At 40.3% G+C, this 288,358-nt stretch overlaps 1 protein-coding gene, 1 non-coding gene and 1 pseudogene across 8 annotated transcripts; 1 reads left to right on the forward strand and 2 right to left on the reverse strand.

The window, feature by feature from the left end:
• Positions 1-14,389: 14,389 nt before the first annotated feature.
• Positions 14,390-14,461, reverse strand: TRNAC-ACA. The gene has a single exon. It is a non-coding gene; the product is annotated as a tRNA-Cys (tRNA).
• Positions 14,462-70,518: 56,057 nt separating this feature from the next.
• TAB3 (TGF-beta activated kinase 1 (MAP3K7) binding protein 3) lies at positions 70,519-163,822 on the reverse strand. Of its 7 annotated transcripts, none has more exons than XM_027533028.1 (11): positions 163,514-163,818; positions 129,148-129,232; positions 128,793-128,868; positions 110,087-110,197; positions 106,927-107,118; positions 99,477-100,938; positions 98,497-98,657; positions 92,778-92,871; positions 89,323-89,406; positions 83,388-83,489; positions 70,519-74,638 (listed from the first exon to the last, which is right to left on the reverse strand). In XM_027533028.1, exons 5-11 carry the CDS (start codon positions 107,026-107,028, stop codon positions 74,490-74,492), a joined length of 2,154 nt encoding a protein of 717 aa, XP_027388829.1. In that variant the 5' UTR covers positions 107,029-107,118; positions 110,087-110,197; positions 128,793-128,868; positions 129,148-129,232; positions 163,514-163,818; the 3' UTR covers positions 70,519-74,489. The 7 variants fall into 7 exon arrangements, with proteins under 7 accessions (XP_027388829.1, XP_027388828.1, XP_027388831.1 ...); XM_027533027.1 differs by having other exon boundaries at positions 128,793-128,914; XM_027533031.1 differs by having other exon boundaries at positions 74,530-74,638; positions 83,378-83,489; positions 128,793-128,914; positions 163,514-163,821.
• A 16,787-nt stretch (positions 163,823-180,609) lies between these two features.
• LOC113888003 lies at positions 180,610-181,599 on the forward strand (annotated as a pseudogene).
• Positions 181,600-288,358: the final 106,759 nt, after the last annotated feature.

Consider the following 288,358-nt stretch of genomic DNA (forward strand, 5'->3'; position numbering starts at 1 on the left):
GAGGCCCGCAGGAGGGGAACGACCCACAGAAGCATAGCTCCAATTGCCAAACCTCAAAACTGTGAGTAAATAAATGATTGTTGTTTTAAGCCATGACATTTTGGAAGTGGTTTATGTCACAGTTAGAAACTAATGGATACATCTTGTGGGTGACCTCGTGGATGGCCTCTGCAATTCTTACTCAAAAGGAAGTGTTTTGTTCCTAACAAGTTGGTAATGTGATACTGTGATTTATTTATTTATGTGTATATTTGGTCTTCGTCTCCATTTCTGGCACAGAGCTCTGAAACTTTGGAATTGCATGCGATGAGAGTAGTATTAATAAAAAGGTATCTTTTGTTATGTTAATCAGGCCATTTGGAGCACATCTAAGCTTGGGGCGGGGCTGGTTGCATGTAATAAGAGGGTGGAACTTTCAGTCCTACCCACTCCCCTGCAGATTGCTGGGGAAGAGGGCCACGGTGGTTGAGTTCTATCACCAATGGCCAGTGTAATGAAGCCTCCAGAAAAACCCAAAGGGATGGGGTTCAGAGCTTTTCCAGGCTGGTGAGCACTGAGAAGAGCGGCACACCTAGAGAAGGCATGGCAGCTCTGCAGTCCTTTCCACATGCCCCGCGCCTGTCTTCTCTCCGGCTGTTCCCGAGTTGTGGCCTTCCCTCATATCCCCATACACTAGTAAGTCACATGTTTCTCTGAGTTTTGTGAACTGCTCGAATGAGTTAATCAGACCTGAGGGGAGGGGGTTGTGATTTGATCTATAGCTGGTGGGTCAGAAGCACAGGTAACAACCCTGATTTGTGATTGGTGTCTGAAAGGGGCCCTTAACCTGTGGTATCTTACGCATCTCCAGGTAGATGGCATCAGAACTGAGTTGCCTTAAGAGGGTGGTGGTGAGGAGAAAAACAGTTTAGAATTAAAAACACAAATTAGAATTGGGTATAGATTAGAGGTAGAAAGCTTACTAAAGGTATTATTGAGCCATTAATCTTGGAGTCAGCTTTGATACCCCCTTCTCTCTAAGCTTGTGCACACCCATCACCAGAGTCTGTTGTTTTTACCTCTTATAAATCCACAATCCATATCCTTTTCTCCACTGACACTGGCACCACACTGGCACCACCATAGTCAAGGCTCCCTCCTGAACTACTCAACAGGGATTTCTCCTCATCTCCCTGCCCCCACACCAGTGTCTTCTCCAAAGTAACAGAGCAGTCACTTTAGAAGCAAATCTGACTGTGTCCCCCTGCCAGTTAAAATCCTTCCATGATTCTCATTTATCTTACGATAAAAGCCCATGTAGTTACTGTGACCGACAGCCCTTCATAGTGTTACCAAATGCAAGTGTGTGCCCATGCCCAGCTGAAGCCAAGCACGTCAAATCATCAAAGTTTAGAGCACAGAAGGGTTTATTGAAGGGCCAAACAAGGAGAAAGTGTGCCTTGGGCTCAAAAAACCTGGAACTCTCTGGTAGTTTGGGGAAGAAATGTTTTTAGGCAGTATTTGGGGTCAGGGCTGCAGGTGGTATGGCTTTATTCTGACTGGTGGGTGATGAGTTAACAGGGAGGTACCCCAGGACTCTTGTGCTCAGCCTGAAGTTACCATCTTCCACCTGGGTCGGGGCCTTAGTGTAGAAGAGCTCAAAAGTGTTAAGTATTTTCCTTGGAAGGAACCAGGACACTGCCCCACTCTGCACTATAATTCCTTTTTTTTTTTTTTTCAGGCAAGGCTTTATTGGGGTTCACAGAGGGAGAACAAGTAACAGGTGGCTGGCTCACTCCCTGAGGAGGACAGGGCTAGTGAGTTGGTTCCTTATTTGGGTAGAGTGAGGTTTGGAGGGGAGGGTATAGGGGCATGAAATGATGAAGCATAGGACATTTTGGGGGTGATGGAAGTTTTCCGTATGATACCATAAGATCATGTATTTGTTACTGTTGATTGCTCCTCTGTTTCTGTGGGGCTTCCCAGGTGGTGCTAGTGGTAGAGAACCCACCTGCCACTGCAGGAGACATAAGAAATGTGGGTTCGATCCCTGGGTTAGGAAGACCCCCTGGAGGAGGCATGGCAATCCACTCCAGTATTCTTGCCTAGAGAATCCCCATGGACAGAGGAACCTGGTGGGCTACAGTCCATGGCGTCGCAAAGAGTCGGACACGACTGAGGCAAGTTGGAATGCACACTGTTTCTGCATCCCTTCCATTCCCTGACTGGTAATTGTTTGCCTCTGACCCTTGGAACTCAGGGAAGGTCTAGGGGGCTCAAACCCTTTTCCTGCCAATAAGAAACGGGAGAAACATAGAAGCTTTTGTACCCAGAAGGGTCCTACTCAGTTTCAACAGCATCAGTCATCCCCCATCCCCCACCTCCAGCCTCATCCTCACACCTTCCTGCCTCCATCTCCCTCCCCTCCCCTCCTTCCTTCAGTTCTGGGCTGGGGCTTTTGCCATGGATTCTTCTCTTGTTGCCCCGCTGGCTTTTCCCAGACCTCTCATCTCACCTCAGGCATCACTTAGGGAATTTGTAGCTCCCTAGTGCAGGCTGTTCTTTTCCTTTGTTGTACTTTTATCTCATTTTGTGATTGAATATACTCATGTTTGTGTGATTTTTTTTTTCCCGATTGTCTGTATTCCCAAGTCCACTGTAAACCACAGAAAGAAAAGCCTGCCGAATTTAGCTCACCCTTGGAGCTGTGCCTGGTATAGTACCTGCCACATAATGGACACTCAGTACATAGGTGTGGATTGAATGTATGAGTTTGCTATGCAGAGTTGTCATTGCACTTGGCCTATAATATAGTCAGTATATATTTGCTAAACAAATAAGAAATGAATGAATTAGCTTGGGATAGGGAGGGGAGAGCAAATAGGAAAACAGTATCTTCCATGGCATTGTGTTTCTTGCACATAACAAGCTAAATACTATTTTTGGAATGAATGAATCATTCAATTAGAGCATTTTCAAGAGATAAAAATAGTGACCAAAAGAACAAGAATTCTTTTTTATACTTGAAACAGTCAATTAAGTGGTGTCTTTTGTGTAAATAGACAACTAACTTGTAAATAAAAAAATAAATGGAAATAGCTACTTCTCTGAATGTAGATCTACAGGCAGTGGTGAGGTTCTAGGGAATAACATGCTGTGGTCATGGTTACTTAATATTTCTATAAAGTTGGTAGGATGAATTCTCTTGGTTTGTAAAACACTAGGCTAGTCTCAGTTTAAAAAAAGAGTATACATTGAAGTCGACTTAAACATAAATAGAAATGAAAAGAGAACATACATACTTTCCTGTCCCCTGATTATCATCCTTATCCTGGAGAATTCCATGGACAGAGGAGCTTGGCAGGCTACAGTCCATGGGGTTGCAAAGAGTCAGACATGACTGAGCAACTAACAAAGCCTCATTGTCTCTCATATGTCAAAAGAAAAAAGTCACCAGGGTCGTAGGAAATCCAGCCACAAGCTTTGAAGGAGCTCACAGGTGAAATGATGAACCCCTCTGCAGTAAATGACTCAGTGCTGGTCCCGTTTGTTTCCACCTTCCTTAGCCACACCTTTAACTGGTCCCTGTGGGCACAGACTCAGGGTTTGGCCACGTAATTTGCTTTGCCCACAGGATCATGAGCAATGAAACGATTGTTTCTTCAAGCATCTCTGTTTGGGGTTCCTTCTTTAACCCAGCAGAAGCTAGCTCCCAGTCTTGCGGCTCAAACAGTTTTCTAAACAGGAACCTGAGGTGTTACTGCACTACTGAAGAGCCTTTAAGATTCAGTACTGGCCTTGAGGAAGGAACCATCAATCAGGGGTCAGGGGCTGGATGAGGAGGCCTCTGAGAAGTCAGAATTCATTCAGGAGTTTGTTAGATTTCTGTGTATATGTGTGTGAGTGGGTCAGGAAATGTTCAGTGTTGATGAAGTGACATCTGTTTCTGAAGAATCAGAACTTTTTATCTTATTTTGAAAAGTCAAGGAGACTCTCAAATACAGAAACAGAGTGGGGATTTTTTTGCCACCCAAGACACTGAGTTCTAAGTTTTGGGCAAGGTGAGATGTCGACAGTCATTTCTGTCCTTATTGAATTTCTTTTTGCTGTATCCTCAGCATCTTAATACAGCCCTCTTGTTAAGATGCAACCCCATTTGCATTGTTAAATGGTGATAAATAGGTCCAGATGCTTTGCTTTAAAAGGAGATTTTAGTTAATGTTCCTTGAGGAGAAGGAGTAGTAACCAGTGTTGCCCATTGGTCTGGTCATGCCAGGCTCCAGATGGCCTCATCACTGCTTGAGGATACAGAAGTGTTTTATTGAGCTGGAAGATTCAACATTATGTGCTGAGCCACTTTTACCACTTTGGGAGGGGTTTTAAATGTAAACCTCTAGCATTTCTGGTAAAATATACACCAAGTGTGACAAAGTCATCAGAACTGCTCTTTTCTGCAACAGAATGTGTGAGCCGTTATTGTGTTTGCCACAATAGCAGTTTCTAGAACTTTCCCTTCTTGCCTACTAGTAGAAAAAGCACTGGGAATATTATGGATAAATTTACAAAGGACGTAGTTTCAGGACGCAACATATATGTATACACACAATGTGAGTCTCCAAGATCATTAAGTAGCCCATCTAAAGTATTTGAAAGTGGGATTACCCATTTTTAAGGGTTAAAATGCCAGCAGGAAATTGGTTTGTAGTCACTGTTGGTTTTATCAACTTAATGTATTTCTTGTAAAGTTTGCCTGATTAGCTGTGTGATCATTGTGCCAATGAGATATGATTATAAAAACATTATATTAACACTTTAAAAATTAAAAATAGGGAATTCCCTAGCAGTCCAGTGGTTGCTGCTACTGCTGCTAAGTCACTTCAGTCGTGTCCGACTCTGTGCGACCCCATAGACGGCAGCCCACCAGGCTCCGCCATCCCTGGGATTCTCCAGGCAAGAACACTGGAGTGGGTTGCCATTTCCTTCTCCAATGCATGAAAGTGAAAAGTGAAAGTGAAGTCGCTCAGTCGTGTCTGATTCGTAGTGACCCCACGAACTGCAGCCTACCAGGCTCCTCCATCCATGGTATTTTCCAGGCAAGAGTATTGGAGTAGGTAGGACTCCACATTTTCACTGCTGAGGGCCTGGGTTCACTCCCTGGTCAGGGAAATAAGATCCCACAAGCCATGTGATGTGGCCAAAAAAAATTAATTAAAAGTTTTCATCAGTGGTTCATTACAAGCTATAGGAAATCAGTTTAAGCAAACTGTGGTGGATTGCAGACCTGGCCGTAATTGTTTTTCTCTCTTCACAAGGGGATAGTCTATCTGCCTCTTGAATCTGGGATGATCATGTGACTTGCTTTGACCGGGGGGAGCTGAAAAAGTCTGAGGCCATCAGGGGTTTGAAGGGTGCTTGCAGCTGGACAAGATGAACCCGGGCAGCCCAGCATCAGCCAGCTGACTCACTGTATCGTGAGCTCAATTAATGTTTGTTCTAAGCTAGAGTTTTGCAGTAGTTTGTCAAGTAGTAAAAGCTAACTACTATATAGCTTCGGCCAAAGAAAGAGTCACTGGAAGCCCCCCTGCGTGTTTTGAGGCTGAACCAAGTGGAGCAAAGGGCAGGATAAACTTGAGCCTCAGAACAACCAGTACCGGGGACTTGAACATCAGCACAAAATTTGTTGTTGTTGTTCTGTCACTCAGTCGCGTCCAACTCTTTTTGACCCCGTGGACTGCAGTACGCCAGCCTTCCCTTTCCTTCACCATCTCCCAGAGTTTGCTCAAACTCACGACTAGGGATTCGAACATCAGCACAAAATGACTCACCATCATGTGGGATGAAGGTATTTTGAAAGTGGATCAACAATAGAAACTCCAATGTCGACCCCCAAGGAACTCCCTATCCACTCTGAAAATATTCCCTTCATGACTAGAGCAAAAGAAACAATCTGTTTTGATGGGCCCCTCAAATTTTCCCTGCCCGTATTCACCAGTGCAAGGACTGCTTGAGAATACTAAGCAAGCAGTTTCAGCCTTCAGCTGGGGTCCTGGTGCAGGTTTGGTTTTTCATGAAAGGCAAATATATACTAGCTACAGAAGCTGTTACCCAGAAGACTGTTTCCTTTGAATCTTCTCCATTAGTAAACATGAGTCACTGCAGGGCCCACACAGACTTTTTAAAAAATGTATTATGCTTTCAAGGACTGCCTTAGAATGCAAAAATAAAATTTACATGAATTATGTATACTAAAGAGTAAATGCAAATATTTCAAAAAGTATAGACTTCTATAGTTTCTTAATGTTAAAAATTTATTATTGAAATGATTGACACAACCTGGGCTCAAAAAGTAAAGAATCTGCCTGCAATGCCAGAGACCTGGGTTGCATTCCTGGCTTGGGAAGATCACTTGGAGGGGAGGGTATGGCAATCCACTCCAGTATTTTTGCCTGGAGAATCCCATGGACAGAGGAGCCTGGCAGGCTATATAGTCCATGGGGTTGCAAAGAGTCAGACACGACTGAGTGACTAAGCACACATGTATAAGTTTAAGATGTATGTGTTGATGTAATATATTTACATATAACGTGATATTAACACCATAGTGTTAGCTAACACCTCTATTATATCACCTAGTTCTTTTTCTGTGGTGGGAACCAGTTAAACACTGAACTCTCAGCAACTTTGAGACTTACAATACAGTATTGTTGGCTGGATTACTATGCTGTGTGTTAGATCTCCAAAACTTATTTATCTATGCTTTTTGCAAGTTTGTACCCTTGAAAACAACATCTCCCTAATTCCTCTGCTCCCCAGCCTCTGGTAACCACCATTCTACTCTCTGATTTTATAAGTTTGGCTTTTTTTTTTTTTTTCTTTTGGCCATGCCATGCAGCTTGTGGGATCTTATTTCCTCAACCAGGGATTGAACCTGGGCCCTCAGCAGTGAAAGTCTGGACTCCAAACCACCGAAGTGCCAGGAGTTCCCTTAGATTTTCAATGTAAATGATATTATATACTGTTTTTATTTGATTCTTCTGCACATGGTTATCCATTTTTCCCAACCCTATTGTTAAATAAATACACTACGCTTCCCCATTGAGTGTATTTGGCTCTTTTGTCAATTACTACTTGACTGTAAATGCAAGAGTTTATTTCTGGGGGTTATTCTGTTCCAATGCTCAAAATGTCTATTTTTATACCAGTACCATACAGTTTAAGTTACTATAGCGTTATGGTATGGTTTGAAACCAAGAAGTGTGATGTTTCCATTGTTGACCTTTTGGTTATTCAGGGTGTTCTGTAGTTTTATACAAATTTTAGAATTTTTTCTATTTCTATGAAAAATCCCATTGGAATTTTAATAAGGAATGCATTGAATCTATAGATGACTTTGAATAGTATGGACATTCTAATAATAATTCTTCTGATGTGTGAACTCAGAATAGTTTCCTTTTTTTGACTTCAATGTCTTTGATCAAAGTCATAGTTTTCAATATACAGATCTTTTATCTCCTGGATTAAATCTATTCCTAAGCACTGTTTCTGATTGCATTATGAGTGGGATACTTTTGTTTCTCTTTCAGATGTTTTACTGTTAGTGTATAAAAACTGATTTATGTGTATTGATTTTTATCCTGCAACTTTATTGAGTCAGTTTATTCCAGCCATTATTTTGGTTGAGTCTTGAGGATTTTCTGTTATATCATCTGCAAATCATGACAATTGACTTCTTCCTTTCTGATTTAGATGCCTTTTATTTTTTGTCTTGCCTAATTTCTCTAGCTAGGATTCCAGTACTACATTCAATAAGAGTGGTGAGAATGAGCTCCCTTGTTATGTTGCTGGTCTTACAGGAAAGTTTTTAGTTTTGCACCCTTGAATTACAATGTTAGCTGCAGTGTTGTTTCATATGATTTTTATTATGTTGACATACAGTCTTTATATGGAGAAGGAAATGGCAACCCACTCCAGTATTCTTGCCTGGAGAATCCCCATGGACAGAGGAGCCTGGCGGGCTACAGTTCATAGGGTCATGAAAGTTGGACACGACTTAGTGACTAAATTACCACCACCACGTTATTTATATACCCAGTTTCTTTTTTTAATCATGAAAGGATGTTACATTTTATCAGATGCTTTTTCTGCATCCTAATGAAATGGTCATATGATTTTTTCCTTTCATTCTATTAAAGTGGTATATGATATTAATTGATTTATATATGTTGAACTAGCCTTGCATCCCAGGGATAAACTCCACTTGTTTGTGGTATATAATCCTTATTTAATGTATTATCAATTTTGGTTTGCTGTTACAGAGGTTTTGCATCTGTATTTATCAGGACACTGATCTGTAGTTTTGTTGTAGTGCCTTTACCTGACTTTGATATCAGGATAATGCTGGCCTGATGAAATAATTTTGGAAGTATTCCCTCTTACTTGGAATTTTTGGAAGAGTTTGAGAAAGATTGATATTAATTTTTCTCTCAAATTTTGATAGAACTCACCAGTAAAGCCATCTGATCCTGAGGTTTTCTGTGTTGGAAAGTTTTTGATTACTGATTCAATCTCCTTACTTGGTGTGTTCAATTTACTTATTCATGATCCAGTCTTGGTATAAGATTGTGTGTTTCTAGGAATTTATCCATTTTCTCTTCTAGGTTATGTAATCTCCCAGCATATAATTATTCAGAGGAGTCTCTTATAATTCTTTGTATTTCTATAGTATCAGTTGTAATGTCTCCTCTTTGATTTCTGATGTTATTCTTTAATATTATTTTATTGTAGTTGATTTACAGCGTGTGTTGATTTCTACTGTACAGCAAAGTGATTCAGTTACACATATATACATTTTCTCACCTTCTTTTCCGTTATGGTTTATCACAGAATACTGAATATAGTTCCCTGTGCTATACAGTAGGACCTTGTTGTTTATCCATTCTAAATGTAACAGTTTGCGTCCACTAACTCCAGACTCCAGTCCACCCCTCCCCCACCACACTGGCAACCACAGCTCTGTTCTCTATATGTCAATCTGTTTCTGTTGTAGATAAGTTCATTTGTGTCATATTTTAGATTTCTGATGTCGAGTCTTACTTTCTTAGTCTACTTAAAGATTCATCAATTCTGCTTATTTTTTCAAAGAATCCATTCTTAGTTTATTTTTTTTTTCTATTTTTCTGGTCTCTATTTCCATTTGGAAATTTGTTACTTTCTTCCTTCTGCTCATTTTGGGCTTAGTTTTTCTTTTTCTAGTTCCTTGAGGTGTAAAGTTGTTTGTTTGTAATCTGTTTTTGTAATATATGTATTTATCACTATAAACTTTCAAAACTGCTTTTTTTTTTTTTTAGCATCCTATAGGTTTTGATATGTTATTTTTCTGTTTCATTTGAAAGATTTTTAAAAATTGCTTTTTTGACCCAAGGTTGTTGAGCAGTTGTTGTTAAATTTTCACATATTCCTAGATTTTCCAGCTTTCTTCTTGTGACTTCTAGTTTCATATAGTTGTGGTTGGAAAGATACTTGGTATGATTTCAGTCTTCTTAAATTTGCTAACTGTTTTGAGTACGATCACTTGATCACTTCTGGAAAATGTTCCATGTGCATTTGAAAAAAAAATGGAAAAATGGATGGGATATTTTACAAACGTTTGGTAAGTCCACAGTGTTTCCTTCTTGGGTTTCTTATCCATTGCTGAAAGTTGGATACTGAGATCCCCTACTATTATTATTTATTTATCCATTCAGATCTGCTAGTATTTTCTTAACATATTTATGTGTTCTGTTGTATACATAGATCTTTATGATTGTTATATTTCCTTGATGACTGATCCCTTTATCATTACATGACTTTGTCTTGTTATCAGTTTGGACTTCAAGTACGCACTGTTTGATAAAAGTGTAACTACCTCTGCTCTCTTTCGTTTTCCACTTACGAAATATATTTTTTCTATCCCTTCACGTTGAGCCTATGTGTATGTCCTTAAAGTGGAAGTGAGTTTCTTGTAGGCAGCATTTGGTTGGGTCTTGATTTTTTTTTTAATGCATTCAGTCATTGTGTGTTTGGTGAATTCAGTTCACTTGCATTTAGAGTCAGTGTTGATATCTAAGAACTTACTAATGCCATCTTTCTGTTTTCTGTTTTGTATTTCCATTGATTCTTTTCCCCTCTGTTTATATGTATCTTTGTAAGTAGGTGATTTTTCTGTGGCTCTATTTCTGATTATCTTTTGTGCATCTATTTTAGATTTTTACTTTGTAGTAACCATAAGGCTTATGTTAGACATGTCATAGAAAAAACAGTACATTTTAAGCTGATAGCAACTTAACTTCAATTGTCTACAAAACTTCACCCTTTTACTCCCCCCTTTTCTATTTCTGATGCCATTATTTACCTCTTTTTATATTGTATATTCATTAATAAATTGCAGTAGCTATAATTATTGTTTTCCTTTTATCTTTGTACTATAGTTAAGTGGTTAACACACTGTTGCATTATGTAATTAGAGTTTTTAAATCTGACTGCTTATTTTTCTTTACCAGTGTGCTGTGTATTTTCATATGTTTTCATGTCACTGATTAGTGTCGTTTCATTTCTGCTTGAAAAACTACTTTCAACATTTCTTACAAGATAGAGCTGCTGCTGCTGCTAAGTCGCTTCAGTCGTGTCCGACTCTGTGCGATGCCATAGACGGCAGCCCACCAGGCTCCCCCGTCCCTGGGATTCTCCAGGCAAGAACACTGGAGTGGGTTGCCATTTCCTTCTCCAATGCATGAAAGTGAAAAGTGAAAGTGAAGTCGCTCAGTCGTGTCCGACCCTCAGCGACCCCATGGACTGCAGCCTACCAGGCTCCTCCATTCATGGGATTTTCCAGGCAAGAGTACTGGAGTGGGGTGCCATTGCCTTCTCCCAAGATAGAGCTAGTGGTGATGAACTCCCTCAGCTTTTGTTTGTCTTGGAAAGTCTTCATTTCTCTTTCAAAATTCAGGATGGAATATACTTGGCTGGTGATTTTTTTTCATTAAACTCTTCGGATGTGTCACTTCACTTAATCTGGACCTGTAGAGTATTTGCTGAGAAACCCATTGATAGCCTAACAGGGCTTCCTTTTGTAGATTATAATTTCTTTTCCATGGCTGCTTTTGGGATTCTCTTTATTTTTGAGTTTTGACAGTTTCATATTAATGTCTTGGAGAAGATCTTTTTGCTTTGAGATAATAAATTAATCTATTAGCTTCATGAATTTGGATGTCTAATTCATATCCCAGGTTTGAGTTCTTTGAGCTGTTTTTCTTTAGATAAGCTATCTGCCCCCTTCTCCCTTTCTTCTTTTTGTAAAACCCTGAATATTCTACTATTTACTCCTTTGCTGGACTCCTACAAGTCACATACACTTTCTTCTCTTTTTCATTCTTTTTTCTTTGTTCTGTTCTGACTGGGTTATTTCAAAATTCCTATCATCTCATTTATTCTGTCTTCTGTTTGCTCTGCTTTATTCCAGGTGCTCTCTATTGCATTTTTCACTTCATCATTGATTTTTTTTTTTTAGCTCCAGAAATTTTGCTTAGTTCTTTTAAATGACTTTTATCTCTTAGTAAAGATCTCATTTTGAACATTTATTTTTTACTTGACCTGAAACATAATTTAATGTTTGTGTGCACTACAAAGGGATCTCCACCATAACTCTAGTTGCCATCCATCACCATACAAATTGACCGTATTTACCTATTTTGCCTCAACTCTCTTCTCTGGTAACCACCAATCTGTTCTCAGTATCTATGAGATGATTTTTCCTTTTTCTATATTCCACATAAAGTGAAATCATACAGTATTTGTTTTTCTCTGACTTATTTCACTTAGTATGATACCGTCAGGGTCCACCTATGCTGTCCCAACAGGCACAGTTTTCTTTTTATGAATGAGTAATATTCATACACACGCACCTCTCATCTTTACCCACTCATACATTGATGAACAGTTAGGTTTTTCCATAGCCTGGCTATTGTAAATAATGCTGCAATGAACATAGAGGTACGTACATGGTTTTGAATAAGTTTACATATTCTTCGGATAATTATCCAGAAGTGAAGTGGCTGGGCTATATGGTAGTTCTATTTTTAATTTTCTGAGAAACCTCCATACTGTTTTCCATAGTGGCTGTACCTATTTACATTCCCACCAACAGTGGACAGGGGTTCCCTTTTCTCCACATCCTTGCCAACACTTATTTCTTGTCTTTTGTAGAAAATAACTATTCTAACAGGTTGTGAGGTGATATCTCATTGTGGTTTTGATTTGCATTTACCTGATAATTAGTGATGTTGAACATCTTTCTGTAAACATCTGTAGGTCTTCTTTGGAAAAATACCTACAGTTGACCCTTGAACAAAGCAGGGGTTTGGGATGCCAACCCTCTGACACAGTCACATTTGCAAATAACTGTTTAGTCAGCTCTCTGTGTCCCTGGTTCTGCATCTGTGGATTCAACCAATCGTGGATCGTGTAATAACACGATAGCACATACTTACTGAGAGAGAGAAACTTGCATACTAGTGGACCTCACAGTTCAAATGCATGCTATTCAAGGGTCAACTGTGTTTAGATCTTCTGCCCATTTAAAAAAATCTGATTGTTTGCTTTTTTACTCATAAGTTCTTCGTATATTTTGGATATTAGCTTCTTTTAGGATATATAACTTGCAAATGTTTTCTCCCATTCAATAGATTGCCTTTTTATTTTGTTGATGATTTCCTTTGCTATGATAATCATGATTGTGTGTGTGTGAGAGAGATTTCAATGAATTGTCTTTCTGTGGTATTTTTTGTAGCTTGTTGAGTTTTTTCAAAACAGCTATTTTGAATTCTTTATCAGCTAGATCACAGACTTTTGTACATTACAGCTTGATTGTTAAAGTATCTTTTGTTGATGACATGATTCCTTGATTTTGTTTTTCATATTGCTGGTAGTTTTGCACTGCTTGGTTTCACATTTGAACTAGCAGATAACATCTTTAAATCTATGCTGCTGCTGCTGCTAAGTCGCGTCAGTCGTGTCCGACTCTGTGCGACCCCATATACTGCAGCCCACCAGGCTCCCCCATCCCTGGGATTCTCCAGGCAAGAACACTGGAGTGGGTTGCCATTTCCTTCTCCAAATGCATGAAAGTGAAAAGTGAAAGTGAAGTCGCTCAGTCGTGTCTGACTCTTAGCGACCCCATGGACTGCAGCCTACCAGGCTCCTCCATCCATGGGATTTCCTGCTTTCAAATAGAGTATTCCGGTTGTTAGTGCTGTTATCTGGGGTTTTCTCCGCGTCTGTATCGGTACACCTGCTCCACTCTCTTGCTCCCTCTTGTGGCCGAATCCTTGAACTTTTATGTCTTGTTCTTAAAACTCGTCAGGCTGGCTGCTGGACATCTCATTTCCAGAAGGTGGCACTATAGCTCACGTTTCTGACGTCTGCCTTGCCGGTAAACCCTGGCCTGTTTTCTGAACTCACTGTCTAGAGCTAGCTGTCACTGCTGTGCTGGGCAGTGTGCACATGCAACCAGCTGCAGTGTGGCGGGAGGTGTGTCTCTAGCATTCAGGAAATTGAGGGTGCCCAGGGACCTGGTAGGTAGGTAGGTCCCCAGGTGCGCTATTCCCAGAGGCTTGCGGGTAGATTTCCTGCTGAGTGAATCCAATAGGAACCATGTCCCTTTAATGCCCTTTGATACGGTATTCTTGTCTGCCTTTTTGCTTGTTCTCTTTGCTCCTGCCAGCCATGGAGGTCCGATCTCTGTACTCTGGGTGCTGCTGGAGAAAAATGGGTTTCTCCAGCTGCATCGGGTACAACTGGAGAAGTCAGCACTCATTTCCTGCTCTAGTTTTTCACTACTAGAGAGATGGAGGCCCACTGCTTGTTCATCCCCTTGAGGGACAAAGGACAGCACAGGTAAAGTTCTTACTGTTGCCCCTGTGTCCAAACCCATTCCCATATTACATATAGTCACATGTTGCAAAAATGCATGCCATATATTTTTACTCCAATGGCATGCTAGAATCTCCCTTTGGAAAGCCTGGACTTCTGCAATTTCTGTCTTGTCCGTGGGTACCTGCCCAGTTTCAGCACTTTGCAAGTTTTTTCTTGACTGTCATGAGATGATATGGGACAGGTTGCTGTTCCACCAGTTCAACAGCGTGTACTGAAGTCTTTCTGCCTGCGGTCTGATGCACAGGTTGGCACGTCCCTTGGTGTGTCGTGCTGGATCCCACAACTCCTGCAAAGGCGCTTTGGTTCATGGAGTGAGTGAAGTCGCTAAGTCGTGTCCGACTCTTTGCAACCCCATGGACTGTAGCCTACCACGCTCCTCTGTCCATGGGATTTTCCAGGCAAGAGTACTGGAGTGGGTTGCCATTGCCTTCTCCAGAGGATCTTCCCAACCCAGGGATCGAACCTGGGTCTCCTGCATTGTAGGCAGACGCTTTACCGTCTGAGCCACCAGGGAAGTTTATGGATAGATGCCCAATTCTTGGTTCATGGATAGATGTCCAATTCTTTATTGAAAGGGAGGGACAAAAAAGAGGAACATCTTGTGTCATGGCGATGCTCTTAGGATTTCTTAATAAAACATAAGTCTTATTGGGGAAAATGTACATGTATCTGTTTTCATGGTTTTGAGATATAGATGTTTAGCTTAGGTTGAGATTTTGAGAACTGTTAAGAAAAGCAGAAGCTCTGGAGTCTGACAGATAGGGTCAAGATCACCTGTGCTGCTATCTAGTCCTGTGACACTGGGCATTATACTTAACTAAGCCACACTTCCTTTATACAGTGTTTAGCATAATGCCTAAAATGCTAAACACTTTGACATATTGAGTTACTGTTCTAATTAGGGCATTAGTAAAGAAAGCATTAGTCTCTGAGATTGAGGGGAAAAAAACTCATCATGTACAAGAGCATGTGGTAAGAGAATTTAGAAGAGAAGGATCTACATCAGCATATGCTTTATTTCCTTTGACTTGAGATGGCAGTATGTACCTCAATAACGCACAAGCCTGAACCTAGGGAAGCAGTTCACTTTACTTAGTAAGGAGGCACTTGGATTAAACAGTATTGATTCAGTAGTAAAGCTTTTGTTTCTGAACAACAGAAACTAGCTTCAGCCAAAGGAAAAAAAAAAGCATTTATTGGATGGACCTTCAGGTTTATCTTGGACCCCGAGGACAGGAAGGTTTGTCAGCCTCAGGGTTATAACTAAGAGCTAGATCACCATCAGGTCCTTGCCACTTGGTCGTCTCTCTGCAGACAAAGAGTATTCTTCTGTCACTGCTTCTAATTCACAGGATACAAATTGATCTAAGTCACACGGTACTAATTGAGATGCCCACAGCTGCCTGAGTTTTAGATGTTACAATGCTTGGGCTTTCCAGGTGGGTCAGTGGTAAAGAATCCGCCTGCCAATGCAGGAGCCACAGGTTCAATCCCTGGGTTGGGAAGATCCCCTGGAGGAGGAAATGGCAACCCATTCCAGTATTCTTGCCTGGAGAATCCCAGGGAGAGAGGAGCCTGGTGGGCTACGTCCATGGGGTCTCAAAGAGTCGGACACAGTTGCACATGGAGGCACCATCAAATGGCCAGTGGTAGACACCACAACACTCTTCTCCTGCTGCTGCAGTGGTTGTAGAGCCAAGTGCCTACCTTAGTGAGATGACCATTTTGAGCAGAGGCCAGAAATAAGCTTTATTGTGTTTAGCCACTGAGATTGGAGGGTTGTTATCACAGCATAACCTAACCTGTTTTGGCAAATGTGAATATTGTTGATTTTCACCTCCTTTTTTGTTCTTTCAAATATTTATTATTCACTTATTTGGCCGGGTTGGGCCTTAGTTGTGGCATGCGGGATCTTTAGCTGCAGCATATGGGATCTAGTTCCTTGACCAGGGATTGAACCCAGCCCCCCTGCATTGGGAGCATAGAATCTTAGCCACTAGACTACCAGGGAAGTCCCCACAGCCTTTGATGATTTTTCTCTTTATCCTTCCATGACAGAAATACGCAGGCAATTTTGGAAAAAGGAACTTAAGCTGAAAAATAATTGGTGTTCTCTATACTAAAATTTGCTTTCTTAGTGATCTTAATGCTATGAATGGCAATTCACAAGTGGGGTTAGCTAGAAGCTGCTAACGGATCTCTCCTAGGAAATGAGCTTGCTTGTTAATTATGGAATATTACTTTTAGGGCATATTCTTACCCACTAGTATGAACCACAGTATTTGAAAGCTGCACACACACACACACACTCAAGTCACTGTCAAAAGTTTGATTCATTTCACACAACCAGGATTTGAATAACATGTCAGGTATTGCTTTAAATAAATATGGATTACATAAAGTATGTGTGTGTGTGTATGTGTATGTGTTTTCTGTTTATGTAATATTACTCCTACAGCAAAAACTGAATGGAAGAAAGTGACCACGTTTAGAAGCACTCTAGGTCTTGCATTTGACTAAGTGTAAAGCAATATTCCAGTATAGGTCTAGCCCAGCAACTTGCTTCTCTTTATCTCATTTCTCTTCCTTTGAGATAAAATAGAAGACAGGGAGATAAAGGGCAGGCAGAATGTGATTATAAGCAAGAATCATTAAGATATCCAAACTTATTTAATAAACATGCTTTTTTCAATCAGAAATTTACCACGAAGTTTTGTGTATTTCCTTCAGTAAATTATTCTTGAATTAAATATTGCATGCTGGAGAGAGAAATATAATTACTAAAAAGCATGACATATTATGGAGTTTATTTAATGCGCTGAATAGGTTTTGCATAAAGTAGTATTTGATTATGCAATATTTATGTTGTGAGAAGTATCTATCTGTATCTGTGACAATTGAATATAGCTTAAAATTAGTGATTCTGATCTTTCTCAAGAGATTTGTCCTTTTTGAAACATGCAATTTGGTTTCAAAGGGCATTTTCATAATTATTTTTTGCATATGCTAAAAATAACTTGTTACTAGTCAATTAAACTTTGGCCTTTTTTTGATTAGTTTGTTTATGCAAACCTGTTTCATATCAAGACTTTAGTGCTTCCAGACTGCACTTTTCTATTTTTGTGTGGCTTTTGTGTTTATAAATTATATCATTGCTTTACCACCTACATAAAATCATAATCATTATTTTTAAAATTAGTTCTATCTTCTTGATTAAATCAATATGTTTTCCTTCAAGTCATTGCCTGGTATAGTCCAAAAGTACAAATTATGTGTACTCACGTATTCAGGTATATTAAGCATTTAACATTTTTTTGCACATTTTTATTTATTTATGTTTGCTTTTGGCTGTGCTGGGTCTTTGCGCAGGTCTTTCTCTAGTCGTGGTGATGTGGTGAGCAGGGGGTATTCTCTAGTTGCAGTAAGGGGGGTGGGGTGGGGCGGGGTGGGGTCTCATTGCCGTGACTTCTCTTGTTGTCGAGCATGGGCTCCAGGGTGTGCAGGCTTCAGTAGCTGCAGCTCCCAGGCTCTGGAGCACAGGCTCAGTAGTTGTCGCACATGGGTTTAGTTGCTCTGCAGCACGTGGGGTCCTCCTGGACCAGGGGTTGAACCTGTGTCTCCTGCATTGGCAGGTGGACTTCCTACTACTGAGCCTCCAGGGAAGCTCTACATATTTTAAGGATTTTTTAAAATATTTATTTGGCTGTGCTGGGTCTTAGTTGCGGCATACAGAATTTTTTTTTTCCCCCCAGTTATGGCATGAGAGATTTTACTTGGAGCATGCAGGATCTGGTTCCCTGACCAGGGATCAAACCTGGGCCCCCTGCATAGGGGAGTGGGGAGTCATAACCACTGGACCACCAGGGGAGTCTCTTGAAGATTTTATCACTGCATTCCTGTAAGTATGAATACTTTTATTATTAAACAGAAAAGCACTCCTTTCCTTCCTATGAAATTTTAGAACTTATGATGAAGATGGCTATTGGTTATGATACTATCTTCTTTGGCCAGAATTTCATAGTACCCTTTTAAAGTACTTCATGAAGGTGTTCATCCATTGCAACGGACACATAGACTGCCTTGTGGGGAAAGGGTGAAGTAGAAACTTACCATTTCACGTAAGCCCCCAGCAGTGGAGCTAGACAGGCATGAATGGCATCTACCCCCATTCCCAGTCTTGCCAACACACACACACACACACACACACACACACACACACGACTCCTACCTTTCTTGTTTACTAGGTCCCAAGAGATAGGCAAGGACAGAAGAAAGGAACTGTCACTGTTTCCGCCACACACACTCAGGCCCTCTCATGACACAGGGGGACACTGCGGACCGATACTATGTTATCTCTGTTGCTCTCTCACTGGTCTCTCACTCTCTCGCTGCTGGTCTCATTCTCTTCCACAGCGCTGCAGGAGACAGAGCCTGGCCTGCGTGCAAGGAGCGCTGGCTGCAGGGCAGTAGGGAAGTGTGTGGTGCACACTGACGCACACTCGCATGTTTCCTCCCTGATACAGCTGTGTCCAGTGCACAGAAGCCGTGGATACTTGTCAGCAGATGGACCCCACAGTCTGTCTTTGATCCTGTCCCTGTAGACTGGGGAGCCGAGGCCAGCAAGGGAAGACTGCCCAGCTGGGCCCCCGCTGTCTGGCTCTTGGGATCAGGGTAAAGGCACAGAGCAGCAGAGGAATTTTCCAGAGAGAGTACCTCACCTGGAAATCCTGGGCACCCTTCTCAATAGTTTTCTGACTACTGAAGAAGGAAAACTTTCTGTCTAACTAATGATCCAGAAAAGTCTGGGGAAGAACTTTGGCCCAGCTGGGGCCATTTGCTTACTTCTCAGACTACATACTGTGGACAAAGGGACAGAGAGACTGTGGTCGGCAATTCCAGAAATTGGATGAAGTGAGGAAGGAGCATGTCCTTGAAGAAGGTCATTGTTCTGATGAGATAGATGATAAATGTTCTCTAAATCAAGTCTATAATATCGCTGTGAACCAAGAGTTCTAGACTGAGAACAGAATACAATTACACTGCAAAAAACCTCTGTGGAGACTCTTTGGGGGCTGTGCTGGATCTTCATGCTGCACACAAGCTTTCTCTAGTTGCAGCGAGTGGGGGTTACTCTCCAGCTGCTGTGTGCAGGCTTCTCACTGTGGTGGCTTCTCTCGTTGTGGAGCACAGGCTCTAGAATGTGAGGGATTCATTAGTTGTGCACTGGTTTAGTTGCCTCTTGGCATGTGGGATCTTCCCAAGCTAGGGATTGAACCAGTGTCCCTTGAATTGCAAGGTGGATTCCTAACCAATGGACCATGAGGTAAGCCCCAAAGACGTTTTTAGTTTTTTTTTTTTTTCCCTACACTCCCTTAAATTTTTTTTTTCCCAAAGACTTTTAAAAATGATTATTATGATAAAAGTTTCATTATGCCAGCAAGTCAAAACAACTAAAAATGTTATGCACTTAATACAGACTGCAAATATATGGTCAAAATTGATAGAAATACAAGGATAAGTAGACAAATCCACAATCATAGTGGAAAATATTAATGTACTCTTCTGATTTACTATATCGCAAAGATAAAAACCATTAAGGCCACGGACAATTTGAAGTACACAATCCCATTTGACCTGAAAGAAACTCTGCACCCAATAGTGGCAGACTTACATATTCTTTTCAAACACACAGTTTGGGAAAATTGGTCCATGAAACAGGTATCAACATAGGCCAAAGAATCAGTACCATACCGGTCATGTTCTCTGAGCTAAACGTGATTCACCTAGATTCCACTTCCTGTGTGGCCAAGGAGGCTCCTAATAAAGTGATTCAGCAAAGGGAACTAACAACTCGAACAAAATATGAAATAACTGCCTTAAAGGCTCCAGAGAGTGAAACAAAGCAGGCACATTTGGGATGGGAGTAACCCTTGGAGGAAGGGATTAGCCTCGAGTGACTTCACCATTTTGATAGGGTTTCACTTGAAACTACCTTTGAAAAGGAAACAACGCAGAATAACTTTTGGCCATGTGTATGAGCTTAGTCACTCAGTGGCAACTGTGGCCCCATGGACTGCAGCCTGCCAGGCTCCTCTGCCCATGGGGATTCTCCAGGCAAGAATACTGGAGTGGGTTGCCGTTTCCTTCTCCAGGGGACCTTCCCGACCCAGGGATCAAAACTATCTCCTGTATTGCAGGCAGATTCTTGACCCTCTGAGCCACCAGCGAAGCCCCAGCTTTTGACGGTGCTCCTCATTTATTCACTGATTGCTTGATGGGTGAGATCAATTAACTTCAGGTAGAGATTTGGTTACTACTCAACAGATGTCTTGGTGAAAGCATATGCCCAGCCTTGTCCCAGCCAAATAATTGATATGGTTGGCCAAAAACATTTTTCCAACTCCTCTAAAATCAATTATTTGAACTTACCCCTTAGTCTATCTGAACTCCCTCAACCCATTCAACCATGATCATGATTCTGAAACCGAGTAGTCCTAGCTTACTTGGCTACCTTTGAAAATTCATTCCAAAAAGATGCATATTGACATAGACATGGAAAATTAGACATTATTTACTAGTCCTTCCTCCTTTTCTCCTCCCTTCCTCCCTTCCAGTATGTTGGTAATAAATGTAATACCTCTGAAATCGTCCTTGTTAGATTAGTAGCAGGTCACTAAGTCAGTGATGGGTTTGTAATTAGGGTGAAGTTCTTTCTATTTGCCCATATTACTTTTTTAACCATGCGTAAAGTCTCACTAATGAAGTGGAAATCTGATAAATTGAGACAGTTTAAACTGCATTCTTGTGGCTTATGTGTATTTGCAACAGTTTTGAATGGGAAAGACCCAAGGACATACCAATACACTTGCTAAAAGTTCAATGAATTGATCAGGGCGGCCGAGAGATGAATAAGGAACACACGAAAAACCAGAAACTGCCAAAAGATAGACAATAGTAGCCTATGTAAAAAACAAATAAAAAACTTTAAAAAGGTGGAGCTGCTTTTTCACTCTTGCATGGAGAAGATACTCTTGGCAGAAGGCGCCTGTGATGAGTCAAGTAAAGGAAATGATTTTGATTATGAGGAATTTTTTTAAAGAAGGAAAATAGGGCATATTTATAACTTGTCAGTTATTGTAAGTTTTATGGCTGTGACTTATTAGCTGCCAAACAAGCAAGTGAATGTTTTTCTGTCTCCTGGCAGTCTCTCAGTCACCATTCTTGATGCCTTATTAACAAAAATTAAATGGTATGTCAGTAATATGGCTTTTATTTCAACACACAAATGTTTTTAATAAGTTTTAAAAGTGGAAATAATTAAACCCATTTTCTCTTTTCAGAAGATGTTTCAACTTTGCTTGTAAGCTGTTAATAAGCTTGAAATCCAAATTTTAAAAAATTCATACAAAACAAGGTTAAAGAGGAATCTGATGGGATGTTAAGAGTGGTTCTCTTATGAATGGGATTTTAGTTAATATTACTTTCCTCTATTTTTCTACTCTAAATATACACTTGTAAATCAGGAGGAAAGTTATTAAAGTGGAAAACATCTCTGACAAAGACCATATTACAACTAGTCCATTTCTCAAGGCAATCATTTCATTTATATAAACAGCAGATATTTACTGACACCCTTTGTTTTTCTTTAGTTCTCCTTAGTTCCTAGCAAGGTTGTATAACAATGGGTTTATGTGTAAGGCACAATATATGTAAGGAATTAAAAAGCTTTTGTCTTACAGGGATCTTATGAATGGTGTCTGTGTTGTACACATTTAAGAAACAATGTCAGTGAGGTAAGTGAATTGTCAAGTGTCACATAATTAGGAAGTGACTGGGCTAATTGTTACAGTAATGCCCTGCCCCGCCAAGAAGAACCTCTCCTTATATACATACTCTTTTATCCACACTGACTCTAGGCCATATAACTTGTTACATCCAATCAGACATAAACAAAGAAGACACAAGCAGGTATGTTAAATATACTGCAGTAAGAAAGACACAGAGACTCAAAAATGCTGGCTCACTGGGACTTTTCTTCTGCTCTTTGGGACCCTGAGACTACCACTGGAAGACGCTTGGGCTGGCCAACTGGAAGGTGAGACACCAGGTGGAGCAGAGATGGGCTTGGAGAGGAAGGCAGATCATGACTGAATTGATCAAAATGTAGCAAACTAAGAATGGAGTTTTATTTTGTTGTAAATGTGGATTGCTAAGTAAAATTGTAGTAAGATGGCTCAAAAAAGCATGCAATCAGAGCAAGGAAGAAGAGATGGGAGATAATTGCAGCCATTTAGAGAAGCTTCCCAGGTGGCCCTAGTTGTAAAGAATCAGCCTGCCAATACAGAAAATGCGAGTTTGAACTCCTGTTGGGAAGATACCCTGGAAAACGGCATGACAACCCATTCCAGTATTCTTGCCTAGAGAAACCCATGGACAGAGGAGCCTGGCAGGCTACGGTCCATAGGGTCTCAAAGAAATGGACACGACTGAAGTGACTTAGCACATACACAGGGAAGAAGCAAGGTGATAGCCACGTTTTTGGAAATGATTTGAAGCCTGAAGCAGAAGCTGAATTCTCAAGATTTAAAGCCTGATGTTTTGAGAAGTGTGTGGAAGGAGAAGTAATTTTTTATATCTGCTGTGTGCCAAGCACTTTATACTCAATGTCTCCTTTAATTTTTACACCAATCCTAAGTGAGGTGAAAACAATTCTCCCCATTGTACAAAAAAGAAAACTGAAAAAAGAAATTTGAAAGTGAGTGAGTGAAGTCGCTCAATCGTGTCCGACTCTTTGCGACCCTATGGACTATATAGCTTATCAGGCTCCTCCATCCATGGGATTTTCCAGGCAAGAGTGCTGGAGTGGGTTGCCATTTCTTTCTCCGGGGGATCTTCCCGACCCAGGAATAGAACCTGGGTCTCCCGCATTGCGGGCAGACGCTTTACGGTCTGAGCCACCAGGGAAGCCAAATTCCAAGAGTGGTGAAGTCAGAATTAGAACCCCAGCCTGTGGAACATCTGGTTAGGTGGGGGATACTATAAACAGTGTGGAGAGAAGGGTTGAGTTGAACTTGAAACCTGTATCTGAGACACGGACAAGCATTTAGGTGTGGATATTCAGCCACCAGAGGAAGGGAAACTTCCAGGTGTCTTGGCCGATGCCAGGAAACAAACTGGAGTCAGCTGAATTTGACTTGCCTCACACAATATACTTACATATGCGCTGATAGATTCAAGTTCTCCAAAAATGCCATTTAAGCCAACCAAATCAAATCTTCGTCATCTTGAACAGAGTGAATAACTGCTCTCTGAAACAAAAATAACTTATCTGCTAACTGAAGCATTCTTTGAATGTTTTCAAAGTAGCAGTGGCACAAGTAATCAAAGTCTTGTATTACTGATGTTGATGTCCAATCTGCTGAATTGGTAGGAAGCCAAAAACGAGAGAGTCAAATGTCAGTAAAACATTTGGAGGACATGATGAGATAAACAAGAGCCATCTATTATTTTATATAAACATTCTTCTTTCCCCCCTTAAATAAGGGATTGGCAAACATTTTCTGTAAATGGCCGGATAGTAAATATTTTAGACTTTGCAATCTATGGTTTCCATCTCAACTATTCGATTCTGTTGCAACTGCTCAGCTATGCCACTGTATTAGGAAGGCAGTCATAGAATAAATGTATACGAATGGGTATGGCTGTGTTCCAATAAAACTTCATTTATATCCAAACAGTGGGCTGGATTTGGTCCACAGGCTACAGTTTGTTAACCCCTGCCTTAGATAATATTGTAAGCTAATAGCAATATTTTCTGATTTATATGTACCTTCTAAACCTTTTCTCAGAATGGATAATTGATTCACTTTATTGCTTTAAAATTATAATTGTTATTTATGAATGTAAAATATTAAGATCATTCAGATTTTGAGGGAAGAAACTATTAACTTTTGATCTCCTGTACTTCACTCATTATTTGGAATATATTAAGTGCTCAATTGATGCCCATTTATACATTGCTGAATTAATTGCTTCTAGTCAACCCCATTATCTCAGAGCTGAAGATATGATACCTTTTTTAAAAATAAATAATAACTTATTTTTAAATAAGGGCTTCCCTGGTGGCTCAGAGGGTAAAGCGTCTGCGGGCAATGTGGGAGACCCAGGTTCGATCCCTGGGTTGGGAAGATCCCCTGGAGAAGGAAATGGCAACCCACTCCAATACTGTTACCTGGAAAATCCCATGGACTGTAGCCTACCAGTCTTCTCCATCCATGGGTCACAAAGAGTTGGACGTGACTGAGTGACTTCACTTTCACTATTTTAAAATTATTTTTATATTTGGCTGCACTGGATCCTTGCTGATTTGCTCAGGCTTTCTCTAGCTGTGATGAGTGGGGCCTTCTCATTGTGGTGACTTCTCTTGTTGTGGCTCACAGGCTCTAGGCACGTAGGCGCAGTAGTTGTGGTACATGGGCTTAGTTGCTCCGTGAAACGTGGGATCTTCCTGGACCAGAGGTCGAACGTGTGTCCCTTGCCTTGGCATGCAGATTCTTAGCCACTGGACCATGAGGGAAGTCCCAGTATGGTACCTTTGAAGAAGCACTGTGGCTACTAGGGGATGCTCAGAACTGCACAATTAGAAGGTATAAGTTCTAGTTTTGATTCTGGCCCTAACATTAAACTGCTGTAAGTCACTTCTCTGGATTCATCTTCATCATCATTAAAACCAGTGAGCTGACTTGTGGCAGACTGTCGACTGCCTAGTCGACAGCCATTCCCAGTCTTCTTCCTTGCCTATCTCCATCTAGAGGTTGAAAATACCCAGTCTTCACTATCTAGCCAACTTTGCAGTCAGAATTGGCTATATGACTCAATTGTGGCCAATGAGATAAAAGGGAAATTATAGGAGGCTTCTGGGAAAGATCCCCTCCCACCCATCCCCACCATGAAAGGAACAGGGCATGTAAGGAGAACTTCTTTGCCACATGTACACCCTGTCATGCATAAGCTGTGGCATTCACATCACAGCCATAAGGCCATAAACCTTTATGAAATCATAGGCACCTCTAGTTTGGTGCCTTTATTTTCCAGATAGATTCATTTCAACCAGTATGATGAACTTTACAGTACCTTTTTGATCTGTGACTAAAGTTACATATGCAGTTAATCAAGGAACTAAGCCTTGAACTGAAAGGCAATGGCACCCCACTCCAGTCCTCTTACCTGGAAAATCCCATGGGCGGAGGAGCCTGGTAGGCTGCAGTCCATGGGGTCGCTAAGAGTCAGGCACGACTGAGCGACTTCACTTTCACTTTTCACTTTCATGAATTGGAGAAGGAAATGGCAACCCACTCCAGTGTTCCTGCCTGGAGAATCCCAAGGATGGGGGAGCCTGGTGGGCTGCCGTCTTTGGGGTCGCACAGAGTTGGACACGACTGAAGCGACTTAGCAGCAGCAGCAGCAGCAAGCCTTGAACTCAGTTACCTAATTCATATGCTTTTACTAGTATATGAATCTGTTTATTTAGTGTTCCATTTTATATTTCATTCATCCATTCATTAACTACATTTATTGGGACTACTCTACAATATAGTCATTTTCTTAAGTAGACATTAATACCCATAGTTCATATATGGTATTTTACATGAATCATTTCAAAAATGACATGCAATCAATTGAGATATGCCTTGATTAAATCTGAGTGTTTGGGGTTCCTTTCTCCTAGATATGTGATCTAATACAAAATCTTAAATGACTTATAACAACTTAAAACCACAAAATACTGAGCAGAGTTGTTTAATGAAAACCAAACAGTTCAGTTCTAATTAGGCCAAGCAGGACAATTCTAGTTTGGCTGGGGAAAAAGAAGTTGCTGGGACAACTTCAAAAACAAGATATTCTCAGAGCATACTAGAAAAATTGAGAAGATACATGTTAATCAAAGTTGATTCAATCGCCCCTAATTCAGAATAACTGTTTTTCATTGGTTGTTTTCTTTTCATGATGAAGTCAAGACTACCCTTGTATAATAGTGAAGTATTTGAGACCAAATATTTAGGAAGATTCATTTTATGCAGCCAACAGACCAGAGAGGATTTTTTAGAAAACTAGAAATAAATGTAAGAGCTGGGGGAAAATTAATCAAAATCTGATATCTAGGTCATTAATGGGACAGATGGGAATGGCAGGAAATCAGAATATAAAAATAGTACTAAGCTGCTGCTTACTATTGAATTAATGACCATATGGCATATTGGAATAATGTTTATAATATTTAATTATAAGAAGTTTAGAAACCAAAAAATGAGGGGAAAGGAATTTGTGATTTAAGTAAGAATAATTTAAATAATGTATGTTCTTTGCAAAGAATAAAATAGACTTTTTTAAAAGTAGAGAATGATATTTTTTTTGGTGAACAAAATATCAAATAGTCTCTTTGAGTAGTGATTCAGTTTTATGACTACAGTAGTAAAGTATTACCCATTTTTAATGTCTTGATTTTATCTTTATATACCAAATACTAATTGAACATTCATCTCCCATATCATTTGTATGATAGAATGTGTCACTTTCAAACCATGTAACTAACGAGAAGTTATATAACGGACTAACATTTTTGTTGACTCTGATATATAGTCTTATACTTGCTGGCTTTGGATTTACATAGGAGGTTGCTATTTTAAAATATGACTGCTGTACTTTAAAGTTTTTTTTTTTAATATTTTTAATGTATTCATTTAGTTGTGGCACAGGGGCTCTTCATTGGGACATATGGAGCTCAGGAGTTGGGACACTCCAGCTTGGTTGCCCTGCAGCATGTGGGATCTTAGGTCCCCAACCAGAGATCAAACCGGAGTCCTCTGCATTGGAAGGCAGATTCTTAACCACTGGACTGCTAGGGAAGTCCCAAAATGTTGGCAGTTTTCATGATAAAGTTTCCATAACACATTTTCCTGGCATAGGATCAAATTGAGAATCTCACACATTCCGTTTAGTCATCATGTCTGTCATACGCAACGGTTGTTCTGCCTTCTTTGTCTTTCATCACATGGATATTTTGCAGCCATTGGTTTGTAGAATGTTGCTTAGTATTGGGTTTCTCTAATATTTACTTACAATTCAATGGAGTTGAGCAGTTTAGTTTCCTTCTTAGCTTGTCCTGTCAGGAGCCACATGAAGTCAGTTGGTCACTTACCGGTGATGGTAGCTTTGATCACTCATGTAAGTCAGTGTCCACTGGTTTGCTCCACTGTGAAGTTACTGGTCTTTTCTCTTGTAAATGACAAGCTATTTGTGAAGAGATCAGGGGACTTAAGGGTAGGGAAGCTCTAAGCTTCCCTATTTGAGGAGGAAGGAGCCAGTGGAGAAGCAAAATTAGGGAAGATAATTGAAAGTATGGAATCCTGGAGGTTGGGAAGAAGTGGTGTTTGATTCATTCATTCATTCATTCCATCATGTAACTTATTCACCAAGAATTGTAGATCTGATTCACATATAATTCATAGTTTTTATTCTGTGCTTTTGTGTGACATCTGAATGATAACCTTTGGATCAGTTACATTGCTCATTAGAGACTACAGATTACAAAAGAAAAATTTTTCTTACTGTTCTAAACAGTAGTTTGATAATTCTCTTTACAAGCTCAATTTGGCCTTGGAAATCAATGCTAATATGGCTCATAATTATCAAATGTTATATTTGTAGTATTATCAATATTTTGTTTGAACACATCTATTTTTCTCTTTATTTTACCTTTCCTCTGTCTGTAAGTCTTTTTAATAAACTTTTTATTTTGAGAAAGCTGATAATACAGAGGGAATTCCTAGGACTTGACACTTTCACTGCTGTGGGCCTGGTTTCCATCCTGGTTGGGAAACTAAGATCCCATAGTCTGCACAGCATGGTCAAAAATCTAAAATAAAATACAGAGAGATCCTATGTAGCCTTCACCCAGGTTCTTCTCATCTTGCAAAACTAGAGTTTAGTATCATAATTGTGTACCATTGAGACTGAAGATTCAGAACATTTCCAGCATCACAGAGATCCCTCATGTTCCCCTTTTATAAACATTCCTACTTCCCTCTCACCCTTAGCCTTCCACTACACCTGTGAGCATAGCTATTATCAATATGTGAATGTGTGTTTAATGAAGCCAAGCTCTTTTTGGATGTGTGCTCCTATGGTATAGGTAAAGAAGTATAAAAGATCCTTTGCTTCTCCCTCCCTTCATATGCCTCAAAAAGTCAAGTAAATAGCAAACATTCATCATCTTCTACAGCAAAAACTAGTGGGACTTACTGTATTTTTTTTTTAATTGAAAAAAGTAAAAACCAAATTTGGCTGTGTTGCACAGCATATGGGGTCTTAGTTTCCTGACCAGAGAGTGACCCTTGCCCCCTGTATTGGAAGCACAGAGTCTTAACTACTGGACCATCAGGGAGGTCCCACTGTATTTTTAAAAATAAACCATAAATTTTGGAATAATTTGGATTTTCAAAAAAGTTGTAAAGATAGTATGCTGCTGCTGCTGCTGCTAAGTCACTTCAGTCATGTCCGACTCTGTGCGACCCCATAGACGGCAACCCACCAGGCTCCGCCGTCCCTGGGATTCTCCAGGCAGGAACACTGGAGTGGGTTGCCATTTCCTTCTCCAATGCATGAAAGTGAAAAGTGAAAGTGAAGTCGTTCAGTCGTGCCCAACTCTTAGCGATCCCATGGACTGCAGCCTACCAGGCTCCTCCATCCATGGGATTTTCCAGGCAAGAGTACTGGAGTGGGGTGCCATTGCCTTCTCGAAAGATAGTATAGTGTTCTCATATATCCTTCACCTGGTTTCTCTTAATGTTAACGTCTGACATACCCATGATACCTTTGTCAAAAGCAATAGATGAATACTGGTACATTACTACTTACTAAAACTCTTGACTTTATTTGGATTTCACCAGTTTTTATCACTAATGTTCTTCTGTTCCAAAATCCAGTCCATGATACCGCAGTGGATTTAACTATGGCATTATTTAAATTATAATAATTCATCATGTTAGACAATTTAAAATTATAGAAAAATTCTTTCTGATACTAAAATACTTGCATGTGAAGATGATATTGAAATCCACCCATGTAACACATAATATTGATGTAACACTTTTGTAGGAAGACCTGCCCTAGTACCCAGAGAAAAGAATTGAACTAGTAAACTGATCAGCCATTAGGTATTTCAAACTACTTAGGGAATTGTGCTGATAATATTTCATTGTTATTTGCTTGAGAGAGAAATCAGTTCAGTTCAGCCGCTCTGTTGTGTCTGACTCTTTGCAACCCCATGGACTGCAGACGCCAGGCCTCCCTGTCCATCACCAACTCCCAGAGCTTACTCAAACTCATGTCCATTGAGTCAGTGATGCCATCCCATCATCTCATCCTCTGTCATCCCCTTCTCCTGCCTTCAGTCTTTCCCAGCATTAGGTCTTCTCCAATGAGTCAACTCTTCGCATGAGGTGGCCAAAGTATTGGAGTTTCAGCTTCAGCATCAGTCCTTCCAATGAATATTCAGGACTGATTTCCTTTAGGATGGACTGGTTGGATCTCCTTGCAGTCCAAGGGACTCTCAAGAGTCTTCTCCAATACCACAGTTCAAAAGCATCAATTCTTTTGCGCTCAGCTTTCTTCACAGAGACAGAACTGGAATTTTTTTTTTTTTTTGTAAATTATTTCTTTGCACCAAGTCTTCGTTGTGGCACATAGTATGTTTAGTTGTGACATGTGAACTCTTACTTATGACATAGGGGATCTAGTTCCCTGATGAGGGATGAACCCGCACCCCCTACATTGGGAGCCTGGAGTCTTTCCTAACCACTGGACCACCAGGGAAGTCCCAGAACCGGAGTATCTTTAAAAAGAAAATTTGAAGTTTCACCAAAACAAGTACCGTTGTCTATCAGCTTACTCCCAGTTTCTGAGTGATGGGTGTATAATATGATAATATTTTAGAAGTCTTCCTTCTACACTATTCATTATTCATTTAGTTCAACACTCTTTCATCAGATATTTGTTGAAGGCCTGCCATATGCCCAGTACCATCTGAAACTCTTGGGATTCCTTGGTATAGAGGGGGCATCCTGATTATAAAGGGTTCTCTCCATCTCCACTCACATATCACAGCAACTGCGGTCTCTCTAGCTTTTATTGATCCCACTTGCCTCTGCAGATCTATGTTGGACTGAAATATTAAATAGACACTCTCCTCCAATGGGGCTGTACTCAGGAGTAAATCCTTCTTGTCATATAAACGGTGTTTACCTTTGCTTCTATGACAGGGGTTTTTAGGGCTCAGTCTGGCTTTTTTGATAGGAGAACACTCTTTTTGAGTTAGACTTGGAAAGGGACTCCTTATATTCTACATTTGTTTTTGCTTCTCAATCATACCATTAAATGTCATCTGGGCTGTAACAACCTTAGTTAAAAACTGTCCTCTCCACAAAAAACAGCAAACACACCCCCCACAAAGTATGATGCCTCCATATAAAGGTTAAAATAGGCAAAAGTAGTCTATGATGATACATTAAAATAATGGTTACCCTTTGGGGACAATCAACGTGGAGAGGACAAAAAAAAAAAAACCTTCTAGGTGCTGAAAATATTCCATACTCTGATGTGGTTGGTGGTTACATGAGACTCTACATATATAAAGTTGTTCAGACTGTGCTCTTAAAATTTACATACTTTCACATACTATTAATAACTTAAGGAAACAGTCCCTTATCCTCTCTCATTAAAATACTTCTTTTCTTGACATCTGTGACATTATGATTTATAATGAGAAATGTATATTTAGTCTTTGTCCCTTTGCTGGCGAAGAGCTAACATGCTTGGAATTTCCTTAGTAATGAGAGTGATAAAGATGCCTTTGTTATGTTAAGGATAGTTCTTGGAAAACCTCTGTCTCCAAAAATGGGGGCTGGTTGCCAGGGGAATCCACAGTGTGATGAGGTGATGAGAGGGTTGAACCTTTTAGTCCCATCCCCAGGTTTCCTGGAGAGGAGAGGGGCTGGGAATTTAGTTAAGTTACCAGTGGCCAACGATTTAATCAATCATGCCTCCATAAACACTCAAAAGGACAGAGTTTGTAGAGCTTCCAGGTTGGTGAACATTGGAAGATTTGGGGGAAGTGGCTCACCTAGATAGAGCATGAAAGCTCCGCCCCCTTTCCCTACGCCTTGCCCTACTCATCTCTTCCATCTGGCTGTCCCTGAGTTTTGTCTATCATATTGTTGTTCAGTCAGTCATGTTCAAGTCTTTGTGACCCCATGGACTGCAGCATGCCAGGCTCCCTTGTCCTTCACTATCTCCCAGAGTATGTTCAAACATGTCCATTGAATAGGTGATGCCATCCAACCATTTCATCCATGATCTATTAGTAGACGTTTCTCAGAGTTCTGTGAGCTGCTCTAGGAAATTAATAGAGCCTGAGGAGGGAGTTGTGGGAACCTCTGACCTATGACAGGTGGGTCAGAGCAAATGACAACCTGGATTTGAGACTGGCATCTAAAGTTTGTGTGTATATGTTGGGGAGGAGCGGTCTTGTAGGACTGAGCCCTTAACCGATGTAATCTCATGCTATCTTCAGGTTGATAGTATCAAAACTGAGTTGAATTGTAGGCCATTGCTCATTGTCCACTGAAAATTGGGGTGGTGGTATGAAAAAACAGACACCGGCCTCTCTCTTTTCCACTTGATCTCATGTTCCACTTGGTCTCTTGAGTCCATGTTTATTCACACGTGTATTTTCCCCCCAAATTTCTCGTGTACATTCCCCTCTAGCTTTGCATTATAGAATATTAGTAAAATCCCTGGTTTGGGATTTTGGTCGGGATTCTGGAGTAAACTGGAATAATGTGGAGAATTAAATTTTTTCATTAAATAACAGAAACTGTTGCCGGCCAAAATCTTGACCTTCTCTGTCCACTGAAGCCAAATGAAATACACGGAGAGAGAGTTTGGGGGAAATAGAAAGGGGACTTTCTATTCTCAGCCAGTGGAGAGAGGAACAGAGTTAGGCTCGTGCCTCAAGCACTGCGCCCCCTCTCCATGGGGAGTCTAGGGGCTTATGTAAGGCAAGGGCTCGGAGTCAAGAGTTGGTAACGAGGAACAAAGGTAATGAGGTAATAGGATCTTGATTTCTTCCTCTTGCATCGTTTCAAAGACACCCAGAAACTGGAGTCAGTAACCCAGTAATTGAGTCTGGCAGTTCGGTGGCCCTGCAGCCTACTTTCTGATATGTAACTACAAGGGGAAGCGTTGTTGTAAGGGTAAAACACCAGATAGGGGATGCACTTAACATAGAACCAATAGCAGAAAATGTGAATTATAGCTCCTGCAGAGTTAGGGGGCGAGAAAGCAGACTTAGTTACAGACATGCAGACTTAGGTGCAATTAAAGTGAAAAACTAAGAATGTTCAGGCCTGCTCACTGTTCTCTTTATCTTCTTTGTTCTCAGAAAAGGGAAAAAGAAAAACTCATTCCTCTTTTTTCATTTTCATAACAACAAAACCCACATATATACCACAAACAGAAGCCATATACTTATATGCTATAAACTGGAACTTGGGGGGTTCTAGAACTAAGAGGAAGATGTGGAAAATGAATCCTGTGGCACAGTTAGGAGGCTGTATAGACCAAGTGTTTCTGGGGATCCCAAGCCCCTTTATATGTGTCCACACTTCTGGTGAAGAAGGCCGTCTTGGCTAGAGGAGCTGGTGTTTCAACAATGAACCATGTCTCTGGAGCTACAGTTCTCAGCTGTGCCGTCTTGTTCATTCCTGATGATGTAAAAATTTCTCCACCAGTTATGTTCCTAAAAAGAAAGGGCACAGGACCCTCTGGTGTTCTTCTCAGAAAGAGGAGGGTCCCAGAGAAGGGTCCTGGGGCCTGGGAATGTTTATAGTTAGTTCGGCTTATGCCTGCAGGCTTTGTTCTCAAGGCAAAGCACCCCTCCTTGGAAGTTTAGGCCCATGTGGCTCTGGCACCACCACACAAGTGTTATTGTCACCGTAGGGTCAAAATCATCACTTCCTTTCAACCCTCAGCTGAGACTGGCTTGCTGTACCAAGCTTCTCTTTACCCTATGACAAAATCTCTCTCAGTGGTCCCATTGTTTGCTGCTATTGGTGTATTTAATTTATTTTTGGCTGTGCTGGGTCTTCGTTGCTGCATGTTGGCTTTCTCTAGTTGCGGTGAGTGGGGGCTACTCTCTAGTTGCTGTGTGCAGGCTTCTCATTACGGTGGCTTCTCTTGTTGTGAAGCACAGGCTCTAAGGCTTCAGTAGTTTGGGGCACAGGATTTGTTGTCCTGCAGCATGTGGGATCTTCCTGGACCAGGGACTGAACCTATGTCCCCTGCATTGGCAGGTGGATTTTTAACCACTAGACCACCAGGGAAGTCGGCCATTGTTCATTCATAAAATATGACTATATTCAGTTGCCCATCCTGTCTCCCAGCAGCCTCCTCTGCTCATTGACTCAAGTATACCATACATTCATTCAACCAAGTCTTTATTAAGCATTTATTATTAGTGTTTACCAGGGAATTTGTACACTTCATATGTATATACAAAACATCAGTAGGGATGTAGGTTGACTTGCTTTTGCCCTGAGTTGTCCTTTAGCAGCACATCTATCAGAGGATGGACTTAGGTGGTAAGAAGGTGTTGCTCAAGTCTACCTATTGGAAGAAGAATCAAGTCCCAGCCCAAAGTCAGCCAAAATGCTCAGTTACATTTTCTTATAACTGAGACAGAGAATTTAGACTATTCCACATGGAAAGCCTGGCCATTACTCAAAGTAAATGTGTTAAAAATAAAAAAGTAACTCAATGTGAGAGTTGCAAGTTAAGTTTTATTTGAGGCAAAACAAGGACTGCAGCCCCAGAGGCAGCACTTCAGATAGCTCTGAGAAACTGTTCCCAGGAGGTAAGGGGAGGAGCCAGGTCATATAGAAGTTTTGCAACAAAGGGCAGGTACTCAGGAACATCAAAAGATTGTTGTTGTTGTTAGTTGCTCAGTCATGTCCTACTCTTTGCAACCCCATAGACTGCAGCGTGCCAGGCTTCTCTGTCCTTCACCATCTCCCAGAACCTGCTCAAACTTACATCCATTGAGTCGGTGAAGTCATCCAACCATCTCATCCTCTGTCACCCCCTTCTCCTCCTGCCTTCAGTCTTTCCCAGCATCAGAGTCTTTTCCAATGACTTGGTTCCTCACATCAGGTGGCCAAAGTATTGGAACTTCAGCTTCAGCATCACTCCTTCTAATGAATATTCAGGATTGATTTCCTTTAGGATTGACTGGTTTGATCTCATTGCAGTCCAAGGGATTCTCAAGAGTATTCTCCAACACCACAGCTCAAAAGCATCGATTCTTCAGCATTCAGCCTTCTTTATGGTCCAACTCTCACATCCATACGTGACTACTGGAAAAACCATAGCTTTGACTAGATGGAAACTTTGTTGGCAAAGTAATGTCTCTGCTTTTTAGTACACTGTCTAGGTTGGTCATAGATTTTCTTCCAAGGAGCAAGCCTCTTAATTTCATGGCAGTGACTTTGGAGTCCAAGAAAATAAAGTTTGTCAGTGTTTCCATTGTTTTTCCCCATCTATTTTCCATGAAGTAATAGGACTAGATGCCATGATCTTATTTTTTTGAATGTTGAGTTTTAAGCCAACTTTTTCACTCTCCTCTTTCACTTTCATCAGGAGGCTCTTTAGTTCCTCTTCACTTTCTGCCATAAGGGTGGTGTCATCTACATATCTGAGGTTATTGATATTTCTCCCGGCAATCTTGATTCCAGCTTATGCTTCATCCAGCCCAGCATTTTGCATGATGTACTCTGCATAAAAGTTAAATAAGAAGGGTGACAATATACAGCCTTGATGTACTCCTTTCCCAATTTAGAACCGGTCTGTTGTTCCATGTCTGGTTTTAGCTGTTGCTTCTTGACCTGCATACAGATTTCTCAGGAGGCAAGTAAAGTGGTCTGGTATTCCCATCTCTTTAAGGATTTTCCACAGTTTATTGTGATCCACATAGTGAAAGGCTTTAGCATAGTGAATGCAGAAGAAGTAGACGTTTTTCTGGAATTCTCTTGCTTTTTCTATGATCCAAGGAATGTTGGCAATTTGATCTCTGGTTCCTCCACAATCCAGCTTGCATAGCAGCAAAAGATTATTGTTAGTTAAAATCAGATATCTCAAGGAATATAGCACTTTTCTATGTGTGGGAAGATTCAAGAGTCTGGGCTCACAGAAGCCGTTCCTTTGATATGCACCTCAACTATCTGGGGTCAGGATCCTGTATTATCACATCCTGAGTTCCCTCAGGGTTCATCATGGGGAGTGGCTGCAGTCTGATAGCTGGTAGATGGCAGGGGTTCTTTTCCTTCCTAAGTGTCCTCAGGGCTTGCCTGCTCACATTGGAGGACTGCAGTCTTTAATGACTGCAACATCCTTTGTTTACTGATATGGCCAGAAATATTCCATTTCTCATGTTTATAGTATTCTGGTAACTAGTTATCAGAAAACAACTGAGAAAAGTAAGCCTGTGTGTGTGGGGGGGGGTGGGGGTTGTGTATGCGTGTATGTAAATGTTTGAATGAGAGAGAGTTCTTTCAATTTGACTTTTGCCAAAAACAGCAGCACAAAATTTGTCAGTTTAAAAAGAGAGTTAATGATGTAAGGGTGTGTGTGTGTGTGCACATGCGTGTGTGAGCTTAGTTGTGTCTGACTCTTTGCAAACCCGTGGACTGTAGCCCTCCAGGCTCCTCTGTCCATGGGATTTCCCAAGCAAGAATACTGAAGCAGCTTGCCATTTCCTTCTCCAGGGGATCTTCCCGACCCAGGTTTTAAACCCATGTATCTTGCATCTCCTGCATTGGCAGGCAATTCTTTACCACTGTGCCCCAATGTCAGGGTACTTCAAGCAAATATACTTTGATGAGCATGTGATTGAACCAAATCTATGACTCACTTCCAGTGAGGATACGCTCAGAAGTCTCACAGGGAAAGAGCCCCACTCCCACAAAATTGGCAAAGTTAAATTGTTGAGACACTTGCTTTATGCACACAGGATCTCAGGTATTTCACTAAAGTATGTGGTATGTCAGGAGGACAAAATCCTAGTGCTCAGACATTTTAAAGAGGCTGGTCTAGTCCAGTGGTTCTAATCCTTGGCTAGAGACTACCATTGCCTAGGGAACTTTGTTAAAATACTGATTCCGTTCTGATTCAGGTGGACTAGAGTGAGGTCTACTGAAATCTAATCCTGTAGAGCAGCACTGTGCCTTAGAAGGTTGGGAAATTTTTTGTAATCCACATTGGTCTAAAAAGATAATAAAGGGACTAAAACTACAAGCCATCCATCAACTGAAATTCCATAACTCCAGCAATCTTAGGGGAACCAATCATCAGGTATCATCCTCCAAGCAAATGTCCTTAAAGACCGAACCAAGGACAAAGGTCATCTGCTCAAAGCTGGGGGTATAAAACTTAATCTCATTGAGTTTCTAAGATAGAGATAGGCTAGTCCATCTTGTTGGAGATGAGACATAGGGTTCGCTCAGAGGAGACCTAGAGATCAGAAATGAGATCAGCAGGTGCGTTTGTTTTTAAAAAAAAAAAAAAAAAAAGCGAAACTCATTTGTGAGGTACATCACACTAAGGAACATAAAAAAGCAGTCCTTTGAAGAGTCTTAACTTCTTCACATCTTGTGAAGTCATCTGCTGCCAGAATTTGCCTAATCCTCCTCCTGTGAAAAATTATAATGATTTTTAGCTTGGTTTTTAAACTGTGAGCTTCAGTTACAATTTTGTAAACTTTTTCTTCTTTTCTTTTTTTTTTTGGTGTGTGAAACAATTCAAAAGCATTAAAAAGTAGACACATTTTAAGTGATAGCATTTTGAGATACACACACTTTTACACCTACAATACACGTGGCTTCATTTATTTCATTTCAGCTCCCTGGGGGAGAGAGTATGTGGAATTATTTTCCAGTAGGGAAGTAAGGCATGATGTGTAAGAAGTTGTCTTTAGGACATACATAGTAATTGTGGGGGAAAGTTGAAATGTAAGCAGATAGGGTACATCTTTTTGGTGTCCTGTGTTTCTCTATGAATGGAACAAAGTTGCACATTCTCAAGAGCACGTGCATGTACGCTAAGCTGTTTCAGTCATGTCTGACTCTCTGAAAGCCTATGGACTATAGCCTGCCAGGCTCCTTTGTCCATGGGATTCTCCAGGCAAGAATAATTTAATGGATTGCCATGCCCTCCTTCAGGGGATCTTCCTGACCCAGGGATCGAACTCGTGTCTCTTATATCTCCTGCCTTGGCAGGAGAGTTCTTTACCACTAGTGCCACCTGGAAAGCCCTGAGAGCACAAGGTCATGTAATTTTTAAAACTGAAGCAAAATTGGCATACAATATTACATTAATTTCTGGTGTACAACACAGCAATTTGATGTTTGTGTATGTTGCAGAAGGATCTCTATGATAAGTTTAGGTAAAATTCATCACCATACATAGTTACAGGAATTTTTTCCTTGTGATTAGCACTTTTAAGATTGACCTGCTTAGCAACATCCAAATACACAATACAGTACTATTAACTATAGTCACCACATATTACATCCCTATGACTTGTAATGTTGTAATGGGAAGTTTGTACCTTTTGACTTGCTTCATCCATGTGGCCCACCCCTATTGCCTCTACCCCTGTTGCTGGCAACCACCAATATGTTCTCTGTAACTATGAACTTGGTTTGCTTTTGTTTTAATTCTGCAGATATGTAAGATCATACAATATCATCTTTCTCTGACTTTCTCTGATGTAAGTCATTTAGCATAATACCCTCGAGGTCCATTCCTGTTGTTGTAAGTGGCAGAATTTCCTTGTTTATGGTTTAGTATTGTTTATGCCACATCTTTACTCATTCACCCATCAAAGGATACATAGGTGTTTTCATATCTTGCTGTTGTAAATATTACTACAATGAACATAGGGGTGCATTTGTTTTTTCAAAGTAGCATTTTATATTCTTCAGATAAATACCTAGAATTGGAATATCTGGGTCAGAAGGTAGTTTTGTTTTTAATTTTTTAATTCTATACTGTTTTCCATAGCGGCTATACCAATTTATATTCCCACTACCATTGCACAAGGGTTCCCTTTTCTCCACATTTTCACCACACTTGTTATCTAAAGTCTTTTTGATAATAGCCATTCTAATGGGTATGAGGTGGTGTCTCATTGTGGTTTTAATTTGCACTTCCCTGATGATTAATGATATTGAGCATCTTTTCATGGACCAGTTGGCCATCTGTAGGTTGTCACTGGAAAAATGTCTAGTGAGATCTTCTGCCAATTTTTAAATTGGATTGTTCCTCAGGGGGGGGGTTGGGGGGTTGCTAGTTATATTTATGAGTTCTTTATATATTTTGGAAATTACCCCCTTATCAGGTATGATTTTCAAATATTTTCTCCCATTCAGTAGGTTGCCTGTTCATTTTTTAAAATAATTTTATTTATTTTTGGTTGTGCTGGGTCTTTGTCGCTGCGTGGCCTTTTGTGTAGTTGCGCTGAGCAGGACCTGCAGTTCAGTTGCGGTGTTCTGGCTTCTCACTGTGGTGGCTTCTCTTGTTGTGGAGCACGGGCTCTAGGGCACACGGGCTCAGTGGTTGCAGCACGTGGGCTCTAGAGCACAGGCTGGATAATGGTGGCACACGGATTTAGATGGTCTGCAGCATGTGGGATCTTCTCGGATCAGGGTTCGAACCTGTGTCTCCTACATTGCATGATGAATTCTTAACCACTAGACACCAGGGAAGCCCCTGCCTTATAATGTTATTGATGGTTCCTTTGCTGTGCAGAAGCTTTTTGTTTGTTTGATGTAGTCTGATTTATTTTTGCCTTTGCTTTTGGTGTCAAATCCCCCCAAATTATCACCAAGATCAATGTCCAGAAGCTTGCCAATTTTGCCTTCTTTTAGGAATCGAATGGTTTCAGGTCTTAATATTCAAGTGTTTAATCCATTTTGAGAAAATCCTATGTACAGAGTAGGACAGTGTTCCCATTTCATTCTTTTGCATATGGCTGTCCAGTTTTCTCAATACCATTTATTGAGTATTGAGATTGTCAATCTCAATGAGTATAAGAGATTGTTCTTTTCCCATTGTATATTCTTGGCTCCTTTGTCATAAGTTAATTGATTATGTATGCATGGGTTACTTTCTGCGCTTTGTCTTTTTTTTTTTTCTCATGTGTTCCCCATCCTGAACGTTCCCCCCTCCTCCCTCCCCATACCATCCCTCTGGGTCGTCCCAGTGCACCAGCCCCAAGCATCCAGCATCGTGCATTGAACCTGGACTAGCATCTCGTTTCATACATGACATTTCACATGTTTAAATGCCATTCTCCCAAATCTTCCCACCCTCTCCCTCTCCCACAGAGTCCATAAGCCTGTTCTATACATCAGTGTCTCTTTTGCTGTCTCGTATACAGGGTTATCGTTACCATCTTTCTAAATTCCATATATATGCGTTAGTATACTGTATTGGTGTTTTTCCTTCTGGCTTACTTCACTCTGTATAATAGGCTCCAGTTTCATCCACCTCATTAGAACTGATTCAAATGTATTCTTTTTAATGGCTGAGTAATACTCCATTGTGTATATGTACCACAGCTTTCTTATCCATCCATCTGCTGATGGACATCTAGGTTGTTTCCATGTCCTGGCTATTATAAACAGTGCTGCGATGAACATTGGGGTACACGTGTCTCTTTCCCTTCTGGTTTCCTCAGTGTGTATGCCCAGCAGTGGGATTGCTGGATCATAAGGCAGTTCTATTTCCAGTTTTTTAAGGAATCTCCACACTGTTCTCCATAGTGGCTGTACTAGTTTGCATTCCCACCAACAGTGTAAGAGGGTTCCCTTTTCTCCACACCCTCTCTAGCATTTATTATTTGTAGACTTTTGGATCACAGCCATTCTGACTGGTGTGAAATGGTACCTCATAGTGGTTTTGATTTGCATTTCTCTGATAATGAGTGATGTTGAGCATCTTTTCATGTGTTTGTTAGCCATCTGTATGTCTTCTTTGGAGAAATGTCTGTCTAGATCTTTGGCCCATTTTTTGATTGGGTCATTTATTTTTCTGGAGTTGAGCTGTAGGAGTTGCTTGTATATTTTTGAGATTAGTTGTTTGTCGGTTGCTTCATTTGCTATTATTTTCTCCCATTCTGAAGGCTGTCTTTTCACCTTGCTAATAGTTTCCTTTGATGTACAGAAGCTTTTAAGTTTAATTAGGTCCCATTTGTTTATTTTTGCTTTTATTTCCAATATTCTGGGAGGTGGGTCATAGAGGACCCTGCTGTGGTGTATGTCAGAGAGTGTTTTGCCTATGTTCTCCTCTAGGAGTTTTATAGTTTCTGGTCTTACGTTGAGATCTTTAATCCATTTTGAGTTTATTTTTGTATATGGTGTTAGAAAGTGTTCTAGTTTCATTCTTTTACAAGTGGTTGACCAGATTTCCCAGCACCACTTGTTAAAGAGATTGTCTTTAATCCATTGTATATTCTTGCCTCCTTTGTCAAAGATAAGGTGTCCATATGTGTGTGGATTTATCTCTGGGCTTTCTATTTTGTTCCATTGATCTATATTTCTGTCTTTGTGCCAGTACCATACTGTCTTGATAACTGTGGCTTTGTAGTAGAGCCTGAAGTCAGGTAGGTTGTTTCCTCCAGTTCCATTTTTCTTTCTCAAGATCGCTTTGGCTATTCGAGGTTTTTTGTATTTCCATACAAATTGTGAAATTATTTGTTCTAGCTCTGTGAAGAATACTGTTGGTAGCTTGATAGGGATTGCATTGAATCTATAAATTGCTTTAGGTAGTATACTCATTTTCACTATATTGATTCTTCCAATCCATGAACATGGTATATTTCTCCATCTATTAGTGTCCTCTTTGATTTCTTTCACCAGTGTTTTATAGTTTTCTATATATAGGTCTTTAGTTTCTTTAGGTAGATATATTCCTAAGTATTTTATTCTTTTCGTTGCAATGGTGAATGGAATTGTTTCCTTAATTTCTCTTTCTGTTTTCTCATTATTAGTGTATAGGAATGCAAGGGATTTCTGTGTGTTGATTTTATATCCTGCAACTTTACTCTAATCATTGATTAGTTCTAGTAATTTTCTGGTGGAGTCTTTAGGGTTTTCTATGTAGAGGATCATGTCATCTGCAAATAGTGAGAGTTTTACTTCTTCTTTTCCAATTTGGATTCCTTTTATTTCTTTTTCTGCTCTGATTGCTGTGGCCAAAACTTCCAAAACTATGTTGAATAGTAATGGTGAAAGTGGGCACCCTTGTCTTGTTCCTGACTTTAGAGGAAATGCTTTCAATTTTTCACCATTGAGGATAATGTTTGCTGTGGGTTTGTCATATATAGCTTTTATTATGTTGAGGTATGTTCCTTCTATTCCTGCTTTCTGGAGAGTTTTTATCATAAATGGTGTTGAATTTTGTCAAAGGCTTTCTCTGCATCTATTGAGATAATCATATGGTTTTTGTTTTTCAATTTGTTAATGTGGTGTATTACATTGATTGATTTGCGGATATTGAAGAATCCTTGCATCCCTGGGATAAAGCCCACTTGGTCATGGTGTATGATCTTTTTAATGTGTTGTTGGATTCTGATTGCTAGAATTTTGTTTAGGATTTTTGCATCTATATTCATCAGTGATATTGGTCTGTAGTTTTCTTTTTTTGTGGGATCTTTGGTATTAGGGTGATGGTGGCCTCATAGAATGAGTTTGGAAGTTTACCTTCCTCTGCAATTTTCTGGAAGAGTTTGAGCAGGATAGGTGTTAGCTCTTCTCTAAATTTTTGGTAGAATTCAGCTGTGAAGCCGTCTGGACCTGGGCTTTTGTTTGCTGGAAGATTTTTGATTACAGTTTCAATTTCCGTGCTTGTGATGGGTCTGTTAAGGTTTTCTATTTCTTCCTGGTCCAGTTTTGGAAAGTTGTACTTTTCTAAGAATTTGTCCATTTCTTCCTCGTTGTCCATTTTATTGGCATATAATTGTTGATAATAGTCTCTTATGATCCTTTGTATTTCTGTGTTGTCTGTTGTGATCTCTCCATTTTCGTTTCTAATTTTATTGATTTGATTTTTCTCCCTTTGTTTCTTGATGAGTCTGGCTAATGGTTTATCAATTTTATTTATCCTTTCAAAGAACCAGCTTTTAGCTTTGTTGATTTTTGCTATGGTCTCTTTTGTTTCTTTTGCATTTATTTCTGCTCTAATTTTTAAGATTTCTTTCCTTCTACTAACCCTGGGGTTCTTCATTGCTTCCTTTTCTAGTTGCTTTAGGTGTAGAGTTAGGTTATTTATTTGACTTTTTTCTTGTTTCTTGAGGTGTGCCTGTATTGCTATGAACTTTCCCTTTAGGACTGCTTTTACTGTGTCCCACAGGTTTTGGGTTGTTGTGTTTTCATTTTCATTCGTTTCTATGCAAATTTTGATTTCTTTTTTGATTTCTTCTGTGATTTGTTGGTTATTCAGCAGGGTGTTGTTCATCCTCCATATGTTGGAATTTTTAATAGTTTTTCTCCTGTAATTGAGATCTAATCTTACTGCATTGTGGTCAGAAAAGATGCTTGGAATGATTTCTATTTTTTTGAATTTACCAAGGCTAGCTTTATGGCCCAGGATGTGATCTATCCTGGAGAAGGTTCCATGTGCGCTTGAGAAAAAGGTGAAATTCATTGTTTTGGGATGAAATGTCCTATAGATATCAATTAGGTCTAACTGGTCTATTGTATCATTTAAAGTTTGTGTTTCCTTGTTAATTTTCTGTTTAGTTGATCTATCCATAGGTGTGAGTGGGGTATTAAAGTCTCCCACTATTATTGTGTTATTGTTAATTTCTCCTTTCATACTTGTTAGCATTTGTCTTACATATTGCGGTGCTCCCGTGTTGGGTGCATATATATTTATAATTGTTATATCTTCTTCTTGGATTGATCCTTTGATCATTATGTAGTGACCTTCTTTGTCTCTTTTCACAGCCTTTGTTTTAAAGTCTATTTTATCTGATATGAGTATTGCTACTCCTGCTTTCTTTTGGTCCCTATTTGCATGGAAAATCTTTTTCCAGCCCTTCACTTTCAGTCTGTATGTGTCCCCTGTTTTGAGGTGGGTCTCCTGTAGACAACATATGTAGGGGTCTTGTTTTTGTATCCATTCAGCCAGTCTTTGTCTTTTGGTTGGGGCATTCAACCCATTTACGTTTAAGGTAATTACTGATAAGTATGATCCCGTTGCCATTTACTTTATTGTTTGGGGTTCGAATTTATACACCATTTTTGTGTTTCCTGTCTAGAGAATATCCTTTAGTATTTGTTGGAGAGCTGGTTTGGTGGTGCAGAATTCTCTCAGCTTTTGCTTGTCTGAGAAGCTTTTGATTTCTCCTTCATACTTGAATGAGATCCTTGCTGGGTACAATAATCTGGGCTGTAGGTTATTTTCTTTCATCATTTTAAGTATGTCTTGCCATTCCCTCCTGGCTTGAAGAGTTTCTATTGGAAGATCAGCTGTTATCCTTATGGGAATTCCCTTGTGTGTTATTTGTTGTTTTTCCCTTGCTGCTTTTAATATTTGTTCTTTGTGTTTGATCTTTGTTAATTTGATTAATATGTGTCTTGGGGTGTTTCGCCTTGGGTTTATCCTGTTTGGGATTCTCTGGGTTTCTTGGACTTGGGTGATTATTTCCTTCCCCAGTTTAGGGAAGTTTTCAACTATTATCTCCTCAAGTATTTTCTCATGGTCTTTCTTTTTGTCTTCTTCTTCTGGAACCCCTATGATTCGAATGTTGTAGCGTTTAATATTGTCCTGGAGGTCTCTGAGATTGTCCTCATTTCTTTTAATTCGTTTTTCTTTTATTCTCTCTGATTCATTTATTTCTACCATTCTATCTTCTAATTCACTAATCCTATCTTCTGCCTCTGTTATTCTACTATTTGTTGCCTCCAGAGTGTTTTTAATTTCATTTATTGCATTATTCATTATATATTGACTCTTTTTTATTTCTTCTAGGTCCTTGTTAAACCTTTCTTGCATCTTCTCAATCCTTGTCTCCAAGCTATTTATCTGTGATTCCATTTTAATTTCAAGATTTTGGATCAATTTTACTATCATTATTCGGAATTCTTTATCAGGTAGATTCCCTATCTCTTCCTCTTTTGTTTGGTTTGGTGGGCATTTATCCTGTTCCTTTATCTGCTGGGTATTCCTCTGTCTCTTCATCTTGTTTAAATTGCTGAGTTTGGGGTGTCCTTTCTGTATTCTGGCAGTTTGTGGAGTTCTCTTTATTGTGGCTTTTCCTCGCTGTGTGTGGGTTTGTACAGGTGGCTTGTCAAGGTTTCCTGGTTAGGGAAGCTTGTGTCGGTGTTCTGATGGGTGGAGCTGTATTTCTTCTCTTTGTTCAGTCACGCTGTGGGGAGGGAGGGAGGGATGCTGCAAACAAATAACACTGGCGTGCGCTCGCAGTGCCTTAGCCACACTGGGTCTGCCCCTGCTCACGGCGGGTGTAGCCTCCCTGCCCACACTGCTCGGGCTCTAGGTTGTTCCGCTGGGAACAATCTGAGGCTGGCCCTGGGTTGCATGTACCTCCCAGGTCCAAGCCGCTCAGGTTCAGGCACTCGGGTAGTCCTCAGAGGTGCAGACTCAGTTGGGCCTGAGTTTTGTGCTCTTCCCAGGTCCGAGCAGCTCAAGTGATGAGGTGTTTGGCGAGCGCCAATGCTTCGACTTATCGCCTCCCCGCCACTCGGTTATCTGGGTGTAAAACCGGCGCACCTTCTCAGGCAGATGTTAACCGTCCAGACCCCCAAAAAGTTTTAGTTAGCAAAGAAGCCTGCTTACAGTTTTATAGATAATGTCTCTCTGGGGCTGTGATTGTCCCCTTCCTGCTCTGGCTGCCTGTCACCAGAGGGGGAAGGTCTGGAGCTGGCTATCTCTGTTCAATTCTTTGTTCCGTGCGCGGGCCTGGCGGTCTTAGGTTAGGGCTGGTTTTTCGCGTGGTAGATATCCCACAGTCTGGTTTGCTAGCCCAAATTATTTCGCTCAGATAGTGCTCAGGGTATTCAGGCCAGATTCTTACTCTAAGCGATGCAGCCCGCGCTGCGCCTCCCTGCCCAGCCCCCGCTTGCTAATGGCGCGTGCAGGCGTCTGCGCTGCTTCTCCGCTGGGGGAGTTACCGTAGGACTCGCAATCTTCGAGTTTTAATTGTTTATTTATTTTTTCTCCCTGTTATGTTGCCCTCTGTGCTTCCAAAGCTCGGCACAGATTCGGCAGTGAGAAGGTTTCCTGGTGTTTGGAAACTTCTCTCTTTTTAAGACTCCCTTCCCGGGACGGAACTCCGTCCCTCCCTCTTTTGTCTCTTTTTTTGTCTTTTATATTTTTTCCTACCTCCTTTCGAAGAGTTGGATTGCTTTTCTGGGTGCCTGATGTCCTCTGCCGGCATTCAGAAGTTGTTTTGTGGAATTTACTCGACGTTTAAATGCTCTTTTGATGAATTTGTGGGGGAGAAAGTGTTCTCCCCGTCCTACTCCTCCGCCATCTTGGCTCCTGCGCTTTGTCTTCTGTTGCAGTGATCTATGTTTTATTTTTCTGTCGGTACCATACTGTTTTAATTAACATAGATTTTTCCTTTTATTTATTTATTTTTCAAGTACCACTGGCTTGAATGCAAGGATTACTTAGAAACAAGAGTGACCTTTTTTGTTAATTTTATTTATTTGGCCATGTCAGATCTTAGTTGCAGCATGTAGGCCCTTAGTTGCAGCATGTGGGATCTAGTTCCCTGACCAGGGATCCATCCCAGGCCCCCTGCATTGGGAGTGCAGAGTCTTAGCCACTGGATCACCAGGAAAATCTATACTATAGATTTTTAAAATAGTTTGAAATCAGGATGTGACAAAGACATATCCCCAACAGAAAAACTGCATGCAAATTTTAATGCCATAGATTTAAAAAATGAATTAAGCAGTGTCTCTCTTATTTTTTGAAAAAAAATTTTTTACTTATTTTTTATTAAAATATATTTTATATGTGATGTGTCCATTTAAGGGATACAGTGTGTAAATTTGATAAATTTATGGATATATATAGTAATATGATAGCCATTTGAGCACTAACTAGCACCCCTATCTTGTTATATAATTATCCCTTCCTTTTGTGGTTGGAATAATGCCACTGTTTTTGTTTTGTTTTTGCATTTGTTAAGTTATCAGGTAAGCTTTAGAAATTTTTTTCAGGTGAGTTTTTAATATTCAAGTGTAGTTGTTTTCGAATGTTGGGTTAGTTTCAGGTGTACAGCACAGTGATTCAGTTATGCAACACACATTGTTTTTCAGATTCTTTTCCCTTATAGGTTATTACAAAATACTAAGTATATTCCCTGTGCTATGCAGTAGGTCCTTGTTGGTTATCTATTTTACATATATAGTAATGTGTATATGTTAACCACAAACTCCTAATTTATCCCTTCTCCCACTCTCCTTTCCCTTTGGTAACCATAAATTTGTTTTCTACATCTGTGACTGTCTATTTCATAAATAAGTTCATTTGTATCATTTTTTAGCTTCCACAAATAAGTGATATCATATAACATTTGTCTTACTCTGCTTTGCTTACTTTGCTTAGTATAATCATCTCTGGGTCCGTTCATGTTGCTGCACATGGTATTATTTCATTCTTTTTTATTAAGTAATATTCCACTGGATATATACCATATGTTCTTTATCCATTCATCTCTTGATGGATGTTTAGGCTGTTTCCTTGTCTTGGCTATTAAAATGAATGATAGGGTGTGTGTATTTTGTCAAATTATGGTTATCTCTGGATATATGCCCAGGAATGGGATTGCTGGGTCATATATTAGCTCTACTTTTAGTTTACAGACCCTCCATACTGTGCTCCATAGTGACTGTAAGAATTACATTCCCACCAATAGTGTAAGAGAGTTCCTTTTCCTCCACACCCTCTCCAGCATTTATTATTTGTAGAGTTTTTGATGATGGCTGTTCTGGTTGGTCTGAGGTGATACCTTATTGTAGTTGTGATTTGCATTTCTTTATATTTAGTGATGTTCAACATCTTTTCATAGGACTTTTGGCCATCTGTATGTCTTATTTTTGTTCTGAGATTTTTCTCTTTTGTTACAGATGTTTTTTCTTTTTTTAAAAAAGCTTATGTTGGAGTTCAGTTGATTTACCTTGTTGTGTTAATTTCAGGAGTGCAGCAAAGTGGTTCAGTTATATGTATACATGTATCTATTCTTTTTCAGAGTATTTTCCCATTTAGGTTATTATAGAATATTAAGTAGTGTTCTCTGTGTGATAAAGTAGGTCCTTGTTGATATATATTGTGTATATATTAATCCCAAATGCCTAGTTTATCCCTCCTCTTATGTTTTCCTCTTGGTATCATAAGTTTGTTTTCTATATCTGTGAGTCTATTTCTGCTTTGTAAATTAGGTCACTTGTATCATTTTTTACATTCCACATAAAAGTGATATCATATGATACTTGTCTTTCTCTGTCTCACTTACTTCACATAGGTTGATAATCTCTAGGTCCATCCATGGTGCTGCAAATGGTATTATTTCATTCTTTTTATGGCTGTGTAATATTCCATATATATATATGTGTGTATATATATATGTATATATATATGTACACACACACATATACACACAGATACATATATACATCCTTTTTATGTATTGTTCCACTTGTGAACATTTAGGTTGCTTCCATGTCTTGGCTATTATAAATAAAGCTATAATGAACATAGGGATGAATGCATTTTTTTGAAATAGTTTTTGTCTTTTCTGGATATATACCCAAGAGTGGAATTGTGGATCATATGGTAACTCCATTTTTAATTTTTTAAAGGACCTCTATATTGTTTTCCATAGCAGCTGCACAAATTGTCATTTGTGTTAACAAATGGAGGAGGATTCCCTTTTCTGCTACACCTTCTCCAGCTCTTCCTAATTGTAGAGTTTTTGATGGTGACCATTCTGACTTATGTGAAGCTTCTCTGGTTGCTCAGATGGTAAAGAATCCACCTGCAATGCGGGAGACCTGGGTTCGATCCCTGGGTTGGGAAGATCCCCTGGAGAAGAGCATGGCAACTCACTCCAGTATTCTTACCTGGAGAATCCCCACGGACAGAGAAGCCTGGTGGGCTACAGTCCGTGGGGTCACCAAGAGTCGGATACGACTGAGTGACTAAGCACAGCACAGATTGTGTTAGTTTCTAGTGTACAGCAAATTGATTCACTATACATATATATGTATCTTTTCTTTTCAAATTATTTTCCCATTTAGGTTATTATGGAATATTGAGTAGTGTTCTCTGTGCTATTGTTGTTCAGTCGCTCAGTCATGTCCAACTCTTTGAGACCCCATGGACTGCAGCACTCCAGGCTTCCCTGTCCTTCACTATCTCCTGGAGTTTTCTCAAACTCATGTCCATTGAGTCAGTGATGCCATCCAACCATCTCATCCTTTGTCACCCCCTTCTTCTCTTGCCCTCAATCTTTCCCAGCATCAGGGTCTTTTCCAGTGAATCGGCTCTTCACATCAGCTGGCCACAGTATTGGAGCTTCAGCTTCAGCACCAGTCCTTCCAATGAATATTCAGGGTTGATTTCCTTTAGGATTGACTGCTTTGATCTCCTTGCTGTCCAAGGGACTTTCAAGAGTCTTCTCCAGCACCACAGTTCAAAAGCATCAATTCTTTGGTGATCAGCCTTCTTTATGGGCCAACTCTCATATCTGTACATGACTACTGGAAAAACCATAAATTTGACTATATGGCCCTTTGTCAGCAAAGTGATGTCTCAGCTCTTTAATACACTGTCTAGGTTTGTCTTTCTGCTATATGATAGGTCCTTGTTGATTCTTTGTTTTACATATACTAATGTCTATATGTTAACTCCAAATGCCTAAGTAATCCATCCCTTAACCTTTCCCCTTTGGAATCATAAGTGTGTATTCTAAGTCTGTTTCTGTTTTGAAATCAGTTCATTTATATCATTTTTTAGATTGTACATATAAGTGATATCATATACTTCTTTGACTTTCTTCACATAGTATATAATCTCTTGGTCCATCTGTGTTGCAGCAAATGGCATTATTTTTTTCTTTTTATGGCTGTGTAATATTCCTATGTGTGTGTGTACATATGTATACATATATGCTGTGTGTGTGTGTGTGTGTGTGTATATATATATATATATATATGGTATATATATATATACCATATCTTCTTTATCCATTAATTCATTGACACTTAGGTGGCTTCCGTGTCTTGGCTTTTGTTGATTGAGCTACTATGAACATTGGGCTGCATGTATCTTTTTGAAGTTTTGTTTACTCTGGATCACATGGTAACTAGTTTTTAAGGGACCTCCATATTGTTTTCAATAGCCCCTGAACCAATTTACATTCCTATCAACAGTGTAGGAGAGTTCCTTTCCTCCACAGCCTCACCAACAGTGTTGAAATGTTCCCCTTTCTCCACACCCTTTCCAGCATTTCTTACTTGTAGGATTTTTTTTTTTGATGATGGCCATTCTGACCAGTGTAAGGTGATACCTCATTGTAGTTTTGATTTGCATTTCTGTAATAGTAATGTTGGACATATTTGTATGTGTGTTATGGCCATCCATATGTCTTTTTTTAAAAGTATTTTTTCTCTTTTGGTTTCTTTTTTCTTGTGTTAAATTCTTTTTTTCAAAATTTTATTGGAGTATAGTTGATTGACTATGTGTTTCCCTTGCACAGCAAAGTGATTCAGTTATACATATACACATATGCACTCATTTTTATTTTCATTTCCCACATAGGTCATTATAGCTACCCCACATCCGAGGTCAGGGGTGGCAGCCGAGAAGGAAGGATGCTAAAGCTGAAACTCCAGGACTTTGGCCACCTCATGCAAAGAGTTGACTCATTGGAAAAGACTCTGATGCTGGGAGGGATTGGGGGCAGGAGGAGAAGGGGACAACAGAGGATGAGATGGCTGGATGGCATCACTGACTCGATGGACGTGAGTCTGAGTGAACTCCGGGAGGATGATGGACAGGGAGGCCTGGCATGCTGCGATTCATGGGGTCGCAAAGAGTCGGACACGACTGAGCGACTGAACTGAACTGAACTGATAGGTCATAAAAGTATTGAGTAAAGAGTATTGAGTAGACTTTCCTGCACTATTCAGTAGGTCCTTATTAGTTATCTATTTTATTTATAGTAGTGCATATATGTCAATCCCAATCTCCCAATGTATCCCTCTAGTAGTCATAAGTTTGTTTTCTACATCTGTAACTGTAGTTGTTTTGAAGAGCAGTTCATTTGTACAAATTTTTAAGATTTCTCATATAAGTGATACCATATGATAGTTGTTTTTGTCTGATGCACTTCACTCAGTATGACAATCTCTAGGACCATCCATGTTGCTACAAATGGCATTATTTCATTTTTTATGGCTGAGTAATATATCACACCTTCTTTATTCATCTGTTGATGGACATTTAGATTGTGTCCATCTCTTGCTATTGTAAATAGGGCTGCAAAAAATATTGGGGTGCATGTATGTTGTCAAATTATGGTTTTCTCTGGACATATGCCCAGGAGTGGCATTGCTGGATCATATGGTAGTTCTGTTTAGTTTTTCAAGGAAAGTTCATAGTGACTGTACCCAAATTTACATTTCCAGCAAGTGTGTTCCCTTTTCTCCACATCCTCTCCAGCTTGTATTGTTGGTTCACTTTTTGATGATGGCTGTTCTCACTACTGTGAGGTGATACCTCATTGTAGTTCTGATGTGCATTTTTATAGTAAATAGCAAAGTTGAGCATGTTTTCATGTGCCTTTTGGCCATCTATGTGTCTCTTTTTTCTGAGGTTTTTTCCTCTTTCTCAGTATTTTTTCCCTTTGTTTAAGATTTAAGAAACTTTTTCAGATTCTTTTCCCATATGGGTTATTACAGAACATTGAGCAGAGTTCCCTGTGTTATATAGTAGGTCCTTGCTGATTTGCATACAGTATACCCACTCCTCTCCCCTTTGGTATCATAAATTTCTTTTCTAAATCCATGAGTGTTTCTGTTTTGTAAATCAGTTCATTTATATATATCATTTTTCAGACTCCACATATAATGATGTCATGATGTTTGTCTTTGACTTACTTAGGATAATCTCTCAGTCCATCCATATTACTGTAAATGACATTGTTTCATGCTTTTTTATAGCTGAGTAATATTCTACTGTGTGCGTATGTGCTACCACATACCACACCTTTATATATTCCTCTGTTGATGAACATTTAGGTTGCTTCCATGTCTTGTCTATTGTAATTAGGCTGCGGTGAACATTGGGGTTCATGTATGTTTTTGAATTATGGTTATCTCAGGATATATGCCCTGTAGTGGGTTGGAGGATCATATGATACGTCTACATTTAGGTTTTTAAGGAACCTCCATAGTGGCTTTATGAATTTACCTTCCCATTAATAGTGTAGGAGGGTTCTACATATCCGCTCTAGTATTTACTATTTCTAGACTTTTTGATGACGGCCATTCTGACTGGTGTGAGGTGATAGTTTATTGTAGTGTGGATGGACTGGCATTTCTCTACTAATTAGTTATGTTGAGCATATTTCATGTGCATTTTGGACATCTGTATGTCCTCATTGTATTTTTTGAGTTTTTTCCTTTGTCATAGTTGTTTCTTTTTTTAAGAAATTTTTTATTCTATATTGGAGTACATTGACTCAGCATGTGTTAGTTTCAGGTATATAGCAAAGTGATTCACTTTTATATATACATGTATCTATTCTTTTTCAGGTTATTTTCCCATTTAGATTATTGCAGAATATTGAGTAGAGTTCCCTGTGCTATACACTAGGTCCTTGTTTATTATCTATTTTACATATAGTAGTCTGTATGTGTTCATCCCAGATGCCTAGTTTATCCTTCCCCTCACCTTTCCCCTTTGGTATCATAAGTTTGTTTTCTAAATCTGTGAATCTGTTTTGTAAATCCATTCATGTGTATCATTTTTTAGACTCCACATATAAGTAATATCATGTGATATTTTTCTTTCTCTTTCTGACTTTACTTCCCTTAGGATGGTCATCTCTAGGTCCATCTATGTTGCTGCAAAAGGCATTTTGTCATTCTTTATATGGCTGAGTCATATTCCATTTTGTGTGTGTGTCTTTATCCATTCATCTGTTGATAATTAGTTTGCTTACATGTCTTGGCTATTGTAAATACATTTGCTGTGAACATTGGAGTACATGTGTCTCTTTGAATTACTACTTTTGTGTTTTCTGGATATATGCCCAGGAGTGGGATTGTGGATCACATGATAAGTCTAGTTTTAGTTTTTAAAGTGGCCTCCATATTGTTTTCCATGGCAGCTACATCAATTTACACTCCCACCAACAGTGTAGGAGGGTTCTTTTTTCTCCATATCCCTTCCCACATGTAATGTTTGCCGGCTTTTTGATGATGGGTATTCTGACTGATGTGAGATAGTTTTGATTTGCACTTTTTGTGATCACTGACCTAGAGCCAGACATCCTGGAATGTGAAGTCAAGTGGGCCTTAGAAAACATCACTATGAACAAAGCTAGTTGAGGTGATAGAATTCCAGTTGAGCTATTCCAAATCCTGAAAGATGATGCTGTGAAAGTGCTGCACTCAATATGCCAGCAAATTTGGAAAACTCAGCAGTGGCCACAAGACTGGAAAAGGTCAGTTTTCATTCCAATCACAAAGAAAGGCAATGCCAAAGAATGCTCAAACTACTGCACAATTGCACTCATCTCACACACTAGTAGAGTAATGCTCAAATTCTCCAAGCCAGGCTTCAGCAATAGGTGAACCGTGAACTTCCAGATGTTCAAGCTGGTTTTAGAAAAGGCAGAGGAACCAGAGATCAAATTGCCAACATCTGCTGGATCATCAAAAAAGCAAGAGAGTTCCAGAAAAACATCTATTTCTGCTTTATTGACTATGCCAAAGCCTTTGACTGTGTGGATCACAATAAACTGTGGAAAATTCTGAAGGAGTTGGGAATACCAGACCACATGATCTGCCTCTTGAGAAATTTGTATGCAGGTCAGGAAGCAACAGTTAGAACTGGACATGGAACAACAGACTGGTTCCAAATAGGAAAAGGAGTACGTCAAGGCTGTATATTGTCACCCTGTTTATTTAACTTGTATGCAGAGTACATCATGAGAAATGCTGGACTGGAAGAAATACAAACTGGAATCAAGGTTGCTGGGAGAAATATCAATAACCTCAGATATGCAGATGACACCACCCTTATGGCAGAAAGTGAAGAGGAACTAAAAAGCCTCTTGATGAAGGTGAAAGTGGAGAGTGAAAAAGTTGGCTTAAAGCTCAACATTCAGAAAACGAAGATCATGGCATCTGGTCCCATCACTTCATGGGAAATAGATGGGGAAACAGTGGAAACAGTGTCAGACTTTATTTTTCTGGGCTCCAAAATCACTGCAGATGGTGACTGCAGCCATGAAATTAAAAGACGCTTACTCCTTGGAAGGAAAGTTATGACCAACCCAGATAGCATATTCAAAAGCAGAGACATTACTTTGCCAACAAAGGTTCGTCTAGTCAAGGCTATGGTTTTTCCTGTGGTCATGTATGGATGTGAGAGTTGGACTGTGAAGAAGGCTGAGCGCCGAAGAATTGATGCTTTTGAACTGTGGTGTTGGAGAAGACTCTTGAGAGTCCCTTGGACTACAAGGAGATCCAACCAGTGCATTCTGAAGGAGATCAGCCCTGGGATTTCTTTGGAAGGAATGATGCTAAAGCTGAAACTCCAGTACTTTAGCCACCTCATGGGAAGAGTTGACTCACTGGAAAAGACTCTGATGCTGGGAGGGATTGGGGGCAAGAGGAGAAGGGGACGACAGAGGATGAGATGGCTGGATGGTATCACTGACTCGATGGACATGAGTCTGAGTGAACTCCGGGAGTTGGTGATGGACAGGGAGGCCTGGCGTGCTGCGGTTCATGGGGTCGCAAAGAGTTGGACATGACTGAGCGAATGATCTGATCTGCTAATAATTAGCAATGCTCAGCATATTTTCATGTGCATTTTAACCATCTGTATCTCTTCTTTGAAAAAGTGTCCATTTAGATATCCTGCCCAATTTGTGGTTGCTTTGTTTGTGTTTTTTTATATTGAGCTATATGTGCTATTTGTGTGTTTTGGGGGGATTTATCCCTTGTCGATTGTATTGTATTGCACATATTTTCGCCCATTCTCTAGGTTTTCCTTTCATTTTATTTATGGTTATCTCTGCTATGCAAACACTTAAGTTTAATTGGGTCCCCTTTGTTTATTTTTGTTCTTCGATTACTCTAGGAGGTGAGTCCAAAAAGATATTGCAGTGATGCAGGTCAAAGAGTATTTTTCCTATGTTCCTCAAGGAATTATATAGTATCTAGTTTTACATTTACGTCCTTAATCTACTTTTAGTTGACTTTTGTACATAGTGCTAGAGAATGTTCAAATTTTATTGTTTTACATGTGACTGTACAGTTTTCTCAACACCACTTACTGAAGAGACTGTCTTTTCTCCATTGTATATTGTTGCTTCCTTTGTCATAGATTAGTTAACCATAGATGTGTGGGTCCATTTCTGAACTTTGAATCCCGTTCCATTGATCTATATTTCTGGTTTGCACCAATATATACTGTTTTGACTACTGTAGCTTAGTAGTGTAGTCTGAAGTCAGGTAGTCTGATTGTTCTGGTTATCTTTCTCAACTTTTTTTGGCTATTTGGGGTCTTTTGTGTCTCCATACAAATTTAAAATTTTTTTGTTCTAGTTCTGTGAAAAATGTCATTGGTATTTTGATAGGGCTTGCTTTGAATGCCTTTAGTATAGAATTTAGACAATATTGAGTCTTCCAATCCAAGAACATGTGCTATCTTTCCATCTGTTTCATCTTCAGTTTCTTTCATTAGTGTTTTACAAGTTTCAGAGTACAGGTCTTTTGCTTCTTTAGGTAGATTAATTTCTAGGTATTTTCTTCTTTTTAATGCAGTGGTAAATGGGACTGTTTCCTTAATTTTCTCCTTTTGATCCTTTGTTGTTAGTGTGTACAAATGCAATAGGTTTCTGTGTATTAATTCTGTATCTTGCAACTTCACTAAATTGATAGATGAGCTGTAGTAGTTATCTGGTAATGTCTTTAGGATTCTCTATGTAGAGTATTGATGCTTTTGAACTGTGGTGTTGAAGAAGGCTCTTGAGAGTCCCTTGGACAGCAAGGAGATCCAACCAGTCCATCCTAAAGGAAATCAGTCCTGAATATTCATTGGAAGAACTGATACTGAAACTAATACTTTGGCCACCTGATGTGAAGAACTGACTCATTTGAAAAGACCCTGATGCTGGGAAAGATTGAAGGCAGAAGGAGAAGGGGATGACAGAGGCTGAGATGGTTGGATGGCATCACCGACTCAATGGACATGAGTTTGAGTAAGCTCTGGGAGTTGGTGATGGACAGGGAAGCCTGGCGTGTTGCAGTCCATGGGGTTGCAAAGAGCCGGACACAACTGTGCAACTGAAATGACTGACTGATGTATAGTATCATGTCATCTGCAGTGATGTTTTTACATTATTTCCAGTTTGGGTTCCTTTTATTATGTTTTTTCTCCTTTGATTGCTATGACTAGGACTTCCAAAACTGTGTTAAATAAAAATACTGAGAGTGGACCTTCTTGTCTTATTCTTGCTTTCAGCTTTGCACTGTTGAGTATGATATTAGCTATGGGTTTGTCATATTTGGCTTTTATTATGTTGAGGTGGGTTCCTCCTATGCCCACTTTCTGGAGAGTTTTTATCATAAATGGATGCTGAATTTTATCAAAACTTTTCTGCATCTATTTTGTTGAACATATGCTTTTTATTCTTAAAGTTGTTATTGTGGTATATCACACTGACTTGAGAATATGGAAAAATCCTTGCATCCATGGGATAAATCCCAGTTGTTCATGGCATGTGATCTTTTTTATGATTTGTTGGATTTTGTTTGCTGGTATTTTCTTAAGGATTTTTGCATATACATGTGTATCAGTGATAGTGGCATGTAATTTTCCTCTTCTTTTTTTTGTAACTTTGTCTAGTTTTAGTATCAGGGTGATTGTGGTCTCATGGAATGTGTTTGGAAGTGTTCCTTCCTCTGCAGTTTTTTTGGAATAGTTTCAGAAGAATAGGTATTAACCCTTTGATAAATGTTTGATAGAATTCACCCATGATGCCATGTGACCCTGGACTTTTGTTTGTTGAAAGTTTTTAAATTACAGATTCAGTTCTTGTAATTGATCTGTTCATATTTTCTATTTCTTTCTGGTTCATTCTTGGAAGATTTTTTTCTAAGAATTTGTTTCTTCTAGGTTGTCCATCTTATTGGCATATAGTTGTTGGTAGTAGTGTCTATGATCCTTTGTTTTTCTATAGTGTATGTTGTACCTAATCCTTTCTGATTTCTAATTTTATTGATATGAGTCCTTGCCCCTTGTTTCTGGATGAATCTGGCTAAAGATTTATCAATTTTGATTATCTCCCAGCTTTTAGATTCATTGATCTTTTTATTCTTGTTTTTAAGTCTCTTTCATGTATTAATACTCTGATCTTTATGATTTCTTTCCTTCTACTAACTTTGGGTTTTGTTTGTTTTTCTTTCTCAAGTTGCTTTAGGTGTAAGTCTAGGTTGTTTATTTGACATTGTTCTTGTTTCCTGAGGTAAGCTTGTATTGCTACAAATTTGTGTCTTAAACCTGTGTTTGCCTTGTGCAATAGGTTTTAGATCATTATGTTTTGTTTTCATTTGTCTCCAGGTTTTTTTATTTTTATTTTGTCTTTGAATTCTTCAGCGATCCATTGGTTGGTTAGTAGTATATTGTTTAACCTTCACATATTTGTGTTTTTGCAGTTGTTTTTCTTGTGCTGTGCTTAGTCACTCAGTCGTGTCCAATTCTTTGCGACCCCATGGACTGTAGCTTGCCAGGCTCCTCTGTCCATGGAAATTCTCCAGGCAAGAATACTGGAGTAGGTTGCCATTCCTTCCTCCAGGGGATTTTCCCAACCCAGGGATTGAACCCAGATCTCCCATCTTGCAGGCAGATTCTGTACCATCTGAGCCACCAGGGAAGCCCTGTTTTTCTTGTAGTTGATTTCTAATCTCCTACCCACTCCAGTGTTTTTGCCTGGAGAATCCCAGGGACGAGGGAGCCTGGTGGGCTTCCATCTATGGGGTCTCACAGAGTCGGACATGACTGAAGTGACTTAGCAGCAGCAGCGTTGGATATACCAAAGAAAGGCAATGCCAAAGAATGCTCAAACTACCACACAATTGCACTCATCTCACACACTAGTAAAGTAATACTCAAAATTCTCCAAGCCAGGCTTCAACAATATGTGAACCGTGAACTTCCAGATGTTCAATCTGGTTTTACAAAAGGCAGAGGAACCAGAGATCAAATTGCCAACATCCGCTGAATCACTGAAAAGGCAAAAGAGTTCCAGAAAAACATTTCTGCTTTATTGACTATGCCAAACCCTTTGACTGTGTGGATCACAAGAAACTGGAAAATTCTGAAAGAGATGGGAATACCAGACCATCTGACCTGCCTCCTGAGAAATTTGTATGCATAGAACAACAGACTGGTTCCAAATAGGAAAAGGAGTACATCAAGGCTGTATATTTTCACCCTGCTTATTTAACTTATATGCAGAGTACATCATGAGAAACACTGGGCTGGAAGAAGCACAAGCTGGAATCAAGATTGCTGGGAGAAATATCAATAACCTCAGATATACAGATGACATCACTCTTACAGCAGAAAGTGAAGAACTAAAAAGCCTCTTGATGAAAGTGAAAGAGGAGAGTGAAAAAGTTGGCTTAAAGCTCAACATTCAGAAAATGAAGATCATGGCATCCAGTACTATCACATCATGGAAATAGATGGGGAAACAGTGACAGACTGTTTTCTTGGGCTTCAAAATCACTGCAGATCGTGACTGCAGCCATGAAATTAAAAGACACTTGGTCCTTGGAAGAAAAGCTATGACCAATCTAGACAGCATATTAAAAGGCAGAGACATTACTTTGCCAACAAAGGTCCATCTAGTCAAGGCTATGGTTTTTCCAGTGGTCATGTATGGATGTGAGAGTTGGACTATAAAGAAAGCTGAGCACCAAAGAATTAATGCTTTTAAACTGTGGTGTTGGAGAACACTCTTAAGAGTCCCCTGGACTGAAAGGAGACCCAACCATTCCATCCTAAGGAGATCAGTCCTGAATATTCATTGGAAGGACTGATGTTGAAGCTGAAACTCCAATACTTTGGCCACCTGATGCAAAGAGCTGACTCATTGGGAATGACCCTGATACTGGGAAAGATTGAAGGTGGGAGGAGAAGGGGATGACAGAGGATGGATGGCATCACTGACTCATGAGTTTGAGTAAACTCCAGGAGTTGGTGATGGACAGGGAGGCCTGGCATGGTGCAGTTCATAGGGTCGCAAAGAGTTGGACACAACTGACTGAACTGAGCATTGGATAGGACTATGTCTAGGGGCATCTGTGGGCTCAAGGGGTCTCCAGGAGCCTGTCTGCTCGTGGGTAGGGCTTTGTGGTCACCTGGCTAGTTGACTGTACTGAGGTTTCTCAATACTGGTGCCTACAGGCTAATAGGCGAGGGTAGGGCAGAGTCCTGAGGCTCATAAGGTATATGGGCGGGGGGGGGGGGGGGGGGCAGGCAGGGATTCCAAAATAGCACTTGCCAGCACCAGTGTCCACATGATAGAACAAGCTCCCCCAAATGGCTGCCACCAGTGTTTATGACCCCGGGTTGAGTGCCACTGGCCTCCTGCCTCTCTGGGAGACTCACCAAAATCAGCAGGTAAGTCTGACCCAGGCTTCTTTAAAATTACTGTTTCTGTCTTGGGTCTCAGAGTGTATGCATTTTTTGGTTTTTTAAGAGTGGAGCCCTTTGGGACTCTCATAGGTAAGCTTTTCTGGCATTCAAAGCCAAGTGTTCCAGAGTTTAATATTACTGGTGCAGCACCCTCAGGCCGAGGAGCCTGATGTGGGGCTTTGACCCCTCAGTCCTTGGGGAAAACGTCTGCAATTGTAATTATCCTCTGATTTGTGGGTCAGCCACCTGGGGTTAGGGTCTTGACTATACTATGGTTCCACTCCTCCTACCATCTTGTGGTTTCTTCTTTCCATCTTTAGTTGTAGAAGGTCTTTGCTGGTAGGTTCTACTCTTTTTTGTTGTTAGGTGTTCTTAGATATAATTTTGGTGTACCTGTGCGAAGAAATGAATTCAAGGTCTTCCTACTCTGCCATCTTGGCCAGTGTCCTTTCCTTAGACCTTTTGATACTTGTGATTACAAAATTATTACATGCAGGTTTCCCTGGTGGCTCAGCTGGTAAAGAATCCACCTGCAATGTGGGAGACCTGGGTTCGATCCCTGGGTTGGAAAGATCCCCTGGAGAAGGGAACATCTACCCACTCCAGTATTCTGACCTGGAGAATTCCATGGATTGCATAGTCCATGGGGTTGCAAAGAGTTGGACACAACTGAAGGACTTTCACTTTCACTTTGCATCATAAAATAAGAACAGTCCAATGATTTTTTTTTTTTAACTTGCCAGAACTGGACCCACATTCAGTTTTTAATTATTTGTTTTGGGTTGCAGTGGGTCTTTGTTGCTGCATGTGAGCTTTCTCTAGTTGGGTTCAGCAGGGGCTACTCTTTGTTGTGGTGTGTGGGCTTCTCATTCTGGTGGCTTCTCTTGCTGGGGAGCGCAGTTCCTAGGCTCACAGGGTTAGTAGTTGTGGCTTGAGGGCTCTAGACTGCAGGCTCAGTAGTTGTGGTACATGGGCTTAGCTGATCCTTGGCATGTGGGATCTTTCCGGATCAGGAATCAAACCTGTGTCTCCTGCCCTGGCAGGCGGATTGTTTACACTGAGCCACCAGGGAAGTTGATGGACCCACATTTAGACTTAGTTTAAATGTTGCCAAATTGATGTCTAGCAGTGTGGGAAGGCCCCCAAGTTCTGGGTATTACATTTTTCATGTATCTACTGTAGTATTTGTTCAAATAGATTACTATTGAATTCAAGCTATATTTGATTCTTTTGACCTGGACTTCTAAACATAGAAAATTACAATTAAAGAAATCGCCACCAATAGAAAATACGCTTACTTTATTACACATGTAGTTTAAAACTAGGAAATAAACAAACCACAGGTAATGCTGGGCGGAAATAAGAAATACTGTCACTGGTGGTTTGGTCACCAGTATAGGAATGGAATTTGTGGAACTGATTACTTAATGAAGAAAGATCAGGCAGTGAAATAAATCAGTGCAGGATCAAAGAATAAAGGGGAAGGGTAATAATTAAAACTGGATAATCCTATATTTTAAAAATATCTATTAAGCAAGAAAAGGGCCCTGTGAAACTATAATAACCAAATGCTGTTTTAATACATGAAAAATTTTAAATGTACAGCTTATAGACACTCAAATGTAAAGTAAATTTGCCTTCTAGTAGCTCAAAATATAATTAATTTCTCACTCTTTATAGAAGATAATGCATCTGATTCAGAAAACAAGGGATTTCCAATTATTCATTGTTTAGATTTTAATATGCATTTTTTAAAATGTGTAACAGGTACACCAAGGGATTCTCAAAAAATTTCAAAACTCAGTATATTCTCCTTATCTTCATCAAATTGATCTATTAAAAATGAAACAAGTTGAATTTTGAAATTGTCTTTGGCAACATAAAGACACCAGATAGTTATTTAAAATTTTGAAAATGTCTCAAACCAAAACCATTGTCTTTGAATTTTCTCTATAATACTGAGTTCTGTACAAGCATATCCATTATACTTCAACAAAACAACGTTAAAACTTATATACTGTCTTGCTTTTTATGAGAAACTTTTATAGTCTAGTTGAGTATGTTAAGAAAAATAGCCCAAATATCTTAGAAATGTGAAATTTCATTTTTTTTGTCCATTGGTTACATATTGGTCTATTGGGCTTACAAACAGCAACACTCTTGGGCTGATATTGTTAAGAATTTTGCTTACATTTTGAGGAGAGAAAAAAATTTCCTAGGTCAAAAATGAATCATGAATAGATTATATGTTGATACCCATAAGATAGATTCTACTCAAATGAAAGGCAATAGTGAATGCAAAATAAAAATGGAATGAAGGCAGCTTGAAAATTAACAAATTAAAAAGCAAAATAGCACTCTATTCAGATGTATTGCCATAGTCATTCATTCCTTAAAAAGCTGTGCGTATAACTAGACTTCAAAAGCAAAACATCGAAACAAGCATTGCACACTGAAGATGCAGAAAGTTTTACCAGAGACACTTTTGTTTCCTAACACCTAACAGAGACATACAAGCAATTTTATTTTGCTCACAGTCAGTTAGCTGTGGCCACCACCCCCTCCAAGTTAACTCTTATTCCAGCTAACCAAATAAGTATCTGATGAAAGAGACTGATTATCATCATCTGGTTAAGTCATTTCAGAAAGCCTCCCAGCTATAGTTTCTTTCTTTTTTCAAAAAGCCTCCTAGCTATAGTTTCCAGTTCTGGGTGTTTCCCTAGGGAATCTAGCACTGGAATATAGAGTTCTGCCTTGACTAGACTTGGATTTTATGATTCTTTCCATTTTTAATAGCTTTGTGTTTCTACATAACAAATGGCCTTACTAATGAGATCGAAAGTTTTTTTCTGCTGAAGTGTTCCCACAGACAACTGCCTATTAGTGTTTTCCCCTGCGCACTTGGAGAGTGTAGGATAGCAGAGCTAGAGAGCACAGGTCTCCTCGAGGCCTGGAAGGCTTTCCCTCAGTAAGCCTGTGACTGTGAGAGGTCAGTGTTCTGGGCTGGGCCAATCTTTGTCCACTCCTGTCTTAGACTTAAAGCTTCTCTCCACTATCTGTCCACGTGTAAATCTTGAAATTGCAGAAGCTATAACTTGTCAATCACATAAATCACACTTAAAGGGTTTTGTTTTGTTTTGTTTTGTTTTCACCACAATGAATGATGAGTAACCTGGCATTTTTGAGCAAAGCCTCTATCACATAATTCTTTCATATGGTTTCTCACCAGTATGAGTTTTCAGCTGGTTACACTGGGTGAATCTCTTCCCACACATGTAGCAGAGGTAGAGTTTGAGTCCTTTGTGTATACTCACGTGCCTTCTCAAGCTGCTGGCTTCTAAAACCACTTCTCCATACATGTTGCACATCAGCTTGCCCTTGGAAAACCTCCAATCCAGTTCTTTCCTGGAGCTTTCCAGCTCCTAAGGATTCTTAACACTGGCTGTATTAGGTACAGTGTGTATTTTCTCCTGGAATATAGTTGAACTGACTTTGCACATTTTGGTTTTACTATTAGTTAGCACGAAGACATCTAATCCTGGAAATGTATTTCATCAACTCAAGTTCTGAATTATTTCTTTGTGCAGCTTGTTCTGTTACAAGTGTGGACGATGTATTTGCATCTAGAAATATTTCAGTAGATGCATTTTCTAAAACATCACTGAGATACCACATTTTTTAATCTGTCATTTTCTGGGAGTTCAAAGCTTGCTTTCAACATAATACCTTTGCCAAAACCTCTTGTTGAGGATTTGCCTGCACTAAATCTGACTTTGTTTTCAATTCTAGTTTTTGGATGAAAAGCTTTAGCTTTTTTTTTCCTTTTATGCTGTTGTTGTCTAGTCACTCAGTCATGTCCGACTCTTTGAGACCCCATGGACTGTAGCCCACCAGGTTCCTCTGTACATGGGATTTCCCAGGCAAGCATACTGGAGTAGGCTGCCATGCCCTCTCTTCCAGGGGATCTTTCTGACCCAGGGGTTGAACCTGGGTCTCCCACATTGCAGGCAGATTTTTTACCATCTGAGCCACAGAGTTGACTCAAATTCATGTCCATTGAGTGGCTTGATTTGATTAAGTAAATTTTAAAGCTTTAATGTCTTGCAATCAGAAAAATGTGGCCTGTATAATTATTGTAAAATTTGAGGTTTTCTTGATAAATCTTTATGTAAATGGTGAACATTAAAAAAAACATTTAGTTCACATGAGATAGAAAATTTGATTATATGGAGATTTAATTATACTGATTATAATATATACTAGTCTGTTCTGCATGTCAAAATTAGATATATTCAAGTTTTACAAATTTAGAATTCTGATGTCACCTTTGTTTATTGTTTATCTTGATAGGTAATATTTTAAAACCCTCTCATGCCCATGTTTCTTCTGTATTTCTTGCCTCTCCTCTATCTGCTGTGTTTGTTCCTTCTGGCATGGCTTATTGTATTTCCTGCATCTATAAATCACATTTTTTGTGTGTGTTAGTTCTGAATTCTAGAATAGTTTCTTTCTTGACTCAGATCTGTGAAGTCTTACTACCTACATTTTTGGTTTAGAACTTCAGAAAAAATTTTATTCAAAAACAACCATTCCTTTTCTCCACACCCTCTCCAGCATTTATTGCTTGTAGACTTTGGGATCGCAGCCATTCTGACTGGTGTGAAATGGTACCTCATAGTGGTTTTGATTTGCATTTCTCTGATAATGAGTGATGTTGAGCATCTTTTCATGTGTTTGTTAGCCATCTGTATGTATTCTTTGGAGAAATGTCTATTTAGTTCTTTGGAATACAAACTAGTAGCCACTACGGAGAACAGTGTGGAGATTCCTTAAAAAACTGGAAATAGAACTGCTTTATGATCCAGCAATCCCACTGCTGGGCATACACACTGAGGAAACCAGAAGGGAAAGAGACACGTGTACCCCAATGTTCATCGCAGCACTGTTTATAATAGCCAGGACATGGAAACAACCTAGATGTCCATCAGCAGATGAATGGATAAGAAAGCTGTGGTACATATACACAATAGAGTATTACTCAGCCATTAAAAAGAATGCATTTGAATCAGTTCTAATGAGGTGGATGAAACTGGAGCCTATTATACAGAGTGAAGTAAGCCAGAAAGAAAAACACCAATACAGTATACTAACGCATATATATGGAATTTAGAAAGATGCTAACAATAACCCTGTGTACGAGACAGCAAAAGAGACACTGATGTATAGAACAGTCTTATGGACTCTGTTGGAGAGGGAGAGGGTGGGAAGATTTGGGAGAATGGCATTGAAACATGTATAATATCATGTATGAAACGAGTTGCCAGTCCAGGTTCGATGCTCGATACTGGATGCTTGGGGCTAGTGCACTGGGACGACCCAGAGGGATGGTATGGGGAGGGAGGAGGGAGGAGGGTTCAGGATGGGGAACACATGTATACCTGTGGAGGATTCATTTTGATATTTGGCAAAACTAATACAATATTGTAAAGTTTAAAAATAAAAATAAAGAAACAAAAACAAAAAAACAACCATTCCTGAACTGATTAATACTTTTTGAGAGATATGTTCAGTTCAGTTCAGTCGCTTAGTCGTGTCCACCTCTCTGCAACCCCATGAATCGCAGCACGCCAGGCCTCCCTGTCCATCACCAACTCCCGGAGTTCACTCAAACTCACATCCATCGAGTCGGTGATCCCATCCAGCCATCTCATCCTCTGTCGTCCCCTTCTCCTCCTGCCCCCAATCCTTCCCAGCATCAGAGTCTTTTCCAATGAGTCAACTCTTTGCATGAGGTGGCCAAAGTACTGGAATTTCAGCTTTAGCATCATTCCTTCCAAAGAACACCAAGGGCTGATCTCCTTCAGAATGGACTGGTTGGATCTCCTTGCAGTTCAAGGGACTCTCAAGAGTCTTCTCCAACACCACAGTTCAAAAGCATGAATTCTTTGGCACTCAACCTTCTTCACAGTCCAACTCTCACATCCATACATGACCACTGGAAAAACCATAGCCTTGACTAGATGGACCTTCATTGGCAAAGTAATGTCTCTGCTTTTCAAAATATGCTATCTAGGTTGGTCATAACTTTTCTTCCATGGAGTAAGCGTCTTTTACTTTCATGGCTGCAGTCACCATCTGCAGTGATTTTGGAGCCCACCAAAATAATGTCTGACGCTGTTTCCACTGTTTATCCATCTATTTCCCATGAAGTGATGGGACCAGATGCCATGATCTTCGTTTTCTGAATGTTGAGCTTTAAGCCAACTTTTTCACTCTCCTCTTTCACTTTCATCAAGAGGCTCTTTAGTTCTTCTTCACTTTCTGCCATAAGGGTGGTATCATCTGCATATCTGAGGTTATTGATATTTCTCCCAGCAATCTCGATTCCAGCTTGTGCTTCTTCCAGCCCAGCGTTTCGCATGATGTACTCTGCATATAAGTTAAATAAGCACGGTGACAATATACAGCCTTGACGTATTCCTTTTCTTATTTGGAACCAGTCTGTTGTTCCATGTCCATTTCTAACTGTTGCTTCCTGACCTGCATACAGGTTTCTCAAGAGGCAGGTCAGGTGGCCTGGTATTCCCATCTCTTTCAGGATTTTCCAGTTTATTGTGATCCACACAGTCAAAGGCTTTGACATAGTCAATAAAGCAGAAATAGATGTTTTTCTGGAACTCTCTTGCTTTTTCCATGATCCAGCAGATGTTGGCAATTTGATCTCTGGTTCTTCTGCCTTTTCTAAAACCAGCTTGAACATCTGGAAGTTCACGGTTCACATATTGCTGAAGCCTGGCTTGGAGAATTTTGAGCATTACTTTACTAGCGTGTGAGATGAGTGCAATTGTGCAGTAGTTTGAGCATTCTTTGGCATTGCCTTTCTTTGGGATTAGAATGGAAACTGACCTTTTCCAGTCCTGTGGCCACTGCTGAGTTTTCCAAATTTGCTGGCATATTGAGTGCAGCACTTTCACAGCATCATCTTTCAGGATTTGAAATAGCTCAACTGGAATTCTATCACCTCCACTAGCTTTGTTTGTAGTGATGCTTCCTAAGGCCCACTTGACTTCACATTCCAGGATGTCTGGCTCTAGATGAGTGATCATACCATCGTGATTATCTGACATAGCAGTACATTTTGTTTTGAATTGAAATCAGAAATCAAAGTTTGCTCTTCTGCTCTGATTCTGGTTAGAATGAAGTCCCTTTTCCAGGAGACTAAATGTTTTCATCTGTTGACTGATTTTTAAGGAATGTTTAAAAAGATAATGTGGTCATACTGCTTAAATCTTGTAATCCTAAATGACAAAGAAAACATTAAGTTTTCTACTTTTTTCTGTAGCTTCTTCTCAGAAATTACTTGGTTACAGACTATAGGAAAGACGTGTACATGCTAAGTCACCTCACTCGTGTCCTACTCTTGGTAACCCCATTGACTGTAGCCCACCAAGCTCCTCTGTCCATGGGATTTCCCAGGCAAGAATACAGGAGTGGGTTGCCACTCCTCCTCCAGGGATCTGGCCGACCCAGGAATTGAACTTGAGTCTCTAATGTCTTCTGCATTGTCAGGGGGGTTCTTTACCACTAGGACCACCTGACGTACAATGTTTTGCTAAGCATTTGCTTCTAGCTAGTCAATAAGCAAATGCCAGTGGGTGCTACTTTTAGGTATTTACTGTAGGGTTGAAGCTTGCTCCTTGCAATGTTGAGCTAGGCTAAGATTTTCCTCCATATTCATATGGCAGCTTGAAGTGACTGAGTGCCTCAGGCTCCTTAAGAACATGACCAAACAAGTTGCACTAAGTAAACCTTTCTTAGACAGCTGTGGTGCAAGTGAGACAGAAGGCAGTTGCCACAATCTCCCCACTTTCTGCTCAGCACATATCCATGTGCTACTCAGAATCTAGGGCTCTTTATAGCCTCCATTTGGGAGCCCCAAAGACTTGATTTATAGGTTAACCTTCAGTGGCAGCTGGCACTGTGCACTGCTTGACACTGGTTGCTAGCACCCTCAGTACACCCCCCATCTGCATCCTTTGGCCATCTGATGCAAAGAGCCGACTCATTGGAAAAGACCCTGATGCTGGGAAAGATTGAGGGCAGGAGGAAGGGAGCGACAGAGGATGCGATGATTGGATGGCATCATTGACTCAATGGACATGAGTTTGCGCAAACTCCAGGAGATGGTGAAGGACAGGGAGGCCTAGCGTGCTGCAGGTCATCGGGTCGCAAAGAGTTGGACATGACTCAACAACTGAACAACATCTGTATCTTGTCATTTCCTACCCTGAGTGCAGCCTGCCCTGTTCTCCAACCCTTAAAAATGTTATCATTAGTTATTTCAGTAGAATTTGGGAAGAGAAACTCAAATGATATTCTCAAAATAGGAGTACCCCTGCCAGCTGTGACCATTTGATTCATTGTGAAAGTGTACAGAGAATGTAAGGTATTTCATTATGCTAATCCAATTTTCTCCTCCCCAAACCTCAAGTGCCTTTCAAATAAAGACCTTTTTTTGTCATGTACACCCAGAGCAGGCTATTTTTAGTGACTTAAAAGAAATTATAACTGGGGGATGGGATTTAGAAATGGCTGTTAGTGGTTCTTGGTCAAGGGAACAGGAGGTTCCCTCAAATCAGGTTCAGTCTCCAAGTGAAAAGTTAGTATTATATTGTTCCCAAATCACCATATGAAACCAAGTAAGCTAGGCTGCATCACTTGATGTTCCCACATTCTCTTTCTTACCACTAGAATGTCAGGAGAGGCTGGCTTAAAGTATACCCATTGCTTTTCTGAAGGCAGGACAAGTGAGATGGTTTGAACACTCTGAGTCTGAAACTGGCGAACCCAAATCCCACCCAAACATTATATATCATATTAAAACCTTTGAAAGCTCCACCTTTACATACCACCTGGACAATGTTTTAGGAAAAGGCCTCTTGGTCCAAGTGAAGTCAGGAAGTCTTTGGAAGAATCGGAGTGGGAGGCACATCCCACACTCAGCAGTCTCCCCACATTTCTGTGTGGGAAACATAACTGGTGAGTACCTGAAGGGAAATCACTGTATGGGTAGTGGGATTACAGATAGATGGTGGAGGTCTCACAGATGCCTAAGTAGCAGAGTGAGCAACATAAGGAAATCACTATTAGGGTATTGAGATTTGAAGTAAATTTCTATTTCAAAACAGATTGTTTAAAAGGGACAACACAGGATGTGGGAAATGATGAGAAGAGGGAAAAAAAAAAAAACAAAAACCTCACATACTCTGTTTAAAGTTATCTTTGATGTTCTATGTTACTTTACACTAAGATGTGGTGGAGGGTAACCAAATACTTGATGAGGTAGTTTCTTATAACTTCTGAGAGGGAGCAAAGGTATACATGCAGGTTAAAGATGTATGATACAGAAGAATCAATTTCAAGTATTCTCAATATTGAGACCCCAGTTTAGACATGCTTATAAAAAACGGTGAAACCATTAGGGAAATTTCACACTGGATATTATCTTGTAAGATCTGATAACATGCTTATGTTCAAGTTTATTTACAGAGAAGTTGCTACAATGTCTAGGGTTTATTTTAAAATAATGGTGGATGGTGGTGGATGAGAAAGTAGATGAAATAAGATTGCCTATATATGGATAATTTTGGAAGTGGGGAAATGAGTAAATGGGGATTATAGGATCCTTCTGTACTTGTGTTTTCTTTTTGCCTTTTCATACTGTTAATGGGGTTCTCAAGGCAAGAATACTGAAGTGATTTGCCATTCCCTTCTCCAGTGGACCATGTTTTGTCAGCATGCTCCACCATGACCCATCTGTCTGGGGTGGCCCTACACTGCACGGCTCAGAGTTTCATTGAGTTAGACAAGGCTGTGGTCCATGTCATCAGATTGGTTAGTTTTGTGACTGTGGTTTCTACTTCTGCTTTATTGACTATGCCAAAGCCTTTGTGTGGATCACAAGAAACTGTATTCCCATCTTCAAGAGATGGGAATACCAGACCACATGATCTGTCTCCTGAGAAATCTGTATGCAGGTCAGGAAGCAAGTTAGAACTGGACATGGAACAACAGACTGGTTCCAAATAGGAAAAGGAGTACATCAAGGCTGTATATTGTCACCTGGCTTATTTACCCTACATGCAGAGTACATCATGAGAAACGCTGGGCTGGAGGAAGCAGAAGCTGGAATCAAGATTGCTGGGAGAAATATCAGATGCAGATGACAGATGACACCACCCTTATGGCAGAAAGTGAAGAACTAAAGAGCCTCTTCATGAAAGTGAAAGAGAAGAGTGAAAAAGTTGGCTCAAAACTCAACATTCAGAAAATGAAGATAATGGCATCCAGTCCCATCACTTCATGGCAAATAGATGGGGAAACAATGTAAACAGTGACAGACTGTTTTTTTGGACTCCCAAATCACTGCAGATGGTGACTGCAGCCATAAAATTAAAAGAGGCTTGCTCCTTGGAAGAAAAGCTATGACCAGCCTAGATAGCATATTAAAAAGCAGAGACATTACTTCGCCAACAAAGGTCCATCTAGTCAAGGCTATAGTTCTTCCAGTAGTCATGTATGGATGTGAGAGTTGGACTATAAAGAAAGCTGAGTGCCGAAGAACTGATGCTTTTGAACTGTGGTGTTGGAAAAGACTCTTGAGAGTCCCTTGGACTGCAAAGAGATCCAACCAGTCCATCCTAAAGGAAATCAGTTCTGAATATTCATTGGAAGGACTGATGCTGAAGCTGAAACTCCTATACTTTGGCCATCTGATGTGAAGAACTGACTCACTGGAAATGACCCTTATGCTGGGAAAGATTGAAGGCGGGAGAAGGGAACAACAGAGGATGAGATGGTGGGATGGACATGAGTTAAACAACAGGAGTTGGTGATGGACAGGGAGGTGTGGCGTGCTGCAGTCCATGGGGTTGCAGAGTCAGACACGACTGAGCGACTGAACTGAACTTGTGTATGTATGTCTGCCAATTTCATATATGTAAAAAATGTAGTGGAAGTGATTCCAACTTTAAAATAAGCCTAATCATTGAAAAAGCTATCTTCAAAAATTCATCTGCAATATTCTCTGTGCACAAGTTGGGAAGGGTGACTATAGAGATTAGGAGGGTGATTATTTCCCTTTGAAAAACTAACTACAAATGATATAAAGAAAAAGAACCAGTCATTCTTTTGTAAGTAACATGTATTAATGTGGAGTGCATGAAAAATGTAAATTCTTAACATATGCCACCTTTTATATAAAATTTGCTTATTTATACTTTTAACTAATTTCTAAGTTACAGTAATGTACAAATACTTAATACCCCAAAAATAACATGAGTACATTTTCTAACAGAAGAACAGAGATGTGATGAAAGATGAGGTTTCTGAGACAGCATATTTCAGTCCAGAAATATGAATGTAGGAACTAGACTGGTTTGATATTATAAATCATTTCTAGCTACACAGAAAGGATACAGAATGTAGTGTTTGCTTTTACTTTATTAATTTATTTCGCAGGAATCGTTGACTTTCCGAATATGTACTGTTTGGAGGTTTGATGCATGCATAGCCTTTTCAAATGCCTTTGTCTTAATACAATTTCACCTCAAAATAATCTGATTCACAGCATACACAGAAATCTAAAAGAGACACGGTATTTACAAGATTTAATAAGTTCTTGCTGTTGTAGGCAAGAAACTGATCAGTTCTTTTACAGTAGGGAAACATGGATATTGGGTGTCATTATAAATAAGAATTCAGAATTGTTCAGTCTCAAAGCAACATTTCATGGCTTTAGAAATTAAAATTGAGTTGTCATTCTGTTAATCTCTGAATGCTCAAGCCGTGCAAAACCTACTTGTATTAAATATTTGGGGATGCAAATAGTACAGGAAAAAAAAAATACATGTCTGGTGAATGTGGAATCATCAGAATTACCTTTTACAATAAGAAAATACTGTTAATTCTTTCAAAAAGATACAGTAGTGGTGCAACAGACAGTGCCAAATTTATTGATTTTAAAGTTACATTTCGGTTGTCATTTTTCTCTACAGATATACAGATACACACTGTAACGACTCATTCAAAGTCTGAAGAGTGATTACAATATTCAAATAAATCAATTTAAACTATAAGGGGACATCTTCACATTCCAGGGTACATCATTGATATTTTCGAAGGACAATTTTTCTAGGCCTTATATTCTTGCTTTTTGTTTATACTGTCAAAAGCATTAGTTACCTTTTAAAATACTATATAAAGTTCAGTTGCCACAGAAAGTTGGAATATGAACCTTAGATAACCGGGACAAAGCAATGTCAAAATTTAAGGAAACATTGATTTCTTATAATAATTATAAGTACTAAAGTTGAGACCAGCTCCTTAAAAATTATTAAACTGCTCATCACACTCCCATTTTTTCAGGGAAATAAACAAATTAGCAACACTTTCCCCACCATCATTAATCTGCTCTAAAACTACCTTTATTACAATGAATTTCTTTTGTTTAAAACACCACGCCTCTAACTCTCTCAAACAAGGTCATTATTTGAAACATTTTACAAGTCTTAGAAAGTTTCTGGCTCCTCTTTTGCCACTTTAAACTTTTAAGACCTACCTCAAAATGTAAGGGGCAATGTACTTGGACAAAATGACAAATGTGCTTTCAAAAAACTCAGTTTACAGAACAGTGAAATAATATAAAATGTATAGTCAGGTCTATGTTACCAGATACATCAAACTGGTTGTAATTTAAGAAAACACCTTTTTACTAGGAACAAGAAGTGCACCAACTGATCCAAAAAGCATAGGCACCTCAGCAGCCAGATCCTTCCTAAAAGGCATCTTTAAAGGTGACAGAATTCTTGTTCAAACTGGTCACAAGCCAGAAGTAGTCTATACATGGGACATAGTTAAATATATCAAATGTATCGGTGTCAAGTAATTTTGCTGATTTTAAAAACTGACTACAGCCTATGTTGGTGTATGAAACATGTGCAGAACCAGAAATGAACGTATACAAAACTCCCTTAAACATCAATCTCTGATGTCTCAAACCCCACCCTCTACACCTATCAAATAAGACTGGTATCTCATTTTTCCTGGCAGGTGAAAACAATAATTTACTAGATAGATCACCAAGGGACTGGAACCATGCATCTACTGTGTGATAACAGTTCAATAACCTGGATGTATGTTCATGCAATAGTTTTAAAGTCATCTACATGGTTTTAATAAAGCATCAAACTGTTTTCATACATGCTACCTTCACCCTCAACTGACAACTGCCAAGTTAACTGCTGCCACTTCAGCATATCACTAAGAATACTGGGTAAACCTTTAGCTAGAACATCAAGCAATATATGTATTTTTACCCTATATTGTTACTTAATACCAAGTGGGGTTTACCATCTCTACAGAGAGATGAAACCATACAAAGGCAAAGGCATTGGCATTATTACAGAACAGTAGGACTGATAGACTTACTGGAGACTGACAGACACCAGTGCTACAAAAGCTTTTAGAGAATGAGTGCTATTTGCAGGTCAACGCTTTTAAGCCCGTCTGCTTTCTCACCTTTATTTTCACAGTTTTGCCACAGTTGTTATATGAGAGATGTTTTATCAGTGTAATTACATAGCCACGCTGACTCTGTGAGACAAGTAGATACTTTCAGGACATTTTCCACATATGAAAAAAATGTTTTCAGAGCTGCAGGTACAGTGTGAAATTGTGATTTTGATGGAAAGCTATGATAAGTTGTTATGCCTTTGGTTTCATTATGCTATTAAGTGCAGCTTGTTTTTCCAGATCTGCCAGAGATTACTGCTAAATTAGCATATAATGACAGCTTGAAGCGAGCGTGCGTGCCTGTGTGTGAGTGAAAGAGAAGGGGGACAGCTGGTATGGGAGAGCAGATACTCCTCAGGTGATAACCTGAGGTAAAATCCTTTAGGATTAGGAAACTTACCAATTTTATTGCTGTTTACATGTACCCAAATAAGGGGAGATTCCAAAATCCAATTCTGAGCTTGGAAGAAACGTCAACCGCCCTAATTCAGTGTCCTATTAATAATTTTCTGGTGGTGCACTTTAGTGAATCAAATGATTTTGTATCTCTTCAGTTATTTATACCCTAAGTTTCTAATTTCATAAATAAAGAGTGCTTTAGTATCATCTGAACTATCTGAACAAACTTAGTATCATCTCTGAATACAGTATGGTAAAAATTAAGTTCTAAATTTCAAAGTCCTTTGTATTCACCTTTCTCCTAATCTTATTTCTTGACTAGCCTTTTCTTCCTCCCCAAATAGCGCAGTGTGCAACTTTATGATATTGGCTAGCTATAATTTTCCTCACACTGATTTGTTAACATATGTGCAAATACATCTTTATTGAACAAGTAATAGTAATTTTTTTCAGCTAGATTAGGATTATGGCACAAGTATTCTCTGTGCTGTAAACATCATGAACTCATCACAAAATCGGAAGGCGGGACGGCTCTATGAACTGCAAACGTTTCTTATAGAACCACAGCTGAGCTCAAGATTCCAAGTGGATTTTGGAATGGATTTACATTCGGCATACATTCACTATGCTATTGGCAAAGCGCAGTTTTACGAGAAGGTCATTCATAAAATCAGAATTTATAAGGACTTGTTGGTTATTTTAAAAACCAGTGGCCTAATAAAAGCATGCAGTAACTTAAAAAATCTATCTATTCTGCGGCATAATTAGGTCTTAGTTACCAGTGTTGATATAGCTTGATGAATCATTGTACAAGCAAAAGGAATATTATCACCTCTGATTGTACTTTCAAACAAAGGGCACGATATGCCGAATTCCTGACTGCTACAAGTCACATTTTAAAACATCTTGTTTCTGTGTTTGAAATTACCCCTGAAAAAAGCAGCAATTACAAATACCCTTATTGTTTTGCCCCCCACCAAAAACATCCTCTGAGTGCTTTTCCCGTCCTTTTCCTCAGTAGGAAGCAACAGGAAGAAGCCTGGGGAGCCTGGGTTTTCCAGAGATCTGTGACCAGGTAAGTCTGCTCTGGCAATTCACAGTTTGGCTGCATAAACTGTAACATGTTACACCAAGATTCAAAGTTCTAGTTTATAAAATAAGGGTCACTCAGCAGTAACTTGAATGATTGGGGTTTCACAGAAGAGCTCTTGACTTCTCTGTGTACATTCTTTCAGGAGTGAATCCTTTCCCCATTTCAAGTATCCCTTTCTATCTCTAACTGCACTGAGTTAAGACTTGGGGGGATAAACCTTCCCCATTTTTCCTTTATTGAGCACAAGTGGCTACAGTGTCCTTCTCCCCACCCCCCACCCCATGTCGTCTGAAATGAAAAGGCCGGGTAGATGAACAGATTCCCCAGGTTTCCTTTTCTTCTAACGGGTGCTCAAAGTTACACTCTCAACCTAGTGCAGACTCTTGGGAATTCAAGTGTACCGTGGCATCTCACACTGCTCACAGCGATTTAGTGCGGGGTGGTTCAGAAAGGTGCAGCTATCACAATTCCACGGAGCCCCTTCATAGTCTTCATCTCGCGGTTGTGTCCGAGGACTCTGTTTGGAGCTACCTGGGTGCTCTAAGAGAAGTCAGGGATGAGAGAGAGAAAACAGAAAATAGACTGAATTTTTTTTCGAAGTATAATCCAAATGGAAATTGAAAATTACCCCCCACCAAAAGCAAGGGAAAAGGTTTTGTGAAACGAGAAAGCCAAGTTGTTGGCACAGCTGCTAGAAATGCAGAACCAAACAGTAAGTTTAGGATACACAATCTAATTTGTTCTCAACAATTTATTTTATTCCTCTAAGTAGCTAGAAGTCCAGCACAGACTACCTTCCAAGTTTATTGTCTCTAGTGGACAGTTATGCTCTATTCCAGTCAAATGGAAAAATGTTATACAGCATGTTAAATTCTACCTTCTAAGTTCTCCCTCACCACCTCAGCCTGCCAGTGACTCCCACCACCCACAGTACTAGCCATACTATATCAAACATCTCATAAAATCTGTGCCTTCTTCCTTGAGACTTTCAGCTCCAAAATATTCATGTTTTTAATAATGGTTTGTCAATGGTGTGACAGTTCATAAAAGTTTCTCCCAGAAAGGTTAAAACAGAAATATAAAAGACTGTCGTTTTTCATGAAGCTAAATTCATTCAATATGACTTTTATCCTCAGTTCTTCCCTGCCTTTTGTCAATAAACTGAAAGATCTTTCAGATGTGAGTTATTAAACATGTCTATACTTGGCAATATAAAATTCTGGCAGCCTTATGGTGGTCCTCAGGATTTACAAAAAACTTAAAATTTATATTCCTCCTAGGTCCTCATTCTCTCTGGCCTTGTACTCAAAAAGGTTCTTTGCTTTTAGAGTTGCCTTCCATGAACAGTACCTACTGAAAGTGGGTTTAGGGACTGGCAGGCTCCCAAGTTCCAGCTGGAAAACCACCCTGGAATCTGAACAAGGTCAGCAGGCTGGGGAAATCTACCCATACACCTAGAAATCCTCACTAAAAACTGCAAATGGAATTAAGATCTAAGGTAAGCAGCCTTCCTAAGCAGGTGACAAAAGAAACTGAGATCTGGGGAAGCTTTAATCAGTTACCATCTGGGGTTAAGCACACTGGTCCATTGGAAATGTGCTTTATCAGTTGGTCTTTAATGACAAATCGCTGTGTGACTATTCCCCAAGAGGTAACGAGAACTGAGTTTTAGACCCTGAACCTTTTTGCAGGTATAGTAAGGCTGAGGCTCAATCAGGAAGGTGTTCTCAACCTTCCAGTAGAACAGAAAAACACTGGCTTTTCCAGCCTATTCGTGACTATAAAAAGGAGATGGGTTTGTTGACTCTGGCTTCAACTGTTGCTTTTAACTGCCCATTAGCATCCACCTTGTATCTTATAGCTTGATGAAGTAATAGTTGTATTTTATGGCATGCCCCCTAAATAGAAAATTATTTTCTGCCTGTTTGGGCTTCCTCCTTCCCCTTTAGCATGTACTGTCCATTTGTATCAACCCAATCTCCTTAGGAGATACCATTCCTTCTTAATCTTGTAAAGGGTCAGGATGACCCACTCCTCACTTTGTACATGCAGTTCTGGATTGTATGAACTGTTGACACATTATCTGACACATTATAATCCTTTGTCTAAAACTTGCAGAACTGTACTTGGACTTCTAAGTCCTCACAGCTTTCTGTCTCCCAGGTTATAATCCTCAGGTGGGTTCAAATAAAATTTTCCATTTCTTTCTGAGATCAACTACTGATTTTTTCATTGATATATGCATAGTGAAGCTGGCAGGATATCAGATACACCCATGAGGACAGCTGGAGTCTACCCCAAATCAGCACTCGATACCAGCATGGACCCATTAAGCCCCACCAGCTTCTTGGTACTTCTTAGGTGTTTCAGTGAGTTCTTCTGATATCTGGATCTTATTGCCTTGATAATCCTAAAAATTTTATTTGAGCTGTTTTTAAGACCTGGACTCTTTTAAGAGTCCCACATGCATTTCCTACACAAGGATGGAGGGGATCTTGGGCAGGAGACACAGGGAAACACAGGTGGTTGTGTTTTTGGTAAACTGGCCTAAATTAAAAAGAAAAAAGTTGCTATATGGCTGGAAAAAAACTTCTGGGAGTAAAACAGAGACTGCATTATTTAGCTCCTAAGAACACAGGACACTTGCTCCTTTCAGCCACGTGGTGTTCTCGGGTGACTGACAACCTAGCGTTAGTGTCTGAAGATCAATCCTTGTGACTGGCAGTGGTGGTGCAGCAGCAGAACTCCACTATAACCGTAAATTAAACACTGCTCTTCTAAGGATGCACACAGTAAGGATAAATCATCCAGTGCTCTGATGACCCATAGGCATAGTAGACTGTCAAGAGGAAGAAACTGAGCCAAGGGCAACTCTTTGGGGAACTACAGTGAGAAGCAGCATCTATCTGATCCACCACAGAGTCCTCAGAAAGTTCAGATTATATGCATATTGAAATTCGACCACTAAATCAATACTGGGAAACTGTGCCTCAGGCCCAACAGCTTCCAGGTGGACAGCAACCTATTGGGATACCAGCTGGATTTCTGTATGCTTACAAGTAATTAAATAGGAATTAAAGGAAATCCCACCCTGGAATGGCCAAGGTGGGATTCTTGGGCACTCCAAAACTGCACTGAAAGAAAGCCTAGCAGAATAGGCTTGTCATGTCACTCTCTCCTGGATCCCTTTACTGGAAATAAAAGTGATGAGAGTCGTTCTCTTTTCCAAACTGAGGTTAGCAGGAGAAAATATAGGGCTAGCTCCTTGGATCCTTTAAGTTGGTAAGTCTTCTAAATTGTTAACATTTTAGAGAGCTCTCATCCTGAAATACTGTATTAATAGGTATTTAATTGGTATGCAGAAGCCCCCAAAGGCTTCAAAACTCCCCAAATAACCTCAATGAAAGGTACCTAAACAAAAACTTTATAAGCTGACATAATTATGCTCTCCTCTGTCCTTTGAGTCTTTGTATTCTAGTAATTCTCTGAGTTACCCTTCCACTCTGAAGAAAGTATTGAATGGTTATTAGAAATGAGACCACCTAAGACTGTATGTAAGCATCTTCATATCAAAGACTGAACTGAGTGCTCTAGGTAAAGAATTTCTTAAACCCAGGGTGGACCCTCAAAAGTTTTTGTAAACAGATAATCAAAATGGGAGGCCACTTCTGACTAAACTGATATGTATCTGATATTCAGAGCCTGACTGGATTTTTTTTTTGACTTCTCCCCAAACTAAATGGGGCTTTCTCAGGTGGCTGAGTAGCAAAGAATCTGTCTGCCAATGCAGGAGACACAAGAGATATGGGTTTGATCCCTGGGTCGGGAAGATCTCCTGGAGAAGCAAATGGCAACCAGCTCCAGTATTCTTGTCTGAGAAATCCCATGGACAGAAGAGCTGGGTGGGCTACAGTCCATGGAGCTGCAGAAGAGTCAGATATGATTGAATGAATGGGCATGCATGCACACACTAAGTTAAATGAGGAAATGAGAAACATTCTACCAAAGGTGGATGGGCGTATCAGTCCTTTGATGTCATTAAGCTGGCCATGCACTCCTTTGAGAAATTAAAAAGAGCTGTGCTTGTTTTACAAAACAAGTTTTTACAGAACCAGAGGTGTGGCTCCAAAACAGTCCAAAGCCCACAATCCTTTAACATGCCCCAAATCTCTTCTATTTATCTTAAGAGGCTTGTGTTAATAAACAACAACAACAAAAAGAAACTGGGTTATCGTATATGTCCAGTTTGTCATGCCAGCATTTCCTGATTGGCAAACCAGTTCATAATTACTTGTTTCTTAAGTTTTTGCTAGAAACAGTGGAAACAGTGTCAGACTTTATTTTTTTGGGCTCCAAAATCACTGCAGATGGTGACTGCAGCCATGAAATTAAAAGACACTGCTTGGAAGGAAAGTTATGACCAACCTAGATAGCATATTCAAAAGCAGAGACATTACTTTGCCAACAAAGGTTCGTCTAGTCAAGGCTATGGTTTTTCCAGTGGTCATGTATGGATGTGAGAGTTGGACTGTGAAGAAAGCTGAGCGCCGAAGAATTGATGCTTTTGAACTGTGGTGTTAGAGAAGACTCTTGAGAGTCCCTTGAACTGCAAGGAGATCCAACCAGTCCATTCTGAAGGAGATCAGCCCTGGGATTTCTTTGGAAGGAATGATGCTAAAGCTGAAACTCCAGTACTTTGGCCACCTCATGCAAAGAGTTGACTCACTGGAAAAGACTCTGATGCTGGGAGGGATTGGGGGCAGGAGGAGAAGGGGACGAAGAGGATGAGATGGCTGGATGGCATCACTGACTCGATGGACGTGAGTCTGAGTGAACTCCGGGAGTTGGTGATGGACAGGGAGGGCTGGTGTGCTGCGATTCATGGGGTCGCAAAGAGTCAGACACGACTGAGCGAATGAACTGAACTGAAGGTTTCTAATAAGGAAAACATCTTTGTATGCAAGGAAGAAAAAGGTATAAGAAATGAAAATGTGTTTTGTTAATGGAATGGGAAGTAATTTTGTCATAAAGCTGGTTATTTCTAAATGGGAAAGAAAATAAGGAACAAATTAATATGAATATAGAAAGTTGAAGAAAGTTTATGAGAAAAGAATCTTAAGAATGGAATTCTATGGGTGGTCAGGACTAAGTAAATTTGAGTATATGAATTTTAATATTAAAGGGAAAAATGGTACAAAACCTGAATTTGGTTTTCAAAATTTTCTTCTAATATTAATCTGCTTCTGATAACATATTGTAAAGTTCCTTTACATTTTAAGCAATCTGTTATACCTTTCTGTATTTGGTTTTGAAACCTTTTATTGTCATTTTGACTAAGGGAAAATAAGTATTGCTTCACAATAATCGTGAAGCATGATCACGAACTACTCGTGATCCTGTTTGTGACTAAGTGCTTTGAGACCTTAATATTTTTGACAAAATTCCTTAAGATCACATTCTAAGTGAAATTCTTTTGACTTCTTAGATAACTCTGAGGTTTTTCCAAAGGGCTCCTGGAACACCTCAAGAGAAATGTTTCCTCTACTTATCAAAGAAGAGATAATAAATTAATTAGGCTTATCTGATATATTAAATTACATGGGGAGCGTGGTCAAATGGTGACAAATCTTCTTAGGTTATATTATATGGGTAGATGTAGAAATTATATTGAGTTCCTAAAAACCTGGTACATGGTACACACTAACAAAATGTTATCAGTCATAATTATCATAAATCATGGTAATGCCACAGAAATAGGAAAATTTTTGTTCATTTGCATTGTAGTCAGATCTTTTAAAGATGCCTTTTTAAGTCCTGTAGAGACCTTTACTGCTTTATTCTGATGATTTCTGCAAAAAAAAGCTTCATCTTCAAGAAGATATATAGAGAGGACTTTCTGATTGGTATAGATAGGCTTCTAATAACTTTCAGATCATACCACTGAACTGGGTAAGAAATTAGAAGAATGACAAGCTTGATGGCTTCTTAAATCTGATTAACAGAATAACAAAATCAAAGATTAGTCACATAGGACTCAGTGAATTGATGAATATAATATTTTTCCCTCTGAAATATTTTGGGTTTGAACTTGTATTTTCCATATATAAAGAAACCCTTCCCTTCAAGCTAATTATGACTTTCAAGCAAGTTTACTGAAGCCAGACTTATTTTGCAAATCTTAATTTGGCGATATTCTATACAAATGAGGGTAATTTTAGAGGGAAAAATTCTACTAAGGACATTATGTTCTCATGTTGTCTTTGAGGTTTTTGTATTTATTGCCCAAGACTAATTACTGTAAAGGTTGTTTCAGTAATCTATCTTTGGATGAAGATCAAATGCCCCATGACCTGCAACAAGGAGAGTATGCATACTGGAAAATACATTAGATAAAGGATTCTTTATAGCCACACTGGAAGGGGCTGTATCAGGCTCTGCAACTCCTACTTCTGACACCCCAAATGGATGAAGACCAGTGCTACCAGATCACCAGGATGAGGAGAAGACACGCAGGAAGTAGACAGTTGATCCAAGATGCTGGGCCAGGCCAGTATGCCAATTAATTTAATAACTGTTCACATGTTTGCTTATGAACCCAATGGTGTTCCTCCTTATAACTGTGCTTTGACCTCAAATGGATGGAACGGTCCTCAGTACTTTCTCAAAGACTCTCTCCCAGATTATAATTCTCAGGTTAGCTCAAATAAAATTTTTCATTTGTTCTGCAGATCAACTATTTTTTTTTTTTTTGCATCGACAGGCTCATGACTCCTAAAGATGTAAGTATAATAGTTGTATCTGTTGTCTTATATGGAGGAATAAAAGACACTTCTGTTGAAGCTTCTGTTTGAGGAAAAATGTGCTGTATGCCATTTCCATTAAAGGTCCTCTCTTGAATAGTAGTCTTTATGCTTTTCTAGGGCAGGCAACTTGTTATTTTGTGAAGAATTTATCATAGTCAGAAAAGTTCAGATGTTAAACCCATAAACTGTTATATTCCATCTTTCTGTGCTAACTCCAAACACAGCTTTCAGTTTTAGATTGTGGCAATGCAAATGTTTAATATATAAAGGTTTTTCAAACTCCTTTTTTCTAACCTACAGAAATAACTGGAAAATCTTTTAAACTAACTAATCTAGGGTACCTGGGGCTCTCTTCACTGTTTTGACTGTAGGGGAGAAAAATTCTTTTTCCTCTACCTTTCTCAGTTCTTGGCTGAGACACCCCTGCAATAAAAGATTAAAGTTTATTAACATGTATACTCCTGTATACATGAGTGATACCCAGGAAAACTGAGTAACTTGCTGAGATGGCTGAAATCTTAGCATCTTCAGCTAAGACAGAAGAGATTGGAGTGTGTATGGAGTTTACCAGGAAAAGCAGAGTAAATAAGCACAAGGTTTGTTATGCAGATTTAAGTCAGTGCCTTCTCCATTGATGCTCTTGTCATTTAGAGTCACAAGAGAGACACAGAAGGAGACTGCCTTTATAAATGTAAATGTCCCTTACAAAAGGGTATAACTAATATTCTGTTTTCTGAGCTTTCTAGTATCTGCAGTTGCTCAGAATAATCCTAATGCCAAAGAGGCATATTTTGGGATGGCATGTTCTGTTACTCTTCAATACTATAACAATGTAATTTGGAACAGCAAGTCATGCAGAACTAACTAATCAAAAAATATGTAAAAGGCATCTAAGAATTATTGTTGGTCCTAAAAAAAAGACACTGCTCATTTCATCATAGGGTGCATGCTTGTGTGCTAAGTCACTTAAGTTGTGTCCGACTCTCTGTGACCCTAGGGACTGTAACTCGCTAGGCTCCTCTGTCCATGGAATTCTCCAGGCAAGAATCCTGGAGTGGGTTCCTGGAGTGCCATGCCTTAAATCTCTTTCAAGCAATCTTCCTGACCCAGGGATCAAACCAGTGTCTCTTGGGTCTCCTGCATTGCAGGTGGGTTCTTTACCACTAGCACCACATTCCCTGGTGGCTCAGATGGTAAAGAATCCATTTGCAATGCAGGAGACCCAGGTTTGATCCCTGGGTCGGAAAGACACCCTGGGGAAGGGAATAGGTTCCCGCTCCAGTACTCTTGCCTGGAGGGCTACAATCAGTCCAAGGGGTCACAAAGAGTCGGACACTGATGAGCAACTAACAGTCATTGTCGGGAAACTGCTTAAATAAAAGCATGTAAAATCCCAAAGATGTTTGCTTTCATTTGATTTAAGGTGTGAAATGTTTTATGGAATATTAAAAAGCAAAGATGTCTCATGCCTCATGGAAAACAAAACATCTAAAGAATATGCATATTTATATACAAATAAGAACTGAACGTTTCCTTTAAGACTATTTTTAAATGGATTAAACTTAATTGGCCAATTTTTCATAAAAATGACTGTCTTACAAATGTCAAAAGTTAGCAACTTACAGGTTAATCCATATTGTTTATATAATAATGGGAACATAGGAGAAACTGATCAAAAGGATACAACTCAAACTGTAAAAAATTCTCAACATTTTCTATAGTTTTACAGATAACCTCATAGAAAAGTTATTTTTCAAATAACTGGAACTATGCCAAGTAGGCAAAGAAAGGATTTGTTCTGTAATTATATGAAGTACAATGTAGTTTCATGCTTGGTTTGTTCCTATGGTGGAGACCTTTTTACCTAGTTGTATACTATTTCTGCATTTAGGGGAATTTAAGAAGTATCAAGTGTGGCCTTATTTTCTGTGTTGAGTGTGTTAGTCACTCAGTCATATCCAACTCTTTGCAACCCCATGGATTGGGACCTGCCAGGCTTCTCCGTCTATGGAGTTCTCCAGGCCAGCATACTGGAGTGGATTGCCATTTCCTTCTCCAGGGGATCTTGCAGACCCAGGGATCAAACCTGTGTCTCCTGCATTGCAGGCAGACTCTATTGTCTGAGCCACCTGGGAAGACTAGACACTATTATTTTATAAGAATCTGTCCAATATGGTGGGCCTAGCCACTTGATATGCAGTCACTCTGAATTGAGATGTGCTGTAAATAGAAAATATATACCAAATTTTGAAAAGTATGAAATAAGGTACAAAAAACCCAGTTCACTCTTATAAAACTTTGGCTAAGAGAAAATTTTAAATCATGTATGTGGCTCTAATTCTGTTGCTATTGGACTGCACAGCTTTAGAAACTCAGTAAAGAGTAATGTCTTAAAGGAAAAAAAGGTTGACCTTTACTTATGATAACTCTACATGGGTTAACACGTGTTTGGACACTGCACAAAGTCTAGACATACAAGTACAAACCATCTGCAGCTGCTGCCTGGGTGTCATGGACGTCCTCCTGTACTCTGGAGGTCACGCTAATTCTTCGGGCTTTCCTCTCAATTGTGCAAGGGTCTGATGAGTCTGCATGAGAAGAAGCAAAGCCAGGAAGAAGGGATCAAGCCGTTCATTAGAAGAGAGTGGACAGGCTCTCAAGAATCTTTCACAGGACACATGCAGTATTTATTCTTTGTTACTTGATGTTACCATTAGTTCTCCCAGGAAGGCAAGGGCCGTATTTAATACTGCCTTTACAGCCTATCCAGAATGGCTCTTAAAAGTTTTTTCATCCTCTCTCATTACTTGGAATGCATGCCTGATTTCACCAAATTCCCAGGTTCGAGTGAGTTAGGGTGCAAACTTAATGCTAATAATTAAATGTCGGTATGAACACAAAATTTGGGACATTATACTTTACCAATTCCCTGATTAACCAATAGTTACTAGAAAATTATGGGTTTAAAGTCCACTATCCACATTAAAGGTAACAGTAGACTACAGCATTTCATAAATAAAGAACCAAAATAGTACTTGAAAAATCAAAACCAACTGAAAGTAATATTATGTACTGGTAACACATACTCCCCAGTTGTTCATAAATTCCAGTTACCTATGTGTGCAGAAGTCCAGCAGCCCTCACAACATGGACTGCAGGCATATCCATTTCTGGCTAGAATACTGTTTGTATTAATTTTTAGGTAATCAGTAAGCAGTGTTTTGTATTAAGTGAAAACAGTAGAGTCTGGCTGCAATGTGGGAGACCTGGATTTGATCCCTGGGTTGGAAAGATGTCCTGGAGAAGGAAATGGCAACCCACTCCAGTATTCTTGCCTGGGAAATCCTGTGGTCAGAGGAGCCTGGTGGGCTACAGTTCATGGGATCACAAACAGGTGGACACGACTGAGTGACTAACACATACACAAAAGTCAAAAAAGGCAGACTTCATAGTATTTAACCTTAAGAAACAAACATTTAAAACTTTGTAATCCGCTCTGAGCCTATAAGCAGTCCTCTAGTTCAACCAACCTTTGGAGACCAGTGTTTCACAATGTAAGTGTTGTGAAGCAGAGTAAACATCTCCTTTAGGTGCTAAAGAATAAGTTCTATTTCTTAGATTTGTAACCCCTTTTATAGCATCACATACCTCCTTCTCACTGACTCTTACAACAACCCCGTAAAGAAGCTAAATATTTGGACTGATGACCTCTATTGGTGTACAAATTGGATATAAACAAGGTCAGGTGGCCAAGACAATCAGAACCAGTGCTAAAGTTGTATGACAGCAAGGTCAGTGCCCTCTCCACTGTTAAGTCAAGGTGGGGGGGATACTTTCTCAATCAGCTGAAGAGCTTACACACACACGTGTTGCTTAACTGCAAAGTCTAGTCTAAAAAGGTTTCTGTGTCTTTCCTTCTTTCTCTCAAATTATCAAACTTATTCGGATAAACATCTATATTCCACTTGGATATTCTAAGTCTTGTGTATTTCCATATGAATTTCAGAATCAGATTAATGCATACCAAAAAAAGAAAAGTTACAGTTAAAATTGGTATTTCATCAGTATGAAAAGAATAGGTATCTGAACAATATTGATTTTTAAAAAAGACATGGTTTATGACTATTTAGGTATTGTTTGATTTCTTTTGGTAGTGTTTTATCATAGTCAATGTACATATCTCTGGTTAATTTATTAATAAGTGTCACTTATTAATTCTAATTTTCATTTCTGGGTAGCTCTAGATTTTCTTCACAAATAATCATGTCATCTGGAATGGCTACTGTATTCTATCAGATGTTTTCTCCTGTATAATGAAATGACTGTATGCTTTTTCCCTTTATTTTCTGAACACTGCATTCTTGAGCTTAAACCCAAGTTGGTCATGATGTATTATCTTTTTTTATATTGTTAATATTTTATTCATTTTTTGGCTTTTATGTTCATGAGGATTTGATCTGTAAGTTTGTTTTCTTTTTGGGAGTTAGGTAATGTGCATCAGGTTTTGGAATCAGAGTCCTACTGGTTTCATAAGAAAATTAGATGCTTTCCTTCCTTCTGTTTCCTCAGAGTTTGTATGATTGGTATTATCTCTTCATTAACTACTTGATTTCTATGGGGATCATTAGTGTAACCATCCAGTTCTGAAGTTTTCATTGTGGGGAAACTTTTGATAATGGATTCAATTTCTTTAATTACATACACAACTATTAACAGTTATTTCATCCTATCTTTTCATTTCTGATTTTGGTAATCTGGTTTTTTCCTGTTTTTTTATTCTTCAAAGATCAAATGTTTGGTTTTGATAACTTTCTCTGTTATTTTTATGTCATCAATGGTTCTTATATTTTCCTTCTTCCACTTACTTTGGTTCTTTTCTTGATTCTTAGGTAGAATTGTATGTCACTGATATTAGATCTCCTTGTCTTACATGAGCATTTAAAGCTATAAATTTCCTTCTATGTACTACTGTAAAGAATCAGGCCTTGCTCAAAGAGAGGTCTAGCTTTGTCCCTAGCTCCTGGAAGATTAGCTCTAAAATCTTGAAATTTCCCAAGAGATAGAAGTATTTTTATTAAATATGGTGGGCCCTTCAAACCATAGAATTTATGCTAATAAGGTGGTTCACACTGGATATATCCCTTAAATAGGGTGATTCTTCCATGACAGCCCTTGAATCAATTCATTGGATTACCACTATAGACACAAATCTGGTACGTGGTAGTCATCCATTAAGATTCTTTTCACACTGTTTTTAGACAGCAGGAGGCTATTTTAAATTCAGGTCAGTTGAAATATCCATAGTACTATTAAAGAATGGAAATAACATGTACTCCATTGCAACCTATAAATGAAATACTTAAAACACTTTGTTGCACACAAAGCTGTTCAACCAAAATTTAAGTACTGTAGTGCAAGTAACATCATTTGTGTAGAATTTTCAATTCTGCTTTAAGTTTTGAGATTATAAAATGTTACATCCTTAGGTAATGCATTTTCCAGTATCAATATTATGTCTTCATGATCAGTCTATCTTGAGTTGCTTAAAGCAAAAAGAGATTAAGCAAAAAAACATTAAGATATGAAATGCACAGTTCACGACATTCTTGAGAATTACTAGAATGGAGAAGAAAATGATTAATTGGAAGTTCAGTATATCACACAGAAATGATTTAAGAGTATGCAAAAGTTACTCCTCCAAATCTTGGTTGTGTAGCATTTATTTTGCCCTTGATGAAGAGACACCTAGTGTCAATCTAATTGCTATGCCCACCTGTTAAATACACAAGGATTCTTTTGTGGCCTCTCAATCCTAGAAATTGAAGAAAGTAGAGAAAACCACTAGACCATTCAGGTATGACCTAAATCAAATCACTTATGACTATACTATAGTGAAAGTGAGAAACAGATTTAAGGGACTAATTCTGATAGAGTGCCTAATAAACTATGGACAGAGGTTCATGACATTGTACAGGAGACAGGGATCAAGACTATCCTCATGGAAAAGAAATGCAAAAAAGCAAAATGGCTGTCTGAGGAGGCCTTATAAATAGCTGTGAAAAGAAGAGAAGCGAAAAGCAAAGGAGAAAAGGAAAGATATAAGCATCTGAACGCAGAGTTCCAAAGAATAGCAAGGAGAGATAAGAAAGCCTTTCTCAGCGATCAATGCAAAGAAATAGAGGAAAACAACAGAATGGGAAAGACTAGAGATCTCTTCAAGAAAATTAGAGAGACCAAGGGAACATTTCATGTAAAGATGGGCTCGATAAAGGACAGAAATGGTAGGGACCTAACAAAAACAGAAGATGTTAAGAAGAGGTGGCAAGAATACACAGAAGAACTGTACAAAAAAGATCTTCACGACCCAGATAATCACGATGGTGTGATCACTCACCTAGAGCAGGACATCCTGGAATGTGAAGTCAAGTGGGCCTTAGGAAACATCAGTATGAACAAAGCTAGTGGAGGTGATGGAATTCCTATTTCAAATGACCTATTTCAAATCCTGAAAGATGATGCTGTGAAAGTGCTGCACTCAGTATGCCAGCAAATTTGGAAAACTCAGCAGTGGCCACAGGACTGGAAAAGGTCAGTTTCCATTCCAATCCCAAAGAAAGGCAATGCCAAAGAATGCTCAAACTACCACACAGTTGCACTCATCTCACACGCTAGTAAAGTGATGCTTAAAATTCTCCAAGCCAGGCTTCAGCAATACGTGAACTGTGAACTTCCTGATGTTCAAGCTGGTTTTAGAAAAGGCAGAGGAACCAGAGATCAAATTGCCAACATCCTCTGGATCATAGAACAAGCAAGAGAGTTTCAGAAAAACATCTATTTCTGCTTTATTGACTATGCCAAAGCCTTTGACTGTGTGGATCACAATAAACTGTGGAAAGTTCTGAAAGAGATGGGCATACCAGACCACCTGACCTGCCTCTTGAGAAACCTGTATGCAGGTTTCAGGAAGCAACAGTTAGAAATGGACATGGAACAACAGAAGGGTTCCAAATAGGAAAGGGAGTACATCAAGGCTGTATACTGTCACCTTGCTTATTTAACTTATATGCAGAGTACATCATGAGAAACGCTGGGCTGGAGGAAGCACAAGCTGGAACCAAGATTGCGGGCAGAAATTATCAATAACCTCAGATATGCAGATGGTGCTGCTGCTAAGTCGCTTCAGTCGTGTCAGAATCTGTGTGACCCCATAGACATCAGCCCACCAGGTTCTGCCATCCCTGGGACTCTCCAGGCAAGAACACTGGAGTGGGTTGCCATTTCCTTCTCCAATGCATGAAAGTGAAAAGTGAAAGTGAAGTCGCTCAGTCGTGTCTAACTCTTTGTGACCCCATGGACTGCAGCCTACCAGGCTCCTCCGTCCATGGGATTTTCCAGGCAAGAGTACTAGAGTGGGTTGCCATTGCCTTCTCCGAGATATGCAGATGACACCACCGTTATGGCAGAAAGTGAAGAAGAACTAAAGAGCCTCGTGATGAAAGTGAAAGAGGAGAGTGAAAAAGCTGGCTTAAAGCTCAACATTCGGAAAACTAAGATCATGGCATCCAGTCCAATCACTTCATGGCAAACAGATGGGGAAACAATGGCTGACTTTATTTTTCTGGGCTCCAAAATCACTGCAGATGGTGACTGCAGCCATGAAATTAAAAGACATTTGCTCCTTGGAAGAAAAGCTGTGACCAACCTATACAGCATATTAAAAAGCAGAGATGTTACTTTGCCGACAAAGGTCCATCTAGTCAAAGCTATAGTTTTTCCAGTGGTCATGTATGGATGTGAGAGTTGGACCATAAAGAAAGCTGAGCACTGAAGAATTGATGCTTTTGAACTCTGGTGTTGGAGAAGACTCTTGAGAGTCCCTTGGATGGCAAGGAGACCCAATCAGTCCATCCTAAAGGAAATCAGTCCTGAATATTCATTGGAAGGACTGATGCTGAAGCTGAAACTCCAATACTCTGGCCACTTGATGTGAACAGCTGACTCATTGGAAAAGACCCTGATGCTGGGAAAGACTGAGGGCAGGAGAAGTAGGGGACGAAAGAGGATGAGACGGTTGGACAGCATCACCAACTCAATGGATGTGGGTTTGGGTGGATTCCAGGAGTTGGTGATGGACAGGGAGGCCTGTTGTGCTGTGGTTCATGGGGTTGCAAAAAGTCGGACACGACTGAGCGACTGAACTGAACTGAAAGCTATTTAAAAAAAATAAATTATATATTCCATTTTAGTTACCCTTGACAATAACTCTCAAGAGTTAGTTTTGTAGTTTTTTAGAAAGTAAAGTTTATCAATAGCATAACATTTAAAATGCTATCTCTAATGAAATTTCTTTAGCTTTTTAGATGAACTCCAAAATGGTTTTCAAATACATTTCTGTGACGTCTGTGACATTTTGCTACTCACCTTTTTTAGGTGGCTTGGGTGGTACAACTGGACCAGGTTCTATGTTGTCATAAAAGTTATTCATAGCTTTTGGATCAAAGTTTCCTATAAAGAAAATAAAATCAGCAGGCATTTAGGGGTCTTTCTCCTGTTATATGCATTTTTTTGTTAGGGAAAATATAGGAGGAAAAAAAATATGTAAAAAGGGGAGCTGGTTTTCCAGGAGTTTATAATTCATTATACTATCCTACTGTTCTCTCACTGAAAGCATTTAAGCATTGTGAGAAAGGACCCAAGTGTCCTTCTACAATCTATCACGCAAAGGAACATTTTTTAACTATAAAGCTTATCTCTTTTCACAGGATTAAATATGTGGCACAGCTAGGTAAATGAAGAAGAGAAATGAAAGGATGACTGAACTGATTTCCCTGTTTGTTTTGATGTTAATAAACAAAACCATGACACAGCTTACGTTTGTGTCTGTTGTATTTACCTTAAATTTTTATTCATTATAAATTCAGGTAAAGAATAATCTATACATATACATTGACAAAGATTATTGAAGTTGTTATGATATTAGCAGTTTAGGTATTCCAATCTTTAAGAAAAGGAGAATCTTCAATGTTGCCTATGCTGCTGCTTCTGCTAAGTCGCTTCAGTCGTGTCTGACTCTGCGCGACCCCATAGATGGCTGCCCACCAGGCTTCTCTGTCCCTGGGATTCTCCAGGCAAGAACACTGGAGTGGGTTGCCATTTCCTTCTCCGAACGTTGCCCATAGACTTATCAATAAAAAAAAAAAAATGATATGCTGTCAATTTCAGAATAATAGAACAATCTCATCTCTCTCATTTAAACTGTTTACTCCTTGATACAGTTTCTGTTTTAGCTCCTTTTCCTGACATGATTTCTCTAAGGTCGGTTTTGATCCAATGCCAGCTTTGGGTCCTATGTTCACATCTGTGAACGTGTCATTGCAACCTGCCAGTAGTTCTGCACAGTTCCAGTTAAACTTTTAAACTGTATCCATGCTTATTCACAGAGGATGTTGTGTGGTACTGATAGCTTAAATACATTGAATCTGCTGAATTTTAAACCCAGTTATTTTCCCCAAGAAAGTTTTGCTCACCAAAAGTAAAAATAAAGCTGCCTTTTATCAAGTCATGTACTGATAACTATCAAATCCAAATGCTGCATGTCAGAAAATGTCTAGAATCTCTAGATGAAAAGTTAAGGTTGGAAACTCAGTACAAAATTTTCCAGAGAATGTAAGAATGGAACTTAGTATAAAGTAGATATATTTGGACCCCTTATGAAGGGAGATTAGAATCTGCCTACAATGTAACAGACCCAGATTCGACCCTTGGGTCGGGAAGACACCCTGGAGAAGGAAATGGCAAGTCACTCCAGTATTCTTGCCTGGAGCGTTCCATGGACAGAGGAGCCTGGCAGGCTACAGTCCATGAGATCACACAGTCGGACACCACTGAGCGACTAACACAGTACCAAAAAGAGCTCTTTGTGGCCCACTGGAGACCAAAAACACAGGTAGGTCTTTGTTTATAAAACCTTAAGAACAGTTTTCCTTGCAGGTCCTATTATAGAAGTACTTTTATTCCATTTAGTTATGCTGTGTTTAATAATTTTCTGAAAACAAATCCCATGATGGCTCATGAAAGCCATAATGGTACTTAATTTATTTATTAGATCTTTTTATGGTTTAAGATGCTGTATATATTATTTCTTCAATTTCTTGAGTTACAACTGCTGCTTTCATTTCTAGATCCTATAAGGCCTTTACTAAAAATATCCTAATGCAATGTTTCAGGGATTCTTGTTTATCTTCAAAGAACACAGAAACAAAATAATGGATGCAACCTTCTAATACAGTAACAGTGGTTTGTATAATCTCCCATACAGTGTCTTTCACTGCTTACAGCTACTAGGCTGTAGAGTTCCTAGGCTTCTGAAAATAAGGGTACTCAACCAGAGTGCTTAAGTTTCACATGGAAATGTGCTTCTGTCTATTGCACAAAGTTCCATATCTTTTTATTCTCCTGCCTCTACTGTGTAATCTAGCTTTAAAATGGTAATGGGGTACTTGAAAAGAGAGTAGAAGCTCTCTCAGCTGCCATAATTTAGAACAGTAAGTAATGTTGGGTTGGCTGACTCGCACACAGAATTGTTAACAATTAATTACACAGCAACCTTAAGGATAGAAAAATAGGATCAAAGCAATATTTCAATGTTAGACCAAGACCTTTTCTTTGTGTGTGTTGACCAGACTTCTATATTGTCTTTCAGAAATAAACTCGACCTGTAATGATGACCTAAAGTAGGGGTGAGCAAACTTTTACTGTAAAGGGCCAGACAATAAACATTTTAAGTTTTGTAGACCTGAAATACAGTTGTAAGCCCTCAACTGTGGTGTTCAAACACAAAAGCAGGCTCAGGCAATATGTAGAGAAATGGGTGTGGCTATGTTCCACTGAAACTATTTACAAAAACAGACAGCAGGCTAGTTTGCTGTAACGCGATCTATAATTTCCTGTTTTCATTTTAGAATGCAGCAAAAAAAGATATTTTAAGAACAGTTAATTTGAGACTAGAATCCTATTAGATGTTTATGATTTTCCTTCATAGCCCTTTTCAGTTGTTTTCACTATATCTAATTCACAGTCTCTATGTTTTTGTAGTGTCTGCCCTTGAGTCTTTATAAAGCATCTGCCTATCATTTTAATAGAAAAAGCAGCATTTCTTACATCCATATCCATTTTAAAAACATTATGCCAGTTACCATCCTTTTGTAATCTAAGCAGGTTTGAGAACAGGCACAACTGTCTGTTGGTAAGCAGACAATTCAACTGATGGGAGCAATAGTACGTGGACTTGCCAGAATGCAGCCTCATGGCTGGATATTTTACAGAGGAAAATGAAGCATATCTCTAACCTAGTGAGCTGAGTATATCAAAGTGAACTTGGGGAGCTTTTACTGTAGTAGACTTCAATAAGAAAGCCACAAAAATGAAATCTCTAAGATATAGTTGAATGTTTTCATGTAACACATAACAAAGAAAACGGAATACAGATTTTCCTTTTAAACTGAGTAATCTGATGTTCTGAGTTGGGATCCCTGTTTGCACAGACATCTTAGATGACTATCACATAAATCTACTGTGTTTTGGAAATAAAACCCAACAGTTTATGAAATAGTCTATGACTAAAAGATGATAAATATAGAGTACCACCATAAAACAGTCTAAATGGTAAGAACTTAATGATGAAGTTGTATAAGTAAAATTATTTTTGATCACCCAAATCTGATCTGACTGTGAGGTGAGGGATGTCTATACCAGGACTGTGATCTTATAAAAGGTAGTTTTTACCCATTATATCTGTAAAACCAAAATGATTGCTATTGAAGCAGCATAACACACCACAGTATTACTTATGGTTTACCAAATAATCAAGTCTATACCTCTAGATTGAAGGAGGTCAACTTCTTTCAGTGTACAGTCAACATTTATCTGGAGTTGTCTGTTCATGCTTCTCAATCTTGTCATTTCCTCAGGCTAGTAAGAAAGGACCCAAAATAGCAATTGTGGGAAAGTCATTATCAAGCCCAACATTTAAGAACTGGTATTCATGTTAACTGTTCTGATAGGTTATTACCAAGAAAATGGCCTTAATCCCTTAAAGGGCATGTTTGAGAAGGCTTTATACTATGTTTTCCAAGGAATAGGTGAAATGGTGACATCAATATGGACACATAAAAACAAAATCCTCACATAATGTGGCGGGGCTATCATACTACACTATGTTCTCTCATACAAATACTAACATATATTAATCACAGAGCATTGAGAATATTTTCTTTCTACATTTGCATGGTAAGGGAAACTAGGCAACAACCTTGTAAACAAGCAGTTTCCATGATTTTAGTCTTGTCAAGGCTGGTAAAAATTACAGTGGTACTTCTTTTAATGAATAGTTACTAACTGTCAGGCACTATGTTCGCCAGAAGTCTCTCACTCTTGCCTCAACATTATCTTCCCAGGTAAGTACTGATATCACCCCCAGGGTATATATGATGAAGCTGAGGCACAAACAGGTTATATAATTTTCCCAAGGTTCTTAAAAACTCGTAATGGGCAGATCCAGGATTTATACAGAAGTCTACTTTAGAAACGTCTCTAGAAATCTTTGCATCTTCTGTTTTTCCTACATAAAAGAAAGCTAGTAACCTAGTGCATGGAAACTGCAGAAACAAATAGATTCCATTCTCCCCCCAAGTCTGTTTCTTTCTGCCTTGACATGAACATGAGACACTGAAATGTGAAAAGAGCCCTATTTTTCGATTGGGTAAAGCTTTTTGGAAGCCTCTACTTCCCCCAAAGTTCTGAATGTCTTTACTATTCACATATATGTACAGTAAAAAATGAAGTTCAGAGTTTAGACTCTAGAGGTAATGAAGCTTTCAGCACAGTACAGCTAGGAAACCACTTACTAAGGTGACTGTAACTACATGAAGTAAAAGATAATATCTGCTATCACAGGAAGACAGAAGAAAATAATCTTCTGCTAAACATGGTGTTTTACTAAAAAGCTAAATATAAAAGTGAAGGAAAATCTAGAAAAATGGGTTAATTCTGAATGATGCAAGATACTATCCTGTTAGGACATCTCAGAATATCTGGGAATGTCCATTAAATTAGGTGGTGTCAAAAGTTTTAAGAAAGTAATGTAACAGGCAGTCTATAATAAGTGCAGCAATCCCTTCGAATGATAGGGGAACAAAAACGTCATTGAGAAATACTTATCATGGATTGCTCTTCTCATTCCTATGTTAACATGTAAAATAAATGCTTACATCTTGTCTATATTAACTATTAAAAGTGTAAAACACATCTGAGCATTGTAGTAAAGCACTTGTTCAAGGGTTTCAAAAAGTGATGCTGTCTTCCCAGGAATATATCAAAGAATCTAGTCTTTGCTTTGTAGAATTTTGGAGAAAGTCAAGTACCTAAAGGAGCAAATCCTTCTAACATATTTGCGGGCAGAGGGGGCTATTTCAGGTAGAGTGGTCTTGAACAGTGAAGCTGTGTAATCAGGTATGGAAATAACTATAATAAACGTTATAGTCAAGAGGCCACTGCACATTTGCTAGTAACAACCAAAAGGCTCTTGTCAACATGCTCATTTCCAAAGACAACAGAACCCTTGGTACTCACTGAACTATGATTTTTTTCTGTCAGATTCCTATGCCTCCTAACAGCTTTGGAGTGAGGGGACAATAGCTGTTTCTGGACCATTACTAGTATTTGTAGGACACTATACTGTATTTTCATGAAGGTGGGATTTCAAGATGGGTTTGGTGTCATTTAACCTTGCTTGTTTGTAAAATTCCAGAATACTTAACATCTGACATTTCTAAGGAAAAAAATAGCTTGTTGTACAAAACATGGCAGAAATACCTTAATTCACCTGTTCTATCAGTTGAAGAGTATTTGTCAGAGAGAAGAAGGTCAAAGACCAGTGATGTTCTTTCATGGTTTTGCCTTGATTATGCATCCAGGACTGTGAGTAGGTTGATGCCACCACCCAATTAATCAGAAGACCAATGAAGAGGAAAAAACTTGTGGGATGGAGTAAGTGGAAGCGCTGATGAGTAAAATCTTATTTATCTTTCAAGGTATAACTTAAATTTCCCCCTTCTCCATGCAATTGTCACCTCTTTGAACTCCACTAGCAAACAGCTAACAGAGTTCTATCTCAGAACTCTCAAAGTAGTTAATATCATTACCATGTAGTTGGCCAGCACTATTGATTCACTGTGTTACATTAGCTTTTCTTCCCCCATGTACAGGTTCATGGATCTATGTATGTCTTTTTGCATACAGATGTGGTTAAGCGATGACATCTCTCACAGCATTTAATAAAAGGCTTTGCAAACAACAGCCTGAGAGAAATGATGGCTATTAGGCATTTTTCAACTTCAGTCCTCCTTGGAAAGATTATTTTGCTGATCCTCTAAGTTTCTGCAACTGTACCTATAGTTGGTCACAAATATGCATTTCAGTTTGACGAGGCACATGGGTTTCTAACCAGGTGTTCATGTACTACTGGTTAAAGAAGCCATATAAGCATTAGCAATGAGCCTCTAGGAACAAAAAGGGAATTCTGACTAAATGCTTTGACATTTATATGTTATACAGGTTCCTAAAATGAAAAGAAAATCAAGTATTTTCAAAACATTTCAGATTTAAGCATATTTTTCCACTGTTTTGTAAATCAAAATTATGTAGTAAGAAGACTATTTGTTAAGCATTATATAAACTGTGTAATGCATATTATCTTAGGTTCTTCTGGACATGTAAAAAAATTCTATGAGATGGGTAGTCGTGGATATTGTAGAAGAGAGACCAAATATAAAGAAAGTAAGCTTATCCAAGGAGGTATAAGTGAAATAGGAGAAGAGGGATTCAAAGTCACATGTGCACTGGGAGGGTTTTTTCATCATAAAATTGATTTTGAATTGAAGTATGATGAATCATGTTTGTAATCAAGTATCTCCTGTCTCCATACAGGGAGTCTACAGAAGGATAATATATCAGGTTTGTAATCAATGAAACTGTGTCATCTTCTTTCCCTGTCTCCATAGAGGGTTTCTATAGAAGGATAATGTATCAAGTTTGTAATCAACAAAAGGGTGTCATTTCCTGTTTTCCTGTCTCCATAGAGGAATTCTATACAAGGATAATGTATTAGGTGTGTAATAAATAAGTGTTGTCTCCTGTCTCCTTTGTCTGTTGTTGACAGTCTCCTGTGACTCCTGTTTCCTGAATTGCCTGTCTACTGTTGTGCCTCCTGTCTTGTGTATCCTGTCTATATACACAGATTCTAGAGAAGGATACTAAATCAGGTTTGTAATCAATACGGCTCCTGTTACCTGTCTACAAAGAGGGATTCTATAGAAGGATAATGAATCAGGTTTCTAATAAATAAGTCTCCTATCTCCACAGAGGTATTCTATAGATGCACAATGAATCAGGTTTGTAATCAATAAAAGTGTCTCCTGTATCCTGTCTCCATAGAGGGATTCTAAGAAAGGAAAATGAATCAGATTTGTAATCAGTGAGTCTCCTCTCTTCTGTATCTATAGAGTGTTTCTATAGCAGGATAATGAATGAGGTTTGTACACAATAAGCTTCCTGTCTCCATAGAGGGTTTCTATAGAAGGATAATGAATGAGGTTTGCAATCCCTAAGTCTCCTGTCTCCAGAGATGGATGCAAGAGAAGGATACTGGATCAGGTGTGCAATCCTTAAATCTCCTGTTTCCTGGGATGCTAGAGAAGGACACTGCAACAGGTTTGCAGTCCCCCAAGTCTCCTGTGATGATGCTAGAGAAGGATACTGTATCAGGCTTGCCATCCCTAAGTCTTCTGAGATGATGCAGGAGAACTGCACCATCAGGTTTGCCATCCCTTAGGCATCTCCTGTCTCCTCAGTTGATGCTAGAGAAGGGATACTGCATGTGGTTTGCAATCCCTAAGTCTCCTGTCTCCTGTGATGCTAGAAAAGGATATGGCATCAGGTTGGCAGTCCATACGTCTGCTGTCTCCTGAGACGATGAGAGAGGATAGTGCAAGAGGTTTGCCATCCCTAAGTCATCTCCTGAGACGAAGCTAGAGAAGGATACTGCATGAGGTTTGCCATCCTTAAGTCGTCTCAGTCTCCTGTCTCCTGAAATGATGCTAGGAGAAGGATACTGTATAAGGTTTGTGATGTCTAAGTCTCCTGAGACAATGCTAGAGAAGGATACAACATCAGGTTGGCAGTCCCTAAGTCTCCAGAGAGGATGGGAGAGGATAGTGCATGAGGTTTGCCATCCTTTAGGCATCTCCTGTCTCCTGAGATGATGCTAGAGAAGGGATATTGCATGAGGTTTGTAATCCCTAAGTATCCTGTGATGCTAGAAAAGAATATGGCATTAGGTTGGCAGTCCCCAAGTCTCCTGAGAGGATGCTAAAAAAGGATACTGCATGAGGTTTGCAATCCCTAAGTCTCCAGGGGTGCTAGAGAAGGATTCGGCATCACCTTGGCAGTCCCCTAGTCTCCTGTTGTCTCCCATTAGAGCTAGTATCTTACTTCCCTAACCAGGAATGAAACCCATATCCCTTGCCTTCGGGGGCAAAGTCCTAACCACTATATCAGCTAGTAGCTCCTAAACCCTTAGCTTCTCTTTCCCTCCTTTGTCTCTGAACTTAACCTTGGTCAAAAGAGGTTAAGAATGCCTTCAGGTAAAAGAATAGAGCGAGTTGCTTCCTCAAGAACACACAAGAGTTCTACACAGAACGCTTTAGAGGACTAGTGAGAGCAAAGTACATGGAGGACGCAGATCGACTCGCTGAGGCAACTTCTCACTCAACCTCACAGATCACTTACCATATATAGTATTCAAGTTATTTCTTGAGGGATGGCTCGATTCTTCCCTCTAGCAGGTATACACTAAACTCCTCACTTTGGACCACACTCATAAGCTGAAAAAATTGCTTGCTAAATCAATGTTGAAGAGTCAAATGCTATTTGGGGTCTGAGGTTTTTAAGAATTGTTGAACTTACATAGCTACCAATTTGTTAACAGTATGTGGCCCAAATCTATGCATGACAGTACTTCTATAACCCCTGTTACAACTCCTGTTCAAACTGTTATCTTAGTTTCTACAATTATCTACACTTAAAATTACTCTGCTTGATAATGATCTAGAGTCAACACTTTCCCAAGATGCATATCGATCTTGCTCTAACTCATGTACATTAATGTACTGAGAAAAATAACTGTCTTAAATATATATGTACATAATACACAAAAGCATAAATGAATACCTGTGAACACTTATAAAGCATTTGGTCAAGTTTTACTTCTCATTTCTATTCTAACAGAAAGCAATCTATAGTGACTGAGCTGCCATACATTAATTATCTTTGAAAATACTCATGAAACTACGGAATTCCCCCAAGAGAACAAAAGAAACTATCCATTTATTTGGCTGAGAACAAAAGGCAAACATCCTTCATGTGCTGCTGACAGAACAAAATGCTACCGGGAAGAGAAGTTAACATCAGAAGCAGCAGCCCAGACATGCAACATGCTCCCCAGCCCCCGCCTAATACATCCTAGTAGATCCTACTTACCGTTGGGATCGCCGTGGTGCAGCTGACCCTTCTGAGCCGCCTCTGCATCAGGTCATGCTCCATACCATTAACTTCTGCCTTCAAGCGCTCTAGCTCCTCTTTCTCAAGTTTCAATTGCTTTGCTAACCTCTCCATCCTTGCTCGCTGATGTAACAGCAAAGCTATAGCATTACAGACAAAGTCATTGCAGAAAATAACACTGAACAAGTGACAGGGACATCTGTACATGCATGGCTAATGTATGAAATACCCATAAAGACCCCGGTCATTCAACTTCAGTTGACATTTATTCTAAAGTCTTGCTAATGTGATTTGGCCTTCCTGTGTACTTTAATTTGGATCTGGTTCCTTCTGCCAAAATAATATCATCTATACATTCCTCCTCTTCTATTGTCCTTAGTTTCCCTAAGATTGTCTTCAATGATCCCTGGGTGTCATTTCACATATACTGAAATAGTCAATTCTCCCCTATCTTTTAACAAACTTTTAAGATACTTTCTTCTCTTTATACTGAGTTAGGTCCACTGTGAACTACTCCAATAATGTTTTTCATTACCAACCCTACTTCCCATAAATACACAATACTTAAAACTTCCTTACCCCCTTCAGTCCATCCACTTAAAAAATATTTAAATTTTTCCCTGTGATAAGCTTTAGGCCACCCTCTATGAGTCACTTTTTCCTACTCTGTAGTTGGGGTTTTGGACTATGTTGATTTCACTGGCCTATGATTTTCTCCCAATGAATGCACTTCTTAACATACAGTCTTTGAAGGCACTCTTATCATGACTACATTTTTCTATTTTAAAGTAAAATCTGTAGATGATTCTGAAGCACTAACCCTATTCTTAATAGCAATGCTACTGCCAAATATTTAATACATAGTACATTAATTAAACACCTAATATAAATTATTTGCTTTGAGTAGGAGATTGCCATCGCCCCACAAAGACAATGTCATATAAAAGGGCTGAAATTACCTTGTGTATAAGCATAGTCATCAGATCCAGAACTGGAACTTCTCTGATATTTATGGCTTCCCTTTTCTCCCCCAGAGCCTGGTATCACTGAAATGGGCTGGATAGGTTCTGGGGCTGCAGAACGTTCTTCTTGGTCCACTAAATTTAACAGATTTTCAGTCATGGCTCGGCCTACAGTGATTTTAAAAACGGTCGTTGGGTTTGGTATCATCCGAGGAGATGGTGATGGAGCACAAGAAGGTCCAGTGGGCTGTGTATATGTAATATACACAGGATTGACAGTAAACGGAGGTTTCGGTTGACTGGATATCCCTCTAGAAGGAGAACTTGACGGTGGTGTGGTGGCTGTGTACAATGAGTGCTGATTCCGTGGAGATGGCTGGTTACTGATAGGTGAAGGACTCCTATTCATGGCTGTTCCAGATCTCTGAGAGGGTTCGACTGTAATTTCTATCTTCTTCATGGATCCTTTGGGTAAGCTAGATGTTGTATATGGGAGATAGGCTACCGAATGGCTTCCCTGTTTCTGATAGCTAGGAGGTCCTTGTTGATATGGATGGGGTGGCGTCGTTGAAGGACTAGGTGGCATAAAGACATGAGAACTGGGGTGGCCCAATGGAGACGGTTGTACTTGATGCTGAGGAGAGCTGAAGGGTGAAGGACACTGAGAAGGAGGTGGTGAATGGTAAGCAGGTTGAGGGATCTGCTGTTGTTTGGGAGAATACTGAGAAGGTGGATAGTTTTGTTGATGTGGATACACAGGTAAAGGACGCTGGCTATAATGAGGCACTGGGCCCTGTGGTGAGGACTGCCACGGTGTATTTTGAGGAGTCTGTCTTCCTGATGAACTCTGAGATGTCTGTCTAATATAAATAGAACCAGGAGACCCATACAGATTGCTCGGAATTTGTGGAAGAATTTGTAAAGCTCTTGGTACAGTCTGTCCAGAAGGGAGGTTTTGGGATACTGTAACAGTAATTGGATTGGTACTATACCGAGGTATGTGCATGTAGGAAGGAGGTGGCGGCGGCGGTGGTGAAGGCCCTTGCATAGCAGATGGAGTCATTCCTGTTTGCATGGAAGATGGCTGTTGAGGTGGCTGTGAAGGAGGAGTAGCTGCACTTCTGTTCTGTTCATTCATAAAAAAAGGATTGTAGTTTGGAGTAGTAGCAACAACAGCTGGAGCTGAGTGTGGTTCCTGAACTAAACATATCAGCTGTTTACCTGCTGCATGCTGTGGATCAATATGTCCATCACTTGAGCTATGTACCAGCGTTCGACCGCCATTAAGTTGCACACCATCTCCTGGGTGGTAGCTACTAGGAGAATGAATACCCAGGTTAATATGCAAAAGGCGGTTTCTATTCATCCTGCTGTCATCTGGACTATGGTATTCCATATATAAGTATTTACTACTCTCCTGGGAAAGGGCTCGGCAACAGGCTTCCAGATTGTTGTTATTCTAGGGGGAAAAAAAAGGGTACACAGAACATTGGCAAACATTAACAGATCCTAATAGTGGAACTGAAGCTTTGCCATAGATTTATGTAAACACAATTGTCAGAAAATAAGTAGACAGTAGTATTTTTACACACAAAAAGCTTCACGGTCATCGATCCTGAAAGGCAGATCCCAAACCATTCATATTATTTTACAGACATTTAGCTCACATAACGAGTACTACCGCTACTGCTACTGCTACAGAAATGTACAGTACCTACTAATGAACCTTGTGACTCAACCCCAACTTTTCTGACTCCAAATCCAGGACTCATCTTACACTTGTTGCATCTCAACAAATTACAATGTTGGGCTAATCTTGGATTCACCACACTTGCTGTAATCTACAAGTATAAGTCATATCCATTATTAATATTTACACTGATACACAGGAAAATAACCATGCGTTAGTTTTCAAAAGGCAAACAAACCCCAAAGTGAAAAAAATAACAATAAAACTCCTAAAGATTCAAAACAGTAAACATTCTCAAGCAGCCTATACTTTTTATTTCACCACAGTTATCCCTATATCACTTCAACTGTTTCATTATGAAAGATTAAGTTAACTGAAGAAATCAGTAAAAAAAAAAAAAAAAAAAAATTCACTCTTTGAATTATGTTTCTAGGAGTCTGCCAAACTTATAATAATTTAACACAAAACCCACCCAGTCTTGACTGCCTTAATGAAATTCATTCACATTCCCACAGTCTCAAAGTTTTTACTTGCTCAAAAGTAGCTTGGTAAACTTTCAAAATTCCAATTTTTAGAATTACACACACACACAAAGATGGTAAATAACAAACTGCCATTTTAGATGTTCCAATCAACAGCAATAAAGCAGTATTCCATTAAACAATATAATTCAGAACTATTGTATTAGTCTAAAACACATTTATTCATGCCCTTTTAAAGTTTCTCAATTATCATGACCATCTCTGTATTTCATAAATATATATACAAATATGCACATATACACGTATTACTGTACTTTAGGGAGAAGTACATTTTATTGAAAGCAATAAAAGCAAACACTTCACTTCTGCTGTGAACCGAATATAGCTAAATAAAAAGCATGACATAAAATGCTTTAATTTTAGAGGGAGAACTCTTAGGGTTTACTGACTCCAACTCAACTCATTCCCAGATGAAAAAAGACATGCCTGGGAAGTTCCAAGACTTGACATCAGGTACTTAACTAGTTAGCTGGAGAGCCAGTTCTAGATTCTTCGTTTCCAGACACTCAGTGCTCTTTCCATTGTCATATAGTAATTTCAGGGGCTACTGTATGATGCCAAAAGTACATTGCTATACTGAAACTTTAAGGAGTGAAAGAAAATTCAGTCAAGCAAACCTGTGTAAGATGAATTCTCAGAAATACAACAAATTGACTTTATCAAAACGCCACAATAACTTTCCTCCTTTTCCTTCTATAAACCTTTTGATACTAAACTTCAAACACTTTTTACATTACCCGAACCAAGGAAAAAAGGAATTGTTGACATTGAAAAAGAAAAGAATTACATTTGGGCTTTTTCTTATCCTGCTTTAAATCATGCTGATCAAGGGTGGAGAGGACACAGATATTAAGATAGAAGATAGATATTGTTATATATCAGTGAATATCAGTGAAATATCAGTGAATTTGGAGCCAAAAGATTCAAACTGGTTGCTGACTAGACAATGCCACTGGCAGATAAATTAAGGGAAGAAAAAAAGAGAGAAAATAAAATAGCTCCTTCAAGGTGTGTATAAATCTATGGATTAAAAGGAGAACAAAATATGGAGTTTTATTTGAAATCTAAAGCAGTTACAGACACTTTATTATTTGACTTTTTTTTTATCAATTATGTTTTCTTTTATTTGTAATTTTATTTTATTTTTTAACTTTACAATATTGTATTGGTTTTGCCATATATCGAAATGAATCCGCCACAGGTATACATGTGTTCCCCATCCTGAACCCTCCTCCCTCCCCATACCATCCCTCTGGGTCGTCCCAGTGCACCAGCCCCAAGCATCCAGTATCGTGCATCGAACCTGGACTGGCGACTCGTTTCAATTATGTTTTCTACACTGAATTAGTTTCCACAAAAAAGAACTAAATTCTAATGATACAAAGTTGGAAGTAGTCAGCCTATTCATACACATGTCTGTAAGTGACAGGCTGAGCATATTTTCTTAGGAAGAAAAATTTTAAACCATAAATAAAAGATTAAGTGTTTTCTTTATGGAAATATTTTAATAACACCACAAGAGATTCAAACATTGTATCAGACCTGCTAAATGTTTTAAAAAGAAAAAAAGAATAAAAAATTTATCAAACAGTAAATATGAATAAAAAATGATAATCTGTTCAGCCAAAGAGGTCAGAACTTTTAAGAAAACATATATGAACACTCCTGAAAAGACTGAGGCAATAAGGCATCATATCCCACGAAACTGATCCTCCGTTGGGGGATTACAGCCTAGAGGGATGCTTTAAAGCTTGTATATTAAATTCAAACTACTGGAGAAAGAGGGAGGGAGGGAAGAAGGAATATGTTTAGAGTTGGGGATAAAACAGATAAACAAGGACCTACTGTATAGCACAGGGAACTATCTTATATTCAACATCTTTAATAACTTATAGTAGAAAAGAATCTGAAAAACAAGGGATATGTATATATATAAATTCAGCCGCTCAGTCATGTCCGACTTTTTACAACCCCATGGACTGCAGCATGCCAGGCGTCCCTGTCCATCACCAACTCCTGAAGCTTGCTCAAACTCATGTCCATTGAGTCAGTGATGCCATCCAACCATTTCATCCTCTGTTGTCCCATTGTCCTTCTGCCCTCAATCTTTCCCAGAATCAGGGTCGTTTCCAATGAGTCAGTTCTTCCCATCAGGTGGCCAAAGTACTGGAGCTTCAGCTTCAACATCAGTCCTTCCAATGAATATTCAGGATAGATTTCCTTTAGGATGGACTGGTTGGATCTCCTTGCAGTCCAAGGGACTCTCAAGAGTCTTCTCCAACACCACAGTTCAAAAGCATCAATTCTTCAGCACTCGGCTTTCTTTATATTTATAGTCCAACTCTCACATCCATACATGACCACTGGAAAAACCATAACTTTGACTAGACGGACCTTTGTCAGCAAAGTAACGTCTCTGCTTTTTAATATGCTGTCTACAACGGTCATAGCTTTTCTTCCAAGAGGCAAGCGTCTTTTAATTTCGTGGCTGCAGTCACCACCTGCAGTGATTTTGGAGTCCAAAAAAATAAAAGCCTGTCACTGTTTCCCCATCTATTTGCCATGAAGTGATGGGACTGGATGCTATGATCTTAGTTTTCTGAATGTTGAGCTTTAAGCCAACTTTCTCACTCTCCTCTTTCACTCTCCTCAAGAGGCTCTTTAATTCCTCTTCACTTTCTGCCATAAGGGTGGTGTCATCTGCATATCTGAAGTTATTGATATTTCTCCTGGCAATCTTGATTCCAGCTTCTACTTCATCCAGCCTGGCATTTCGTATAATGTATTCTGCATATAAGTTAAATAAGCAGGGTGACAATATACAGCCTTGACATACTCCTTTTCCTATTTGGAACCAGTCTGTTGTTCCACGTCCAGTTCTAACTATTGCTTTTGACCTGCATATAGATTTCTCAGGAGGCAGGTCAGGTGGTCTGGTATTCCCATATCTTGAAGAATTTTCCAGTTTGTGGTGATCCACACAGTCAAAGGCTTTGGCATAATCAATAAAGCAGAAGTAGATGTTTTTCTGGAACTCTTGTGCTTTTTTGATGATCCAATGGATATTGGCAATTTGATCTCTGGTTCCTCTGCCTTTTCTATATCCAGCTTGAACATTTGGAAGTTCATGGATCATGTATACTGCTGAAGCTTGGCTTGGAGAATTTTGAGCATTACTTTGCGGGCATGTGAGATGAGTGCAACTGTGCGGTAGTTTGAACATTCTTTGGCATTGCCTTTCTTTGGGACTGGAATGAAAGCTGACCTTTTCTAGCCCTGTGGACACTGCTGAGTTTTCCAGATTTGCTGGCATATTGACTGTAGCACTTTTACAGCATCATCTTTTAGGATTTGAAATAGCTCAACTGGAATTTCATCGCCTCCACTAGCTTTGTTCATAGTGATGCTTCCTAAGGCCCACTTGACTTTGCATTCCCGGATGTCTGGCTCTAGGTGAGTCATCACACCATCGTGGTTATCTGGGTCATGAAGACCTTTTTCGTACAGTTCTTCTGTCTGTTGTTGCCACCTCTTCTTAATATCTTCTGCTTCTCTTAGGTCCATACCATTTCTGACTTTAATTGTGCCCATCTTTGCATGAAACGTTCCCTTGGTATCACTAATTTTCTTGATGAGATCTCTAGTCTTTCCCATTCTATTGTTTTCCTCTGTTTTTTGCACTGATCACTGAGGAAGGCTTTATATATGTGTGTGTTTATATGTATAAAAGCTGTTATCATTTTTCTGTACACCCGAAATTAACACAACATTGTAAATCAACTGTACTACAATTAAAGGGGAAAAAAGGTAAACTACTGTGTCTTATATATATTACCCACAAACAGAAATTTTCCAGAGAGAGTAGGTGATAAGTCTCCATACTGATAAACAACAGTAATCCCAGATGAAGAAAAGACTAAAAAACTGACGACAATGTAAGTTATCAATACATCTTCACTGAGCTGAGTTAAAAGTTCCATTCTTTCAACTTAATAAGATGAAAACAAGCCATGAGTAGACTACAGATAATAAAGGGCTAAATTAAATTATATTAAAAAAACAAGGTCAGACCTAGGTGGGGCCCTAGGTAAGTTAGGAAACTGACTGCTAGGAAGTGGTTTACACTACAAGGATTTCACTCCAGAAACCAAAATGGGGCTAAAGAGTGGAAATTCACACTGGAATTGTTATGTGTGAGAAAATAAAGACAAGCTCTAACACAAGAACAAGACCTACCAGAAGGGCTTGCAAACAAAGGAAGCACCTCTGTTACCACCACTGATCTGGAAGTCTCTAGCCTCAAATAACCTCAGCTACATCTAGGTTTATATTATATCCCGGGCAACTCACACTGTAAGGGAGAGCTTGCAGATTATATACAGTAAGGTGGAATTTGAACTGGTCGAGTAAGCAAATTCAGTGGGGAAGGTAGAACTGCTGCTCTCAAAGCTCAACCAACTAGGGAAATGCTACAACCTCAGACACACTGAGATTCTGTGAAGGATGATGCAAAACTCAATAGGTGGAGCATTAGGCATATTTCTCTGCTGCCCCTTGAGTGGGAAGACATGTTCTGTCAGAGATGAAAGATTTATTTCAATAGAAGACAATAGGACAAAACTAACATAATTAAATAAAGAAGTCTTATACTTAAAATTGGATATTAGTGAGCATTTATCAACTAGAAAAACAGGGGAAAAAATGGCGGGGGGCAAGAATGCTCTAAAAACTTCAAAAAATAGGCTTAAAAAGGTATATGGTCTATTAAGTTATGATAATCTTACAATTCAAAATTCAGTTCTAACGACTTGGGGACTGATGACAGATGTAAGAAGTGAAATGCATAAAAACTCTTTTCTTCTTTTTGCTACATGCCTTTGTTCTTTTCTCTACATCACTGGTTGTCAATGGGAAAGATTTTGCCTCCCGTGGAACACAGAGATTTTGTCTGCCATGTAAACATTTTTGGTTGTCACAAGTGCAGGGACACTAATGGCATTTAGCAGGTCCTAAACATCCTATAATGCACCAGGCAGATCCCTACAACAGACACTATATCTAGCCCACAATCTTGACTGTGCCATGGTTGAGAAATCCTCCTCTAGATGTCTCCCCAACGTAAACAATAAAACTGAGTTCTTCTCACTACAATACAAAGCCAGCTCTAATAAGGGAAACTGTCACGTAATATCACTATCATTGGCGAGTAATCTACCTGTAACATGCACTGAGACACCACACCCTCTGGAATCTCAGGGAAACGTTGTCGGAGGTCATGGAGAACCTGCATATCAAGCTGTGGACTGCTTTGCGCCATGCCAGAGCAAATGGAGGTCAAGTTTCTCTTAGGAAATGGATGCTAACCGGCCTTCCAATAGTAATGGTCTTCCAATACTGTAGTCATTTTCTATTAAAAAAAATTAAAGTATGGTTAAATTTATTCACATATTTCACTTTATTCCAAAAGAAACCATCAATACCATAAAATAGAGAGATCTATATATTCTAAGTATACCAAATTCTACAGTTGAGACATTGACAAATTCTACTTAGCCAAAGATTTTTCTGATGTAATATATAGCTAATCACTGGTTTCAAAACAACAACAACAACAAAGTCCCCAAACTTCAGTTCCATTTTAATAGTTAAAAACTGAAAAAAGCAGCAGCTACATTAAAAAATATAGAGTATTACTGTTTGGTGACCATATTTTTCTAAGTCTTTGCAAGTTCTACTTACATATTATCACTCACGTTTTCCTAAGGCCTATCACATGTCATTCCTCTAACGGGGGTTAATCATTTTGAGTGTCTGAAGTAATACAATCAGGCAACACACCACAAATCAAACACGTCCTGTTTGCCTTACATTCTTCCTGTACTTTGAAGTCAAAAGGTTTGAATTTGCAGTTTGAGTAAAGGAAAGTCAGTGTCTAAATGAAATTACCGAACAAACAAACATGGACATGTAGAATCCTTTGTTTTCAAAGACGATGCTGGTGGCCCGTCAGTAGCCCGACGTGCCTAGCTATGCTCTCACCCAGTTATGGTGCAACTGGCACAGGCGCTAAGATGCCAGGATTTGAGGGCACACTTTGAGTAGAGGCAAGTGACCCCCAATCTCACTGGTACAAGTTAGGCACCCATGTAATAAAAGGCAACTCGTGAACTTAATAATGAAATCATAAATCAAGTGGCACCATCAAATATCATTAACTGATCCCTTTTTTAGTCTCTGTTTTCCATTTTTATAAGGGGAAAACTGTTCAGTGTATACCACACAATCTCACAGTATTTCTGCTATGATCACTCATGATAGGGTTAAATATTTCTAGCACTAAGAAGCATCTTCCTACAGGTCCCCCCTGAACTTTAAATAATACCATTGTCTGGGGCACTAGAAACTACAGAGAATATTTTACAACTTTAAAATGCTAAAGAAAAATATTGAATTACTTTTGCTGATTTAAAATAAGTATATAATTAAAAATAAATACCATGAATTATCCTTCAATTAAAAATAAATTTAAGAAAAAGGAGAAAAAAAATACCATGTAAACTCTAATTTGACCTTAATTATAAGCAGTGACCTTCATTTTGCATGCAAGCTGTTGACTTTTACTGGGCATCAAGCTCTCTCTTTTCTTCCTTCTAAGCCAAGACTGTCAAGAGTAATCTACACTCTTTGTATCTATGAGGTGGCAACAAAACCCTATGTCTAAGACTCTGCCTAACCATAGGTAAAAATAGCTATTAGGACCACTTTAATGATGTCCAACATCAACATGGAGGCTACTTAGTGAACCTAAAAAAATACAAATATAGGAAAAGAATACAGATACAGATAACACATACATGCAGATTTAGGCTTTCTGGCCTCCCTATGCAAGTCTGTTCCCTGCAGTAAGTCTGCTGTAATCTGGCTCAAATCACTGATCACTGAAATTGTCTTTTCATCATCTTACCACTGCTAAATGCAGACAATGTATCTTCTGGATTCTATACCCCCTAACCTTTGCAGCATCTGACACTACTGATCAAAACTTTTTTTTTTTCCCCCCTCGGTCTCTATAACATCACAATAGCCTGTTTTCCACCCATCTTTCTTGTCACATTAATTCTTGCCTGGATTTTGCCCTCTTCTCATTCTACATCTTTGTGCCCAGTAACGGCACCCACTACTGATGTTTCAAAAACATTTAAAGCTGATGGTTACCAAATTGCTATCTTAAGTACCATGTGAGCTGCCTCTAGGACTCCACAGAGAGTTTACTGCCTACACACAGCACCACCTGGATATTTGCAAAGATTTAGTATGTATAAAAAAGAACTCCTGACCACAATCCTTCCCCAAACAGTGTTCTATAAATACTACTACTATTCAGTTAACATAACTAGAAACCAGAGTGTGCTCCTTGACTTCCCATTCTTGCACAACCAACTAAACAGAAATAGTAAATCAAATGGGTGATGGTATATACCCTGGTTCTGCCACTTAGTAGTATCTAGGAAAGAGACTCCAGCTTTATGCCTTTAAAGCTTCATATTTAAATTGGAAATAGTTGGAAGGTTGTAGCAAAATTTAAATACCAAACAGAAGTAAGCCAGGAAGCATTAGTTACTATTATTTAGGGCATGTCTGAATACTGTTCTCATCAACATCACACCAGCAACTTCCTGCTGCTCTTCCTGTCTCAGGTCTTGCCTTCCCCCACATCATAGCCAGAATATCTGTTTTCTACTCTCAACCAAACAGGATCTATGTGTGACCCTGTGCATGGCTGTCCCACACTGCCTCCTCTCAGGGCATTAGGCCGTGATATTCCATCTGTCTGAGATGCTTTTCTATCTTCCTCCCTCTTCAATGCTTCTCCAAGCCATACTGATGCTGCAAAAGTTGGTATTGGTGGCTCTTCCTCCTCTAAGGAGGCTTCCATTGAAACCACCCTCCCCCAACTTAGTCCTGCTGCTATAACTCTCCTCCTCCTACACTGGGCTAAAGGATCCTCCACTATACTCCCACAGCAGGCTGTGCTAATCCTCATAGGAGAGCCAAACACAGTATACTGAAACCACGTATATATGACGTTCTTGCATATGGAAGTGCAGCTCCACCTAGAATGTGTTATTCTAGAGAGAGGGGAAGTACTCAAATAATGATTGGAGCTGGTTATAAGGACCTGAGAGTCAGCTTGAAAAGGTTCCCACTGGCCAACTCTGTGACAATTTGAGCACCAATAATGGAAAATAATGAATTATAGACCTGTATGAAAGAGGAACCCATGAGTCCTAATACATAAGAGTTACATAGCCCAATAATAAACAGTTAAATACACACATGTACAAATAAAAGGAGAAGGGAGGGCTTTTGCTTACAGTGGAATCCAACTGGTAAATATGTGCAGGAAGCGCTGGAGCTGGAGAAATCATCATTTTGCAGCCATCACAGTACAGACTACTTCAAGAAATCACCAATGGATGCTGCACCTAAGGGCAAATTTGGATGAAGTTAGGCTGTATTAATGGTCTTAAAGTTTCTCCCCAGAGAACTGCTTATTAGCTAGTTGCAAGGGGGACATTTACCTATACAATGGAGAAACTGAACAACATCTTGGGTAATCAAAATTAACATCACCAATGAGGGACAGATGGACAGTGTACACCACCAGATATGATACCCCGAGAAGAATGTATCATTTTATAATATTCCAGCTAGGAATACATCATCTAAAACTGTTCATGAAAAATAGACAAATCCAAAATGAGAAACATGCTATTAAAAATAAAACCCAGGGAGTGGGAAGGTGAGAATGTCATGTTAAAAAAGTGCCAATGTCCTAAGAGACAAAGGCTAGAAAAATATCAAAGACTAAAGACAATACTAGAACCATGACAACTAAATGTAATATCTGATCCCAGACTGTATCCTATAGTAAATGGAGAAAATGTTATAAAAGAAATGAATGGATCAATGGACAAAACTGAAATGTGGACAATACATCAGGAAAAGTATTCTACCAATATCAAGGCTGTATATTGTCACCCTGCTTACTTAACTTATATGCAGAGTACATTATGAGATATGTTGGGCTGGATGAAGCACAAACTGGAATCAAGACTGCCGGGAGAAATATAAACAACCTCAGATATGTAGATGACACCACCCTTATGGCAGAAAATGAAGAACTAAAGAGCCTCTTGATGAAAGTGAAAGTGGAGAGTGAAAAAGTTGGCTTATAAACGAAGATCATGGCATCCGGTCCCATCACTTCATGGGAAATAGATGGAGAAACAGTGGAAGAGTGGCCGATTTTATTTTTGGGGGCTGCAAAATCACTGCAGATGGTGACTGTAGCCGTGAAATAAAAAGACACTTAATCCTTGGAAGAAAAGTTATGACCAATGTAGATAGCATATTAAAAAGCAGAGACATTGCCAACAAAGGTCCACCTAGTGAAGGCTATGGTTTTTCCAGTAGTCATGTACGGATGTGAGAATTGGACTATAAAGAAAGCTGAGTGCCGAAGAATTGATGCTTTTGAACTGTGGTGTTGGAGAAGACTCTTGAGAGTCCCTTGGACTGCAAGGAGATCCAACCAGTCCATCCTAAAGGAGATCCATCCTGAATGTTCATTGGAAGGATGCTGAAGCTGAAACTCCAATACTTTGGCCACCTGATGCGAAGAGCTGACTCATCTGAAAAGACCCTGATGCTGGGAAAAATTGAAGGCGAGAGGAGAAGGGGACAACAGAGGATGAGATGGTTGGACGGCATCACTGACTCAACAAACATGAGTTCGAGTAAACTCTGGGAGTTGGTGATGGACAGGGACGCCCAGCGTGCTGCAGTCCATGGGCTTGCAAAGAGTCGGACACAACTGAGCGACTGAACTGAACTAATTTACTGACTTGATAATTGTGCTGTGGTTATATACAGGAGTATCCCTATTTTTAGGAACTAGGCAATTAGGAGTAAAGCACATGACATAAACACCTTACTTTCAAATGCTCTGTGAAAAAAAAAATCCAACATATGTCTGTATCTGCATATACATATCATGCATGCACACACAAGTACACAGAGAGAGGGAGCAAGTTATGAAGCATACAGGGAAAGGATGTAAAACAATATGGCAGAGGAGGAAGACCCTGAGCTCACCTCCTCTCATGGGCACACCAAAATCACAACTATTTACAGAGCAACTATTGATGAGAGAGTCAGCAATCTACCAGAAAAGATCTACAACTAAAGATATAAAGAAGGAATCACACAGATGAGTAGAAGAGATAGTCACAGTACACTCAAGACCCAAAACCCCGGGTTGGCAATCCACAAACAGGAGGATCATTACAACTGCAGAGGTTCTCCCCAAGTAGCAAGGGATATAAGCCCCATATGAAGCTCCCCAGCTCTGGCGTCCTGCAGCAGGAAGACAAGCCTACAGAATATTTGGCTTTGATGGTTCTCACCTTCAGAAGAACCAAGGGCAGTGGAAAAGAGACTCCACTCTCTTAAAGTCACACATAAAATCTCACAAGCTCCCATAAACCATGACAGAAAAAGAAACTGGGAAGGAGCCTGGGTCAGTCACATCCACTGACCTTAGAGACTCTCCCAGAGGAAACTGGCAGCCGCCATTTTGGGAAGCTTCTATTATATACACACTGGGGCTGGCATGTGCCATTTTGGAATCCTCCATCTAGCTTATAAGCCTCAGGATCCCACTCTGTCCCTTCCACCAGTCTATAGGCACCAGTACACGTCTCCGGCCAAGCAACTAGCCAGGTGGGGACCAGCCCCACCTACCAGCAGAGCAGCAGTACCCACAAGACCCACCAAGTCCCATCCTCACCCACCAGGCCCACACCAGCTCTGAGATACCTTGAGTCCATCAGACAGCCACCCTGGGGTCCAGCCCCACTCACCAGTGGGCCAGCACCAGCTTTGAAAACCATGGAATCCACAGCCAGTGGAGTGGAGAACCGACTCTAATAACCAGCAGGCCAACACAAGAGCAGGGAAGCCCAGCCCTTGAACATGGGTCTGTCTACACCACCCTTGAACATGGGTCTGTCTACACCAGTGAGCCAGCACTAGCCTGAGGACACCTGGCATTCCACAGCCAGTTGCCTCCTGACCCAGCCCACCTACCCAATGTCTACACAAAGCAGGGACTGGTGCCCAACTAGACCAGGGGCCAGACACACCTACAAAACGACATAGTCAGCCTGCCACAAGAGAAGGACCCATACAACCCACATAGGGGGCTCTCCCCAGAGAATACAGTTGCTGACCAGAGGGGAGTACGCTGCTAAAACATGTAGAATGTCTCCTACAAAAGGCCACTTTTCCAAGGCCAGAAAATATAACCGATCTACCAGATACACAGAAATAAAAATGGCAAATTAGAAACACTGAGTCAACACAGTAACATGCTCCAATCAAAGGAACAAGATAAAACCTAGAAAGAAGAACTAAATGAAGTGGAAACAAACCTAATAAAGAATTCAAGGCAATAAACTACAGTTGATCAAAGAATTCAGAGAAGAATGAACACAGTGAGAAGTTTAACAGTTAGAATACATAAAGAAGAACCAAACAGAAATGAAGACTATAGTAGGTGAAATGAAAATTACGCTAGAAGGAATCAACAGTAGACTAAATGACACAGAGGAATGAATCAGTGAGCTGAAGAGCAGATAGCATAAATCACTGAGCTGACCAAATGTAAAAAAAAAAAAAAAAAGAAAAAGACATGATGACAGTTTAAAAGGATCTCTAAGATACTGTCAAGTATACGAACATTCAACTTATAAACATCTCAGAAGGATAAAGAAAGTGAAAGTGAAATCACTCAGTCATGTCAGACTCTTTGCAACCCCATGGACTGTAGCCCACCAGGCTCCTTCCATCCATGGGATTTTGCAGGCAAGAGTGCTGGAGTGGATTGCCATTTCCTTCTCCAGGGGATCTTCCCGACCCAGGAATCGAACCCAGGTCTCCCGCATTGCAGGCAGACACTTTACCATCTGAGCCACCAGGAAAGCCCCCTAGAAGGATATGGCAGAGGCAAAGGGACACAGAACATATTCAAAGACATAATAGCTGAAAACTTCCCTAACCCAGGAAAGGAAATAGACATCCAGGTCTAGGAAGCAAAGACTCTCCAACTGGATAAACCTAAAGAGGTTACACCCAGATATAATGTAATTAAACTCACAAAAATTAAAGACAAGGACAGAATATTAAAAGCAGCAAGGAAAAAGCAAAAGCAGCAAGGAAAAAGCAAGAAGTTACACATGTGGAAACTTCAATAAAGCTATCAGCTGGGATTTTTTTGGAGCTCTGCAGGCCAAAACCAAGTGGCACGATCTTTTTTAAAGTGAGGAAAGGGAAAAACCAACAACCAAGAATACTCTGACCAGCAAGCCTCTCATCCACATTTGATGGAGAAATCAAAACTTCTACAGAGAGTTCAAAACTAGAAAGACTTCAGTACTACTGAACCAGCTTTACAAGAAATGTTAAAGGGTCTTTTCTGAGAAAAAGAAAAGGCCATATCTAGAAACATGAAAAATATGAAAGACAAGACAGGATCAAAATGGCAGAGTAGTAGGACATGGATCTCACTTTCTTCAACAAACACATCAAGAGTGCACCTACATGCTACTGCTAAGTCACTTCAGTCGTGTTTGACATCTGTGCAACCCCATAGACGGCAGCCCACCAGGCTCGCCTATCCCTGGGATTCTCCAGGCAAGAACACTGGAGTGGGTTGCCATTTCCTTCTCCAATGCAGGAAAGTGAAAAGTGAAAGTGAAGTCGCTCAGTCGTGTCCGACTCCCAGCGACTCCATGGACTGCAGCCCACCAAGCTCCAGGCAAGAGTACTGGAGTAGGGTGCCATTGCCTTCTCCACACCTACATGAGGAATTATTATCACAGCACATCTACTCAATGCAGACAGGGCAAGAAAATTTCCATGTAACTAGACAGGACAAAAGAAAAAAAAAAAAAAAGAGAGAAATTCGGAGGGCTCTTGAGCCTGTAGGAGGGAGCTGTGAAAAAGTTTCTACACACTGGGAAGTTCTCTCAGAGGTAAGAAGATCATCTGGGACAGAGAGGGAGCTTCAGAGCCTCAGAGTACAGTGCAAAAACCAGTCTGTAGAGGCTAAAGCAGAGTGAGACCTGTAAAGATGGTTGGTCTAGACACCCAGCACTTTCTAGCCTGAGACACTTGTCCCCTGGGGCAGAATCCAGTGCTGAGGCTCAGGCTTTGGAGGTCAGAACTGGGCAGAGGACTGCACTTGGCTGCGTGGAAATAGCCTGACGGAGCTAGGGGGTGGTGCACCACACCAAGGGAGTACTGGAAGAAGACTGGGCCCACCACAGAGGAAGGTGCCATTGCTGTCGGGTGCACAAGGAAAGAGGAGGGATCGCCATAGTAGTTTCTTTCTCTGCATGTGCTCTCAGGCAACAGGGCACCACCTACACAAGCTTTGGTGTGGGCATGAGCTGTCACTACCATCTCCCAAGGCAACAGAAATAAAAACAAAAAATAAATAAATAGGGAACTTCCCTAGTTGTTCAGTGGCTAAGAGTCCACGTTCCCAAGGCAGGGGCCCCAGGTTTGACCTCTGGTCAAGGAACTAGATTTCACATGCAGCAATTAAGTGGTCGCATGCCACAACTACAGAGCCTTCATGCTGCAATGAAGACTGAAGATCACTGCAACTAAGACTCAGCACAGCCAAATAGGTATTTTTAAAATAATAAATAAAAATAAACAAATGTGGCCTAATCAAGTTTATAGAAACAATAAAAAAATGAAAATACAACCTATGGAATGGGAAAAAATACTCACAAATGATGCAATGGACAAGGGCTTCATCTCCAAAACATATGAACAGTTCATATAACTCAACAACACAAGAACCAACCCAATCGGAAAAAAAAGCAGAAGACCTTAACTGACATTTCTCCAAAGAAGACATATAGATGGCCAGTACACCCATGAAAAGACGCTCAACATCATTCATTATCAGAGAAACACAAATGAAAACTACAATGAGGTACCATGCCACACTAGTCAGCATGGCCATTATTAAAAAGCCTACAAAGAACAAATACGGGAAATGGTGTGGAGAAAGGGGGCTCTCTGACACTACTGGTAGGAATGTAAGTTGGTGCAGCCACTGTGAAAAACAGTATGGTGATTCTTTACCAAATGAAAAACAAAATTAGCATATGATCCAGAAACCCCACTCCTAGGCATATACCCAGACAAAACTGTAATTCAAAAAGATATGCAGCACTATTCCCAATAGCCAAGACATGGAAACAACCTAGGTTTCCATCAACAGACAAATGCATAAAGAAGACGTGTTACATATAAAAAATGGACTACTACTCAGCCATAAAAAAGAATGAACGATGCCATCTGCAGTGACATGGATCCAACTATAGATTATCATACTAAGTCAGAAAGAGAAAGACAGATACCATATGATATCACTTAGACATGGAATCTAAAATATGGCACAAATGAACCTAGCTACAAAATAAGAAGAGACTCAAACATAGAATACAGGCCCATGGTTGCCAAGGGGGAATGGGGGAGAGACAGGGATGAACTAAGAGTTAGGGGTTAGTAGATGCAAACTATTACACTGAAAGTGAAAGTCACTCAGTCGTGTCCAACTCTTTGTGATCCCATGGACTATACAGTCCATGAAATTCTCCAGGCCAGAATACTGGAGTGGGTAGCCATTCCCTTCTCCAGGGGATCTTTCCAACCCAGGGACCAAACCCCCAGGTCTCCTGCATTGCAGTCAGATTCTTTACCAGCTGAGCCACAAGGGAAGCCCAAGAATACTGGAGTGGGTAGCCTATTCTTTCTCCAGTGGATCTTCCTGGCCCAGGAATCAAAGCAGGGTCTCCTGAATTGCTGGCAGATTCTTTAACAAGTGAGCTATCAGGGAAGCCCAAACTATTACATTGAGAATGGATAAACAACACTGTCATACTGTACAGCAGAGGAAACTATATCCGATCTCCAGGAATAAACCATAATGAAAAAGAATATAAAAAAGAATGTATATATGCTTATAACTGAGTCACTTTGCTGTACAGCAGAAATTAGCACAACATTGTAGATCAACTATTCTTCAATAAAGAATTATGAAAATAAAAAGTTCATTAGTAAAGGTAAACACATAGTAAAGGTAGCAAATCAACCAAGTACAAAACTAGTAGGAAGTTCATAAGACAAACGCGGTAAAATCATCTATATCCTCATTAAGGGATACAAAAACAAAAAGATATAAAATATTATGTCAAAAACAGTAATTGTAGGGGGACTGGAGTAAAAATAAAGGTTGATATAATGCATCTGAAATAAGAGATCAGCAACTTGAAACAATCACGTAAATATATAGATGACTACATATAAACCTCATGGTAATCACAAACCAAAAAATTTGCAATAGAAAAGAAAAAAGAGAAACGAATCTAAACATAACACTAAATGTAGTCATCAAAGTGGAAGAGAAAAAAAGAAACAACAACAAAAAACAGAAAAATAGCCCCCAAACAACTTACAAAATGGCAATAAGTACATATCAATAACTATCAATAATTACTTTAGGACTTCCCTGGGAGTCCATCCAGTAATTAAGAATATGCCTGCCAGTCTAGGGGACACAGGTTCCATCCCTGGTCTGGGAAAATTCCACATGCCATGGAGCAAACAAACCCATGCACCACAACTACTGAGCTTGTGCTCTAGAGCCCATGCACTGCAACTGTTGAAGCCCATGGGCCCTAGAGTCCACGCTCCTCAACAAGAGAAGCCAACACAATGGGAAGCCCATGCACTACAACTGGAGAGTAGCCCCTGCTCATGGCAGCTAGAGAAAGCCCAAGTGCAGCAAGGAAGACTCAGCAAAGCCAAAAACAATAAAGTTAACTAAAAATAAATGAATACATAAAGCCAACCTTATTATTTTAAATAATACTTTAAATGTAAATAGATTAAATACTCCAATTAAAAGACATAGAATGGCTGAACAGATACAAAAACCATATTTATACGGCCTATAAGAGACTCACTTCAGATTTAAAGACACACACAGGGGGACTTCCTTGGTAGTCCAGTGGCTAAGAATCCACCTTGAAATACAAGGGACACTTTTTTTTTTTTCCTTTTAGTTCTTCCAGTTTATTGCTACCAACCCATCTCCATCCTCTTCATGCATGCGTGCTCAGTCATGTAACAGCATGGACTGCAGCCCGCCAGACTCCTCTGTCCATGGACTTTTCTAGGCAAGAACACTGGAATGGGTTGCCATTTCCTTCTCCAAGGGATGTGGTTTTGATCCCTGGTCAGGGAACCAAGATCCAACATGCCACAGAGCAACTAGCCCTGTGTGCCACAACTATGACTCAGTGCAGCCAAAACTAACTAACTAACTAACTAAATATTTCAAACAAACACACACACACACACAGACTGAAAGAGAGAGAATGGAAAACAGTGTTTCAAACAAATGAAAAACAAGAGAGCCAGGGCAGCAACAGACACATCCATCAACAGAACAGAGAGCCCACAAATAAACCACATATAGTCAATTAATCTATGACAAAGGAGAACATACAGTTTCTTCAATATGTATACTGGGAAAACTGGTATCTACAAATAAAGGAATGAAATTTGAACATTTTCTTACACCATACATAAAAACAAACACAAAATTGATTAAAGACCGAAATATAAGACTGAAAACCATAAGAGTAAACCGTAAGTATAACACTCCTTGACCTAAATCATAGCAACGTATTTTTGGAATTTGTCTCCGAAGACAAAAGAAACAAAACCAAAAATAAACAAATGGGACATAATTAAACTTAAAGCTTTTGCACAGCAAAGAAAACCACTGCTAAAAGAAAAAGACCTACTAAATGGGAGAAAATGTTTGCTAATGATATGACCAGTAAGGAGTTCTTAATAATATCCAAAATATACAAACCACTCATACAACTAGATTAAAAAATTAGCAGACATCCTGAATAGACAATTTCCAAAGAAGACATATAGACATGTCAATCCAAAGATTGACAGGCACATGAAAAGATGCTCAACACTGCTAATCATCAAAGAAATGTAAATAAAAACCACAATGAGATATCACCTCACACCTGTCAGAATGGCTATCATCAAAAAGACCACAAATAACCAAAGTGGGCAAGACTGTGAAGAAAAGGGAACACTTGTACACTGCTAGCAGCAGGTGTATTGGCACAGCCACTGGGGAAAACAGTATGGAGGTTCCTCAGAAAACTGAAAATAGAGTTACCATATGATCCAGCAATTGCATTCCTGGATATATATCCAAAGAAAACAAAAACACCACTTTGAAAAGGTATGTGCATCCCAATGTTCACAGCAGCATTACTGACAATAGCCAGGATATGGAAGCATCCCAAGTGCTCGTTAAGAGATGAATGGATCAAAATGTTATATGTGTGTCTGTGTATAAAGCAATACTATTCAATCATAAAAAAGAAAATTTGCAACTTAGTGAAATAAGTCAGAGAGAGACATATGTATGTTATTTATATGTGGAGTCTAAAAAATAAAACAAACTAATTACTATAACAAGACAGACTCACAGATATAGAGAGCAAAGCAGTGGCTACCAATGGGGAGAGGAAAGGGAGGAGGGGCAAAATAGGGGCAGGGGATAAGAAGTGTAACAAACTACTGCTACTGCTAAGTCGCTTCAGTCGTATCTGACTCTGTGTGACCCCACAGACAGCAGCCCACTAGGCTCCTCTGTCCCTGGGATTCTCCAGGCAAGAACACTGGAGTGGGTTGCCATTTCCTTCTCCAATGCATGAAAGTGAAAAGTGAAAGTGAAGTCGCTCAGTCGTGCTTGACTCTTAGCGACCCCATGGACTGGAGTGGGTTGCCATTGCCTTCTCCGAACAAACTACTAGGTATACATAAGTTACAAGGATATATTTTACAGGACAGGGAATACAGCCAATATTTTATAACTATACATGGAGTATAATATATAAATAATATATATATAATATATATAAAAATTTGAATAACTATATCATACATCTGAAACTAATATAATATTGTAAATCAACTATAAGTCAGTTTTTTAAAAAAGCAAATAGTGACAAATATTAACAATACATAAGTCTGTGTAAAGAGCATACAGCATTCTTTGTACCATATTTATTCTTGCAACTTCTCTAGGTTTAGAATTATTTCCCAAAAACAAAGCCAAAACAAGACAAAACCGAAAGGAAAGCCTGTAGTTCTATTCAGGGATTATCCCTCATACACCACTGCATTCCAAAGTCTGACCTAGTACCTGCTCAAATGTTTGCTACATAATGAAGAATGAATTTCACAATAGTAAAGCAAACTAGCTAGTAAGGTAAGAAAATATATATAGATGAACCTTGCCCCCTACCTTCTGTACACCCCATCTCGCAATAAAAAACTGGGGGATCAGGGATCACGTATGTAATGACTTGTGAACGCTAAGGGAAAATGAAAAATGAGTTTAGGATACTAAATCACTGGGTATAGTTTCTAGTTTGCCCCTTTTAAAGCACCCCAGATCTGAAATGCAGTATACTAACGCATATATATGGAATTTAAAAAGATGGTAACGATAACCCTGTATGTGAGACAGTAAAAGAGACACAGTGTATAGAACAGTCTTTTGGACTCTGTGGGAGAGGGCGAGAGTGGGATGATTTCAGAGAATGGCATCAAAACATATATTATTATCATATGTGAAATGGATCTCTAGTCCAGGCCTGATGCATGAGACAGGGTGCTTGGGGCTGGTGCACTGGGAGGACCCAGAGGGAGGGGATGGGGAGGGAGGTGGTGGTGGGGGGGTTCAGGAACACATGTACACCTGTGGCGGATTCATATCAATGTATGGCAAAACCACTACAATACTGTAAAGTAATTAGCCTCCAATTAAAATAAATTAAAAATAAAATAAAATATAAGTATTTAAAGTCTTTAGTGTTTATTTAACTTTTTTTTTTAAAGAAACAAGGTTTGAATTTTCCACCTTTTTGATCAAAACAAACACTACCTGCCATTTTCACAGTAAGATGATCTATACTTTGCACTAGCCACAGGAGTCCTAACTGGATGAGTAACCTTGCCAAGTCACTGAAGCACTAAGGCAGTGCAGTCCAATTAAACCATAATGTGATTCATTTTATTGTCCTAGGAGTTACATTAAGTAAAAAGAAGCAGGTGAAATTATTAATAATTCTAATATATTTAATCCAAGACAGCAAAAAGACTATTGTTTTTAACATAAATTCAATATAAACATCACTGATATTTTACAAATTTTTTTCAAACTATGTCCTGGGAGTGCAGGTATACTTTATATTTATAACATATTTCAAGTGCTCAGTATCCACCTGAAGTTACTATCCTCTTTCAACAATAAAAGCGAAGACTCTACACATGGACATCACCAGATGGCCAACGCCAAAATCAGATTGATTATATTCTTTGCAGCCAAAGATGGAGAAGCTCTATACAGTCAGCTAAAACAAGACCAGGAGCTGACTATGGCTCAGATCATGAACTCCTTATTGCCAAATTCAGACTTAAATTGAAGAAAGTAGGAAAAACCACTACACTATTCAGGTATGCCCTACATCAAATCCCTTATATTATACAGTGGAAGTGATAAATAGATTCAAAGGATTAGATCTGATAGAGTGCCTGAAGAACTATGGACAGAGGTTCGTGACACTGTACAGGAGACAGGGATCAAGACCATCACCAAGAAAAAGAAAAGCGAAAAGGCAAAATGGTTGTCTCAGGAGGGCTTACAAATAGCTGTGAAAAGAAGAGAAGCAAAAGGCAAAGGAGAAAAGGAAAGATATACCTAGCTGAATGCAGAGTTCCAAAGAATAACAAGGAGAGAATAAAGTCTTCCTCAGTGATCAATGCAAAGAAATAGAGGAAAACAATAGAATGGGAAAGACTAGAGATCTCATCAAGAAAATCTGAGATACCAAGGGAACATTTCATGCAAAGATGGGCACAATTAAAGGACAGAAAAGGTATGGACCTAACAGAAGCAGAAGATATTAAGAAGAGGTGGCAACAAAAGACAGAACTGTACAACAAGATCTTCATGACCCAGATAACCACAATGGTGTGATCACTCACCTAGAGCCAGACATCCTGGAACACCAACTCAAGTGGGCCTTAGGAAGCATCACTATGAACAAAGCTAGTGCAGGCGATGGAATTCCAGTTGAGCTATTTCAAATCCTAAAAGATGATGTGGTGAAAGTGATGCACTCAACATGCCAGTAAACTTGGAAAACTAGCAGTGGCCACAGGACTTGGAAAAGTTCAGTTTTCATTCCAATCCCAAAGAAAGGCAATGCCAAAGAAAGTTCAAATTACCACACAATTGCACTCATCTCACACACTAGCAATTTAATGCTGAAAATTCTCCAAGCCAGGCTTCAACAGTATGTAAACTGTGAACTTCCAGATGTTTAAGCTGGATTTAGAAAAGACTGATGAAGCACAGATCAAACTGCCAACATCCAATGGATCATCAAAAAAGCAAGAGAGTTCCAGAAAAACATATACTTGTGTTTTATTGACTATGCCAAAGCCTTTGACCGTGTGGATCACAACAAACTGTGGAAAATTCTTCAAGAGATGGGAATACCAGACCACCCGATCTGCCTCCTGAGAAATCTGTATTCAGGTCAAGAAGCAACAGTTAGAACTGGACATGGAACAACAGACTGGTTCCAAATCGGGAAAGGAGTACATCAAGGCTGTATATTGTCACACTGCTTATTTAACTTATGCAGAATACATCATGTGAAATGCTGGGCTGGATGAAGCACAAGCTGGAATCAAGATTGCTGGGAGAAATATCAATAACCTCAGATATGCAGATAATACCACCCTTATGGCAGAAAGCAAAGAAGAACTAAAGAGCCTCTTGATGAAAGTGAAAGAGGAGAGTGAGAAAGCTGGCTTAAAACTCAACATTCAAAATACTAAGATCATGGCATCTGGTCCCATCACTTCATGGCAAATAGATGGAGAAACAATGGAAACAGTGACAGACCTTATTTTTTGGGGCTCCAAAATCACTGCAGATGGTGACTGCAGTCATGAAAATAAAGATTCTTGCTCTTTGAAAGGAAAGCTATGATCAATGTAGACAGCATATTCAAAAGCAGAGACATTACTTTGCCAACAAAGGTTCATCTAGTGAAGGCTATGGTTTTTTCAGTAGTCATATATGGATGTGAGTTGGACTATAAAGAAAGCTGAGCACCGAAGAATTAATGCTTTTGAACTGTGGTGTTGGAGAAGACTCTTGAGAGTTCCTTGGACTGCAAGGAGATCCAGCCAGTCCATCGTGAAGGAAATCAGTCCTGAATATTCATTGGAAGGACTGATGCTGAAGCTGAAACTCCAATACTCTGGCCACCTGATGCAAAGAACTAATTCGTTGGAAAAGACTCTGATGCTGGTAAAGATTGAAGGCAGGAGGAGAAGGGGACAACAGAGGATGAGATGGTTGAATGGCATTACGGACTCCATGGACATGAGTTTGAGCAAGCTCCGGGAACTGGTGATGGATAGGGACGCCTGGTGTGTTGCAGTCCATGGGGTCACAAAGAGTCAGATATGAGTGAGCGACTGAACTGACTGACCTTACTGGTCAGCGCAACTCTAAGGCCTTCAGGTTTTGATTTTAAATTACAGGCTAAGAGCTACAACTTTTAAGATTCCCCAAATCATTATCTTCTTTCCAAATCAGTATCTTCTTTAACAGTATATAATTGACTAGGCACAGGGTCTAGCACAGACAAGGTGTTCAATATTTCTTAGGTGAAATGAACAAAATGCAATTCACTACATTTAATGATAGGAATGGCTTTATGGTCTTCCCTCATAACTCAGTTGATAAAGAATCTGTCTGCAATGTAGGAGACCCTGGTTTGATTCCTGGGCCAGGAAGATCCACTGGCAAAGTGATAGGCTACCCACTCCAGTAAACTTGGGCTTCCCTTGTGGCTCAGCTGGTAAAGAATTCACCTGCCATATGAAGAACTGGGTTCGATCCCTGGGTTGGGAAGATCCCTTGGAGAAGGGAAAGGCTACCCAATCCAGTATTCTGGTCTGGGGAATTCCATGGACTGTATAATCCACAGGGTTGCAAAGAGTCGGACACAACTGAGCGACTTTTGCTTCACGCTTCATAACTTTAGGTAATCAAATCTGTTGATATTTATAGAAATTATAATGGCTTTCCTACCAAAAAGGGATTTAACCACATCCAGACAACCTGATGGCTATTTAATTATCGTCAATAAAGAGCTTCAGAAGCACCCAAAGGCTTCACTCAAGCTTTCCAAGGGGCTTCAAAGAACGGTTTTTATTAATTTCTCAACCCTACTTTCAAGTCCTTAAAATATAAGGGCAATACAACTGCCTTTTTATAAGAAAGAAAAACAAAGGTCAATAAAAACAAGGATATTTCAGATGACAAGAGCCTGGGATCCACAGACTATTTCAGACCTCTTCGGGGTTTCTAGCTCCTGGCTAGCTTTATTACCATTCAGAACCTCAGGTGCACTGAGACCAAAGTTACTTAAACTGCCTTTATCACCATTATTTATCAGCTACCATTTACTGAACAACTATGGCATACCCTGAAAAGTAGTTATAATTACCTCCACTTTACAAATACGAAATCAAACTCAGAATGGGCACATGGCAGATTCATGACTCAAACCCAATCCTGCCTTCTTCAACGTCTTTTCTTTCCACAATGTCATTGGTAGCTATCAAGGATGTTCCCAGCCGAGTGACGACAAGCACTCTTCTTTCACTAGCTGCTAGTGGGGAAAAGATAGCAAAGTCTCACCAATTTATCATCCCAATTGCGGGGTACAGGTGTGTAGGATGCGGAAGGCAGAGAGGGCAGGAAAGAATCCTTCTGCAAATCAGCTGTTTTCAGACATACAAGAAACAGATGAAGGGGAAAAGCTGCCATTTTCTTTTTTTAAGGATTACAAATACTTGCCTTCGAAAAAACATTAAAAAGCATCTTTACAATCAAGGCCAACAGCTTGCTAACCCACAAAGATGGCTACCATCTGAAAAGATGATTAATAGTAGACCTACTTTTCACAAGGAGTAGGAATCTAAACTGATAAAAGCTCATTCTCTTCAAGGGATTGTGTCAATAATCTCAAATGTGGTAAGCAGTCTGTTCTGTACAAATATTCACTCACATAAGCAGTAAGTAACATGAATAATCATTATGTATTTCACAACATATAACGTTCTCAAATAAACTTGACTTTTGAGGATGATAAAATACTGAAATACTTTTTAAAAAGCTATTTCCTTTCTGCTCAGAGGGAGGTTAAGCCAACAGATAGTTTACAAACAGAAAATATTCCAACCAATAAGATCAACCAATTTCTTAAAAAACAAAGTTTTATAGTAAAGTACTACACTGGATTTGTGTATTTAATCTCATAGATAGAATACAACTAAAATTATACACTGTCATATAGGATCTCATATTACAGATTTGAAATATTCAGATTAAAACATACAATCGATTCCTGCTCATATATATTACAGTATTCAACAACTATGCAAAACACATACAGACTTTATTACTTAACAATATTATAATGGGCTGTTACTTTTCATATCATACTAAAATGAGTCATGATGTGACACCTTAAAACCAGCCATAAGATGAGAGTAGTATTTGAATTGTACTAGGACATGACCAAACTCCTGGGACACCCCTGAAACACCCCAACTACACCACAGATGGCCACAGTTGTGGACTGTGGAGCCAGATCAAGAACGAACAAATATCAAAGGCATAAACCCTACGACTGTCACACAGTTCCAAAGCCATATAAACCAGGAGATTCTGTAGCATTGAGCCTTTGTTGCCTGCAAACTTTGCAGGATTCCGTATTTCTTAAGGCACTATAGCAAGTGAAGGGCTGGGATGGTATGCTTACCTAAGGCTTCCTCCAGCGGTGCAGAATTTCTCTCAACAGAATTCCCTCTTCCAATCAGAGAAGAAGTTCCCCATAGCTCTACTCCTATGCCACAATTCTCTACACTACAGAAGATGACCTCAACACCTAGTGCTTTGTCTCCACAGCCTTTTCTGAGCTCAGCAAATACTGAGGGCTGTGATGACCCTGACTGTTTACCTCTGCCAAAATTTTAGCTCACTTTCTAAGATAACTACATCACAGGTTATAACCCAATGGTCTGTGGGCCAAAACCAGCCCACCAATCTGTTGGGTTTGGCCTTGGCGTGATAAAAAGAAAAAAGTTGAGCCACACTTCAGGACGATTTTACATTAAACCTTGGGTATCTAGCTTTTGTCTGAAAAGTCAGATCTACCAGTAGTAGTCAACAACCAGCTGGCTGAAGCTAAGGACATACTCTCTAGCGTGCCTAATCCCTACACTCCCCTCACGTGTTCCAAACAGAGGCCATGCCTTGCTCCATTCACTGACATACTTGTTGGGTGTCTTGACAGCTGAAATGTGTTCAATAGAGAAGCTGAAAGGTAGTACTACACGTATTAGTCTGCCTAGTGTGTCTCAACAGTATGCTATTGATGTGGTAACGTGGGGCACAATGATTCATCATGCAAGTCCACTGCACGTGACACAAGGTGTTTGGCATCCTGGTCTCCCCCTGTAAAATCCCAATAGCACCTCCAAATGGCCCCAGGAAAGGTAACAATATCTGTGGCTGACAATCACTGCTAGAATGTTAAGTTTAGTGAGGTGAGCATTTCCCAGGTTTGAAAAAAAGTTAGCCTTATCGTGAGAGAACTTTTAAGATAATCTTTCAGTGGAAGGCTAAGAGGATTTTTCATACATATACCTGAAAGGATGCTACCAAAAAACAAGTGAGAAATAGGAATAGGATAGTTATTATTTCCCCTAAATGAGCCTTCCAAATAATTTCTAAAACTATCATCCTACGGGATTTTCATTCATATTAGAAACTTTTTTGACATAGTCACATATTCACAGCACTGCATCTATCTCAAATTGTTATATTCTCAAGAGACTACAGACCAAAGTAATATTCATATTCAAAGATTCATCAAAGCTATTTTCAAGTTAAATATAAATCCCAAAAAGAAACAGAAGCATATTCAGATTAAATTGAAGCTTAATGCCCCTCCCCATGAGTATCTATTTGCCAGCTGCCACCTATACAGGACATACCATACATGCCACTGCCTGCCTTACCCCACGAATCTCCCCAACAGAAATAAAAATAAAGGTACTTGGTATTTCCTCCCAATTCCAAGGCTGGTAACAAAGAGGTAGGATATTAAAAGATAAACAAAGCTTAATGACCTTATATAGTGGTAATGGACAAAGAAATGGGAAAGCCTTGATTCTTACTTATTAGAAATATTTTGTTCAATTAAGAATGAGTTGGTAATAGGGGAGAAAATGGTATCTCGGTTAGAGAAATCAAAGATTTCCTTCATAAAGTGACTTCAAAAATATTTCAAGAACATTCTAGAAAAGGCAAAACAATAGAAGACAGTAAAAAGACCAACAGTTGCCAGAGGTTTCTGGGGAGGATAGGAGGGCTCATAGGTGAAACATAAGAGATTTTTAGGACAGTGAAATAATTCTGCATCACAATGTAATGGGAGGTACATGACATTATGCACTTGTCAAAACCCATAGAACTTTTTAACACAAAGAACCAACCTTAAAGTATACACATTTTTAAAAATCTTTTAGAAAGTCAGGGAGTTCCACGAAGGAATGGAGACCATATGATAAAATCTAACTGTATTACTAGTATACAAAACAGTTATCACTGCAGGGGATGGGGGAAAGCTGCCAATCTAAATAACTTTGGAGTAGTCTGTAAAGCTAAAGACAAAAGGAACTGTACATGAGTATTGTATTCCAGCTGATCTGCCACAGGGGTACAAGTTAACAAAACTCATACACAACTATGCATGCACAATGGGATTAAACAACTAAGTAAATGGATGGTGACTGGTGGGGGCCAGATTTCTCACTGTTGGAGTGGGAGGTTGCAGAAAAGTAAGGGGAGGAGGCTAGAATGACCTATGTGGTAATGGATTAGACTTGGAGACATCAATATGAACTCATGTTTACCTACACACACACAGAGAGAGAGAGAAATGAATACATAGAAATACTTACAGATATGCATAAATATACAGGTAACATATACATAGGATTTCAGCTAAGAGGGCCTAGAAACAGGAAAATCCTAGTAGCCACACGCACACCTAGCACCTAGATCTTCATTTCCAATGGCATTCTCTAATAAAAGAAACCTGGTCTTTTAGTACCAGAAAGTAAGGACATGTTCTAAAAACAAAAAACACAAAGAAAAACCAAGAAACACATGAAGATGAGGGCATGCCAGAGTGAAACAGGAGCCAACCAAGAGAGTTCCATGGCCAAAACAAAAAAATTTGAGCAACAAAATAAATAAGGTGGCATTGGATTATGACCCACCATAGAAAAGAAATACCCATAAGCCTGAACGGATAAACAAATGACTGAATAAATAAATAAATAAATAAATAAATAAATCTCCCATGTAGAATTCCCAGTAATTTACGTAGAACACCCTCAAGAAGACAGAGCAAACTTCCTACTCCTTAGGAATAAGACAGGACTACACTTAGTGACTTAGTTCCAAACAACACAGCATGGAACAGAGTTTTTACAAAAAAAAAAAAAAAGTTAACTTTAGAGCAGAGAAACTTGACAAACATATTCTTAAGCCAGGTTACAGAGTAAACATTAACAGTGGTAAATCATGATGACAGCATGTACCCTTTATATAACGTAATGAGAATGGTACCTTACCTCTATGGTCTTCCTCCCCCAAACCCATAATAACCCCAGTCTAACCATGAGAAAAATATCAGATAAATCCTAATTGAGGGACATTCCACAAAATACCTGATCAATTATCTTCAAAACTGACAAGGTCATCAAAACAAGGAAAGTCTGAGAAACTGTCACAGCCAAGAGGAGCCTAAAAAGACATGACGATAACTGAAATAGGGTACCCTGGTGGGATCCTGAAAGAGAAAAAATACATTAGGATAAAAACTAAGGAAATCTGCATAAAACATAAATTTTAGTTAATAACAGTTTTAATATTGGTTAATTGTAACAAGTATACCATGCTACTGTAAAGTTATTAGTAACAAAGGAAATCCAGTGCAGGGTATAAAGGAACTGTCTATTAACTTCTCAATTTTTCTGAAAAATTAAAACTGTTCTAAAAAATAAACTTTGGATTTTAAATTACCTCAAAATGGTTTATGAGCCGTGGCACAGGACTCTTATTCACATCTCCAGCTCTCAAAGCACATTCTTTTCAGTGGACTGGAAATCTGACAACATGAGGAGATAAGTTGTCCTTTTATTAACTTCCTAACTCAATACAGTGACTTAAGCAGACAGGGTGCTAGACCACACTTTTGGGGCAAGTGGTTCTTTCCCAAGTATCATCACAGACTCTTCTTTTCCTTTAGGTCACAAATATCTTCTACAGTAAATTCTACAGTATCCCACAGAATAGAGCAGTTCAGAAAGACAAAAAGTCCACTGCCTGTTTTCTCATAAGGCTTGTGTAACACACCTGGTTGTGATTTACCACCTTGAGCTCCCCATTCCATCAAGAGTAGAAAGGATGAAGCCCAGGCCTATCAAGCATGTACAAAATTTTCAATTGCACAGGCAAAATAGTATATAACTTTTAAAACAATGCTACTGTATAACCCATTTCTGCTCCATGAAGAATAATTTTTATATACAATAGTCATCTTACTGGCTTATTTTGACAGATGAGCATTCTCTCTCTCCATCATTTAGGAACTATATCCATTCTTAGTAAATCTAATAATTCAACATTAACCTTATCATTCTAGGGCAAATACTGGCTTGTATTACATATCAGAGCCATCATGCATATAAGTTTCCAATTAATCTACTGACTCAACCTCCTTATAACCACAGCAGAGCTAAAATAACATTTCCTGTTTATAATGTAGTTTTTTCAGTGTTTTACTATATTTAAAATTTTTTTTTTCCTTCTCAGTTACTTTATCTTAAATAGTACCTGAAAACTTAACTTCAAGTATGAGCAAGAAGTGCTTGTACCTACATGAAGGCTGTTTTCTACCATGTGAAATAGCTTTTTCAGATCTCTGATGTGACAAAAATCCACCCTACATTCATGTTAACCTTATCCCCATCGACTTTAATCAGAACAGTTTTCTCTCCTTCCTAAATGACTATAAAAGCTATTGTGTGTTTGTTACCATATTGAGCACTTGAAATAAGGTTTATCAACTTTTTTTCCTCTGGGCTTTATAACTGTAAACCTTGAGAATGAGAACCAAACATGTTTTTTGACCTACAGTGCCTTGTGCACACTAAATAAATAAATGTATAAAGTTCCAAATAAGTACAAATCTAATTTTCTTTGGTTGAGGTGTTCCAACGTCTTCATTACGTCAATTATTAAAAGACATCATCTAAAAAGACACAGGACAACCTACTGGTAACCTATACAAGAGGCAAATCATCTTGACATTTTATTACTTCAAGAGTTTACTTTGAACAGTGTTTTACAAATGGTTGGCTGTGACAGTAAACCATATAATAAATTTACTAGGTGATTAGTATTTAGGGAAATAAAAACAAATATAATAGAAAATATCAGAGCGCTTCAAACTTGGGGCTTCCCAGGTTTGATCCCTGTGTCAGGAAGATCCCCTGGAGAAGGAAATGGCAACCCAATCCAGTGTTCTCACCTGGAGAATCCCATAGACAGAGGAGTTTGGCAGGCTACAGTCCATGGGGTCGCAAAGAGTCAGACATGGCTTCTCACTTAGTTCAGTAAATACTGACTCAAAAAACTGGTATGTGTGTACTAGATCAAGATTAAAATGTATTTCTTACTATGGGCTGCTTTGATAAATATTGACTTATAGACTCTGAACTATGATGAGATATTCTAGGTTCTATAGGAAAATTATTTACTACCTTTATTTTTCTCTATTATCTGAATAGATGGCACCTTTCTAATTAACAAAGTGGAGTCATCTGAAACACATTTGGATATGACAGTTGGAACAATTCTATTTTGAATTTTCATGAGACTTTATTTTTCGCAAAAGCAACTTCAATTTGTTTTGTGTAGCTCCCACAAACACTTTAGGAGACTCACATTTTATTAAAGAAATGTGAGTTGTCAATCTCACTAACCCAGAAATTAAAGATCAGAAACTGTGGTAATTTCTGATTGGAAAGATTTGAAAGATTAACCAAAAAAATGCCATTTTAATCATTTATTTTTACAATGTCTAACCTTCAATACTCCTGAATCCACTGTTCATTCATTTAATAAAATCAGAGCACTCAGCTTGGAGATAAAGAAGGCCCATGCCCTCAAAGTGAAAGAAATGCACTGAGAGAGACAACAGAGTGAGGTTAAGTCCTATAATTTGCCAGTAAAAGAATTAAGAACCAAAAAAAAAGGGGGGGGGGGAGGGGGTGTGGGGCAAAGCTTCATGGAGATGACGACATTTAAACTGGGTTGCAAAGAGCAGGATTTTTAAAAATAAAAACCACAGAATTATAAAGCTGGAAAGAAATCTACACATCATCTAACATAGTGTTTTTCAACTGGGGATGAGTTTTGCCTCACAAGGCGCATTTGGCAATGTCTGGAGACATTTCTGTTTGCCATACTGGGGAAGGTTGCTGTTGGGATGTGGTGGGCACAGGCCAGGGATATTGCTCATCATTCTACAGTAAACAGGACAAGTCCTGTCAACAAAGGATCGTCTAGCCCAGTATGTCAAGAGTTCCGAGGCTGAGAAATCCTGAACCCAACCTCCCAACAATGCTCTGCTAAGTCACTTCAGTCATATCCAACTCTGTGCGACCCCATAGACAGCAGCCCACCAGGCTCCCCGTCCCTGGGATTCTCCAGGCAAGAACACTGGAGTGGGTTGCCATTTCCTTCTCCAATGCATCAAAGTGAAAAGTCAAAGTTGCTCAGTCGTGTCCGACTCCTAGCAACCCCATGGACTGCAGCCTACCAGGCCCCTCGGTCCATGGGATTTTCCAGGCAAGAGTACTGGAGTGGGTTGCCATTGCCTTCTCCGTACAATGCTCTAGAGGGATTTAAAAATTTGCTAGAAAGCTAAGACTACAAAACAGGTCTCATAACCTCTCTAGTGTTTAATTCACAACACACACACACCCACATATGTTATTATACTAGAAAACAGATGTTAAAAAGAATAGGAACATTATTATAAGGAAGAAAAATGAACTATCCATAGACATCAAAGCTGACGCTGTTATACTGTTGTTTAGTCACTCAGTCGTGTCCAACTCTGCAACCCCAAGGACTGCAGCACATCAGGCTTCCCTTCATCATCTTCCTGAGCTTGCTCAAATTCATGTGGGTTGAGTCAGTGATGCCACCCAACCATCTTATCCTCGGTCGTCCCCTTCTCGTGCCTTCAAGCTTTCCCAGCATCAGGGTCTTTTCTAATGAGTCAGCTCTTTGCATCAATTGGGCAAAGTATTAGAGCTTCAACTTCAGCATCAGTGCTTCCAATGAATATTCAGAGCTGATGTCCTTTAGGACTCACTGGTTTGACCTCCTTGCAGTCCAAGGGACTCTTAAGAGTCTTCTCCAACACCACAGTTCGAAAGTATCAATTCTTCAGTGTTCAGCCTTTTTTATGGTCCAACTCTCACATCCATACATGACTACTGGAAAAACCATAGCTTTGACTATACAGATCTTTGTTGGCAAAGTGATGTCTCTATTTTCTAACACACTATGTTTGTCATAGCTTTTGTTCCAAGGAGCAAACATTTTTTTAATGTCACTACTTCCACTTTTTCCCCTTTTATTTCCCATGAAGTGATAGGACTAGATGCCATTATCTTTGTTTTTTGAGTGTTGAGTTTTAAGCCAGTTTTTTACTCTCCTCTTTCACCTTCATCAAGAGGCCCTTAAGTTCCTCTTTGCTTTCTGCCATATTGTTATATAGTCTTTCTTGATATAGATGTACTAAAGGAATTAGGCTATAATACCATTTTAAAATTATACCCTTATTTTTTCCATTATATAATACTAGACTTTTCATCTATACAACTCATTTATTGAACATGTATCTGAGACTAGAAATATTACAATAAAACCCAGCAAGTTGGAAGATAAGCATAGGTGCACACACCCAGTTATTTCTTGGGGCAAAATGTCTTTTAAATTTCACCAGCTCAAACCACGGGGGTTCTGGGACCTGGGTAGGATTCAGTTCAGTTCAGTTGCTCAGTCCTGTCCAACTCTTTGTGACCCCATAGACTGCAGCACGCCAGGCCTCCCTGTTCATCGCCTACTCCCAGAGTTTACTCAAACTCATGTCCGTTGAGTTGGTGATGCCATCCAACCATTTCATCCTCTGTCATCCCCTTTTCTTGCCTTCAATCTTTCCCAGCATCCGGGTCTTTTCAAACGAGTCAGTTCTTCACATCAGGTGGCCAAAGTATTGGAGTTTCAGCTTCAGCATCAGTCCTTCCAATGCATATTCAGGACTGATTTCCTTCAGGATGGACCAAATGGATCTTCAGTCCAAGGGACTCTCAAGAGTCCTCTCCAACACCACAGTTCAAAAGCATCAATTCTTCGGCGCTCAGCTTTCTTTATAGTCCAACTCTCACATCCATACATGACCACTGGAAAAGCCATAGCCTTGACTAGATGGACCTTTGTAGGCAAAGTAATGTCTCTGCCTTTTAATATGCTGTCTAGGCTGGTTGTAGCTTTTCTTCCAAGGAGCAAGCGTCTTTTAATTTCATGGGTAGGACTAGTCCTCTTTATTCAAAATCAATGGCTAAGTTACTCTTTCATTTCCTGATGAAGTTTCTAATAGCAAATGAAATGGACAAAGAACTTGCTTTGGGTCCTGACTCAGGGCCTAATTTTTAACATATGAACCTATCTGGACATCTACTTTTATTTTTTCATCCTTGTTATTAAATGCACAAAAGGGATGGGGGCAAGGAGATGGAGTAAACAAACATGTTGACAGCAATACAGATTAGTTTTCAAAAAACTTTTCTGCTCTAATATGATTACAAAAATACACAAACACAGATAATACATTCCTTATCTTCAATGTTTGAACTGGTGAAACTTCAACTAAAACACCTTGTCCAGTTTGACATGCAACAACAATTCAGGATAAAAAAAAATAAAGAAAATGCTGAAGACACTATCCTAAACAAATGAAAGACTGAAGAGGTATGATTCAAACTATGAAAGACTTAAGGAAGGCTACATAAGCAAGTGATACAGTATACAAATAAAAGATCAAGAAAAAGGAAAGCAGCCATTTGTACATATTTACTACCTGAAATTTCAATGATGATGCTTATATTTAATCAGTAACAAAATGTTCATCTGACTGCCTGAGCCACTCTGATCCCCTTCCCAGTCAGTCACCTCTAGTGCCTAAGGCACAGCTCACAACTGCTGAAGGAATGGCCAAAGCTTTTCTGAGGTTTCTGCTTCATCCCTGGCAGACCAGCAGGGGTCCTTGCAGCACTGCATGATATACTAGTTATTAAATTTTGATGTGTTTGATTACAAAAATGTGCTAAGACAGTTTAAAGGCCATAGATCTTTAAATGACTCTATATGAGTCTATACAGACTCTACATTGAGTCTAATTTATTCTCTGGGAAAGTAGAAGAATGTTTAAAAATTAGCCTGGTGGGCTGCTGTCTATGGGGTCGCGCAGAGTCAGATACGACTGAAGCGACTTAGCAGCAGTAGCAGCATACCTCAAGTAAGCACCACACCCTCAGTGCAAGACCCAACAGTGAAGAGGGTATGTTTGGGGTTTTTTCCCCCTTTGTCTCCCCATCCCCCACACCCCACTATACCTTAAAAGAATTGCGACTGCTCACTCAGGACTGGGAGGCCCTCCCAATAATCCAATCCACAAAACCATTAATCTTCCACTCAAGAATAACTTTTAACTTCCTCAGGAAGGAAGAAAAGTATTGTAAGCCTTAGTGAAATAATATAAAGTCTTAGCTAAAAAAGAAAGCAGCCTTCTTTCCCCAGAGAACTACCGAGATATTTTAGGTTAATCAACTAGTTTAAGTGAATGAGTAAAAAGTTCTTTGAGATAAAAGTTTCAGCTAATAATGGCAGAAGTGACCAATTTACAACACTATTTTGCAATTTTTAATTTAATAACAAATCCATACAATTGTAGGGCTTCCTTCTGTGGTGGCTCAGCAGTAAAGAATCTACCTGCCAAGCAGGAGACTAGGGTTTGATTCCCTGGATCATGCAGATCCCCTGGCGAAGGAAATGGCAACACATTCCAGTATTCTTGCCGGGAAAATCCCATGGACAGAGGAGCCCAGTGAGCTACTGTCCATGGGGTCGCGAAGAGTAGGCCATGAGTTAGCAACTAAACAGCAACCACCACCACCATGCAATTACAGATAATGAATTGTAAAAGCATTAGGTGAAAACTGGGGCTTCATGAAGGGATCAGGCTGTCAACATCTGAACCTTCTCAACAAACTGACTACAAAAAGAAATTTTTTTTAGATAACTAGGAACACTTGAACATGGATTAGTAGTGTTGATAGTGCAGTAGTAGTGTCAGTTGCTAAGTTGTGTCCGACTCTTTGCAAGCCCACGGACTATAGCCCGCCAGTCTCCTCTGTCCACGAGATTTTCCAGGCAAGAATACTGGAGTGGATTGCCATTCCCTTCTCCAGAGGATCTTCCTGACCCAGGAGTCGAACCGTGGTCTCCTACACTGCAGGAGAACTCTTAACCCTTTGAGCTACAGGGAAGACCTGAACATGGATTAAGAAGTATTATATATGTAATTAAGGAATCGCTATCAAGTGTGTTATATATGATAACACATTGCAGTCATGTACGAAAATGTGTTGTTTTACATACATGTTACCTAAGGATGAAATAATGTCTTGGATATGCCATAAATTCTCAGCAAAAAAGAGTGGTAAGGGGACTATGACACAACTATGGTGAAATGTTGATGAATGCAGCATAGATATCCACTGAACTTTTTTTCCTGTACATTTCAAAATGTTCCAAAAAAAAATTTAAAAAGAAAATGATCAACCGAACGTTACTACAAAGTCCTTTAAGGAAGGAAAAAAACAATGTATTCAAAATAATACTTAAAAGCTGATGATTTTCATTCTTTTGTATAGAGATGACATAAAAAGAAGCTAAAAATATAAAACTACTGAAAGGATTCTTAAGGCAGTCCAGAGATGATAAATCCTTAAAGGGACAAAACCATTATATTTAAAGTCAGTTAATATTAACTAATATTATGATTAATAATTATATTAATCAGAAATTATAAGCATAGTTTATAATTATGTTAAATTCAAACTTTTAAATATTTATTGGATATTATATGCAAGGCCCTGCAACAAATAAATGATAAGGCAAAATGGTGAAGCCCATGCCCTTTTTATTTTTTTAAGCTGCCCATGCCATGTCTTAAAGCTTACTCATGAGCTGGTGAAAAATAACATACACACGCTGTACCCTGATAACAAAAAGAGTTCAGAGAAAGGAGAGATAGATTCAAGTAAATCAAGTATACTGAAGAAAAATAAAGTGGACAACAGAAAAGATACAGGATTAAAAGAGAAGGAAGAGGGAAAAGTGCAAAGGTCTGAAATAGGAGGACATTCAAAAGATACTGGTACCAATCACAGTTCTATCAACATTTGAAAGCATGAAAGTTTTGTGAATGAGATGGGGAAGAAACCCAGTGAATGAACTTCCAAGAAAACCTTGGATAGGTAGAGGGAGGGCTTCCCTGGTGGCACAGACTCTAAAGAATCTGCCTGCAATATGGGAGACATGGGTTTGATCCCTGGGTTGGGAAGATCCCCTGCAGACGGAAATGGCAACTTGCTCCAGTATTTTGCCTGGAGAATCCCATGGACAGAGGAGCCCGGCGGGCTACAGCCCCTGGTGTTGCAAAGAGTTGAAGTGACCTAGCAGAAGCACCAGAACAGCTGATTCGTGTTGATGCTTGGCAGAAACCAACACAGTAAAGTAACTGTCCCTCAATTAAAAATAAATAAATTTAATTAAACATAAAAAAAAAGAATCCTTGGATAGGGACAAAAAATTATAGTGACAACAGTTCTCAAGAGAAAATGTAGTAGTACTAAATTTGAGGAGGATGCATCCTCATACCTGTAAACAAGTAATAACTGAACACTATATAAATGAAAAAGCTTCAAGTAAACAAGGGCATTTGACATTCACAGTTGGATGGCATCAGTGATTCAATGGACATGAACCTGGGCAAACTCCAGGAGATGTTGAGAGACGGGGAGGCCTGGTGTGCTACAGTCCATGGGGTCGCAAAGATTCAGACACAACTTGGCGACTGATCAAGGACAACAAAAATGTAAGGTAACTGTTCAAGGCTTTCATTATATGGATGCTAAAAGTAAGATGTGAGCACCATTCAGAAGCAGAAGCACCACCAGACATATAGAAACACTGACACTACTGCTAGGAAAAGCTTCTGAGGCATAAAAGCTTTTTGCTTTCTGTAAGATTCAGAGGATCTAAACAAATAAGATTTAGGCTAGGATCACATAAACAGTGATTAGAAAAGAAAGGAAAGCTTACAGAAAATACCCAGTAAGGTTAGAGACTTTGAGGTTAACCATGAGAGTGACAAGAAAGATAACAAGTACATTGGAAACAAGAGAGGCATCTTTTTTAGAATTAGAAAAATTGAGGCATGAGTAAATAGGGAATGGGATTAACTATACATGTGGGGTGATAAAGGATTAGTGACAAAGCAAACTTTACAATAAGGCAGATGGGTTGGCAAATTCTAGTGCATGACCATATTCTAGAAATGGGGTCAGGCGAGAGGCATCGAGGATGGGATATGAAGGAATAATGTCCCAATTATCTCAGTCTTTAGGATACAAGTCATGAGATCATTATATTACACGGTACACAGAAAAAAGAAAGCATAATGTGACAAAACTGGGAAATCAGGGCCATCTATAGGCAAGCGTGAACTAGCCACAAAATGAAACACTGTAATAGTCACAGACGACATAAACCACTCACCAGCTGTGGGGCCACAGACAAGTTTCTTAACCTCTGTTAGCCCCTGTTTCCAAATCCTTTGCTTAATACCATACCTCACAAGATGTTGTAGAAATTAGTTTTACACAGAAGGAAAATGTCTGTAATTTGTAAAGCACCATATTCATTTATGAGGATGCTTGCTGCTGCTGCTGCCAAGTCACTTCAGTCGTGTCTGACTCTGTGCGACCCCATAGACGGCAGCCCACCAGGCTCCCATTCCTGGGATTCTCCAGGCAAGAATATGGAGTGGGTTGCCATTTCCTTCTCCAATGCATGAAAGTGAAAAGTGAAAGTGAAGTCACTCAGTCGTGTCCGACTCTTCGAGACCCCATGGACTGTAGCCTACCAGGCTCCTCCATCCATGGAATTTCCCAGGCAAGAGTACTGGAGTGGGGTGCCATTGCCTTCTCCAAGAGGATGCTTGAGAGCTTTAATAATACAGCAAATAAGAATTTCAACAGAACCGCCTCCTTTTTTCTATTTCACCAAGACAAACACTATTATATTTACAAATGGGCACACTAAAACAGAAGTCATAATGGTAACAGTAGAACCAGAAAACCATTCTTATCAACAAGCAGGGAAAAAAACCTTAATTGATACAGTATACCCCAATTTCAATATCAATTAAAAGGGACTTCACGTTCTGTAATTCCAGAGACTTACTTTTAGCTGAAACTTTAATTTGTCCATTGTCAAGGACTAGAAACTGCCTAGGTGGAAGGAACTAAAATTCTGCTGAGTATTCAAGTAACAACTTATTTATAATCACACACACAAATGGATTGTAACCTTTTAATTAAAATGAACAAAGTTAACCAAGTGACTACAGCTACACAAAACAAAATTTTATGAAAACAAGGGTCTGAGTCTGACCTAGAAAATAAGACAAAATCATGTTCTGTCATAAGAGCCAATGGGAAGGCTCCTTCTCTTGGTTATGGCATATTAGCTAATTTGAACCAAACTTCCCCCTAAAGACAAATAATAAAGCTGGACAAAATATAAAAAATGACTTTCTTAAAGGATCAAAGAACGAAAATGAGATAGTGCTTTCCGATCCATTAAAGGATTGGAATTCAGGGAGGTGAAACCAGCAATTCAGAAGAAACTAAAAGTTAAATTGTACCTTACAGCTAGGTAGGCCCAGAGGGACAACAGGAAAATCCTCTTCACTAACCTCAGATTAGAAACCTGAAGGGAGCTTAAAAATACAGGTGAGCCAGAAATTAAACAGTCCATAAATTGAAAGCAATTTGGCCCTGAGTCATTTGGTTAGGCCAAAAATATCTTGAGAGCAGAGATTTGTCTAAATAATCCTAGATTCCCTCAAGCAGATGCCACTACCCCCAATCCCCCGCCCCAAAAAACCCTTCCTGGATGATATTATTCGTGGCTCATGATTTCTCAAGTAATTTTTCCAATTTCAATGCCCAATAAACAATTAATGACAACCAGGCACTTAGGGAAACAAGACACATAAGATCAAAAGCAACAGAAACATGAAATAACAAAAAGAGGCTCACAGAGACTCCAAATAATAGAATTAACAAAGACTTTATATTATACTTAACATGTTCAAGGAGATTAAAACTTTAAAATCTCAGCAATGAACGTGAAACCATAAAACCTGATATACCAGATTTTCATTAGAAGCAAGTAATTATTTTGTTGAAAAATACAAAAAATGAAATTAACCATTCAATGAACAGGTTTAACAGCCAATGGACACAGCTGAGAGAGTGAGTCAGAGAAGGGCTGGTAGGAAAAAAAGCTCAGAATAAAGACAGAAAGAAACATGGGGAAATGGTGTGATGATCTAACATACAATACAGTTATCTGGAATTCCAGAAGGAAAGGAGAGAGAGTATGGGGTAGAAGCAACATTTGAATGGCTGAAAATTTCCAAAATTGATGAAAGATGTCAAGCCACAAATTTAAGAATATCAATGAATTCTTAGCTGAAAATGAACAAAGAAAAAGCCACCAAGGCATCCTAAGGTGGAAAGATGATTACTTTGAAAGAAGCAACAATGCTTAATTCTCAATGATAAAGATGGATGCTAAAATCATGTGTAATGGAATCTCTAAGTAGCAAAAAGAAAAACAACTGCCAACCTACAGTTCATTCCCATGCAGAGAAAATACCAATCAAGACTGAAAAGTAAGGGAAGGGAGACACAATTGCAGAGTAGAAGAAAAAGAGTTAACCTCTTCTTATAAAAAGATCAAAATCACAACTAACTGCTGAATGACCATTGACAAAAACAAACAAACAAACAAACAAACACTGGAATCTTCCAAAATGATATTCTACATCCAAAGACAAAGAAGTCACAAGATGGTAGGAGGAATACAATTGTGATAAAATCAAATCACGTAACGGCCAGGTGGACAACCCACAAATTAGAGAAAAATTATACCACAGAAGCTCTCCAACAGACATGAAAGGTCTGAGCCTCAAGTCAGGCTCCCCAGCCTGAGAGAGTAGGGCAACAGGAGAAGAACACCCAGAGAATCTAGCTCTGAAGGCCTTTGACTGTAGGAATTTCACCAGACTTGGAGAAACAGAAACTACCAGAGGAGGGTTAATACAAGATCTTATGCACACCAGGACCCAGGGCAAAAAATCAGTTGACTCATAAGAGCCTGAGCTAGACTTACCTGCTGGAATTTTAGGGCCTTCTGTGGAGGCAGGGGGTGGCTGTGGCTCACTGCAGAGACAAAGACACTGGTGGCAGTAGTTCTGGAGAGTACTCATTGACATGGGCCCTCTTCTCACCAAGACCTGGCCCCACCCAACAAACTACAGGCTCCAGTGCTGGGATGCCTCAGGCCAAACAACAGGGCGGGAACACAGCCCCACCCATCTGCAGACAGGCTGTTTATAAAGTTTTCTGGAGCCCACAGCTGCCTGATAAGCACAGCACCTGACAGGACCCTGCCCACCAGAGGGACAAGACCCAGCTGCACCCACCAATGGGCAGGAACAAGTCCCTTCCACCAGGAAGCCTGCAGAAGCATCTAAGACAGCCTCATTCACCAAAGGAGACAGCAGAAGCAAGAACCACAACTCTGCAGCCTGTAGAATTGAAACTACTACCACAGAAAGTTAAGACAAAATGAGATGGTAGATGAGTATGTCCCAAATGGAGGAATAAGATAAAACCCCAGGCTTCCGGTTCAAGATGGTGGAGTAGAAAGAAGTGCACTCATCTTCTCCCATGAGAGCACCAAAATCACAACTAGCTGTTGAACAACCATTGACAAGATGCTGGAACCCACCAAAAAAAGATACTCCCACATCCGACTAAGAAGAAACCCCAGCAAGACGGTAGGAGAGGCATAATCATGATTAAAAATTAAATCCCATTCCCACCAGGTGGGTAGCCCACAAACTGGAGAAAAATAATGCCAAATAACTTCTCCCACTGTTGTGAAGATTCTGAACCCCATGTCAGGCTTCCCAGCCTGGGAATCTGACAAAGGGACTGGGATTCCCCAGGGAATCTGACCTTGAAGGCCAGCTGGATTTGATTATAATACTTCCACAGGATTGGGGGAAACAGAGACTCCAGTCTTGGAGTGAAAATATAAAACTTTGCATGCATCAAGACTCAGAAGAAAGGAACAGTGACCCCATAGGAGACTGAGCCAAAACTACCTGCTAGTGTTGGAGGGTCTCCTGTGGAGGCGTGGGTCAACAGGGGCTCACCACAGGGATGGGGGAACTGGCAGCTGCAGTCCTGGAAGACTCCCCTTGGTGTTAACACTCTTAGTGGTCGCCATTAACCCAAAAATGGAGCCCACAGACCATAGAGTCCATAGGGCTTGCTTGTCTCAGGCCAAAAAAATTACCAGGAAGGGAGCGCAACCCCACCCACCAGCAGATAATTGGACTAAAGCTTTACTGAGCAAGGCCCTGTCCACCAGAGCAGGATCCAGTTATTCCCACCACCAGGCCCTCCCATTAGGAAGCTTATGCAAGCCTCTGAGCCTCCTCCTCCATCAGAGGGCAGACAGAAGAAGCAAGAACCATAGCCCCAGAGAGACTAAAAGAAAAGCCACATTACAGAAAATTAATCAGCATGAAAAAGCAGAAAGTTATGTCTCAGATGAAGGGACAAGATAAAATCCCTGAAAAATAATTAAATGAAGTGGAGATAGGCAACCTTCCAGAAAAAGAATTCAGAAAAATGATAAGTGAAGATGATTCAGGATCTCAGAAAAAGAATGGAGGCAAAGACTGAGAAGATGCAAGACATGTTTACTAAAGACCTACAAAAACTAAAGAATAGACAGACAGATGAATAATGCAGTAGAAGGAATCCACAGAATAACTGAGGCAGAAGAATGCATAAATGACCTGGAGGACAGAATCGTGAAAATCACTGCCAAAGAACAGAATATAGAAAAAAGAATGAAAAGAAATGAAGACAGGCTGGGAGAACATTAAACACACCAACCTTCGCATTATAAGGGTCCCAGAAAGAGGAGAGAGAGAAAGGACCTGAGAAAATATTTGAAGAGATAATAGCTGAAATTTCCCTAATGTGGGAAAGGAAATAGCCTACCAACTCTAGGAAGCACAGGGAGTCCCAGGCAGGATAAACACAAGGAGGAACACACTGTGACACACAGTAATCAAACTGACAAAAATTAAAGACACTGAGAAAATACTAAAAGCAACAAGGGAAAAATGACAACATACAAGGGAACTCCCATCAGGCTATCAGCTGATTTCTCAACAGAAACTACAAGCCAGAAGGGAATGGCATGATATATTTAAAGTGATGAAAGGGAAGAACCTACAGCCAAGAATACTCTACCCAGCAAGACTCTCCTTCAGATCTGATGGCGAAATCAAAAGCTTTCTAGATAAGCAAAAGTTAAAGAGAATTCAGCACTACCAAACCAGCTTTACAACAAATGCTAAAGTAACTTCTCTAGGCAGGAAACAAGAGAAGGAAAAGACTTACCTATAGAAAATAAACACAAAACAATTAAGAAAAATGGTAATAGGCTCATGAAAGTGAAAGTGAAGTCGCTCAGTTGTGTCCAACTCTTTGCGACCCCATGGACTGTAGCCTACCAGGCTCCTCTGTCCATGGGATTTTCCAGGCCAATAGTACTGGAGTGGATTGCCATTTCCTTCTCCAGGGGATCTTCCCAAACCAGGGATTGAACCCGGGTCTCCTGCATTGTAGACAGACACTTTACCATCTGAGCCACCAGAGAAGTCTCATACATATCGATAATTACCTTAAATGTAAATGGATTAAATGCACCAACCAAAAGACACAGACTGGCTGAGAAGAAGAAAACATGTGTACGTATGAACTTCCACTTAGCACATCACTCTGCTTGACCCCTGAAATTGTATGTAATAATTTTATATTGTTAGGTTAATCATGTTCCTATTATGGCTTGCAGTTGCAGTTGTAATTATCTTTTATTTTTTTGTCTGGCTATTGATTGTGAAAACTAATAAACATCTTTTACTATTGTGATTATGTCACTATTACTCACTTAATACCATTGTATCATGACTGGTCAACAGAAAAATAATAGAATTCTGTATCACAAAACTACCATTCAATAGAAAAATCTGTAATCACTTTTTAAAACAAGATGCACACCAGAATTATCTTGGACTTTTTGAAAAATACAAATGCCCAGGTATTGCTTTTTTTCATCAGAGCTCCAGATATGTTTCTAGAAAGCAGTCATGTTTAAAAACAACTAGACTATGTAAGGATCTTTTACTTTTATCTAGTTTGTTTCACTTTGTCTATTTCATATTCAGTGTTCCCATTTCACTTAGTTTATGTTTTCCAATTTCTCCATCTCTTTTGTTTTGATGTTCTTTCTCAAGCCTTTTAGGGCTTCTCTGATAGCTCAGTTGGTAAAGAATCCACCTGCAATGCAGGAGACCCCAGTTCAATTCCTGGGTCAGAAGATCCCCTGGAGAAGGGATAGGCTGCCCACTCCAGTATTCTTGAGCTTCCCTGGTGGCTCAGCTGGTAAAGAATCCACCTGCAATGTGGGAGACCTGGGTTCAATCCTGGGTTGGAAAGATCACCTGGAGAAGGGAATGGCTACCCACTCTGGTATTCTGGCCTAGAGAATTCCATGGAGAGAGAAGCCTGGTAGGCTACAGCGCTGGCGTCACAAAGAATCGGACATGACTGAGAGACTTTCACTTTTTCTTTCTCAAGTCTTTATCAAGCATAGTAGAAAAGCTTTTGTATAAATATATGAATAATACGTATTATATATATATTTTAGAAAAATTATTAATTTTTGCCTAGCTAAACAATTTATGACATTTTGATTCTACCTGTTTCAATTATTACCAGAATGCTAGATTTCTAATTTAAAAATTAGATATACACCAAACAACAAAGATTTACTGTATAGCACTGGGAACTATAGTCAATATCTTGTAATAACCTACAATGGAAAATAATTTCAAAAATAATATATGTGTATATGTATAACTAAATCACACAGAAAAAGAATTCTACTTTTTGAAATTTAGGTGTTTATTTTTTTGCCACTTTTTCAAAATGTCCCGTGGAAATCTAGTAACAAGGTATGAGATACAATATTTTAAATATATTTGTGTAGGACAGAAGATTAATATAAATTGATGTAAATACAAATCTATTGTATTTAAATTATTAATGACATCATTCAAGATGCTCCAATTCTTATTTTTTCTGTACTTGATAAGATATTCTCAGAGGAATGTTAATATGTCTCAGTATGATTATATATATATATTTTCTTTTCCCTTATATTTCTTCTGATTTTTGCTTTATGTACCTTTCTTAGTTATAAGGTGTCTAATGGTTTATGAGGTCTATCTTTGTGAACTGTACCTTTTATCATTAAAAATGTTCATCTTTGTTTCATTTAAAAATAAATAAAAAGAAAAACAATAAAACCCTAGAAGAACAACTAAGTGGAGACAGGCAAACTACCCAAAAAAGAATCTGGAGTCATGATAGTAAAGATGATCCAAGGTCTTGGAATAAGAATGGATGCACAGATTGAGAAGATATAAGAAATGCTTGACAAAGACCTAGAAGAACTAAAGAACATACACACGAAATGAATAATACAAATACCTGAAATAAAAAATATATTAGAAGCAACCAACAGCAAAATAAGTGAAGGATATGTGATCTAGAAGACAGAATGGTGGAAATCACTGCTACATGATAAAGAAAAAAGAATGGAAAAAAATGAAGACCATCTAAGAGACCTTTGTGTTATTGTTCAGTTACTAAGTCATGTCTGACTCTTTGTGACCCCATGGACTGCAGCACACCAGGCTTCCCTGTTCTTCACCATCTCCCAGAGCTTGCTCAAACTCATGACCATCAAGTCGGTGATGCCATCCAACCATCTCATCCTCTGTCACCCGCTCTCCTCCTGCCCTCAATCTTTCCCAGCATCGGGATTTTTTCCAATGAGTTGGCTCTTTGCATCAGGAGGCCAAAGTATTGGTGCTTCAGCTTTCGTCCTTTCAATGAATATTTAGGGTTGATTTCCTTTAGGACTGACAGGTTTGATCAAACCAGCCAACCAGCCAAGAGACCTCTTGGAGAACATTAAATGTACCAACAACTGCATTAAAGGAGTCACAGAAGGAAAAGAGAGAGGGAAAGGACCTGAGCAAGTATTTGAAGAGATAACAGCTGAAAACTTCCCTATCACGGGAAGGAAACAATTCCCCAAGTCCAGGAAGTACAGAGAGCTACAGGCAGGATAAGCCTAAGGTGAAGCATGCAGAGGCACGCAGTAATCAGACTGACAAAAAATAAAGACAAAAGAAAAAAATGAAAAGCAACAAAGGGAAAAGCAACAAATAGCTATGAGAGAATTACTACAAGATTATCAGTTGATTCATTAGCAGAAACTCTGCAGACCAGAGAAGGCAACGGCACCAGACTCCAGTACTCTTGCCTGGAAAATCCCATGGATGGAGGAGCCTGGTGGGCTGCAGTCCATGGGGTCACGAAGAGTCGGACACGACTGAGCGACTTCACTTTCACTTTTCACTTTCATGCACTGGAGAAGGAAATGGCAACCCACTCCAGTGTTCTTGCCTGGAGAGTCCCAGGGACAGGGGAGCCTGGTGGGCTGCCATCTATGGGGTCGCACAGAGTCAGACACGACTGAAGTGACTTAGCAGCAGCAGCAGCAGACCAGAATGGAGTGGCAGGTTACCTTTAAAGGCTGAAAGGGAAGAACCTGAAAGCAATACTGTAGCCAGCAAGGCTCTCACTGAGATTTGACGGAGAAATCAAAAGCTTTACAGACAAGCAAAAACTAAAAGAATTCAGCACCACTAGAACAGTTTTGCAAAATACTAAAGGAACTTCTCTAGGTGGGGAAAAAAGGGGTGGGGGGACAACTGCAAATAAGAATACTACAAACAAGAAAGCTCACTGGTAAAGGAAAGCATACAGTAAAGATAGGACAGCATCCACGCATAAATATGGTATCAAAACGGCAATCATGAGGAGTACAAACTCAGATAATAGGAAACTTAAAATGATCTTGTTTATATATACAGATCGCTATATCAGAATCCATGGGAACCGCAAAGCAAAAATCTACAACAGATACACACATACACACACACACAAACACACATGGGAACCGCAAAGCAAAAATCTACAGCAGATACACACATACACACACACACACACACACACACACACACGTGGTCCAGTTATTTTGACTCTGCGCTCCCCACTGCAGGGAGCATGGGTTTGATCCCTGGTCAGGAAACTAACATCCTGCAATGAGGGAGAAGAAGAGGGAGAGAAAGTAATACAACACAACATAAAATGTGGTCATGAAATCACAAAAGAAAAAAAGAGGATGGGGAGAAAAAAGACCTACAAAGATGAATCCAAAGCAATTAACAAAACAGACATCAATAATTAACCTTAAATGTAAATGGTTACTCATTCTGTGAGGCCACCATCACCCTGACACCAAAACTAGACAAAGATACTACAACAAAAAAGAGAAAATTACATGTCAATATCACTGATGAACAGAAGCATAAAAATTCCCAACAAAATACCTTCAAATCGAATCCAACAGCACATTAAAAGGATCATACACCATGATCAAGAAGAATTTATCCAAGGGATGCAAGCATTTTTCAATATTCACAAATCAGTGTGATATAATGCATCAACAAATTGAAGAATAAAAATTGAATGATCATCTCAATAGATGCTGGAAAAGCATTTGACAAAATCTAACACCCATTTATGATTAAAAGAAAAATTCTGGAAAGGTGGCATAGAGGGAACATACTTCAACATCATAAAGGCCATATATGACACACCTATCGCAAATATCATACTCATTTCCTCTAAGATCATGAACAAAACAAGGATGTCCACTCTTGCCACTTTTAGTCAACACACTTTTAGAAGTCCTAGCCATGGCAATCACAGAAAAAAATAAAAGGAATCCAAATTGGAAAAAAAAAGTAAAACTGTCACTCTTTACAGATAACATGATACTGTACATGTACATGCATGCATGTTCAGTCATGTCTGACTTTCTGCGATCCCATGGACTATAGTCCACCAGGCTCCTCTGTCCATGGAGTTTTCCAAGCATGAATACTGGAGTGGGTTGCCTTTTCCTACTCCAAGGGATCTTCCCGACCCAGGGATTGAACTCACATCTCTTGAGTCTTCTGCATTGGCAGGAGGATTCTTTACCACTGAGCCACTGGGAAAGCCCCGAAAATCGTACAGATGCTACCGGAAAACTACTAGAGCTCATCAATGAATTCAATAAAGTTGCAAGATACAGAATTTATATACAGAGATCTCTTGCATATCTACAGACTAGCAACAAAAGGGAGAGGGCAATGGCACCCCACTCCAGAAATCCCATGGATGGCGGAGCCTGGTAGGCTGCAGTCCATGGGGTCGCTAGGAGTCGGACACGACAGGGCGACTTCACTTTCACTTTTCATTTTCATGCACTGGAGAAGGAAATGGAAACCCACTCCAGTGTTCTTGCCTGAAGAATCCCAGGGACGGGGAAGCCTGGTGGGCTGCCATACATGGGGTCGCACAGAGTCAGACACGACTGAAGCGACTTAGCAGCAGCAGCAGCAGCAACAAAAGACCAGAAAGACAAATTAAGGAAACAATCCTATTTACCATCACATCAAAAAGAAGAAAACACCTATGGATATACCTACCTAAGGAGGCAAAACACTGATACTCTGAAAATTGTAAGATAAAGATGAGTGAAATCTAACATGACATAGAAAGATGGATAGATAGATCGTGTTCTTGGATAGGAAGAATTAATAGTCAAATGAGTATACCACCCAAAGCAATATACAGATTCAATGCAATCCCTATCAAATTACCAATAGTATTTTTCACAGAACTAGAACAAAAATCCTAAAATTTGTACAAAGATACAAAAGAACCAAAGCAATCTTGAAAAAGAAAACAGATCTGGAAGAATCAGGCTCCCTGACTTCAGGCTATACTATAAAGCTACAGTCATCAAATCAGTATTATGGTACTGGCACAAAAAGAGAATACAGATCAATGGAACAAGACAGAAAACCCAGAAATAAACCCACCCACCTATGGTCAATTAACCTACAACTAAAGAGGCAAGAATATACAATGGAGGTCTCTTCAATAAGTGGTGTTGAGAAAACATGACCACTACATGTAAAAGAATTAACTTAGAAGATTCTTGCGACTTCCCTGGTGGTCCAATGGTTACAAATCTGCCTGCCAACCCAGGCAACATGGGTTTGATCCCTGGTCCAAGAAGATCCCACATGCCTCAGGGCAACTAGGCCCATGCATCACAACAATTAAGCCTGCACTCTAGATCCCATGAGCTGCCCATTATGAAGCCTGCACACCTACAGTCTGTGCTCCACAACAATAGAAGCTACTGCAATGAGAAGCCCACACAGCAATGAAGAGTAGCCCTTGCTCACACCAACTAGAGAAACTCCATATGTGACAAAGATCCAACACAGCCATAAACTGTCAAACAATATGAATAAAAATAATAAACTGGAACATTCTTTAATACCATTTACAATAATAAACTCAAAATGAATCAAAGACCTAAATATAAGACCTGATACTATAAAACTCTTAGAGGAAAACATATGAAGAACACTCTTTGACATAAATCACAGCAGTATCTTTCTTGATCTACTAGAGTAATGGAAATAAACACAAAAATAAACACATGGGACTTAATTATACTCAAAAGCCTTTGCAAAGGCAACCATAAACAAAATGAAAAGACAACTCACAGAATGGCAGAAAATATTTGCAAACTAAGTGACCAAGAAGGGATAAATCTCCAAATCTACAAACAGCTCATGCAGCTCAATACCAAAAAAACAACTCAACCAAAACATGAGTGGAAGGCCTAAATAGACATTTCTCCAAAGAAGACACACAGATGACCAAGAGAAACACGAAAAGATGCTCAACATTACTAATTATTCAGTTCAGTCGCTCAGTTGTGTCCGACTCTTTGCGACCCCATGAATTGCACCAGGCCTCCCTGTCCATCACCAACTCCCGGAGTTCACTCAAAATCACATCCATCGAGTTGGTGATGCCATTCAGCCATCTCATCCTCTGTCATCCCCTTCTCCTCCTGCCCCCAATCCCTCCCAGCATCAGAGTCTTTTCCAATGAGTCAACTCTTCGCATGAGGTGGCCAAAGTACTGGAGTTTCAGCTTGAGCATCATTCCTTCCAAAGAAATCCCAGGGCTGATCTCCTTCAGAATGCACTGGTTGGATCTGCCTGCAGTCCAAGGGACTCTCAAGAGTCTTCTCCAACACCACAGTTCAAAAGCATCAATTCTTTGGCGCTCAGCTTTCTTCACAGTCCAACTTTCACATCCATACATGACCACTGGAGAAACCATAGCCTTCACTAGATGGACCTTTGTTGGCAAAGTAATATCTCTGCTTTTGAATATGCTATCTAGGTTGGTCATAACTTTCCTTCCAAGGAGTAAGCGTCTTTTAATTTCATGGCTGCAATCACCATCTGCAGTAATTTTGGAGCCCCAAAAAACAAAGTCTGACACTGTTTCCCCATCTATTTGCCATGAAGTGATGGGACCAGATGCCATGATCTTAGTTTTCTGAATGCTGAGCTTCAAGCCAACTTTTTCACTCCCCTCTTTCACTTTCATCCAGAGGCTTTTTAGTTCCTCTTCACTTTCTGCCATAAGGGCGGTGTCAAATGCAAATCACAACTACAATGAGGTATCACCTCACACCACTCAGAACAGCCATCATCAAAAAGTCTACAAATAAATGGTGGAGAGGGTGTGGAGAAAAGGAACCCTCCAACATTGTTAATGGGAATATAAATTGGTACAGCTACTATAGAGAACAGTATGGACATTCCTTAAACTAAAAATAAAGCCATATGACCCTGCAATCCTACTCTTGGGCATATATTGGGAGAAAATCATGGTCTGAGAGGATACATACATTCCAATGTTTACTGCAGCACTCTTATTATCAATAAATATGACATGGAAGCAATCTAAATGTCCATAAACAGAGGAATGGGTAAAGAAGATGTACATATATACAATGGAGCATAACTCAGCCATTAAAAAAAATGTAACTTACCAGTTTAATGAAGAAATAAACCCATATCAAGCATCTTTCCCAAACATGGTATAAATTAGAAATCAATCACAGGAGGACAATTGAAAAATTCACTAACATGAGATTAAACAACATGTTACTGAACAACTAATAGGTCAACAGAAAAATCCCTGGTGGCTCAGATGATAAAGAATCTGTCTGCGATGTAGGAGTCCTGGGTTCAATCCCTGGGTTGGGAAGATTCCCCTGGAGAAGGAAATGGCTACCAACTCCAGTACTCTTGCCTGGAGAATTCCATGAACAGAAGAGCATGGTGGGCTACAGGCCATGGGGATGCAAAGAGTCAGACACAATTGAGCAACTAACACACACATGCAAAAAATACCTTGAGACAAATGAATATTAAAATACACCAAAATTATGAGGTTCAACAAAGTAATTCTAAGAGGGAAGTTCATAGTAACAAAGGCCTACCTGAAGAAACAATAAAGATGCAAATAAACAACAGAATATTACACTTCAAGGAACTAGAAGAAGAAGAAAAAAAAGTCCAAAGTTAGTAGAATGAAGGAAATAACAAAGATCAGAGTGGAAATGAATGAAATAGAGACCAAAATGACAACAGAAAAGATCAATGAAACTAAGAGGTGGTTCTTCAAAAAAGTAGACAAAACTGACAAACCTTTATAAGGGATACCACAAAAATACAAAGGATCGTAAGAGACCACAATGAACAATTAAATACCAATAAAGGGGACAACCTGAAAGAAATGAATAAATTCCTACAAACAGTCTTCCAAGAGTGAATCATGAAGAAATAGAAAATGTGAATAGATCAATTACTATTAGGGAGACTGAATCAGTAACCAAAAATCTCCCAACAAAGAAGAGTCCAGGATCTGAGAGCTCTATTGGTGAAGTCTACTGAACATTCAAAGAAGAATTAATACAAATCCCTCCCAAACTCTTTCCAAAAAACAGAAGAGAGAAAAAACAACAACAATAACAACAAAAACCAGAAGAGAACACTTCCACACTCATTTTAAAAGGCCAGAATTGGGCTGATACTAAACTAGACAAGGATACCAAAACAAAGAAAACTACAGTCCAATATCCTTGATGAACATAGAGGAAAAATTCTCAACAAAATATTAGCAAATGAAAATCAACAGTACATTAAAAGAACCATATATTATAATCAAAGGGTTTATTCCAGGGAGGCAAGGATGGTGCAATACCTGCAAATCAGTCAACACAATGTACTACATTAACAAGATAAAGGAAAAAAATCATATTATCATCTCAATAGATGTAGAAAAAACATTTGACAAAATTCAACATTCATTCATGATTAAAATTCTCAAGAAAGTGGGTACAGAGGGAGTGGAAAGATATATGTACAGGTCTACTGCTAACATCATATTCAAAAGTATAAAGCTGAAAGTTTTTCCTCTATGATCAGGAACAAGCTAAAAGTGTCCACTCTCATCACTTTTATCCAATGTAGCATTGGAAGTGAAGTTGCTCAGTTGTGTCTGACTCTTTGCGATCCCATGGACTGTAGTCTACCAGGCTTCTCTGTCCATGGGATTTTCCAGGCAAGAGTACTCAAGTGGGGTGCCATTGCCTTCTCCATTTTCTTCCTAGCATTGGAAGACCTAGCCAAAAAATTAGGAGAGAAATAAAAAGCATTCAAACTGGAAACAAAGAACTATCAATATCTGCAGATGACATGGTATCATATATAGAAAACTCTTAAGACTCCATCAAAAAACTGTTACAACCAATAAACAAATTTAATAAAACTAAAAGATACAAAATCAATACAGAAAAAACTTTTGTTATACTAATAAAATGATGGCTCAGTCAGTAAAGAATCCACCTGCAATGCGGAAGACCTAGGTTAGATCCCTGAGTCAGGAAGATCCCCTGGAGGAGGGCATGGCAATCCACTCCAGTATTCTTGCCTGGAGAATCCCCATGGACAGAAGAGCCTAGTGGGCTGTATTATAGTCCATGGGGTCACAAAGAGTCGGACATGACTGAGTGACTAAGTACAGCACTGCACAGAGAAATTAAGAAGACAATCCCATTTACAACCACATCAAAAAGAATAAACTACCAAGGAATAAATCTAATGAAGGAGGTTAAAGATGTATATACTGAAAACTACAAGACACTGTTGAAAGAAACTGAAGACAGAAAAAAAGATAGTACCTGCCCATGAATTGGGAGAATTAATATTGTTAAAATGTTCATACTACCTAAAGCAATCCACAGATTCAATGAAATTCCTATCAAAATTCCAACGGTATTTTTCACAAAGAGAACAAACAATCCTAAAATTTATATGCAATCACCAAAGATCTCCAATAATCAATGCAATTGTGAGAAATAAAAATGCTGGAAGCACCATGCTTCCCGGTTTCAAACTATATTACAAAGCTATACTAATCAAAACAGTATGGAGTTGGCATAAATACAGACATATAGATCAATGGAACAGATAGTCCATTACAACACAGAAGCCATGAATATATATTGGGAAAATGACACAGTCTCTTCAATAAATGGTGTTGAGAAAACTGGACAGTCACATGCAAAACAATAAATGGATCATTATATTACACTATACACAAAAATTAATTCAAAATGGATTAAAGACTTGAACATAATACTCTAAACCATAAAAGTCCTAGAAGAAAACATAGACAGTAAGCTCCTTGACACAGGTCTTGGTAATTATTTTTGGACTTGACATCAAAAGCAAAAAAACAAGTGGGATTACTTCAAAACAAAAATGCTTCTACACAGAGAAAGAAACCATTAAGAAATGAAAAAGCAACCTATAGAATGGGAGAAAATATTTTCAAATCACGTATCTGATAAAGGACTAATATTCAAAATTGACAAAGAACTCACATAACTCAATAGCATGGAAAAAATCTGATTAAAAAATTGGCAGAAGCTATGAATAGACATTATTCCAAAGAAGACATACAGATGGCCAAAAGGTACATGAAAAGCTGCTTAACATCACTAATCATCAGGGAAATGTAAATCAAAACCACGAGAGACCACCTTACATCTATCAGAATGACTATTATTAAAAAGACAAGAAATAACAAATGCTGACAAGGATGCAGAGAAAAGTGAATGCTTGTGCTCTGTTGGTGGTAATTTAAATTGGTGCAGCCACTATGAAAAACAGTAGGGAGGTTTCTCAAAAATATTAAAAATAAAACTAGCATACAGTACAGCAATTCTGTTGGGGTATTTATCTAAAGAAAACAAAACCACTAATTTGGAAAGTTATATGCACCCCCATGTTCACTGCAGCATTATTTATAATGGTGAAAATATGGGAACAACCTAAGTGTCCATCAAGGAATGAATGAAGTGAACTATGGTATATATACACAGTGAGAGCTCATTTCTAGCATATAGTAAAGAACTTCTACAAATGAGCAAGTCAAAATAAGCAAGGAAGTACATGACGCATTTCTGAAGGAATTCTACCGAAAACAGTTATAAAAGCACAACACCTAGATCTAGTTATAAATATCGACACTTCAAGATTTATAAAGTAAAACATTTTACCATATATTAACAGTTGCAAAATTGTCAGATGCCAAGCCAGTTTTCTCATTCTCTAGTCACAACTCTAAAACAAATATATACATTGAAAAAGTCCTGTTTAAGAACTTTTTGCCTACTCCAAAGTCAAAAACTGAGACCTACCTACATATCCATCAACAGTAGTTGATGGATATATTGATACATTCACACAATGAAATATACAGTAATGAGAAAGAACAGGTAACAACTATACACAATGTAGATAAATCTCATATTCATAATTTGAGGTTTATCTATATTCTAATGTTGCACAGGAGACTACAGTAGGATTCTATTTATATAAAATACAAAATAGGCAAAAACAATCTCTGATGTTAAAAGTCAGGGAAATGGTTAGAGGGCAGTAAGTGACCAAAAGGGTACAAAAAGGGGTACCTAATTTTCAAAACTGATTAGAGGATATGAGAGCAAAAAAGTTTGAAGTCCACTGCTTTCAGGGCAAAGCACAGAAATTAAATAACAAAAATCTTAAAAAGCAGGTATCATATAATATGCTAATTACCAAAAAATATTGCTACAGCTCTCAAACTAACTGGAGATTCTTAAACTTATAGTGACAGTGGTTTGTAATTATTCAAACCTCAAAAGATAAATTGATTTATATCCAGTTTAGTGACTAATGCTGATTCATAAAGATGCAAGACAAGCAACATGATCTTATAAGGGTTTTAGTTTATTTTATTCAAGTAAGTTGATTTACAATGTTGTCTTAATTTCTGCAGTACAGCACAGTGATTCAGTTATATATACATTCTTTTTCACATTTTTCTTCATTATGGTTTATCACAGGATACTGAATATAGTTCCCTGTGCTATATAGCTTTTCATTAAATAAGAGGTTCTTTCAAATCTTAGAAATGAATAGACTGACACATCTAGTCAAATCTCCTAAATTCATAAACGAAGAAACTAAGGTCCTTTGAAATTGGGTAATTTGTCCAAGGTCATAAGCAGCTCTTGATAAGTAGAAACAACTGAAAATATTTAAGTTCTCCCCTCTCCCAGTTTTCTGTAAGTTCTAGAGCACTTAAACCCACCAAGGGTTTGTTTATTGGCAGGGTCCCTTAACACATACCACATTCAATTAAAACATTTTCATCCAAATGTTACCAACACAAAATTAATTTGTTTGCCATCCATGACTAATAGCCAAATACTATTTCTGGGGCAGAAAAGATAAGACTTTCTAAAGTAAAGTTCATGACGTGCAACCTAACAGATAACTTTCTGTTTACACTAAATGATGACTGTGACATCAAATGTAAGGCATAAGTGATAATTTAGAATGACAATGGCACCTATAGCATACAGTACTCCTGAAAAAGACAAAATAATGATCAATCATGACCTCGCACTGAGGTCAATACATATAAACATAAATGTGCTAAATTAGCAACAAGTTATTGTACAAACTTTAATTTCTCAACCAGAATTACAAGTACTTTCTGCAATTCATTCCAGTTAGCTTCTATATCCAATATGAATTATTTCTTTTATATATCTTTAACGATTTTAAAAGATGTCTTGTCATTCTGAAGCTAAATCCATCGAAACTGAACAAACAGTACATGAAATAACCCGTTTAGTCCAACATATTTCTAAATTATAAAAATGCTTTAGTCTCCACCCTAACACCACAGCATTCTTTCCTCTATCGTAGGACTCTTCTTTCATTTCAAACTATAAAGTTCACTGCCAAGATGAATCCCTGAACTAGACATCCCCAGGGGAAACACATGGCATTTTGAGGACCTGCAGAAAGATTAAATCAGAAAATGGTTTTATGGCCACAGAAACGTATCCCCTAAAGATTAAAAATGACCTAGTAACTAAATGCAACATGGTACCCTCAAATGGATCCTAAGACAGAGCAGGACAGTAGTGGGAAAACTAGTGAAATCAAATAAATCTCAGTTTAGCTAATGATAATATACCAACGTTAGTGTCTTAGTTTTGACAAATGTACCATTGCTATATACACCTGGATGAAGAGTATATGGGAAGTCTGTTCTATTTTTGCCTATTTTTAAAAAAATGACTTAGCAAGAACTACCAGAAGTCAAAACATTTATACCTCAATTCTGATCCACAGTCAGTATTTTCAGGCAATGCATCTCCACATCCCTATAAGACCTAAAACGGGGATGAAGAGATACACACAGAAGGGACTCTTTACTTAAAGAGTCACCTATTTCTCCAATGCTTCAATATTATAAAATAAACTCCCAGAAAAGCCTCAAAAAAAAAAAAAAAAGATGCTTATTTTAGGCAGGGATGAAAATGAAAAGCTATGAAAGTATTTCTCAGTGGAAGAGGAGGAGAATAATCCTATTTTACTACAATAGATATGTGCAATGAACAGCCAAAGCTTAATAATACACACACACATACACACATACATATTACGTTTCTTAGGCACTCACCAATGGGCCAGGTGCTGTTTTAATTGCTTTATATTTATTAACACATTTAACACTGCCCCAAACCTTGTAAAGTAAGCAGTACTTACATCTACATTTTACACAAGAAGTTCTGTGACAGAACAGAAATTTGACGGCAACCACTAGGCATGCTGCAATCCATGGGGTCACAAAGATTCAGACCCAACTTAGCAACTGAACAACTATACTACACAGCTTTTTGAGGAGGCAAGCCAAGAAAAACCTCCTCCCTTCTAGAGACCAGGTCCCACTACTTACTCTGTGCTTAGCTTCCACCACAAAAGAAATTTCTCTGCACAAGGCTTGGGAGTCCTTGCTAGAATTGTGAACAAATATGACCCCAACACACCATCTTCAAGATTGTGCTCATAATCTCTCTGTACCCGATGAATGCAGTGCGTATTCTTGTTGAGACATTGTTAAACATACAGGTTCGTTTTTATAGTACTATCAGTCCTCAAATTCAGATATGTTGGGCTGGCCTGGGAATCTGAAGGCCATATGGGACATTATTTCTGTGGGAAATTGGTGCTGATTTTCAAAAAGTAATACATATAAATGAACCATTTAGAAATTAAGGCTCTGTCTACATAGACTCTGGCCTTATACTTACACAAATTCTAATAAAGACTCTCTGGTTACTCAAATAACCCAGTTTTGCTCATAATGTCAAAGTGGCACAGTTCCTTTTATCTAATATAATAGAAACCGTGTAATTGGAAAAAATTAGTTTAATATTTTATGGATTTTCTACTCTGTGGCCAATTTTGGATGTATCCAACAATGAATATACTGCTCTCCCTGCCATTCCCCCCAAGTTTTGCATTAAAAAACTATTACACAATAAACAAATATATCTTACACATACATACAAACCCCCAGAACAGAAGGGGAATCATATCAGAGGGTAGCTAAAGTAGTAATAGCAGCAGTAATAATGATGATGATAAAGTAATAACAGAACTAACTCTTTTTGAGCATTTACCATTGCCAGGCATGTTCTAAATACTACACATCCTCGGCTCATTTAACCTTCATGAAAGTCCTGTGAGGTAGATATTACATTATCCCAATTTCAAAAATGAGGAAACAGGTCAGAGATTAAGCAACTTGCCCAAGATCACAGAGCTAGTTAGTGTGAAAAGTAAGATTTGAATATCTGAGCATTTTACCCCTAGAGATTATATTTTAACCACTGCAATCTGTGTGTAATTAAATAATTTGGTAAACTCTTAAATAAAGGGCATGAGAGTGTGCTTGGTGGCTCAGTCATGTTCAACTCTTTGTGACTCCGTGGTCTGTAGCCTGCCAGGCTCCCCTGACCATGGGATTCTCCAGGCAAGACTACTGGAGTGGGTTGCCATGCCCTTCTCCAGGGGATCTTTCGGACCCAGGGATCAAACCAGTGTCTCCAGCACTGGCCGGTGGATTCTTCACCACCTTCAACAAAGGGCTGCTGCTGCTGCTAAGTCACTTCAGTTGTGTCCGACTCTGTGCGACCCCATAGACGGCAGCCCACCAGGCTCCCCTGTCCCTGGGATTCTCCAGGCAAGAACACTGGAGTGGGTTGCCATTTCCTTCTCCAACACAGGAAAGTGAAAAGTGAAAGTGAAGTCGCTCAGTCGTGTCCGACTCTTCCTGATCCCATGGACTGCAGCCCACCAGGCTCCTCCGTCCATGGGATTTTCCAGGCCAGAGTACTCAAGTGGGGTGCCATTGCCTTCTCCACAACAAAGGGCACTTAACTCTAATTCATTTTTTAAATGAGTGGCTTGGAGACAAAAAAGCGGGGCCCATCTTGCCTTTTAGTAGGAATATGTGAAAGTCGTGTCCGACTCTTTGCAACCCCATGAACTATACAGTCCATGGAATTCCCCAGGCCAGAATACTGGAGTGGGTAGCCGTTCCCTTCTCCACGGGATCTTCCCAACCCAGGGATCAAACCCAGGTCTCCCACATTGCAGGTAGATTCTTTACCAGCTGAGCCACAAGGGAAGCCCAAGAATACTGCAGCGGGTGGCCCATCCCTTCTCCAGTGGATCTTCCCAACCCAGGAATCGAACTGGGGTCTTCTGAATTGAAAGCAGATTCTTTACCAACTGAGCTATCAGGGAAGCACTTATTAGCAATATGTCCTTCAAACAAGCTAAGACTGAACACATTTAGGGATAACAAAATTTAAATGTATTTTGCTTTGCTTTTATCACTTTGAAATTCCTTGTTTGAACAATACAAATGGTGGTAACAGCATGCAACTTCAACAACAAACTAGTAAAACTTAAAACACACTGTCCATGTTTATCACTAAGTAAAGAAACTTGGGTAAAATAACTGCAATAGTTCCAATACCCCTGAAAAGTTTCAGAACAGCAGCAAGAAATAGTGGGAACAAGATATTCTTTCATGATAAAGAAAAACTCTGTTCTTTCCACAACACTGTAACATCTGCTCCAAGGACAAACATTAATCCTGGATAGACTGAACTTCAATTGTATTTCAAAACACATTTCTAAATTCAGAAATTCTCCACTGACCATCTAAAAAGACTATCAGCTTATCTCTGCAAAGAGCCACCTGATTCCCCTAACATGTAATTTTGGATAGCTAAACATCTGCTCCCTACCATTCCACTGAGTAACAAAAAGCACACCACCCCAAACAACTTCTGGAGCGCAAGCTGGTTTTTTCAGTCACCTACCTGAGCCTCGAACTTGCCTTCCCAGGAAACAAAGATCCAATGTGCCAAGCTTCCAAGACAGTCCACTAAAGCTTAAACAACCATAAGCATACAGAAGTATAATAAAATACTGAACCTTCAAGAGCAATGTTCCTATCAGAAAACTCATTTAGCAGTCAAGAATAAAAGAATATCCCTGCCCCACTAAACCTTGGAAGTAGAAAAGAATTCTTCCCTCCTCTTAACTGAGTCAGCTCCCCTAGAACCACAGGCCTAGGCTTCCATGATCAAGGCCAAGCAGGAGGAAAGGTATAAAAGAGGGCAGTGGACAGTGTACTAGGCTTCAGAGTTAGAAAGACAAAAAGACAGTGCTGTGGTGGAAGGAGATCCTGGGATGAGAAGGCAACACCTACTTGGGAGTAAAGGAAGAAGGGTGGGATGGCAGCTAAAAGGAGCAAAGCAAAGCCTGTGAGTGTTGGGCTGGACTGCAAAAGACAATGAGGGAACAGTGGCTACTTCCACAGCAGATGGGCTGTTACAAGCTTTCCCCCTTAATGCTTAGGAGAGACAAGGAAAAGAAAGAAACCACAGGAAGAGTCTTGACAAAGCCTCCCTCTTTCTGGCTACTCTTATTCTACTGTGCAAGAATGCAGTGAGTTAAGGGGTCTTGACCGGGTCCCTCTTGACCTCATAGAGCAGGTGGATCTGGAGAAGGGGAGTGGACCTAGAAGAGTTTAGTTGCCCTCTTTGTCATCATCCATTCTGCAGAGGACCTCAGTGTCAACTGAGAACTAAGGGAAAGCTCCAGGTACCAACAAAAACAGGGTCAGAAAGAGAGGAAGGAAAGTAAAGACAGAAATTTGAAGCAGGGGGGAAGTAAGATATTGGAGGGTCAGACAAATAAATTAACAGAACTGCCAATGAATCAAAGTTTCATATATGTTCTTAAATATGTAGAATTCATTTTGACAGTTTCAAATATTTCATCAGGACCATTTCACTTTTCGATATGAATATCTGTGGTCACAGTAATCAACTGAGGCTTATTATGAGGAAGGTATGAAGCTAAGCTTCTAAATACATATGAGACAATTTCCTGGTATCTTTTTTTAATACAGTGGCAATATAAATCATTTAAGAAAGGCTTTTTTATTTACTTGGTGAGCACTCACTTACATTATCATTTATTGACTTCTTTGGCCTAGTAGCCCAAATATCATGAGTAATTAACCTTCACAAATAAGGAATTATTTAACCCGTTCTTGGGAGTGTACCTATTAAGAAAAACTTGCTCAATCATTACCAAATATGACCCATGAAGTCTTCAAGATATTGTATTACAAGCAAAGCTCCAAACTCCATAAAACATGAACGGATGCTGAGGAGCACAGGACTTCTTTTTCCTCCACCCTCTTATGCCCATGTTTCCAGAACTTCCAGCCTGGGTTAATTAATTTGACATGTAAACTTAACCAAATGACCTGCTAGAAGATGAGTGCCGGCACTTAGCATTTGTTGTTGTTGTTTTTTTTTTTTAAATTTCAGCTTTCAGTGGCTACTCTTCCAGTTGAACTCTCTCTTGAGCAGAGATAACGGTCAGGTAGGCAAGTTCAGCATCATGACAAACATACAGGAGCACAGACCAGTGGGGGACAAAAGTGAACGCACTGGCATGATGTTTCTACTGTTTCACCAACATGGTCTTTCACTCCCTAGACCCGTTAAAGATTATGCTGGATCCCAGAATAGCTGCTGTATTTTTCTGCAAAATACAAATTTGGTCCAAAACCTCTGTACTAAATTAAAGAGAAGAAAAACAGCATCTGCTATAAAGTACTTCACTTGCTGGAGAAGGTAGGTGGTTGGGTGAGTAGGTGGGTGGATATGTGTGCGTAAACCTCCAAGTTATGATAAAGCAAATTCAAATCCTTATAATAGTTTATATTTTATTTTAGTCATATAACTACTCAGGACCAGAATAAACAAGATGTTTGATCTCTGAAGTATCTTTGGCATGCTGAAACTTGAAGGCAAAGTTACTGAAAATATCTGAATTTTAGATAGGTCACTAGTGGCTACTAGGAATTCTCACTAATCAGCAGGCTTGTGCTAAAATGCTACCCTGGCTAGAAAATTGACACATATGAAAAGGAAAAAAAATAGATAATTTTCAACCAAGGACATCGACTGCATTCAAGATTACCAACAGAACTGAAAGATTTCTTTGTAATAAAAATTTCCATTTTCCCAAAATGTGTATTAGTCAGCACATATACTTATGCAGAGTACAGTAGAAAAAGCACATATTCTAGAATCAGACACACATCAGTTTGAGTTCTAGCTCCACAATTTACCAGCTATATGACCTACTCAGGAAAGTTACTGAAGAATACTGGAGGTTAGTGTCCTTATCTGTAAAACAAAGATAATATTATTACCTTTAGCACACGGTACCTATGAGGATTAAATGCAGACATACATAACCCACCAAGCCCAGTGTCTGAATACTCAATGTTTGGTCCCTTTGCTCCAATACAAACTGTACAGAGTGTGTTGACAGTGTCAAAGAAACATGTGGAAGAAAATTCAGAGTGACAGAACACAGATTATTACGTCCTGTCAAATGTAAAGATAAAAATCACATATGTAATATTTACCTTCACTAAAGTCTATTGATTAAGAAACCTGTAAGGGGGAACGTGCTAAAATTCAAACACTTCCTATCATAGAGGCATTTAAAATTATGTATGTATATATGTTTGCATTCTTCAGGTATTTATAAAAGATACCATCACAAAACTTACCATGGCTAACACAACACTGTAAATCATCTATACTCCAATAAAAAAAAAAATTTTAGGTACGTTAAAAAAAAAAAAAAGAAACTTTACCAGGGGTGATGCCTATGGTACTGCTTTTAAAAGCCAGGATGATGCCTTTAAAAGCGAATACTGTGAAACATTAAACTCTCCTCTCAAAAGCCCTTTCTTAATAGAAATTTTTCTTTCTTCTTACAAATGTTCTGGTATATTATTGCAAAATATCTGCAAAGCAAAGACATAAACTAAATCCCCTTATCGTTCCAAAAGGAAAAAGTGTGTAAAAGAAACGAAGTTTGTCAAGTTGTTCTTCTTTCCCATTCATTCTTGTTCTTTTACAAACCAGAATGCATGACAAGCAAAATTATTGTCTGATTGACAAATGTCACTAAGGAACTCATGGAATTGACAGGCCGTGTCTGGACCAAAGGTGACAAGTTTTCTTAGGCAATTTAAAATAAATTACGTTTCAGTAAGGACAAAAATGCTTTGCATCAACAGTATGAACTTTTGATTTTACATGCAGCTTACTTTTTAACCTACCTTGTCCCCCATCCACCGCCCCCTCCCCAAGTCCTGCGTTTATTTAGGCACTTTAATGAGCTGCCACACAGCACTAAACTATAGAACTCCAACTGGGAATAACTGTTTTGGACCTCAGAGGACTGCTTGTGTGATCTTCTTTAAAAGAACGTCGACAGTATGTTCGCCTTACTCCACACCTGCCAATAATCATTGGCAAACGTCTTTTCGAACAATTAACTCCTATCGCTACTAGTCTTCCCCAGGTTCTCTCAACACCCTCAAAAACCCCAACCTTGCTAGTCTTCATTTCCAAACGCTTTTGGGGGGCTTGAAGCCAGTACACAGAGGTTCACTATTTGCAATGCCCAGGGTCCCGGCGAGGAAGGACATCATCCCCTCTGCTGGGGGGCGAAGGCCAACCCAGGCCCCCGGCCACTCCCTCTCTTCTCGGCCTCCCGGGGCGTCCCGGGCGGGCGCGCCAGGCCCTGCGCAGACCTCCGGCAGCCCTGCAGTGCTCCGAGTCCGCCGCAGCCTCGGGCCGAGACGAGTCCCCGGGACACCTGCAGACCAGCACACGCCCACCGCCCTGGAGCGGGGTCACCGAGACGACCCCGGGGCCACTCCCGACGCCCCGGCTCGGGCAGGTGCCGGGCCTCCTCGCGGACACTCACCCGCAGCCGCTGCTCCCTGTTCGCCGCTGCCGCCGCCTCGCCTTCACACCAGTCGCCAGTTCCCGCGGGGGGTCCGGGCCCGGCGCCGCTTCCCTGCCCGACCCCCCTTGGGTGCGCGCCGAGCGGGGCCCGAGTCCGGTGAGAACCGCCGCCGCCCCCTTCCCTCCCTCCTCCTTCAGTGCGTCCCTCCCACCGAGGCCCGCCTCGTATTTCCTGGATCCGGTCTCGGCGAGAGCTTGGCAAGCGAACCTCCAGCTTCAGGGCTCGCGTTGAGCGCCGTCGCTCGCCAGGCACAAAGATGGCGCCGCCGGGGACGGCCGATGGCGATCTCGCGAGGCTTCCCCCACACACACGGGAGGGCGGGGACCCATGGGAAAGGCGGTCAATGAGGATAGCCTGAACTGACTTCAAACGCTACCCCGAATCGGAAACGGGCAGCACCAGACGAAAGTTACTGCGCCTGCGCGCGGAACGACGAGGACGCATGCCCAAAACAACTCCTGAACTAGTACCCAGTTCTCCGTGTTTTACCTGTTTCCTCCGGAGGCGCGGGGCAGAGACGAAGGGGGCGGAGTAACCTGAACTGAAACCCGGGCAAGGACTGGGCGGGACCCGGAGGCGAAGTGAGCGACGTCACTTAAGGCTTGGTCATCCCTCGAGAGCTCAAACAACCTGCACACTTTGAAGGCTCTGGGAATCCTCCAACCCTTTCCTCTCCCTACTCTCCCTGTCACCGAGTATTCTTTGCAAAAAGCCTCAGCTGCCCCTTTATCCTGTTCTCGGTTCGCTTGCTGTGTGCAACCACAGTCCTCCTGTTTCCCACGGCACCATCTAACTTTCTCTTTCATTTTGCGCTACAGGAGCCTTCCAAATCTCATACTAAAACAGCTGCTTTTGTTCCTGTTTTATTTTCCTCGCTCTTTCATTTATTCATTCATTCAAACTCAGTGTTTTTCAGAGTTTTTCCTATGTGCCAGTCACTGAGGAAACATGTGCTCTGACCTCAGGGATTTGTTGGCCTAGGATGGAGACGGGCAAGAACAAAACTATGATAGTTCAGCACAGTGAATTCTATGATAAAAAATGAGGAGAGGCAGATACTACGGGCGAGAAAATTCTTGAAGGGTGTCTCACAATCATGGGATTTAGTCCAGTGAATTAGTTGGAGAGATGTCAGGAAACAAACCATCCCGAATATTTTCACGGAGAGAATTTAAAGACTTGATCATTAGATGACTGAAAAGGCAAGAGAACTCTTATATTGTTGACGTAGCAACTGCGTGAAGCAGCTCCTATGCCTAGAGCTGGTGGAACCAAGGAAAGCGGTTAGGATTATTCCAGTCATTAAAACTTGGATATTTAGACCAGGGGCATTGTGGAGCTGAAACCTCTGAGCTGGAAGCAGCATCTCCCGATGCTGGAATCTCTGAGGGAGGCTTGAGATGCTGTGTCTGCAAGTGGGAAAACGGCTAACTGCTTTCCAACTGCTGCTATGGGAAGGAGCCACTGTCCTGAGAGCTTCCAGTCTCCTTGCAGCCTGGGAATGAGAATGAGACACATAGTGCCAAACTGAACCTGATCCACGTTCTGAAGCAGAGCAGCTGCAGTGTTGAGAACCACTTATTTTGGAAGCTGGGTGTGGTCAGAAGGGGGGCCATTCAGTCAGGTCACACACCCACACATAGTGGGAACCAGTGTGTTAAAACATTTGTAGCAAACCTGCTTCAAGTTCAAGGATTCATACCAAACAGAACTGCCTCAGCCAACTCACAAAACCATGAGTGAGCAATAAACCTGTATTGTAGTACAGCACTGAGGCTTTTGTTTATTACATGTCATAAGTGGACTAATATAGCTGCTCTGTCCCACAAAGTAAGCAAGAGTTGCATGCTAAGTCACTTCAGTTGTGTCCAACTCTTTGAGACTCTATGGACTTGGGCCACCAGGCTCCTCTGTCCATGGAATTTTCCAGGCAAGAATACTGGAGTGGGTTGCCATGCCCTCTTCCAGGGGATCTTCTCAACCCAGGGATCAAACCCAGGGATCTCTTATGTCTCCTGCATTGGCAGGTGGGTTCTTTAGCACTAGCGCCATCTGGGAAGCCCTGAGCAAGAGTTAGTTCCCTTCTATCCTGTTTCTTCACCATCCCTAGACTTGCCATCCTGGTATATTTGGTCCAGTATGGCTGAGCACCACATGACATTCTAGTCATTAGGAAAAGGAAGGCATCCCCATTTCCTTTAAGGCCACTACCATGGGTTATTACCATCACTTAACCATGTTATTTTATCTATATGCAGGGTAGATTGGAAAATGGGGTCTTATTCTAAGCAGTCTTACGACTTTAGAAAAAAGGTTGGGAACACAACCAACAGTTCCATAAAATGATCAAAACTCAGACCTTGATTTAAAATTGTTTCTTCTCTCTCCAGTTCAGTCCTGCCCTCAGAGGGGAGCTTAAAGTCAAAGAAGCAGGTATAAGCCTTATCTTTCTGTTCCTTAGGCTTCTATTTCTCCCCTTGTTTTGCTAACCACAGCCTTTTCTAGGGAAGAGAGTGGCAATGAAGATGGTAAATTATTGCTTTACAGGTACAATCATAGGATAGCTTTATCCTCTCTGGACATGACAGATGTCTAAAATTAGCTCTTTCTCTGTTTCATTTGGGGGTTCTTCTTAGGCTCCCACTGAGAAGATGTGATAGCACATCCGAGGACATAAATGATGCTCTTTCTTCTATTTGGCCTCTCTCTCCTCAGCCCCTTGTCTCTTTTACTTTTTGTTGCTATTTTAAGTCCTCTCTAGGCTGTCAATTTCTTTTATGTGACAGGCATCCAAATGCTGGCTCTCTCAGTGGGTGAGTATGATTCTTCAGCACCTTCCTTGTGGCTTGGTTCTTTGATATGAATCAAGCTTTTCTAATTTCTCACTTCCTGCCTCCTGTAGAATACCCCCAACTTCTTACTTCCGGTATCCCCTCATCCACTGGCAGGGCACAAGCAAGAGGCTCAACCTTTTTTGCTTTCTGTGCAAGTCACTAGATCTGTGAGAAACTCACATATCCTGGCCATGCTGAACAACAGACGTGGTACCCTGTCACTGCTGCTCAGCAAGCTTCCAGCCTTCAGAATTCTTCTGGCAAGAAGCAGGCAGTATTGTCTATGTTGCCACAGGTCTCCAAACCCCAAAGATAGTGGTTGACTCGCCCTAAAATTCTCTCTAGATTCCCTCTAGATAGGTACTAACAGCTGCAGTTCAGTAACCAAGCAGTTGGACAATGATACATCTTGAAGACATTCCTTGCTCAGCTCTCAGAAGTCCCCTTGCTTACCTTTGCCTTCCCCATTGGGAGAGAAAATATACAACACTCTCAAAGGTGATAACTAATAAAAATTTCCCTTCTAGTCTTCTCTCATTTAAGCTACAGGAAGTGTTTAAGTTATACATAGTCACAGAACCAGTTTTGCCACCTCTTGATGAGCCTTTAGGGAAGGGCCTAGAAGCTCTCTCCCCAGTGTTCATTGTAGCAGTATTTACAATAGCCAGGACACGGAAGGAACCTAACCTGGAGAAGGGCATGGCAACCTACTCCAGTATTCTTGCCTGGAGAATCCCATGGACAGAGGACCCTGGCGGGATATGGTCCACAGGGTTGCAAAGAGTCGGACACCACTGAAGCAACTTAGCAGCAGCAGCAGGAAGCAACCTAAATGTCCATCGACAGAGGAATGGATACAAATGTGGTACATATATACAATGGAGTATTACTCAGACATAAAAATGAAAGAAATAGTGCCATTTGCAGAAACGTGGGTATACCTAGAGATTGTCATACAGACTGAAGTAAGTCAGAGGAAGAAAAACAAATATCATATAAGATTGCTTGTTATATGGAAGCTAGAAAAATGGTACAAGTGAACTTATTTGCAGGGTAGGAATAGAGTCACAGATATGGAAAACAAATGTATGGTTACCAAGAGGGAAAGCAGAATGAATTGGGAGACTGAGATTGACATATATGCACTACTCTGTATAAAATAGGAAACTATTCCCTGGTGGCTCAGATGATAAAGAATCCACCTGCAATAGAGGAGACCCGGGTTCAATTTCTGAGTCAGGAAGATCCCCTGGAGAAGGAATGGCAACCCACTACAGCAATCTTGCCTGGAGAATCCCATGGACAGAGGAGCCTGGCAGGCTACAGTCCATAGGGTCACAAAGGGTTGGACACAACTAAGTGACTAAGCAGAGAATGAGAACCTACTGTATAGCACGGGGAACTCTACTCAGTGCTCTGTAGTGACCTAAATGGGAATGAAATCTAAAAAAGAGTGGACAGGCATTTCTCTGGTGCTCCATGGTTAAGAATCTGCCTGTCAATGTGGGGGACACAGGTTTGATCCCTGGTCTGGGAAGATCCCACACTTTACTAGAAGCAACAATTAGAACTGGACATGGAACAACAGACTGGTTCCAAATCGGGAAAGGAGTATGTCAAGGCTGTGTATTGTCACCCTGCTTATTTAACTTATATGCAGAATACATCATACGAAATGCCGGGCTGGAAGAAGCACAAGCTGGAATCAAGGTTGCCGGGAGAAGTATCAGTAACCTCAGAGATGCAGGTGACACCACCCTTATGGAAGAAAGTGAAGAAGAACTAAAGAGCTTCTTGATGAAAGTGAGAGAAGAGTGAAAAAGTTGGCTTAAAACTCAACGTTCAGAAAACTATGATCATGGCATCTTGTCCCATCACTTCATGGCAAATAGATGGGGAAACAATGGAAACAGTGACAGACTTTATTTTCTTGGGCTCCAAATCACTGCAGGCGGTGACTGCAGCCATGAAATTGAAAGACGCTTGCTCCTTGGAAGAAAAGTTATGACCAACCTAGATAGCATATTAAAAGCAGAGACATTACTTTGCTAACAAAGGTCCATTTAGTCAAAGCTATGGTTTTTCCAGTAGTCATGTATGGATGTGAGAGTTGGACAGTAAAGAAAGCTGAACGCCGAAGAATTGATGCTTTTGAACTGTGGTGTTGGAGAAAACTCTTGAGAGTCCCTTGGACTGCAAGGAGATCCAACCAGTCCATCCTCAAGGAAATCAGTCCTGAATATTCATTGGAAGGACTGATGCTGAAGCTGAAACTCCAATACTTTGGCCACCTGATGCGAAGAACTGACTCATTGGAAAAGACCCTAATGCTGAGAAAGATTGAAGGCAGGAGAAGGGATGACAGAGGATGAGATGGTTGGATAGCACCACCGACTCAATGGACATGAGTTTGACTAAATTCTGGGAGTTGGTGATGGACAGGGAGGCCTGGAGTACTGCAGTCCATGGGGTTGCAAAGAGTTGGACACGACTGAGCGACTGAACTGAACTGGGAAGATCTCACATGCTGCAGAGCAAATAAGCCTGTGTGCCACAACTACTGAGCCCGCTTTCTAGAGCCCATGCTCTACAATAAGAGAAGCCACTGCAAGGAGAAGTCCACACACCACAGCTAGAGAGTAGCCTCTGCTTGCTGAAACTTGAAAAAGCTCACACATAGCAACAAAGACCCAGCCTACTGATTCACTTTGCTGCACACCAGAATGCAACACAACATTGTAAAGCAACTATACTCCAATAAAAACTAATTTAAAAAAAGAATGTGATAGAATTTGTAATATATCCTCTTCAGTTGTTTCAGAGACGTGTACCATTTAAGATATTTTTGGCTTCATTTGTTGAATTAATAAACTATTGCCACGTAACCAAAGCACTCTAAAACATAATAGCCTAGAATAATAACCATTTTATTTGCTCATTATGCAATAGATTTGCAATTTGGGTTGGGCTCAGCTGGCAGCACTTCTTCTGGTCTCACCCAAGGTCACTTAGGGTGATAAGAATAGAGGCAATTCATGGTACCAACAAGGGCTCCCTCTCACCAAGTCACCCTAACTCTACAGAGTATGGTCTAAAAGCTAAAAAGTTAGTTGGGCCTTTAATGGGTCATTTCATTAGGCTGTCTGAGGTATGTGATGAGACCAGTGATTCTGATGGTCATGTGCAACTTCTTTGCAGTTAACATGGGTCCATTGCTTTTAAGCAATATGGTGTGGGAGACCACATCAATAGGTGACCGTTTTGTAAACTCTTGAATGGTGGTGCTGCTGGGGGAACTGTGAATAGGAAAGGCAAACTCATAATGAGAGTATGAATCAGTTCTGGAAAGAATGAATTTCTGCCCCACAGTCATACACACACACCCCATGTGGAAGGGATCCAAAGCAATCAATTTGCTCAAGTGGTTGGCTGGTCTCCTTGAGAAACGGTGCCATAATGTGGCTCAGTGTTGGTTTCTGCAGGTGGTGGGTTGGGCCAGCAATGGCTAATTGTGCCTGAGTGAGAGGGAACCCTTGTCGAACCTGAAGAGCCAGCCTGGATTCTGTTGACAGGATCACTGGCTCTGCGTCCTCTTAGAGCAAGCCTATGAGGAAACATTGGTGATAGGCGGCTGGGTGCCAGGAAATCTGGATTTGGGGTGCCAGCTGCTTAGATGCATTGTCTGGGACTCTGAGGCTGAAGAGATGTGACAGTCCTGTGAGAGAAGGAAGTCCCACGGGAAACTGAGCTCTGGTGCAACCCACCCCTCTGGGAGAAGGGCAGGTCTCTGGTTCCAGTTAGCTTTATGCCTGAAACCCAGCATGAATTTTTTTTAAATTTATTTTTAATTGAAGGATAATTACAATACTGTGTTGGTTTCTGCCATACACCAACATGGATCATATGTCCTCTCCTAGCATGAATTTTCAGAATCACTTTCAGACAAATTTGTATTAAGAGTACTGTATTTAAATAATGTTAATTTTCACTTCTGTGTAGGCCCTTGATTTACTTTTACCTTGTGATTTGGTGGTTCTCAATGAGAAAGGGATTCCTTATAATCTAAAATTTCCCCTATAATCTACTTTGCTTCCCACCTAAGCTTCACTTAGCACTTCCCTCGGTATTGGCCAGCATCCTAATAATGAGGGTGTCAGAACGCTTTCTGAGCCTGCCGAAAGAACTAAAGGTAGCCTATGCTTACTTTTCCTATCATAACCACAATGAAACAAAACTGAGCCTTTTTATAACAAGACACCTAAAGAGGGGAAAAATTATTAATGAAGTGCAAAAGACAAAGAATGAAGAGACACCAGTTGCCCATCACCCCCACCCTTTTACCCCTGATCCCAGGGCAGAATGTACTCATTGTTTCAAAATTCTCTAACTTGACAGTTGTGTATCTGGGGATGGGTGGTGGGTTAGTGCTCCTCCTGGAACATGACTCACCTACACTCACCAGGACTATTTTTGGAACAACCCAGAGGAATAGCGTTGGGTCTCAGGATGTGACCTGAGCTGGATGCAGCAATCTCGGCAACTTCAGCTGGTGACCAGGATCAATCCTTTCACATTCCTCCCTTTCTCTGCTAGCCCTCATTTCTAAATACTAATGCTCCTATCCAGCGGTCAGTTCCTCACTGGATCATCTCTACCAAGGCAGTCATCTCAGCAGTGATAACCTTTCTCTCAGAAGAAAGAGTCTCATTAAAATTGGCTCATCATCTTTTTCTTGTCTGGAGTCAAAAGTCAATTAATAATAGGAATAAAAACACTTAGGGAGTCAGTTCTCTAAACCAGTACAAAGTTATCTCTAATTTCGTTTCCCTAAAGTCCATTTCAAATAGAATATATGCTCTATATTTACTCCAAAATAAATGTATTGTGACTTTCCTTCATGCTAGATCAGCTCAATGATGCTGTAAGAGAATCCTCATACACAGGCTGGGAGAGCTCACTTTCCCAAACCATTAGGTTGAAAGAATCACAAATAGATTTAAGCCAGCAAGGTAGGTTTGCTACAGATTCAGTGGGTTGATAAATGATGTACAGCATCCTTCCTAGACAGGAGAGGAAAACACCATTTCTGACTAGGCAGGTAGAAGAGAATGAATGGATAGGTAAATTAGGAAGAATTTCATATGGAGTGACCTCACTAAGATTACAGCAATGGTACAGAACATATGTAGTGAATACTGTGGATGCCACCAAGATCCCATCTTCAGGGCAATGTATCTGTTCCTGAATTACTGGAGCTACCCATTTCCAACAGCTTACATCTATGTCCCTTGCTGGGAATTACCTGCCTCCTGAGAAATCTCCATGCAGGTCAAGAAGCAACAGTTAGAACTGGACATGGAACAAGAGATTGGTTCCAAATTGGGAAAGGAGTACATCAAAGCTGTATATTGTCACCCTGCTTATTTAACTTATATGCAGAGTACATCATGAGAAATGCTGGGCTGGATGAAGCACAAGCTGGCATCAAGATTGCTGGGAGAAATATCAGTAACCTCAGATATGCAGATGATACCACCCTTATGGCAGAAAGCAAAGAAGAACTAAAGAGCCTCTTGATGAAAGTGAAAGAGAAGAGTGAAAAAGTTGGCTTAAAACTCAACATTCAAAAAACTAAGATCATGGCATCCGGTCCCATCACTTCATGGCAAATAGATGGAGAAACAATGGTAACAGTGAGAGACTTTATTTTCTCGGGCTCCAAAATCACTGCAGATGGTGACTGCAGCCATGAAATTAAAAGACGCTTGCTCCTTGGAAGAAAAGCTATGACCAACGTAGACAGCATATTAAAAAGCAGAGACATTACTTTGCCAACAAAGGTCCGTCTAGTCAAAGCTATGGTTTTTCCAGTAGTCATGTATGGATGTGAGAGTTGACAGTAAAGAAAGCTGAGCACTGAAGAAGTGATTCTTTTGAACTGTGGTGTTGGAGAAGACTCTTGAGAGTCCCTTGGACTGCAAGGAGATCCAACTAGTCCATCGTAAAGGAAATCAGTCCTGAATATTCATTGGAAGGACTGATGCTGAAGCTGAAGCTCCAGTACTTTGGCCACTTGACATAAAGAACCGACTCACTGGAAAAGACCCTGATGCTGGGAAAGATTGAAGGCAGGAGAAGGGGATGACAGAGGATGAGATAGTTGGATGGCATCACCGATTCAATGGACATGAGTTTGAGCAAGCTCCAGGAATTGGTGATGGACAGGGAGGCCTGGCATGCTGCAGTCCATGGGTCGCAGAGTCAGACACGACTGGGGGACTGAACTTAACTGAAGACAAAGTTTCTGGCTTAGAGGTATTTTCCAGTCTTTTGGAGAAAAATGTCACATCAACAAGTAACTATAATGATAGTGAAAGTTGCTCAGTTGTCATGTCTGACTCTTTGTGATCCCATGGACTATATAGTCCATGGAATTCTCCAGGCCAGAATACTAAAGTGGATAGCCTTTCCCTTCTCCAGGGGATCTTCCCAACCCGGGAATTGAACCCAGGTCTCCCGTATTGCAGGCAGATTCTTTACCAGCTGAGCCACAAGGGAAGCCCAATAAACATAATGGAGTGTAGAAAATGAAGCCATAGTTCATGCCTTTGGTGTCCTAGAAACTATGGGTCTGGAGAAAGTGTTTGGGAGAGGGAAAATTGAGAAAAGTTACAGGAAGAAGACATTTGGGGAGATTGTCTTGAAAGAGGTCATGTGTAAACTCAAAATAAGTAAATATATGCTCAGTTCTTAGAAATGAAACAATAAATATTCAGTTATATTGTTATTTTAATTTTACCAAGGAGAAATTATATGGAGAATTTTTTAGAATTTGTCCTTTTCATACCTAGAAAGATCACTGATTGTCTCTCAAATCCTATGTTCCCAATCAGAGGGAACTCTTCCTTAACTTCTCACTGTAAAATCTTCTGACCTGTGGTCATTGGCATACCAAATTGGGAAGTGATATCTGGGAGATGATAAATCAGGGTATATGACAGTGAGTTCTTGTGATATTGTGATTCTTAAAAAGGGAACAACAAGCCTAAAATGGAGTCACTTGTGCTAAGCTCACAACACCAAACCGAGACTTAATATCTAAATTGCAGTTTCAATCTCTTTCAGAAATGGAACCTTAAACCAGTCAATCTAGAACTACCTGGTCAGTAGTAGTGAGGTAATCTGATAGATCCCCTTCTGTCCCCCAAAGAAAGGTGACCTGGCTTGAAATAATCAGCTCTTTGCTAGAATAACTTCCTAGTCCTGCCTCCTTCTGCCTGTAAGTCTTCCACTTTTTATAGCATTCTGGAGCTCCTTTCTATCTTCTAGATGGGATGCTGCCCAAGGCATGCCTTGTTTTCATTTTCCTTTCGGCCATGCCACAGCATACTGGATCTTAGTTCCCCAATCAGGGATTGAATCCGTGCCCCCTGCTTTGGAAGTGTGGAGTAACCACTGGACCGCCAGGGAAATCCCCCATAAATTGTTGAATAAAGACAATTTTACTCAGTTGAATTTTGTTTGTTAATTTACACCTACATATTTTATTCTTCTTTGGAGGTAATGATGCTAAAGCTGAAACTCCAGTACTTTGGCCACCTCATGCGAAGAGTTGACTCATTGGAAAAGACTCTGATGCTGGGATGGATTGGGGGCAGGAGGAGAAGGGGACGACAGAGGATGACATGGCTGGATGGCATCACCAACTCGATGGACATGAGTTTGGGTGAACTCCAGGAGTTGGTGATGGACAGGGAGGCCTGGCGTGCTGCGATTCATGGGGTCACAAAGAGTCAGACATGACTGAGCGACTGAACTGAACTGAACTGATTTTATTCTTTCTGATGCTTCTGGTGTTTTTTTTTTTTTTGGCTCCACTGCATGGCATTCAGAATTTCCCAGGCCAGGGATCAAACGCAGGCTCCCTATAGTGGAAGCTCATAGTCTAAACCACTGAACCACCAGGGACATCCTAAATTTTATTTTTTAAATTTGTTAGTTAATGTCTGTTCATTTTTTAAAAAAATTATTTATTTATTTGGCTGTATTGAGTCTTACTCATGGCTGCATGTGAAATCTTCCCAGACCAGGGACTGAACCCATGTTCCCTGCACTACAAGGCAGATTCTTTACCACTGAGCCACCAGTGTGTGTGTCAGTTTCTTAGTTGTGTCCAACTCTTTTGTGACTCCATGAACTGTAGCCCACCAGGCTCCTCTGTCCATGGTATTCTCCAGGCAAGAGTACTAGAGTGAGTGGTCATTCCCTTCTCCAGGGGATCTTTTGGACCCAGGGATCAAACTCTGGTCTCCTGCCTTGCAGGTAGAGTCTTTACTGTCAGAGTCACCAGGGAAGCCCCGGGAAGTCCTCAAATTTTATTTTTTAATGCAATTTATAATAAGGAATATATGTGGTCTTTGTCCCCATTCTTGGCACAGAACTCTAAAACCCTTGGAATTTCTTAAGTGAAGCTCCTAGTCACCAGGGCTGGTTCCCAAGGAAACCAACAACAGTGATGAGAGAGTTGGATGCTTTGGTCCCATCCCCCAACCTGTGTTGTTTTTCAGTCACTCAGTCTTGTCTGACTCTTTGTGACCCCATGGACTGCAGCACACCAGGATTCCCTGTCCTTCACTATCTCCTGGAGTTTTCTCAAACTCATGTCCATTGAGTTGATGATACTATCCAACTGTCTCATCTTCTGTCACCCCCTTTTCCTCATGCCCTCAATCTTTCCCAGCAGCAGGGTCTTTTCCAGAGTCAGCTCTTCACATCAGGCGCCCAAAGTACTGGAACTTAGCTTCAGCATCTGTCCTTCCAATAAATGTTCAGGTTGATTTCCCTCAGGATTGACTGGTTTGATCTCCTTGCTGTCCAAGGGGCTCCAAGCATTTTCTCCAGGATCACAATTTAAAAGCATCAGTTCTTTGGTGCTAAGCCTTCTTTATGGTCCAACTCTTACATCCATACATGACTACTGGAAAAACCATAGCTTTGACTAGATGGACCTTTGTTGGCAAAGGGACGTCTCTGCTTTTTAGTACATTGTCTAGGTTTGTCATAGCTTTTCTTCCAAGGGGCAAATGTCTTTTAATTTCATGGCTGCAGACACCATCCACAGTGATTTTGGAGCTGAGGGGAGAAGGACTGGAAGTTGAATTAATCACTAACATCCAATGATTTCATCAACCATGCCAACTTAATTCAGTCTCCATAAAACACCGAAAGGACAGGGTTGGCAGAGCTTCCAGGTTGGTAAACACATGGAGGTTCTGGAAGGATGGTGTGCCCTGAAAGGGTAGAGAAGCCCCGTGCCCTTTCCTGATACCTTGCCCTAGGCATCTTTACCATCTGGCTGTTTCTGAGTTATATCCATTTATAGTACACAGTTAGTCTAGTAAATAAATTGTCTCCCTAAATTCTGTTATCTATTCTAGCAAAATTAATCAAACCCAAAGAGGGGATTATGAGAACTTCCAATTCATAGTCAGTCATTCAGAAGCATAGGTGATAACCTGGACTTTGAATTGGTATCTGAAGTGGAAAGGGATGGGGCAGTTCGGTGGGATCTAACACTATCTCCAGGTAGATGGTGTCATTGACCAGAACTTAGTCATATGACGTCTAACTTCATATGCCCATGAAGCAGGTTAGAATGGATTTTAGTATATGTATTTTTGTAGATTCTTACTTTACCTATCATTATATCAAACATTTTCTGTGTTATTTTCAGTCTTCATTATCATGGAAGATGTTACTATTTCTGAAAATATTTGTTATCCTTTTCCTCTGGGTCCATCCCTAACAGAACCAGTTCCTGGTGGGCTTCCCTGCGGTAGTGACATGGAGTCTGCCCCACTGATATCAGGCTTGGTCATGTGACTTGCTTTGGTCAGTGGCATCTGACATATCCCACATATGAGCATACGCTTTAGCTCTTAAATTATTAAATTATTGTACTAATCTATCCTCGCTCTTTCTTCACTGCCTTGAGACCAATATGGAGCTAGTCCTTCCAACTGGGTCCTGGGATGAAGCAGAGTTGCAACTGAATTGCAAAGGATAGGTAACTGAGTGAGAAATAACTGTGATAAATCACTGAGATTTGGGGATTATCTGCTACTGCAGCAAAATCTACCAAAGCTGACTGGTACAATAACAACTGCATATTATTCCATTGTGTTATGTACCCTGATTTTTTTAGTCCATTCTTCCAATATTGGACATTTTGGTGGTTTCCAATGTTCTGATACTGTATTATTAATATAAATAATGCTGAAATGGACACCTATGTACCATTTTTGTTGTTGTTTCTCTTCAGTTATTTCCTTAGGAAACATTTTTCAGCACAGAAAACTGGATCAGCATGTATGAACATCATTATGGCTCTTATTCCCCAAAGGGGTATATTGTCTGTATATGAGTCACATTTCAGCAAAAGTCATGAAAACCACTCTAATACTTTTAACAGAGGGAAAATAAAGCAGAAAATTGGCTTTATAAGTAATAGAGAAGCTAAGAAGTCAAAAGTGAAATAACCCAGAGATTGGCAATAGCAGAAAGATTCTGCCAAACTTAAGCATGGAGGGAACACTTGGATGAGCTGGTATTACCAGAGGCAGAAACCAGGACCATCTAAACAGAAATAGAACTATGATGGAGTCTGTCTGGTCAGACTCTCCATTAGTAGCTGGGATCATCAAGGAAGGTATGGTTTGGGAAAAGGTGGACTCATGGAAGATATGCTGTAGAAAACAGAAAAAGTGACAGAGATAAATACTTTGGACTCTTCCATCTTCTTGCTCTCCAATCTTCTGCAAGTATTGTCCATTGAGCAAACCTACCCTGAAGCCAGAGAACAAAGGAACTTGGAAAATATAGTTTTCTATGACACAGAGGGCAAGAGAAGGGCAGTGAGGTGTCTGAAAGCAAGCTGGACAGTAATGGATGAGTAAACCACTTAACCAGTCTTTCCAGCATTGTGCATTATCATTGTTATAAATGTTGCTATCGTGGCATGAGATGCAATGTAATTTACTGACACTGAAGTCACTCTTGGATTTGAAACCTGCTCAAAGCTTTTCCCGGAGAAAGCAATGGCACCCCACTCCAGTACTCTTGCCTGGCAAATCCCATGGACGGAGGAGCCTGGTAGGCTGCAGTCCATGGGGTTGTGAAGAGTCAGACATGACTGAGCGACTTCCCTTTCACTTTTCACTTTCCTGCATTGGAGAAGGAAATGGCAACCCACTCCAGTGTTCTTGCCTGGAGAATCCCAGGGACGGTGGAGCCTGGTGGGCTGCCGTCTATGGGGTCACACAGAGTCGGACACAACTCGAAGTGACTTAGCAGCAGCAGCAGCAAAGCTTTTCCTAGTTACATGACCTTGGGTAATTTGCTAAACCTCAGATTCTCTTATACAAAATTGTTGTGAAGGAACTTCCCTGGCAGTTCCGTGGTTAAGACTCCATGCTTCCACTGCAAGCAGCATGGGTTCAATCCCTGGATGGGGATCTAAGATCCTGCATGCCATGTGGCATGGCCAAAAAAAAAAGAAAAGAAAATATTGTGAAGATGGGAACTTCCTGGTGTCCAGTAATTAGGACTATATGCTTGCACTGCAGGATTCAATTGCTCGTTAGGGAACTAAGATCCTGCAAGCCATGTGGCCCGGCCAGAAAACAAGATGTGAAGACTAAATACATGAATATAAATACAAAACACTTAGCGTAATGTGCAGCATGAAATAGCTTGTTTGGTCAGGCCACACAAGATTGCTGTTCTCTTGCTCTCTGTACATCCCCTGGCTGACCACTGTGCCTGCTTCACCTCTACCCTACACGCACGACTGACCTTCTTCTGTATTGATACTTGCCCCAGGCCCCAGCTAATGATTGTTCTTACCCTATCTTATCATCTTTGGTGTGCCCCTCTATTTGTTTCCCTGGTAACTAATAATGAACCCACCTGATGTCAATTCCCCTATAACTGGTATTCCCCCTCCCTCTCACAAACCATTGGCCAGAACTTAGTTCCATGACCACATCTAAGTACAATGGAGACTAGGAAATGAAGTTTTTATTTTAGGTGGCCATCTACTCAGCTCAAACTTCTGTTATGATAATAGAAATGGCAAACAGGTATGGGGTGGGGGGAACTACTGGCCTCTCCCATTCTGCTATTCTGGCCATGCGAACATTTATGAGTGCTCTTCTTCCTATATGTATTAATGGAACATACACATTGCCAAGGGAAACTCTCAAGTACAATCCCATTTTACTGAAGGGGAGCAACATTTGCTACCCCCAAAATATGATTATCTTGAGCTAGTTAAGTTCAAGTAGGAAAAGATAGGCGACGCTCTGAAAACAGAGAAGTTACTCTTTTGTAAGAGATATTTACATTTATAAGGGAAATCTTCATTTGTAAGGGTTTTTCCCTCTCTGTACTAGGAAAAGGAAGGTGACTAAAACTTTAGTCTTCTAGTGGAGAAGGCAAAAACTTAGATCTGCCTCACAACCTTACCCATGATTACTGTGCTTTTCCTGGTCATCTCCCGTAACTGGCCTCCCTCTTCCCCCAACATCCTTCTTTTGTCTTTAACTGAAAATGCTGGTGGCATGGACCATTTCAGGGAATTACTCAGTTTTCCTGTGTCTCATCCATATCTACAGGAGGTATCCATATTATTAAACTTCTATTTTTCTCCTGCTAATCTGTCTTTTATTCAGGGAGGTGGATGTTCAGCCAAGCACCTAGAATGAGAGAGGGAAAGTGATTTTTCCTCCCCTAAACTACATACAGCTCAAAATCCAGGACCTCTGAGTGATATGTGACCCCCAATGTCAGGATCGGATGTGTTTCCTTGTGATCCTGAAATCTCTAAAAACTCTATAAAAAATAAGATAGTGATGTGCCCCATCCACACCATCATGGTGGATGGAGTAGGAGCAAGGTGACAAACACAGAAACACCAATGGAAAGGGAGAAGTGGAACCACTCAGCAGTCATCTGTTCATGGCAATTACTGAGTCCTGGTTTGGAAATGCAAAAGCTGCTTGTCCTGGCATTGGATTAAATCACTTAATTAGCTCATCTGATAATCTTTAGCTTTCCTCTCTTAAAGGAACGCCATGTCTGTTTTACTCTATGGCCCTTGTCTTTGTCCTCTGGAAGTTTCATTTCTATTGGTTATTATGGCCACATCTGAAGTGGGTCTTTCTTGGGGATTGTTCAATTTTCACAGCCTGTTTCCTGCTGAGCAGTTTGGGGGTCTTAACACTGCTTGGAGGTAAAGCATGCGTGCTCAGTCATGTCCAACTCTTTGCGACTCCCTGGACCATAGCCTGCCAGGCTCCTCTGTGCACGGGATTTTCCAGGCAAGAATACTGGAGTGGGTTGCCATTTCCTACTCCAGGGGATCTTCCTGATCCAGGGATTGAACCCACATCTCTTGTGTCTCCTGCATTGGCAGGTGGATTCTTTACCACTAGCATCACCTGGGAAGCTTGGAGGTAAAGGGGAGGAGAATTTACCATCCCAAAATATGTCTCTTTGGCATAAGGATTATTTTGAGCTGATTGTTTTCAAGAAACAGCAGATACAGAAACAATTCTGAAAACCAAGTAGAAGTTATTTACCCTTTTTGAAGAGATATTTACATTTATAAGGGAAAGCTCCATTTGTAGGGGTGTCTCCCGTTCCATGGGCTTCCCAGGTGGCAGAGGGGTAAAGAATCTGCCTGCCATGCAGAAGAGGAAAGAGTTGTGGATTCAGTCTCTGGGTCAGGATTATCCCCTGGAGGAAGACATGGCAACCCACTCCAATATTCTTGCATGGAAAATTCCATAGACAGAGAATGCTGGTGGGCTACTGCTTATGGGGTTGCAAAGAGTCAGACACGATGAAGCACGCACACACATACACATACACACACTCCCTCTCTGTACCAGGACAAGGAGAATGATTCTAAATATCTGGAAACTGTAATCAAGGGAGAAGGCAATGACCTACATCTATATGCCCACCATACCTTTATTCACTCTGCTTTGCCTGGTAAGCTCCCCAATCTGACTGCCCCTGCTCTGTCCCCCGTGCACCTGCCCCAGCCCCATCTTCTTTTGTCTTTAGCTTAAGATGGTATTTAAGTGATGGTTCAGGTCATTTGGGGGGAGTTACTGAGTTTTCCTGGGTATCTCAAATGTATACAGGGAAGTACACATGTTGCTAAACTTCCGGTTTTCTCCCATTAACCTGTCTTTTACTACAGGAGGGTCTCAGCCAAGAACCAGAAGGTTAGAGGGAAAATGACTTTTCCTCCCCTACAGTGACTCTTAATAATAAGCATGGTCATTTGCCAGGTTTCTAGTTTCTTTGGCTTTCAAATTCCTGTAACACCTAATAGGCTTCTGTTCTATTTGCTGCTTGTAAATTACACACAGAAGTAAGGAGCTGCTAGACAGCAGAAGTCTGTCTTGACCATGAACTTCTCTGGATGAAGGAGGCAGAAGGAAGTAACAGCCCAGGGATAAATGGGCTCGCAGTCCCCAGGAACTAGACCACGAGGTGCAAGTGCCCAAGGCCCGGTCCTATGACCTGTCATGGCCCTCTGGAGCTGCGCTTCCAATGGATCCAAAGCCATCCTGCCCCGGGCACCCTCCTACAGCTGTCCCAGTTCTGCAGCTTCTCAGCTGAAGATGTGTAGCAATGGGTGGACACCAAAGGGAAATAGTGGTCCCCCCTGCAGCTGGGGGACCCCAGCACTGGCTCTCATCTGGGCCAATCTGGGTCTGGATCTGTTGATACCCTTGGTAACCCCACAGGCTGCACTCTGGATGCTCACTTATAGCACACTGTGGCAGTACTGGCCATCCATCCTGCTCAAAGGCCCGTCCTGCTGGGGAAGATGCATTCACCTCAAATGCATCCACCTCACCTCAGTGCTCCCTGGGGATCATGGTGTCGTCAGTGGCATGCAGCCAAACTGCGAAGTGGCCGTGTTCATTAATGGGCCCTTGGCCCTGGCAGATGAAATACCCTTCTTCCTCTCCGTCAGTGTGGTGATCCTGATTCTAGGGAATGCTAATGCCTTCCTGTTTCCCAAGTATTTCCAGAAGGTGCTGCAGCTATGCCTTATGTCAAAGCCTCTCTCCTTGACTGGTAATGAGTAGACAGTGTCAGAGTGGTCCCAAGCACAGCTCCAGAGGGTAAAGTTTGATCCAACAATAATATATTCACTTTTTTTTAAATGTAAAAAGATAATCAAAACAGAAAAGTTAAAGAAGAAGTAACCACAGCCCAAGATCTCTTCTAGGTAAATTCTCTTAACCATTCCACTCTTCTCTGTGCTGACTCATCTTCCTCTCCTTCAACTTGATGGTTGCTTTCTTAAGCTCTTCTTAATAGGTTTGGGTGGAAAATTGATATCCTTAATACAGTTGTCCCTCAGTACCTTAGGGAGATTGGTTCCAGGATCCCCATGATATGCAAATCTATGGATGTTTACATCCCTTATATAAAATGGCATAGTATTTGCATGTAACCCTTCTTGTCTGGAGAATCCCAGGGACGGGGGAGCCTGGTGGGCTGCCGTCTATGGGGCTGCACAGAGTAGGACATGACTGAAGTGACTTAGCAGAAGCAGCATACACATTCTCTCATATGCTTTAAATCATCTCTAGATTACTTATGATATCTAATATAATGCTAATGCTATGGAAAATAGTTACAAATACAATGTAAAATGCTACATAAATATTTGCCAGTGTCATAAATTCAAATTTTGCTTTTTGAGACTTTCTGGAATTTTTTTTTCCTTGAAAATTTTCTATCCTAGATTGTTTGAATCCATGGATACAGATCCTGCAGATACAGAGAGTTGAGGTATGGTCTTTACCTCTGCTCTGGCTCTCATTTACTGGTTGAGAGGGAAGGTCCTTGGGGAGCCACAGTATTATCTCTGGCCAAGTCTTCCTCTTCAGCAGCCCCTTTAAACAGCTTCACTGTGGAGTTGCAGAAAGCAGTTGACTTTTTCAATTGTGTGGGGCTCTGAAATCACAGGTCACATGCAAAGAATGACTCCTGACCAAGCTAGGTTTTCTTCCATTTTGGGTTGTTGTCTGGCTAGCTCTGACTGGGGTCCATCCCTCTATAGGATGTTGCTAAAAGTAGGAAGAAGCCACAGGCTACTCAGCTTGTAAATCTTTCTTATTTACCCCAATGCTATTGCTTCTGATGCCTGTGAGCTGCTTTCCAAGATCTTGCCAACCTTGGTAAATGCTGTGCCCAGCTAAGATTCTATTTCCTTAAAAGAAAGAGCAAATACATGCCAGGGGAGGACTAGCACTTTCTGCCACAAATACCTATTGATTCAGACAGGTTCTTAATTCCACCCCATAAAGTGAGTCAGCAACTTGCAGAAGGCACAGGGGCCAGCCAAATAGAAAACTGGCAACCATAGATTGCCATATCATATAGTAGCAAAGGATTCACTTTCAAAAAGGAAATAGCTCCTCCCACAAAAAAAATTGCAGCTAAACTTTTGCTAGTTTTGGTATGATTGGTATAAATGCTCAAATTGTGTCTCATAACTAGCAATGAAACTGACTTTCTGGGCTCTGTCAAAAACTTGACTTTGAAAGTTGAGTAAAACAGCAACACAGTGACTTCAGTAACTGTAAACACGAGAAAAACATGCACCGTTATAAGTTTTTAATATGCTTGCCAGACTGCTGATGTTACTTCCCAAAATCGTCTCATTCTCTTTCAGATATATTTAATGTGAATTTGGAGCTTGGAACATATTCCAAGTACCTGATAATGTTTCCTCCTTTCTTATAAAATAAACCTTTAAGAAGGATGAAAAATTAATGATTGTCACAAAGAGATTTTTCTTTTTCTTCTCAGCACATTCATTTTTATAATATGTTATTTTGTTGTTCGTTTTGTATGCTAAACGTTTTGTATGCTAAACGTTTTGTATGCTAAATCCCAGATTCCTTTATCTCTTCTAGTACTAAAGATAGCTTCATCAATTTGCACTGTCTAAATACAAATTAAATACCAATTTTATTTGAGAATGGAGACAATGACCATTCTAAAAGGAAGTTCTGGAACAAAGTCAACAGATTTTAAGAAATTTGTATTATTATAGTTATTTATACTGGTATGACATATAAGGGTCTACTTGGTCTATTTTGTTCACTGCTCTATACCTGGTACCTATAACGTTATTTGGTGGACACTGAATAAATTTTTATTTGGTTAATGAATTAATGTATTTTCCTTTTAATAATCCTAAAATATACTAGAATATATTTAACCAAAGTAGTTGCAAGAGAGTTGGATCTTTTCTAGTCTAACGAGGAGAAGGCATGGCGGGATTTTTTAATTCAGACTATTAAAATTCATGAAAGCAGTCACACTGGGTAAAAAGACTTAACCTCACTTTAATGTCTCTGAATATTCAACCAAGAGAGAGGACTAAGGATACAAACTGTGGAAACACAATTATGTGATACAGCGTCTCAGTTCTGTATCTCTGGTGGGAGATAATGGCTGAGAAGACACCAGCCCAAATGACTGGCAACATTAATATGACAATTAACATTTGCATGCTCTTCATATAGTCTCCTGGTCTCACAACAAATTAGAGAAGTGCTTTCTATTACTATTCTATCCGTATTTACACATGTGGAAAATGAGCTTCACACAGGAGAATAACTTGCCTGAAGTCCCATAATGGCTCATGATTGGTAGAGCCAAGATCCAAAGGTCTTTAACAACCAAGTGCATGTTTGATAAAATTCATGCTTTTGCTCCACTGGCATGCAGCTACTCTGTGGTTCTCTCTTTGCCCCTCACCCACTTCTGCAGCATACCTCCCTTTCTTCTTATTAAGAATATTGTATTAATGTTGTAATGTCATTATATGCTCTAAGTTAATAAAGGGCTGCTTTCCTCTTAGTGTCCAAAATGATACATATTTTGGAGTATTTGCCGAGTCTTCAAGAAGGAAATAATGATGGGAGCCAAAGTCCCAGAATTCCCCACAAGCAATCTGCCATGATACACATTTCTGGGAAAGCTGTTTAGTAGGAACACTGTATTACAGACTGAAGGTTTGTCTCCCTCTTTACTGCTGGTACTATTTTTCTCCCTGAAATTTACTTTAACATTAATATAATTGAGCTTCCCTGGTAGCTCAGCGGTAAAGAACCTGCCTGACAATGCAGGAGATGTGAGTTCTATCCCTGAGTCAGGAAGATCCCCTGGAGAAGGAAATGACAACTCACTCCAGTATTTCTGCATGGGAAATCCTGTGAACAGAGGAACCTGGTGGGCTACAGTCCATGAGGAAGCAAAAGAATCAGTATGACTTAGCAACTAAACAACAATTAATATAACCACTGTAGCTTTATTTTGATAAGTATTATTTTGATATGGTATATATTTCTCTATTCTTTGCTTACATTTTTAACTTATTTGCATCTTTAAATCCAGTCAGTCCTAAAGGAAATCAACCCTGAATATTCTTTTGAAGGACTGATGCTGAAGCTGAAGCTCCAATACTTTGGCTATCAGATGTGAAGAGCTGACTCATTAGAAAACACCCTGATCCTGGGAAAGATGGAGGGCAGGAGAAGGGACGACAGAGGATGAGATGGCTGGATGGCATCATCAACTCGATGGACATGAGTTTGAGCAACCTCGAGGAGTTTGTGACGGACAGGGAAGCCTGCTGTGCTGCAGTCCATGGGGTCGCAGAGTCAGACATGACTGAGTGACTGAACAGCAACAAAAATAATCTTTAAATCCAAACTGGGGTTTTGAAGGCCACATATTTTGATCCTGCTTTTGCATCCAATCTGATGATCTCAAAAGTTGTTAGAAGTTCTACACATGCTTATTTTCTATTTCAAGCATTTAAAAATTCTTTACTGTGTTTGTGTGCCTAAGTATATATTTTATAAAGGGACACACACAGACACACACATATATATTAAGAGTGTGATCAAAAATCTTTTTAGTAATAGGGTAAACAATCAAAAATTTATGGAGGGACTTCCCTGGTGGTCTAGAGGTTAAGAATCTACCTGCCAATGTAGGGAACATGGATTTCATCCCTGGTCCGGGAAGATCCCACATGCCATGGAGGAACTAAGCCCGCACACTACAATTACTGAGCTACCCTCTAGAGCCCGTGAGAAGCCGCCGCAATGAGAAGCCTGAGCACCATAATGAAGAGTAGCCCCTGCTGGCCACAACTAGAGAAAGCCTGTGCACTACAACAAAGACCCAGTGCAACCAAAAATAAATTTTAAAAATTAAATGTTAAAAAAAAATAATTCATGGAAGCCATGGCTTTAAAGGCAATGTGAACAAGTGACCCATTTCGAGTGCACAGAAACAGAACTGGAGGGTGAGGCAGGGTCTACACAGCATATAGCTGTAATTGAATGGCACTCTTTGGATCAAGCCTGTGAATGATGCTCCCCAGAATTGTGCTAAGCTATGGATCCGTTTACCTTCCCTGGTGGCTCAGAGGTTAAAGCGTCTGCCTGCAATGCAGGTGACCTGGGTTCGATTCTTGTGTTGGGAAGATCCCCTGGAGAAGGAAATAGCAACCCACTCCAGTTTTCTTGCCTGGAGAATCCCATGGACGGAGGAGCCTGGTGGGCTACAGTCCACGGGGTCGCAAAGAGTCGGACACGACTAAGCGACTTCACTCACTCACTTTATGGATCCATTTGGAGGGAAGAATTAGAGTCACACATGAAAAACGCTGTGAGGGATCTGTTTCAAAGTGGACACAGGCGAAGCAACCTGTCCCAATTCACATCATTGTGCATATAGAGGAAGAAAACTAATTTTCCCTCTAGTCTTCCAGGTTCTTGTCTGAGAATCCCCCTGTAAATAAAAGAGTAACAGGAGAAAAACAAACATAAATTTAGTAACATATTTTCCTCCTGTATACATGGGAGAGACCTAGGAAAAGTGAGTAACTCCCTGAAATGGCTTAAGCCACCACCTTAAATACCATATCCAAGTCAAGAGAAAGGAAGATGTTGGGGGGACGGGAGGGCAGCCAGTTATGAGAGGCTATCTAGAATCAAGGGTAAGGAATCAAGGATAAGGTTGTTCTGCAGATTTAAGCCCCTGCCTTCTCCATTGATGACAGGTTCTAGAGACTTCAAAGTCATTTTCCTCTTTCTGAAGCAAAGAAAAAGGAGCCCTGACAAATGGAGATTTCCTTTATACATGTAAATGTTTCTTACAAAAGTACATCTTCTTTGTTTTCAGAGATTCTCTTGTCTGAAGTCTCAAAAATAATCAGCTCAACAATTTGCAGACCCCTTCACTAAGGATGCAGATTGCATTCAGCTCAGCTCTGTAAATGGTGTGAATATTTTTAAGGGCTCCCAGGTTAGTCCTATTCTGCAGCTTCAGGTAAAAGGAAGAATCGCTGAGAATCAGTTTTCTTCTAAGGGGATGGGGACTTCCCAAGGTTCTGAGCTGGGGAAAGACACATTCGGACTTGCTTTTAAAAGCACCTGGTGGAAAAGAGATGGGCAGGAAGGAGACGCCAGAGGAGGTGGCTGCGACCACCTAGGCATGGGCCAGTTTGGACTGGTTGGTGGAGCTGGGCTGGAGAGAACTGGTTGGATCCAGGTATGTTCTCACCAGCCACTATTTAAGTCAGGTGGTGAGAGATAAAGGACTGAACCTAGAATTTGCCTGAGCAGCTATAAGCCTGTTTTTCCCTTTGAGATAAAGGGCACAGGACACAGAGCTTGGCAGATGGGAGCAGGAACCTAGTTTTGGACATCTTCAGTTTGAAGTCTAAGTCAAAAGCTGAATAGCCAGGTGAGAATGAGAACTGAGGCCATACATCTAGAAAGGTAACCTTTACAGGATTCCTTAGATGAAATAATGTTCATACTGACCCTAACCTCTGCTGATAGTCATGTTTTTTACCCCAGAATAAAGGAAGTTTATGAAATGAGAAAAAATAATAATAATCAGCCCCCCAAAATCAGTATGCCAAAGAGGCATATATTGGGGTGGCAAATTCTGTTTCCTTTAATCCGTGAATCCAAAAAAATTGTCCAGGGACTTCACTGGCTGTCCAGTGGTTAGGACTCTGAGCTTCCACTGCAGGGGGCATGGGTTTGTGCGTGTCATGCAGCCAAAAGTAAAAAACAACACCAAAAAGCCAAAACCAGAAAGCTGTCCAGTGGAGGAAGATGTGTATGCTGGGCAGAGTACTAGAAGGCACCAGACAGAAAAGATCCATAAACCCACATGGGGTCCCTTTGAGGTCTGAATACTAAGCTGTGTGCATGCAGGATTTAAATATATAGTGTGTCAAGAAGTTGTGAAGGCAAAAGTTTAAAGTATTGCCTCTGAAAAGGAGACAGTCTATAAAAGCTAAAGCTTATAAAACACACTCTCCAAATAGTTTACTTGGGTAAAAAGGGACATTCTGTTGAAAAATATTGGTAATCACCTATTTTAAAATGATAGTTTTAAAGACTAAATGTGTGTATAGACTCACTAAAGCTTATCTCATTCAATATCAGGCTTCTTGAATTTACTTTGTGAACTTTTTCCAAAACCAATCTAAAGCTTGGTATTTTGCAAGTTGGGGATTGAAGGTACGAATTTCCTTCAGCCCTTGTAAGGAAGCACTTTTGAATTCATTTCGCTGACATGAGATTGCTCTCCCCAAAGCAATTTTGGAGGGAACATTAAGTGCTATAGAACTGGAATTGGAGAAATGTGCCCCAGAAAATGTTTTTAATCAGGGCTGTGTGGGAGCCTATTTAATCACTGGACAATGGAAGACGTTAAAGGAACAATACTTTGTTTAAGGGACTTACTGACTAAGAGGTTCATTTAAACTAGGTCCTCTCTTCTCTGGCTTCTCATTTTGGAACTGTTTGGCTAGGATTGAACTCAATCTTTCTGGTAGCTTCATCTTCATCCTTTGACCTATAAATGGAAATTCACATGTTTCGGTTTTTGTCTTTGCAAAGTATACTTGTCTCTGACAATTCCCTTTGCATTTGAGAAAAGCCAGAGTGGTGCTGGATATTTTCATTCATATTCTCTCTGGTATCAAATGTCACAGCTGGGTTGCATGAAGGTTTATTTGTATTATAACAGCATTTCCTTCAGATCTCAGGGGGCCTCTATCTCTAAAATCACTTGTCTACATGAACTTCAGGGAGAATTACTTGACCTTTCTAAAAGTAAACTTTCCAACTGAATATCTCCCTCTGGATCTAGGTTCAGACGTCGGTTTTGTGTGTGCCCTGAGTTTTTAGATTAATGTAGATTCTTACTTTTAAAGTAATACAGTGTTCCTTTGATTGCCCAAACAGAGAGAACTTTTGTTAATTATGGGCATGAGTAAACTCTAAATATTATGGTGAGATAATTTACTGACAGCATAATGTATGTTCTTCCTCCCCTCATTCCAGACGATTAGTCAATTCTTTTTATGCTCCTTCTCAAACTTGTATTTGTAGACTGAAATAGGGGGACCGACTCTCTCAGTTTGTCCAGGACTTGCTTAGAGGGAGTTGCTGGCATGTGAAACTTCAGTACAAAAAGTGGGAAAGTCCCAAGCAAGCTGGGACAAGTTGGTCACCCCAGGCAAACGTTAGTACAAGATACCTCCTGTCCCAGAATTTTTTCTAAACCCCAAGTTCACTGAAGAGAAGTGGCCTTGAGGGGCCAGAGAGAGTGGGATACCATGTTAATGTAACCTTTTAATTGAAATATAACATATATAATGTGCAAATCATAAGTGTGTAGCTATATAAAATTTCACCAAGTGAACACATACATGTAACTAGTATCCAGATCAAGAAAGGGAATATGTTCAGGGTTCCAGAAGCCCTCTTGCGCATTCTTTCCCTTGAATAACCACATGAGCGAGGAAAACTAAATTTCCCTTTACCCTTCTGAGCTCTTGGCTGAGACTGTCAGTAATAAGAGACAGATTAATGGGAGGGAAAAAAACAGTTTATTTATATATATTTCTTCTGTGTACATGGGAGAGACCCAGGGAAACTGAGTAAAGCTATCCAGCATGGCCTAAGACACCACTTTAAATACCATTTTCAGGAGGGGGTAAGTGCTAGTGGTAAAGAACCTACCTGCCAATGCAGAAGATGTAAGAGACTTGGATTCGACCCCAGGGTCGAGAAGATCCCCTGGAGGAGGGCACAGCAACTCACTCCAGTATTCTTTCCTGGAGAATCCCATGGACAGAGGAGCCTGGTGGGCTACAGTCCATGGGGTCACAACTGAAGCAACTGAACATGTATGCAAGGAGACCAGTTCTGGAAGGTTACCAGAAAAACACAGAATGCTGTTCATGCCTTCTCCACAATGAGAGTTCCTTGTGATTTACAGTTATCCTCTTCTTCCTGGTACAGAGAGAGACACCCTTAAAATGGATATTAACCTTAGGAATGGAAATTTTCCTCACAAAAGAGTAAATTCTACTCTGATTTTAGAGCTCCTCTTATGTCGTCTGTGCTGTCGCTTCAGTCTTGTCTGACGCTGTGATTCTATGGACCGTAGCCTGCCAGGCTTCTCTGTCCATGGGATTCTCCAGGCAAGAATACTGGAGTGGGTTGCTGTTGCCTTCTTCAGGGGATCTTCCCAGCCCAGGGATCAAACCTGCATCTCTTACGTCTCCTGCATTGGGAAACAGGTTCTTTACCACTAGCGCCACCTAGGAAGCCCTCTCGTTTGTCTACTTTTTCTCAAAAATATGTCAACTCAAAATAATCTTTATGCTAAAGAGGCATATTTAGGGGTAGCATGTTCTGCTCTCCTTCAACTAGTATCCTTAAATACTTTAGTTTGACCTGTTTTTAAAATTTATATAAATGAAACCATACAGTTTTGACTTGCTAGGGAGGAAGAAATTTTTCTTTACAATTCCAAGTTCTTCTGGCTGGTCTAAAAGTCAAATTGACAAGAAACAGATTAACAGGAGACAATAAAACACAAATTTATTAAAGGTAGACATGGGAGAGACCCCGGAATACTGAATAACTCACCAAGATGGCCAAAGCCCTCACCTTAAATACCATCTACAGCTAAACACAAAAGAGGATGACTGAGGGTGGGAGAGTCAGTTATGGGAGGTTCCCTGGAAGGTCCCCTTCACAGTAAACAAGGGTGATTGTGGTGCACATTTAAGTCCCTGCCTTCTCCATAGATAGGTTTCTAGATTTTTGGTCATCCTTCTCTTCCAAGTACAGAGATGGAAGCTTTCTATGCCTGCTGTTTCTCAGAAAATAATAGTTTAACACATATTGACTAGGGGATTTTTATAGAAACTAATGCCTGTGGCCAGTGATTTGTTATGTAAGTGAATACTGAAACACTTTGGTCAATAACTTTTGGGTAACAAAAGACATGATAATATATCTCTGGTCAATAAGTTGTTAATTAATATGCCAAAGAGACATATTTTACGGTGACAAATTCTACTCGCCTAAATGTTCTTGTTTCTAGTTTCTCTCATTTAACATTGTGAAATTCATTCATACTGTTGTGTGGCATGTCGATTTGTTCACTCTTGGGGCTGTATAATACCCCACTGTGTGACTATACCACAATTTTGGGGCTATTATGGACAGTGTTACTATGAATACTTTTGTTGCTAAGGAGAGAAAGGGAGCAGTGATTTGGCAAAATCTCAGGGAGGCAGCAACATTCAAAGAGGTTGGTGCAAGGTGGACATAGCCATGGCGGGTGTGGTTCATACCTCTGCAAATTCTGTGACACACAGGGCATAAGAGCAAAGGGCTGGAGACTTCCCTGATGGTCCAGTGGCTGAGACTCCATGCTCCCAATGCAAGGTGCCCAGGTTCAATCCCTAGTCAGAAGACTAGTTCTTATATGCCACAACTAAGAGTTTGAATTCCTCAAGTCAAGATCCCACATGGTGGCAACTAAAACCTGGAGAAATCAAATATATATATATATATATATATATATATATATATATATGACTCACTGGAAAAGACCCTGATACTGGAAAAGACTGAAGGCAAAAGGAGAAGAGGGTAGCAGAGGATGAGATGGTTAGATAGCATCACCAACTCAATGGACATGAATCTGAGCAAACTCTGGGAGATAGTGAAGGACAGAAGAGCATAGTGTGCTTCAGTCCATGGGGTTGCAAAGAATTGGACACAACTTACATATATATTCTATGTATTTACACACACACACACACACACACACACACACATAAAGCTATTTAACAAAAGCATTTATAAAAACAGCAAAGGACTGTTGTATCTCAGATCAGATCAGTCGCTCAGTCGTGTCTGACTCTTTGCGACCCCATGAATCGCAGCACACCAGGCCTCCCTGTCCATTACCAACTCCCGGAGTTCACTCAGACTCACGTCCATCGAGTCAGTGATACCATCCAGCCATCTCATCCTCTGTCGTCCCCTTCTCCTCCTGCCCCCAATCCCTCCCAGCATCAGAGTCTTTTCCAATGAGTCAACTCTTCGCATGAGGTGGCCAAAGTACTGGAGTTTCAGCTTTAGCATCATTCCTTCCAAAGAAATCCCAGGGCTGATCTTCTTCAGAATGCACTGGTTGGATCTCCTTGCAGTCCAAGGGACTCTCAAGAGTCTTCTCCAACACCACAGTTCAAAAGCATCAATTCTTTGGCACTCAGCCTTCTTCACAGTCCAACTCTCACATCCATACATGACCACTGGAAAAACCATAGCCTTGACTAGACGGACCTTTGTTGGCAAAGTAATGTCTCTGCTTTTGAATATGCTATCTAGGTTGGTCATAACTTTCCTTCCAAGGAGTAAGCGTCTTTTAATTTCATGGCTGCAGTCACCATCTGTAGTGATTTTGGAGCCCAGAAAAATAAAGTCTGACACTGTTTCCACTGTTTCCCCATCTATTTCCATGAAGCGGTGGGACCGGATGCCATGATCTTCGTTTTCTGAATGTTGAGCTTTAAGCCAACTTTTTCACTCTCCACTTTCACTTTCATCAAGAGGCTTTTGAGTTTCTCTTCACTTTCTGCCATAAAGGTGGTGTTATCTGCATATCTGAGGTTATTGATATTTATCCCGGCAATCTTGATTCCAGCTTGTGTTTCTTCCAGTCCAGCATTTCTCATGATGTACTCTGCATAGAAGTTAAATAAACAGGGTGACAATATACAGCCTTGACATACTCCTTTTCCTATTTGGAACCAGTCTGTTGTTCCATGTCCAGTTCTAACTGTTGCTTCCTGACCTGCATACAAATTTCTCAAGAGGCAGATCAGGTGGTCTGGTATTCCCATCTCTTTCAGAATTTTCCACAGATTATTGTGATCCACACAGTCAAAGGCTTTGGCATAGTCAATAAAGTAGAAATAGATGTTTTTCTGGAACTCTCTTGCTTTTTCTATGATCCAGCGGATGTTGGCAATTTGATCTCTGGTTCCTCTGCCTTTTCTAAAACCAGCTTGAACATCAGGAAGTTCACGGTTCACCTATTGCTGAAGCCTGGCTTGGAGAATTTTGAGCATTAGTTTACTAGCGTGTGAGATGAGTGCAGTTGTGCGGTAGTTTAAGCATTCTTTGGAATTGCCTTTCTTTGGGACTGGAATGAAAACTGACCTTTTCCAGTCCTGTGGCCACTGCTGAGTTTTCCAAATTTGCTGGCATATTGAGTGCAGCACTTTCACAGCATCATCTTTCAGGATTTGGAATAGTTCAACTGGAATTCCCTCACCTCCACTAGCTTTGTTCGTACTGATGCTTTCTAAGGCCCACTTGACTTCACATTCCAGGATGTCTGGCTCTAGGTCAGTGATCACACCATTGTGATTATCTGGGTCATGAAGATCTTTTTTGTACAGTTCTTCTGTGTATTCTTGCCATCTCTTCTTAATATCTTCTGCTTCTGTTAGGTCCATACCATTTCTGTCCTTCGTCAAGCTCATCTTTGCATGAAATGTTCCTTTGGTATCTCTGATTTTCCTGAAGAGATCCCTAGTCTTTCCCATTCTGTTGTTTTCCTCTATTTCTTTGCATTGATCGCTGAAAAAGGCTTTCTTATCTCTTCTTGCTATTCTTTGGAACTCTGCATTCAGATGTTTATATCTTTCCTTTTCTCCTTTGCTTTTCACTTCTCTTCTTTTCACAGCTATTTGTAAGGCCTCCCCAGACAGCCATTTTGCTTTTTTGCATTTCTTTTCCATGGGAATGGTCTTGATCCCTGTCTCCTGTACAATGTTATGAACCTCATTCCCGAGTTCATCAGGCACTCTATCTATCAGATCTAGGCCCTTAAATCTATTTCTCACTTCCACTGTATAATCATAAGGGATTTGATTTAGGTCATACCTGAATGGTCTAGTGGTTTTCCCTACTTTCTTCAATTTGAGTCTGAATTTGGCAATAAGGAGTTCATGGTCTGAGCCACAGTCAGCTTCTGGTCTTGTTTTTGCTGACTGTATAGAGCTTCTCCATCTTTGGCTGCAAAGAATATAATCAATCTGATTTCGGTGTTGACCATCTGGTGATGTCCATGTATAGAGTCTTCTCTTGTGTTGTTGGAAGAGGGTGTTTGTTATGACCAGTGTATTTTCTTGGCAAAACTCTATTAGTCTTTGCCCTGCTTCATTCTGTATTCCAAGCCCAAATTTGCCTGTTACTCCAAGTGTTTCTTGACTTCCTACTTTTGCATTCCAGTCCCCTATAATGAAAAGGACATCTTTTTTGGGTGTTAGTTCTAAAAGGTCTTGTAGGTCTTCATAGAACCGTTCAACTTCAGCTTCTTCAGCATTACTGGTTGGGGCATAGACTTGGATTACTGGGATATTGAATGGTTTGCCTTGGAAACGAACAGAGATCATTCTGTCATTTTTGAGATTGCATCCAAGTACTGCATTTCAGACTCTTTTGTTGACCATGATGGCCACTCCATTTCTTCTGAGGGATTCCTGCCTGCAGTAGTAGATATAATGGTCATCTGAGTTAAATTTACCCATTCCAGTCCATTTGAGTTCGCTGATTCCTAGAATGTCAACATTCACTCTTGCCATCTCTTGTTTGACCACTTCCAATTTGCCTTGATTCATGGACCTGACATTCCAGGTCCCTATGAAGTATTGCTCTTTACAGCATCAGACCTTGCTTCTATCACCAGTCACATCCACAGCTGGATATTGTTTTTGCTTTGGCTCCATCCCTTCATTCTTTCTGGAGTTATTTCTCCACTGATCTCCAGTAGCATATTGGGCACCTACTGACTTGGGGAGTTTCTCTTTCAGTATCCTATCATTTTGCCTTTTCATACTGTTCATGGGGTTCTCAAGGCAAGAATACTGAAGTGGTTTGCCATTCCCTTCTCCAGTGGACCACATTCTGTCAAATCTCTCCACCATGACCCGCCCGTCTTGGGTTGCCCCACGGGCATGACTTAGTTTCATTGAGTTAGACAAGGCTGTGGTCCTAGTGTGATTAGACTGACTAGTTTTCTGTGAGTATGGTTTCAGTGTGTTTGCCCTCTGATGCCCTCTTACAACACCTACCGTCTTACTTGGGTTTCTCTTACCTTGGGCGTGGGGTGTCTCTTCACGGCTGCTCCAGCAAAGCACAGCCATTGCTCCTTACCTTGGATGAGGGGTATCTCCTCACCGCCGCTCTTCCTGACCTTCAAAGTGGGATAGCTCCTCTAGGCCCTCCTGCGCCCGCGCAGCCAGGCTCCGGGTAACTCAAGGGTAACTCAGTCTATGACTACAGAAGAATCAGCTCTCATGAAATGAAGATTAGAATCAGCTAATTCCTACTTGGAATTAGCCAGACTGCAAGGTTAAAGATACAGTCTGAGAGATTGCCAATTCTGCCCAAGAACTCTGACACTAACTACAAGTGCAGAAGTTTTTCCTTTTCCTGTTTTTGCAGTTTTACTGAGCTCTAATTAACACACAATACTGTATAATTTTAAGATGTACAGCATACTGACTTGACATATATATACTGCAAAATGATCACTGCAATGTTTAATTAACTTCCATCACCTCATATAGTTACCAAAAAACAATTTTCTTTTTTGAAATATAAACTTTTAGGATCTACTACTCTCTTTCAGGTAAGTCTCTCAGTCATGTCCATCTCTTTGTGATCCCATGGACTGCAGCATGCCAGGCTTCCCTGTTCATCACCAAAGTTCAGAGCTTGCTGTAACCCATGTCCATCGAGTCAGTGATGCCATTCGAACATCTCATTCTCTGTCGTCTCCTCCTCCTGCCTTCAAACGTTCCCAGCATCAGGGTCTTTTCACATGAGTCAGTTCTTCACATCAGGTGGCCAAAATATTGGAGTTTCAGCTTCAGCATCAGTCCTTCCAATGAATATTCAGGACTGATTTCCTTTAGGATGGACTGGCTGGATCTCCTTGCAGTTCAAGGGACTCTCAAGAGTCTTCTCCAACACCACAGTTCAAAAGCATCAATTCTTTGGTGCTCAGCTTTCTTTATGGTCCAGCTCCCACATCCATACATGACTACTGGAAAAACTATAGCTTTGACTAGATGGACTTTTGTCAGCAAAGTAATATCTCAGCTTTTTAATATGTTGTCTACATTGGTCATAGCTTTTCTTCTAGGAGCAAGCATCTTTTAATTTCATGGCTGCAGTCACCATCTGCAGTGATTTTGGCGCCCAAAAATCAAGTCTGACACTGTTTCCATTGTTTCCCCATCTATTTACCATCAAGTGATGGGACCAGATTGTCATGATCTTAGTTTTCTGAATGTTGAGCTTTAAGCCAACTTTTTCACTTTCCTCTTTCACTTTCATCAAGAGGCTCTTCAGTTCCTCTTTGCTTTCTGCCATAAGGGTGGTGTCATCTGCATGTCTGAGGTTATTGATATTTCTCCCAGCAATCTTGATTCCAGCTTGTAGTAACTTTCAAATTTATCATAAAACAGTGTTAACTATCATGTTTTACATTACACCCCTGATACAGATTCTCCCCAACTTAAAATGAAGTTGCCTTGCCTTTCTAAGTTGCTTCAGTCATATCCAACTTTTTGTGATCCTATGGACTGTAACCCACCGGGCTCTTCTGTCCATGGGATTTCCCAGGCAAGAATACTGGAGTGGTTTGCCATTTCTTCCTCCAGGGGATCTTCCCAACTCAGGGATTTACCCGGCATCTCTTACGTCTCCTGTATTGGTGGGTTCTTTACCATTAGCACTACCTGGGAAGCCCACAATGAGGTTATGTCCAGAAAAACCCACTGCAAGTTGAAAACACTGAAAGTTGAAAATACGCTTAGGACTTCCCTGGTGGTACAGTGGTTAGGAATTCAGCTACCAATGCAGAGGACAGAGTTTCAATCCCTGCTCTGGGAAGATCCCACATGCAACTAAGCCTCAGCACCACAACTATTGAACCTATGCCCTAGAGCCAGGGAACTGCAACTACTGAGCCCTTGTGCCACGACTACTGAAGCTGGTGTACCCTAGAGCTCATGCTCCTTAAGATGAGAAGCCACCACAATAAGCAGCCCTCACACTGCAACTAGAGAGTAACTCCTATTTGCCACAACTATAGAAAGCCCATGTAGCAATGAAGACACAGCATAACCATAAATAAATTTAAAAAAATAAAATGCACATAATACACCTAACCTATTGAATATCACACTGGCATCTAACCTACCTTAAAGGTGCTCAGAGCATTTAACAGTAGCTTACACTTAGGCAAAATCATCTAACTCGAAGCCTATTTAATAATCTCATGTAATTTATCGAATACTCTACTGAAAGTGGGACTTCCTTTGTGGCTCAGCTGGTAAAGAAACTGCCTGCAATGCCGGAGACCTGGGTTCGATCCCTGGGTTGGGAAGATGCCCTGGAAAACAGAAAGGCTACCCACTCCAGTATTCTGGCCTGGAGAATTCCATGGACTATAAAGTCCATGGGGTCACAAAGAGTCTCACACTACTGAGTAACTTTCACTTTCACTTTTCACTTTCACTCAGTTCAGTTCAGTTCAGTCGCTCAGTCATGTCCGACTCTTTGCGACCCCATGAATCGCAGCATGCCAGGCCTCCCTGTCCATTACCAACTCCCAGAGTTCAGTCAGACTCACGTCCATTGAGTCAGTGATGCCATCCAGCCACCTCATCCTCTGTCGTCCCCTTCTCCTCCTGCCCCCAATCCCTCCCAGCATCAGAGTCTTTTCCAATGAGTCAACTCTTCGCATGAAGTGGCCAAAGTACTGGAGTTTCAGCTTTAGCATCAGTCCTTCCAAAGAAATCCCAGGGCTCATCTCCTTCAGAATGCACTGGTTGGATCTCCTCGCAGTCCAAGGGACTCTCAAGAGTCTTCTCCAACACCACAGTTCAAAAGCATCAATTCTTCGGCACTCAGCCTTCTTCACAGTCCAACTCTCACATCCATACATGACCACGGGAAAAACCATAGCCTAGACTAGATGGACCTTTGTTGGCAAAGTAATGTCTCTGCTTTTGAATATGCTGTCTAGGTTGGTCATAACTTTCCTTCCAAGGAGTAAGCATCTTTTAATTTCATGGCTGCAGTCACCATCTGCACTGATGTTGGAACTCAGAAAAATAAAGTCTGACACTGTTTCCACTGTTTCCCCATCTATTTGCCATGAAGTGATGGGACCGGATGCCATGATCTTTGTTTTCTGAATGTTGAGCTTTAAGCCAACTTTTTGACTCTCCACTTTCACTTTCATCAAGAGGCTTTTTAGTTCCTCTTCATTTTCTGCCATAAGGGTGGTGTCATCTGCATATCTGAGGTTATTGATATTTATCCCGGCAATCTTGATTCCAGCTTTCACTACTGAAAGTGAAAAACACAATGGCTACACAGGCACAGAATGATTGTTAGTGCTCTCCTGGTTTATTCTCATGATCATGTGGCTGACTGGGAGCCGTGGATCACTTCTACTGGTGCCCAGCAACATGAGAGAACATTGTTGCACATATCCCTAATCTGGGAATAAAATCAAAATTTAAAATGCAAAATATAGTTTCTGTGGAATGTTTATCACTTTCACACCATTGTAAAGTAAAAAAAAAATGGTTAGCTGAATCATCATAAGTCAGAGACTCTCTGTGCTTGTTTATCTTAAAACTGGAAGTTTGTGACTTTTGGCCATCTTTATCCAGTTCTCCCATCTCCCACTCCCATTTTTCTTTAAAAAAAAAAAAGAATTTATTTATTTTTGGCTGTGCTGGGTCTTCATTGTTGCCAAAATATTGGAGTTTCAGCATCAGCATCAGTTCTTCCAATGAATAGTCAGGACTGATTTCCTTGAGGATGGACTGGTTGGATCTCCTTGCAGTCCAAGGGACTCTCAAGAGTCTTCTCCAACACCACAGTTCAAAAGCATCAATTCTTCGGTGCTCAGCTTTCTTCACAGTCCAACTCTCACATCCATACATGACTACTGGAAAAAGCATAGCCTCGACTAGACGGACCTTTGTTGGCAAAGTAATATCTCTGCTTTCCTTCCAAGGAGTAAGCGTCTTTTAATTTCATGTCTGCAATAACCATCTACAGTGATTTTGGACCCCCCAAAAATCAAGTCTGTCACTGTTTCCACTGTTTCTCCATCTATTTACCATGAAGTGATGGGTTCGGATGCCATGATCTTAGTTTTCTGAATGTTGAGTTTTAAGCCAACTTTTTCACTCTCCTCTTTCACTTTCATCAAGAGGCTTTTGAGTTCCTCTTCACTTTCTGCCATAAGGGTGGTGTCATCTGCATATCTGAGGTTATTGATATTTCTCCTGGAAATCTTGATTCCAGCTTGTGCTTCACCCAGTCCAGCGTTTCTCATGATGTACCCTGCATATAAGTTAAATAAGCAGGGTGACAATATACAGCTTTGACGTACTCCTTTTCCTATTTGGAACCAGTCTGTTGTTCCATGTCCAGTTCTAACTGTTGCTTCCTGACCTGCATACAGATTTCTTATGAGGCAGGTTAGGTGGTCTGGTATTCCCATCTCTTTCAGAATTTTCCACAGATTATTGTGATCCACACAGTCAAAGGCTTTGGCATAGTCAATAAAGCAGAAATAGATGTTTTTCTGGAACTCTCTTGCTTTTTCCATGATCCAGCAGATGTTAATTTGATCTCTTGTTCCTCTGCCTTTTCTAAATCCAGCTTGAACGTCTGGAAGTTCACGGTTCATGTATTGTTGAAGCCTGGCTTGGAGAATTTTGACGTTAATTTACTAGCGTGTGAGATGAGTACAATTGTGTGGTGTTTGAGCATTCTTTGGCATTGCCTTTCTTTGGGAATGGAATGAAAACTGACCTTTTCCAGTCCTGTGGCCACTGCTGGGTTTTCCAAATTTGCTGACATGTTGAGTGCAGTACTTTCACAGCATCATCTTTCAGGATTTGAAATAGCTCAACTGGAATTCCATCACCTCCACTAGCTTTGTGTGTAGTGATGCTTCCTAAGGCCCACTTGACTTCACATTCCAGGATGTCTGGCTCTAGGTGAGTGATCACATCATCATGGCTATCTGGGTCATGAAGAACCGTTTTGTACAGTTCTCCTGTGTATTCTTGACACCTCTTCTTAATATTGTCTGCTTCTGTTAGGTCTATACCATTTCTGTCCTTTATTGAGCCCATCTTTGCATGAAATGTTTCCTTGGTATCTCTAATTTTCTTGAAGAGATCTCTAGTTGGTCCCACCCTAAGTCATTAACATAAAATACTAGCTGTGGTCCAAGGAGATCACTGTGCATAAAAACACACTCCTATCACAAGGAAATTTCCCAGTGTTCAATAGTTAACTTCAAGAGCCAGGACAAAGACCTGACCACTCATTTGGAAAGATCAAATTCCTTACTGCAAAGGACTTTCCCCCCTTTCTCTGTAAGACTCTTGGATTCTGATGTAATGGCAAAAGGGGAGTTGCCCCAGTAATGCTTGAGATTACCTGCCCTGTGTGAATGGAAACAAAACAGAATTTAAGGTGATTTAAAGACAACAACCAGGGCTTCCCTGGTGGCTCAGTCAGTAAAGAGTCTGCCTGCAATGCAGGAGATGTGCGTTCAATTCCTAGGTCAGGAAGATTCCCTGGAGAAAAGAATGGCAACCCACTCCAGTATCCTTGCCTGGAGTATCCCATGAACAGAGGAGCCTGGCAGGCTATATTCCATGGGTCCACAAGAGTTGGACGCAACTGAGGAATTAAACCTACCTATAGACAACGAAGCAGTGCCATATTTCCTATAGCAGAATAGTATTTTGCAATTTAAAGCAATGTGATTTTCTTTATTAGTAATTTGTTTATAACCTCACATCACTTCCCTTATTAACAGGTGCAGAAAGAGAGAAAAAAATCATTTACTTTTGTGCTACAAAAATATGCTTTTGAAGCTCTCTGCAGAACTGATATAAATTTATGAGAGAAAAGATTCTGGATCCAAGGAGCCCGAGTGGTTTGGGTATCAAAAGCCAAGGCCCCAAAGGCTTCAGGGTAGACACAGAAATATGTAGGAAACCAGATCAATCAGAATCACCTAAAGCTATATAAAGGCTTCCCAGGACTAGAAGAGAGGAGAGTCAGAGGGGAAAAAGAAACTCATAAATGTGCTCCTGAGAAGGGGTTCTATACTCTGCCCGTACTGTGTCCACCCCCACCTAGGGAAAGGGAATGAAGGACATTCTACAGTCCAATGAAAGACAGAGACACAGTCCCACTCTCAGTGCCCCATCCATCACCTTCCCATCCTAATCATTTCACTGTGTTCTTTCTGACTTCCACTGGTCAGCAGCTGTATCTCTATGTCTAAAGGTTTTGTTCTGGTTTTTTCTTTTTCCTGGAACTAGTCTGCTTGGTGCAGCAGGGCAGAAGTGCCAAGGAATGAACTCACTGCCAACAGCCCTCAGCCAAAACTCTCATTGAAATTATTATCCCTCATTATAAGTCATATCTCATTATTAATACTCCAGCTCTTGCTTCCCTTGGGTGGGATAATTCAGAGCTGTGTATTTGATACCATTTCTCCAGAGTTGCCCCATAAAGTTAAGTTAATGTTCAGGTACCCATCATAGTAGTTGGTTTAAAAATCCACCTCATCTAACTTGCCTGATGGTCCACTGGTTAAAAGTCTGTGCTTCCAATGCAGGAGGTATGTGTTCAATCCCTGATCAGGGAACTAAGATCCCACATACCTCACCTCAGCCAAAAAGTGGTGGGAAAAAATAGGACCTTATCTGCCTTGCCTTCTCTGCATCAACATCCCTACCCCCAAGTGATTTCTTTTTTTTTTTTAAAGAAAACCACATATTTTTATTTATGTTGAATCCTAAATAAAATCAGAGTAAACAGAATCCAGCAGCACATTAGAGGAGTAAAAATTTTTCTATGGCGAGATGGAGATGAGCATTAAAATTGTTTAAAATTTTAAAACTTTTAAAGACAATTCACCATATTAGCATATCTCACTAGAAACATCTACAGTTAGTAGATATGGAAAAGGCATTTTATTGTGTTAACATCCATTTTGATAGATTAAACATTTAAATAAAAGAATAGATATTTCCTTACCTAACCATGATAAACATATCTAACTTGCATCAACACCATCCTGCTTTCAGAGGAAACATCTTATGCCTTCTCTTTGAAGTTAGCAACATGTTAGAAAAATGTCCATTCTGATTACTATTATTTTCTATTGCTCTGCAGGAACTAGACAATGCATTTAATGAGAAATAAGTTAGAAAAGAGTTAAAATTATATGAAGGTATCCAAGGATTTATTTATAAAACTAAATATACTTATAAAAATAAACAAGAGAAATCAATTTCACACACACAGAATGAAAGAAAAGATCTCCGTTTTCAATAGCAACAAAAGACATAAAACAGAAATAAAATTTTTCTATTTTGTTATATTTATTCATTTGGTTTCTGTATAGCCCGAATGACCTGCTTGCACTAAATTGCATGTCTCAGAATCACCTTCCGAAGGTGCCCAAACAAAAGCACAACCCTTTCCATTGCAAATGTTCCTTTTTGACATGCTCATTAAGAATAAGGAAAACGGACAGGATAATTCTCCCACACGTATTACATTTCTCTGTGGCTCCTTGCAAGGGACTCTTTGATTATCAGCACCACTCAGAGCTGACCCTCCAGGCAGAGAGTATCCTCATGTACTTTGCAATTATTTTTTGTTGTTGTTGCTCATTTTGAGCTCATTTTCAGTGGGAGTTCTCCTCCATGAGAATCCTCTGTGTGCCCTGGCTGAGGAGGTATCTCAGTTAGATGGTTTAAGATTTGCCTCTGTTTTGGCCTTGCAAAATTCACAGATGTCGGATCAGTTTCAAACAATAAATTTTTCAGCAGAGGAAACTCATACTCTAAAGTAGTGCAAACTTATTCCCACCTCCAGGCAGAGATCATGCTCAGGGTTCTAGTTTCTTGCAGTAGCTCTGTTTCCTCCAGGGGCCCACGGTGGGCACTCTTCTTGGGTACATTCTACTGCTACTCCCTGACTAAGGACAACAAAACCCTTTTCTAGTGCCCACCTTTGTTTAGAGAGCCTAGGTCTGAGTTCTTGATTTGACGGGCTCATTTAGCCTGGGATCCAGTCCAGTACTCATGTAGACAGTACAACCCCTGAGTTATGTCTTCAGGCTCAATACTCCAAAAGTTGTGTGCCTTCAATTCCTCCTCAGTGCTTTGATTCTAACATTCCTTGTTCTTCTGACACCTGGAAATTTACTTTTGAACTCAGCTATGCTTTAAAAAATACTTTTATCCTATTTAATCTGGCATTTCTACATGTTAGGAGTAGAAGAGGCTCCAGTATCTTGCCAGGCATCAATAGTTCCCATGACACAAAGCAGCATAAACTCTCAGCATTTCACACTTCCCACAAGAAAAACAATTCTTTTTGCATTAGACAGAGTAGACTGATTATTCATAGTACATTTGGGAATAAGATCCTGGCTTTACCTTTATGTGTCCCTAAGACTTCCCAAAGCAAAAGAGCCCTCAAAGAGGAATTCAAGCCTCTGCTTCAAACACGCAGGCTTTGATTCAAGGTTTCAAAAATCTCAGGAACAATTTTTTTTAGACTGATCTCCTGGTCAATTTTCTTGGGCTCCAAAATTACTACAGGTGGTGACTGCAGCCATGAAATTAAAAGACACTTCCTTTTTGGAAGAAAAGGTATGACAAACCTAGGCAGCATATTAAAAAGCAGAGACATTACTTTGCCAACAAAGGTCCATCTAGTCAAAGCTATGGCTTTTCCAGTAGTCATGTATGTATGTGAGAGTTGGACCATAAAGAAAGTTGAGCACCGAAGAATTGATGCTTTTGAACTGTGGTGTTGGAGAAGACTCTTGAGAGCCCCTTGGACTGCAAGGAGATCCAACCAGTCCATTCTGAAGGAGATCAGCCCTGGGATTTCTTTGGAAGGAATGATGCTAAAGCTGAAACTCCAGTACTTTGGCCACCTCATGCGAAGAGTTGACTCATTGGAAAAGACCCTGATGCTGGGAAAGATTGAAGGCAGGCAGAGAAGGGGATGACAGAGGATGAGATGGTTGGATGGCAGCACCGACTCGATGGACACGAGCTTGAGCAAGCTCTGGGAGTTGGTGATGGACAGGGAGGCCTGGCGTGCTGCAGTCCATGGGGTCAAAAAGAGTCGGACACGATTGAGCGACTGAACTGAACATTGTCAATGTACCTGAGCTGTTATCTCCTCTAAAATCACTGGAAGAGGAAAACTCTTCTCAAACTCATGACCCAAGATGGGGGTCTACCCTTGTCATGAGCAGAGGTACGCAGCATAAAATCTCTCAATTCTAGAGAAAATTAACCTCAGAAGGTCACAGTTCTTTTTCTGTTCCAATATATCCCAGAATGCCCATCTTGAAAGATCATCTAATATGGGGAAAAACCAAGGACACTGAAGTTAAATATCATAGTGTCAAAGATTGATTTTTGAAAGCTAAAAACATGGTTCTCAGACCAATACAAAATGGACATATGTCAATGATTTTATTCCACTTGTTAATGAGGGGATCAGTAAGAAAGTAATACTAGTTCAAAGGACATTTTCAGGACCAGCATATTTGTTGTCCACCAGGAAAGGCAGTTTGAAATAAATTTACTAACAGAAAAAAATGGTTAATGTCCAAAGGAAGGGCAAGGAAACTAAAAAATTACCATACAACTTTTGTTGTCTGAGCCCTTAATTAATAGTAAATGGCAAATGCATACACATACATCCCCTAGATCCTCAGGTGATCCTGTCAACATCCCAGGATAGCACTGAAAGGACAGGCAACCCAATTTTCCTCTTGCTTCTCAAGTTTTAAACAATGTGTCTTAATAACTACTACACTTAACTGCGCAATATAGCAGCTTTGGAGCAATGACCTAAGTTCCCTGGGACTCAGTTTATTCATCTGTAAATTGGGATAATAGTATATATCTTGCCTAATTATTTTATTTTTTCTTGTTCCCCAACTAGAGGAGACCAAGCAGGGATAACCCCTGTGTAGGCAGAAGATGGAGCTAGGTGCCTTTTATGACTGGGAGTAGAGACCTGAGGGTGCCAGGGTGTGGGTCAGGTATCTGAGTGAGGAGCCGAGAAGGAAAGCCACGTGTAGCCAAAAGGAGAAGAAACTCAGAGATGAAACCAGGAACATGAGTCAGCCAAAGTTTTATACAGATTCAGAGTTCAAAAACTAAAAAGGTGGGAGAGAGGGGACCAGAGTGAATCTGAACCTGAGTCAGGGAAGGTGGCAGCTTTTGATCTGTTCACTTTTGCCAATAGTGTGGGATGGTCCATCCTTGGAGGTAAGGGTTACCTATGGGCAATGAATAGTGTGAAGGTTAAAGAGAATTTCTACTGGGTACCGTGTTTAGTATTTAAAAATATCAGATGCTTAATAAATAGTATTAATGAATATTATAGTACTAATTACAAAGTTTTGGTCTACATTTCTCCTTGTGCAGGTTGTAGGTGAGGCAGTTTTCTCTAAAAAGGATCCATGAGAATAAAATTCTCTGTAACTTACTTGTTTAGCATAGAAGGCATTCATATTATTGATGAAAGTGAGGGAGACATCTGTTTTCTCCTGTGATGGCAAACTTGTATCTTCACTCAAGAAAGAACTTATTCTGGGACTTGCCTGGTGGTCCAGTGGTTAGGACTCTGTGCTTTCATGGCAGGGGATGCAGGTGCGATCCCTGTTCAGGAACTAAGATCCTACATACTGCAAAAAAAGAAAGAAAGATGGCAATTAGCTGATAGCCCCCAAATTCACTGTCTTCAGCAGGTGCCTCAGCACATCATGGTGAAGCCCAGCTCTTCCAGGTTGAGCCCTAGCCAGTGACTGAGCATCATGTGGCTACAAGGACCCAGCCACTGCTGCCAAACATAGGTGTTCACTAACAGGCAATCTTTGTTCAGAGCTCCTCAATGGGTTGACTGAGACTTTGTCAGATCTGCATTGCAGCCTGAGGTGCTCTCACTCTGATTCTGTTAATACTTTCGCCTTGACATTTTTTCCCTATAGGTGTCTAATCTGCATCACAGTTTAAAGGTGACATAGACTGGAACCTGGGACCCTTTGCTGCCGAGTTGCAATGCCTGCACCTGGACACATTTCTCCTAGAGCTACAAAATACAAAGAAACTCTATGGGACTAAAAATAATTATGTGCCTGCCCATTTGGTACAAATTCTGGACAAAGGATACAAATAGACTAAAAAACTCAACTGTCACTTTGAAGAGCCTGGAGCAAAAGCAGGGGGTCAGGAGCAAAAGCAGGGTACTGTGTGCATATGCCCTCTGCATACAACACCACCTAAAGGTGAGCAAACCACTTATGTCACACTCTGCACACCCTCCCTACCCTCACCCCATATAAAAAACAAGCTCACCACACCCCACACCCCCTTAGCCATTGAGCAAGCAAGGGAACCTGCCCTTTGTTCTTGTTCCCCTCTGCTGCAGACAGGGCCCCAGTAAAGCCTTGCCTGAAGTTCTTCTCTGGCCTCTGATCAATTTCTATTGATTAAGGAGGCCAAGAACACTAGTTAGCAACAAAGGCTTTCTCTGTGGCTTCTATTTCCTCTTTCTTCATTTTCCCTAAGTGTCAACCAGCCCCAGTAAACTCTGTCTCACCATTTGCTCCCCAGGGCACCTGACACAGTTGGTACTGGAAGTGGTCTGAGAAAGCAGGAGTAAAGATCGGAAGTGGTTGCGACATCCCTGGTTGTCCAGTGGTTAAGACTCTGCACCTCCACTGCAGGGAGCACAAGTTCATTCCCTGGTTGAGGAACTAAGATCCCACATGCTGTGCAGCCAAAATTAAAAAAAAAAAAAAAAAAAAGATGGGAATTTGTGACTGGTCACTTACCACCTGTCTGGCAATAAAGACCCCATTTTGGGTTGTATGTAGGACATGGACAGATCAAGGCCTCAAAAAAGTGAAGTGAAGTGAAGTGAAGTCGCGTGAAGTGAAGTCGCTCAGTCGTGTCTGACTCTTTGTGACCTGACAGACTGTAGCCTACCAGGCTCCTCCGTCCATGGGATTTTCCAGGCAAGAATACTGGAGTGGGCTGCCATTTTCTTCTCCAGGGGAACTTCCCAACCCAGGGATCAAACCTGGGTCTCCTGCATTGTAGGCAGACACTTTACCATCTGAGCCACAAGGGAAGCCTTGTGGTCTAATTGCTAACACTCACACTGGTGGTGATTAGGGAGGTTCTGTTAGGAGGGGACTACTCAGCCTGGTACCAGGATAGATTTGAAAAGTCCAGAGATGTTGAGTGGGAGTGGGGTGAGGGGGAGAGGTGGCAATGCATATAAGGAAAGTAGAGCTGTGGAATTCTCTGGTTGCTATTAAGTTTCACTGACACTCTATAGAGAGATAATGAAAAACTGAGGGCAGTTAGTAAACAGCTGAAATACAGGTGTGAAGGCCTGAAGCCCTCTTTTGTAGTTTACAAAGAGGCCCTTATCTCCTGCAGTGGAAAAGCCAAAAAAGCTGAAGACAAAACTCCAGATTTAATAGTAATATTAACCGAACCTTCAAAGATGATTGAATGCTCAACTGAGGCATTATGTGATACCAAGGTCAGAGTCTTGTTTTGGGCAGTCTGGGAATCTGATACATGGGATGAGGATGTATGGGGGATGCTCCTAAAGATTTTGGCTTCCCAGTGTTTAAAAAAAAAAAAGATTAGGCCCAAGATGGAGTTGCTCATGCTAAGCCCCACATGAGCAAACCAAAGCTTTCCTAACTTTCTATGCTATCTCTCCCATAAAAGGAAGGTCTGGGTCAACCAATCAGTGCCTGCATGCTCAGCACAAGTTACCTGACTCAGCGCAAAGACTTCCTTTTGTGCCATATAAGGGAAGTAACCGTGCTTTACTCACACAGCAAATGCCCAGTACAACTTCCTTGTTCTTGCTCACTTTGGTCTTGAAGGGGAACAGAACCTGCTATCCCCATATATGCCTCTTTAGCATAAGGATTATCTTGAGCTGATTATTTTTAAGAAATGGTAGGCAAAGAAGAATCTCTGAAAACAGAGTAGAAGTTATCCTTTTGTAAGAGACATTTACATTTATAAGGGAAATCTTCATTGGTTAGGGCGTCTCCCTTTATGCTTCAGGAAGAGAGGAATGACTAAATCTCTAGGAACTCTTAGCAATGGAGAAGGCAATGACTTATATCTGCATAACGACCTTACCCTTATTTACTGTGCTTTTTCTGATAACCTCCCATAACTGGCTCCCTAATCCCCCAGCATCTTTTGTCTTTAGCTGAAGATGGTATTTAAGGTGGTGGTTTGGGCCATCTTGGGGGATTTTTTTCCTAGGATGGACAGATTTGGCAATTGATTTAACCCCCACTAGAACTTGGCCAGTGTGTGAGGTAAGAGCTTTTATAATGTGGCCGACCAAGTGGATGAAACACTCCTTCACTCTCATCCCCAGTAGTTAAAGTAGTAACTCAGAAACAATATTGTATCCTAGGGGATGGCATAGATTATTGCTGCCCTTAAGGATCTAAAAGGATCTCATGAATCCTTTAATTTGCTAGTTTGAAGCCTGCAGAAACTGATAGATCCTGGGGAATGATCTTGGACCACTGCATAACAGGCCCATCCACAACTGCCATGCCAGACCTGGTATCTATGTTATCACAAACTAACATGATGTCAGGTACATGATATGCAGCCACTGATATGACACATGTGTTCCTTTCTATCCCAATCAGTAAAGAGGATCAGAAGCAGTTCTCATTTAGTGGAAATGGACAAACATATGCATTGTGTTATACATATACAGTTTTGCCACAAGGCTATATTAACTTGCCCGTCCTGTATAATCACATAGTCCAAACTGATATGGGTATTCTTACAGAATATTGCATTGATCCATCACACTGATGACATATTCTGAACTGGGAAGGATGAGCAAGAAAGTGGTTAGTGAGCTGGAGGCTAAGGTAAGTCTCATGCACTCCAGAGTGTGAGAGATTAGTGCTATACTTCAGTATATGAGAGGAAGAGAAACTTCATTTAGGTTCAAGCAATGTTTCTAGAGTTGCTATCACTTCCAGCTAAGCTTAATTCTGATACAGGACCCAAAATAAGGGTGTTTTAGAGTAAATGGTTTTAAGAAGTATTTCTGATGATAATTAGACAACAGAACTAATTGTCTGTTGATATCACTAAGTTCATGTCAATAAAAAAATACTGATATTTCTATTCTACAGTGTGAGTTTAAGGACATATTTTACCTACGTAATTTTTTTTACTTAAAACATTTCTCTCAGGCAGTAAGAAGTTTGTAATAAGGGTAACTTTAATAAGATACTACAAGGTGACCTCTTTTGTATCTCATTTCACATGGCACCATGTAGGTTAAAGTTTTGTTTTGTTTTGTTGCATCCCTCCCAATAGTACTTGTCAAACCAGAAACTGGGAGGGTGAGGCCCACATTTACCAAAACCTAGAACATGATTTTAATTTTCATTGGTCTGCTGTTAGAAATGAAAGAGGAAGTGTCACTCAGGAACTGAGGGCAATTTCAAGAAACAGCAGGAAATTGCCAGTGGAATTAAAAACAAAAACCTTCTTGCTTTGGAATACTTTTCTCAATGTTTGAATCTCCCTATCCAATTAGACTAATTAAGACTTCCAGACAAGTCATCAGTTGAAGTGAAAGAGAACTATACATGTTCTACAGAGCTCCAAATACTTATAATAAAATATAGAGCACTGGCCTCAAGGGTATAGACAATACTTTCCCAAGATGTGTCACATTTCTTATCACTCAGCAAAATGTAATTTATAATTAGTTTGTTGAGAAATTTTACAGGGCTATGGAGACATAGCCCTGGCTTCCCTTTGTCAGTTGGGAAGTTAAGGTTTACAAAATGGATCTTTAAATAATAATGAATATTAAAATTGGTAAAGACTAACAGAGAAAAACACAATCTCAGGCACACTTGAAGTGTAAGTTGGGATAGATTTTTCTGAAGGACAACTTAGGCAATATATGTTGAAGCTTCAAAAAGTGCATTTTCTCTAAGCACCTTCACTTTAAGGAATTTTTATAAGAGTATAATCACATACCTGAAAAAAAGACATTTATTAAATAATATTTATTATGGTTTTGATTGTGGTGGTTTAGTTGCTAAGTCATGTCCAACTCTTACAACCCTATGGACTGTAGCCTGCCAGGCTCCTCTGTCCATGGGATTTCCTAAGCAAGAATACTGGAGTTGGTTGCCATTACCTTTTCCAGGGTATCTTTTCTGATCCAGGGATCAAACCCACATCTCCTGCATTGGCAGGCGGATTCTCTACCACTGAGACACCAGGGAAGTCATAGTTTTCATTATGACAGCAAAAATATTAACAAATATATGACAAGACTGGTTAAAAACTATGATACAAATATGTAACAAAATATTATAAGCCATTAAGGTATTTTATATATATATATATATGCATTAATATATATATGCATAACAAAGATCATGGCATCCAGCCACATAACTTCATAGCAAACAGAAGGGGAAAAAGTGGAAGCAGTGACACATTTTATCATCTTGAACACCAGATTCACTGCAGATGGTGACTGCAGCCATGAAATTAAAAGGTTCTTGCTCCTTTGAAGGAAAGCTATGACAAACCTGAACAGCATATTAAAAAGCAGAGATATCACTTTGCTGACAAAGGCCAGTATAGTCAAAGCTGTGGTTTTTCCAATAGTCACGTACTGGAATGTGAAATCAAATGGGCCTTAGGAAGCATTACTATGAACAAAGCTAGTAGAGATGATAAGAATTCCAGCTGAGCTATTTCAAATTCTAAAATGATGCTGCTAAAGCACTGCACTCAATATGTCACAAAATTTGGAAAACTGAGCCATGGCCACAGGACTGGAAAAGGTCAGTTTTCATTCCAATTCCAAAGAAGAGCAATGCCAAATAATGTTCAAACTACTGCACAATTGAGCTCATTTTACATGCTAGGAAGGCAATTCTCAAAATCCCTTCAAGCTAGGCTTCAACAGTAAGTGAACTGAGAACTTCCAGATGCACAAGCTGGATTTAGAAGAGGCAGAGGAACCATAGATGGGTGAGAGGAGAGAGGAGACATGAGAGAGGAGAGGCCCATATAGTCAAAGCTATGGTTTTTCCTGTAGTCATGTATGCATGTAAGACTGTGAGAAGGATGTGAGAAGGCTGAGCATCCAAGAACAGATGCTTTTGAATTGTGGTGGTGGAGAAGACTCTTGAGAGTACCTTGGACTGCAAGGAGATCCACCCAGTCCATCCTAAAGGAAATCAGTCCTGAATATTCATTGGAAGGACTGATGCTGAAGCTACAATACTTTGGCCACCTGATGTGAAGAGCTGGCTCACTGGAAAAGATTCTGATGCTGGGAAAGATTGAGGGCAGGAAAAGAAGGGGCTGACAGAGGTTGAGATGGTTGGATGGCATCACCAGCTCAATGGACATGAGTCTGAGCAAACTCCGGGAGATAGTGAAGGACAGGGAAGACTGGTGTCCTGCAGTCCATGGGGTTGCAAAGAGTCAGACAGAACTGAGTGATTGAACAACAACATGTATTAACATAAAAGCTATTTATGATACTTGGAGTGAAAACAGAATGCAACAAGGTACTATGAAGACTAGGAGCTCAATATTGTTTAAAATATGAACTAAGTTATTTGTATATATATGCATAGTAAATCAGAGAAGGCAATGGCACCCCACTCCAGTACTCTTGCTTGGAAAATCCCATGGACGGAGGAGCCTGTTAGGCTGCAATCCATGGGGTCGCTAAGAGTCGGACACGACTGAGTGACTTCACTTTCACTTTTCACTTTCATGCATTGGAGAAGGAAATGGCAACCCACTCCAGTGTTCTTGCCTGGAGAATCCCAGGGATGGGGGAGCTTGGTGGGCTGCCGTCTATGGGGTCACACAGAGTCGGACATGACTGAAGTGACTTAACATAGCATAGCATAGTAAATGTCTAGAAGTTTACAGCAGAAAATGTAAAGTAGTAATATTATGAAATATTGCAAACACGCCAAGTTATGGAAAATAAAATACTTACATACTTAACACTTGGCTTTATCAAATGTTAACATTTTTCTGTATTTGCTTCAAGTACATTTTAAGTAATGAACACTAGAGACAAATGCAGCCTCTGTATTGACTCTTTCAACCCATTCCTCTCTCTCCCCTAAAGCTCACCACTACTCTGAATTTGCTAAAACGTTGTGCTTTCCAGAATTACATATTACACATAATAATATGAATATGATAACTCCATATATGTATAAATCTAATTATTATATATTTTATGTATATGTGTTATTTCTTGCAGTTAAAAAACTTTATATAAATGTTGTTATAAAGAATGGGTCCTGCAACTTCCTTTTCTCTATTTATAGTCTGTTTTTGAGATTTAGGCATATTGATGATATATGTCACTCTGGATCATTTAAACAATTAATCTAGCATTCTGCTTTTTGATGTACCACAAATTATTGATGCATTTAACTATTGGTTATTTCTACCACATACAGGTTATTTCCAATTTTATGCTATTATAAACAATGCAATTCAAATCACAGATATAAATTCTTCAACATATCTTCGCAACCATCTGTGTAATAATATCTTTTTACTATATTCCTAGTAGTGAAATTGCTAAATTTATTTCTGTTCCAATGTCCCAATCTCACAGTTTATATAGCTTTATAATAAGGAAGGATATTGTACAAAAGAAATCTCCCCTCCTTGATCATCTCCTTTCAAATGACTTCAGCAATTCTTGGTACTGTATACCACTATAAGAATTTTAGAATCAGCTTTGCAGGTTCTGGAAAATCAAAACAGATGAGAGAAACCAAAACTGGATACATACATATACATACATTCCCCCAGCTCCTACCCCCAACAGCAGCAATAACCAAGTTGGAATTTTTTTAAATTGCATCAAACTAACCTCTTTATTTGGGAAGAGTTGACATCTTTTCAATATTGACTTTTCCTATGTGTGGTTGATGACACAATTATTCAAAATGTTCACTTTCTCTTTCTAGGAGAGCATCATATATTCACATCCATTTGACATAAAGTTTGGCCATATGACTTACTTTAACCCAGTTGATGTAAGAAGTGACCTGTACTGCTTTGAATAAAAATTCTAGACATCACGTCTCTTTTCACTCTTTCAATGCGAGCAGCCATGCCCCAGATGGCAGCTGCCCCTTTAGCCAGCATACCAGAATGAAGAGGAACTTGAGCGAAGCCACAGCTGTCCTGTGATAGAAATGACACAAAAGCAAAAGTCAACTTTGTTGTCGTAAGGCACAGAGTTTTCTGTGAGCCATTTGCTACTGCTTTAAAACTCAGCCTAAACTAACAAAAGGAGATAATCAGGACCCAAAGTAAGGGTGCTGCCATAAAACACATCCAATTATGTGGCGTTGGCTCTGAAGTTAAGTGGTGTTTGGAAAAGATACAGTTATTAAAGGCTGGAAAGAAGGCAATCATACTATGAAGTGGCAAACATTCTGTAAAGAATCACTAGTGATCCCTCAGAGAGGCAGATACTGTGCTGAATGAGCCTGTGGGTTTAGGGAGAAAGGGCAGGAGACAATATTAGCCATGTGGCTTCACTCCTACTGGCTGCATTTGAGGAGATACTACAAGCAAGAGATATACCTGACCAAGATGTGGTCCACTTTGCAATCAAGAATGAGAGAGAATAGAGTGAGGCCGGGATTCTGGGACTTTGTAGGAATAGAAGCACCAGATTCCTACCTGTAAGGTCAGCACAATTTAGCCTAAGCTGACTGATGCAACATCCTTGAACACCCTATCTCTCTCTCTTTAGATATTCTTTTACATCCTTTATCTATTTATCTGGCTGTGCTGGGTCTTAGTTGCAGGATATGGGATCTAGTTCCCCCATCAGGGATTGAACCTGGGTCCCCTGCATTGGGATCGTGCAGTCTTAGCCACTGGACCACCAGGGAAGTCCATTTTTTACATCCTTTAATAACAGCTGAACTGATTGGTAGTGACAAAAGCATTTTTGTTATTGTTGGTAATGAGATCTCTCTTTTTAAATACTTCTTAGTTTTATGGGTAATATATATGTGTGTGTGTGTGTGTGCATGTATATATATTTAAAAAACCATAACAAATCTACCAACATATTAGTAATTCCCATGATCACTGTTATTTTTCATTTACTACTTCTCTTTAGTTTCATTTTCTGATGGGCCAAATCTTTTCCTTTACTATGTATTACTATTTTAGGGCCAGTCTGTAAGTCTGTGTCAAACTATTTCCCACTCTTGAATTTTAGTTTTGCAATTTGTCATCAGCCTGTCATTCAGACATAGATCTTTTCTCTCTCTCTCTCTCTTTGATAGCTGTGGCAGAGACTAGCTACATGATTAACAACCCAGTTTTCTCTTCTTGGGTGCAAAGCTAAACTACATTTCTCAGTCCCCTTGCATCTAAGCAGAGCCATGTGACTAGTAGTTCTTGCCCCTGTAACGTGACTGTAAGTGATGTATCATCTCTGATATGATGCAGTTAAGACCTGCTATGCTCTTTCTTTATTTCCTGACTGGATACAGCAGTACCAGTGGAAGACCATAAGGATCACAAGGATCTAGCAAATAGAGATTGGATTTTTAGAAGGTCATGTGAGAGGCTTTTCTTTTTTCCCCCAGCTTTCTTGAGATATAATTGACATGTGACATTGTGTAAGTTGAAGATGTGCAATGTGTTGATTTGATCCACTTATATACTGCAAAATGATTACCAGCACAGTGTTAGATAATACCTCCATCATGTCACATAACTGCCTTTTTGTTTTTGTGATGAGAACATTTACGATCAACTCTTTGAGCAACTTCCAAGTATACAGTACAATATTATTAACTATAGTTACCATAGTGTACATTGGATCCCAGAGTTTATTCACTTTATAACTGTAAGTCTGTGCCCTTAACCAACATCTCCTCATTTCCCACTGGCCCCTGGCATCATTTTACTCTTTGTTTCTAGTTTGCCTTTTTTAGATTCTACACATAAGTGATATCATATATAGTATTTGTCCTTTTTGTCTGACATCTCATTTAGCACAATGTCCCCAAATCCATCCATGCATTTATATTTAGCATCTAGCTTTATTTATCTGGAGTGGGACAGTAGGTAACTAAAATTTTCTTTCAACCTTTGATATTTTACAGTTTCACTATAATATACAGGTGCACCTCAGAGATATTATGGGATCAGTTCCAGACCACCACAATAAAGTGAATATCACAGTAAAGCAGTCACGCAAACTTTTGTTTCCCAGTGCATATAAAATTGTGTTTATACAACTTTTAAGTTGTGTAACTTTTAAGTGTGCAACAGCATTATTTCTATAACATAGACATAGTGTCTGTGTCTAAAAAAAACAATGTACATACCTTAAATTAAAAATACTTTATTGCTAACAATGCTAACCATCATCTGAGCCTTCAGCAAGTAATAATTTTTTTGCAATAGCAAAGATCATGGTCACAGATAACCATAATAAATAAAATAATAATGAAAAACTTGGAAATGTGAGAATTACCAAAATTTGACACAGATGTGTAGTGAGCAAATGCTTTTAGAAAAGCGCACTGATAGATTTGCTCAGTGCAGGGCTACCACAAACCTTCAATTTGTAAAAAAACATAATAAATGCAAAGTGCAATACATATGAGATATGGCTGTATTTGATTGTGATTTCACTTTATTCTGCTTGGTACTTGGGGTGCGCTCTTTTAAAAATGGAGGATTCAATTCTTTAAACACAGGAAAATTCTCAAATGCTATGTCTTCAAATATCGCCCTTTTTGCTATATCCTCTTTCTCTTCTTCTCTAACCCTATCAAGCAAATCATGTAACTTTACAATCTATTTTCCATGTCCCTTATCCTCTCTCTGACACTTTATTGTGGTAAAATATACATAACAAAAAATTACTTATCATTTTAACTACTTTTAAAAGATATTTATTTTTTAATAAATAAAAAATAAAATATTTTTATTTATTTTTAAATTTATGCTCTGAGTCTTAGTTGTGGCACCTAAACTCTTAGTTGTGGCATGTGGGATCTAGTTCCCTGACCAGGGATCGAACCTGGGCCACTGCATTGGGAATTTGGAGTTTTAGCCACTGGACCACCAGGAAAGTCATTTTAACTACTTTTAAGTGTGCAATTCAATGGCATTAGGTTTGTTCACAATGTTGCATAAACATCACCAATATCCATCTCCAAAACTATTTCATCATCCTAGATAGAAACTTTGTACTCATTAAATAGTAATTCCCCATCACTCCTCTCATCATAACTCTTGGTAACTTCCATTCTACTTTTTTCTCCTATGAATTTATCTATCCTAGGTACCTGATATAAGTGAAATTATACAATATTTGTCTTTTTGTGTGTGGCTTATTTCACTTAGCAAAATGTTTTCACGTTTCATCCATGTTGTAGCATGTGTCAAAATGTCCTTCCTTTTTAAAGCTGAATAACATTCCATTCTATGTATATACTACATTTTGCTTATCCATTACCTGTGGACACACATTTAGTTTGTTTCCACCTTTTGGCTATTGTGAATAATACTGTTATGAAAATTGATATACAGGCATCTCTTTGAGTTCCCACTTTGAATCTTTTTGGGTATGTATTGAGAAGTTGAATTATTACACCATATGGTAATTCTATGTTTAACTTTTTGAGGAACCATCAAAGTGTTTTCTGCAGTGCTTGTAACATTTTGCATTCTACCAGCAATGCACGAGGATTGCGATTTCAATTTCTCCATATTCTCAGCAGCAGTTATTTTCTCTGTGTGTGTGTGTGTGTGTGTGATGTTAGCCATCTTAATCCAGATGAAGTGGTATTTCATTGTGGTTTCAATTAATATTCTAATGACTAATAATGTTTATCATCGATTCAAGTACTTATTGGCCATCTGGATATTTTCTTTGGAGAAATGTCTATTCAAATCTTACCCATTTTTGAGTTGGGTAGTTTGGGTTTTCTGGTTGTTGAGTTGTAGAACTCTATATATTCTCTCTGATATATTTTCTCTCTCTTCAGTGTTGCTTCTCTGCAGAAAATCCACAAAAGCATGAGCAGGGAGATTCAGGCTACAGTGGAGAGCCTTGACACCAGAGCACACTTTTGCCTACAGGCAAAAAACTAGAGACCTTCATTTTTAGGAACACTTTGCCATGTGCCCATTGCTCTCTTGCTAACATTTGGGCCATGTATCTTAAATTGGGGGTCACTCAGAACATAGTTGGACACGACTGAAGCGACTTAGCAGCAGCAGCAGCAACAGAGCTATGAACTGTTGGGGATGAGCAGACAGAACTGAAGCTGTGGGAGAAGTTCTGCTCCTCCACCTGCAGACAGAACGATGGTCACACACATCAGGGAGCAGTGACACAAGACGGACCCGACTGGTGCCCCTCTGCGCCCCTTGAGCACAGGGAGTAGGATGAAAGGCAGAGGAGGGGGGTGTCACACGCCAGCCCATTAACAAAGCCCAGGAAATAAAAATAAAATCTGAGTAACAAACAAAGTCTAACCTTCTTTTCCTTTGCCTTTGTACTTTGTCGAGTTCCGCTTGCTCATAGAGGGCTGTGCGCAGAGCCCTTCCACCTGGCTCTTCAGACCTGGGTTGTAGTGAGAAAGGGCTGGGCTGATGTCTCAGCTCTGCCTTGAGCAGGCCTGACACTGTCATTCAAGATGGCCGCAGCTGCTGTGCAGAGACGATGCATCCAGGACTGGTGTGGGGTACACCTGTGGCTGTTCTCGCCTCAAGAGAAGGCCTCATCTCGTCCTCCACCCCCAACTGGGGAGATCCCTATGAAGCATCTCTGGTGGCCCCAGCCTGGAGCAGCTTGAAGCTGGGTATCAGTTCCAGGCCAGGGACTGAGGCTGGATCTATGCGGTGAGGGCACTGAATCTTAGCCAGGAGACCAGTGGTCAGTGAGAAGGCCCTGGCTTTTCAACTTTGCAGAAAATAATTCCCATGAAGATGGGAAGTACTGAAACAGGTGTTTGTTAGGAAGAAAAAGGGGGCTTCCCTGGTGGCTCAGTGGTAAAGAATCTGCCTGCAATGCAAGAGCTGCTGGAGATGTGGATTCAATGCCTGGGTCGGGAAGAGACCCTGGAGAAGGGAATGGCTACCCACTCCAGTATTCTTGCGTGGAGAATCCCCATAGACAGAGGAGACTGGTAGGCTATAGTCCACAGGGGACACAAAGCGTCAGACGCGACTGAAGTGACAGTACACATGCACGCAGTTGGAGAAACAGTACAGTATGTGTGAATAGACATGGGTGGACTCAGAAAGCGGGTGGACTCAGAGTTGCGCCTTGGGGTCCTTTAAATCAGTAACTTTTATGGGGCATTTCTTCTGGGTTTCTTTTCACCAGTCATTTTGAATTGCCTGCTTCAGAGCCCATATTTGGTACATCTCAGGGTCTTTCCATGTGTGCAGGTACATCTCTGAACCAAGATGGATTCCAGTAAAGAGGCTTTTAGATAGCTTAGCATCACTCCCCTTTTGACCTCCAAGGAGCTTTCTAGTTGGGAGGTTTTCTTGACTTCTAGAATGAGAAATATGTGGTCTCTTATCTCTTATCTGGGCAGAGCCCATCCTGTTCTCACCTGTCCTACTATTGATATTCTGGTGTTTCTGTCCACAAGGAATGAACTCCAATCGCTCACCCAGGGGTAGAGGGTGGGGCATCTACCTCTTGTCTCAGGTCCAACCTATGGTGCCCCATGTATTGAGTTTCCTTTCAGTATCTATAATGTTTCCTTTCAGATAGTGTACTTTTCATCTCAAAATTCTGGTAGGACATTTATCATATCTTTCATTTCTCTTCTAAGCTCATGTTTTACTTTAAATACTTGAACATAGTCGTAACAGCTCTTTTAGAGTCTTTTCCCACTAAATCCATCACAGCTGTCATTTCTGGTTCCATTTCTAGTGACTGATTTTTTCCTCTTGGTTATGAATCACATCTTCCTGCTTCTTTGCATGTCTAATGATTTTTGATTGGTTGTGGTATATTATGATTTTACATTGTGGGATGCTAGGTCATGTTTTTCTTTAGCGTGTTGGGCATTGTACTAACAGACATTTAAATCACTTACAAATCAACCTGATCCCATCGGGGCTTGTTTTTGGCTTTATTAGGGTGGATTTAGAGTAACTTTTACTCTAGTTTAGCCTCTCTACTAAAGCATGATCCTCTGAGCTCTTCAGTGAAGGCCTGGATGTTCAACATGAAACTTCTCTAGCTGCCCAGAATTTAAACATCTCACAGTTCTGTGTGGAGAATCTCTGGGAATTATTCAGATTATAGCTCCAATTTCTCTTTTAACCAGCATCAAGTATTTTCACCCTATGCATGTATACCTTAGTATTCAGCAACAGATTCAATGGTTTTCCTAAGTTTATTTTTGCAGCTGTTTTCTCTGAACATCTCCCTCTTCCCTGGTACTCTCCCCACAAATTCCAGCCCTCTGAAGTCTTCCTGAACACTCACGGTCTCTTTAATTTCAGCAGCACCTCCCAGCTATGCTTGGAATTCTATCTCACAGTCAGGAAATTGCCTCTAGGAAGAAAGTTGAAGCGATTGTATGTCTTACCTTAATTTTTTTTTTTTACATCCTTATGATCCTGTACTGCCTGTTATTCAATGTCCCAAAATTATTGCCTCATATATTTTGACCAGTTTTGTGGTCTATGATGGGAAGGTATTTTGAGCTCCAGTTATTCCATCATAGCTGGGAGTAGGAATCTCAGTCTTTGAGTTTTTAAGGCCACATTTCCAGAACTTCCCTGGTGGTCCAGTAGCTAGGACTTTGAGCTCCCAATGCTGGGGACCCAGGTTCAACCATTCAGGGAACTGGATTCCACATGCTGAAACTGAAAAACCCCACATACTGCAATGAAGATCGAAGTTCCTGAGTTCCACAACTAAGACCTGAAGCAGATAAATAAGTAAATATATAAATAAATATTAAAAAAAATAAAGCCACATTTCCTCCTCAAGAACTTGGATATAACAACAAAATAAACAACACTTTCCCAGTTATTCAGGTATGGTGTCAAGATGAGGAAAGTCATGGAAGTGGGGGTGAACTGTGGTCTTCCTGAGTTATCGAGAATAAGTTTGGAGATATTAAATTTGGAAGTGATGAGACATTTGCTTGGAGATCTTGGAACAGGAGCCATTAGGGGAGATAGGGTATCTAATATAATAAATGCCCTCGATGTTCTGCTTAATATTCTTTGGACTTGCCTGAGTCACTTGAAGCCATGGACATTCCCAGTAAGCTACAGCTTCCCATTGCCAAGTATCTGTATATCTCTGCTCTTTTGCCCAGGGTTTTCTCTGGTACTGCAAAAGCTTGCTCAGCTTTATGGGGGCACAACCTATGAGGGGACAGCTGATGGCCCCAGGGACAACTTCCAACCCAGGGGTAATAGGAAGAGCTGGATAAATTCCTCAGTGTCTTTAACCTCCAATGGGACCATTTATTATTATAGGATGTCATCATCAAAGTAAAGCAGGTAGATATAGTTATCCCTTCTCTCTTCGGTGCGCTGTCTTTACAGTAACAATTTTTCTTTAAGGCTGTAACTGATTTTTAAAAATCCACTTATATTAGGGTAAAATTGTTCAAAGTAGAAGGAAGAAGCATCAAATATCAAGCATTGTGGGTCCAACCATCCTAGGGATAGCCTGATACATGATCAAGAGTGAGAAAGGATTAAGAAAAGTTCTTCCAACTTGTAGAAGCCCCCTGACATTTTCTGGGCACCTTATTCCTGATTTCAAGTTGAGTGTCCACATTTTCCTTTTCATTTTAATTTAAAACCATGGACTGTTTGGGCTGACTGACCTGAATATGTTAATGGTATGATCAATGTTTTTTGAGGAAGTCATCTTATAACTAATTATGTGTGACACAAAAAGAAAAATGAAGCCTAAAAGTAGTTTTGATGCCTAGAAGAAAAATCAGCTGCTATTATAGCTAATGCAAATTTCTGCAAAAGGGAATCATGCCCTAGAGAAACAAGGTATTTTGGTAAAGAATATCCTGCCCAAACAAATTTACAAATTCAGATTTTAGAATCATCAATTGCAAACTGCTTTGTTTTTACTTTTTTTCCCCTAAAAGTTTGAAGAAGACTAAGTTCAAAATAAGAAGATATTCTCCAGTATGAAGGCAGTAGTTGAAATGTCACCCTTTATTTTTAAAGAGCTTTAGAGTTTTTAAAGAATTTTTTTTTCCATTTCACTCTCTTTATAAACTCCTAAGTGAACCAGAGCATGAAGCTTAGCCATAAACTACAAGGTAGTAAGAATGTATGGTGATGTAAGAGTAATTCCTATCCCAGACCAGCTTGATTCTATTAGAGTAAGGACAGAATGATTTTGATACTGAAAACTCAGCCTCTGTGCACCAGTGCTGAATTGAATCTCAGAGACAGAGTTTTGGGTGAAGTAGAAAAGAATAGCTTTATTGCCTTACCAGGCAAAGGGGGACACAGAGGGCTCCTGCCCTGGAAAACTGTGTCCCAGCCTGTGGGAATTTGGTGAGGAGTTTTATAGCAATAATTCAAGGGAAGGATTGCTGATAAGATTAGGGTGTGTGGAGGGCCTGCACTCCTTTAATCTGGCCTCAGATAGTCTGCTAATCTTGATGAATTTCCTGGTTCCTTTAATCTTGCCTCTGGGGGTCTCCTAATCTTGATGAGTTTCTCAGGTTTCTATAATCTGGTTTTAGGTAGTTTCTTGACTGCTTCTCCTTTGTCTCTGCATACCCTCGCTTCCTTGATGAACAACTGTCTGAATCTGCCCTTTGGGACTCAGGGAAGATCTAGGAGGCTGGAGTCTGTTCCCTACAAACAAAAAATGGGGTACATGGAAAGTTTTCCTTGCCCAGGAGCCCCACAGGGTCCTGCTTGGTTTCAAAATCTGGAGGGGAAATGAGGGAGTTAGGGATCAGTGGGTGTCCCTGAGAGTGTGCTGGGGGCCTGGCCCCCACTCTCTGTGGTGGGTCCGGGCCCTTGGGGAGTGATGCCAGCCTCTGATGGGTTTGAGGTGATGTGAGGGTGGAAGGAAGGAAGCATGCCACACACCTCAGATGTATCTAGGAGACTGCAAGCCTCTAAGAGAAGATTCTCACATAGCCAGGCTCCAGAGCAGAGGACACCAGGCTAAAAGAGGTCCCCCAGCAGATGGCCCTGAGGTCAGCCTTCACAGACGCCCATGCACCTCGGTCTGCTGTGGGGACAAGAGTTGAAGTGTTTTAAAACCTCTCAGAGTGCACCAGTGGGTCTGAGGGTGGAGAAGAATCAGAACTATGTCCTGGTGACCACAGGCCATGATGGGATTAGAGACTTCAAGCAATGAATGCCAGAACTCAACCATGAACATTAGATGAGCAAGCTAAATTCTGATTAATTTGGGTAAAAGACAGGACCTCTGTATCAAGAACCCTCCTCAGATCAAAGCCTAATTTGTAATAAGTCACCAGAAAGAACTAGCTAATTACTGAGAACAAGGGATGGTGAATACAAAGTTATTCAAGAGCTGGAGTTTCAAGCTGAAAATGGCTGTTACCTTGAATTGGCAAGGGTAAGGGCTCTTTTTTAAAATTTTACTGAAGTATAGTTGATTTACAATGTTGTGTTAATTTCTGCTATATAACAAAGTGATTCAGTTATACATACATTTTTTCATATTTTTTTCCATTATGATATATCACAAGATATTGAATATAGTTCCCTGTGCTACAGAGTAGGACCTTGTTTATCCATTCTGTATGTACTAGCTTGTGTCTGCTAATTCCAAACTCCCAACCCATCCCTCCCCCACCCCCACCCCCCTTCTCCATTCCCCCCCACCCCCACCCCCAGCAAGAGTAAGTTCTACACTACTGACTGCTTGGAGTATCAGTAGCTACATTAAATATAGTTAAGGGAAAAGAAGAAAGTTACATTTTTCTAGGTTATTTGAAAGTTTAGTTATTTTAAAGAGTTCCCTGGTGGCTCAGACGGTAAAGCATCTGTCTACAATGTGGGAGACCTGGGTTCGATCCCTGGGTTCGGAAGATCCCCTGGAGAAGGAAATGGCAACCCACTCTAGTACTCTTGCCTAGAAAATCCCATGGACGAAGGAGCCTGGCGTCCATGGGGTTGCAAAGAGTCGGACACGACTGAGCGACTTCACTTTCACTTATAAAATACATTATTTAAAGGATTCTTATAGTGATTACTTTAAACAGTAAGAAAAATTGTCTCACAATTGGGACTTACCTGATGGTCCAGTGGTTAAGACTCTGTACTTCTAGTACAGGGGGCTTGGGTTCAATACCTGGTCAGTGAACTGAAGTCCTACAAAAAATACACTGTCTCATATTTGAGTTTTCTCATATTTGCACATTAAATTTAAATGTTATATCTTTATGCACTCACATTTTGAGATTTTGAATTTAATATCCATGACCTTTGTGTGAGTAAGTTACCCATTTCCTTATCTCATGGGAAAAGGTCTTCTGCTTTTGGAAAGATTGCAGGCAGGATGTATCTGTATAAATCACCCTCTCTGTCTCCATCTCTGTTGGTTCACAAACTCAGGAGCTTTTCAGGTGAAATATGAAACTAGTCCCCATACACGGAGGGCATGGAGCAATGGAAGGAAGAGCAAGATCACTCCATATTGGCCTTAACAGGGTTCTGTCACAGGTACTATCCAGATGGTAGCAACAACACATTAGTTTCTCAAGGTGGTGTCCCTGAGGCAGCTTCTGTGTGGGGAAGGCAAGCAGAAGACACATTCCAAGGACAAAGCTGGGGGTGAGGAGCTTCCAATTGCCTGAGTCCACCTTGAGGGTCAACTGGTGGACATGTCCTCTCTCTGACCTCCTGCAACAATCTCAATCTCTATCTGTCTTTATATCTCAGTTTTAAGGGTCCTTATGATTATATTTGGCCCACCAGGTAATCCAGAAAAATCTCACTGTTTTAAGGTCAGCTGATTATCAAGCTTCATTCCACCTATAACTGTAATTCCCCTTTTGCCATGTAAAATAACATATTCATAGGTTCCAGGCATTAGGACATGGACATCTTTGGGCAAGGGGGTTCATTAGTCTGCCGACCACATAGAACTGTCATTTCCCCTCATAATTAACTATGCATTTAATGCAATGTCTATTAGAATCTTGATAAGGTGATTCTAAATATCATGGAAAAGAGATAATGGACAAAAATAATAAGAGGTTTTTGAAACATACAAATAATCATGGGGTCTTGCTCTACCAGACATAAAACATGCTGTATGGCTAAAGTAATAAAAATACTTTGGCATTGGTGAGTGATAGATGGTGTTATGAAAACTGAAAATTCACTGGGTTAAAAGTAGAGCCTTCTGGGCTTTCCTAGTGGTGCAGTAGATAAAACTGCACCTGCCAATGCAGAAGACATTGGTTGGATCCCTACTCCAGGAAGATCCCACATGCCTCGGGGTAACAGCCTATGTGCCCCAACTACTGAGTCCACGGACCCTAGAGCCCATGCTTCGCAACAAAAGAAGCCCACAAACCACAATGAAGAGTAGCCCCCACTCACAGCAACTAGAGAAAGCCCTCATGCAGCAAGGAAGATCCAATGCAGCCAAAAAGAAAGAAAGAAACAATTTTTAAAAGAGCAGAGCCCTTCTGTACATAGAATACTAGATACATTCCACATGACTTAAATACCTAATTGTTAAAAAAGAAAAACCCTTAGGAAGTACTAGAGGTACACACACACACACAGAGTCTCAGACTGGAGAAAATTCTTTTTAAAAACCTGGAGGCCATAAAGGAAACTACTGACTTATTTGAACACATGCAAATCTAACATTTCTATACATTGAAACATACCATAAACAAAGATAAAATATTAATGACAGTCTGGGAGTATATTTTAAATACACATATCAAAGAATCAATACCCATGACATATATATATATATATATATATATATATATATATATATATATAGGACTTCCCTGTAGCTCAAACAGTAAAGAACCTGCCTGCGATGCAGGAGAACAGGGTTTGATCCCTGGGTTGGGAAGTTCATCTGGAGAAGGGAACAGTAATCCACTCCAGTATTCTTGCCTGGAGAATCCCATAGACAGAGAAGCCTGGTGGGCCACAGTCTGTGGGGTTGCAAAGAGTCGGACATGACTGAGCGACTAACACACACACACACACACACATACATATATGCAATAGAAAAACAATCCAATTAAAACTGAATATAGGAAATAAATTAGTAATTTATTGAGGAAGAAAATCAATTATCTAATAAATATATAGACGAATCATGGTTTGAAATCAGGAAAATGTAAATTAAGCTATAATAATATGTCTCCAATTAGATTAGGAAAAAAATACCTGTAATATCTGATATTCACTGGTACTGTAGAAATGGACCCTCATATCCTGGGGTCCATTTGGAATAGCTTTTTTGGGGAGAGTAAATTTGGGAGTATTTTTGAAAGTTAAAACTATGTCCATTTCTATAAATAGAAGTGCTCTCATGTTTACAACCCTATTATGTATAATTGCATTTGTGGAGGAAGTTTTTTTTAAAAAAGTATGTGAATAATTATGTTGTTACAGTAAAATACTGGAAACAATGGAAGTGTCCAGGGATAAGAGAAGGATTGAATAAAATATGGTACATACTCCCTTTGCAATTTGAAAAAAATGTGACAGATCTACATGTCCTGATATAGAAAGATCTCCAAGACATATTGGTAAGTGAAAGAGAAAACTGCAATAGATCTAGAATTACTTCATTTGTGTAAAACAAAAACATATAATATCTGCAACAAGTAAGATATAATTATAATACAATCTTTTATGTAATATGTTTGTAAGGGCACACACTAGATTGATACTTCTCTGCTGCCCACTGTCTCTGCAACACACACACACACACTCAATAGAATTGTAATATTCAGTTCAGTTCAGTTCAGTTCAGTCACTCAGTCGTGTCCGACTCTTTGCGACCCCATGAATCGCAGCACGCCAGGCCTCCCTGTCCATCACCAACTCCTGGAGTTCACTCCGACTCACGTCCATTGAGTCAGTGATGCCATCCAGCCATCTCATCCTCTATCGTCCCCTTCTCCTCCTGCGCCCAATCCCTCCCAGCATCAGAGTCTTTTCCAATGAGTAAACTCTTCGCATGAGGTGGCCAAAGTACTGGAGTTTCAGCTTTAGCATCATTCTTTCCAAAGAAATCCCAGGGCTGATCTCCTTCAGAATGGACTGGTTGGATTCAGCCACAAAAAGAAGGAAGTTCAGCCTTTTGCAACAACATGGAAACATGGACGGACACTGGGGGCATTATACTAAATGAAATAACTCAAGTAACTCAGAGAAAGAAAGATAAACCTGTAATCTCACTTATCTGTTGTTATCTTAAGTAAAAAACAAAAACCCAAACCAAAAAAGAAACAAACTCATTGAAAAAGAGATCAGATTTGTATTTATGAGAGGCAGAAAGTGCAGTGTGGAGGAACTGGATGAAGGTGGTTAAAAGGTATAAACTTCTAGTTATAACATAAATACTGAGGATGCAAGCAAACAAACAAAAGCAAACTCTGATTAATGTTGACTCTAGACCCACAGCAATACATTTTTGTAAGAAAGATACTGAAATCTGAATGTACTCCTGATATGCTCTTGTTCTCTTAATGTCCTTAGAAATGCATGGCATTCAGTCAAAAGACTAAAGTGAAGGTTTTTTTCTCATAAGCTCAACTAATCATGGAGTTAGCTATCTCTGAAAAGTAGAATGACTTCTTAGTGACATTCTTAAAGAGTGACTGTAAAACTTGTCTTCCATAGGCTGAATCTAGGACAAAATTGTTGAAAAAGATGAGGGGGTGATGACAATATACATAAGTACTTCAATGTCCCTGAATTTGTCACAAATGGAGAGTTTAAAAAATAAAACCTACAACACTTTAAAAAGTCTGCCTCAGGCAATCTCAAAATGTTTGACATTTCATTTATTGGAAAAATGTAGCTTTTTGTAATTAAAAAAGTTTTGACAACTGAAAGTGACTTTAAGACCTGTTAAAATCAGGTCAGTGAAGCTGCTGCTGATCTCAGAGCTTTCATTCTTCATGTTGAGAGACTGGAGGCTGTGGAGTTTTAGCTGCACATGTAATAGGTACTGCAGAGGGAAAATGCAGAGTGAAAATGCATCCCAATGAAACATTTTTAGAGTGCAATGATGCACAGAATTGCAGAAGCCTGGGGAATCCAAAATAAGTTTTATTCATGTCCTACTTTTATATGGTAGCTACAAAAGAAATGAGCCCTATTACTGTAGCATTCTGTTGGAAGTAATCCTTAGTTCATCTGTCAACTCCGTCAATAGTATTTCGACTGCAACAGTCATGAATGTTCACTGGATCAAGATAGCTACTGAAAGCCATATATGAAGACAACACAAAGATTAATTATGCCAGTGGGGCCCTCACTTCACCCCCTATGTCGTCTGGGTTCGGTGCCTCCTTTATTGTTTGGGTCCAGGCTAGTGGATGCTAGGATGGTTAAAGCATGGTTCACATTTCACTCTAGATACAGTCTATGCGACAGTAATTGCTAAGGAAGATCGCCTACTCCCTAAACTGCCTCTGATTGATTATCAGACTGCAGCTTCATTTATTTGCAGAACTCTGCAGTCCTCAGTCGCCTTCACTACCAGCTCTGCCTGTTCTCTCATCAGCCTCCTATGACCTGCCTCTTCTAGGGATGAGAGGAGTGTTCCAGCCTCTTTTCAGTTGATGGGAAAGAATTTACAGATTGGGTTCTTAACAAATATGAACTTTCTTGAATTCTCAGCTTCAGTTGAGGTTTGTTTGTTTGGAAGTAAAGTAACTGACTCTTCTATATTTATATGAAAATACTTTACTGGAAGGATATGGGGTTGCTCACCAAATCAGAGGAAAAACAGAACTTGATGGGCTTTAGAAAACATAGGGACCAGGAACAGGAATTAAGGACACTTTATGGAGAAATTCCAGAGGTGGGAGGAGAAGGAGTGCATTGATCTGGCTTGTATTGCATTGGCCAGGGGGAGTGTGGGGCATCTTCATAGACAGTCCATGGTGACTATGCAATGTGGGAGGAGGTTATTGTTCAAGGAAACTTGACACCCTACTCACCAAATGACATGGCATGAATGCTGGGTGGACAAAATCAGGAGATGCTCCTACATTTTGAAACATATTATAATAGATGCCACAGTGCTCATGATCAAGCATCCTCTTTGGGTGTAGAAGTCCACTGTTTTGGTTTTCAAGCATTCCATCCCTCAAGTTCACAGAACTTCACTGGGTGGCACTTATTCAGATTCTGGATCCAGACTGCCTGGATTTGAATTCCAGTGTTCAAACCTGTGTGTGCTTGGAGTTGTTGCTTAACCTCTCTGGATCTTGGTTTCTTCATTGGAAAAAAGGGGATAATGAAAAGTGCTTTCATTGTAGTGTTCTTATGATAGTCAAATGAATTAACACATTAAAAACCTTCATAATAGTGTCTGACACCCAAGAGCTATATGTGTGTGTGTGCTTAGTTGCTCAGTTGTGTCCAACTGTTTGCGACCCCATGGACTGTAGCCTGCCAGACTTCTCTGTCCATCGGATTCTCCAGGCAAGAATACTGGAGTGGGTTGCCCTGTCCTCCTCCAGGGTATATGAGCTATTATTAGGGAGAGATAGTACATTGTCATATGGTCTGAGGTAATTAACTATTGTTTAAAATACTAATTCTGCTTATTAAAATGAAAAAAAATGATCTCCCTTTCCTGGCTTCACAGGCAGCAATATTCCTGTTGGATGTTCCTCATGATGGTGCTATGCCCATAGACTGTCACTGTATTGATTTTATTTGGTGCTGTGACAAATCACAAGTTCAGATGGCTTGTGCTGTGCCGTACTTAGTCGTTCAGTTGTGTCTGACTCTTTACAACCCCATGGACTCTGCCCGCCAGGCTTCTCTGTCCATGGGATTCTCCAGGCAAGAATACTGGAGTGGGTGGCCCTGTCCTCCTCCAGGGTATATGAGCTATTATTAGGGAGAGATAGTATGTTGTCATATGGTCTGAGGTAATTAACTATTGTTTAAAATACTAATTCTGTTTATTAAAATGAAAAAAAAAAATGATCTCCCTTTTCTGGCTTCACAGGCAGCAATATTCCTGTTGGATGTTCCTCATGATGGTGCTGTGTCCATAGACTGTCACTGTATTGATTTTTTTTTTTAATATTTTATTTAATTTTTTAACTTTACAATATTGTATTGGTTTTGCCATATATCAAAATGAATCCGCCACAGGTATACATGTGTTCCCCATCCTGAACCCTCCTCCCTCCTCCCTCCCCATACCATCCCTCTGGGTTGATTTTATTTGGTGCTGCTGTGACAAATCACCACAAGTTTAGATGGCTTGTGCTGTGCTGTGCTTAGTCGTTCAGTCGTGTCTGACTCTTTACAACCCCATGGACTGTAGCCCATCAGGCTCCTCTGTCCATGGGGATTCTCCAGGGAAGAATACTGGAGTGGTTTGCCATGCCCTCCTCCTCAGCTGGCATAATTATACACATTTATTATCTTATTGTTTTGGAGGTCAGAGTTGCATTGGGCTAAAATCAAGGGTAGGCATGGCTGCATTCCCTCTGGAGGTTCTATAAGAGAATCTGTTCCTTCTCTATTCCATTTGTTTGGTCCATGGCCCCTTCTTCGACCTTCAAAGGCAGTGATAACATTCCTCTGACCTCTGTCATCACATCTCCTTCTCTGCCTCCTTCTTTCCTTTATCAGGACCTCTAACTTTACATTAGGCCTGCCTGGATAATCCAGCATAACTGCTCCTTGCAAGATCCTTAATTTCAGCACATCACTTTGCTTTACAGGTTCTGGAAATTAGGACATGGACGTCTTTGGGGGAAGGTACTATGCTGCCTATTGTAGCCACTTATTAATTAACTGCTACATTAAGAATGTTTAATTATTTCTTATCAAGAATGGTTGAGCTTGATCACTGAGGTCAACATAGCTTCTCTGTTATTCTTGGGTAATAATTTGTCAGAAGCCAAAATTGAAGGGTCAGGTTTTTGAATGAAAAAATACTATTATTGAAAAAATAGATTTCTTTTGTCAGATGTGTCTTGGTTTGATTTTGAAATGGATTAAGACAAGGATTTGTGGGTTTCCCTGGTGGCTCAGTAGTAAAAATTCACCTGCCAGTGCAAGAGACACAGGTTCCATCTCTGGTCCATTCCAGGAAGATCCCACATGCAGCAGAGTAACTAAGCCCAAGTTCCACAACTACTGAGCCTGTAGAGCCAGGGAATCGCAACTACTGAAGCCCAAGAGCCCTAGAGCCCATGCTCTGTAACATGAGAAGCTACTTTGGTGAGAAGCCCGCGCAGCACAACTAGAGAGTAGCCCCTGCTCTCCACAACCAGAGAAAAGCCCACGAAGCAACGGAGACCTAGCACAGCCAAAAATAACTAACTAACTAAATAAAAAATGTTTAAAAAGGATTTCTTCCCAAATAGACCTGGTGTTAGTGGTAAAGACATTGTACAGGAGGGTGTGATCAAGACCCCCTGTGATCCCCAAGAAAAAGAAATGCAAAAAGGCAAAGTGGTTGTCTGAGGAGCCCTCACAAATAGCTATGAAAAGAAGAGAAGCAAAAGGCAAAGGAGAAAAGGAATGATATACCCATTTGAATGCAGAGTTCCAAAGAATAGCAAGGAGAGATAAGAAAGCCTTCCTCAGTGATCAGTGCAAAGAAATAGAGGAAAACAACAGAATGGGAAAGACAAGAGATCTCTTCAAGAAAATTAGAGATACCAAGGGAACTTTTCATGCAAAAGAAGAAAGAAAGTGAAATCGCTCAGTCATGTCCGACTCTTTGTGACCCCATGGACTGTAGCCTACCAGGATCCTCTGTCCATGGGATTTTCCAGGCTAGAGTACTGGAGTTGCCATTTCCTTTTCCAGGGGATCTTCCTGACCCAGGGATGAAACCCAGGTCTCCCACATTGTAGGCAGACATTTTACTGTCTGAGCCAGGGACACAGACATCTTTCATGCAAAGATGGGCACAATAAAGGACAGAAATGGTATGGACCTAACAAAAGTAGAAGATGTTAAGAAGAGGTGGCAAGAATACACAGAAAGAAAGAAAGAAAGAGAAGTCGCTCAGTTGTATCCAACTCTTTGCAACCCCATGGACTGTAGCCTACCAGGCTCCTCTGTCCATGGGATTTTTTTCCAGGCAAGAATACTGGAGTCGGTTGCCATTTAGAAGAACAATACAAAAAAGATCTTCATGACCCAGATAATCATGATGGTGTGATCACTCACCAAGAGCCAGACATCCTGGAATGTGAAGTCAAGTGGGCTTTGGGAAACATCACTACGAACAAAGCTAGTGGACGTGATGGAATTCCAGTTGAGCTATTTCAAATCCTAAAAGATAATGCTGTAAAAGTGCTGTACTCAATATGCTAGCAAATCTGGAAAACTCAGCAGTGGCCACAGGACTGGACAAGGTCGTTTTCATTCCAACCCCAAAGAAAGTCAATGCCAAAGAATGTTCAAACTACCACACAACTGTACTCATCTCACTTGCTAGCAAAGTAATGTTCAAAATTCTCCAAGCCAGGCTTCAACAGTACGTGAACCGTGAACTTCCAGATGTTCAAGCTGGATTTAGAAAAGACTGAGGAACCAGAGATCAAATTGTCAACATCTGTTGGATCATCAAAAAAGCAAGAAAGTTCCAGAAAAATATCTACTGCTTTATTGATTATGCCAAAGCCTTTGACTGTGTGGATCACAACAAACTGTGGAAAATTCTTCAAGAGATGGGGATACCAGACCACCTGACCTGCCTCCTGAGAAATCTGTATGCAGGTCAAGAAGCAATAGTTAGAACTGGACATGAAACAACAGAAGGGTTCCAAATCGGGAAAGGAGTACATCAAGACTGTATATTGTCACCCTGCTTATTTAACTTATATGCAGAGGACATTGTGTGAAATGCTGGTCCGGATGAAGCACAAGCTGGAATCAAGATTTCTGGGAGAAATATCAATAACCTCAGATGTGCAGATGACACCACACTTATGGCAGAAAACGAAGAACTAAAGAGCCTCTTGATGAAAGTCAAAGAGGAGAGTGAAAAAGTTGACTTAAAACTCAACATTCAGAAAACTAAGATCATGGCATCCAGTCTCATCACTTCATGGCAAATAGACAGGGAAACAGTGGAAATAGTGACAGACTTTATTTTTGGGGGCTCCAAAATCACTGCAGATGGTGACTGCACCCATGAAATTAAAAGACACTTGTTCCTTGGAAGAAAAGCTATGACCAACGTAGACAGCATATTAAAAAGCAGAGACATTACTTTGCCAACAAAGGTCCCATCTAGTCAAAGCTATAACTTTTCCAGTGGTCATGTATGGATGTGAGAGTTGGACTATAAAGAAACCTGAGTGTTGAAGAATTGATGCTTTTGAACTGTGATATTGGAGAAGACTCTTGAGAGTCCTTTGGACTGCAAGGAGATGCAACCAGTCCATCCTAAAGGAAATCAGTCCTGAATATTCATTGGAAGGACTGATGTTGAAGCTGAAGCTCCAATATTTTGGCCACCTGATGCAAAGAGCTGATTCATTGGAAAAGACCCTGATGCTGGGAAAGATTGAAGGTGGGAGGAGAAGGGGACGACAGAGGATGAGATGGTTGGATGGCATCACCAACTCAATGGACGAGTTTGAATGAACTCCAGGAGTTGGTGATAGACAGGGAGGCCTGGCATGCTGCAGTCTATGGGGTCGCAAAGAGTCGGACATGACTGAGTAACTGAACTGACTGAACTGAAGTGGTAAAGAACCCACCTACCAATGCAGGAAACATGGGTTTGATCCCCAGGTCAGGAAGATGCCCTGGAGGAGGGCATGGCAACCCACACCAGTATTCTTGCTGGAGAATCCCAAGGATGGAGAAGCCTGGAGGGCTACAGTCCATGGGGTTGCACAGAGTTGGACATGACTGAACACACATGCATACACAGCGTTGGCAAGTTTGACACCTTTGAATTAAGGAAGTTCAATGCTTGGTCTTTGGGTTACAGGAAAGGCCTGTGTGTTCTGTCTCAAGTTCTAATTACAGACTCTATCTTATCCACGGTTTACCCTGGTGGCTTGGTTGGTAAAGAATCCGCCTGCAATAAGGGTGACCTGGGTTTGATCCCTTGGCTGGGAAGATCCCCTGGAGGAGGGCATAGCAACCCACTCCAGTATTCTTGCCTGGAGAATCCCCATGGACAGAGGAGCCTGGTGGGCTACGGTCCATGGGGTGACACAGAATTGGACACAACTGAGCGACTAAGCACAGCACACCTCTCCATGGGTGGCTTTGTGCCTTCCTGTTGGGCAGTGGTACTCCATGGAGAGGTGATTTGGCTCCCCTCCTCCACCCAGGGGATATTTTGGTTATCAATGACTGAGGGTAGATGAGTGCTACTGACAACTGGTGGGGAGAGGCCAGGGATGCTGCTAAACATGCTATCAGGCAGGGAACATTTTCAACCCCCGAAAGAAAGAATGGTCTCACCCCAAATGTCAATAGTGCCAATGCTGGGAAATCCTGTTCTGGTGAGTATACTATTTTTTCCCCTTGATTATTTGACTTCTGAGACAGTACACTGGGCTTCCCAGGTGGCTGAGTGTTAAAGAATCCACCTGCCAATGCAGGAGACACAGGATGCATCCCTGGGTCAGGAAGATCCCCTGGAGAACCCACTCCAGTTATTCTTGCCTGGAGAAACCCATGGGCAGAAGAGCCTGGCGGGCTACAGTCCATGGTGTCACAAAGAGTCAGACACGACTGAGTGACTGAGCACACACACATGCACAGGACAGTCTATTACAGACTATAGGAAAGGTTTCCCAGCCAACTGAATTTAGATTTTACCAAATCATGTTTTCTTATCATTAAGCAAATGTAATTTGGTCTGTTAAAAAATAGCCAGAAGTTTATGATGATTCTATTTGAAAAATAATGATATACTGAAGAAAACTCTGGATATGAGGCAAATTCATTCTATTTTATTTTTTATTGACATATACTTGATATACAATATTACATGTTACAGGTATAGAATGTAGTGATTCACAGTTTTTAAAGGTTATACCCCATTTATAGTTATTACAAAATACTGGCTATATTCCTTGTGCTGTACAATAAATCCTTATAGATTATTTTATTTTAAAACTGTTTTTGATGGTGTCTCACAGATTGCAGGCTCTTAGTTCCCCCACCAGGGACTGAATCTGGGCCCTCAGCAGTGGAAGCGCAGAATCCTAAACACTGGACCAACAGGGAATTCCCCATGGTAGCTTATTTTACACATAGCAGTTTGTATCTCTGAATCCCCTACCCCTATAATGCCCCTTCCATCCTCCTCTCTGGTAACATCTAGTTTGTTCTCTGAATCGGTGAGTCTGTTTCTTTTTTGTTATAGTCACTAGTTTACTGTACTTTTTAGATTTCATATGTAAGTGATATACATTATTTATCTTTTTCTGTCTAACTTATTTCACTTAGTATAATACCCTCCAAGTCACCCATGTGGCTGCAAATGGTAAAATTTCATTTTTTTACAACTTAGTACATACATATATAAATATATATAAGTATACACACACACACACACACACACACACACACATATGCCACATCTTCTTTATTCATCTGTGGATGGACACTTAGGTTGCTTCCAGATCTTGACATTCATAAATAATGGTGCTATGAACATTGATGTGCACATATGTTTTCAAATTAGTGTCTTTATTATTTTCTTTTTCAGATATATACCCAGGAGTGGAATTGCCTGGAAAATCCCATGGACGGAGGAGCCTGGTGGGCTGCAGTCCATGGGGTCACTAAGAGTCGGGCACGACTGAGCAACTTCCCTTTCACTTTTCACTTTCATGCATTGGAGAAGGAAATGGCACCCCACTCCAGTGTTCTTGCCTGGAGAATCCCAGGGACGGGGGAGCCTGGTGGGCTGCCGTCTATGGGGTCGCACAGAGTCGGACACGACTGAAGTGACTTAGCAGCAGCATAACAGTTTTATTCTTAGTTTTTTGAGAAACCTCAGAAAGCACACTGTTTTCCGCAGTGGCTACACCAATTTACATTCCCACCAAAATTACTAGGGTTCCCTTTTCTCCACATTCTTGCCAACATTCGTGATTTGTGTTCTTTTTGATGATAGCCATTCTGACAGGTGTGCAGTGATAATTCATTGTGATTTGATTTGTGTTTCCCTGATGATTAGCAATGTTGGAGGCAAATTCATTATAGACTCAGTGTTTCAGCTTTTTTTTTTACATAACTGATTTAAATAAAAGATTTATTTTCCTTTCTGTGAGAGGGGTGCATGGCTATGATTACAAATTTCTTCTCAATGAAGGGTTTGTGAATCTTTTAAGACATAACTTTCCAATTTCCTACATCAATCATGTGAGGCTATAAACTCAGAAAGTATTTGATGTAGACGAGGAAACAGTATAAAATGGTCTTCTGCTGTCTACCTGACTGGAGGACAAAGGTACACAACTCCTCCTTCAGAAACCTGAACGAGACAAAGGAAGAATTCAGAGTTGTGACTTTCTCCTAGCAGCTGGAGGCTTGCAGCTGGGTGAAAATCAACCAGTCCCCTGGAGATGGCAGTAGCAGGCAGGGATGGAGATATTTTGCCAACCAGCTACTGCAAGAACGCCGGCCGGCTCCTGCTCCGGATCTTGGTCTGTTCAGACAGCCAGCCATGATGCATCCTTGTGACCACAGAGAGCTGATACTGGGGGGCGGGGAGAGGGGGGTGGTTATTACAGTGAAATTCCACCTTCTTCTTGGAAATTTACTTCTCCAGTGCTGCCTTAAGTGCTTTCTGAACAAGGTCTTGTGTAAGTGAATGCTTGTTTTGTTTTGTTGTTCAGTTGCAAATTCGTGTCCAACTCTTTTTGTGACCCCATGGAGTATAGCTTGCCAGGCTCCTCTGTCCATGGGATTTCCCAGGCAAAAATACTGGAGTGGATTGCCATTTCCTCCTCCAGAGGATCTTCCCAACCCAGGGACTGAACCTGTGTCTCTTAGGTCTCCTGGGTTCTCCTGCATTGGCAGGCGGAATCTTTATCGCTGAACCACCTGGGAAGCTCAAGTGAATGAATACATAAATAATATTCCTAGAGCTGATTAAGCCCTATCACGCCTGCTTTATGGGTAAGCCCTACCACATTTGAAAACCTACTGAATTACAGGTACAATATTGATAGGCACTAAGAAACCAAAGGTGATAAGAGCATATTCTTGGGTTAGAGACATTTAAAAAACATACAAATCAGTGATTACAGTATAATTCTCCACGACCAAATAACCCAGTGCTGTAAAAGCCCATGGATCAACTTAACCCAGCTAGAGGGGTCAGAAACATTGTCCTGATGAGATGGGACCTGAGCTGAGTTGTAAAGAACACATGACAGTTACCCAGGTGAAGAGAGTTAAACAGAGTTCAGGCAGGAGATGTGATATGAATAAAGAACTAGGGGTGGGAAACTGTGACATTTGCTGGATTACTGGATTGCAAAGTGTCAGGCAGGGGGACTGGAAAGTTATGTGGCAGCCAAATTATAGATATGCTAGAAAATAAAACACTTTGGAATTAAAGATGTCCACGGTGTGCAGAAGACCCCTCTGGAGTTCTTGTTTTCAATGGATTTCTCGTCTCCATCTGCAGAGATTGCTACACACCCTGCCAACCTGTGGACCTTGCGCTGGAGGTGAGTGACTCATAGTTCCCGGGGTTCAGAGCATGCTGTCATCTCCATGCTAAGTTCTTCTTTTATGCTTGTTTGTTCGCTTATTCCTTTCCATGCCCCACTCCTGCCCTGCTTATTCTTGGGCCTCACTCTTATTCCAGTTCCCCCTCTGCAACCCTCTCTGTTCATGGATCTTTGCTTAAAAAGAAATAGTGTATTTATTTATTAATTTTTGGCGATCACGGGTCTTCATTGCTGCACAGGCCTTTCTCTAGTTGCAGTAAGTAGGGGCTACTCTCTAGCTGTGGTGCACAGGCTTCTCATTGTGGTGGCTTCTCTTGTTGCAGAGCATGGGCTCTAGGGCTTGCAGGCTTCAGTAGCTGCAGCGTGTGGGCTCAGTAGTTGCAGCTCTCAGGCTCTAGAGCACAGGCTCAATAGCTGTGGTGCATGGGCTTAACTGTTTGGTGGCATGTGTGATCTTCCCGGACCAGGGATGGAACCCATGTCCTCTGAATTGGCAGGCAGATTCTTTACCACTGAGTTACCTGGGAAGCCCCCAAATAGTGTATTTTTTTAAAGTATGCATTTGAAATTTATGTAAATGGTATTGTGCTCTGAATTATGTTTCTTGCAATATTCATCCAATGATGTTTTTCTGCCCTTGCCACATTGCTCTGTGGTACCTCTGGCTCCTTGCCTGTGACTGCAGTATACCTCCCCACATTTTGCTTACCCAGTGGATCATGCTTGATACATTGTTTTTCTCTTTCAAATCCTTCCCAGGCCAAACAGGCTTTGAAGAGCATTCTCATTCACACCACATCCCTTTATGGGCCAGATGAACATTTTTCTACCCCACAAAGGTTCTATTTCAACGCATCTAAGGTCAGGCTCAAATAATTTAAGTACAATTAAGCTGCTCTGCTGCTGCTGCTGCTGCTAAGTCGCTTCAGTCGTGTCCGACTCTGTGTGACCCCACAGACGGCAGCCCACCAGGCTCCCCCATCCCTGGGATTCTCCAGGCAAGAACACTGGAGTGGGGTGCCATTTCCTTCTCCAATGCACGAAAGTGAAAAGTGAAACTGAAATCGCTCAGTTGTGTCCGATTTTTCACGACCCCATGGGCTGCAGCCCACCAGGCTCCTCTGTCCATGGGATTTTCCAGGCAAGAGTTCTGGAGTGGGGTGCCATAAGCTGCTCTGCACTGAGGTGATTTATTGAAAAGAAAAGAGACAATGGTTCTTCTACTTCTGGCTTCATCAGACTCTCTTGGAGGGCACAGAAGACGCTGACAAGGGCTGACCTTACACTTGCACAACCCCACCCCTGTAGGTACCTCTTTCAATTTTGCCTAATCCTAGTTCTAGCCCTGGCTGTGAAACTGAGCAGGACCCGGTTTCTTGTTTGCAGGAATTAGGTTTTATTCAGCCTCCTGTGACCTTCCCCTGAGTTCCAAAGGGCAGGTTCAAGCAGGTGTTAATAAGGGAAGGGAGGGTTTGGCATCAGTGGGACTGGCCCCTACACCGAGTTTCTAATTCAGAAAAGGAGATCTGGGTTAGGCTGAGGGGGGCAAGATGGGACCTGAGAATTTGCGTTTCTAACCACTTTCCAGGTGCTACAGATGCTGGTGGTCCAAGGAGACCAGCACTTTGAGAAACATTGCTTTAGGACCTTGCTACTCCAAGATCAGCCACACCCAAGTTACCTAGGAACTTACTAGAAATGCAGAGTGTTGATTTTGGCATTAGGGTGATGGTGGCCTTGTACAATGAGTGTTCCTCCCTCTGCAATTTTTTGGAAGAATCTGAGAATGATAGGTGCTAGTAGAATGTATGGACACCAAGGGGGAAAGGAGTGGGGTGGGATGAATTGGGAGACTGGGATTGACTATTGATAGTATGTGTAAAATAGGTAACTAATTAGAACTGACTGTATAGGACAGGGAACTATTCAGTGCTCTGTGGTGACCTAAATGGGAAGGGAATCTAAAAAAGGGGGGATGTATGTATACTTATAGCTGATTCACTTTGTTGAACAGCAGAAACTAACACAACATTGTAAAGCAACTATGCTCCAATAAGAATTAAAAAAAAGAGATCCAGAATGTTGAGCCCCACCTCGGATGTACTGAACCAGAATCTGCTTTTGAGTAAGGTTCACAGGTGATTGGCAAGCACAGTAAAGTTTAAGAAGCACTGCTTTGGGAGCTACAAGGAGGGTGTATCTTTCTACCAAGGGAACTAATTACAAGGAGGCTCCCAAGTTCCCTGAAAGCAACCTGGGGATATTTTTCAGAAGAGCTAAGGTGTCTCCCTGGGCTTCCCTGGTGGCTCAGACAGTAAAGAATCTGCCTTCGATGTAGGAGACCTGGGTTCGATCCCTGGGTTGGGAAGATCCCCTGGAGGATGGCATAGCAATCTACTCTAGTATTCAGGCCTGGAGAATTCCATGGACAGAGGAGCCTGGTGGGCTACAGTCGATGGGGTCACAAAGAGTCAGACATGACTGAGCAACCTAGGTTGTCTCAGCTAGAGGTGCATATAGCATGTCTGTTTGCCCTTTTCTGGTGCTGTTATTTTTGATCACTTGGCTAGAGTACACTTTGAGTTTTCTACTATGAAAATATGTGTTGAGAAATTATGTCCACTTCCTGTTTGTCAGCAGTTACTAGGGAGAGACTGCCCTCATCCTTGTCCATGGATAAGGCATGGATGTCAGTTTGGCTGTCCTCTCAGCCCTTCATTTCTGCCCCAGGACGAGTAATAAAATGGTCAGAGATCTCCCTCCTTTCAAACAGTGTGCCGGGTGGGCCTGCAGGACTTGGCTGTGGGGTGGGGTCAGTCCACTCCCTAGACCTAATGAACTACAGCAGCTTGTGATGCAGGGCAGTCCAGGAGTGCGACGATGAAGCAATCTTCAGCAGAAGGCTGGAAACTGCGCAGACAATACACTACGTTATGTCACTGAGAATTGTCTTGGACAGGGAATAAAGAGTTAAATTCCACCCCTACCACCCGCCCCCCACAACACACACAAATAGGCAAACCTGACTACTGGTGTTCAGAAACTTCTATCATGTTGATTTGAAGAGGATCAAAGTGCTGCCTTGTTCAGAGAAAAGAGCCATGCCCAACTTTTGGAAGGATGTCAACCACCACCCGGTCTGAAATGAATATAATGCTATGTCAATTGTTATTCAATTGCCAATTCGTGTCTGGCTCTCTGTGATTCCATGGACTGTATCCTGCCAGGCTCCTCTGTCCATGGGATGTTCCATGCAAGAATACTTGAGTGGGTTGCCATTTCCTCCTCCAGGGGATCTTCCCAACCCAGGGATTGAACCCATGTCTCCTGCATTGGTAGGTGAATTCTTTACCACTGAGCCACCTAGGAAGCCCTGGTATGTCAATTACACCTCAGTTAAAACACAAAACAAAAGACCACCCTGTCACATTCCTCCCTTGAGGCAGTGTACACACACTCACCTACCTACTTGAGCAGGAAGGAACAGAGGAAGCATGGAGAAGAAAAATTTTAGTTAACATTTCAGAAATATTATACATCCACATATCTGACAATATATAAACAGATTTACAGGACAAAATCCCTCAGAAAGTAAGTCCACCTAAAAAAGGTGACAGTTCAGTTCAGTCGCTCAGTCACGTCCAACTCTGTGACCCCATGGTCTGCAGAACACCAGGCTTCCCTGTCCGTCACCAACTCCTGGAGTTTACTCAAACTCATGTCCATTGAGGTGGTGATGCCATCCAGCCATCTCATCCTCTGTCATCCCCCTCTCCTCCCACTTTCAATCTTTCCCAGAATCAGGGTCTTTTCAAATGAGTCCGTTCTTCGCATCAGATGGCCAAAGTATTGGAGTTTCAGCTTCAACATCAGTCCTTCCAATAAACACCCAGGACTGATCTCCTTTAGGATGGACTGGTTGGATCTCTTTGCAGTCCAAGGGACTCCCAAGAGTCTTCTCCTGCATCACAGTTCAAAAGCATCAATTCTTCAACACTCAGCTTTCTTTATAGTCCAACTCTCACATCCATACATGACTACTGGAAAAACCATAGTTTTGACTAGATGGGACCTTTGTTGACAAAGTAATATCTCTGCTTTTTAATATGCTGTCTAGGTTGGTCATAACTTTTCTTCCAAGGAACAAGCGTCTTTTAATTTCATGGGTGCAGTCACCATCTGCAGTGATTTTGGAGCCCCCTCCCCCAAAATAAAGTCTGTCACTGTTTCCATTATTTCCCCATCTATTTGCCATGAAGTGATGGGACCAGATGCCATGATCTTAGTTTTCTGAATGTTGAGCTTTAAGCCAACTTTTTCACTCTCCTCTTTCACTTTCATCAAGAGGCTCTTTAGTTCTTCTTCACTTTCTGCCATAAGTGTGGTATCATCTGCATATCTGAGGTTATTGATATGCATGTATTATATAATTATGTAAACTCCCTTAGTATGAATCAAGTGAAAATATTCATGTGTATGTCACTGAGGGTTATGCTTGTCTAAAGTAAGTCAAGTAGGAGTTTGCTGTGCCCAACATGGGGACCCAGGACCTGGCATCCAGGGAATGTTGAGCAGCCAGCTGTTGCCTAATATAGCTCCGATGGGAGCACATCAGAGGCCTCAACAGGGAAGGCAGGAGATGCAATGAATAAACTGTACTGGTCACCATTTCTTAGGTAATGCTACATACTTTTGTGACTCTCTGCTTGTTCACATTGCCTCACTGCCTGGAATATGTCCTCTCTGTCTCCCCTTTCTCCCAGCATCCAGCTTGAAATTCTCCAAGGCCAAGCTGATGTCGTTGTCTCTTCCATGAAGCTTTACTTGGATCCACCCATCCCCATTTACAGACTAGAATTGTTCTCTGTCTGGCTCTTAGCACACATTATTTGTTTCTCTGTTGGAGAGTCCAGGCCCTTCATTAAAATAATATTTTTAATTATGGTAAAATATGGATAACATGAAATTTACCCTTTTAACCATTTTAGGTAGTCATTTCAGTGGCATGAAGTACATTCACAACACTGTCCAACTACTACCACTATCCATTTCTGGAATTTTTTCATCTCTGTACCCATTAAACAGTAACTCCCCTCCCTGCCAAAACACACAGCCCCTGGTAACTTCTTTTTTTTTAAAAGCATTTGTTTTTTTTTTTTACTATTTATTTATTTGACTGTGTCAGGTCTTAGTTGTGGCATGTGGGATCTAGTTCCCTCATCAGGGATTGAACCCGGGCCCCCTGCATTGGGAGCTTGGAGTCTTAACCACTCGACTAACAGGCAACTCCTGCATTTGGTAACTTCTATTCTACTTTCTGTCTATGAATTTGCCTGTCTTAGATACATCATATAAGTGGAATCGTATAATATTTGTTCTTTTTGTCTGGCTTATTTCACTTAGTTCATCTGTGTTGGCCTAGTTCATCCATGCTGTGTTAGTTAGTGTTAGCTGTACATTTGTGTCCCACTCTTTGTGACCCCACGGACTATAGCCCACCAGGCTTTTCTGTCTATAGGATTTTCCTGGCAAGAATACCGGGGTGGATTGCCATTCCCTTTTCCAGAGGATCTTCCCAACCCAGGATCAAACCCAGGTCTCCTGCATTGCAGGCAGATTCTTTACTGTATGAACGACAGTGTAGCATGTGTCAGAATTTCCTTCTTTTTTGAGGCTGAATAATATTCCATTGGATGTATATACTGCATTCTCTTTATCCATTCATCTGTTCATAGGTATTTGGGATGTTTCCGCTTTTTGGCCATTGTGAATCATTCTGCTATGAACATGGGAGTGCAGATATCTGTTTGAGTCCCTGCCTTTAATTCTTTTGGGTAAATATCCAGAAGTGAAATTGCTGGACCAAGTGGTACCTCTATGTTTAACTTTTTGAGGAAGTCCCTCATTTTTTAGTTACATAAACAAATAAAAAACAAAAACAAAAACAAAACAAGTGAAAGTGAAGTCGTTCAGTCACGTCCGACTCTTTGGGACCCCATGGATTGTAGCCTAGCAAGCTCCTCTGTCCATGGGATTTTCCAGGCAATAGTACTGGAGTGGATTGCCATTTCCTTCTCCAGGGGATCTTCCCAACCCAGAGATCGAACCCGGGTCTCCCACATTGTAGACAGACGCTTTACCATCTGAGCCACCAGGGAAGTCCTAAAAAAACAAAACAAAACTGGAGTCCAACTAATAATGTATGAGAGATCTGGTCAGAGCTCCCAGCTAAACTTCTAGAATGATCTATCTATTGAAAGTCGCTCAGTCATGTCTGACTCTTTGTGACCCCATGGACTGTAGCCTGCCAGGCTCCTCTGTCCATGGAATTTTCCCAGGCAAGAATACTGGAGTAGGTGGCTGTGCCCTCCTCCAGGGGATCTTCTCAACTCAGGGAACAAACCCAGGTCTCCCACATTACAGGCAGATTCTTTACCATCTGAGCTACCAGGGAAGCCCAAGTAAACTGGAATAGGTAGCCTATCCCTTCTCCAGGGGATCTTTCTGACCCAGGGATGGAAGTGGGGTTTCCTCCACTGCAGGTGGATTCTTTACCAGCTGAACTACTAGGGATACCAACTGACAATTCAAATCGGTTGACCCTCTTCAATCTCCTACTGCTCTAAACAATGTGCCAAGTCCAGGCTTGGAGGTCATCAAAGCATAGGGGCTATTGTACAATGCCTTTGACAGATTTATTCTGACCCCAGAACTCTGCTGTTTTTCTTCTCTGGCTCTTGGGTCACATGACATTTGTGGCATAGTGCTGCTCTCTGGTTTCAACTGTTGATTTGCTCTCTTATTCTCAATGAGGAACACAGCATTTTCTGGAGAGAAGAGTACTTCCTACCTCCCCTTCCCCACAACTTTATGTCATCTCTTTCAGCTTCCCTTGAACAGTTGAACGCTGAGCATTTATGGCTGTCAAATTGCTCAATAAGTAGTCTCGCCGTGGTCAGGATTGTTGGTGTTCACCAGTCTGGCTCTTTTCTACGCTGGGAACACAGCTAAGCTAAATTTCTCAGCCATCCTTGCATCTACATGGGATCATGTGACTGAGTTCTGGTCCATGAAATGTGGGCAGAATTGATATACGCCACTTCCAGGCATGGCCTGTAAAACATTCCACACAATCATCCTTGTGTTTGTTTCTTTGTCTATTAGCTACATGGCACTAAAACTACCTTGAAGTCACAAAATGGAAGCACCTAGATCCCCAAGTCATCACTTGGAGGACAGAGGTTCAGGAGAACTGCCCAAACAAGAATGCTTGCATAGCACTTCAAGGGGGGGAAGAAAGAAACTTTTATTGTGTGAAGTCACTGAGATTGTCTGCTCTGATGAATGTTTGCCCTTTCCGTTTTACATCACCCTTTAATATTATTTTAGTTTTTTTAAAAAATTGAAGTATAGTTAAGTTACACTGTATTTTAATTTCATGTGTACAGCAATGTGAGATATATATATATATATACACACACACACATATATACTTTTTCAGATTATTTTACATTGTAGGTTATTGTAAGACAGTGAGTGTAATTCCCTGTGCTAATCCAGTAGATACTTGTTGTTTATCTATTTTATATATAGTAGTATGTATATGCGGAGAAGGCAATGGCACCCCACTCCAGTACTCTTGCCTGGAAAATCCCATGGACAGAGGAGCCTGGTAGGCTGCAGTCCATGGGGTCGCTAGGAGTCGGACACGACGGAGCGACTTCACTTTCACTTTTCACTTTCATGCATTGGAGAGGAAATGGCAACTCACTCCAGTGTTCTTGCCTGGAGAATCCCAGGGACGGGGGAGCCTGGTGGGCTGCTGTCTATGGGGTCGCACAGAGTCGGGCACGACTGAAGCGACTTAGCATAGCATAGCATAGTATGTATATGTTAATCCCAAACTCTTAATTTCTCTCTGCCTCCCACCCTGCTATCCCTTTTGGTAACTATAAGGTTGTTTTCTATATCTGTGAGTCTATTTCTATTTTCTAAATAAGTTCATTTGTATCATACTTTAGATTCCACATATGTGATATTTGTCTTTGACTTGCTTCACTAAATATGATAATCTCTAGGTCTATCCATGTTGCTGCAAATGGCATTATTTCATTCCTTTTTATGGTATTCTTCTGTATATATGTACCACATTTCTTTAACCCATTCCTCTGTAATGGACACTTAGGTTGCTTCCATGTCTTGGCTATTATAAATAGTGCTTCTATGAACATTGGGGTGCATGTATCTTTTTCAATTAGAATTTTCTCCAGATATATGCCCAGGAGTGGGATCCCTGGATCATATGGTAGCTCTGTTTTCAGTTTTTTTAAGGAATCTCCATACCGTTCTCCATAGTGGCTGTACCAATTTACATTCCCACCAGCAGTGGAGGAGGGTTTCCTTTTCTCCACACCCCCTCCAGCATTTGTTATTTGTAGACTTCATGATGATGGCCATTCTGACTGGTGTGAGGTGGTACTTCACTGTAATTCTGATTTGCATTTCTCTAATAATTAGTGATACTGAGTATCTTTTCACATGCCTGTTGGCCATCTTTATGTCTTCTTTGGAGAAATGTGTATTTAGGTATTCTGCTGATTTTTTGATTGGATTTTTTTTTATATTAAGCTGTATGAGCTGTTTGTATATTTTGGAAATTAATCCCTTGTCAGTCACATCCTTTGCAAATATTTTCTCCTAGTCCATAGATAGTCTCTTTGTTTTGCTTATGGTTTCCTTTGCTGTGAAAAAGCTTAATTAGGTCCCATTTGTTTATTTTTATTTCCATTACTGTAGAAGATAGATCCAAAAAATTATTGCTGTAATTTATGTCAAAGAGTGTTCTGTCTACATTTTCCTCTAGGAGTTTTATTGTATTCAGTCTTACATTTAAGTGTTTAATTCATTTTGAGTTTATTTTTGTGTATGGTATTAAAGAATGTTCTAATTTCATTCTTTTACATGTGGCTATCCAGTTTTCCCAGAAGCACTTGTTGAAGAGACTGTCTTTTCTCCACTGTATATTCTTGCCTCCTTTATTGTAGATTAATTGACCATAAATGCAGGGGTTTATTTCTGGGCTTTCTATCTTGTTGCCCTGATTTATATGTCTGTTTTTGTGCCAGTCCCATCCTGTTCTGATTACTGTGCCAGTACCACTATTGTTTTGTAGTGGTTCTCTGAAAAATGCCATTGGTAATTTGATAAGGATTGCACTGAATATGTAGATTGCCTTAGGTAGTATGGTCATTTTAACAATATTGATTCTTCCAATCCAAGAACAAAGTTTATTTTCCCATGTTTATTACTATATCATCTTTAATTTCTTTCATTAGTGTCTGATAGATTTTGGAGTACAGGTCTTCTGCTTCCTTAGATATGTTTACTTCTAGGCATTTTATTCTTTTTGATGTGATGATAAATGGGATCAAGTTCTCTTTCTGATATTTCATTGTTAGTATACACTGTAGCAGTCACCAACCTTTTTGGCACCAGGGACCAGTTTTGTGGAAGACAATTTTTCCATAGGCTGCGAGTGAGGGGATGGTTTCAACATTCAAGTGCATTACATTTATTATGCACTTTATTTCTCTTATTATTACATCAGACCATCAGGCATTAGATCCCAGTGGTTGGGGACTCCTGCTCTATAAAAATGCACCAGATATCTGTACATTAATTTTGTTTCCAACAACTTTACCAAATTAACTGATGAGTTCTCGTAGTTTACTGGTAGCCTTTTTAGGATTTTTTATGTATAGTATCATCATCTGTGAACAGTGACAGTTTTACTTCTTTTCTAATTTGGATTCCTTTTATTTCTTCTCCGATTGCTGTGGCCAGGACTTCCAAAAAACATATGGAACCAAAGGTGGCTAGAGTGGGCATACTTGACTTGTTCTTGATCTTAGAGGTAATGCCTTCAGCCTTTCATCATCGAGTATGATGTTAGCTGTGAGTTTCTCGATTCTGTAGGAGATGTCCTATGCATCCTAGCAGTGCACTCCTCTCTTCTCATCTAACAGCCAGGGGCCAGATAGTCCCAGAGTATTTTCTGGTCTGTGTTTGCCAATTTGGCTGGTAGCCTGTGGGACCATACATTTCTGGCTTCTGGTGTCTGCCCCTTGGTGAGTGAGGCTGGTCTAGGGGCCTGTGCAGGTGTCCTGGCCTGATGGGATGTGCTTGCCCAGTGGTGGGTGGAGCTGGGTCTTGGTCTCCTGGTAGGCAGGACCCTGTTTAGCGGTGTGTCTAGAAGTGTCTGTGGGCCCAGGAAATCTTTAGGCATCCCAGCACTGGAGCCGACAGACTGCTGGATGGGGCCGGGTCATAGTGCTAATGGCCCAAGCAAGATGTCAGCCTCTAGGAGAGTTCATGCAGATGAATACTCCCTGATAATGATGGTCACCACTGTCTCCTAAGCCATCCCCTGCCTCCCAGCTCCCCAGGAGACTCTCCAAGACCAGCAGGTAGGTCTGGCCCAGGCTCCTATGAAATCAGTGCTTTTGCCCTGGGTCCTGATGTGTGTGAAATTTCGTGTGTGTCCTTTAAGAATGAAGTGTGAATTTCCCCCAAGCTTGAGGAGGTCTTGCAATCAAGCCCCACTGGCCTTCAAGACCAAATGCTCTGGGAGTTCCTCCTCCCAATGCTGGACCCTTGGGCTAGGAGGCTTCATGCGGGGTTCAGAACTCTTACTTCTATGAAAGAACCTCTGTAATATAGTTATTATCCATGTTGTGGGTCACCCATGGGGGAGGGTTATACAATTTAATTATATTGCCAGTCCACCCCCCTCTACCAGTCTTCCTGTGGTTCCTTTTTTATGCTTTTAGTTGTATAAAACCCTTTCTGGTTTAAGAATTTTTCAACCATGAGTATTCTGCAGATTGGTGTGCTCATAAGAGGAGGTGAGCTTAGTGTTCTACTCCACCATCTTGGCTGCTCTCCTTTCCATTTTGGAGAAGGCAATGGCATCCCACTCCAGTACTCTTGCCTGGAAAACCCCATGGATGGAGGAGCCTGGTAGGCTGCAGTCCATGGGGTTGCTAAGAGTTGGACACAACTGAGCGACTTCACTTTAGCTTTTCACTTTCATGCATTGGAGAAGGAAATGGCAACCCACTCCAGTGTTCTTGCCTGGAGAATCCCAGGGATGGGGGAGCCTGGTGGGCTGCCGTCTATGGGGTCGCACAGAGTTGGACACAACTGAAGCGACTTAGCAGCATCAGACAAAGACCATGGGAAACTGTTCTCTGCTTCCTGATCTTGATAATTCTGTTAACCATCTCCTGTCATTCCCTGTGTCTCAAGGCAGATGCTGTTTGCCCTTTGACTCATCCTCCTCTTAAGCTTGTTTTCTAGTTTGCTGTCCATCCTTCCCAGGGGAAGGAAGGCAACTCCATCCCAACTTCTTTATGGAAGAGTTGTAATGTCAGTATTTGCTAATCCATTCTTGGGCTGCAAAGTACCCCTCAAAATTCTTCCTAGAGGGCTTAGGAACCACATATAAAGATGACCCAGAGGGATGGTACGGGGAGGGAGGTGGGAGGGGGGTTCAGGATGGGGAACACATGTACACCCATGGCGGCTTCATATTGAAGTATGGCAAAACGAATACAATATTGTAAAGTAATAATAATAAAAAAATAGCACAAAAAAAGAGAAAATAAGATCTCCCATGGGCTGTCATGACATTTCTTGGTATTAAGTAAGATTGTGTTAAATATGGTCCTATGCTACCCACTTATTCTTTATTTTACAGTGGTTAGTTAAGTGCATGGCCATTTTTTTTTTTTTTATCACTACTAGGCCAAAAATAATTAGCAATCACCTGAGAGTGGGAATTCTGAATAATTCATCTTTATATGTCTAATAATGCCCACCATGTTATCTGGCAGACTGAAGGGCTCAGTGACTGTTGAATTTAATAGGGGCAGATAGTAGAAGTTTTACCAATAGACCCATGACCTCATTGATTTAACCCACCTCCTCTTGTCTACAACTATGTAGATTCACAGAGAGGCTGATATACAATCCACCAGTGTGCTCTGGGAAAAAATAATTTAAACCCTTGACTAGACTCCAGTATGAATTTTTCAGTCACATTTATTATGATATAATTTACACAGAATGCAATGCATGGGTATTAAGTGTTTGCTTTTTTTGGTTGTGCTGGATCTTCGTTGCTGTGCACTGGCTTCCTCCAGCTGTGGCAAGTGGGGGCTCCTCTTTATTGTGGTGCCCAGTCTTCTCACTGGGGTGGTTTCTCTTCTTGCAGAGCACAGGCTCTAGGGTGGGTGGGCTCAGTAGTTGTGGCACTCAGGCTTAACTGCCCTGTGGCATGTGGGATCTTCCCAGACCAGGAATCGAACCTGTGTCCCCTACATTGGTAGGTGGATTTTTAACTACTAGACCACCAGAGAAGCCCCTGTTCTGATGAATTTTGACAAATATAAACAGCCTCAAAGTAACCATATCAATAAAGACAAAAATCATTTTCATTTTCACTTCCCCAGAAAGTTCCTTTATTCCCCTTTAAGGCAATCCACACCCCCCCCCACCCCCGACCCCAGCCCCGCCACTGCCATCTCTCTTCCCTGGGGAATTAATGATCTTATTTCTATCACCATAAATTTGTTGAACATGTTCTATATCTGTGTAAATGAAAACCACATAGTATGTATTCCTTTGTGTCTACCTTTTCACTCAACATAATATTGATGAGATTCATCCAGATTAGTGCATGTATCAACAGTTCATTCCTTTTTATTGCTGAGAAGTAATGCATTCTGTGAACATACCACAATTCGTGTACCCATTCATTTGTTGAAGATATTTGTGTAGTTTCCAGTTCGGGGATATTATGAATACAGCTGCTCTGGCATCTTATTAAAGTCTTTCTGTGGATACATGTTTTCATTTCCCTTGGGTAAACACCTAGAAATAGAATGACTGGGCCACATATTTGATGTTTTTTTTTTTTTGGCTGCACCACAGGGCATCTGGAACTTTCTTGACCATAGATCGAATCTGTGCTCTCTGCATTGAAAGCATGGAGTCTTAACCACTGGACCACCAGGAAAGTCCTCATGTTTTAACTTTATAAGAAACTGCCAAGCCTTTCCCCAAAGTGCTTGTGCTGTTTTATACTTCCGCCAGCAATGTATGAAAGGTCAAGTTTGTTTACGTCTTTGTCATCACTTAGTACTGTAAGTCCTAATATAACAGATATTTCACTGTAGGAGAGAGGGAGAGAGAGAAGGAAACAGAGAGAGATGGAGAGAGACAGGGATTGAGGAGGGAGAAAGAAGAGGAGGGAGAAATGGGGGGTGAAGGAAAGGAAGGGGAGAAGAGACGCAAAGACAGGAAAAGAAAAAAAAATGCAGCTTCTAAGAGTAGAATACAGTCAGGTTTTCCGGTGTCGGCTCTGATCTCTTATCAACTAGACTGCATTGCCTTTCAAGGGAGAAATATGAAGCAGTGCTCTTCCTGTTATGGCAGGGGTGGAATGAGCTGGACATTACATAGAGCTTATTCTAGGGAGCTGGTAGTTTTTCAAGTATAATTTGGACTGGAAAAACTGCAATTCTGGAAGAATTATCTGTATGTCAGGAACTGGCAACAATTTTGAAGTTCCTGTTCATGTTGTGAAACCTGACTGTTTTGTACTCGCAGGAGGAGACATCTTTTTTCCCCTTTTGTTCAAGCAGAAAAATGAAGGCTTTCTTCATTGTAGGCGCATTCAAACTAATGATCAGCAAAGAGGCAAAAGCCAGGAGCTGTGACAGATTACATGGGAAGAGGGAAAGAAGTGCAGCACATACATTCTTAAACTTCGCTTCTACCTAAACAAGCTTAAAGCTGATCTTGCTCAGCAGGAAAATATAATGAACATGATTATGAAGTCCGATTCAAAGAACTAGTTTTTCTAGGGTGAATGTACAATCCTTCTGAGAACGATGAATTTGAATATAGAAAGTAAAAGAAGAATTCTAAGCAGTGAGGCCAAAAGTGTGGATTAAGGAAAAAAATCCATTAGAAATGACAATCATTATAAATATCTGCTCAGTACTGCAATTCTTCTTATTGAGATGTAATTTAATGTGACTGTTTCACTGTTTTGTCACATACTTCTCTGCTCCTGGATGAGGAACTCTGGATTACTGGAGAACTGCTCATCAGCTTTAAACCTAAGGTAGAGTCAATAAGAGGAGTGTTCCCAGCCCTTTCACTTTGGGGTCCTCACTGTGGATTCAGTGGGCAGCGTCTTTCAGGGACAGTTGGTAGGGAGACAGAGGCAGCTTTCTGAATTTTCATTAAAAGAGATGTTTGGAGCTTCCCTGGTGGCTCAATGGTAAAGAATCTGCCTGCCAACACAGGGAGACACAGGTTCGATCCCTGATCTGCGGGAAGCCCACGTGCTGTGGAGCAACTAAGCCTGTGGACTGCAAATATTGAGCCTGTGTGATGCAGCTACTGAAGCCCAAGCACCTAGAGCCTGTGCTCCACAACAAGAGAAGCGAAGCCCGCACCCACTGCAATTAGAGAGTAGCTCCTGTTCACCACAACTAGAGAAAAACCTGCACAGCAACAAAGACCCAGGACAGGCAACAATAAATAAACAAGAGATATTTGACTCACTTATCACTAATTAAGACGGGGGAGCCTGGTGGGCTGCCGTCTATGGGGTCACACAGAGTTGGACACGACTGAAGTGATTTAGCAGCAGCAGCAGCACAATCAGGAGCAAGGCGAAAAGGGTGGATTGCCATTGCTCTCTTCCCCAATACCCCTCATGTTGTTTGTTTGTGATCTCTTTTCTCCAAAAACCTGTCCTTATCTAATTGAATTAAGGTATCCAGTGCATGGTATTTGTTGTTGTTCAGTTGCTAAGCCGTGTCTGACTCTTTTGTGACCCCATGGACTGACTACAGGCCACCAGGTTCCTCCGTCCACGGGATTTCCCAGGCAAGAATACTGGAGTGGGTTGCCATTTCCTCTTTTAGGGGATCTTCCCGACCCAGGGATCAAACCTATGTCTCTTGCATTGCAGGCGGATTCTTTACCCACTGAGCCACCAGGAAGCCCCACTGAGCATATACAGTAGTGAATAAAACAGACAAAAATCTCTACCTTCATACCAGTAGGGGGAGACAGATACTAACAATTATAAATATGTAAATTATAGAAAGTATTAGAAGGTGGTATATATGGGGAAGGAAAAAAAGCAGGATAAAGGGAATAAGGAGTGTTAGGGGCAGGGAGGGGTGTACCCCTGGGATAATAATAAGCTATCACTAATATCAGTATTTATAAAAGCCAGATTTCACCTGGCCCATAAAGTGGGATTTATCTCATCCCTCTCTCCACTGCCACTGCCATGGCAACCTAGAACTATGTCAAAATGATTCTAGATAATCTACTCCCCACTCTGGAGAAGGAGGCTAAACTGGGATATCATTATGTTCTGTGTAGGAAATGACATCACCATTATGCATCTCAGTACCTCACGGGTATCAGGTAATCAGTGAAGACTAGGAAATAAGACACCAGGGCTGCTGTACACTGTTCAAATCATGGTGGGAATCTTGCCCCTACCCTGAGTTGTATGGTAAACATACTGACTTTTCTTTGATGATGCCATTTATTTATGTGGAAAGATTTTCACAATGAAGGGTTAAGAGAAAAAAGTGAATAACAAATTAGTGTGGGTATGTGTGTATGTAGGTATGTAACATATTGACTTTTTAAAAGAATTTTATTTATTTCGCTGTGCTGGGTCTTGGCTGTGGCATGTGGGATCTAGTCTTAGCCACTGGACCACCAGGGAAGTCCCAACATACTGACTTATGGTCTGAGCTTTTACTTTTTATGTAAGTGGCATACTTTCCTTCAGGCCTAGACATATTTTTATAGTGTGGTTTGATCCCTGGCATAGTGTTTTATTTTGCATGTGTCATGATTTTTAACAATTCTAAACAATTCTAACAATTTAAAAATTCTATTATTTTAGGATATTTAGCTAGTTTCCACATTTTTCAAGTTGATGAAATACTTGTACATGTAACTTAGGACATATCTGTGGGTTTTTCCTTAAGATAACTTGCAAAAAAGTAGAACTGTGGGCTCAGAAGTTATGCAGAGTTTTAATATTTTTGATGTAAATTACCCATTGCCCACTAGAAAGCATGAATTTAGCTTCACCTCTCCAACCATGTATGAGAACGTTTATTGTCCTATACTCTTACCATTGCTTGTGTCGTCATTCTTTTTACTTTATTAATTTGAAAGGTGGGACTCAGTATTTCAGTAATGTTTTTAATTTCTGTATCTTTGATTGTGAGGTTTACTGGGATTTGTATGTCTCCTTTTGGAAATTGTTCTCTTTTTTAATGTTTTGGCCATGTCCCAAGGCATGAGGGATCTTAGTTCCCTGACTAGGATCGAACCCTCACTCCCTGCATTTGCAGTGCGGAGTGTTAACCCCTGGAAAACCACAGAAATCCCCAGGAAATTGTTCATTTTTAATTGGAGTGTATCACTTTCCTGTTGATAGCTAAGAGTTCTTTAGATATTAAGGGTCTCTGCTTCTTTTCTGCCCTGTCATTGCAAATATTTCCCCCAGTTTTAAAATTGTGCTTTATTTTCACTTGTGGAATTTTTTGCCTTTTTTTTTTTTTTTTTCTTTAAATCTTTTTGGCTGTGCTGTGTGGCTGCAGGATCTTAGCTCCCTGACCAGGGATCGAACCCGGGCCCTCAGCAGTGAGAGCACTGAGTCTTAACCACTGTCCAGAGGTTACTCCCTATTTGTGCCAGGGAACTCCCTATTTGTGGAATTAAAAAAAAAAGTTATTTTTAACTGTTCTGGGTCTTCATTGCTGTGCACAGGCTTTCTTTAGTTGCAATGTGTGGGCTTCTCACTGTGGTTGCTTCTCTTGTTGGGGAGCATGGGCTCTAGAGCACATGAGCTTCATGAGTTGCGGCTCCTGGGCTCTAGAGCGCAGCCTCAGTAGTTGTGGCACACAGGCTTAGCTGTCCCATGGCATCATATGGGATCTTGCTGGACCAGGGATTGAATCCATGTCCCCTGCATTGACAGGCAGATTCTTTACCACTGGACCACAGGGGAAGTCCCTGTGGAATTTTTAAAAGATAGGTGTTGATGTTTTGGCATCAACATAATATTTAACTTAAAAACCTTATTTAAATGTATTATGGCTTTATCCTATGCTTTTTTTGACAAATGCTTTCTGTACCCTCCCCTAAATACATAAATATTCATCCAAACTCTCAATTTTCAGTCATTTTAACATTTAGCTAAATAGTAGTTAGTATTCAGAGTTTGGAGAAGGCAATGGCACCCCACTCCAGTACTCTTGCCTGGAAAATCCCATGGACAGAGGAGCCTGGTAGGCTGCAGTCCATGGGGTTGTGAAGAGTCAGACACGACTGAGCGACTTAACTTTGACTTTTCACTTTAATGCATTGGAGAAGGAAATGGCAACCCATTCCAGTGTTCTTGCCTGGAGAATCCCAGGGACAAAGGAGCCTGGAGGGCTGCCATCTATGGGTTGCACAGAGTTGGTACGGCTGAAGCGACTTAGCAGCAGCAGCAGCAGTATTCAGAATTAACTTTTGTCTATGGATTGATGTAGGATTCCTCCTTTACTTTTCCCCAAATGCTTATCTAATAGTCCCAGGACCATCTATTAAATAATCCATCCTATTATCACAAATATAAAATGCCAAATGTATCACATACTTATAGGCACTGTAGGAAGCTAAGCAATATGAAGTTGCTGTTTTAGAGTAAAAAATAGTAGAATAATGGCAGTTCCATATGACTCAACCTAAAATTAACTTGCTAAAGTGAAATTTCCTTTTATTAAAGGATGATGTCAAATATTTGAATAACTGAAAAAAATCAGCTCAATTTAAAAAGATTTCAGGTGTGTATATTTTGGCTGGCATGAGAGAGATGAGAGATGAGATGAGATGAAGTTAATAGGTGGGGTTGACTCCCCAACATTTTTCTCCTAAAAATAAGAGTAAATGCTGCACACTGTATTTTTTAAAAAATAATATTCTTTTCTCTTGTGGACTTTTGGGTCTACTTCACACCAGCTGAGCTGCCTTGCTAAGCCAGGTTCTCCTTGTAAGGTCCTTCCTGCTCTCCATCTTTTCCTTGCTGGCCTCATTATAAAAATGTGCTACTGTCAGATATAAATGATGTTTCTCACTAAGTACACTCAATAGCATTTTCCTTTCACTCTCCTTTTCCTCCAAATCTAACAATAAGCCATTGTGCTTTAGTGAAAAAAGAACCCAAGCCTCTCTGAGTATTCCCAGGCTTGCAAGTTGGCATGACGGGTAGTCTGGGTGATTGATCCATAACCTTTGGGCACTCAGGCAATTACTAGCTGCCCATAAGTTTTGCTGTGCCAGAAGTGCCAATAAAAAACTTGGGGATCTAATTCTGGGTCAGCAGAGTTCTCTTTTCATGATGTTATATGAAATAAGATTTTCAACTATAAGAGGGAATTCTTTAGAGAACAGTAAAAATTATTTATATTTTCCCATCTAATCACCATGAAACATGATCCTGATGACCTCTTTTTTCTTCATCCATAACTAACTTTTTTCCTACTTCCAACCTTCAACATTTCCTTTTACAGCCTTTCTATTGTACTAGGAAGAGGGGCGGAAAAATCCAAGTTTCTGGTGTTCAAAGAAAAAGGAAGGGATTTCCCCAGTGCTCCAGTGGCTAAGACTCCACGCTCCCAATGCAGGGGGCCTGGGGTTCGATCCCTAGTTGGGGAACTAGATCCCACATGTTGCAACTAAGAGTTCCTATGCCACAACTAAAGATCCAGCACAGCGAAATACACAAACAAATTTTTTTTTTTTAAAAGAAAAGTCAGAAATAATCCTTATAAACCAAAGCTTCAGTATGTTCATTCCCATAATTCTGGGAGTTGTCAATGATTTTTATTTTCACTAACGAGGCAAGAGCTCATGAGCTGGGCCTCTTCTGTCAGGAGATAAATATTATGAAACAAAACTGTCATTTGTCTCAGAGCTCTGCTTTCTGCAGAGGCGTATGTGCATGTGCTTGTAATAAAAAAGGGCATTTTTCTCAGCCAAGATAGAATGAGCTGTAATAGACTGATTAATAAATGATTTATCATAAAAATCTCAGTATTGGAAAAGAACATTAAAGGTCAGATGGTTCAATCTCCTGACTACAAATATACTCATTTTAAGCATAAGGGCCAAGCTAACATGTTCTTGAAGCTGCTAGACATTATCATCATCTAATTGTATGATCTTTCTTTTCTTGAAATATTCTATGACACATATATTTTTCAATTTGATTGTCTTTAGAATTTCATGACATTGAGAAAAATTGCAGATGTCCTAGACTAGGTTATAATACTTTTTGGAAAATGACTGTTTTTCCAGAAGAATAAGTGGTTTACTTTTCTGTTTAGTTTTTAGCTGTTATTTATTGGCTGCAGGAAGAGAGCCCTGTTCCTAATCTCCTTGTCGTTGATGGTTTAATTAATGGCCCTTCAAGCACCACATGTAACTGTCTGCCCTGTGTAGTTTCCTGCCTACCCCATCAACATTAGGCTTGGTCTTGTGGCTTCTATTGGCCAATGAGACATAAGCAAGTGTGATACAAGCAGACACTAGTAAAGTGCTTGTGCCTTGGGTCTTGCCTTCTCTTTTGTAGCTTAAAATACCCAACTTCCACATGAACAAGTTCAGGCCAGTCAGCTAGAGACAAGTAGCCCAGCCAACACCAACTGTCAGACATATGAATGAGGTCATCTTAGATCATTAAGTCCCAGTTGAGCCACCAGAAACTGAAACTGCATAAGGCAAGATGAGCAGAAGAACCACATAGCTGAACTTGGCCACAATTTCTCACCTACAGAATCATGAACAAATAATATGGCTGTTTTTTTAAGTCACTAAGTTTTATGGTGGTTTGTTTTGAAGCAATAGGTAACTGTGTACTCCTGATATATAATGGGGTCATGTATTTCTTTAGGGTTAAGTTTTCCAGTTAACACCTAAGGGAAAAATCATGTAAAGTCAAAATTACCACTGGAAATCTCTTAGGCAGTTACCATTATAATCAAAGCAAACATTTCCCCCTCCCATCATTGAAAGACATGGCTAATTTTCTTTTGAGCACCAGATTAAATAACTGGTTTGTGCTTGAAGCCATGCTATGTGAAACACACATTCTGTGTCTTTAAATAGTTAACTTATAATCCATTGGCTAGCCCATTGGATCATCACTAAAATCACTCTTCTTTTGCAAACACCCCTAGCTCCTTGTCTTGTCCCTCCTGTCCCTCATTTCTCTTGAGTAAATACTTGGAATGCAATTGCTGAGGCAAAGGGTAGATATATTCACCTAGAATTTACCACCAAATTTAAGAACTCATGAGCTTTGCCAGCATCACAGGGGGCAGCTTTCTAGTGATCTTCTCTGGCACACAGACCGTGGTTTATTGCTTGACATCCTAAGCCTGGGGCGTCTTAGCAAACTTCTCTGCCATCTAGTGGGCTACAGCCCACCCTCACCAACAAGGTCTGAATCTCTAAATTGGTGCCCTCCTCTAAATTTTTTCCTTCTTTGGCTGTTCTTCCAAAGTGTCCTACAGGTAGTGACTGTTTCCTTCAACTGCCATTCCTGTAGAGTTAGCTTCACTCTTCTAAGTAGTTAAATCCCTTTCACTAGTTAAGATTATTTACATTAACTTTTCCCTGTTCAAACTGCTGATGGGACAAGAAGACAGGGATGTTTGAAAATTACTGATGTGGTTTTTGTCTCTTAATTACATCCTGAATAATACACCCTCCTTCACCAAATCTTTTCTACTGTGCATCAAGAACATGCCCTGAAATACCCACCCTTTTCCAGTAGAAAACTAGTTGCTAACATGTTGCATTTAAACAAATGCAACAGCTTTTGTCTATTTTTTCTACTTTTCCATTGTCCTCCCCCCAGATCTCTGCAATCCAGTCTCTACATAACAGCCACAATAAGCTTTTAATGAAAATCCAATCATATTACTATATTGCTTTAAACCCTCCAATAAGGACTTCTGGTTTTAGCTTAGAGATGTACAGACCTGGAAAGAGACTCTCTCCCATTCATACAACAAGGGAAATCTGGCAAAATTCCAAAATAATGACTTATCTTGAATAAATCTGAGATCTGAGGTTATAGGGCTATGTGTGTGTGCTAAGTTGCTTCAGTTATTCTGACTCTTTGCAACCCCATGGACTGTAGCCTGCCAGGCTCCTCTGTCCATGGGATTCTCCAGGCAAGAATACTGGAGTGGATTGTCATGTCTTCCTCCATGGGATCTTCCTGACCCAGGAATCGAACCCGTGTCTCCTGCATTGCAGGTGGATTCTTTATCACTGAGCAACTGGGGAAGTCCTATAGGCCCATGATATAACTCCAAATCTGAGGAAAGCCAGATTTCCTACAGGGAGATATAGGACCTGAACATCTGCTTATCTGGGGCAGATGCTGCTGGAATCCATATAAGCTGGTAAGAAGATTCAGTCAAATGTTTTTAAATTATTATTTTTAGTTGGAAGATAATTGCTTTACAAGGTTGTGTTGGATTTTGCCATACAACAATGTGAATCAGCCATAAGTATACACATATCTCCTCCCTCTTGAACCTCCTTCCACACCTCCAACCCCCACCCCTCTAGGTTGTCACAGCACTGTGCTGAGCTCCCTGTTACACAGCAACTTCCCACTGGCTACTTTACATATGGTAATGTATATGTTTCCATGTTATTCTCTCAAGTCATCCCACCCTCTCCTTTCCCACTTGCTGTGTCCATAAGTCTGTTCTCTATGTATGCGTCTCTATTCCTGCCCTGAAAGCAGGTTCATCAGTACAATTTTTCTAGATTCCATTCAGCCAAATGTTTTCCATGAATTGCTCAGGGCCACATTTGGCTAACAACTTCATCCTCTTGCAAGATTTCCCTCCACAAACACCACAATGCGTTCATACAGAAGACCAAGGAGAATTCTGATAAAGCTCCATCATGCTGCTGGCTGGTTGGGGGGAATGCAGCTACTACCGAAACTCTTTTCAACCCATCTTTCCTATAGTTGTGGGTTGAACAGAGTTTCAGCAGTGTCTGAAACCCTATAATCCTCTGTCATCCCCTTCTCCTCTTGCCCTCAATCTTTCCCAGCATCAGGGTCTTTTCCAATGAGTCGGCTCTTCACATTAGGTGGCCAGAGTATTGGAGCTTCAGCATCAGTCCCTCCAATGAATATCCAGCATTAATTTCCTTTAAGATTGACTGGTTTATATTTATAACTAATGGAAAAAGTCAAGAGAATAATATTTTGTGATATAAAATAATTCTATGAAATTCAAATTTTAGTCTCCATACCTAAAATTTTATTGGAACCTGGTCACACCCATTAGTTTATGTACTGTCTAGCTACAGCAGCAGAGTTGACTAGCTGTAATAAACATTGTATGTCACCTGCAAAGCCTAAAATATTTGCTATTAGAAACAGTGTACCAGCCCCTGGGTTGAGGCTCTAGCTGGGACGAGTGGTCACCTGGGAAGTTGTCAGAAATGCAGACTCAAACCTGTCATTCTTGGAACAAAAGCCTACGTTTGTTGGGAGAAGAGCAATAAAAACAGTTATTTCAAGGTACGGGTGGAAACCAGTTGTAGTTAGGGAATACAGAGGAAAGAAAAAAGCTCTACTTCAGCAGGAAAGGCTTCTTCTTCTTTTTTTTTTTTTTTTTTATCTGAAAGCCAGATACTTTGTGTAGGATAGTGAATACTGAGGTGATTATTTTTATGCTTGGACATGAGCGTGCCTTTCCTTCTCCTAGGCCTTTAGCACGGAGGTTTGTTTTAACCTGGTCAGGATGTAAGATTTGTTGTTGCTATGGTTACCCTTAGACCACCACAGGCTTCAAATTCCTCTAGTGATATCTTCTGTCCTATACAAAGCATTTGGCTTTCAACAACAACAACAAAAAATGAAGTATACAAAAGAGCAAGAATAAACACATTCCCAAGAGACAACACAATCTTCAGAACCAAACTCAGGTATGACATACGTTAAAAAAAAAATCAGATGAGGAATTTAAAATAATTATGACTACTATGTTAAAGACTGTAATGGAAAAAGTAGGCAACATTTCAACAGAATATTATAAGGAAGAAACACATGGACATGGTAGAAATAAAAATAGAACAAACCTCCAATGACTTTCTATTGTACTTAGAATAAAATCCAAACTCCTACACAATCTTCATGATCAGGCCTTAGCTGATCTCTTTATCCCCATCTTCTATGACTTTCTCCATTGGTCCCTGACCAACCATATATATCCAAAGAACTGATGCTTTCAAGTTGTGGTGCTAGAGAAGACTCTTGAGAGTCCCTAGGACTGCAAGGAGATCAAACCAGTCAATCCTAAAGGAAATCAATCCTGAATATTCACTGGAAGGACTGATGCTAAAGCTGAAGCTCTAACACTTTGGCCACCTGATGTGAAGAGTCAACTCACTGGAAAAGACCCTGATGCTGGGAAAGATTGAGGGAAAGAAGAGAAGGGGGTGACAGAGGATGAGATGGTTGGATGACATCATTGACTCAATGGACACGAATTTGAGCAAACTCAGGGAGATAGTGAAGGACAGGGAAGCCTGTTTGTTATAGTTCATGGGGTTACAAAGAGTCGGACACAACTGAGCGACTGAACAACAACAAGAGAGGGTGTGGAGAAAAAAGAACCCTCCTACACTGTTGGTGGGAATGTAAATTGATATAGCCACTATGGAAAACAGTATGGAGGTTCTTTAGTAAACTAAACATAGAATTACCATATGATCTAGCAATCCTACTCCTGGGCATATATTTGGGACAAAACTGTAATTCAAAAAGATACATGCACCCTATGTTCATAGAAGCACTATTTGTAACAGCCACAATATGGAAATAATGTAAATGTGCATTGGCAGAGGAATGGATAAAGAAGATGTGGTGTATATATACCCAATGGAATACTGAAAGTGAAGTGAAAGTGAAAGTCACTCAGTTGTGTCTGACTCTTTGCGACCCCATGGACTATACACAGTCCATGGAATTCTCCAGGCCAGAATACTGGAGTGGGTAGCCTTTCCCTTCTCCAGGGGATCTTCCCAACCCAGGGATTGAATCCGGGTCTCCCACATTGCAGGCAGATTCTTAATGGAATAACTACTCAGCCATAAAAAGAATGAAATAATGCCATTTGCAGCAACCTAGATGCAACTAAAGATTATCATACTATCATACAGTGTCACCAGACCCACAGGTGACACTGGTTATCTCAAGTTAATCAGAAGCTCAGACTAATAGCTACATCTCTGATTAAGGGAGAAAAAGGAGGTAGGGGGAGCAAGTGAACTTAGGTGACACAGTCTCTTTGAACTGAATTTTCAAAACGTGGGGTATACAGGAAGGGTGCTGGAGAGGGGTGCAAATAACATGGGAAGTCTTAAGCACCAGATTGGGAGACACAGCACTAGAAGTTAGGTAATACTGGCTCCAGCTCTAGATCCAACCTGCTCCTCTGAAAGTGCAGTGACACTCAGGCAGCTGGGTATCCAGACCTCCTCCACGGGGGAGGCACAGGGGAGGACCAGCTCAGGAGGGGAGGAGGGCAGCCCACGGAAGCAGCGGGGTCATCTGCAGCCTGCTGCTGCCCTTGGGAAGGAAGGCACTGTCACTGTCACCCCATGGTCTTGGCTTAAGGGCTGGCAGGGCAGGGCAGCTGGGACACCTGAGAGCACCTGTGATGTGCCTGGGTTCCCCATCCAGAGACTGAGCCCCAGACTCATCTGCCTCCCACAGGCTGCAAGCAAGCCTCTGGGCTCCCTACACATGCCGTATAATATCACTTATACGTGGAATCGAAAATATGGCACAAATAAGCCTATCTATAAAACAGAAAAAGACTCACAGATAAAGATAACAAAACTAAGGTTGCCAAGTAGGGGAGGGAGAGGGATGAACTGAGAGTTTGGGGTTAGTAGATGTAAACTATTACATGCAGAATGAATAAATGACAAGGTCCTACAGTATAGCTCAGGGCCTTACATCCAATCTCCTGGGATAATCTATTATGAAAAAAGAACATAAAAAAGGATATATGTATGTGTGTGGCTGAGTCACTTTTCTATACCTCAAAAGTTACCACAACATTGTAACTCAACAATACTTCAAATAAATAAATTAAATGCCCATACTAACCAAAGCAACCTACAGATTCAATGCATTCCCCATCAAAATTCCAATGTCACTTTTCACAGAAACAGAATAAACATCCCTAAAATTTGTATGGAATCACAGAAGACCCTAAACAGCTAAAGTAATTTTGAGAAAGAAGAACAAAACCAGAGGCATTATGTGCCCTGAATTCAAACTATATTTCAAAGCTATAGTAATCAAAAAGTATTGCCCCCAAAAGATACACATATAGTATTGGCTTATAAAGATAAACATAGAATGGCCATTATAAAAAATTCTACAAATAATTAATGCTGGAGAGGATGTCAAGAAAAGGGAATTATTCTACACTGTTGCTGGGAATATAAATTGGTGCAGCCACTATAGAGAAAAGTATGGTGGTTTCTTAAACTAAAAATAGAGCTACCATATGATCCAGTAATCCCAGTCCTGGGCATATATTTGAAAAAAACCATAATTTGAAAAGATACACATACCCAAATATTCACTGCAGCATTATTTACAATAGCCAAGACATGGAAGCAACCTGAATGTCCACAGACAGAGGAATGGATAAAAAACATATGGTACATATACGCAATGGAATATTACTCAGCCATAAAAATGAAATAGTGCCATTTGAAGCGACATGGATGGACTTAGGTTTTTCATACTGAGTAAAGCGAGACAGAGAAAGACAAATTTCATATGCTGTCACTTATATTTAGAACTTAAAAAATGGTACAAGTGGAGTCACAGATATAGAAAGCAAACTTATGGTCACCAAGTGGGAAATGGGGGGAAGAGGGATAAATTAGAAGACTGAGATTGACATATACACTATTATATAAAAAGTAGATAACATTTATAAATGTTATTATATATAAAGTAGATACTACTGTATGGCACAGGGAACTCTACTCAATACTCTATAATGACCTATATGGGAATAAAATCTAAAAAAGATTGGAGATATATATATATATATACATAAATATATGTATGATTCACTTTGCTGTAACTAACACATTGTAAATTAACTATACTCCAATAAAAATTAACTTTAAAAATACATAATAAATAAATAAATGATTCAAATGAACTTATTTACAAAACAGAAACAGACTTCCAGACTTTGAAAACAAACTTAGGTTACCAAATCATACAGGTGAGGGGAAGGATAAATTAGAACTTTGGGATTGGTTTTTCCAGTAGTCATGTATGGATGTGAGAGTTGGACTGTGAAGAAAGCTGAGCACCAAAGAATTGATGCTTTTGAACTGTGGTGTTGGAGAAGACTCTTGACAGTCCTTTGGACTGCAAGGAGATCCAACTAGTGGAGATCAGTCCTGGGTTTTCTTTGGAAGGAATGATGCTAAAGCTGAAACTCCAGTACTTTGGCCACCTCATGTGAAGAGTTGACTCATTGGAAAAGACTCTGATGCTGGGAGGGATTGGGGGCAGGAGGAGAAGGGGATGACAGAGGATGAGATGGCTGGATGGCATCACCGACTTGATGGATGTGAGTTTGAGTGAACTCTGGGAGTTGGTGATGGACAGGGAGGCCTGGCGTGCTGCAATTCATGGGGTCACAAAGAGTTGGACATGACTGAGCGACTGAACTGAACTGATACATTAAATAATCAACAAGACCTACTGAATAGCACAGTGGCTGACTTTATTTTTCTGGGCTCCAAAATAACTGCAGACGCTTACTCCTTGGAAGAAAAGTTATAACCAACCTATATAGCATATTAAAAAGCAGAGACATTACTTTGCCAACAAAGGTCCATCTAGTCAAGGCTATGGTTTTTCAGCGGTCATGTATGGATGTGAGAGTTGGACTGTGAAGAAAGCTGAGTGCCGAAGAATTGATGCTTTTGGACTGTGGTGTTGGAGAAGACTCTTGAGAGTCCCTTGGACTGCAAGGAGATCCAACTAGTCCATCCTAAAGGAGATCAGTCCTGGGTGTTCATTGGAAGGACTGATCCTGAAGCTGAAACTCCAATATTTTGGCCACCTGATGCAAAGAGCTGACTTATTGGAAAAGACCCTGATGCTGGGAAAGATTGAGGGCAGGAGGAGAAGGGGACGACAGAGGATGAGATGGTAGGATGGCATGACTGACTCGATGGACATGGGTTTGGGTGGACTCCGGGAGTTGGTGATGGACAGGGAGGCCTGGCATGACTGAGCGGCTGAACTGAACTATATAGCACAGGGAACTCTACTCAATATTCTTTAATAACTTACATGAGAAACAAATCTGAAAAAGAATGCATCTATGTATTATGTGTAACAAAATCACTTACCTGTACCCCTGAAACTAACAACATTATAAATCAACTATGATATAAAATTAAATTAAAAATAACACACATATCAGTGGCGAAGAATAGAGAGCCCAGAAATAAACTCACATATATATGGTCAATTAATTTATAACAAAGGAACCAAGGATATACCATGGGAAAAGGACAGTCTCCTTAATAAATGATAGTGGAAAACTGGACAAATGCATTCAGAAGAATGGAACTGGCTGAATATCTTACACCTTACACAAACCACACACAAAACCCAAATCAAAATGGATTAAAGACCTGAATGTAAGACCTGAAATCATAAAACAACTAGAAGAAATCAGAGAGTGTAAACTATCTGACATTTCATTGGCAATGATTTTTTTTAATTTTATTTTATTTTTAAACTTTACATAATTGTATTAGTTTTGCCAACAAAAGCAAAAATAAATAAATGGAACCACATCAAACTAAAAAGCTTCTGCACTGCAAGATAAACTATCAACAAAGCGAAAAAGTAACCTACAGAATGGGTGAAATATTTGCTAAATAATATAACTGACAAATGATTAATATTCAAAACATACAAAGGACTTAAACCACTCAACAGCAAAAAAGAAAATCCAGTTTTAAAATGGGCAGATATGAACAGACATTTTTCCAAATAAGACATTTTTCCAAATAAACCATTTTTCCATTTTCATTGCTAAAGGGTACACAAAAAGAAGTGGAACATCACTAATGATCAGGAAAATACAAATCAAAACCACAATGAGATTACCATCTCATATCTGTTAGAATGGCTTTTATCAATAAGATAAAAAGAAAGCTGAGCACCGAGGAATTGATGCTTTTGAACAGTGGTATTAGAGAAGACTCTTGAGAGTCCCTTGGACTGCAAGGACATCCAACCAGTCCATCCTAAAGGAGATCAGTCCTGGGTGTTCATTAGGACTGATGCTGAGGCTGAAACTCCAATACTTTGGCCACCTGATGCGAAGAGCTAACTCATTGGAAAAGACCCTGATGCTGGGAAAGATTGAGGGCAGGAGGAGAAGGGGACAACAGAGCATGAGATGGTTGGATGGCATCGCCGACTCAATGGACATGGGTTTGGGTGGACTCTGGGAGTTAGTGATGGACAGGGAGGCCTGGCATGCTGCGGTTCATGGGGTCGCAAAGAGTTGGACATGACTGAGCGACTGAACTGAACTGAACTATCAATAAGACAAGTGGTTAGGCTGGGTCGGAAAGAGAGCAATGCCTGGAGGCTGTTCTTCGGGAGAGGGTGTGAAGAGGTAGCAGTGGTCTCCCAGGATGAATCCTACCCACCTTGCTGCTACCAGGAAGCTTGGGCCTCCTTTGGGAAGAGTGGTTGTGGCAGCAGCACCTGGGGTGTGATCCTGCTGGCCACATCCCAGCTCATCCTTTCCTGCCCCTCAACCTGGACCTGCAGTTACTCCCTCCAAAACAGGGCAGTGAACTGCATATCCATGGGCCACATGTTGTTTGAAACACTCTGACATCATGTACTGTATGAACCGAGTCCAGTTTTCTGTTCATTTGAAATCACATTTGTGTAAGTATACATTTTCGATTGCAACCTAAGGCTCATCTCTCCAATTTGCAAATATTCAAAGGGCCACAGACATTTTAAGCACTTTAAACACACACAAATTATTCCTAAACTCAACTGAAGTATTAAAACCATGAGTTAGGTCTACTTCCCTATTTCCCTGTTGTATTCTAAACTCTCTAGGCTTTCAAAGACCTATTTGGGAAGGCAGAGCTTCTCAGTAGTGTACTCCTTACATGTCCCAGGAATGGTAAAGTCAATATTGCAGTCCTGGGGAGGGCTGGATAGACCTGGAAACTTTAGCCTCCTGCAGTCGCCTGAGGATGCTCTATGATTAAAAATCAATTTCTCTGAATACTGTAGCAAATTCAATAGACTTAAAAAAAAATGGTCTGCATCAAAAAAATCTTTTTTAAAAAATTAATTTCTCTGTCTGCCAGGATGTGAAAATAGTTGGCAAGCGCTGCATGGAGAGAATACTTTAACCATCATGAGAGCTGAGGTTACTGGTTCAACTCATGTCTATACTATAACTAAACATCCTAGGTGGACTTACCTGGTGGTCCACTGCTTAAGAGTCTACCTGCCAATGCAGTGGACATGGGTTCGATCCCTGGTCTGGGAAGATCCCACATGCTGTGGAGCAACTAAGCCTGTGCACCACAACTACTGAGCCTGTGCTCTGGAGCCCAGGAGCCGCAACTCCTGAGCCCATACGCCTAGAGCCTATGCTATACAAGAGAAGCCACCACAATGAGAAGCCCACGCACCCCAACAAAGACCCAACACAGCCATAAACAAATTAATTAATTTTAAAATATAAGCATTTTAGGCATATTGATCATTTTCATCATCAGTAAGGAATCTGTGCCTAAGATGGGTCACTTTTATGCCACAGGAGGAGAAATATTCCATGCCTTTTCATAGTCAATATGACAACAGGGGGACCACAAGCCATATAGGAGGTTTCTGCATATGCTCTTCACACACTGTGCTCCTGGGTTACGCTCCCCCCTTAACCTGTGTAGGTAACTGCCAGGAGTCCCTACACCAGGGCTCTGGTGATCCTAGTTCACTGCCCTCACTTATGGTTTATGTCTGTTGTCTTGACTTAAGTATTAATAACATCTCTTCAATCTCAAAACTGCCCTGGTTAGCAGAATAAATTACCTGTTAATCCTACATAGGTAGGTTGCATTTCATTTGCTTCCACCACAAGTGTTTCTCTATAGAGATACTGTTAGTCTTTGCATTGGGATAATTCTGCATTATGCACGATTCCCCCCCCATTCTGTAGTTCTCCCAGTCACTGTGAAGAGAAAGCCACCTCCACACACCTCCCAAGGCCTCCTAGGGAAGCCGCAGAGAATGCCGGGTTCTCTCTCCAGCCTGGATACAGGCGGCTGTATTCTTGTCACATTTTCTCTAACTGGCAGGCTCCGGCTCTAAGCAATATTTTAATGGCATTATTTCTTGCATACTTTTCCTATTTTGTCCAACCCTCTCGTCACTTCTCTAAAGTAATTTAATAACACCACCCTCAATGAAAACATGAACCATTTGACAAAAAACAAAGAGACGTTTTTCACGAGTTGAGAAAGAAGCCAACTCCATTTCTGTGCATTCATTTCAATGTAACATCTGACCTCTTAGTGTGGTTTCAGCTTAAAGATGCTTCCAGTAGATACTGCAGTGCACCAGCCACATCCCCTCTTGTCTTCAGGGCTAGGTTATCCTTACCCCAGCTTCTGAGAATAGAAGCTGCTGCTGGCTCAGAGCTCTGACACTCTCTGGGTGCTGCCTTCAGCTACCAGGAACTCTCTTGGTAATACCACGTCTCATGGGGGAAGAGCCTGGGCCAATAACTGGCTGATGTAATGATACAAAGACTCAGCTCCCCGTACCTCCATTTGGGATAGTTCTGAAGGGCCAACCTAGCTCCAGAGCACCCTGTGGGACCCACTAAAGCCTTAGAAGCAAGCACAGCTCCATTTCTCTGTCCCACCCACCTCCCTGAGTTCCTTCAGGTATATCACCCAGGAGCATGCCCTAGCAAACCTGGATGTGAGCAATCCCCATAAACCTTCTGCTAATGAGCCATCCAGTTTTTGTCATGGTATTTCCAGTAGTCATGTATGAAAGTGAGAGTTGGACCATAAAGAAGACTGGGCACCAAGGAATTGATGCTTTTGAATTGTGGTGTTGGAGAAGACTCTTGGACTACAAGGAGATCAAACCAGTCAATCCTAAAGGAAATTAACTCTGAATATTCATTGGAAAGACTGATGCTGAAGCTGAAACTCCAATATTTTGGCCACCTGATGCAAAGAACTGAACTCATTGTAAAAGACCCAGATGCTGGGGAAGATTGAAGGCAGGAGGAGAAGGGGACAACAGAGGATGAGATGGTTAGATGGCATCATGGACTCAATAGATATGAGTTTAAGGAAGCTCTGGGAAATGGTGAAGGACAGGGAAGCCTGATGTGGTGCAGTCCATGGGGTTGCAAAGAGTTGGACATGACTGAGCGACTGAACAAAATGCAAACAAATGAGCCATTCATCTCCAGAGAACACTCCATCTCAAAGGTTCTTTCCAGGGAGCCTTGTCTACAACATCACTGTTAGTTTCCTTGGAAAGTAGAGTTGCAAATGAAGGGAAGAGCAAGCAAAGCCATTCTAGCTTCCTCTCCATCCTGCTGCTTACTCCAGCCAGACTGTCCCTTCATCACCTTCTAGCCATCAGCCCAGGCTTTTTCACTTACTGCTGCCTTCTTACCCTTTGAGGTTTCATCTGTCTGGAAGTGTTCTGCTGATCGTTATCTCTTCCTTCCTTAAAACTTAGCTGAATAGCCCTTTCTTCAAAGTTCTCTTTTTTTGTGGAAGTTAGATGCTTCCACAAAATGCCTGTGTGTGATGTGTAGGTATGCATGCTTACATTTTAACAAGTAGTCCATTCCCCTGTGGCATGTCCCAGCACTCACTTCTTGAGCCTGTTTTTTTTTTTTTTTTAACCACACCACAGGGCACATGGGATCTTAGTTCCCTGCCTGGGGATTGAACCTGCGCCCCCTACAATGGAAGCATGGGGTCTTAACCACTGGCTTGTCAGGGAAGTACTGAACCTCTTATCTTTACTGTGGATGCTACCTTGGTGACTGCCTTCAGCCTCAGGGCTATAAATACCCTCAACAGGATGACGAGTCCAGGACTTATATCTCTAGCCAGAACTTCAGCCATGAACTCTGTATGTGGCCTTCCAGCAGCCTCCACCACATCTCTACTTGGAGGTCTAACGGTCTTCTCTGACTTAACATGTCTAAAACAGCTCTACTGCTCTACCAACATGGTCCTGCCATGCCTGACATCATTCTCTACCCTAGTCAATAATGGCAGCTCCATCCTTCCATTGGCTCAGGCCAAAATCCACAAAGTCATCCTTGACTCCTTTTCTTTCATCCTCACATCCATCCCATAAGCAAATTCTATTGCTCCTCCCTTCAAAATGTATCTAGAATCTGGTTATTTCCCCCATTTCTGCTTCCACTGTTTCTGTTGGAGATGTCATGATGCTGCTGCTGAATCATGACAATAGTTTTCAACTTCTCTCCCAGCTCACCCCTCTTGCCTTTGTTCCACTCTCGACACAGGGTTATCCTGTTAAGGCATAATCAGATGTGGGCTGTGCTTGCCTGAAAACCCATGATGGCCCCTTTGTCCCAGAGTGAAAGCCAATATCCCTCTAGCGGCCTTACAAGTTTCTGCACACCCTGACTCAAACTTTTCTGTCTTCCTCCCTGCTCCTCCCCTTGTTCACCCCACTCCATCCAGTTACTATCACAGCCTTACTGTTTCTCAGGTATAGCAGCCAGTTCTGACTTCAAGGCTCCATGTTGGCTGTCTGCTCTGCCCCATGTGCCCTACCCCAGATACCTGTTTGGCTGCCTTCCTCACGTCCTTGAGGGCTTTCCTCAGATTGCACCTTCCTGAAACAAATTTTCAGGTCCAAGATGGGGCTGCTCCCGCCTGGGTGCCACATCAGCCAACCAAAACTTAGATTACTGTGTCTTTGTAAATGCACTGCTGGACCAGAAACACAGTCCAGCTGGCCAGCCAACCCCCAAATGCCAAGCCAACTCTGGGCTCCTATACCTATTTCTTTGTTCTTTATCCTGTAAAAGCTTCTGTCTTCTGTCTCATTTTGTGTTTCTCTGGGCTCCTGGAAACAGACTGCCCACTTCATGAAGTGTTAAAGTTTGTTTGTATCACCTAAATTATCTTTTCTTTTCTAAGATTTTTTTTTTTTTTGATGTGGATCATTTTTAAAGTCTTCACTGAATTTGCTACAACAGTGCTTCTGTTTTATGTTTTGGTTTTCTTTTGGTTACAAGGCATGTGGGATATTAGTTCCTTGACCAGGGATTGAACCCACACCCCTCTGCATTAGAAGGTGAAGTATTAACCATTAGATAATCTAGAAAGTCCCTAAATTATCTTCTTTAATCATTTTGACAACCTTCTCAATCCAACATATCCTGGCCACTATTAGAATTCCAGCCCCAAATACTATCTTTCTCTTTCCCCACTTTATTTTTCTACATCACATAGCTGGCATATGATGATTCTTCACTCCTCTGTTGTCTGTATTTTCTATCTCCCCCAGATGGAAGGTAAAGTTTGTGAGGGATTTGCATCAGTTTTGTTCACTGTGATATCTCAGAGCACCCAGAAGTCCTGACATGTAGAATGTGCTCTAAGAGAATAAACAAACTTGGGAGGAGAGAAGGACACAGGAAAGTGACATTTAGGGATGTCAGATACTAGCTTTTCTTTGCTGGTCATTTGTCATGTTCTTTTTATGGACTGGTGCTCAGATGAAACAGACAGCCCAGTTCCAGCAGAGGGTCAGAGACATGACTGCTTTGGAAATAAGATCCTAAAAGAAATAGACAAGGGAGCTGGAATGTGATACAAAAGGGGGAAAAAAACTAATAGGGGTGATGTAACATTTATGTTGAAGAGGATGACCAGCTGTTCTCTAGCTCTATTGAGGAAAGAACAGCAGCAACAACAGAGTTAAAATCGTAGCCTGGAGAACTTAGTATGATATCTGGGGAAGAATTCAAGAACAACCACCCTGGATAAATACCTAAATACTGGGGGCAGTGCATTCATCTTCCTCTGGAAGTATTTATAGGAGAACAGATGCCCCTTCAAGTCTGGTCCTATCTGACAGCAAACAAGAGTGTAAAGTGGCTTCATAACCTTCCTTTCCTCTGACCCGCTGGCTTCTCGTTCACTGCCTTGTTGGGCTCCATGTCTAAGCCTGGCCTTTGTTACATATTATAGGACATCCCATCTCAAGTCACAGAAGACTTAGTACCCTATTGACCCTTCTGGCTTTTTTCTCCCCTCAAACACAGGTAAATGTTTGCACCTTTAAATAATGTTAAATTGTTCCTTAAATCTTTCCTCAGCCTTCCCTGCCTTCCACCATGCTTCTCTTGAAAACATTTTAGTATCCTAATACTGTATAAAATACCCAGACATATTTACATATGATATGTAAATACCCTGACTTATTTACATACATGCTACATATAACAAGTAAACATTCTGCTGCTGCTGCTGCTAAGTCACTTCAGTCATGTCCGACCCTTGGCGACCCCATGGACTGCAGCCTATCAGGCTCCTCCGTCCATGGGATTTTCCAGGCAAGAAAGAGTACTGGAGTGGGGTGCCATTGCCTTCTCCAAGTAAATACTCTAACTATTTATAAATTAGGTATTTAATTGTTTATTTTAAGGGACTTTTCTATTTGTCTCTTTCTTTTTTTTTTTTTTTTTTTGGCTTCACCATGCTGGGTGGGGGAACTTCCACTAACCATGGATGGAACCCACACTGCCTGAAGTCGAAGTGTGGAGTCTTAACCACTGGACCACCAGGGAAGTCCTTAAGGGACTTTTAAGACTCTAAAAGCACACTAAACAATTGTATCAATAGTCATAAAGTAAGTATTTACTGGGTATCTACTTCAGGCCGAGCACTTAGGATATGAAGTTAAAAGGTGGTTGCCGTGTGCCCTCTTGTACTTCACAGTCTACTAGAGGGGCCAGGTGAGAAATAATTGCCATATATCATGAGACAAGCCTCACGCAAGCTGAAGTGGTAGCACAAGGAGGGTGTACCAAGCAAATATTGGGGAATCCAGCAACATTTCATAGAGAAGACTCATAAAATCAATCAAATCATTACATTTGCAAGCTCTAGGCATGTGTTTTGTTTGGAAAAGACCTTTTCAATTAATCTGATTTTTCAGAGTAAATTAGTGTCCCCTGCAGTGTATGATGGTCATGAAAAGATCCTGTGTGGAACTGGCAGCCAGATGTCTAACAGAGTGACATGCAGTCCAAGGATTATAATTTCCAATTAAAAATTCCATATTTCTGGCCACATTTAGCAAAGATTATTTAACAGACAAGCATGACTACAAGCAGCTTGAATCCATCAAGGACCCCATCTGAATACCAACCAAAAAAGAGCACTGCCGGGCAACAAAACACACACTGTAGGTCCCAATTAATTTTTGGTTTGATTTCATCCTTATATAAATAAGTCAATAAATTAAATACATAATATATTCATGTGTTTGATAGATTTGTATGACCTACCTTTTATCAAAAATGCAGTGCATTTGGAGCTTTCTATTAAACACAGCACATTTGCAATCTCAAAAAATTAAGCAGAGAAGAAATGAAAGATTCATATTCATAGCAAGAATTGTTATGCTAATTATGAGTTATTTGTGCTCTGTACTATTTTTTGCTTTCTACTGAATAGGCATTATCTTACTCCATGTTTCTCTCTCAAATCATTTGGAAAATACAAATGAAGAGGCTGAATAATGAGATAAGCTTTGACATCTGCATCCTCAAGTGTCAAATTAAAATGACCATGTAAGTCCTGCCCAACTCAAAAACAAGTAGAGTTACAAAAGTTTCTTTGAAAGATGATGCAGTCAGGGGAAGCTAGGTTGGCTGAAATAACAAATAGACCCTACAATCTCAGTTGCTAAGCTCAACAAAGATTTGTTTTTAGTTCACATCACAGTTCAGGGACCAGGCTCTTCCCATCGTGCAACTCTACCATTTCAGAAGTTTCTGTGAGTTCAGTCGCATGAACCAGAGAATGAAAATATGTAGAAGATACATTTGTGAAAGGCACAGATGATTTCCACTCATATTTCCATCAGCCAGAATTCAGTCACAATTTCCCAACCTAACTGGAAGGATGGCTAAGAAACACAGTTGCTCTGAGAGCCCAGGAAAAGGAAATGTTTTGGTGAACATCTAGCCAGTATTTGACACACAGAGAAAGAACCTAAAACACACACTTTTATTTACACAGTATTATATATTATGATTAGATTCCTAAGTTAACCCATCCAAAATGCAACTGAAGCACATTACTAATACAGCAAGACCTCAGTGACTTAAATATCACTTCTCATCATCTTGTTTACTAGGACCAAGGTTGAAAACTCATGAACTGTTGGAAGAGAGGTTCCACATTCTATACACTCATTCATCTTTCATTCAGCAAACATTTATTTTACCTACTTACAGTAAGTACTGGCACTTTCCAGGTGGCGATAGTGGTGAAGAACTCACCTGCCAATGCAGGAGACCTAAGAGACCTAAGAGACGTGGGTTCAATCCCTGTGTCAGGAAGATCCCTTGGAGAAGGAAATGACAACCCACTCCAGTATTCTTGCCTGGGAAATCCCATGGACAGAGGAGCCTTCAGTTCATGGCGGACTTCAGTTCACAGGGTCGCAAAAGAGTAAGACACACCTTAGCAACTAAACAAGAACAACAATGACCAGTTGAGTACTTTTGAAAGGCTTATCAAATTATCTTGTGCATAAAAAAAAGGAACTATCAGGGCATGGAGAGTGGGCTGTAGCTACCACATAGCCACCACTCTTTCGTCATTAAGGACATTCCATTGACTTGAACATTTTGATATGGGGTAATTTTGAGGTAGTATAAAGTGCAAATCCCTAGACATTTTTCTCTTTCCATTTTCAGAATGAAAACTGCTTTGTTGTTTTTTTCCTTCTGACTCTATGCTCACTGTGAAATATTTAGACAATACAAAGAAGTATAAAGGAAAAGCAAAAATCATCCATAATCTAGTGTCTAGTGAAAATCGCTGTTGTCATATTCGGGTACACATTTCCGTAACTTTCCCCATGCATCCTTTTTATAATAGAAATGTGTTATTACCATAAATGCAGGTATAACCTGCTTTCTTTGTCTAGCAATATATTCTGAACATTTCCCCAAACTGGTAGCATAGTTGGGTATTGTAATTTTTAATGGCCATAGTGTATTCCATTGGGTGGATGCTCCACAAGACAGTGCAGGGTAGTGACTGAGAGTGCAAGCTCTACATTTAAATTGTCTGGATTCTGATCCTGGCTCTCAGGCAAGGGTTAGCAAACCTTTTTTTCTGTAAAGTGTTAGTCACTCAGTTGTGCCCAACTCTTTCCGACCCCATGGATTGTAGCTCGCCAGGTTCCTCTGTCCATGGAGTTCTCCAGGCAAGAATACTGGAGTGGATTACTATTTCCTTTTCCAGGGGATCTTCCTGGCCCAGGGATCAAACCTGGGTCTGCTGCATTGCAGGCAGATTATTTACCAGAGCCTCATCCTGTAAAGGGTCAAATAAATATTTTAGGCTTTGAGAGCTGTGTTAGGGTTCTCCAGAGGAAGAGAACCAACAGGATATTATACGGACATAGAGATCTTTCTATACAGATTTAGATAGATAATCTCTATATATAACTAGATAAATCCATATATATGTATCTATATCTACATACCTATAACTATGTATCTATAGATATCTATATCATCTATATCTACCTATATCTATATCTATGTATATCTATGTTGATCATCTATATCTATCATCTACCTATCTACAGACTACCTCATGTGAAATGCCAGGCTTGATAAACAATGTTAGAATTAAGATTTCTGGGAGAAATATTAACAACCTCAGATATGCAGATGATACCACTCTAATGGCAGAAAGTGAAAAGGAACTAAAGAGCCTCTTGAAGGTGAAAGAGGAGAGTGAAAAAGCTGCCTTGAAACTCAACATTCAAAAAAACTAAGATCATGGCATCTGGTCCAAGCACTTCATGGCAAATAGATGGGTGAAAAGTGGAAACTGGCAGGTTTTACTTTATTGGGCTCCAAAATCACTGGGGACAGTGACTGTACCAACAAAATTAAAAGAGACCTGCTCCTTGGCAGAAAAACTATGACAGACCTAAACAGTGTATTAAAAAGCAGAGACATCACTTGCCTACAAAGGTCCATATAGTCAAAACTATGGTTTTTCCAGTAGTCATGTATGGATATGAGAGTTGGACTGTGAAGAAAGCTGAGCACTGAAGAATTGATGCTTTTGAACTGTAGTGTTGGAGAAGACTCTTGAGAGCCCCTTGGACTGCAAGGAGATAAAACCAGTCAATCTTAAAGGAAATCAGTCCTGAATATTCATTGGAAGGACTGATGCTGAAATTGAAACTCCAATACTTTGGCCACCTGATGCGAAGAACTGACTCATTGGAAAAGACCCTGATGCTGGGAAAGATTGAAGGCAGGAGGAGAAGGGGACAACGGAGGATGAGATGGTTGGATAGCATCACTGATTCGATGGACGTGAGTTTGAGCAAGCTCAGGGAGTTGGTGAAGGACAGGGAAGCCTGGTGTGCTGCAGTCCATGGGGTTGTAAAGAGGCAGACACCATTAAGCGACTGAACAACAACTATCTATCTGTCTGTGTGAGAGAGAGAAGTACTGTCAAGAATTGGCTCACACAGTTATGAAGACTGGCAAGTATAGAATCTGTAGGGTGGGTCAGCAGACTGGAGATCCACAGAAGAGTTGTATTTCAAGTCTAAAGGCAGTGTGCTGGCAGAATTCCCTCTTCCTCCAAGGATGTCAGTCTTCTTCTATGAACTGACTGGCTGAGACCTACTCATTCTCTAGAAGGTAATCTGCTTTATTTAACTCTACTGATATAAATGTTAATCTCATCTAAAAAGTACCTTCACAGAAACATCTAGAATAAAGTCTGACCAAATATACTGGTTCCATGGCTCAGTCAGGTTGACATGCAATTAGCCATTACCTGGGCCCTATAATCTCTGCTGCAAACTGTTCAACTTTGTCATTGTTATGTGGCAGCAAATTCAATATGCATGCACACGGGTGTGGCTATACTGCAATAAAACTATATTTATAAAAACAGATGGCAGGCTGATTTGGTCCATGAACTATAGTCTGTTGACTCTTCCTCTTAGCCACTTTCTAGCTGTGTGACTTTGAACATGTCCTTTAAACCTCCATTTTCTCATCTGTGAGAAATGGGAATGATAAGAGCTCTGAATTCAAAGGGTAATTATGAGAATCTAAAGAGATTCAACAATCCCACTCCTGGACATATATCTGGAGAAAAGCATAATTCAAAAAGATATATGCATCCCAATGTTCACTGCAGCATTATTTACAGGAGCCAAGACATGGTAGCAACCTAAATGGCCATCAATAGAGGAATGGATAAAGAAGATGTGGTGTGTATACACACACACACACAATGCAATGTTACTCAGTCAAAGAAAAGAATGAAATAATGTGCCATAATCGCAGCAACATGGATGGATCTAGAGATTGTCACACTGAGTGAAGAAAGTCAGAGAAAGACAAATATCATACGATATCGTTATACGTTGATTTCAAAAAATGATACCAAAGACTGTATTTATAAGATGTATAAAAGACACTCACGGTTACCAAACAAGAAACGGGGGTGGGGGTTGGAATAAATTAAGAGGTTGAGATTAACATACACACACTACTATATATAAACTACATAACCAACAAAGACTTACTGTATAGCACAGGGAACTATGCCTAACATCTTTTATAACCTATAAGGGAAAAGAATCTGAAAAAGAATATATGTATGCATGTGTATATATATATGTGTGTGTATTTATAGATGTATAAATGAATCACTGTGCTGTAAACCTGAAACTAATACAACATTGTAAATCAACTCTACTTCAACTAAAGAAAAGAGATGGTATTTGTGTAATACCTGACATAATATCAGGTACATGTTAAATGCACAGTAAACCTTCCCCTCATTGTTATAACTTATCTATTATCTGCTGAAAGAATTATTTTAAATACATTTATTAAGTATAACTGAAATATCATAAAGTGAAAGTGTTAGTTGCTCGGTTGTGTCTGACTCTTTGTGACCCCATGGACTGTAGCCTGCTAGGCTCCTCAGTTCATGGAATTAATTCTCCAAGCAAGAAATACACAAACTGGGGCTTCCCTGGTGGTCCAGTGGCTAAGACTCCAAACCCTCAATGCAGGGGGGTCGGGTTTGATCTCTGATCAGGGAACTAGATCTCCCACACTGCAATGAGAGTTCACATGCAAATCCCTCATGCTGCAACTAAAAGAAAAAAAAAATCCCTCGTGCCGCAACTAAAACTTGGTGCAGCCAAATAATAAAAATATTAATTTTAAAAAGAAATATTGCAAACTGCATATATTTACAGTAATTCAAAAAGCCTTGATATATCTATACACTCATGAAATCATCACCACAATTAAAGATAGTGAATATGTCCATCACCCCCAAAGGTCTCATCCTGATGATCTGTAATCCTGCCCACCCATCCCTCCCACCCTTCCCAGCCCCCACTCCCACCTCCAAGCAATTACTGATCTGTTTTACATCACTATCTTACTAACCTGTGATGGTCTGCAAACCTGCACTATTAGAAATGATGCAGTCACGCACATCCATGGACACATCTCTGTATATGTGTTCAATTACTTCCTTACGATAAAAGGCCACAAGTAGAGGATGTTCCCTTGACATTGTTCTACATGTTGACAAACTGCCTTTCAGAAAGGGACCAACTTACAGTGACGGTTTCTCCCCACTTATTTTCAATTTTTATGTTGATGGTATGTCTGTATGCACCCATGATAATTCCGTGTGCTTAAGGTAGGACTCTCTGAGCATGCATTCACATTTGAAGTATCTTAGAGACAGTTAAGCAGCTCTGATGAGAACTGACACCTTTGCTGGTGGTAACCCAGAACTTTAATAATGAAAAGAGATGTTTTCGTTGGAGAAATGAGTGGTGTTCTGGCTAGGGATGCTGTACAGACTTTACAACCCATTTGGGAATAAGGTATACAATTCCAGCCCAGGTGTCTAATTCCACTGAAGCAGCATTCCAGCTCTAGAGTCCTGTTAATCCTGCCAAATCCTGGCTCATCTGCAAAACCAGCCAGTCATGTTATCAGGAAGAGAGGAGCATATACTACAGAATAAACCTTTCATCCTCTTTTCTACTTGATTGTTAATAAATGTTTGTATGTTTGAGAGAAATTGAAGAATTTGACTTAATGGTTAACTTTATAGTAATAAACCAACCAGGAGCCAGATTGGTAGACAGGTATATACAGTCACCACCCAGCTTTAATATGTTCACTAAAGGACCTTGACATTTGCTGGACTGCCAAATCAGCTTGGGTCTGTTTACAACATCTTTCTTATCTCTGCCAATCTCCAAGGGATATTATGCCTCACCGTTTTCATTTGTATTTTTTATTAATAGTTAGGTTGAGTATCTTTTCGTATGGCTGTTGACCATTTGCCTTCTTTTTTTGTGAATTATTTGTACAATTGTTGTTCAGTTGTTCAGTTGTGTCCAACTCTTTGCAACCCTGTGAACTGCAGCATTCCAGGCTTCCTTGTCCTTCACCAACTCTGGAAGTTTGCTCAAACTCATGTCCATCAAGTTGGTGATGCCATCCAACCATCTCATCATCTGTCATCCCCCTCTCCTGCGTTCAATCTTTCCCAGCAACAGGGTCTTTTCCAATGAGTCAGCTGTTCCCATTAGGTGGCCAAAGTATTGGAGCTTTAGCTTCAGCATCCGTCCTTCCAATGAATATACAGGATTGACTTTCTTTAGGATTGACTGGTTTGATCTCCTTGTAGTCATATCCTCTACCATTTTTACACTGTGGTATTAAATTTTTTATTGGTTTGTAAGAGATCTTATTATATTTAGGACATTAGTCTTATGTCACATGAGCTGCAAATGTTTTCCAATTTGTCAAATGTTTTAACATTGTGGTTTTTTTTTTTTTTTTTTCCTGAAGTAGTAAATGTTATCAATATTTTTCTTTATGGTTTCTGGCTCTGGTGTCATGCATGACAATTTCTCCTGCAAAATTATATAAATTATCACCTAAATTTTCTTCTAAGGGTAAGAGTAACTGTTTTACACATTTCTTGGGGGGAAAACAAAACATGTAACAGCTGAAAGTTTAGTGGTTTGTAAAAGGTATTCAGAGGTTTAAAATTGCCTTTCTGTTGGGTTCATAAAACAGTAAGAATGGTTTCTGGTGTGATTTTGAAAATTTGGCTTTCTTGTTCTACAATGTGTGTCTCTCTCATCTATCTCATTAACTAATTCAAAATAGGAGAAATAAATTTATAAACCATGGGAGGCAGAGGGCACAAAAACAGATACAGAATAGACACAGGATGTCTTCAACAATGAGACATACTTAGGCCAGTCTTTGAACCAGAAGCTGGTGACCCTGTCACAAATTGTTGGATTGAAAAATTTTAAAAATGAGCCAGATAAAAATCAATAAAGTTTTAAAACTAAAAATAAATGGGGACTTCCCTGGTGATCTAGTGGTTAGGTGCTCTCACAGTCGTGACCCTGGGTTCAATTCTTGATCAGGGAACTAATGTCCTGTAAAGCCACACAGCATGACCAAAAAGAAAAAAAATTAATTAAAAATGACTGAATAAATAAAATGAATGAAAAAGTGGTGACTCAAAGAAGCAGGCACTGCTTGAGTCACTCTGACACAGGCAGCAGTAGATACACTTAGCCTCCAGAAGCATCAATGTCAAGTTCCTAGCAGTCACATCCAGTACCCTGCATCACTGATGTGACAGGAGTGGCCTGTCATGAGGCATGGTGGCAGCAATGTCTCCACTGGAGCAGTTCTGCTGGGAGACTGCAGCCCTCCTGAAGAACATGTGAACCTTCTCCCCTCTTTCCTATGCTGAACTAACAAGAGAGGTTTTTGTTGTTTGCAACTATGAAACCTGCATGATATAGAAACAGGACCAGGAGTGGCTATAGAAAAGAAAAACTCCATGTAATAGGTGTCTGGGTTGGTCTTGCTGGCCCAGGGTGCCAGAAGGCAGCGAACATGCACCCCACCATCAGCTTCTCACAGGGGCTCTTATACAGAGTCTCTTACTGTACACTGAGACCTGAAAAAGCTAGACTACCTACCAAGCCATATTTCCCATTCCCCCAAACCAACCCACTCACAAACAGTCTAGTACTATGAAACTGCTATCGGTTACACATGAGTGGAGAGGAGAAACAACCTTCCTCTCTGTTTACTGAAGCTGTAGCAGGAGCCAGAGTAGCAAATATCAAATTCCCTTGGAACCAGCTTTTTTAAAAAATTGACCTCTGTGGTGACATCATGCACTAGAATATTCTATACATATCTGAAACTGACTCACTGTTTGTTCCCCCAAAAGCCTTCTTTTGCCAGGGATCCTGGAGGACACTGGAGCTATTTGTATCCAGGGAGCTGGGACTTTAATATAAAACTTGCTAAAACATGCATACATACATACAATTAAGATATCTGGCTACCTTATGTTGAAAATATGACTGATTCTTTTAGCCTGAAAGTATTCACTTAAATATGGTGTGTACAAAGGTATAATTTCTTAGCACAAAAAGCATAATCTATTCTTGAAAGGCAGTAAATGAAAATGTAGGAAAAAATATGTGAAAAATAATGGCCTTGCCTCAACAAGCAGACCTTTACATTAAACGGCTGGTGACAGTACATATTAGAAGTCGGAAAAACTTATGAGAAGATTATTTTCTAATGGAGATTTTGTTTCACCCATCCTACCTCTAGGAAATTGACTTAAGGGTGAGGTAATACTTTAGGTAAACAATTTAGGAAGTCTATCCAAACTGCTCAAAGTGCTTTGCAGACATGAGCTAATTCAGCCTTGTAAATAAGCTTGAGTAATTGGATTCATGTCCACTGCTGCCTTTGAAACTCTTCTATGACTGGCAGTTTGGTGAGGGAGCGGTTTCTAAGAATTACACAGGCCCATCCCCAACCTTGGGGCATCTTTGGAGGTCCTGAGACGGTTCTTGAGTCTTGAGGCCAGGCTTCCCAGTTTTATCATAACAGCTTCCTGCCTCCCTGTCTCTGGGGGCTTCGAAATGAGGAAACAACTGTGGGGGGAACACCTCGAAGGACAGGGATGGTGGTGGTGGCTGTGCTTCTTTTAGAAACACCCTGAGACCACACAAACTTGGGCTGTTTCAGTCATTACTTCCTCTGAACTTCAGGGCTCCTGGGTAACAATAGGAATTTACTTGCATGGGGATGGTCACGTGGCTCTGTGTCTATTTTCCTGGCACTCCACTCTGAGATGACTCCCCCACCCCCACCCCCACCCCGTGGTGGGGGCTCTGGTGTCAGCCCAGAATCCCTGCTTCTGAATTGAAGAAGGATGTACCCTGCTGGCTGCTGGCAGTGCTCACTGGTGCTGGTGCTCTGCTCAGTCACTTCCTGGGAATTACCCACAGTTGAGTTGCTTTCCCATCCTAGGCAATGTGCCCTTCCTGGGTGCAGCCTGTGCTCAACCACTGGCCAGTGAGCAGTGGGTATCAGGCCCCTGTTCTCGGAAGGGCCACCCCTGCTCTAGAGCTCCCCATGGGGTTGGCTGAGAGGGTCTACATGCCAGTTCAACTTTTTCCTCAGCCCTGGCCCCATGTGCAGCTCCCCACAGGTCTAGCTCCCTACAGTACTGGTCTCCATGAACTTCCTACGCGTTGCTCCTATTTCCGGGTAACCTGACCTCAGACACACCCACGTGAAGTACAAGCTTGGTGTTTGGAAGAGTTAGAAAGATCATTTTGCAGGTTGATCTAATTTAATTCTTTAAACTTTGTATTACGTGTAATTAAGTCATTTCTGAGGGAGGTACTGATTAGCCTTAACCTTTGCCTCATGATTATAGCAGACAGGGTGTCATGCAAAAAAGAGGTTTAGTTCAGGGTTAGGAATTATCTAACTACAGCAAGACCAGCAGGTTTAGAGTAGGACACAAAAGGATTGTTCATATATTAATTCCTTAGGGAATGAGTGTCAAATGAGACTTGAAGAAAGAAAGAAAAGAAAGTAAAATAAAGATCAACAGATCGACAAATACATTTTAAGCACCTACATTACAAGCAATGGGAAACTAACAAGAGGAAAAAACATGGTCCAGAGGAATGGATGAAGAAGATGTGGTGTATATATATGATGGAATATTACTTAGCTGTAAAAAGAAATGAAATAGGGTCATTTGTAGATACATGGATGGACCTAGAGACTATCATACACAGTGAAGTCAGAAAGAGAAAAACAAATATCATGTATTAAGGCATACATGTGGCATCTAGAAAAATGGTATAGATGATCTTATTTGTAAAGCAGAAATAGAGACACAGACATAGAGAACAAACGTATGGATACCAAGGGAGAAAGGTGGGAGGTGGGATTAATTGGAAGATTGGGACTGATGTACATACACTATTCAGTTCAGTTCAGTCACTCAGTCGTGTCCGACTCTTTGCGACCCCATGAATCACAGCACGCCAGGCCTCCCTGTCCATCACCAACTCCTGGAGTTCACTCAGACTCATGTCCATCGAGTTGGTGATGCCATCCAGCCATCTTATCCTCTGTTGTCCCCTTCTCCTCCTGCCCCCAATCCCTCCTAGCATCAGAGTCTTTTCCAATGAGTCAACTCTTTGCATGAGGTGGCCAAAGTACTGGAGTTTCAGCTTCAGCATCATTCCTTCCAAAGAAATCCCAGGACTGATCTCCTTTAGAATGGACTGGTTGGATCTCCTTGCAATCCAAGGGACTCTCAAGAGTCTTCTCCAACACCACAGTTCAAAAGCATCAATTCTTTGGCGCTCAGCCTTCTTCACAGTCCAACTCTCACATCCATACATGACCACAGGAAAAACCATAGCCTTGACTAGACGGACCTTTGTTGGCAAAGTAATGTCTCTGCTTTTCAATATGCTACCTAGGTTGGTAATAACTTTCCTTCCAAGGAGTAAGTGTCTTTTAATTTCATGGCTGCAATCACCATCTACAGTGATTTTGGAGCCCCCCAAATAAAGTCTGACACTGTTTCCACTGTTTCCCCATCTATTTCCCATGAAGTGATGGGACCAGATGCGATGATCTTTGTTTTCTGAATGTTGAGCTTTAAGCCAACTTTTTCACTCTCCTCTTTCACTTTTATCAAGAGGCTTTTTAGTTCCTCTTCACTTTCTGCCATAAGGGTGGTGTCATCTGCGTATTTGAGGTTATTGATATTTCTCCTGGCAATCTTGATTCCAGCTTGTGCTTCTTCCAGCCATAGTAATTAATGAGAAACTACTGTATACCACATATATATAGTAAAGGAAATCAGTCCTGAATATTCATTGGAAGGACTGATGCTGAAGCTGAAACTCCAATACTTTGGCTACCTGATGCAAAGAACAGACTCATTGGAAAAGACCCTGATGCTGGGAAAGATTGAGGGCAGGAGGAGAAGGGGATGACAAAGGATGAGATGGTTGGATGGCATCACTGACACAATGGACATGAGTTTGAGTAGACTTAGGGAGTTGGTGGTGGACAGGGAAGCCTCACGTGCTGAAGTCCATGAGGTCACAAAGAGTTGGACATGACTGAGCAACTGAACTGAACTGAATTGTATAGGTGGCTCCAGTTGTAAAGAACACATCTGCCATTGTAGGAGACATAAGAGATGTGGGTTTGTTCCCTGGGTCGGGAAGATCCAATGGAGTAGGAAATGGGAACCCACTCCAGTATTCGTCTAGAGAATCCGCATGAACAGAGGAGCCTGGTGGGCTACAGTCCATAGGGTCGCAAAGGGTCGGGCATGACAAGCAACTTAGCATGCATGCATGGTTTGTCCAGTAGTCCAGTATGGATGTGAGAGTTGGACCATAAAGAAGGCTGACTGCTGAAGAATTGGTGCTTTTGAATTGGGGTGCTGGAGAAGACTCTTTAAGAGTTCCTTCGACTGCAAGGAGATCAAACCAGTCAATCCTAAAACAAATCAACCCTGAATATTCATTGAAAGGACTGATGCTGAAGCTCCAATACTTTGGCCACCTGATGCGATCAGCCAACTCACTGGAAAAGACCCTGATGTCGGAAAGATTGAAGGCAAAAACAGAAGCGGGTGGCAAAGGATGAGATGGTTAGATATAGTATCACTGACTCAATGGGACATGAATTTGAGCAAACTCCGGGAGAAAGTGGAGGACAGAGGAACCTGGTGTGCTACAGTCCATGGGGTCGCAAAGAGTTGGACATGACTTAGTGACCTAGCAACAACAACATATAGAACAAAACGAACAAGTAACGGACATGGGGAAAGAGAACTTATAGAAGCCACAGCAAGGAAATAATTTACAAGGAGAAAGAAGCAATTTGCAGGAAGACATTCTATTTATAATGCTGAAACAACCCAAATGCTCAACAATAGGGGAATAATAAGAACAGAATATTATGAAGTAGTTCAAATAAAAATGATGAAGATCACATTCATTTGTGGAAATATGATCTGAAATAATATTAAATGAGTAAAGCAGAGATGCACCATGTTCAGTGGGTTATAACTACATGAACATATATATCTTTATAAACAGTGACTTAGAAGCCTTTATGTACTGGAGGAACAAGAATGTCTCATGTTTCCTTTTCCCCCTCTCTCCCTTTGATTATGTCATCTTTCTGGCCTGATTTTTTAAAACTATCCTCTTTTCCCTGCATATACATGCACCTGCCTAGAAATGTTTTTTAAATCTTCTGGAAATACTCAGAAGTTCTTCCTCTTTACTACAATGAGAAAAAAAAAATGGCATTATCACCCTGGGGAAAGATGAGACTCTTAGGCTTTGTTATTCTCCTTTTACTTACAGGAAGCTGGACATTTTGAAATAGCATAAATAAAGGATATACATATTTAAATAAAGAAGAAAGTGACACCCTTTTTGGAAAGTTTTCTTAATAATATAGGCTTTTTTACAGTATGTAGACTTTGGTTCAGTAATTCCGAATCTAAGGTATATCTAAGGCTGTAATGTAAATGTTTAACAGTTGGATCTCTGGAGGAAAAGCATTGAATTTGTAGTATCTGTCAATTTCCATGGTGTAAATACTCTGATTATGGCCAATTTCATGTTATCAATGTGACATTAAGAGGCATGAAGACATATGTCCACACAACTTTTATGAAAATATTCATAGCATTATTCATAACAGCCAAAAATAGAAACAAGGCAAATATCCATCGACTAGTGAATGGGTTTAAAAAACTGATATATTCATAGAATAGAATACTAATCAGCAATAAAAAGAAATGAACCATTGGCACATGCAATAATATGGATGAATATCAAAGTAATCATATTGGATGAAACAAGAAAAAAGCATACAATTCTATAAAATACAAATTATAACAGAAAGCTGATCAGTGGTGGTTTAAGAATGGGAAGGAGCCAGAGGGAGGCATTACAAAAGGGAAAGAGAAAAAACTTTTGGAGGTGATGGCTATGCTCATCCTTGATTGTGGTGACAGTTTCTTGGGTATAAATTCATCATGTCGAAATTCATCAAATAGTAGACTTTAAATAGGTACAGTTTATAAAATGTACATTATACTACAACAAAACTCTCGTATGATATCCCCTCACACCAGTCAGAATGGCTGTTATCAATCAAAAAGTCTATAAACAATAAATGCTGGAGAGGGTGTGGAGAAAAGGGAACCCTATGACACTGCTGGTGGGACTGTCAACTGGTACAGCCACTATAGGGAACAGTATGGAGTTTCTTTAAGAACTAAAAATAGAGCTACCATAGGGTCCAGCAATCCCACTCCTGGGCATATACCCAGAGAAAAACATGGTTTGAAAGGATACACGCACCCCAATGTTCACTGCAGCACTGTTGACAATAGCCAGGACATGGAAGCTACCTAAAGGTCCACTGACAGATGAACTGATAAAGAAGATGTGGTACATATGTCCCCAGTATTCATTACAGCACCATTTACAATTGCTAGGACATGGAAGCAACCTAGATGTTCACCAACAGATGAATGGATAAAGAAGTTGTGGTACATATATACAATGGTATATTACTTAGCCATAAAAAGGAACACATTTGAGTCAGTTCTAATGAGGTGGATGAACCTAGAGCCTATTACACAGAGTGAAGTAAGTCAGAAAGAGAATGATAAATATTGTAGGAAGGGGACATACGTATATCTGTGGCTGATTCATACTGATGTATGGCAGAAATCAATACAATATTGTAAAGCAATTATACTTCAACTAAAAATAAAAAAAAGATATGGTATATATGTATATTGGAATATTACCCAGCCATTACAAAGAATGAAATAATGCCATTTGCAGCAATATGAATGGACTTGGAGATTATCATACTAAGTGAAATAAGTCAAAGAAAGACAAATTTCATACGATATTGCTTATGTACAGAATCTAAAAAGATATATAATACAAATGCAATTATTTATGAAACAGAAATAGGCTCACAGACATAGAAAACGAATTTATGATTAGGAGGTTAGAAGAGGGGGGAAGAATTGGGAAACTGGGATTGATAATAATATTGACACTGGGAGACTGTGATATATACTACTATATATAAAACAGATAACCAACAGGACCTACTGTGTAACACAGGGAACTCTGCCCAATTTCTGTAATAACCTAAATATGGGAAAGATTTGAAAAAGAATAGGTACGTGTGTGTGTGTGTGTGTGTATGTGTATACAACTGAATCACTTTGCTGTATACCTGCAACTAACACAACATTTTTTTTTCTTTATTTTTAAATTTTATTTTATTTTTAAACTTTACAAAATTGTATTAGTTTTGCCAAATATCGAAATGAATCCTCCACAGGTATACATGTGTTCCCCATCCTGAACCCTCCTCCCTCCTCCCTCCCCATACCATCACTCTGGGTCATCCCAGTGCACCAGCCCCAAGCATCCAGTATCATGCATCGAACCTGGACTGGCAACTCGTTTCATACATGATATTATACATGTTTCAATGCCATTCTCCCAAATCTTCTCACCCTCTCCCTCTCTAACAGAGTCCATAAGACTATTCTATACATCAGTGTCTCTTTTGCTGTCTCATATACACGGTTATTGTTACCATCTTTCTAAATTCCATATATATGCATTAGTATACTGTATTGGTGTTTTTCTTTCTGGCTTACTTCACTCTGTATAATAGGCTCCAGTTTCATCCACCTCATTAGAACTGATTCAAATGTATTCTTTTTAATGGCTGAGTAATACTCCATTGTGTATATGTACCACAGTTTTCTTATCCATTCATCTGCTGATGGACATCTAGGTTGCTTCCATGTCCTGGCTATTATAAACAGTGCTGCGATGAACATTGGGGTACACGTGTCTCTTTCCCTTCTGGTTTCCTCAGTGTGTATGCCCAGCAGTGGGATTGCTGGATCATAAGGCAGTTCTATTTCCAGTTTTTTAAGGAATCTCCACACTGTTCTCCATAGTGGCTGTACTAGTTTGCATTCCCACCAACAGTGTAAGAGGGTTCCCTTTTCTCCACACCCTCTCCAGCATTTATTGCTTGTAGACTTTTGGATCGCAGCCATTCTGACTGGTGTGAAATGGTACCTCATAGTGGTTTTGATTTGCATTTCTCTGATAATGAGTGATGTTGAGCATCTTTTCATGTGTTTGTTAGCCATCTGTATGTCTTCTTTGGAGAAATGTCTATTTAGTTCTTTGGCCCATTTTTTGATTGGGTCATTTATTTTTCTGGAGTTGAGCTGTAGGAGTTGCTTGTATACTTTTGAGATTAGTTGTTTGTCAGTTGCTTCATTTGCTATT

This window comes from Bos indicus x Bos taurus, chromosome X (assembly GCF_003369695.1).
Source record: "Bos indicus x Bos taurus breed Angus x Brahman F1 hybrid chromosome X, Bos_hybrid_MaternalHap_v2.0, whole genome shotgun sequence".
Classification (NCBI taxonomy): domain Eukaryota; kingdom Metazoa; phylum Chordata; class Mammalia; order Artiodactyla; family Bovidae; genus Bos; species Bos indicus x Bos taurus.

What these genes read in the sequence shown, in the direction of transcription:
- TAB3 (XM_027533029.1), bottom strand. Translation starts at nt 107,028, where the DNA reads ATGGCGCAAAGCAGTCCACAGCTTGATATGCAGGTTCTCCATGACCTC. An exon ending in TGTCTCAGTGCATGTTACAG is followed by an intron (nt 100,939 to 106,926) that starts GTAGATTACTCG and finishes TTTTCCCCCTAG; the next exon opens with AATAACAACAATCTGGAAGC. An exon ending in TGACTATGCTTATACACAAG is followed by an intron (nt 98,658 to 99,476) that starts GTAATTTCAGCC and finishes GTAATGCTATAG; the next exon opens with CTTTGCTGTTACATCAGCGA.